Source organism: Aegilops tauschii, chromosome 3, assembly GCF_002575655.3.
Source record: "Aegilops tauschii subsp. strangulata cultivar AL8/78 chromosome 3, Aet v6.0, whole genome shotgun sequence".
Lineage (NCBI taxonomy): Eukaryota > Viridiplantae > Streptophyta > Magnoliopsida > Poales > Poaceae > Aegilops > Aegilops tauschii.
This window is the reverse complement of record NC_053037.3, coordinates 252335029-252623386: the sequence shown is the minus strand read 5'-3', so window position 1 is coordinate 252623386 and position 288358 is coordinate 252335029. Positions and strand designations below refer to the sequence as shown.

Here is a 288358-nt window from a genome sequence, read left to right as displayed (position 1 = left end):
ATACGGACTCCGAATTGGGTGATTCTTTTTTTGTTGGAAACTAGATTTCGTGCTCTTTCCAGCCCAATTGGATTCACCCTTAAATTCGTCCGGAGCATTGAGTTATGGTCGAAACGATCTGACGTTGCACCAGAATCCGAGTCAAACTACAAGTCCAAAGGTGTTGCATCACCTCCACTTGGGCCCATGAGCCTTGTACGACCTAGGGTTGGTTTTAGGCTGCCTTGGGACGTCCTCCCACCTCCTTGGCCGCCACCCCTTGCTCCTATATAAGTAGATCCATCTAGTAGCTTTTTCCTTGGGTTTTGTTTAGATTAAAAGTTCGCCATAGCTGCAACTTCGCGTACTTCGTTTGTGTTCAGCGACCAGACAAAGGCGTCACAGAACCCCACCTTGATCAATAAAGCTTTCATCTTATATTCGCAATATCCAGATTGCAATCTCAGTTTCTTGCCTGTTCTTCGTTTGCTCGCAGGAAACAGACCCTCGTGGTCAGGTTGATCGTGCTCCGGCGTGGTCGATAACCTCTCGGAGTTGGTTTAGCGATTGCTAAGGCGCGACGTCCTCGCACGTTCGTAGTCGGATCGTCAAAGTCGACTTCCATCAAAGCGATATTCATCATCTCATCGAAAGACGGGACACCTTTGCCTCTATCAAGTGGTATCAGTTTTCAGGTTGCTCGGTGAGAATTTCCAGTTTCCCCTAGATTAGATTTATTTTTCTTACCTATTGTCCAAGAAAAAGCCACAAAAAAGTTAGATCTATTCATCCTTTTGTCCAAGCCAGTCTGAGCCTTTGCAATTTTCTATTCATTGTTTGCATTATTGAATTATCGGTTGCATCGTCGTGTCGAGTTGCTGGTCTTAGGGTCTAGTTCGTTTAGAGTTTTGAGTTCTGTTCACATTAGTCACGTCGCCGCTGCATCGTTATCCCTTCTGCTGTCCACCACACCATCCATCAAATTCCACCACGTGCTACCCATAGTTCATTGTCACAATCATAGTTGAGGTCGTTCACATCTTCGCTTGATCCAATCTGCATCTTATCTAGTTTGTCTTGGAAATAGGGAGAGAAAAAAAAGACAGAGAAAAAAAAGAGAGAAAAAGAAAGAAAAAGAAGTCAAAAAAAAAAGAGAAAGAAAAAAAGTGTGACGAAAAAAAAAGAGAGAAGAAAAAAAAACAAAATTCGGATCTATCTAGACTCGATCTCGTAGTTGAATTCGGATTGGAATCTGTTTTGTGCACTGTTTAGTAAAACAGGCATAACTTCCTCATACGAAGTCCGTTTTGACTCCGCGAGTACTCAAATGAGAGCTAGCGACGAGCCGCATCTAAATAGTTGCAGAGACTAGTTCAATATTTGACACCTCAAAATCGTCTTCTAAATAGGTCTTTTTGCCCTCCGAAGTTCGCGGACACAACTTATTCCAGTTTTTCAAGCCAGTTTCAGAATTCTTTGACTCCTCATATCAACTCGGAATTGAGTGATTCTTTTTGCATTGGAAAGCTTGAGTTAGTAGCATTATTTGAAAAAAAAATTATCAGAAAATTGGCACAAACTTTTCAAGAGGAAAGTTGAGAGAGTTGTTGTATATCCTGCTTGGCAGTTGTTTTTCATCATTATCTTTACTGCCGTTGTGATCTTCACTTATATCTTGCTGTCCAGAGCTACTTAGTATCCTTCATTGATGCTAGTTGTGCTACGCCATGACCTCATTAGTGTTCTAGGCTCGCGTCTCTAGTCCGGTCTAGCCTAGGACCAGCACAGTACCGTCGTTGAGCGTTTATTCAACATTGCATCTCTGAATTGATTATTGCTAATATTTTGCTACCATATATAGCCAACCCAGCTCCACATATTTCTACACCGTGTATACGTACGTTCCCCTGGCAATCGCTTTACTCAATCTTTGGAGTTATTTGACACCGCTGGTTGCCTGTCACCACCTGCTGCTTGGTAAGAACTTGTAAGATATTGATATTTGCTTTACTGTGAGCGCTTTACCACCACATCCTAGTAGTTCATAGGAACATTATTCTTGAATTTTGTTTCTTGTTTCTACTAATCATGACAGGATCTAGAGTCAATTCATGGGGTTTGTCGATCGTGGGAGATGTGCCATCACCTATGCAAATACCACAACCGTCACGAGAGGTGCACAAACATCCAAATGCACATGATCAGGTTAATATTTCTATACCACCATTTAATGGCCGTTTTAGACCTGCTTTGATGAGGACATCAATACAATTATTACACCCACAGTCCCTGCTGCTATACATACTGGACCAATTACTAGAGCTCGCGCACGCCAATTAAATTACCAGGTACTTTCGTTTCTTGCTAATGATTCTAATGTTCATGAGAATATGATGCTGCCTAAATTGGATACATTTGTTTTGCTTACAAATGAAGGGCCTAGCTTTGAGAAGGATGAACATTGGAGCAAGAACAAGCATGGAGATGATGGCATGCGCATGGGGAACAAGAACGGAGTTACAAGTGATGATTTCAGGACGTTGAAGCCACCATAATGCGTGCATGAAGCCTTGGACGAAATATACCAGATGCTACTTCATAACTTTCGTCCAGAGGCTATTCTAGGTGCTGCGTCACCTTATTATTGGGCCAGGCCCATGTAATTTCGAAATACATAAGTATAGGCTGTTTTTAGAGTCCGTATGTGTGGGGAAACAAGAGATAGGGTTGGTTTCGGACCCCTTCCTCAAGGGCCACGAAATTCCCCCCCTCTTCCTCCATATATACAGCCCTTAGGGCGTCGTTTAGACTTTGGGTTTTGTTTAGATTAAAAGTTCGCCATAGCTGCAACTTCGCGTACTTCGTTTGTGTTCAGCGACCAGACAAAGGCGTCACAGAACCCCACCTTGATCAATAAAGCTTTCATCTTATATTCGCAATATCCAGATTGCAATCTCAGTTTCTTGCCTGTTCTTCGTTTGCTCGCAGGAAACAGACCCTCGTGGTCAGGTTGATCGTGCTCCGGCGTGGTCGATAACCTCTCGGAGTTGGTTTAGCGATTGCTAAGGCGCGACGTCCTCGCACGTTCGTAGTCGGATCGTCAAAGTCGACTTCCATCAAAGCGATATTCATCATCTCATCGAAAGACGGGACACCTTTGCCTCTATCAAGTGGTATCAGATTTCCAGGTTGCTCGGTGAGATTTTACAGTTTTTTGTAGTTTAGATCGAGTCTGTTCTTCATACCTACAGTCCACGAAAAAGCCACAAAAAAAATTAGGGTTAGTTCATCATATCCGAACCAATCTGAGCCTTTGCATAATCTTTTTAGGGTTTTTGCTTTGTTGAATTTGCGGTTGCATCGTCGTGTCAAGTTGCTGGTCTTAGAGTCTAGTCTTTTAGAGTTTCGAGTTCTGGTCATAAGTTGTCACGCCGCCGCCGCACCATCATCATCGCCTTGCCATCTACCACCATTGCTTATCCGCCACCGCTTTGAATCCGTATCCATATACCACCACCGCTGCCATATACTACCGCCATATATCCACCACCAATCCGAGTTCTTTTCATAGTCGGTTTGTTTTAGAGATCCATATATTTTCCGTTTCGTGTTTCCTTGCCTGAGTAGGTCTCGGAAAAAAAAAAAAAAAAGTCTGGAGACCCCCGGGCAGTTTTTAGGCCAAAATTTCGGCAACCCAAAATATTTTTTCCCTATCCTATTTTTAGGCCCCGGGTAGTGTTTTGAGACACTCGCCATCATAGTGATTTTTTGTCGCACTTTTTCGTCGTCGCTGCCCTGATTTCCGAAAAAAAACAATAGTCAAAAAATTTTGTGCCCATCCTGTCAGTTTGACCTGGGAAGAGTTTTGAGACACTCGCCATTATAGTGATTTTTTCGCAAAAAAAAAAAAAAAGGAGGAGCGCAAAAAAAAAAAAAAAAGAGCGCAAAAAAAAAAAAAAAGAGCGAAAAAAAAATTTCCTGAGTGTGCTTTTCCCTTGTTTACGTGCAGCGCCGTGATTTTGTTAGTGTTCTAGGCTCGCGTCTCTAGCACGGTCTAGCCTAGGACCAGCACAGTACCGTCGTTGAGCGTTTATTCAACTTTGCATCTCTGAATTGATTATTGCTTACCATTTTGCTACCATATTATAAGCCTTCCCAGCTCCACATAAGTCTACATCGTGCGTTTGACTCTCCCTGGTAATCGCTATATCCAAGCTTTGAGAGTTTTTTGACTACAACGGTTGCCGATCACCACCTGCTGCTGGGTAAGAACTGGTAAGAATTTGAGATTCGCTTGAAGGTTTTGTGACACACCACCATCCCACCACTTCTAGTAGTCTGCAGGATCATATTCTTTTGTGTTTCTATTGCTGCTAACCATGGCAGGTTCACAAGCCGATGAGACTGATTGGGCGAACATGACGAACAAGGAGTTGCATGATAAATTTCAGCAAATGATGAGTGGCCAGGTGGGAGATGTGCTAAACAGATTTGAAGAGGCTATGGAGAAGATAGATGCCGTGGAGAAGTCGTTTGAGACAAAGCTGGATAACAAGTTTACTGAATTACTAAAGCGTCTTCCCCAACCACCACCGGCTGCACATGTCGCACCTCTACAACAACAACAACCACATCTCCAACGCCGCCTTCCAAATCAAGTGGGACGGGCACAGCGCGTTCCAATTGAGATTGGTCAAAATTCGGGTGCTGCTGTCCCTACTGTTGATGCTTCTTTGGCTCCTGCTCCTGCGGCGGCTGAGGAGGATGACGATTATGCGGGCGATTATGAGGATGAGGTTGATCAAAATCAGAACTACGTGCAGCCACCAGCACCACCACCAGCAGGTCGACCTCAGGTATATATTCGCAACGGTAGGCCGGCACCACCACCTCAGGTACGAGATCATGACCATCTCCCTAAACTGAAATTGAATATTCCACCATTTGAGGGTAGATATGTTCCTGATATATATCTTACTTGGGAGTTAGAAACTGAACAACGATTTACATGTTTACAATATCCTGAGGAGAGACGTGTTCCTGCTGCTGTTTGTGCTTTCACTAGCTTTGCATGTGTTTGGTGGTCTGAACATTGTAGATTATATCCTGTTCCAGCTACTTGGGCTGCTTTGAAAACTGCTATGCGTACTCGTTGGGTTCCACCATATTATCAACGTGAATTACTTAAAAAATTGCAGCGTTTAAGACAAGGAAAAAATTCTGTAGAAGAATATTATCAGGAATTACAAACTGGCATGATTAGATGTGGTATTGTTGAGGAGAATGAAGCTATGCTTGCACGTTTTATGGGTGGATTAAATAAAGAGATTCAGACCATTCTAGAGTAAAAGGATTATAATAATATCACTCGTTTATTCCATCTTGCTTGTAAAGCTGAACGTGAAGTGCAGGATTGACAGCCATTGGCGCGAACTAACTTTTCTGCAGGTCGACCTTCATCATGGACACCGCGTGCATCTTCTACTTCCACTTCACCATCACCTCCATCAGGTGCCACCTCCAGCCGTGATACAAGAAAGCAGGCACAACCACCACTCTCTGCCAAGAGCACACCTGCCGGGCCTGTGCAGAGCTCTTCTTCTTCCATGGCATCGACAGGGCACACAAGTGATATTATTTGTCGTCGTTGTAAGGGAAGAGGACATTTTGCGAGAGAATGCAAATCTCAGCGTGTCATGATTGCTACTGAGGATGGTGGGTATGAGTCCGCTAGTGACTATGATGAGGAGACTTTGGCTCTTATTACACGTGAAGAACATGGTGGAGATGATTCTGAAAATGAGACGCAATACATGGCTCCTGAAGCCGCTGACAGGTATGAATGTTTAGTTGCTCAACGTGTTTTGAGTGTGCAGGTCACACAAGCAGAGCAAAATCAGAGGCATAATTTGTTCCATACAAAGGGAGTTGTGAAGGAACGTTCTGTTCGCGTCATCATAGATGGAGGGAGCTGTAACAACTTGGCTAGCATGGAGATGGTGGAGAAGCTATCTCTCACCACAAGACCACATCCACATCCTTACTACATCCAATGGTTCAACAACAGCGGCAAGGTTAAGGTAACACGTACTGTTCGTGTGCATTTTAGTATCTCTACATATGCTGATTATGTTGATTGTGATGTGGTACCCATGCAAGCATGTTCCTTATTACTAGGTAGACCATGGCAATTTGATAAAAATTCTGTACACCATGGTAGAAACAATCAGTATACTCTTGTTCATAAGGATAAAAATATTACTTTGCTTCCTATGACTCCTGATTCCATTTTGAAAGATGACATTAATAGAGCTAATAAAGCAAAACAGGAGAAAAATAAGAGTGAAAATCAGATTGTGGCAAAGGAATTTGAGCAACAAATGAAACCTAATAATAAACCATCTAGTGTTGTTTCTGAAATTAAATTGAAAAGTGCATGTTTACTTGCCACAAAATCTGATATTGATGAACTAGATTTCAGCAAATCTGTTTGCTATGCTTTTGTGTGCAAAGAGGCTTTATTTTCATTCGAGGACGTGCCTTCCTCTTTGCCCCCTGCTGTCACTCACATTTTGCAGGAGTTCGCTGACGTCTTCCCACAAGACGTGCCACCGGGATTACCACCTATTCGAGGGATTGAGCATCAAATTGACTTAATTCCCGGTGCATCGCTACCCAACCGTGCACCATACCGTACCAATCCAGAGGAGACGAAGGAGATTATGCGTCAAGTACAGGAGCTGCTCGACAAAGGTTATATACGCGAATCTCTTAGTCCTTGTGCTGTTCCTATTATACTCGTGCCTAAAAAGGATGGTACGTCGCGTATGTGTGTTGATTGTAGAGGCATTAATAATATTACTATTCGTTATCGTCATCCTATTCCTAGGCTCGATGATATGCTTGATGAATTGAGTGGCTCTACAATATTCTCCAAAGTTGATTTGCGTAGTGGATACCATCAAATTCGTATGAAATTGGGAGATGAATGGAAAACTGCATTTAAAACTAAGTTTGGTTTATATGAGTGGTTAGTCATGCCTTTTGGGTTAACTAATGCACCTAGTACTTTCATGAGACTAATGAACGAAGTTTTACGTGCTTTCATTGGACGATTTGTGGTGGTCTATTTTGATGATATACTGATTTATAGCAAATCTTTGGAAGAACATTTGGAACATTTACGTGCTGTTTTTATTGCTCTACGTGATGCACGTTTGTTTGGTAACCTTGGGAAGTGCACCTTTTGCACCGACCGAGTATCTTTTCTTGGCTATGTTGTTACTCCACAGGGAATTGAAGTTGATAAAGCCAAGATTGAAGCTATTGAGAGTTGGCCGCAGCCCAAAACGGTCACACAAGTGCGGAGTTTTCTTGGACTCGCTGGTTTCTATAGGCGTTTTGTGAGAGATTTTAGCACCATTGCTGCACCTCTCAACGAGCTTACAAAGAAGGATGTGCCTTTTGTTTGGGGTACCGCACAGGAAGAAGCCTTCACGGTATTGAAAGATAAGTTGACACATGCTCCTTTACTCCAACTTCCTGATTTTAATAAGACTTTTGAGCTTGAATGTGATGCTAGTGGCATTGGATTAGGAGGTGTGTTATTACAAGATGGCAAACCTGTTGCATACTTTTCTGAAAAATTGAGTGGGCCTAGTCTGAATTATTCTACTTATGATAAAGAACTATATGCTCTTGTTCGGACTTTAGAAACATGGCAACATTATTTATGGCCCAAAGAATTTGTTATACATTCTGATCATGAATCTTTGAAACATATTAAAAGTCAAGCTAAACTGAATCGTAGACATGCTAAATGGGTTGAATTCATTGAAACTTTCCCTTATGTCATTAAACACAAGAAGGGTAAAGAAAATGTTATTGCTGATGCATTGTCTCGTCGCTATACTATGCTTTCACAACTTGACTTCAAAATATTTGGTTTGGAGACCATCAAAGATCAATATGTGCATGATGCTGATTTTAAAGATGTATTGCAGAATTGTAAAGAAGGAAGAACCTGGAACAAGTTTGTCGTTAATGATGGATTTGTGTTCCGTGCTAACAAGCTATGCATTCCAGCTAGCTCTCTTCGTCTTTTGTTGTTGCAGGAGGCGCATGGAGGAGGATTAATGGGACACTTTGGCGTGAAGAAGACGGAGGACGTACTTGCTACACATTTCTTTTGGCCAAAGATGAGACGGGATGTTGAGCGTTTTGTTGCTCGCTGCACTACATGTCAAAAAGCTAAGTCACGACTCAATCCTCATGGTTTATATATGCCTTTGCCTGTACCTAGTGTTCCTTGGGAGGATATATCTATGGACTTTGTTTTAGGTTTACCTCGAACAAAGAAGGGGAGGGATAGCATATTTGTTGTCGTGGATAGATTCTCGAAAATGGCGCACTTTATACCATGTCATAAAAGCGATGATGCTGTTAATGTTGCTGATTTGTTCTTTCGTGAAATTATTCGCTTGCATGGTGTGCCAAATACTATTGTTTCAGATCGTGATACTAAATTTCTTAGCCACTTTTGGAGATGTTTATGGGCTAAGTTGGGGACTAAACTGCTTTTTAGTACTACTTGTCACCCCCAAACTGATGGACAAACTGAAGTAGTCAATAGAACATTGTCTACTATGCTTAGGGCTGTTTTGAAGAATAATAAGAAAATGTGGGAAGACTGCTTACCTCATATTGAGTTTGCTTATAATCGTTCATTGCATTCTACTACTAAGATGTGCCCTTTTGAAATTGTGTATGGTTTCCTACCTCGTGCACCTATTGATTTGTTGCCTCTTCCATCTTCGGAGAAGGTTAATTTTGATGCTAAACAACGTGCTGAATTGATCTTAAAAATGCATGAGTTAACTAAGGAAAACATTGAGCGTATGAATGCTAAATATAAACTTGCTGGAGATAAGGGTAGAAAACATGTTGTGTTTGCACCTGGAGATCTTGTTTGGTTACATTTGCGTAAGGATAGATTTCCTGATTTGCGCAAATCAAAGCTAATGCCACGTGCTGATGGTCCTTTTAAGGTGTTAGAGAAAATAAATGATAATGCATATAAACTTGAGCTGCCTGCAGATTTTGGGGTTAGTCCCACTTTTAATATTGCAGATTTGAAGCCTTATTTGGGTGAGGAAGATGAGCTTCCGTCGAGGACGACTTCATTTCAAGAAGGGGAGGATGATGAGGACATCAATACAATTATTACACCCACAGTCCCTGCTGCTATACATACTGGACCAATTACTAGAGCTCGCGCACGCCAATTAAATTACCAGGTACTTTCGTTTCTTGCTAATGATTCTAATGTTCATGAGAATATGATGCTGCCTAAATTGGATACATTTGTTTTGCTTACAAATGAAGGGCCTAGCTTTGAGAAGGATGAACATTGGAGCAAGAACAAGCATGGAGATGATGGCATGCGCATGGGGAACAAGAACGGAGTTACAAGTGATGATTTCAGGACGTTGAAGCCACCATAATGCGTGCATGAAGCCTTGGACGAAATATACCAGATGCTACTTCATAACTTTCGTCCAGAGGCTATTCTAGGTGCTGCGTCACCTTATTATTGGGCCAGGCCCATGTAATTTCGAAATACATAAGTATAGGCTGTTTTTAGAGTCCGTATGTGTGGGGAAACAAGAGATAGGGTTGGTTTCGGACCCCTTCCTCAAGGGCCACGAAATTCCCCCCCTCTTCCTCCATATATACAGCCCTTAGGGCGTCGTTTAGACTTTGGGTTTTGTTTAGATTAAAAGTTCGCCATAGCTGCAACTTCGCGTACTTCGTTTGTGTTCAGCGACCAGACAAAGGCGTCACAGAACCCCACCTTGATCAATAAAGCTTTCATCTTATATTCGCAATATCCAGATTGCAATCTCAGTTTCTTGCCTGTTCTTCGTTTGCTCGCAGGAAACAGACCCTCGTGGTCAGGTTGATCGTGCTCCGGCGTGGTCGATAACCTCTCGGAGTTGGTTTAGCGATTGCTAAGGCGCGACGTCCTCGCACGTTCGTAGTCGGATCGTCAAAGTCGACTTCCATCAAAGCGATATTCATCATCTCATCGAAAGACGGGACACCTTTGCCTCTATCATGCTTTATATATTGAATGGGAGTTTGACCTAAATAATATATTTGCTTCCAATAATTTTGATGTACGTAAAAAAGTTAAGGTTGCGGTTGGTTCTTTCACTGGTTATGCTGTAGTTTGGTGGAGTGAATATTGTCGGTTACACCCTAATGATATACCTACTACTTGGGATGATTTGAAACTTGCCATGCGACATACATTCGTTCCCGCTTATTATACTCGTGACATGATTACAAAGTTGCAACATTTAAAACAAGGTAGTGACACCGTAACGAAATATTATGATACTTTACAAACTACCTTGCTGCATTCCTCTTTAGAAGAAAGTGAAGAAGATTTTATGGATAGATTTTGGGGAGGATTAAATCGTGACATTCAGGAGATACTAATACATGAAGAGTGTTATCCTATGGACCATTTGTTTCATCTTGCTTGCAAAGCTGAACAGGAAATAAAACGACGTGTTGCGCACAAGGAGAACAAGTGCGAGATGCACATTCCAAGAGTTGATACGGTTGTCCCTTCAACTACTAAGCATACTATGACAACCACATCCGTTGTTGTGAGGACTACATCACCTCCACCATGTGACACATCATCACCGAGAGTGCCTACCTCATCTGAGTTGATCATAAGAGGTAATGACAAAGGTACTAATCTTCCACTTCCACATGAGTATGATGAATGTCTTGTCAATTTAAGTGCACCATGCGGTGAGCTACCCACTACTTTGATCACACCAGCTACCTTAGAGGACTATGTTGATGATTTGACTTTGCCATGTGATCAAACAATTTTGAGTGAGCCCATTGAATTAACTATCGATGCAAAAGAATCAAGTGAATCAGGGAATAAATCAGATTTGGATCAAATATGTTTGAAAATAATTGTGCCAATGTTTAATCATTTTGATATGACCTCTAATCTTGGTGATGGTTCATCAATGTTGGGATGGTTTAATGATGAATATTGTCAATCTTTTCATATGAATAAGAGCTTCACTTATATGTGCAAACTGAGTTGCAATACTTTCATGCCTTCTACTTCTTGTGATAATATTTTGGCTTTATATTTTATTAACTATGAAAGTTACTCATGTATACATGTGTCATATGTGCAAAATCCACGGGAAGTAAAAATGGATGACATATACATATACAACATGTACACCTTGTCTCTTTTGTTAGCCACATTTCAGATTAAGCAACGCCGAGGACGGCTTTGTTTTCAAGAAGGGGAGGATGATGAGGACATGACTACCTTGGATACGACCAAAAATATTGCATACATGCATATTTGTCAGGTGATTTCTAGTGCAAACTATTCAATAATCTATTATGTTATCGAGAACAAAAATACTTCACACACTTTTGTGTTTTGTCTAATTGCAGGTGTATGAGACATTTGTACAGTCCACATATGAAGATAAGGCAAAAGTAGAAGTTTAGGTTCTGTTCAAAAAGTCCTCTCACGTCACTTTTGGGCCAAGAGAAGATAGAGTCCAAGTCTCTCACGTTCTGGATTCAGATTCGGACTGCACAAACATACCTGACTCAAAACGCCAACAACTTTTTCATACGGACTCCGAATTGGGTGATTCTTTTTTTGTTGGAAACTAGATTTCGTGCTCTTTCCAGCCCAATTGGATTCACCCTTAAATTCGTCCGGAGCATTGAGTTATGGTCGAAACGATCTGACGTTGCACCAGAATCCGAGTCAAACTACAAGTCCAAAGGTGTTGCATCACCTCCACTTGGGCCCATGAGCCTTGTACGACCTAGGGTTGGTTTTAGGCTGCCTTGGGACGTCCTCCCACCTCCTTGGCCGCCACCCCTTGCTCCTATATAAGTAGATCCATCTAGTAGCTTTTTCCTTGGGTTTTGTTTAGATTAAAAGTTCGCCATAGCTGCAACTTCGCGTACTTCGTTTGTGTTCAGCGACCAGACAAAGGCGTCACAGAACCCCACCTTGATCAATAAAGCTTTCATCTTATATTCGCAATATCCAGATTGCAATCTCAGTTTCTTGCCTGTTCTTCGTTTGCTCGCAGGAAACAGACCCTCGTGGTCAGGTTGATCGTGCTCCGGCGTGGTCGATAACCTCTCGGAGTTGGTTTAGCGATTGCTAAGGCGCGACGTCCTCGCACGTTCGTAGTCGGATCGTCAAAGTCGACTTCCATCAAAGCGATATTCATCATCTCATCGAAAGACGGGACACCTTTGCCTCTATCAGAGCGAACCACCCTAACGAGAGTTAGCGCCACAAGCCAAAATTGAGTGCCTCCATGATGAGCGACAAGAAAAACTTAGTCCTATTTGCCACTAAACGTGAGATGAGAGAAGTGTGTGAGAACCCATCAAGTGTCATGCACTATGTCCTTTTGTGCAAGGACGAGGCACCAAAAGCTAACACCTCTCACAATCTACCTTTAGTGTTATCTTCTCTTTTGCAAGAATTTCAAGATGTTTTCCCTGACGAGCTACCTCCGGGTCTACCTCCACTACGAGGCATTGAGCACTGAATCGACCTCATCCCCGGAGCACCCCTTCCTAACAAGGCTCCCTACCGCGTCAACCTCGAGGAAACTAAGGAGATCCAACGGCAAGTACAACATCTCATCGACAACGGCCATGTATGAGAGAGTTTGAGCCCTTGTGCCGTACCAGTAATCCTAGTCCCCAAGAAAGATGATACATTTCGCATGTGTTCCGATTGTCGTCCTATCAATGCTATTACCGTGCATTATCATTACCCTATTCCACGACTAGATGATATGCTAGATGAACTTAGCGGAGCCGTCATTTTCTCTAAAATTGACCTTAAAAGTGGCTACTATCAAACACGCATCCAAGAAGGTGATGAATGGAAAATGCATTTAAGACCAAGTTTCGCTTATATGAATGGCTTGTTATGCCTATGGGTTTATCCGAAGCACCCGGCACCTTCATGCGACTGATGCATTTTGTTCTTCGACCCTATATTGGTGTATTTGTTGTGGTCTACTTTGATGATATTCTTGTGTTTAGCAATTCTCTCAAAGATCATGTCACCCATCTTAGAACCGTGTTGCAAACCCTTAGGAAAGAGCGACTTTATGCTAATATGGACAAATGCCTTTTTGGTGTTGATAAGCTTGTTTTCTTGGGTTTTGTTGTGTCTTCTAAGGGTGTTCATGTTGATGAATCTAAGATCAATGCTATTAAAACTTGGCCCCAACCAACCAACTTGCAACAAGTGCTTAGTTTTCTTGGTCTAGCCGGTTTCTATCGTAGATTTGTGAAGGATTTTTGCACCATCGCTTCCCCTTTACATGCTTTGAGTAAGAAGAATGCGCCATTTGTTTGGGGAACATCCCAAGATACCACATTCGATGAGCTTAAGAATTTGCTTACACATGCTCCCGTGCTTGCATTACCCAACTTTGACAAACCCTTTGAAATTCATTGCGATGCTAGTGGTAATGGCATAGGAGGTGTGTTAAGGCAAGAGAAGCGCCCCATAGCATACTTTAGTGAGAAACTCTCCGGAGAGCAACTCAATTATCCCATTTATGACAAAGAGCTATATGCTTTAGTGCGAGTTTTGCGTGAATGGGAACATTATCTTCGCCCTCATGAATTTATCATTCATAATGATCATGAAACGCTTAAGTATCTTAAGGGTCAAACTAAGTTGAACAAACGTCATGCTAAATGGAGTGAATTTATAGAGTCATTTCATTATGTCATCAAATACATAAAAGGCAAAGAAAATGTTGTGGCGGATGCACTTTCCCGTATATGCATGCTTGTTACTAAACTTGAATTAAATGTCATCGGCTTTGAGCACATAAAAGACTTGTATGCGAATGATCCTACTTTTCCTATTCCTTATGCCAAATGTTTGACGCATACATCTTGGGAACGCTATTACATCAAAGATGATTATCTTATGAGAGCTAACAAACCTTGCATCCCCGAGTCTTCTCTTCGTTTGTTGCTTTTGCAAGAATCTCATGGAGGAGGACTAATGGGACACTTTGGACGCGACAAGACATTGGCTACGCTCTCCAAGAACTATTATTGGCCCAAGATGTTCCGCGACGTCTCACGCTTCACAAACCGATGTTCGACATGTCGCAAAGCTAAGTCAAAAGCTCAATCTCATGGCCTTTACATGCCTCTCCCAATTCCGTACCAACCATGGGAAGATATTAGCATGGATTTTGTGCTTGGTTTGCCTAGAACTAGAAATGGAAAGGATTCCGTCTTTGTTGCTATGGACCGATTCTCTAAAATGGCACATTTCATACCATGCAACAAGATAGACGATGCTTCACATGTTGCAAATCTTTTTTGTAGAGAAATCTTGCGCCTACACAGAGTGCCAAAGACGATTGTCTCGGACCGCGACGTCAAGTTCTTGAGTTACTTTTGGAAGACCTTATGCGCCAAGCTCGGAATCAAGCTCCTGTTCTCTTCGGCATACCATCCTCAAACCGACGGCCAAACGGAGGTGACGAACCGTACGCTCTCCACTCTACTACGCGTGTTGATATAGAAGAACATCAAGGAGTGGGAGGGGTACCTACCTATCGCCGAGTACGCCTACAACCGTGCAAGACATTCGACTACCGGCAAGTCCCCCTTCGAGGTCGTCTACGGTTTCAACCCGTTGTCCCCATTGGAAATTCTTACTCTACCTCTACAAGAGCACACCAACATGGACGTGAGTGCCCGAGTGAACTTCCTTAAGAAGATGCATGAAGATACAAGGCACACCAACGAGCGCCAAGTACAACGACTCGCGACCAAGCTCAACGTCAACAAGCAACCCATGACAATCAATACCGGAGATCTTGTGTGGCTACACCTTCGCAAGGACCGCTTCCCCAATGAATGCAAGTCCAAACTTCTACCTCGAGCCGATGGACCCTTCAAGGTGCTTGCCCGCTACAACAACAACGCCTACAAGATCGACATCCCACTCGACAAGTACTCCGTGAACGACATCTTCAACGTCAACGATCTATCTCCCTACCATGGTGATGAAGATTTCGATCCGAGGTCGGATCTTTCCCAAGGGAGGGGAGATGATGTGGAGCATCCTACGGTCAACCCCATGGACCTACCATCGTCTCTTCAAGTGCCAAGAGGACCCATGACACGAGCACGAGCTAGAGCTGTCGAGACCGAGGCGACTTCTTTCCTTAGTGATATGACATATGATCCACTCAAGACATGGCTACTACCTAAGTCCGGAATGTTGTGCATGATTAGGTACCAAGAGGACGCTCCCGAAGATGCACGTGAAGACGGACAAGCCGCCATGTTCATGGATGAAGAGAACCAACGGGAAGGAGTCAAGAACAACTTCCAGGACCCGGACATCCGGCCATGACCCCGGACATTCGGCCCCTGGAGCATCTGTTGGAAATATGCCCTAGAGGCAATAATAAATGGTTATTATTATATTTCTTTGTTCATGATAATCGTCTATTGTTCATGCTAGAATTGTATTGATAGGAAACTCAGATACATGTGTGGATACATAGACAACACCATGTCCCTCGTAAGCCTCTAGTTGACTAGCTCGTTGATCAATAGATGGTCACGGTTTCCTGACCATGGACATTGGATGTCGTTGATAACGGGATCACATCATTAGGAGAATGATGTGATGGACAAGACCCAATCCTAAGCATAGCATAAAAGATCGTGTAGTTTCGTTTGCTAGAGCTTTTCCAATGTCAAGTATCTTTTCCTTAGACCATGAGATCGTGCAACTCCCGGATACCGTAGGAGTGCTTTGGGTGTGCCAAACGTCACAACGTAACTGGGTGACTATAAAGGTGCACTACGGGTATCTCCGAAAGTGTCTGTTGGGTTGGCACGGATCGAGACTGGGATTTGTCACTCCGTGTGACGGAGAGGTATCTCTGGGCCCACTCGGTAATGCATCATCATAATGAGCTCAATGTGACTAAGGCGTTAGTCACGGGATCATGCATTGCGGTACGAGTAAAGAGACTTGCCGGTAACGAGATTGAACAAGGTATTGGGATACCGACGATCGAATCTCGGGCAAGTAACATACCGTTTGACAAAGGGAATTGCATACGGGATTGACTGAATCCTCAACATTGTGGTTCATCCGATGAGATCATCGTGGAACATGTGGGAGCCAACATGGGTATCCAGATCTCGCTGTTGGTTATTGACCGGAGAGGCGTCTCGGTCATGTCTGCATGTCTCCTGAACCCGTAGGGTCTACACACTTAAGGTTCGGTGACGCTAGGGTTGTAGAGATATATGTATGCGGAAACCCGAAAGTTGTTCGGAGTCCCGGATGAGATCCCGGACGTCACGAGAGGTTCCGGAATGGTCCGGAGGTGAAGAATTATATATAGGAAGTCAAGTTTCGGCCACCGGGAAAGTTTCGGGGGTTACCGGTATTGTACCGGGACCACCGGAAGGGTCCCGGGGGTCCACCGGGTGGGGCCACCTATCCCGGAGGGCCCCATGGGCTGAAAGTGGAAGGGAACCAGCCCCTAGTGGGCTGGGCGTCCCCCCATGGGCCTCCCCCCATGCGCCTAGGGTTAGGAACCCTAGGGTGGGGGGCTTCCCCCTTGCCTTGGGGGGCAAGGCACCCCTTTCCACCCCTTGGCCGCCGCCCCCCCAACCCTAGATGGGTTTTGGCCGGCCCCCCTCCCAAGGGGGCCTATATAAAGGGGGGGAGGGAGGGCAGCAACCTACAGCCTTGGGCGCCTCCCTCCTCCCCTGCAACACCGCTCTCTCTCTCGCAGAAGCTTGGCGAAGCCCTGCCGGAGACCCGCTACATCCACCACCACGCCGTCGTGCTGCTGGATCTCCATCAACCTCTCCTTCCCCCTTGCTGGATCAAGAAGGAGGAGACGTCGCTGCACCGTACGTGTGTTGAACGCGGAGGTGCCGTCCTTTCGGCACTCGGTCATCAGTGATTTGGATCACGGCGAGTACGACTCCGTCATCCACGTTCATTGGAACGCTTCTGCTCGCGATCTACAAGGGTATGTAGATGCACTCCTTTCCCCTCGTTGCTAGTAGACTCCATAGATGCATCTTGGTGAGCGTAGGAAAATTTTAAATTATGCTACGATTCCCTTCAGCATCTGCCACAGCCGCAGCCCAACCGAAGCTCCAGGTCCCGGACATCCGGCACGCCAGCCCAGACATCCGACCCCCACCCGGAAATCCGGCGCCCATCACAGAACGCACCCGAAGCTGAACCACGTGAGACTGGACATCCGGCCAAAGGCCCGGACATCCGGCTCTTCCCGAGCTGCCGGACTTCCGACCCCAATGCCCGGACATCCGACAAGCTCCATCCAGAGAACAGAAGAGAAGCCCCCGTCAGCCCGGACGTCCGGCCCCAGCCCCGGATGTCCGGGCCGACGCCCGGACATCCGGCCCCGTCTGTCTGCGCACAGTAAAGGACCGAGGCCCATGTACCCCTTCGCCCACCTAGACTATATATACTCCTCCTCCCTCTTTCTAGGGTTAGCGTTGTGATAGCTCATTTGTGAGATAGAGCCTCGCTCATCCATACGGATCTGCTCCACGAGAGAGACCGCGGCCCCTCTTCGGAGAAGATCCACGTTGGATTCAAGACCTCCTCACGGAGAAGACCTCAAGACCTCCTCACAGAGAAGAACCGGTTACCTCTTGTATCGTCCTTTGTTGATTTTGGATCGTGTATCTCTCTTTGTGTTTCGAGGATCTAGCATATGTGTGACCGAATCTTGTTGGTTTGAGTGATTCTCTTGTGTTTTCCCTCGTGTTTCCCCTCGTGTTCTTCGTGTTCCTCGTTGGGATCCGCTCCTTTCGTGAAATATCGGCCATCTAGGGTTCCACCCTACATCACTCGTGGGCTACACTTAAACTTTGACTATCATAGGCATTCTTCGACTATTCGATCCCCGTCTGAGTTTTTCAAACTTACCCAGTGCTCGGGGGCTACTCTATATATGAGGATTGCATAACCTTGCTTAAAAAATTCACTTTATGGAAAAAAAATATTACATGGCTTACCTCGAAGCCGGTTAGGAGGCCGCCACAAGCTTCCTTCAGTCCGCTGTTAATGGGTCGAACAATTTGTAAAACCACGCCCATCAGGGTGCGGTGTTCCGAGGCGATGGAGGAGCTATTTAAAGCCTCCTCATCACGTTCGGCCACCCAGCCACGACCCGTTCTCCAGTGGCTGGCACTAGTGGCGGGGCCCCGGCTCCCCCTTCAGACGAGGGCGGGATGGATCAGCTCCCCCTCTTTGCTCACCAAGAGGGATCTTCCCCCCTGGTCTTCAGGGACAGAGGTGTCAACCTCGGTCATGACATCATCACCCCCGCCCCCCCGTGTACGGGCCGGGAGGGCTCTTTCGGGACAACACCTCCCCGGTCTCCTCGATGATCGGCGAAGGCGTAGAGTGGGACGCGCTCCCATTCTCTGCCAGTTCGGAAGCGGAGAGTTCCCCTCTGAGACCTAGTCGTTGGGGAGGTCGCGCGGCGGACTGCAATACGAAAGACATGTATAGATTAGTAATAATTAAAGAAGCAAAGCCCGGGGAGTCATCGAATTCGTACCTTTGGGAAAGGGGCTTGACCCTAGGGTTCATCTGAGGAACCTCTTCAAAAGCTTCGGACTCCTTGGCGGAGTCCGAGCTGTCATCGGGCAAGACCAACTTGGCCCTACGCTGCTTCTTCGGGGCAGGAGGGGGCAGACCCTCCTCTGCGTCATCGGATGTAGCCCTCTTACTTGTTCGGGAGGTGTCGCTCTCCTCCCTGTCCTCTTCTTGCTCCCCCTCTTGAGAAAAGGGGGCATGGGTATCCCCGGACTTAGTGTCCGGCGGTCCCCTTGGGCGGAGGCCTTCTCGGTCCTCCCTCATCTCGGCCTTCTTCTTCTCTTTATTCTCCTGCACCTTGTACGGCGCCATGGTCAGAATTTCCTCTAGCAGGGCCGACCTGGGATCTTCTAGCAGCGGGGCTGGACTGATGATCCGTGCGGCTTTCTCAAACCAGCTCTGCGAAGGTGGGGAAGTAAGAGTCAGATCTCTTGTTAAAAGGCAAATAACCAAACATAAAACAATCAAACTTCATTACCTCCCTAGGAGGGTGCGCGGCGTGGAGGCCAATGTCTTCTTCCTTGGGCGGCCACTCCTTCTGGGGCTTGAATAGCACCTTCCACAACTTGTCATGGGTGGTGCCATAGAAACAGAGCACGGTGGCTGGGTCCTCGGGCTTGTAGGACCACATTGGGGTGGCCCAGTGCTGTCAAGGTAGCAGACGGCGGTAGAGCATCACCTGAACCACATTGGTCATCTTGGCACCTGTCTTTATCATGCTGGAGATGCGCTTCTGCAGCGACTCCACCTGCTTTGGTGACCCCCCAGTCGAGGCCCTTCTTGGTCCACGAGGTTAGCCTCGTGGGAGGTCCGGATCTGAATTCGGGAGCCGCCGCCCAGCCCGCTCCACGTGTTTTGGTGATATAGAACCACTCTTTTTGCCAAACCTTGCGGTATCTATGAAGGTACCCTCCGGCCACTCGACCCGGTCGAGCTTGCTGATCATCGCCCCTCTATAGTCCACCTATCGGCCGTAGACTATCTTCGGCTTGACGTTAAAGACCTTTAGCCACGGGACGAAGTGTCGCTGGACCCACAGAAAGGCCTCACAATGACAATGGAGTCCGAGATCGTGGAAATCTAACTCGTAGAAGAACATCAACCCCTGACGAAGGGGTGGAGCGGGAAGCTCAGCCCACGGATGAAGTGGGGGACGAACACCACCCTCTCGCCTGGCCGGGGCGTGGGGACGACTTGGCCCTCCTTCGGAGTGTCGGTGCAACAAACCTTGATGTATGTTGCCTAGACTGTACAGAGGTGTGGAGGCAAGGTTGCAACGACAAGACAAGACCAAGCTAAGGAGATAGCTCTTTGAGGAATCAAAGGGCGGATTAAGAAGACCAAGACAAGCTAGAGGAGCAAGATATCACTAAGGTAAAACCTCCCTTACCGGGCAGGCGAGCCCGGTCAGGTCATGGCCACATCGAAGACAAGTCTCAAGAATCCCCCGGCAGGCTTGCCGGGGACGCCGAGGGTGCCAACCCCGCCAAGACACCACTGCTCCACTCCACAGCGACTTAAGTCACTTATCAGTGCGGTGTCGAGCCCCCCAAGTGATTAAATGGCTGTCCTCTGGCACTTGGAAGCCATTTGGGGAGAAGATTCACCCTGCATGACACCCGCCCAGAGGCATGTCAGGCAGACAGGGCGAGAGACAGCTAAAGTGGCGTGGAAAGGCTTGCCGGGCTACCCCGATGACGTGACATTAAGCGGTGCATTTAATGCGCCTTGTCCTGTCTGCAGAGTTAGGTACGATAGCACTGTTGCTATCTGATCAGTGTGTAATGACTGATTTTCCACCATGGTAACCCCTTAGCCTATAAAAGGAGGGCCATGGCGACCTAAAATAGGATTCTGACCTTTGTACACTCTTACGCGCGTGGCTGCTCTCCCCGAGGCAACCTTGCCGGGCTTGAGCATTGCGTGTTCGTCACAGTCCTCCATCCAATCTACAAAAGAAGGAGTAGGGTTTTACTCTTTGCAGCGGCCCGAACCTACGTAAGAACCACCGCGTCACCATTCTCGTGATGCCCCTACGGTAACCGCTGTTTGTGCAACGTGCCCCTCCCCCTTGCCGAACCACAAGGGGCCAACGGCCCCATAGGTGATCGTGTTCCGCCACGACATCTTTGGTGCGCCAGGTAGGGGGAGGCACTTGCGTGAAGCCGAGGTTGTAAACAACACGTCAATCTTCGACCTCGTCTTCTTCATCGACGGCTTCATCATCCATGGCGCCCAAGAAAAAGTCCGGCGCTATAGCTCACCCGTCTACCTCGAAAGCCCCCTCACACGCAACCACTGATGTCGTGGGGGCTACGAGGGCGCACGGGGACGTAGACACCGCGGGGAACGTGACTGGCGCGGGCGACGCCATCACCGTTCCCCTGCAGCCGAAGCTGGAGCACGAGGCGCCGAAGGAGGGCAGCATGAACAGCACCCTAGAGGCCATGCTCCACAAGATGCGGGTGGGGAGGATATTCCATCTCTGCCTCACTGAAGGATGCAGCCGCAGCGATGGCGCTCGCTCTGGTGCGAATCGCAACCCTCTAGTTGCCCCTGCTGCGGGTGCGGCTACGGGGCACGCACCATCCCCAGGGCAAGTTAGACAAGATGATGGGCCGAATGGGGTCGTCAATCCCCAAGCGCATCCATCTCGTTGCCACGCCACCATGGAGACTGGCTCATGGCAACAAGAACATGGCGCCACCACTACCGGCACCGTTAGAAGTCGAGCCCAGCTCCTGTTGAGATTCCCGCCAGCGGCCAATCAAATGGATGAGTGGAGATCCACCATTAGAGCCTGATCGGTTTTGCTGAGGCGAGAGGATCACAGCGGGCAGGCCCGCCACGGCCTCCACAGGCAGTGATAATGGCCCAAGACGCTGGCCATACCGAAGGGGCCACTCCTATGGTGCAGTCCCCTCCATGGCAGACAGTGCAGGGGCTGCAGCCAGAGCCACACGACCAAGAACCCAACGATGAGTCGACGGCTTCGTCTGATCCTCGAGCCCGTCGAGACGAGAGGCAGGGCCTCGAAGACAGGCGGAGGGAAGAAGCGCGCGTCACGATAGAACAACGCCACGAAACCCGTCGCCAGTCTGACAAGCGCAATGGCCCTGACATCGACGAGCCCGTGCCCGGTGGAGACGGATACTTGCCTTTCGAGGTTCGGTGCCCCACCTTCACTCGTGAGCTACGGCGAGTCTGTTGGCCATGTGCCCGTATGTTCAAGCCAGAGATGCCAGAAAAGTATGACGGAAGATTGAACCCGGCAGAGTTCTTGAGCATTTACACCATTGCCGTTCAAGCCGCCGAAGGAAGAGATGAAAAGGTATTCGCCAACTACTCCCCTTTCGCACTTAAGCCAAACGTGAGGTCGTGGCTGATGCACTTGCCGGAGAACTCCATCTCGATCTGGGCTGACCTGTGCAATGAGTTTGTTGGCGCCTTCATGGGCGGCAATCAAGAACCAGGGCGGCCCAGCGACTTACAGCTCCTCCCACAAAAGGAAGGAGAGAGTTTATGGAAGTATATGCAAAGATTGAGCCGGGTGCACAGGAACATTCCAGACATCCGCCCGGCATCTGTGATTGCTGCGTTCCAGTCCAACGTACACAACCGCAGGATACGTTCCAAGATGAACGTCCAGTTGCCCAAGACTGTGAATGAGCTGTACACCTTGGCAGATAAGTGTGCCTGAATAGAGGAGGGGAGGCGATTCCCCGGAGAAGAAGATGGCATCGATGTTGATTCAGAGGACGACGATGATTCCACCAATCAGAAGAAGAAGATGAACAAGAAATGCAACAGGAAGTGCAAAGAGAAAACAGTTCTGGCTATCGAGGGGTCTGGCGTTCCTTGTACCGGCAAGAAGGCCAAGACCGAAGCTCCAGGCAAGGAAGTTGTCGCGTGCACTGACTGCCGGTAAGCTGTGGCGGCCGAGAAGGCTGGGAAGGCTGATGGGCTGTACTGCAAGATCCATCGGACCAAGGGCCATGATCTCCAAGAGTGTCATCAAGTTGAGCAACTCATCAAGAAGCAGAAGGCTGAGTACAAGAAGCGTGACAAAGAGAGAGACCAACATGGCGTTGGCGGGAAGGGCGGAGGTGGCAGAAGAGGCTACCCGGCAAGGTCCCTTAGCATCAAGGGAAACCTGCTAGAGGCCATGAGAAGAAGGAATGCGATGACGAGAGCGATGAAGGGGATGAAGAGGAAACCAGCGAGCAGGAGTTTCAGAAGGCCATTGACGCCCTGTGTCGGTGCAACAAACCCTGGGTCTGTTGCCCAGACTGTGCACAAGCACAAGAGCAGGATTGAAGGACCAGCCCAAGTAAAAGTTCGAAGGATCAAGAGATTCGAAGAACCATCATACAGCTCAGAGAGACTAAGGCAAAGCCAGAGGAGCAAGATACTGCCAAGAGAAGGCCCTCCCTTGCCGGACAGGCGAGCCCGGCAAGGGGCCAGGCCACCCCCAGAAGCAGGCACCCGAGTTGCCCCGGCAAGGCCTGCCGGGGCTCACGGGAGCAAAACCACCTCACCAACCACTCAAGCACGACCCACGTCGTCGATCAGTGTGGTGTCAAGCCGCCAGTTGATTAAGTGGCAGCCATTTGCCACATGGCAGCCATTTCCTACAGAAGAAACCCAAAGATGACACCCGTCCCGCGACGTGTAGAGAGAACAGGCGTGGAGCTGGCAAGATAGCCCGGCAAGCCTTGCCGGGCAACCAGTGATGTGACACTAAGCGGTGCATTTAATGCACCCTGTCAGCCTGTAGAGTTAGGTATGATAGCATTGTTTGCTATCATATCAGTGCATAATGACTACTTTGCCATTGTGGTGACCCCTTGATCTATAAAAGGAGGCCCATGGCACCCGTAGAAAGGGTTGGAAAGTTGAGGAACCCACACCCCCATACGCGCGTAGTTGCTACTGCCCTAAGGCAGCCCCTGCTAGGCAAGTGTACTACGCTTCGCCACCTCCATTCCACCATCAATCCACCAAAGCAGGAGTGGGTTCTCCGCCTCGCGGCGGCCCGAACCTGGGTAAATTGCTTGTATGCTCTCTGTCGTGCTGTCGTACGCTGGTCTGCTCTTTGTGCAACGCGACGTCCCCTTGTCGAACCAGCAAGGGGCCTCCTGGTCCCATAGGTGGCCGCGGATATCCCGCAACATCGTTGGCGCGCCAGGTAGGGGGACCGCTTGCACGAACCTGAAAGCGTGCACAGCGCGTCATCTTGATCACCATCTTCATCTTCGTCGACGCCATCGACCATGGCGCCCAAGAAGAAGTCCGGTACTTCGCCCCATCCATCCACCTCGAAGGCTCCGCCGCCCGCGGCCTCTAATGTTGCGAGGGATGCGGAGGCAAGCGAGGATGTGAACGCTGCTAGGGATATGGCTGGAGCAGGTGGTGCCATCACCACTCCCCCCACGACCGACACGGGGGCAGGAGATATCGGAGGAGAATAGCATCAGCAGCGCCTCTACGGTCACGCTCCGAAAGGTGCGGGCGAGTGGGTCACTCCGTCCGCACCCCCTCCTCCCACCGACGGGCACAGCCGCAGCGACGGCACTCGGTCCGGGGTAAGCCATCGCCCTCTGGCCGCCCCCACCCAGGGAGCGACCGCGGCGTGATAGAGGCAAAGGTGTCCCGTCTTTCCATGAGATGATGGATATCGCTTTGATGGAAGTCGACTTTGACGATCCGACTACGAACGTGCGAGGACGTCGCGCCTTAGCAATCGCTAAACCAACTCCGAGAGGTTATTGACCACACCGGAGCACGATCAACCTGACCACGAGGGTCTGTTTCCTGCAAGCAAACGAAGAACAAGCAAGAAACAAAGATTGCAATCTGGATATTGCGAATATAAGATGAAAGCTTTATTGATCAAGGTGGGGTTCTGTGACGCCTTTGTCTGGTCGCTGAACACAAACGAAGTACGCGAAGTTGCAGCTATGGCGAACTTTTAATCTAAACAAAACCCAAAGTCTAAACGACGCCCTAAGGGCTGTATATATGGAGGAAGAGGGGGGGAATTTCGTGGCCCTTGAGGAAGGGGTCCGAAACCAACCCTATCTCTTGTTTCCCCACACATACGGACTCTAAAAACAGCCTATACTCAAGTATTTCGAAATTACATGGGCCTGGTCCAATAATAAGGTGACGCAGCACCTAGAATAGCCTCTGGACGAAAGTTATGAAGTAGCATCTTGTATATTTCGTCCAAGGCTTCATGCACGCATTATGGTGGCTTCAACGTCCTGAAATCATCACTTGTAACTCTGTTCTTGTTCCCCATGCGCATGCCATCATCTCCATGCTTGTTCTTGCTCCAATGTTCATCCTTCTCAAAGCTAGGCCCTTCATTTGTAAGCAAAACAAATGTATCCAATTTAGGCAGCATCATATTCTCATGAACATTAGAATCATTACCAAGAAACGAAAGTACCTGGTAATTTAATTGGCGTGCGCGAGCTCTAGTAATTGGTCCAGTATGTATAGCAGCAGGGGCTGTGGGTGTAACAATGGTATTGATGTCCTCATCTGATAGAGGCAAAGGTGTCCCGTCTTTCGATGAGATGATGGATATCGCTTTGGTGGAAGTCGACTTTGATGATCCGACTACGAACATGCGATGACGTCGCGCCTTAGCAATCGCTAAACCAACTCCGAGAGGTTATTGACCACGCCGGAGCACGATCAACCTGACCACGAGGGTCTGTTTCCTGCAAGCAAACGAAGAACAAGCAAGAAACTAAGATTGCAATCTGGATATTGCGAATATAAGATGAAAGATTTATTGATCAAGGTGGGGTTCTGTGACGCCTTTGTCTGGTCGTTGAACACAAACGAGGTACGCGAAGTTGCAGCTATGGCGAACTTTTAATCTAAACAAAACCCAAAGTCTAAACGACGCCCTAAGGGCTGTATATATGGAGGAAGAGGGGGGAATTTCGTGGCCCTTGGGGAAGGGGTCCGAAACCAACCCTATCTCTTGTTTCCCCACACATACGGACTCTAAAAACAGCCTATACTCAAGTATTTCGAAATTGCATGGGCCTGGCCCAATAATAAGGTGACGCAGCACCTAGAATAGCCTCTGGACGAAAGTTATGAAGTAGCATCTTGTATATTTCGTCCAAGGCTTCATGCACGCATTATGGTGGCTTCAAGGTCCTGAAATCATCACTTGTAACTCTGTTCTTGTTCCCCATGCGCGTGCCATCATCTCCATGCTTGTTCTTGCTCCAATGTTCATCCTTCTCAAAGCTAGGCCCTTCATTTGTAAGCAAAACAAATGTATCCAATTTAGGCAGCATCATATTCTCATGAACATTAGAATCATTACCAAGAAACGAAAGTACCTGGTAATTTAATTGGCGTGCGTGAGCTCTAGTAATTGGTCCAGTATCTATAGCAGCAGGGGCTGTGGGTGTAACAATGGTATTGATGTCCTCATCTGATAGAGGCAAAGGTGTCCCGTCTTTCGATGAGATGATGGATATCGCTTTGGTGGAAGTCGACTTTGACGATCCGACTACGAACGTGCGATGACGTCGCGCCTTAGCAATCGCTAAACCAACTCCGAGAGGTTATTGACCACGCTGGAGCACGATCAACCTGACCACGAGGGTTTGTTTCCTGCAGGCAAACGAAGAAGAAGCAAGAAACTAAGATTGCAATCTGGATATTGCGGATATAAGATGAAAGCTTTATTGATCCAGGTGGGGTTCTGTGACGCCTTTGTCTGGTCGTTGAACACAAACGAAGTACGCGAAGTTGCAGCTATGGCGAACTTTTAATCTAAACAAAACCCAAAGTCTAAACGACGCCCTAAGAGCTGTATATATGGAGGAAGAGGGGGGAATTTCGTGGCCCTTGGGGAAGGGGTCCGAAACCAACCCTATCTCTTGTTTCCCCACACATACGGACTCTAAAAACAGTCTATACTCATGTATTTCGAAATTACATGGGCCTGGCCCAATAATAAGGTGACGCAGCACCTAGAATAGCCTCTGGACGAAAGTTATGAAGTAGCATCTTGTATATTTCGTCCAAGGCTTCATGCACGCATTATGGTGGCTTCAACGTCCTGAAATCATCACTTGTAACTCTGTTCTTGTTCCCCATGCGCGTGCCATCATCTCCATGCTTGTTCTTGCTCCAATGTTCATCCTTCTCAAAGCTAGGCCCTTCATTTGTAAGCAAAACAAATGTATCCAATTTAGGCAGCATCATATTCTCATGAACATTAGAATCATTACCAAGAAACGAAAGTACCTGGTAATTTAATTGGCGTGCGCGAGCTCTAGTAATTGGTCCAGTATGTATAGCAGCAGGGGCTGTGGGTGTAACAATGCTATTGATGTCCTCATCATCATCATCCTCCCCTTCTTGAAATGAAGTCGTCCTCGACGGAAGCTCATCTCCCTCACCCAAATAAGGCTCAAATCTGCAATGTTAAAAGTGGGACTAACCCCAAAATCTGCAGGCAGCTTAAGTTTATATGCATTATCATTTATTTTCTCTAACACCTTAAAAGGACCATCAGCAGGTGGCGTTAGCTTTGATTTGCGCAAATCAGGAAATCTATCCTTACGCAAATGTAAGCAAACAAGATCTCCAGGTGCAAACACAACATGTTTTCTACCCTTATCTCCAACAAGTTTATATTTAGCATTCATACACTCAATGTTTTCCTTAGTTAACTCATGCATTTTTAAGATCAATTCAGCACGTTGTTTAGCATCAAAATTAACCTTCTCCGAAGATGGAAGAGGCAACAAATCAATAGGTGCACGAGGTAGGAAACCATACACAATTTCAAAAGGGCACATCTTAGTAGTAGAATGCAATGAATGATTATAAGCAAACTCAATATGAGGCAAGCATTCTTCCCACATTTTCTTATTATCCTTCAAAACAGCCCTAAGCATAGTAGACAATGTCCTATTGACTACTTCAGTTTGTCCATCAGTTTGGGGGTGACAAGTAGTACTAAAAAACAGTTTAGTCCCCAACTTAGCCCATAAACATCTCCAAAAGTGGCTAAGTGATGAGGACATCAATACAATTATTACACCCACAGTCCCTGCTGCTATACATACTGGACCAATTACTAGAGCTCGCGCACGCCAATTAAATTACCAGGTACTTTCGTTTCTTGCTAATGATTCTAATGTTCATGAGAATATGATGCTGCCTAAATTGGATACATTTGTTTTGCTTACAAATGAAGGGCCTAGCTTTGAGAAGGATGAACATTGGAGCAAGAACAAGCATGGAGATGATGGCATGCGCATGGGGAACAAGAACGGAGTTACAAGTGATGATTTCAGGACGTTGAAGCCACCATAATGCGTGCATGAAGCCTTGGACGAAATATACAAGATGCTACTTCATAACTTTCGTCCAGAGGCTATTCTAGGTGCTGCGTCACCTTATTATTGGGCCAGGCCCATGTAATTTCGAAATACATAAGTATAGGCTGTTTTTAGAGTCCGTATGTGTGGGGAAACAAGAGATAGGGTTGGTTTCGGACCCCTTCCTCAAGGGCCACGAAATTCCCCCCCTCTTCCTCCATATATACAGCCCTTAGGGCGTCGTTTAGACTTTGGGTTTTGTTTAGATTAAAAGTTCGCCATAGCTGCAACTTCGCGTCCTTCGTTTGTGTTCAGCGACCAGACAAAGGCGTCACAGAACCCCACCTTGATCAATAAAGCTTTCATCTTATATTCGCAATATCCAGATTGCAATCTCAGTTTCTTGCCTGTTCTTCGTTTGCTCGCAGGAAACAGACCCTCGTGGTCAGGTTGATCGTGCTCCGGCGTGGTCGATAACCTCTCGGAGTTGGTTTAGCGATTGCTAAGGCGCGACGTCCTCGCACGTTCGTAGTCGGATCGTCAAAGTCGACTTCCATCAAAGCGATATTCATCATCTCATCGAAAGACGGGACACCTTTGCCTTTATCACTAAGAAATTTAGTATCACGAACTGAAACAATAGTATTTGGCACACCATGCAAACGAATATTTCACAGAAGAACAAATCAGCAACATTAACAGCATCATCGCTTTTATGACATGGTATAAAGTGTGCCATTTTTTAGAATCTATCCACGACAACAAATATGCTATCCCTCCCCTTCTTTGTTCGAGGTAAACCTAAAACAAAGTCCATAGATATATCCTCCCAAGGAACACTAGGTACAGGCAAAGGCATATATAAACCATGAGGATTGAGTCGTGACTTAGCTTTTTGACATGTAGTGCAGCGAGCAACAAAACGCTCAACATCCCGTCTCATCTTTGGCCAAAAGAAATGTGTAGCAAGTACGTCCTCCGTCTTCTTCACGCCAAAGTGTCCCATTAATCCTCCTCCATGCGCCTCCTGCAACAACAAAAGATGAAGAGAGCTAGCTGGAATGCATAGCTTGTTAGCACGGAACACAAATCCATCATTAACGACAAACTTGTTCCAGGTTCTTCCTTCTTTACAATTCTGCAAAACATCTTTAAAATCAGCATCATGCACATATTGATCTTTGATGGTCTCCAAACCAAATATTTTGATGTCAAGTTGTGAAAGCATAGTATAGCGACGAGACAATGCATCAGCAATAACATTTTCTTTACCCTTCTTGTGTTTAATGACATAAGGGAAAGTTTCAATGAATTCAACCCATTTAGCATGTCTACGATTCAGTTTAGCTTGACTTTTAATATGTTTCAAAGATTCATGATCAGAATGTATAACAAATTCTTTGGGCCATAAATAATGTTGCCATGTTTCTAAAGTCCGAACAAGAGCATATAGTTCTTTATCATAAGTAGAATAATTCAGACTAGGCCCACTCAATTTTTCAGAAAAGTATGCAACAGGTTTACCATCTTGTAATAACACACCTCCTAATCCAATTCCACTAGCATCACATTCAAGCTCAAAAGTCTTATTAAAATCAGGAAGTTGGAGTAAAGGAGCATGTGTCAACTTATCTTTCAATACCGTGAAGGCTTCTTCCTGTGCGGTACCCCAAACAAAAGGCACATCCTTCTTTGTAAGCTCGTTGAGAGGTGCAGCAATGGTGCTAAAATCTCTCACAAAACGCCTATAGAAACCAGCGAGTCCAAGAAAACTCCGCACTTGTGTGACCGTTTTGGGCTGCGGCCAACTCTCAATAGCTTCAATCTTGGCTTTATCAACTTCAATTCCCTGTGGAGTAACAACATAGCCAAGAAAAGATACTCGGTCGGTGCAAAAGGTGCACTTCCCAAGGTTACCAAACAAACGTGCATCACGTAGAGCAATAAAAACAGCACGTAAATGTTCCAAATGTTCTTCCAAAGATTTGCTATAAATCAGTATATCATCAAAATAGACTACCACAAATCGTCCAATGAAAGCACGTAAAACTTCGTTCATTAGTCTCATGAAAGTACTAGGTGCATTAGTTAACCCAAAAGGCATGACTAACCACTCATATAAACCAAACTTAGTTTTAAATGCAGTTTTCCATTCATCTCCCAATTTCATACGAATTTGATGGTATCCACTACGCAAATCAGCTTGTGAGAATATTGTAGAGCCACTCAATTCATCAAGCATATCATCTAGCCTAGGAATAGGATGACGATAACGAATAGTAATATTATTAATGCCTCTACAATCAACACACATACGCGACATACCATCCTTTTTAGGCACTAGTATAATAGGAACAGCACAAGGACTAAGAGATTCGCGTATATAACCTTTGTCGAGCAGCTCCTGTACTTGACGCATAATCTCCTTCGTCTCCTCTGGATTGGTACGGTATGGTGCACGGTTGGGTAGCGATGCACCGGGAATTAAGTCAATTTGATGCTCAATCCCTCGAATAGGTGGTAATCCCGGTGGCACGTCTTGTGGGAAGACGTCAGCGAACTCCTGCAAAATGTTAGTGACAGCAGGGGGCAAAGAGGAAGGCACGTCCTCGAATGAAAATAATGCCTCTTTGCACACAAAAGCATAGCAAACAGATTTGCTGAAATCTAGCTCATCAATATCAGATTTTGTGGCAAGTAAACATGCACTTTTCAATTTATTTTCAGAAACAACACTAGATGGTTCATTATTAGGTTTCATTTGTTGCTCAAATTCTTTTGCCACAATCTGATTTTCACTCTTATTTTTCTCCTGTTTTGCTTTATTAGCTCTATTAATGTCATCTTTCAAAATGGAATCAGGAGTCATAGGAAGCAAAGTAATATTTTTATCCTTATGAACAAGAGTATACTGATTGTTTCTACCATGGTGTACATAATTTTTATCAAATTGCCATGGTCTACCAAGTAATAAGGAACATGCTTGCATGGGTACCACATCACAATCAACATAATCAGCATATGTAGAGATACTAAAATGCACACGAACAGTACGTGTTACCTTAACCTTGCCGCTGTTGTTGAACCATTGGATGTAGTAAGGATGTGGATGTGGTCTTGTGGTGAGAGAGAGCTTCTCCACCATCTCCATGCTAGCCAAGTTGTTACAGCTCCCTCCATCTATGATGACGCGAACAGAACGTTCCTTCACAACTCCCTTTGTATGGAACAAATTATGCCTCTGATTTTGCTCTGCTTGTGTGGCCTGCACACTCAAAACACGTTGAGCAACTAAACATTCATACCTGTCAGCGTCTTCAGGAGCCATGTATTGCGTCTCATTTTCAGAATCATCTCCACCATGTTCTTCACGTGTAATAAGAGCCAAAGTCTCCTCATCATAGTCACTAGCGGACTCATACCCACCATCCTCAGTAGCAATCATTACACGCTGAGATTTGCATTCTCTCGCATAATGTCCTCTTCCCTTACAACGACGATAAATAATATCACTTGTGTGCCCTGTCGATGCCATGGAAGAAGAAGAGCTCTGTGCAGGCCCGGCAGGTGCGCTCTTCGCAGATAGTGGTGGTTGTGCCTACTTTCTTGTATCACGGCTGGAGGTGGAACCTGATGGAGGTGCTGGTGTAGTGGAAGTAGAAGATGCACGCGGTGTCCATGATGAAGGTCGATCTGCAGAAAAGTTAGTTCGCGCCAATGGTTGTCGATCCTGCACTTCGCGTTCAGCTTTACAAGCAAGATGGAATAAACGAGTGATATTATTATAATCCTTATACTCTAGAATGGTCTGAATCTCTTTATTTAATCCACCCATAACACGTGCAAGCATAGCTTCATTCTCCTCAACAATACCACATCTTATCATGCCAGTTTGTAATTCCTGATAATATTCTTCTACAGAATTTTTCCCTTGTCTTAAGCGCTGTAATTTTTGAAGTAATTCACGTTGATAATATGGTGGAACCCAACGAGTACGCATAACAGTTTTCAAAGCAGCCCAAGTAGCTGGAACAGGATATAATCTACAATGTTCAGACCACCAAACACATGCAAAGCTAGTGAAAGCACAAACAGCAGCAGGAACACGTCTCTCCTCAGGATATTGTAAACATGTAAATCGTTGTTCAGTTTCTAACTCCCAAGTAAGATATATATCAGGAACATATCTACCCTCAAATGGTGGAATTTTCAATTTCAGTTTAGGGAGATGGTCATGATCTCGTACCTGAGGTGGTGGTGCCGGCCTACCGTTGCGAATATATACCTGAGGTCGACCTGCTGGTGGTGGTGCTGGTGGCTGCACGTAGTTCTGATTTTGATCAACCTCATCCTCATAATCGCCCGCATAATCGTCATCCTCCTCAGCCGCCGCAGAAGCAGGAGCCAAAGAAGCATCAACAGTAGGTGCAGCGGCACCCGAATTTTGACCAGTCTCAATTGGAACGCGCTGTGCTCGTCCCACTTGATTTGGAAGGCGGCGTTGGAGATGTGGTTGTTGTTGTTGTAGAGGTGCGACATGTGCAGCCGGTGGTGGTTGGGGAAGACGCTTGAGTAATTCAGTAAACTTGTTATCCAGCTTTGTCTCGAACGACTTCTCCACGGCATCTATCTTCTCCATAGCCTCTTCAAATCTGTTTAGCACATCTCCCACCTGGCCACTCATCATTTGCTGAAATTTATCATGCAACTCCTTGTTCGTCATGTTCTCCCAATCAGTCTCATCGGCTTGTGATCCTGCCATAGTTAGCAGGAATAGAAACACAAAAGAATATGATCCTGCAGACTACTAGGAAGTGGTGGTGATGGTGGTGTGTCACAAAACCTTTAAGTGAATCTCAAATTCTTACCAGTTCTTACCAACCAGCAGGTGGTGATCGGCAACCGTTGTAGTCAAAACTCTCAAAGCTTGGATAGAGCGATTACCAGGGAGAGTCAAACGCATGATGTAGATGTATGTGGAGCTGGGAAGGCTTATAATATGGTAGCAAAAATGGTCAGCAATAATCAATTCAGAGATGCAAAGTTGAAGAAACGCTCAACGATGGTACTGTGCTGGTCCTAGGCTAGACCGTGCTAGAGACGCGAGCCTAGAACACTAACAAAATCACGGCGCTGCACGTAAACAAGGGAAAAGCACACTCTGGAAAAAAATTGCTCTTTTTTTTTGCGCTCCATTTTTTTGCGAAAAATCACTATAATGGCGAGTGTCTCAAAACTCTTCCGAGGTCAAACTGATAGGATGGGCACAAAAAAATTTTGACTATTTTTTTTCGGAAATCAGGGCAGCGACGACGAAAAAGTGCGAGAAAAAATCACTATGATGGCGAGTGTCTCAAAACACTCCCCGGGACCTAAAAATAGGATAGGGAAAAAATATTTTTGGTTGCGGAATTTTGGCCTAAAAACTGCCCGGGAATCTCAAATATTTTTTTTTCGAGACCTACTCAGGCAAGGAAACACGAAACGGAAAATAGATGGATCTCTAAAACAAACCGAATATGAAAAGAACTCGGATTGGTGGTGGATATATGGTGGTAGGATATGGCAGCGGTGGTGGTATATGGTAGCGGTGGTGGTATATGGATACAGATCGGTGGTGGTATATGGATACGGATTGGTGGTGGTATATGGATACGGATTCAGAGCGGTGGCGGATAAGCAATAGTGGTAGATGGCAAGGCGATGATGATGGTGCGGCGGCGGCGTGACAACTTATGACCAGAACTCGAAACTCTAAAAGACTAGACTCAAAGACCAGCAACTTGACACGACGATGCAACCGCAAATTCAACAAAGCAAAAACCCTAAAAAGATTATGCAAAGGCTCAGATTGGTTCGGATATACTGAACTAACCCTAATTTTTTTGTGGCTTTTTCGTGGACTGTAGGTATGAAGAACAGACTCGATCTAAACTACGAAAAACTGTAAAATCTCACCGAGCAACCTGGAAATCTGATACCACTTGATAGAGGCAAAGGTGTCCCGTCTTTCGATGAGATGATGGATATCGCTTTGATGGAAGTCGACTTGACGATCCGACTACGAACGTGCGAGGACGTCGCGCCTTAGCAATCGCTAAACCAACTCCGAGAGGTTATTGACCACGCCGGAGCACGATCAACCTGACCACGAGGGTCTGTTTCCTGCGAGCAAACGAAGAACAAGCAAGAAACTGATATTGCAATCTGGATATTGCGAATATAAGATGAAAGCTTTATTGATCAAGGTGGGGTTCTGTGACGCCTTTGTCTGGTCGCTGAACACAAACGAAGTACGCGAAGTTGCAGCTATGGCGAACTTTTAATCTAAACAAAACCCAAAGTCTAAACGACGCCCTAAGGGCTGTATATATGGAGGAAGAGGGGGGGAATTTCGTGGCCCTTGAGGAAGGGGTCCGAAACCAACCCTATCTCTTGTTTCCCCACACATACGGACTCTAAAAACAGCCTATACTGATGTATTTCGAAATTACATGGGCCTGGCCCAATAATAAGGTGACGCAGCACCTAGAATAGCCTCTGGACGAAAGTTATGAAGTAGCATCTTGTATATTTCGTCCAAGGTTTCATGCACGCATTATGGTGGCTTCAACGTCTTGAAATCATCACTTGTAACTCCGTTCTTGTTCCCCATACATTTGTTCACCGGTGTCCAATCGTGTTCTTTAAAAAACACAAAGTTGAATAAACGCTCAACGACGGTACTGTGCTGGTCCTAGGCTAGACCGTGCTAGAGACGCGAGCCTAGAACACTAACAAAAACACGGCACCGATAGTGCGTAAAAACGGTCTACCAAGAATAATTGGACAAGACGGATTGATATGAAAGAAGGCAATATTAAGTTCCAATTTCCTTTGAGGAAGGGTATGGAACACTTTCCTAGAACAAGAATTAAGCCACCTTATGAATCAATCATGAGGGCATCTTATGGATCTCGAACCAAAGATGATAATACTTAGATCCTGGCTTTATGCCTAGCTAAGGGCGTAAAACTATAGCGCTTGTTGGGAGGCAACCCAATGAATAAAATTTATTTTTGCTTTTTGCTTTCTGTTCTTGAGTGTTTGCACAATTATGCTACTATTATGATTGTGTTTTTTGTGTTTTAATTACTGTTTGTGCCAAGTAAAGCCTATAGGATCTTCTTGGGTGATAGTTGTTTGATCTTGCTGAAAAACAGAAACTTATACGCTCACGAAAACAATTGTTAAAGATCACCAGAACGTCATAAAATGCCAATTCCTTGTGCAGAATATTAATGTACAAATTACCCAGTATTCCAAATAGTCAGATTGCCATAGACTGTTCTGTTTTGACAGATTCTGTTTTCTTTGTGTCGTGTGCTTATTTTGATGGCTCTATGGTTTTCTTTGATGAGTTTTTTCCATAGAAAAGTTGGAATAAAGTAGATATAATGCAAAATCAAAATATGAATTGGTTTGATACAGTACTTATAGTAGTGGTTTGCTTTCTTATACTAACGGATCTCACGAAGGTTTTGTTGAGTTTTGTGTGATTGAAGTTTACAAGTTTTGGGTTTTCTTACGATGGATGAAGGAAGGATAGAAGAGCCTAAGCTTGGGGATGCCCCGACATCCCAAGCTTTTATCCAAAAATGAGCAACCAACTAAGCTTGGGGATGCCCCCGAGTGGCATCCCCTCTTTCTTCTAAAACAAACAAGAAACGGAAAATAGATGGATCTCTAAAACAAACCGAATATGAAAAGAACTCGGATTGGTTGTGGATATATGGTGGTAGGATATGGCAGCGGTAGTGGTATATGGTAGCGGTGGTGGTATATGGATACGGATCGGTGGTGGTATATGGATACGGATTGGTGGTGGTATATGGATACGGATTCAAAGCGGTGGCGGATAAGCAATGGTGGTAGATGGCAAGGCGATGATGATGGTGCGGCGGCGGCGTGACAACTTATGACCAGAACTCGAAACTCTAAAAGACTAGACTCTAAGACCAGCAACTTGACACGACGATGCAACCGAAATTCAACAAAGCAAAAACCCTAAAAAGATTATGCAAAGGCTCAGATTGGTTCGGATATGATGAACTAACCCTAATTTTTTTGTGGCTTTTTCGTGGACTATAGGTATGAAGAACAGACTCGATCTAAACTACGAAAAACTGTAAAATCTCACCGAGCAACCTGGAAATCTGATACCAGTTGATAGAGGCAAAGGTGTCCCGTCATTCGATGAGATGATGGATATCGCTTTGGTGGAAGTCAACTTTGACGATCCGACTACGAACGTGCGATGACGTCGCGCCTTAGCAATCGCTAAACCAACTCCGAGAGGTTATTGACCACGCTGGAGCACAATCAACCTGACCACCAGGGTCTGTTTCCTGCGAGCAAACGAAGAACAAGCAAGAAACTGAGATTGCAATCTGGATATTGCGAATATAAGATGAAAACTTTAGTGATCAAGGTGGGGTTCTGTGACGCCTTTGTCTGGTCGTTGAACACAAACGAACTACGCGAAGTTGCAGCTATGGCGAACTTTTAATCTAAACAAAACCCAAAGTCTAAACGACGCCCTAAGGGCTGTATATATGGAGGAAGAGGGGGGAATTTGGTGGCCCTTGGGGAAGGGGTCCGAAACCAACCCTATCTCTTGTTTCCCCACACATACGGACTCTAAAAATAGCCTATACTCAAGTATTTCGAAATTACATGGGCCTGGCCCAATAATAAGGTGACGCAGCACCTAGAATAGCCTCTGGACGAAAGTTATGAAGTAGCATCTTGTATATTTCGTCCAAGGCTTCATGCACGCATTATGGTGGCTTCAATGTCCTGAAATCATCACTTGTAACTCCGTTCTTGTCCCCCATGCGCATGCCATCATCTCCATGCTTGTTCTTGCTCCAATGTTCATCCTTCTCAAAGCTAGGCCCTTCATTTGTAAGCAAAACAAATGTATCCAATTTAGGCAGCATCATATTCTCATGAACATTAGAATCATTACCAAGAAACGAAAGTACCTGGTAATTTAATTGGCGTGCGCGAGCTCTAGTAATTGGTCCAGTATGTATAGCAGCAGGGGCTGTGGGTGTAACAATGGTATTGATGTCCTCGTCAGTCGTCGTCGTCGTTGTTGTTGTTGTTGTTGTTTTTGTTGTTGTTGTTGTTGCAGAGGTGCGGCAGGTGCAGCCGGTGGTGGAAGACACGCAAGCAATTCATTAAATATGTTATCGAGCTTTGTTTCGAACGTCTTCTCAAGGCCAGTGATCTTCTCCATGGCCTCTTCAAAATTGTTCAGCACATCTTGCACCTGTTCAGTCATCATTTGCTGAAACTTATCATGAAGCTCCTTGTTCGTTCAATTCTCCCAGTCAATCTCGTCGGCTTGTGATCCTGGCATGGTTAGGAGTAATAGAAACACACAAGAATATGATCCTACATACTACTAACAAGTGGTGGTGGTGGTGGGTGTCACAAATCCGTCAAGCAAATCTCAAATTCTTACCAGTGGTTACCAAGCAGCAGGTGGTGACCAGCAACCGTTGTAGTCAAAACTCTCAAAGCATGGATAGAGCGATTACCAGGGAGAGTCAAACGCACGACGTAGATGTATGTGGAGCTGGGAAGGCTTATAATATGGTAGCAAAAAGGGTCAGCAATAATCAATTCAGATATGCAAAGTTGAATAAACGCTCAACGACGGTACTGTGCTGGTCCTAGGCTAGACCGTACTAGAGACGCGAGCCTAGAACACTAACAAAATCATGGCGCTGCACGTAAACAAGGGAGGAGCACACTCTGATTTTTTTTCTTTTTTCACTTTTTTTGCATTTTTTTCCTCAATTTTTTGCTCTGCAACAATTTTTTTTCAAAAAAGTCTACAAATGTCCTAAAAACTGCCTAGCCAGAATTTTCCAGACTTAGTTTTTTTTTTAACTGGAACTATTTTTCTTCTGCGGATGGCTCAGAAGTTGGGGAGTCCTACTTTGTCACGACTCGGAGTATCGCGTGATCTTGAAATCGAAAACAAAGCAACAATTACTGGACTCGGACTGGTGGCCGAGATGAATCTGGTGGAATCTCGGACTGGTGGCGGAGATGAATCTGGTGGAACTCAGACTGGTGGCGGATATATGTTGCAGGTGTACTCGGATTGGCATGATGGCGGCGGATATGTGGTGGCGTATATGGACTCGGATTGGCGGTGAATATGTGGTGGTGGTATATGGCAGCGGCGATGAAGTTGGTGCGGTGGTGGTATATGGGAGCAGCGATGATGATGATGCGGTGGTGATATATGGCAGCGGCGACGTGACGACTTGTGAACAGAACTCGAAACTCTAAAGGACTAGACGCTAAGACCAACAACTTGACACGACGATGCAACCGCAAATTCAACAAAGCAAAAACAGAAAATATTATGCAAACGCTCAGATTGGTTCGGATAGGATGAACTAACCCTAATTTTTTTTGGCTTTTTCGTGGACTATAGGTATGAAGAACAGACTCGATCTAAACTACAAAAACTATAAAATCTCACCGAGCAACCTGGAAATCTGATACCACTTGATAGAGGCAAAGGTGTCCCATCTTTCGATGAGATGATGGCTATTGTTTTGGAGGAAGTCGACTTTGACGATCCGACTACGCACGTGCGAGGACGTCGCGCCTTAGCAATCGCTAAACCAACTCCGAGAGGTTATTGACCACGCCGGAGCACGATCAACCTGACCACGAAGGTCTGTTTCCTGCAGGCAAATGAAGAACAAGCCAGAAACTAAGATTGCAATCTGGATATTGCGAATATAAGAGGAAAGCTTTATTGATCAAAGTTGGGGTTCTGTGACGCCTTTGTCTGGTCGTGGAACACAAACGAAGTAGCGAAGTTGCAGCTATGGCGAACTTTAATCTAAACAAAACCCAAAGTCTAACAGTGCCCTAAGGGCTGTATATATGGAGCAAGAGGAGGGGTATTTCGTGGCCCCTGGGGGAGGGGTCCGAAACCAACCCTATCTCTTGTTTCCCCACACATACGGACTCTAAAAGTAGCCTATACTCAAGTATTTTGAAATTACATGGGCCTGGCCGAATAATAAGGTGACGCAGCACCTATAATAGCCTCTGGACGAAATTTATGAAGTGGCATCTTGTATATTTCGTCCAAGGCTTCATGCACTCATTATGGTGGCTTCAAAGTCCTGAAATCATCACTTGTAACTCCGTTCTTGTTCCCCTTGCGCATGCCATCATCTCCATGCTTCGTCTTCCTCCAGTGTTCATCCCTCTTATCCATGCCTGGCCCTTCATTTGTAAGCAAAACAAATGTATCCAATTTAGGCAGCATCATATTCTCATGAACATTAAAATCATTACCAAGAAACGAAAGTACCTGATAATTTAATTGGCGTGCGCGAGCTCTAGTAATTGGTCCAGTATATGTAGTAGTAAGGGCTGTGGGTGTAACAATGGTATTGATGTCCTCATCATAGGATTTTTTGGCGTTGGTTTCACGCTAAGATGGGCCTCCAGGTGAACACAACCCACCGGGGCAAGCCAGGCCCACCAGGCGCGCCCTGGAGGGTTGTGCCCTCCTCGTGGCTCTTCTGGCCCTCCCACAAAGCTTCGGGGGTCTCTTTTATTCCAAACAAATCGTCAAAAAGTTTCAGCTCATTTGGAGAACTTTCATTTCTACACAAAAAGCAACACCACGGTAGTTCTGCTGAAAACAGCGTCAGTCCGGGTTAGTTCCATGCAAATCATACGAAAACCATATAAAATTGTTGTAAACATGGCATGAATACTTCATAAATTATAGATACGTTGGAGACATATCACACGCGTAGCAGCCCAGAGACAGTTCTCCTCAAGTAACACAGTGTCGTCACGCCGGTGCCGTTCTTGCGCTACCTCGTCGTAGGCAAGCACTCGAGGTGACCCATAAATGAGTTCCGTGGGGATAACTGCTTCTGCCCCATTGACTAGGGAGAAGGGAGTCTGCCTGGTAGCTCGATTTGGTGTCGTTCTGAGGGACCAAAGAACCACTCGCAGCTCGTCGATCCATCACCCGCCATGCTTCCGCAGCTTATCAAATGTTCTTGTCTTGAGTCCTCGCGGCACTTCAGTGTTCGCCCTCTCAGCTTGCCCGTTGCTCCTTGGATCAACAACAGAGGCAAATTAGATTTTGCTTCCGAGGGCATGAACGTATTGCATGAAGGCGCGGCTCGTGAATTGGGTGCCATTGTTAGTGATGATTCGGGCGGGGACCCCGAAGCGGCACACCAATCCTTTCAAGAACTTGATAGCTGACTGTGCGGTCACCTTTCTCACGGGCTCCGCCTCTGGCCACTTTGTGAACTTGTCGATGACGACAAACAAGAACTCAAAACTCCCGGTAGCACGGTGGAAGGGGCCCAAGATGTCGAGCCCCCAGACCGAGAAGGGCCATGATAAAGGGATCGTTTGGAGAGCTTGGGCAGGCTGATGGATATTCTTGGAATGGAACTGGCAGGCTTCACATTAGGTGACCAACTCAAATGCATCTTGGAGGGCTGTGGGCCAGTAAAATACTTGCCGGCAGGCTTTTCAAACCAGAGCCCTCGATTTGATGTGTGAGCCGCACATACCTTTGTGTATGTCTGCCAGCAGTTCCTTTCCTTCTTCCCGGCAAATGCACTTCAATTTCACAGCGTTGGGCCTTCTTCTGTACAGCGTGCCATCAACGAACTGATACATACTGGCCCTCCCGGCTACTTTTTTAGCTTCTTCTTGCTCTTCGGGAAGTTTTCCAGTTTATAGGAAATGGACTATGTGTCGTGCCCAAGTTGGAGCCTCCTCATTCGTTGGAGCGCATTCCTCGAGCGCAGGGACCGGTGGTCTGGCGGGAGGGTGCAGCTCAGCGATCGAAGGTGAGTTGTTCCCACCAAGCTCTCTGTCGGGGGCCTCGGGAGGTTCTGTCGGGAGAGGCTTGCCGGAGTCTAGTTTCCTCCTCTTTCTGGCCATTGTTGCCGGGGATACGGATGGCTGAGTCAGGCGGAGAACAAAAGTCCCTGGTTCCATAGGGAGTTTTTGCGCAGCGCACTTTGCAGATGATCAGCAATGCTGTTTTCCGCATGGGGTACGTGCTCTGTTTGCAATCCATCAAAGCGCTCCTCCAACTTTCTCACTTCCTCAACCTATGCCTCCATCAATGGACTTTGGTAATCCGTGTTTACTTGTCTCACCACAAGTTGCGAGTCTCCGCGGACGATCAGTTTCTTGATTCCCAGTTCTATTGCAATCCTGAGCCCGACAAGGAGCCCTTCGTACTATGTAGTATTGTCGGTAGCCTTATCCCGGGGAAAATGCATTTGGACGACGTACTTAAGGTGTTCCCCAGTGGGAGCAACGAGAAGCACGCCAGCCCCTGCACCTTGTAGGGAGAAGGCACTGATGTCTGCTAGAACTACGTCGGTATTTCCCCAAAGAGGAAGGGATGATGCAGCACAACGATGGTAGGTAATTCCCTTAGTGATGAGACCAAAGTTATCGAGCCAGTAGGAGAACCAAGCAACACTACGTAAACAGCACCTGCACACAAATAACAAATACTCGCAACCCGACGTGTTAAAGGGGTTGTCAATCCCTTTCGGGTAACGGCGCCAGAAATTGGCACGTGGGCGGGAGAAAGTTGTAATAGATTGATAGATCGAACGCCAAATAAAATAAAGTGCCGCAAAGTATTTTTGTATTTTTGGTTTAATAGATCTGAAAAAGCAAAGGAAAATAGATCGCAAAGGCAAATATAATAAAGAAGAGACCGGGGGCTGTAGATTTCACTAGTGGCTTCTCTTGAGAAAAAAATAGCAAACGGTGGGTAAACGAATTACTCTTGGGCAATTGATAGAACATCAAAAAATCATGACGATATCCAGGCAATGATCATTATATAGGCATCACGTCCAAGATTAGTAGACCGACTCCTGCCTGCATCTACTACTATTACTCCACACATCGACCGCTATCCAGCATGCATCTAGTGTATTAAGTTCATGGAGAAATGGACTAATGCAATAAGAACGATAGCATGATGTAGACAAGATCTACTTATGAAGAAATAGACCCCATCTTGTTATCCTTAATAGCAACGATACATACGTGGCGTTTCCCTTTCTGTCACTGGGATCAAGCACCGTAAGATCGAACCCATTACAAAGCAGCTCTTCCCATTGCAAGATAAATACATCAAGTTGGCCAAACAAAACCCAAATATCGGAGAAGAAATACGAGGCTATAAGCAATCATGCATATAAGAGATCCAAGAAGACTCAAATAACTTCCATGGGTAAAACGATAGATGTGATCATAAACTCAAAGTTCATCGGATCCCAACAAACACACCGCAAAAGAGTTACATCATATGGATCTCCAAGAGACCATTGTATTGAGAATCAAACGAGAGAGAGGAAGCCATCTATCTACTAACTACGGACCCGTAGGTCTACAATGGACTACTCACGCATCACTGGAGAGGCACCAATGGACATGATGCACCCCTCCGTGATGGTGTCTAGATTGGATCTAGTGGTTCTAGAACTTGCGACGGCTGAAATTGATTTTCGTCCACTCCCCTAGGGTTTCTGGAATATTGGGGTATTTATAGAGCAAAGAGACGGTTCAGGGGGCACCCGAGGTGGGCACAGCCCACCTGGGCGCGCCTGGAGCACCCCCAGGTGCTTCTCCGGCCCACTGGATGTCTTCTGGTCCAAAAAACTCCACAAAAAGTTTCGTTGCGTTTGGACTCTGCTGGGTATTGATTTCCTGCGATGTCAAAAACATGCAGAAAATGGCAACTTGAAGTTGGCACTATCTCAATAGGTTAGTACCAAAAAATGATATAAAATGACTATAAAATGATTGTAAAACATCCAAGAATGATAATATAACAGCATGGAACAATCAAAAATTATAGATACGTTGGAGACGTATCAGGCACCATCGAAATACATAATCCATTCTCATGAACATTAAAATCATTATCAAGAAACGAAAGTACCTGATAATTTAATTGGCGTGCGCGACCTCTAGTAATTGGTCCAGTATATGTAGCAGTAAGGGTTGTGGGTGTAACAATGGTATTGATGTCCTCATCATAGGATTTTTTGGCGTTGGTTTCACGCTAAGATGGGCCTCCAGGTGAACACAACCCACCGGGGCAAGCCAGGCCCACCAGCCGCGCCCTGGAGGGTTGTGCCCTCCTCGTGGCTCTTCTGGCCCTCCCACAAAGCTTCAGGGGTCTCTTTTATTCCAAAAAAACGTCAAAAAGTTTCAGCTCATTTGGAGAACTTTCATTTCTGCACAAAAAACAGCACCACGGTAGTTCTGCTGAAAACAGCGCCAGTCCGGGTTAGTTCCATGCAAATCATACGAAAACCATATAAAATTGTTGTAAACATGGCATGAATACTTCATAAATTATAGATACGTTGGAGACATATCACACGCGTAGCAGCCCAGAGACAGTTCTCCTCAAGTAACACAGTGTCGTCACGCCGGTGCCGTTCTTGCTCTACCTCGTCGTAGGCAAGCACTCGAGGTGACCCATAAATGAGTTCCGTGGGGATAACTGCTTCTGCCCCATTGACTAGGGAGAAGGGAGTCTGCCTGGTAGCTCGATTTGGTGTCATTCTGAGGGACCAAAGAACTACTGGCAGCTCGTCAATCCATCGCCCGCCATGCTTCCGCAGCTTATCAAATGTTCTTGTCTTGAGTCCTCGCGGCACTTCAGCGTTCGCCCTCTCAGCTTGCCCGTTGCTCCTTGGATCAACAACAGAGGCAAATTAGATTTTGCTTCCGAGGGCATGAACGTATTGCATGAAGGCGCGGCTCGTGAATTGGTTGCCATTGTTAGTGATGATTCGGGCGGGGACCCCGAAGCGGCACACCAATCCTTTCAAGAACTTGATAGCTGACTGTGTGGTCACCTTTCTCACGGGCTCCGCCTCTGGCCACTTTGTGAACTTGTCGATGGCGACAAACAAGAACTCAAAACCCCTGGTAGCACGGTGGAAGGGGCCCAAGATGTCGAGCCCCCAGACCGAGAAGGGCCATGATAGAGGGATCATTTGGAGAGCTTGGGCAGGCTGATGGATATTCTTGGAATGGAACTGGCAGGCTTCACATTAGGTGACCAACTCAAATGCATCTTGGAGGGCTGTGGGCCAGTAAAATACTTGCCGGCAGGCTTTTCAAACCAGAGCCCTCGATTTGATGTGTGAGCCGCACATACCTTTGTGTATGTCTGCCAGCAGTTCCTTTCCTTCTTCCCGGCAAATACACTTCAATTTCACACCGTTGGGCCTTCTTCTGTACAGCGTGCCATCAACGAACTGATACATACTGGCCCTCCAGGCTACTCTTTCAGCTTCTTCTTGCTCTTCGGGAAGTTTTCCAGTTTATAGGAAATGGACTATGTGTCGCGCCCAAGTTGGAGCCTGAGGCTCGTCGACGAGGACCAGTGGCACCTCCTCATTCGTTGGAGCGCATTCCTCGAGCGCAGGGACCGGTGGTCTGGCGGGAGGGTGCAGCTCAGCGATCGAAGGGGAGTTGTTCCCACCAAGCTCTCTGTCGGGGGCCTCGGGAGGCTCTGTTAGGAGAGGCTTGCCGGAGTCTAGTTTCCTCCTCTTTCTGGCCATTGTTGCCGGGGATACGGATGGCTGAGTCAGGCGGAGAACAAAAGTCCCTGGTTCCATAGGGAGTTTTTGCGCAGCGCACTTTGCAGATGATCAGCAATGTTGTTTTCCGCACGGGGTACGTGCTCTGTTTGCAATCCATCAAAGCGCTCCTCCAACTTTCTCACTTCCTCAACCTATGCCTCCATCAATGGACTTGGGTAATCCGTGTTTACTTGTCTCACCACAAGTTGCGAGTCTCCGCGGACGATCAGTTTCTTGATTCCCAGTTCTATTGCAATCCTGAGCCCGACAAGGAGCCCTTCGTACTCTGTAGTATTGTTGGTAGCCTTATCCCGGGGAAAATGCATTTGGACGACGTACTTAAGGTGTTCCCCAGTGGGAGCAACGAGAAGCACGCCAGCCCCTGCACCTTGTAGGGAGAAGGCACTGATGTCTGCTAGAACTACGTCGGTATTTCCCCAAAGAGGAAGGGATGATGCAGCACAACGATGGTAGGTAATTCCCTTAGTGATGAGACCAAAGTTATCGAGCCAGTAGGAGAAGCAAGCAACACTATGTAAACAACACCTGCACACAAATAACAAATACTCGCAACCCGACGTGTTAAAGGGGTTGTCAATCCCTTTCGGGTAACGGCGCCAGAAATTGGCACGTGGACGGGAGAAAGTTGTAATAGATTGATAGATCGAACGCCAAATAAAATAAAGTGCCGCAAAGTATTTTTGTATTTTTGGTTTAATAGATCTGAAAAAGCAAAGGAAAATAGATCGCAAAGGCAAATATAATAAAGAAGAGACCGGGGGCTGTATATTTCACTAGTGGCTTCTCTTGAGAAAAAAATAGCAAACGGTGGGTAAACGAATTACTCTTGGGCAATTGATAGAACATCAAAAAATCATGACGATATCCAGGCAATGATCATTATATAGGCATCACGTCCAAGATTAGTAGACCGACTCCTGCCTGCATCTACTACTATTACTCCACACATCGACCGCTATCCAGCATGCATCTAGTGTATTAAGTTCATGGAGAAATGGACTAATGCAATAAGAACGATAGCATGATGTAGACAAGATCTACTTATGAAGAAATAGACCCCATCTTGTTATCCTTAATAGCAACGATACATACGTGGCGTTTCCCTTTCTGTCACTGGGATCAAGCACCGTAAGATCGAACCCATTACAAAGCAGCTCTTCCCATTGCAAGATAAATACATCAAGTTGGCCAAACAAAACCCAAATATCGGAGAAGAAATACGAGGCTATAAGCAATCATGCATATAAGAGATCCAAGAAGACTCAAATAACTTTCATGGGTAAAACGATAGATGTGATCATAAACTCAAAGTTCATCGGATCCCAACAAACACACCGCAAAAGAGTTACATCAAATGGATCTCCAAGAGACCATTGTATTGAGAATCAAATGAGAGAGAGGAAGCCATCTATCTACTAACTACGGACCCGTAGGTCTACAAAGGACTACTCACGCATCACTGGAGAGGCACCAATGGACATGATGCACCCCTCCGTGATGGTGTCTAGATTGGATCTAGTGGTTCTAGAACTTGCGGCGGCTGAAATTGATTTTCGTCGACTCCCCTAGGGTTTCTGGAATATTGGGGTATTTATAGAGCAAAGAGGCGGTTCAGGGGCCACTCGAGGTGGGCACAGCCCACCTGGGCGCGCCTGGAGCACCCCAGGTGCTTCTCCGGCCCACTGGATGTCTTCTGGTCCAAAAATATCCACAAAAAGTTTCGTTGCGTTTGGACTCTGTTAGGTATTGATTTCCTGCGATGTCAAAAACATGCAGAAAACAGCAACTTGAAGTTGGCACTATCTCAATAGGTTAGTACCAAAAAATGATATAAAATGACTATAAAATGATTGTAAAACATCCAAGAATGATAATATAACAGCATGGAACAATCAAAAATTATAGATACGTTGGAGACGTATCAGGCACCATCGAAATACATAATCCATTCTCATGAACATTAAAATCATTATCAAGAAACGAAAGTACCTGATAATTTAATTGGCGTGCGCGACCTCTAGTAATTGGTCCAGTATATGTAGTAGTAAGGGTTGTGGGTGTAACAATGGTATTGATGTCCTCATCATAGGATTTTTTGGCGTTGGTTTCACGCTAAGATGGGCCTCCAGGTGAACACAACCCACCGGGGCAAGCCAGGCCCACCAGCCGCGCCCTGGAGGGTTGTGCCCTCCTCGTGGCTCTTCTGGCCCTCCCACAAAGCTTCAGGGGTCTCTTTTATTCCAAAAAAATCGTCAAAAAGTTTCAGCTCATTTGGAGAACTTTCATTTCTGCACAAAAAACAACACCACGGTAGTTCTGCTGAAAACAGCACCAGTCCGGGTTAGTGCCATGCAAATCATACGAAAACCATATAAAATTGTTGTAAACATGGCATGAATACTTCATAAATTATAGATACGTTGGAGACATATCACACGCGTAGCAGCCCAGAGACAGTTCTCCTCAAGTAACACAGTGTCGTCACACCGGTGCCGTTCTTGCGCTACCTCGTCGTAGGCAAGCACTCGAGGTGACCCATAAATGAGTTCCGTGGGGATAACTGCTTCTGCCCCATAGACTAGGGAGAAGGGAGTCTTCCTGGTAGCTCGATTTGGTGTCATTCTGAGGGACCAAAGAACCACTGGCAGCTCGTCAATCCATCGCCCGCCATGCTTCCGCAGCTTATCAAATGTTCTTGTCTTGAGTCCTCGCGGCACTTCAGCGTTCGCCCTCTTAGCTTGCCCGTTGCATCTTGGATCAACAACAGAGGCAAATTAGATTTTGCTTCCGAGGGCATGAACGTATTGCATGAAGGCGCGGCTCGTGAATTGGGTGCCATTGTTAGTGATGATTCGGGCGGGGACCCCGAAGCGGCACACCAATCCTTTCAAGAACTTGATAGCTGACTGTGCGGTCACCTTTCTCACGGGCTCCGCCTCTGGCCACTTTGTGAACTTGTCGATGGCGACAAACAAGAACTCAAAACCCCTGGTAGCACGGTGGAAGGGGCCCAAGATGTCGAGCCCCCAGACCGAGAAGGGCCATGATAAAGGGATCGTTTGGAGAGCTTGGGCAGGCTGATGGATATTCTTGGAATGGAACTGGCAGGCTTCACATTAGGTGACCAACTCAAATGCATCTTGGAGGGCTGTGGGCCAGTAAAATACTTGCCGGCAGGCTTTTCAAACCAGAGCCCTCGATTTGATGTGTGAGCCGCACATACCTTTGTGTATGTCTGCCAGCAGTTCCTTTCCTTCTTCCCGGCAAATGCACTTCAATTTCACACCGTTGGGCCTTCTTCTGTACAGCGTGCCATCAACGACCTGATACATACTGGCCCTCCAGGCTACTCTTTCAGCTTGTTATCCTTAATAGCAACGATACATACGTGGCATTTCCCTTTCTGTCACTGGGATCAAGCACCGTAAGATCGAACCCATTACAAAGCAGCTCTTCCCATTGCAAGATAAATACATCAAGTTGGCCAAACAAAACCCAAATATCGGAGAAGAAATACGAGGCTATAAGCAATCATGCATATAAGAGATCCAAGAAGACTCAAATAACTTTCATGGGTAAAACGATAGATGTGATCATAAACTCAAAGTTCATCGGATCCCAACAAACACACCGCAAAAGAGTTACATCAAATGGATCTCCAACAGACCATTGTATTGAGAATCAAACGAGAGAGAGGAAGCCATCTATCTACTAACTACGGACCCGTAGGTCTACAAAGGACTACTCACGCATCACTGGAGAGGCACCAATGGACATGATGCACCCCTCCGTGATGGTGTCTAGATTGGATCTAGTGGTTCTAGAACTTGCGGCGGCTGAAATTGATTTTCGTCGACTCCCCTAGGGTTTCTGGAATATTGGGGTATTTATAGAGCAAAGAGGCGGTTCAGGGGGCACCCGAGGTGGGCACAGCCCACCTGGGCGCGCCTGGAGCACCCCCAGGTGCTTCTCCGGCCCACTGGATGTCTTCTGGTCCAAAAAAATCCACAAAAAGTTTCGTTGCATTTGGACTCCGTTTGGTATTGATTTCCTGCGATGTCAAAAACATGCAGAAAATAGCAACTTGAAGTTGGCACTATCTCAATAGGTAAGTACCAAAAAATGATATAAAATGACTATAAAATGATTGTAAAACATCCAAGAATGATAATATAACAGCATGGAACAATCAAAAGTTATAGATACGTTGGAGACGTATCAGGCACCATCGAAATACATAATCCATTCTTGGGGCACTTCCTTGCCGGGGATAACTGTCTCCAACACTTCTTCGTCAGGGGTTGGTGTCCACTCTGCAATAAACTATACCAGTGCTCTGCTCTGAATAGTTGATGTGCTCTCAAACTTCAAACCAAAACTCGATAACTCCAAGGCCCACTCCACTATCCTGCTGGTGGCCTCAGGGTTTCTGAGTATGCGTTGCAAAGGAAAGAGGGTGACAACCGTGATCTCGTGGGCTTGGAAGTAGTGCGCAATTTCCTTGAGGCCATGACGAGGCCAAAAATCAACTTTTGCACGCCAGAGTGCCTGGACCTAGCCCCCTACAACAGGGAGCTGACGAAGTACACTGGGCGCTGCACCACCTTCTTCCTTGCCGCAACCTTGGGACTGTCTCTGCTGCCTTGCTCTCCCCTGTCTTGAACTGCATCTGACCTTGCCGGGATGTGTTCGCTTTCCTCTCCAGAGGGGATAATGGTTGTGGCTACCGCTTCATCTACTTCCCGCTGCTGATAGAGGCAAAGGTGTCTCGTCTTTCGATGAGATGATGGATATCGCTTTGGTGGAAGTCGACTTTGACGATCCGACTACGAACGTGCGAGGACGTCGCGCCTTAGCAATCGCTAAACCAACTCCGAGAGGTTATTGACCACACCGGAGCACGATCAACCTGACCACGAGGGTCTATTTCCTGCGAGCAAACGAAGAACAAGCAAGAAACTGAGATTGCAATCTAGATATTGCGAATATAAGATGAAAGCTTTATTGATCAAGGTGGGGTTCTGTGACGCCTTTGTCTGGTCGTTGAACACAAACGAAGTACGCGAAGTTGCAGCTATGGCGAACTTTAATCTAAACAAAACCCGAAGTCAAAACGACGCCCTAAGGGCTGTATATATGGAGGAAGAGGGGGGAATTTCATGGCCCTTGGGGAAGGGGTCTAAAACCAACCCTGTCTCTTGTTTCCCCACACATACGGACTCTAAAAACATCCTATACTAAGGTATTTCGAAATTACATGGGCCTGGCCCAATAATAAGGTGACGCAGCACCTAGAATAGCCTCTGGACGAAAGTTATGAAGTAGCATCTTGTATATTTCGTCCGAGGCTTCATGCACGCATTATGGTGGCTTCAACGTCCTGAAATCATCACTTGTAACTCCGTTCTTGTTCCCCTTGCGCATGCCATCATCTCCATGCTTGTTCTTGCTCCAATGTTCATCCTTCTCCAAGCTAGACCCTTCATTTGTAAGCGTATCCAATTTAGGCAGCATCATATTCTCATGAACATTAGAATCATTACCAAGAAACGAAAGTACCTGGTAATTTAATTGGCGTGCGCGAGCTCTAGTAATTGGTCCAGTATGTATAGCAGCAGGGGCTGTGGGTGTAATAATGGTATTGATGTCCTCATCATCCTCCCCTTCTTGAAATGAAGTCGTCCTCGACGGAAGCTCATCTGCCTCACCCCAATAAGGCTTCAAATCTGCAATGTTAAAAGTGGGACTAACCCCAAAATCTGCAGGCAGCTCAAGTTTATATGCATTATCATTTATTTTCTCTAACACCTTAAAAGGACCATCAGCACGTGGCATTAGCTTTGATTTGCGCAAATCAGGAAATCTATCCTTACGCAAATGTAACAAAACAAGATCTCCAGGTGCAAACACAACATGTTTTCTACCCTTATCTCCAACAAGTTTATATTTAGCATTCATACGCTCAATGTTTTCCTTAGTTAACTCATGCATTTTTAAAATCAATTCAGCACATTGTTTAGCATCAAAATCAACCTTCTCCGAAGATGGAAGAGGCAACAAATCAATAGGTGCACGAGGTAGGGAACCATACACAATTTCAAAAGGGCACATCTTAGTAGTAGAATGCAACGAACGATTATAAGCAAATTCAATATGAGGCAAGCATTCTTCCCACATTTTCTTATTATTCTCCAAAACAGCCCTAAGCCTAGTAGACAATGTTCTATTGACTACTTCAGTTTGTCCATCAGTTTGGGGTGACAAGTAGTACTGAAAATCAGTTTAGTCCCCAACTTAGCCCATAAACATCTCCAAAAGTGGCTAAGAAATTTAGTATCACGATCTGAAACAACAGTATTTGGCACACCATGCAAGCGAATAATTACACGAAAGAACAAATCAGCAACATTAACAGCATCATCGCTTTTATGACATGGTATAAAGTGTGCCATTTTCGAGAACCTATCCACGACAACAAATATGCTATCACTCCCCTTCTTTGTTCGAGGTAAACCTAGAACAAAGTCCATAGATATATCCTCCCAAGGAACACTAGGTACAGGCAAAGGCATATATAAACCATGAGGATTTAGTCATGACTTAGCTTTTTGACATGTAGTGTAGCGAGCAACAAAACACTCAACATCACGTCTTATCTTTGGCCAAAAGAAATGTGTATCCTCCGTCTTCTTCACGCCAAAGTGTCCCATTAATCCTCCTCCATGCGGCTCCTGCAACAACAAAAGACGAACGGAGCTAGCTGGAATGCATAGCTTGTTAACACAAAATACAAATCCATCATTAGTGACGAACTTGTTCCACGTTCTTCCTTCTTTACAATTCTGCATTACATCTTTAAAATCAGCATCATGCACATATTGATCTTTGGTGGTCTCCAAACCAAATATTTTGAAGTCAAGTTGTGAAAGCATAGTATAGCGACGAGACAATGCATCAGCAATAACATTTTCTTTACCCTTCTTGTGTTTAATGACATAAGGGAAAGTCTCAATGAATTCAACCCATTTAGCATGTCTACGATTCAGTTTAGCTTGACTTTTAATATGTTTCAAAGATTCATGATCAGAATGTATAACAAATTTTTTGGGCCATAAATAATGTTGCCATGTTTCTAAAGTCCAAACAAGAGCATATAATTCTTTATCATAAGTAGAATAATTTAGACTAGGCCCTCTCAATTTTTCAGCAAAGTATGCAACAGGTTTGCCATCTTGTAATAACACACCTCCTAATCCAATTCCACTAGCATCACATTCAAGCTCAAAAGTCTTATTAAAATCAGGAAGTTGGAGTAAAGGAGCACGTGTCAACTTATCTTTCAATACCGTGAAGGCTTGTTCCTGTGCGGTACCCCAAACAAAAGGCACATCCTTCTTTGTAAGCTCATTGAGAGGTGCAGCAATGGTGCTGAAATCTCTCGCAAAACGCCTATAGAATCCATCGAGGCCAAGAAAACTCCTCACTTGTGTGACCGTTTTGGGCTGCGGCCAACTCTCAATAGCTTTAATCTTGGCTTTATCAACTTCAATTCCCTGTGGAGTAACAACATAGCCAAGAAAAGATACTCGGTCGGTGCAGAAGGTGCACTTCCCAAGGTTACCAAACAAACGTGCATCACGTAGAGCAATAAAAACAGCATGTAAATGTTCCAAATGTTCGTCCAAAGATCTGCTATAAATCAGTATATCATCAAAATAGACTACCACAAATCGTCCAATGAAAGCACGTAAAACTTCGTTCATTAGTCTCATGAAAGTACTAGGTGCATTAGTTAACCCAAAAGGCATGACTAACCACTCATATATACAAAACTTAGTTTTAAATGCTGTTTTCCATTCATCTCCCAATTTCATACGAATTTGATGGTATCCACTACGCAAATCAACTTTGGAGAAAATTTTAGAGCCACTCAATTCATCAAGCATATCATCTAGCCTAGGAATAGGATGACGATAACGAATAGTAATATTATTAATGCCTCTACAATCAACACACATACGCGACGTATCATCCTTTTTAGGCACTAGTATAATAGGAACAACACAAGGACTAAGAGATTCGTGTATGTAACCTTTGTCGAGAAGCTCCTGTACTTGACGCATAATCTCTTTCGTCTCCTCTGGATTGGTACGGTATGGTGCACGGTTGGGTAGCGATGCACCGGGAATTAAGTCAATTTGATGCTCGATCCCTCGAATAGGTGGTAATCCCGGTGGCACGTCTTGTGGGAAGACGTCAGCGAACTCCTGCAAAATGTTAGTGACAGCAGGGGGCAAAGAGGAAGGCACGTCCTCGAATGAAAATAATGCCTCTTTGCACACAAAAGCATAGCAAACAGATTTGCTAAAATCTAGCTCATCAATATCAGATTTTGTGGCAAGTAAACATGCACTTTTCAATTTAATTTCAGAAGCAACACTAGATGGTTTATTATTAGGTTTCATTTGTTGCTCAAATTCTTTTGCCACAATCTGATTTTCACTCTTATTTTTCTCCTGTTTTGCTTTATTAGCTCTATTAATATCATCTTTCAAAATGGAATCAGGAGTCATAGGAAGCAAAGTACTATTTTTATCCTTATGAACAAGAGTATACTGATTGTTTCTACCATCGTGTACATAATTTTTATCAAATTGCCATGGTCTACCAAGTAATAAGGAACATGCTTGCATGGGTACCACATCACAATCAACATAATCTGCATATGTAGAGATACTAAAATGCACACGAACAGTACGTGTTACCTTAACCTTGCCGCTGTTGTTGAACCATTGGATGTAGTAAGGATGTGGATGTGGTCTTGTGGTGAGAGATAGCTTCTCCACGATCTCCATGCTAGCCAAGTTGTTGTAGCTCCCTCCATCTATGATGATGCGAACAGAACGTTCCTTCACAACTCCCTTTGTATGGAACAAATTATGCCTGTGATTTTGCTCAGCTTGTGTGACCTGCACACTCAAAACACGTTGAGCAACAAAACATTCATACCTGTCAGCATCTTCAGGAGCCATGTTGATGCGGAGCATCCTATGGACATCACCATGTCAAGAGTCCGTTTGGCAAGTGACACGTGCGACATCTACTTCACATACATAAAGGTGAATCATCTCCTTTACACATGCTCACTTGACCCCTTCGAGGATGGTATATTACTTGACACTTCTCCCGTGTGCATGCATAGGTATTGTCGGAGCTTCACGGATGTTGAGGAGGAGTGCAAACGCCAAGGAACAACTACACCATCCGCGAGGGAAGCCTGGAAGCGACGATGGAAGAAGACGGAGACAGCTCCTAGGACCCGGACATCCGGCCCCTGGAGATGACCATGACAGGAGAGCCCAGCAGCCGAAGTGCTACAGGCCCCGGACATCCGACGCCTCGCCAAACCCGGACATCCGACGCCTCCCCCGGAAATCCGGCATCGGCGACAGAACACAACAGAAGGCCACCCCGCTCGGGCCAGACATCCGGGCAACCGCCCCGGACATCCGGCGTCTCACGAGTGCCGGACATCCGGCCCCCAGCCCGGACATCCGGTGCCTGCCTGCGCGCAGAGTCGGGCCAGAGGCCCATGTATCCCTTTCCCACTTACCCCTTCGTGGCTTAGACTATATATACTACTCCCCCTCCTCCTAGTTAGGGTTAGCAAAGTAGTAGCTCATTAGAGATAGAGCTTTGCTCATCCATATCGGATCTACTCCACGAGAGAGACCGCGGCCCCTCTACGGAGAAGATCCACCTTGGATTCAAGACCCCTCACGGGAAGACCCCCTCGTGGATTCAAGACCTCCTCATGGATATGAACTTTACCTTGTATCTTTCCCTTTGTTGTTCATGTACCTTGTGGATCTTGTGTGTTTGATTGTCTAGTGGATGTGTGATTGGACTTGTTCTTGAGTGTTTCCCCTTGTGATTTCTCTCTGTTCTTCCCCGTGTTCTTCGAGGGAACCCACTCCAATCGTGAAATATCGGCCTACACCGGGTTAGCCCCGTATCATATGGTATCATGAGCCACGTTGATCACGTATTTGGAGTCCCTCCCACCGTTTTCTAGCCTTCTTTTCCTTGATTTCGTCCTAAATTCGAAAATCCTCACCAAAAATAGCCCCCATTTTTTTGTGATTTGTTGGTTTGATGATGTTTTGTTGATTTTGATCCATGGATTTGCTTGGTTTCGAGTGGATCTAGCATGTCCCCAAGTTTCCCCACTTTCCATCCACGAAATTCATCAAATTTTGCCCCCGAAATCATCCATTTCCGCCCCAAATCGAGTTTCGAAGTCCAAATCCCGATCTGGAATCGTCGGGCCGGACATCTGGGCCACAGGCCGGACATCCGGCTCCTGGAGCACCAAATCTGCACGGTTCTGGACACTGACCCCCGGAAATCCGGACCCAACCCCGGATGTCCGACCCCTGTAGATTTCAGCCTCCCGCGTTTCACCGTTTTGTGCATAACTTTCACATCTGGAATCCGATTTTCGCGTTCTTTAACTTGTTGAGTAGCTATTGACATCCTCTATCCCTCTAGATAGGTTCCATCACCATTTGACTCCATCAAGTCTTTGGAACTTTGGCATCTTTGCCTAGGGCTGCCACCATATCATCCGCATAACCTTGCCCACCACAACGTCCACTTCCGCATTGCCTACTCCAAAACCCATCATTGCCTAGTGCAAAAACCACCACCGCTTCCCACTACCACCATTTGACTTTTGTCCTTGAGATTTTGAGGTGTGGTTTTTCCGTTTCCTAAGGTGTTTCGGCTAATAAGGAACGGGTTGACATCGACAACACCGCCTCTCATCATCGACACGGACGGTAACCTCGACGACACCATTGTATATTCCCCTTGCAATTGCATTGATAACCCCTAGCCTATTTTGCGTCACTTGCCTATCGAGACTAGCCATTTGAGTATTGCCGGCAACGTTACTTGTGCACATTAGTGATCTACACCTCCCATTGCATACATACCATATCACATTGGTATCTTATCATATCTTGTGTCACAAGATTGTTCCCGCATATACACAATTGCTATCTTGGTTTGTGCATCGTGGCCATACATAAAAAAAAGAGAATAAGCTTTTAAGCAAAAGAAAAAGAGAGCAAAGAGCTTGTAAGCAAGTGCCATAGCATCATACCACATTGCATATAAGATTGTCATATCCGATCATCTTGCATCATCTTCAGAGAAACACCGGGAACCATACATACATAGCATAATTGGGATAGAAAGTTCATCCATTTTGCATCTTATAGGTTGTGCACAAGTGTCGTATCCGCCTATTGAGGAATCGTGCTAGCGTCTCTCTTGAGTTGTGCAACACGAGCGTTTTCCGTGGATTCCACATTTTGTGCTCATTCCTTGGTTGCACGACCCCATTTATCTATCCGTGTGTGTGTTTCCGGGTGCCACATATTGCTATTGGTCTACTTGTTTCACTTGCGAATTTGTGAATCTCTTTCAACATTATTGACTCTTGCTAACATTTTGCATTAAATTTGTGTGCCACTATCCTCACCAAGCTACTCCATAAGCTTTAGTTTGTAGGTGTGAGTGAACAAGTCCGGTACCAATTCCACTATTCTTTCATCTCACATTGAGTGAAACGTGATACATCCTCAACTTTGGGAAAAGGTAACTTGGTATTGTTTATCTCATTTCCTACTCACCTCTACTCGAGTCTTGTAATGGATAGGCAAGGTATTTCACCCTCGGTCTACAACAACAACAACGAGTTCGATGCCACGCACAACTCCAACGACGCCAAGATGAAGGCTCAAATGGAGGAGATCAAAGCCCTCATCAAGTCCTACAAGCGATCTTCCTCATCTTCGAGAAGACGCTCAAGAGCACATGTGATAGAGGCAAAGGTGTCCCGTCTTTCGATGAGATGATGGATATCGCTTTGGTGGAAATCGACTTTGACGATCCGACTACGAACGTGCGAGGACGTCGCGCCTTAGAAATCGCTAAACCAACTCCGAGAGGTTATCGACCACGCCGGAGCACGATCAACCTGACCACGAGGGTCTGTTTCCTGCGAGCAAACGAAGAACAAGCAAGAAACTGAGATTGTAATCTGGATATTGCGAATATAAGATTAAAGCTTTATTGATCAAGGTGGAGTTCTGTGACGCCTTTGTCTGGTCGCTGACCACAAACGAAGTACGCGAAGTTGCAGCTATGGCGAACTTTTAATCTAAACAAAACCCAAAGTCTAAGCGACGCCCTAAGGGCTGTATATATGGAGGAAGAGGGGGGAATTTCGTGGCCCTTGAGGAAGGGGTCCGAAACCAACCCTATCTCTTGTTTCCCCACACATACGGACTCTAAAAACAGCCTATACTTATGTATTTCGAAATTACATGGGCTTGGCCCAATAATAAGGTGACGCAGCACCTAGAATAGCCTCTGGACGAAAGTTATGAAGTAGCATCTTGTATATTTCGTCCAAGGCTTCATGCACGCATTATGGTGGCTTCAACGTCCTGAAATCATCACTTGTAACTCCGTTCTTGTTCCCCATGCGCATGCCATCATCTCCATGCTTGTTCTTGCTCCAATGTTCATCCTTCTCAAAGCTAGGCCCTTCATTTGTAAGCAAAACAAATGTATCCAATTTAGGCAGCATCATATTCTCATGAACATTAGAATCATTACCAAGAAACGAAAGTACCTGGTAATTTAATTGGCGTGCGCGAGCTCTAGTAATTGGTCCAGTATGTATAGCAGCAGGGTCTGTGGGTGTAACAATGGTATTGATGTCCTCATCATCCTCCCCATCTTGAAATGAAGTCGTCCTCGACGGAAGCTCATCTTCCTCACCCAAATAAGGCTTCAAATATGCAATGTTAAAAGTGGGACTAACCCCAAAATCTGCAGGCAGCTCAAGTTTATACGCATTATCATTTATTTTCTCTAACACCTTAAAAGGACCATCAGCACGTGGCATTAGCTTTGATTTGCGCAAATCAGGAAATCTATCCTTACGCAAATGTAACCAAACAAGATCTCCAGGTGCAAACACAACATGTTTTCTACCCTTATCTCCAACAAGTTTATATTTAGCATTCATACGCTCAATGTTTTCCTTAGTTAACTCATGCATTTTTAAGATCAATTCAGCACGTTGTTTAGCATCAAAATTAACCTTCTCCGAAGATGGAAGAGGCAACAAATCAATAGGTGCACGAGGTAGGAAACCATACACAATTTCAAAAGGGCACATCTTAGTAGTAGAATGCAATGAACGATTATAAGCAAACTCAATATGAGGCAAGCATTCTTCCCACATTTTCTTATTATTCTTCAAAACAGCCCTAAGCATAGTAGACAATGTTCTATTGACTACTTCAGTTTGTCCATCAGTTTGGGGGTGACAAGTAGTACTAAAAAGCAGTTTAGTCCCCAACTTAGCCCATAAACATCTCCAAAAGTGGCTAAGAAATTTAGTACCACAATCGGAAACAATAGTATTTGGCACACCATGCAAGCGAATAATTTCACGAAAGAACAAATCAGCAACATTAACAGCATCATCGCTTTTATGACATGGTATAAAGTGTGCCATTTTCGGGAATCTATCCACGACAACAAATATGCTATCCCTCCCCTTCTTTGTTCGAGGTAAACCTAAAACAAAGTCCATAGATATATCCTCCCAAGGAACACTAGGTACAGGCAAAGGCATATATAAACCATGAGGATTGAGTCGTGACTTAGCTTTTTGACATGTAGTGCAGCGAGCAACAAAACGCTCAACATCCCGTCTCATCTTTGGCCAAAAGAAATGTGTAGCAAGTACGTCCTCCGTCTTCTTCACGCCAAAGTGTCCCATTAATTCCTCCATGCGCCTCCTGCAACAAGAAAAGACGAAGAGAGCTAGCTGGAATGCATAGCTTGTTAGCACGGAACACAAATCCATCATTAACGACAAACTTGTTCCAGGTTCTTCCTTCTTTACAATTCTGCAAGACATCTTTAAAATCAGCATCATGCACATATTGATCTTTGATGGTCTCCAAACCAAATATTTTGAAGTCAAGTTGTGAAAGCATAGTATAGCGACGAGACAATGCATCAGCAATAACATTTTCTTTACCCTTCTTGTGTTTAATGACATAAGGGAAAGTTTCAATGAATTCAACCCATTTAGCATGTCTACGATTCAGTTTAGCTTGACTTTTAATATGTTTCAAAGATTCATGATCAGAATGTATAACAAATTCTTTGGGCCATAAATAATGTTGCCATGTTTCTAAAGTCCGAACAAGAGCATATAGTTCTTTATCATAAGTAGAATAATTCGGACTAGGCCCACTCAATTTTTCAGAAAAGTATGCAACAGGTTTGCCATCTTGTAATAACACACCTCCTAATCCAATGCCACTAGCATCACATTCAAGCTCAAAAGTCTTATAAAAATCAGGAAGTTGGAGTAAAGGAGCATGTGTCAACTTATCTTTCAATACCGTGAAGGCTTCTTCCTGTGCGATACCCCAAACAAAAGGCACATCCTTCTTTGTAAGCTCGTTGAGAGGTGCAGCAATGGTGCTAAAATCTCTCACAAAACGCCTATAGAAACCAGCGAGTCCAAGAAAACTCCGCACTTGTGTGACCGTTTTGGGCTGCGGCCAACTCTCAATAGCTTCAATCATGGCTTTATCAACTTCAATTCCCTGTGGAGTAACAACATAGCCAAGAAAAGATACTCGGTCGGTGCAAAAGGTGCACTTCCCAAGGTTACCAAACAAACGTGCATCACGTAGAGCAATAAAAACAGCACGTAAATGTTCCAAATGTTCGTCCAAAGATTTGCTATAAATCAGTATATCATCAAAATAGACTACCACAAATCGTCCAATGAAAGCACGTAAAACTTCGTTCATTAGTCTCATGAAAGTACTAGGTGCATTAGTTAACCCAAAAGGCATGACTAACCACTCATATAAACCAAACTTAGTTTTAAATGCAGTTTTCCATTCATCTCCCAATTTCATACGAATTTGATGGTATCCACTACGCAAATCAACTTTGGAGAATATTGTAGAGCCACTCAATTCATCAAGCATATCATCTAGCCTAGGAATAGGATGACGATAACGAATAGTAATATTATTAATGCCTCTACAATCAACACACATACGCGACGTACCATCCTTTTTAGGCACTAGTATAATAGGAACAACACAAGGACTAAGAGATTCGCGTATATAACTGATGAGGACATGACTACCTTGGATACGACCAAAAATATTGCATACATGCATATTTGTCAGGTGATTTCTAGTGCAAACTATTCAATAATCTATTTATGTTATCCAGAACAAAAATACTTCACACACTTTTGTGTTTTGTCTAATTGCAGGTGTATGGGACATTTGTACAATCCACATATGAAGATAAGGCAAAAGGAGAAGTTCAGGTTCTGTTCAAAAAGTCCTCTCACGTCACTTTTGGGCCAAGAGAAGATAGAGTCCAAGTCTCTCACGTTCTGGATTCAGATTCGGACTGCACAGACATACCTGACTCAAAACGCCAACAACTTTTTCATACGGACTCCAAATTGGGTGATTCTTTTTTTGTTGGAAACTAGATTTCGTGCTCTTTCCAACACAATTGGATTCACCTTTAAATTCGTCCGGAGCATTGAGTTATGGTCGAAACAATCTGACGTTGCACCAGAATCCGAGTCAAACTACAAGTCCAAAGGTGTTGCATCACCTCCACTTGGGCCCATGTGCCTTGTACGACCTAGGGTTGGTTTTAGGCTGCCTTGGGACGTCCTCCCACCTCCTTGGCCGCCACCCCTTGTTCCTATATAAGTAGATCCATCTAGTAGCTTTTTCCTTGGGATTTGTTTAGTTAAAAGTTAGCCATTGCAACTTCGTGTACTTCGTTTGTGTCCAACGACCAGACCAAGACCGCTTACGCATCCCCACCTTTATCAATACTTCATCTATATTCACAATATTCAGATTACATTATCATATTCTTGCTTGTTCTTCGATTGCGTGCAGGAATAGACCTTCGTGGTCAGGCTGATCGTGCTTCCGGCATCGTCAGTAACCTCAGGAGATTGGTTTAGCGATTGCTAAGGCGCAACGTCGTGCACGTTTGTAGTCGGATCGTCAAAGTCGACTCCACCAAATCGATAGTTATCATCTCATCGAAAGATCGGGACACCCTTGCCTCTATCAATAACCTTTGTCGCGCATCTCCTGTACTTGACGCATAATCTCCTTCGTCTCCTCTGGATTGGTACGGTATGGTGCACGGTTGGGTAGCGATGCACCGGGAATTAAGTCAATTTGATGCTCAATCCCTCGAATAGGTGGTAATCCCGGTGGCACGTCTTGTGGGAAGACGTCAGCGAACTCCTGCAAAATGTTAGTGACAGCAGGGGGCAAAGAGGAAGGAACGTCCTCGAATGAAAATAATGCCTCTTTGCACACAAAAGCATAGCAAACAGATTTGCTGAAATCTAGTTCATCAATATCAGATTTTGTGGCAAGTAAACATGCACTTTTCAATTTAATTTCAGAAACAACACTAGATGGTTTATTATTAGGTTTCATTTGTTGCTCAAATTCCTTTGCCACAATCTGATTTTCACTCTTATTTTTCTCCTGTTTTGCTTTATTAGCTCTATTAATGTCATCTTTCAAAATGGAATCAGGAGTCATTGGAAGCAAAGTAATATTTTTATCCTTATGAACAAGAGTATACTGATTGTTTCTACCATGGTGTACAGAATTTTTATCAAATTGCCATGGTCTACCTAGTAATAAGGAACATGCTTGCATGGGTACCACATCACAATCAACATAATCAGCATCTGTAGATATACTAAAATGCACACGAACAGTACGTGTTACCTTAACCTTGCCGCTGTTGTTGAACCATTGGATGTAGTAAGGATGTGGATGTGGTCTTGTGGTGAGAGATAGCTTCTCCACCATCTCCATGCTAGCCAAGTTGTTACAGCTCCCTCCATCTATGATGACGCGAACAGAACGTTCCTTCACAACTCCCTTTGTATGGAACAAATTATGCCTCTGATTTTGCTCTGCTTGTGTGACCTGCACACTCAAAACACGTTGAGCAACTAAACATTCATACCTGTCAGCGTCTTCAGGAGCCATGTATTGCGTCTCATTTTCAGAATCATCTCCACCATGTTCTTCACGTGTAATAAAAGCCAAAGTCTCCTCATCATAGTCACTAGCGGACTCATACCCACCATCCTCAGTAGCAATCATGACACGCTGAGATTTGCATTCTCTCGCAAAATGTCCTCTTCCCTTACAACGACGACAAATAATATCACTTGTGTGCCCTGTCGATGCCATGGAAGAAGAAGAGCTCTGCGCAGGCCCGGCAGGTGTGCTCTTGGCAGAGAGTGGTGGTTGTGCCTGCTTTCTTGTATCACGGCTGGAGGTGGCACCTGATGGAGGTGATGGTGAAGTGGAAGTAGAAGATGCACGCGGTGTCCATGATGAAGGTCGACCTGCAGAAAAGTTAGTTCGCGCCAATGGCTGTCGATCCTGCACTTCACGTTCAGCTTTACAAGCAAGATGGAATAAACGAGTGATATTATTATAATCCTTATACTCTAGAATGGTCTGAATCTCTTTATTTAATCCACCCATAAAACGTGCAAGCATAGCTTCTTTCTCCTCAACAATACCACATCTAATCATGCCAGTTTGTAATTCCTGATAATATTCTTCTACAGAATTTTTCCCTTGTCTTAAACGCTGCAATTTTTGAAGTAATTCACGTTGATAATATGGTGGAACCCAACGAGTACGCATAGTAGTTTTCAAAGCAGCCCAATTAGCTGGAACAGGTTATAATCTACAATGTTCAGACCACCAAATATATGCAAAGCTAGTGAAAGCACAAACAGCAGCAGGAACACGTCTCTCCTCAGGATATTATAAACATGTAAATCGTTGTTCAGTTTCTAACTCCCAAGTAAGATATATATCAGGAACATATCTACCCTCAAATGGTGGAATATTCAATTTCAGTTTAGGGAGATGGTCATGATCTCGTACCTGAGGTGGTGGTGCCGGCCTACCGTTGCGAATATATACCTGAGGTCGACCTGCTGGTGGTGGTGCTGGTGGCTGCACGTAGTTCTGATTTTGATCAACCTCATCCTCATAATCGCCCGCATAATCGTCATCCTCCTCAGCCGCCGCAGGAGCAGGAGCCAAAGAAGCATCAACAGTAGGTGCAGCAGCACCCGAATTTTGACCAATCTCCATTGGAACGCGCTGTGCCCGTCCCACTTGATTTGGAAGGCGGCGTTGGAGATGTGGCTGTTGTTGTTGTAGAGGTGCGACATGTGCAGCCAGTGGTGGTTGGGGAAGACGCTTGAGTAATTCAGTAAACTTGTTATCAAGCTTTGTCTCGAACGACTTCTCCACGGCATTTATCTTCTCCATAGCCTCTTCAAATCTGTTTAGCACATCTCCCACCTGGCCACTCATCATTTGCTGAAATTTATCATGCAACTCCTTGTTCGTCATGTTCTCCCAATCAGTCTCATCGGCTTGTGAACCTGCCATGGTTAGCAGCAATAGAAACACAAAAGAATATGATCCTGCAGACTACTAGAAGTGGTGGTGATGGTGGTGTGTCACAAAACCTTCAAGCGAATCTCAAATTCTTACCAGTTCTTACCCAGCAGCAGGTGGTGATCGGCAACCGTTGTAGTCAAAAACTCTCAAAGCTTGGATATAGCGATTACCAGGGAGAGTCAAACGCACGATGTAGACTTATGTGGAGCTGGGAAGGCTTATAATATGGTAGCAAAATGGTAAGCAATAATCAATTCAGAGATGCAAAGTTGAATAAACGCTCAACGACGGTACTGTGCTGGTCCTAGGCTAGACCGTGCTAGAGACGCGAGCCTAGAACACTAAAAAAATCACGGCGCTGCACGTAAACAAGGGAAAAGCACACTCTGGAAAAAAAATCGCTCTTTTTTTTCTGAGCTCTCTTATTTTTTGCGCTCCTCTTTTTTTTTGCGAAAAATCACTATAATGGCGAGTGTCTCAAAACTCTTCCCAGGTCAAACTGACAGGACGGGCACAAAATTTTTTGACTATTTTTTTTTCGGAAATCAGGGCAGCGACGACGAAAAAGTGCGACAAAAAATCACTATGATGGCGAGTGTCTCAAAACACTACCCGGGGCCTAAAAATAGGATAGGGAAAAATTATTTTTGGTTGCCGAAATTTTGGCCTAAAAACTGCCCGGGGGTCTCCAGACTCTTTTTTTTTCCGAGACCTACTCAGGCAAGGAAACACGAAACGGAAAATATATGGATCTCTAAAACCAACCGAATATGAAAGGAACTCGGATTGGTGGTGGATATATGGCGGTAGGATATGGCAGCGGTGGTGGTATATGGTAGCGGTAGTGGTATATGGATATGGATCGGTGGTGGTATATGGATACGGATTGGTGGTGGTATATAGATACGGATTCAGAGCGGTGGCGGATGAGCAATGGTGGTAAATGGCAAGGTGATGATGATGGTGCGGCGGCGGCGTGACAACTTATGACCAGAACTCGAAACTCTAAAAGACTAGACTCTAAGACCAGCAACTTGACACGACGATGCAACCGCAAATTCAACAAAGCAAAAACCCTAAAAAGATTATGCAAAGGCTCAGATTGGTTCAGATATGATGAACTAACCCTAATATTTTTTGTGGCTTTTTCGTGGACTGTAGGTATGAAGAACAGACTCGATCTAAACTATGAAAAACTGTAAAATCTCACCGAGCAACCTGGAAATCTGATACCACTTGATAGAGGCAAAGGTGTCCCGTCTTTCGATGAGATGATGGATATCGCTTTGGTGGAAATCGACTTTGACGATCCGACTACGAACGTGCGAGGACGTCGCGCCTTAGCAATCGCTAAACCAACTCCGAGGGGTTATCGACCACGCCGGAGCACAATCAACCTGACCACGAGGGTCTGTTTCCTGCGAGCAAACGAAGAACAAGCAAGAAACTGAGATTGCAATCTGGATATTGCGAATATAAGATGAAAGCTTTATTGATCAAGGTGGAGTTCTGTGACGCCTTTGTCTGGTCGCTGAACACAAACGAAGTACGCGAAGTTGCAGCTATGGCGAACTTTTAATCTAAACAAAACCCAAAGTCTAAACGACGCCCTAAGGGCTGTATATATGGAGGAAGAGGGGGGAATTTCGTGGCCCTTGAGGAAGGGGTCCGAAACCAACCCTATCTCTTGTTTCCCCACACATACGGACTCTAAAAACAGCCTATACTTATGTATTTCTAAATTACATGGGCCTGGCCCAATAATAAGGTGACGCAGCACCTAGAATAGCCTCTGGACGAAAGTTATGAAGTAGCATCTTGTATATTTCGTCCAAGGCTTCACGCACGCATTATGGTGGCTTCAACGTCCTGAAATCATCACTTGTAACTCCGTTCTTGTTCCCCATGCGCATGCCATCATCTCCATGCTTGTTCTTGCTCCAATGTTCATCCTTCTCAAAGCTAGGCCCTTCATTTGTAAGCAAAACAAATGTATCCAATTTAGGCAGCATCATATTCTCATGAACATTAGAATCATTACCAAGAAACGAAAGTACCTGGTAATTTAATTGGCGTGCGCGAGCTCTAGTAATTGGTCCAGTATGTATAGCAGCAGGGGCTGTGGGTGTAACAATGGTATTGATGTCCTCATCAACATGCCTCCGAGCTACCATCTCCGGCAAGGTCACATTGGCATCGACACCATCATCAACAAGAACGTGAAGGTCAATAGCTCAACACCAACAACCGCTCAACGACTTCACCATCTCCCTTGGCATCTTCGCCAAGCGACTTCAAGGTATCTTCGCCTTCGGATATACGGCATCTTCGCCAACAAGCACCTCAAGACTACGCTAAAGAGAAGCTCCCCAAGCTCAAGTCCGCGACTTCCACAAGCTACTACGACCTCGACACTGACCATGAGATTCCATTCTATGGGACTCTAGAACCCGAGGAGTATCTCGAGTGGGAGCGTTTGATGGACGACTACCTCAAGCTACATCAAGTTCCTCCCGAAGATCAAGTGAAGTGCGCCACAAGAAACTTCCATGACTACGCATCGACATGGTGGCTTCACACACCTTCGGAGACCTACGACATGAGTTGGCCCAAGACGAAGAAAGCTTTGCGGCGAGAGTTCGTGCCTCCAACCTACACGGAACAACTTTTATGCCAATTGGAGAACACCATCCAAGGATCCAAGTCCATCGACGAGTACTTCAAGGAGATGAAGAAAGCCTTGCGATGAGCCGGCGTGGACGACCCCATGTCAATGAAGTTCCACTTCATGATGGGATTGAACAACGACATCTCGAAGACTATCTTCCTCGAGAACTACAAGTCCCTCGACGACAACTACATTGGTGCTCTCAAGGCGAAACAAGAACTCATGAAGGCCAAGGCTTCTCCACCCCAAGCACACTTCTCGAAGACCAAACTCAAAGACGACGAGCATGAGGCTAGTACCACCAAGATGTCCAAGCCCAATGATGATACAGCTCAAATAGCTTCGAGTCGATTTTATGGGGTGTCCCTGGTCTTTCACCGGCGCAAAGAGCTAGCAGATTAGAATTGATCCGAAGCAGATGAATTAAAACAAACCAGATAAGATGTGTATGGGCGGAAGTACTGGTATAGATGCAGGAAGTAGTAGACGTGGTAGACGGATGGATTATGCTAATGATGATCAGTGGCGGCGGCGGCGTAATTAGCCAGATGGAGTCCACGAACTAGTAGTAGTAGATGAAAAAAAGAAAGGACTGGATCGCTCCTTGAAGAACAAGAACCGAACAAAGCTATGCCCTGGAGATCAAGTCGCCAAAACACATGCGATCACCGATCCAATTCATGGAACGCAGGAACACAGAGGGGCGCACATCACCAGATGCCTTTCTGAGTATTTTTCTTGACCAAACTAAAACCTAAACCCTAGACAAAACTGCACCCCTTGTTTATATAGGTGGTGCGTAACACCTGGGCTAAGCCCGACCTAGACTAGGACACGATGAGGACTCCTCATCAATTACAAGTTGTAAACTAGGAAATCTGAACAAACTAGTAAAAACAAATAAAAAGACACACGTACGTATACTTGCATGTATGGTTGCTAGGCCAAAACTAAAATGAACTCGATGGTGCAGCCTTTAAACTTTCATTCTGCTGGCTACGTTGAAGTCTTGACAAGGTGTTCTCAATGTGGGCTTCACTTCTTCCTGAGGCACAAGCGTAGCATATGAAACAGGCTTCACACCTAAGATCCCCTTCTGTTCTGTAGCACACATGATCTTATGACGTAGAGCGGGAACCACATACTTTTGCATCTTGCTTTCATAGCGAGCCTCTCGATTGTCTAATATTTTACTTGATAGTAACGATGGAACGACAAGAGCACATGTACTGTCCATATCATCCTCTCCCCCTTTAAGCGAAATCGTCCTCGGTTTCGGGGTACTCTTCAAAAATTCCTTGTATACAAACACATGATCAATCTTGATAGCATTGTTACCCATGGGCTGCATCACATGTTTGATGCCAACATCTCGGAACACGTAAGTGTTCGACCTCCCCTCATGTATAGCATTGCGATCATATTGCCATGGACGACCCAATAGCAACTGACACACATCCATTGGCACAACATTGCAAATCACCTCATCGTAATACGTGCCAATATTGAACATTACGCGTACCTTGTGAGTCACCTTCAAACGTCCGGAGTTGTACAACCACTCAATGCAATGCGGCTGCGGATGTGGCCATGCCTTCAGTCCTAAAGCATCCACCACACGCTTGCTTATGATGTTGGTGTAGCTCCCTCCATCAATAATCAACTTGCAACACTTGTTCTTGATCTTGCATTGTGACTGAAATTTTTTCCACCGCTATCCCGAACTTGGAATTTGATCCTCTTTAGCTCGCTGCACCATGATGCATGGCAGATCATCATAATCTAAAGGATAGCACATGATAGGATTAGATTCACTTTCCCCTTCCTTGGTCTCATCAGACTCTGAGTCAATTTTGTCTTCGGAAACATATCCATCATTAACAAGGAGCACTCTCTTCTTGTTCGGACAATCAATGCGTTTTTGTCCCCTACCTCCACATGTGTAACAAACAATCTCACTAGTACGCATAGCAGACTGCGCACTTGAATCAGCCCTTGAAGCCACTTTGCTCGCGGCCATAGATTCTTTGCTCATCTCCTTGTGATTGGTAGCAGCTGACCTATGGGATGAAGCTGGCTTAACATTATCATCGTCATGCAAATAGGAACATCGCCCCATGCTGAAATTGGTGCGGCCTTTGGAAACTTGCTTGGCTTTGACCCACTGTTCGGCACGCTCCGCTTGATGAAGAAGCTCTTGCATATCATTATACTGCATCAAATCAACACGGTCACGTATATCCTCATTTAGCCCCTCAAAGAAGCGTGTTATTGTTGCATAATCAGACTCATGCATATTAGTTCTGATCATCAGAACTTGTATCCGTTGGTAATACTCACCCACCGTCATGGCTCCTTGAACAAGACGGCGAAGCTTTGTGTGTTGCTCCTTCTGAAAATAAGCTGGCACAAAGCGAGCACGCATTGTACACTTCATCTCACGCCATGACTCTGGTTGTGCGTCATTGCGGTTGAGCTGATCCCACCAAATTAATGCATAACCTGAAAATTCAAGAGAAGAAAAAAGAATCTTCCGCTCCTCGGAGTAATGGTGATTATCAAAAATCTGCTCCACACGCATCTCCCACTCAAGATACTCCTTGGGACCGGCCTTGCCTGTGAACGAAGGTATAGTAATTTTTATTCTACCAATACCTCCGTCCTCGTCCTCATCGCGGCGCCGCCTTGGTGCATCATCACGGGGACGAGCATCCTGTCGTGGTCGGCGAGGCAAGTCGCCGCGAGCATCAGAACTGATAGAGGCAAAGGTGTCCCGTCTTTCGATGAGATGATGGATATCGCTTTGCTGGAAGTCGACTTTGACGATCCGACTACGAACGTGCGATGACGTCGCTCCTTAGCAATCGCTAAACCAACTCCGAGAGGTTATTGACCACGCCGGAGCACGATCAACCTGACCACGAGCATTGAACAAGCAAGAAACTGAGATTGCAATCTGGATATTGCGAATATAAGATGAAAGCTTTATTGATCAAGGTGGGGTTCTGTGACGCCTTTGTCTGGTCGTTGAACACAAACGAAGTACGCGAAGTTGCAGCTATGGCAAATTTTTAATCTAAACAAAACCCAATGTCTAAACGACGCCCTAAGGGCTGTATATATGGAGGAAGAGGGGGGGAATTTCGTGGCCCTTGGGGAAGGGGTCCGAAACCAACCCTATCTCTTGTTTCGCCACACATACGGACTCTAAAAATAGCCTATACTCAAGTATTTCGAAATTACATGGGCCTGGCCCAATACTAAGGTGACGCAGCACCTAGAATAGCCTCTGGACGAAAGTTATGAAGTAGCATCTTGTATATTTCGTCCAAGGCTTCATGCACGCATTATGGTGGCTTCAAAGTCCTGAAATCATCACTTGTAACTCCGTTCTTGTCCCCCATGCGCATGCCATCATCTCCATGCTTGTTCTTGCTCCAATGTTCATCCTTCTCAAAGCTAGGCCCTGGTAATTTAATTGGCGTGCGCGAGCTCTAGTAATTGGTCCAGTATGTATAGCAGCAAGGGCTGTGGGTGTAACAATGGTATTGATGCCTCATCATCCTCCCCTTCTTGAAATGAAGTCGTCCTCGACGGAAGCTCATCTCCCTCACCCAAATAAGGCTTCAAATCTGCAATGTTAAAAGTGGGACTAACCCCAAAATCTGCGGGCAGCTCAAGTTTATATGCATTATCATTTATTTTCTCTAACACCTTAAAAGGACCATCAGCACGTGGCATTAGCTTTGATTTGCGCAAATCAGGAAATCTATCCTTACGCAAATGTAACCAAACAAGATCTCCAGGTGCAAACACAACATGTTTTCTACCCTTATCTCCAGCAAGTTTATATTTAGCATTCATACGCTCAATGTTTTCCTTAGTTAACTCATGCATTTTTAAGATCAATTCAGCACGTTGTTTAGCATCAAAATTAACCTTCTCCAAAGATGGAAGAGGCAACAAATCAATAGGTGCACGAGTGATAGAGGCAAAGGTGTCCCGTCTTTCGATGAGATGATGGATATCGCTTTGGTGGAAGTCGACTTTGACGATCCGACTACGAACGTGCGAGGACGTCGCGCCTTAGCAATCGCTAAACCAACTCCGAGAGTTATCGACCACGCCGGAGCACGATCAACATGACCACGAGGGTCTGTTTCCTGCGAGCAAACGAAGAACAAGCAAGAAACTGAGATTCCAATGTGGATATTGTGAATATAAGATGAAAGCTTTATTGATCAAGGTGGGGTTCTGTGACGCCTTTGTCTGGTCGTTGAACACAAACGAAGTACGCGAAGTTGCAGCTATGGTGAACTTTTAATCTAAACAAAACCCGAAGTCTAAACGACGCCCTAAGGGCTGTATATATGGAGGAAGAGGGGGGAATTTCGTGGCCCTTGAGGAAGGGGTCCGAAACCAACCCTACCTCTTGTTTCCCCACACATACGGACTCTAAAAACAGCCTATACTTATGTATTTCGAAATTACATGGGCCTGGCCCAATAATAAGGTGACGCAGCACCTAGAATAGCCTCTGGACGAAAGTTATGAAGTAGCATCTTGTATATTTCGTCCAAGGCTTCATGCACGCATTATGGTGGCTTCAACGTCCTGAAATCATCACTTGTAACTCCGTTCTTGTTCCCCATGCGCATGCCATCATCTCCATGCTTGTTCTTGCACCAATGTTCATCCTTCTCAAAGCTAGGCCCTTCATTTGTAAGCAAAACAAATGTATCCAATTTAGGCAGCACCATATTCTCATGAACATTAGAATCATTACCAAGAAACGAAAGTACCTGGTAATTTAATTGGCGTGCGCGAGCTCTAGTAATTGGTCCAGTATGTATAGCAGCAGGGCCTGTGGGTGTAACAATGGTATTGATGTCCTCATCATCCTCCCCTTCTTGAAATGAAGTCGTCCTCGACGGAAGCTCATCTTCCTCACCCAAATAAGGCTTCAAATCTGCAATGTTAAAAGTGGGACTAACCCCAAAATCTGCAGGCAGCTCAAGTTTATATGCATTATCATTTATTTTCTCTAACACCTTAAAAGGACCATCAGCACGTGGCATTAGCTTTGATTTGCGCAAATCAGGAAATCTATCCTTACGCAAATGTAACCAAACAAGATCTCCAGGTGCAAACACAACATGTTTTCTACCCTTATCTCCAGCAAGTTTATATTTAGCATTCATACGCTCAATGTTTTCCTTAGTTAACTCATGCATTTTTAAGATCAATTCAGCACGTTGTTTAGCAACAAAATTAACCTTCTCCGAAGATGGAAGAGGCAACAAATCAATTGGTGCATGAGGTAGGAAACCATACACAATTTCAAAAGGGCACATCTTAGTAGTAGAATGCAATGAACGATTATAAGCAAACTCAATATGAGGCAAGCATTCTTCCCACATTTTCTTATTATTCTTCAAAACAGCCCTAAGCATAGTAGACAATGTTCTATTGACTACTTCAGTTTGTCCATCAGTTTGGGGGTGACAAGTAGTACTAAAAAGCAGTTTAGTCCCCAACTTAGCCCATAAACATCTCCAAAAGTGGCTAAGAAATTTAGTATCACGATCGGAAACAATAGTATTTGGCACACCATGCAAGCGAATAATTTCACGAAAGAACAAATCAGCAACATTAACAGCATCATCGCTTTTATGACATGGTATAAAGTGTGCCATTTTCGAGAATCTATCCACGACAACAAATATGCTATCCCTCCCCTTCTTTGTTCGAGGTAAACCTAAAACAAAGTCCATAGATATATCCTCCCAAGGAACACTAGGTACATGCAAGGGCATATATAAACCATGAGGATTGAGTCGTGACTTAGCTTTTTGACATGTAGTGCAGCGAGCAACAAAACGCTCAATATCCCGTCTCATCTTTGGCCAAAAGAAATGTGTAGCAAGTACGTCCTCCGTCTTCTTCACGCCAAAGTGTCCCATTAATCCCCCTCCATGCGCCTCCTGCAACAACAAAAGACGAAGAGAGCTAGCTGGAATGCATAGCTTGTTAGCACGGAACACAAATCCATCATTAACGACAAACTTATTCCAGGTTCTTCCTTCTTTACAATTCTGCAAGACATCTTTAAAATCAGCATCATGCACATATTGATCTTTGATGGTCTCCAAACCAAATATTTTGAAGTCAAGTTGTGAAAGCATAGTATAGCGACGAGACAATGCATCAGTAATAACATTTTCTGTACCCTTCTTGTGTTTAATGACATAAGGGAAAGTTTCAATGAATTCAACCCATTTAGCATGTCTACGATTCAGTTTAGCTTGACTTTTAATATGTTTCAAAGATTCATGATCAGAATGTATAACAAATTCTTTGGGCCATAAATAATGTTGCCATGTTTCTAAAGTCCGAACAAGAGCATATAGTTCTTTATCATAAGTAGAATAATTCGGACTAGGCCCACTCAATTTTTGAGAAAAGTATGCAACAGGTTTGCCATCTTGTAATAACACACCTCCTAATCCAATGCCACTAGCATCACATTCAAGCTCAAAAGTCTTATTAAAATCAGGAAGTTGGAGTAAAGGAGCATGTGTCAACCTATCTTTCAATACCGTGAAGGCTTCTTCGTGTGCAGTACCCCAAACAAAAGGCACATCCTTCTTTGTAAGCTCGTTGAGAGGTGCAGCAATGGTGCTAAAATCTCTCACAAAACGCCTATAGAAACCAGCGAGTCCAAGAAAACTCCGCACTTGTGTGACCGTTTTGGGCTGCGGCCAACTCTCAATAGCTTCAATCTTGGCTTTATCAACTTCAATTCCCTGTGGAGTAACAACATAGCCAAGAAAAGATACTCGGTCGGTGCAAAAGGTGCACTTCCCAAGGTTACCAAACAAACGTGCATCACGTAGAGCAATAAAAACAGCACGTAAATGTTCCAAATGTTCTTCCAAAGATTTGCTATAAATCAGTATATCATCAAAATAGACTACCACAAATCGTCCAATGAAAGCACGTAAAACTTCGTTCATTAGTCTCATGAAAGTACTAGGTGCATTAGTTAACCCAATAGGCATGACTAACCACTCATATAAACCAAACTTAGTTTTAAATGCAGTTTTCCATTCATCTCCCAATTTCATACGAATTTGATGGTATCCACTACGCAAATCAACTTTGGAGAATATTGTAGAGCCACTCAATTCATCAAGCATATCATCTAGCCTAGGAATAGGATGACGATAACGAATAGTAATATTATTAATGCCTCTACAATCAACACACATACGCGACGTACCATCCTTTTTTGGCACTAGTATAATAGGAACAGCACAAGGACTAAGAGATTCGCGTATATAACCTTTGTCGAGCAGCTCCTGTACTTGATGCATAATCTCCTTGGTCTCCTCTGTATTGGTACGGTATGGTGCACGGTTGGGTAGCAATGCACCGGGAATTAAGTCAATTTGATGCTCAATCCCTCGAATAGGTGGTAATCCCGGTGGCACGTCTTGTGGAAAGACGTCAGCGAACTCCTGCAAAATGTTAGTGACAGCAGGGGGCAAAGAGGAAGGCACGTCCTCGAATGAAAATAATGCCTCTTTGCACACAAAAGCATAGCAAACAAATTTGCTGAAATCTAGCTCATCAATATCAGATTTGTGGCAAGTAAACATGCACTTTTCAATTTAATTTCAGAAACAACACTAGATGGTTTATTATTAGGTTTCATTTGTTGCTCAAATTCATTTGCCACAATCTGATTTTCACTCTTATTTTTCTCCTGTTTTGCTTTATTAGCTCTATTAATGTCATCTTTCAAAATGGAATCAGGAGTCATAGGAAGTAAAGTAATATTTTTATCCTTATGAACAAGAGTATACTGATTGTTTCTACCATGGTGTACAGAATTTTTATCAAATTGCCATGGTCTACCTAGTAATAAGGAACATGCTTGCATGGGTACCACATCACAATCAACATAATCAGCATATGTAGAGATACTAAAATGCACACGAACAGTACGTGTTACCTTAACCTTGCCGCTGTTGTTGAACCATTGGATGTAGTAAGGATGTGGATGTGGTCTTGTGGTGAGAGATAGCTTCTCCACCATCTCCATGCTAGCCAAGTTGTTACAGCTCCCTCCATCTATGATGACGCGAACAGAACGTTCCTTCACAACTCCCTTTGTATGGAACAAATTATGCCTCTGATTTTGCTCTGCTTGTGTGACCTGCACACTCAAAACACGTTGAGCAACTAAACATTCATACCTGTCAGCGTCTTCAGGAGCCATGTATTGCGTCTCATTTTCAGAATCATCTCCACCATGTTCTTCACGGATAATAAGAGCCAAAGTCTCCTCATCATAGTCACTAGCGGACTCATACCCACCATCCTCAGTAGCAATCATTACACGCTGAGATTTGCATTCTCTCGCAAAATGTCCTCTTCCCTTACAACGACGACAAATAATATCACTTGTGTGCCCTGTCGATGCCATGGAAGAAGAAGAGCTCTGCGCAGGCCCGGCAGGTGTGCTCTTGGCAGAGAGTGGTGGTTGTGCCTGCTTTCTTGTATCACGGCTGGAGGTGGCACCTGATGGAGGTGATGGTGAAGTGGAAGTAGAAGATGCACGCGGTGTCCATGATGAAGGTCGACCTGCAGAAAAGTTAGTTCGCGCCAATGGCTGTCGATCCTGCACTTCACGTTCAGCTTTACAAGCAAGATGGAATAAACGAGTGATATTATTATAATCCATATACTCTAGAATGGTCTGAATCTCTTTATTTAATCCACCCATAAAACGTGCAAGCATAGCTTCATTCTCCTCAACAATACCACATCTAATCATGCCAGTTTGTAATTCCTGATAATATTCTTCTACAGAATTTTTCCCTTGTCTTAAACGCTGCAATTTTTGAAGTAATTCACGTTGATAATATGGTGGAACCCAACGAGTACGCATAGCAGTTTTCAAAGCAGCCCAAGTAGCTGGAACAGGATATAATCTACAATGTTCAGACCACCAAACACATGCAAAGCTAGTGAAAGCACAAACAGCAGCAGGAGCACGTCTCTCCTCAGGATATTGTAAACATGTAAATCGTTGTTCAGTTTCTAACTCCCAAGTAAGATATATATCAGGAACATATCTACCCTCAAATGGTGGAATATTCAATTTCAGTTTAGGGAGATGGTCATGATCTCGTACCTGAGGTGGTGGTGCCGGCCTACCGTTGCGAATATATACCTGAGGTCGACCTGCTGGTGGTGGTGCTGGTGGCTGCACGTAGTTCTGATTTTGATCAACCTCATCCTCATAATCGCCTGCATAATCGTCATCCTCCTCAGCCGCCGCAGTAGCAGGAGCCAAAGAAGCATCAACAGTAGGTGCAAGCAGCACCCGAATTTTGACCAGTCTCAATTGGAACGCGCTGTGCCCGTCCCACTTGATTTGGAAGGCGGCGTTGGAGATGTGGTTGTTGTTGTTGTAGAGGTGCGACATGTGCAGCCGGTGGTGGTTGGGGAAGACGCTTGAGTAATTCAGTAAACTTGTTATCCAGCTTTGTCTCGAACGACTTCTCCACGGCATCTATCTTCTCCATAGCCTCTTCAAATCTGTTTAGCACATCTCCCACCTGGCCACTCATCATTTGCTGAAATTTATCATGCAACTCCTTGTTCGTCATGTTCTCCCAATCAGTCTCATCGGCTTGTGAACCTGCCATGGTTAGCAGCAATAGAAACACAAAAGAATATGATCCTGCAGACTACTAGAAGTGGTGGTGATGGTGGTGTGTCACAAAACCTTCAAGCGAATCTCAAATTCTTACCAGTTCTTACCCAGCAGCAGGTGGTGATCGGCAACCGTTGTAGTCAAAAACTCTCAAAGCTTGGATATAGCGATTACCAGGGAGAGTCAAACGCACGATGTAGACTTATGTGGAGCTGGAAAGGCTTATAATACGGTAGCAAAATGGTAAGCAATAATCAATTCAGAGATGCAAAGTTGAATAAACGCTCAACGACGGTACTGTGCTGGTCCTAGGCTAGACCGTGCTAGAGACGCTAGCCTAGAACACTAAAAAAATCACGGCGCTGCACGTAAACAAGGGAAAATCACACTCTGGAAAAAAAAATTCGCTCTTTTTTTTCTTCTGCGCTCTCTTTTTTTTTGCGCTCCTCTTTTTTTTGCGAAAAATCACTATAATGACAAGTGTCTCAAAACTCTTCCAGGTCAAACTGACAGGACGGGCACAAAATTTTTTGACTATTTTTTTTCGGAAATCAGGGCAGCGACGACGAAAAAGTGCGACAAAAAATCACTATGATGGCGAGTGTCTCAAAACACTACCCGGGGCCTAAAAATAGGATAGGGAAAAAATATTTTTGGTTGCCGAAATTTTGGCCTAAAAACTGCCCGGGGGTCTCCAGACTTTTTTTTGAGACCTACTCAGGCAAGGAAACACGAAACGGAAAATAGATGGATCTCTAAAACAAACGGAATATGAAAAGAACTCGGATTGATGGTGGATATATGGTGGTAGGATATGGCAGCGGTGGAGGTATATGGTAGCGGTGGTGGTATATGGATACGGCTCGGTGGTGGTATATGGATACGGATTGGTGGTGGTATATGGATACGGATTCAGAGCGGTGGCGGATAAGCAATGGTGGTAGATGGCAAGGCGATGATGATGGTGCGGCGGCGGCGTGACAACTTATGACCAGAACTCGAAACTCTAAAAGACTAGACTCTAAGACCAGCAACTTGACACGACGATGCAACCGCAAATTCAACAAAGCAAAAACCCTAAAAAGATTATGCAAAGGCTCAGATTGGTTCGGATATGATGAACTAACCCTAATTTTTTGTGTGGCTTTTTCGTGGACTGTAGGTATGAAGAACAGACTCGATCTAAACTACGAAAAACTATAAAATCTCACCGAGCAACCTGGAAATCTGATACCACTTGATAGAGGCAAAGGTGTCCCGTCTTTCGATGAGATGATGGATATCGCTTTGGTGGAAGTCGACTTTGACGATCCGACTACGAACGTGCGAGGACGTTGCGCCTTAGCAATCGCTAAACCAACTCCGAGACGTTATCGACCACGCCGGAGCACGATCAACCTGACCACGAGGGTCTGTTTCCTGCGAGTAAACGAAGAACAAGCAAGAAACTGAGATTGCAATCTGGATATTGCGAATATAAGATGAAAGCTTTATTGATCAAGGTGGAGTTCTGTGACGCCTTTGTCTGGTCGCTGAACACAAACGAAGTACGCGAAGTTGCAGCTATGGCGAACTTTTAATCTAAACAAAACCCAAAGTCTAAACGACGCCCTAAGGGCTGTATATATGGAGGAAGAGGGGGGAATTTCGTGGCCCTTGAGGAAGGGGTCCGAAACCAACCCTATCTCTTGTTTCCCCACACATACGGACTCTAAAAACAGCCTATACTTATGTATTTCGAAATTACATGGGCCTGGCCCAATAATAAGGTGACGCAGCACCTAGAATAGCCTCTGGACGAAAGTTATGAAGTAGCATCTTGTATATTTCGTCCAAGGCTTCATGCACGCATTATGGTGGCTACAACGTCCTGAAATCATCACTTGTAACTCCGTTCTTGTTCCCCATGCGCATGCCATCATCTCCATGCTTGTTCTTGCTCCAATGTTCATCCTTCTCAAAGCTAGGCCCTGCATTTGTAAGCAAAACAAATGTATCCAATTTAGGCAGCATCATATTCTCATGAACATTAGAATCATTACCAAGAAACGAAAGTACCTGGTAATTTAATTGGTGTGCGCGAGCTCTAGTAATTGGTCCAGTATGTATAGCAGCAGGGGCTGTGGGTGTAACAATGGTATTGATGTCCTCATCAACGAGGTAGGAAACCATACACAATTTCAAAAGGGCACAATTTAGTAGTAGAATGCAATGAACGATTATAAGCAAACTCAATATGAGGCAAGCATTCTTCCCACATTTTCTTATTATTCTTCAAAACAGCCCTAAGCATAGTAGACAATGTTCTATTGACTACTTCAGTTTGTCCATCAGTTTGGGGGTGACAAGTAGTACTAAAAAGCAGTTTAGTCCCCAACTTAGCCCATAAACATCTCCAAAAGTGGCTAAGAAATTTAGTATCACGATCTGAAACAATAGTATTTGGCACACCATGCAAACGAATAATTTCACGGAAGAACAAATCAGCAACATTAACAGCATCATCGCTTTTATGACATGGTATAAAGTGTGCCATTTTTTGAGAATCTATCCACGACAACAAATATGCTATCCCACCCCTTCTTTGTTCGAGGTAAACCTAAAACAAAGTCCATAGATATATCCTCCCAAGGAACACTAGGTACAGGCAAAGGCATATATAAACCATGAGGATTGAGTCGTGACTTAGCTTTTTGACATGTAGTGCAGCGAGCAACAAAACGCTCAACATCCCGTCTCATCTTTGGCCAAAAGAAATGTGTAGCAAGTACGTCCTCCGTCTTCTTCACGCCAAAGTGTCCCATCACTCCTCCTCCAAGTGCCTCCTGCAACAACAAAAGACGAAGAGAGCTAGCTGGAATGCATAGCTTGTTAGCACGGAACACAAATCCATCATTAACGACAAACTTGCTCCAGGTTCTTCCTTCTTTACAATTCTGCAAAACATCTTTAAAATCAGCATCATGCACATATTGATCTTTGATGGTCTCCAAACCAAATATTTTGAAGTCAAGTTGTGAAAGCATAGTATAGCGACGAGACAATGCATCAGCAATAACATTTTCTTTACCCTTCTTGTGTTTAATGACATAAGGGAAAGTTTCAATGAATTCAACCCATTTAGCATGTCTACGATTCAGTTTAGCTTGACATTTAATATGTTTCAAAGATTCATGATCAGAATGTATAACAAATTCTTTGGGCCATAAATAATGTTGCCATGTTTCTAAAGTCCGAACAAGAGCATATAGTTCTTAATCGTAAGTGGAATAATTCAGACTAGGCCCACTCAATTTTTCAGAAAAGTATGCAACAGGTTTGCCATCTTGTAATAACACACCTCCTAATCCAATGCCACTAGCATCACATTCAAGCTCAAAAGTCTTATTAAAATCAGGAAGTTGGAGTAAAGGAGCATGTGTCAACTTATCTTTCAATACCGTGAAGGCTTCTTCCTGTGCGGTACCCCAAACAAAAGGCACATCCTTCTTTGTAAGCTCGTTGAGAGGTGCAGCAATGGTGCTAAAATCTCTCACAAAATGCCTATAGAAACCAGCGAGTCCAAGAAAACTCCACACTTGTGTGACCGTTTTGGGCTGCGGCCAACTCTCAATAGCTTCAATCTTGGCTTTATCAACTTCAATTCCCTGTGGAGTAACAACATAGCCAAGAAAAGATACTCGGTCGGTGCAAAAGGTGCACTTCCCAAGGTTACCAAACAAACGTGCATCACGTAGAGCAATAAAAACAGCACGTAAATGTTCAAAATGTTCTTCCAAAGATTTGCTATAAATCAGTATATCATCAAAATAGACTACCACAAATCGTCCAATGAAAGCACGTAAAACTTCGTTCATTAGTCTCATGAAAGTACTAGGTGCATTAGTTAACCCAAAAGGCATGACTAACCACTCATATAAACCAAACTTAGTTTTAAATGCAGTTTTCCATTCATCTCCCAATTTCATACGAATTTGATGGTATCCACTACGCAAATCAACTTTGGAGAATATTGTAGAGGCACTCAATTCATCAAGCATATCATCTAGCCTAGGAATAGGATGACGATAACGAATAGTAATATTATTAATGCCCCTACAATCAACACAGATACGCGACGTACCATCCTTTTTAGGCACTAGTATAATAGGAACAACACAAGGACTAAGAGATTCGCGTATATAACCTTTGTCGAGCAGCTCCTGTACTTGACGCATAATCTCCTTCGTCTCCTCTGGATTGGTACGGTATGGTGCACAGTTGGGTAGCGATGCACCAGGAATTAAATCAATTTGATGCTCAATCCCTCGAATAGGTGGTAATCCCGGTGGCACGTCTTGTGGGAAGTCGTCAGCGAACTCCTGCAAAATGTTAGTGACAGCAGGGGGCAAAGAGGAAGGCACGTCCTCGAATGAAAATAACGCCTCTTTGCACACAAAAGCATAGCAAACAGATTTGTTGAAATCTCGCTCATCAATATCAGATTTTGTGGCAAGTAAACATGCAATTTTCAATTTAATTTCAGAAACAACAATAGATGGTTTATTATTAGGTTTCATTTGTTGCTCAAATTCTTTTGCCACAATCTGATTTTCACTCTTATTTTTCTCCTGTTTTGCTTTATTAGCTCTATTAATGTCATCTTTCAAAATGGAATCAGGAGTCATAGGAAGCAAAGTAATATTTTTATCCTTATGAACAAGAGTATACTGATTGTTTCTACCATGGTGTACAGAATTTTTATCAAATTGCCATGGTCTACCAAGTAATAAGGAACATGCTTGCATGGGACCACATCACAATCAACATAATCAGCATATGTAGAGATACTAAAATGCACACGAACAGTACGTGTTACCTTAACCTTGCCGCTGTTGTTGAACCATTGGATGTAGTAAGGATGTGGATGTGGTCTTGTGGTGAGAGATAGTTTCTCCACCATCTCCATGCCAGCCAAGTTGTTACAGCTCCCTCCATCTATGATGACGCGAACAGAACGTTCCTTCACAACTCCCTTTGTATGGAACAAATTATGCCTCTGATTTTGCTCTGCTTGTGTGACCTGCACACTCAAAACACGTTGAGCAACTAAACATTCATACCTGTCAGCGTCTTCAGGAGCCATGTATTGCGTCTCATTTTCAGAATCATCTCCACCATGTTCTTCACGTGTAATAAGAGCCAAAGTCTCCTCATCATAGTCACTAGCGGGCTCATACCCACCATCCTCAGTAGCAATCATCACACGCTGAGATTTGCATTCTCTCGCATAATGTCCTCTTCCCTTACAACGACGACAAATAATATCACTTGTGTTCCCTGTTGACGCCATGGAAGAAGAAGAGCTCTGCGCAGGCCCGGCAGGTGTGCTCTTGGCAGAGAGTGGTGGTTGTGCCTGCTTTCTTGTATCACGGCTGGAGGTGGCACCTGATGGAGGTGATGGTGAAGTGGAAGTAGAGGATGCACGTGGTGTCCATGATGAAGGTCGACCTGCAGAAAAGTTAGTTCGCGTCAATGCCTGTCGATCCTGCACTTCACGTTTAGCTTTACAAGCAAGATGGAATAAACGAGTGATATTATTATAATCCTTATACTCTAGAATGGTCTGAATCTCTTTATTTAATCCACCCATAAAACGTGCAAGCATAGCTTCATTCTCCTCAACAATACCACATCTAATCATGCTAGTTTGTAATTCCTGATAATATTCTTCTACAGAATTTTTCCCTTGTCGTAAACGCTGCAGTTTTTGAAGCAATTCACGTTGATAATATGGTGGAACCCAACGAGTACGCATAGCAGTTTTCAAAGCAGCCCAAGTAGCTGGAACAGGATATAATCTACAATGTTCAGACCACCAAACACATGCAAAGCTAGTGAAAGCACAAACAGCAGCAGGAACACGTCTCTCCTCAGGATATTGTAAACATGTAAATCGTTGTTCAGTTTCTAACTCCCAAGTAAGATATATATCAGGAACATATCTACCCTCAAATGGTGGAATATTCAATTTCAGTTTAGGGAGATGGTCATGATCTCGTACCTGAGGTGGTGGTGCCGGCCTACCGTTGCGAATATATACCTGAGGTCGACCTGCTGGTGGTGGTGCTGGTGGCTGCACGTAGTTCTGATTTTGATCAACCTCATCCTCATAATCGCCCGCATAATCGTCATCCTCCTCAGCCGCCGCAGTAGCAGGAGCCAAAGAAGCATCAACAGTAGGTGCAGCGGCACCCGGATTTTGACCAGTCTCGATTGGAACGCGCTGTGCTCGTCCCACTTGACTTGGAAGGCGGTGTTGGAGATGTGGTTGTTGTTGTTGTAGAGGTGCGACATATGCAGCCGGTGATGGTTGGGGACGACGCTTGAGTAATTCAGTAAACTTGTTATCCAGCTTTGTCTCGAACGACTTCTCCACGGCATCTATCTTCTCCATAGCCTCTTCAAATCTGTTTATCACATCTCCCACCTGGCCACTCATCATTTGCTGAAATTTATCATGCAACTCCTTGTTCGTCATGTTCTCCCAATCAGTCTCATCGGCTTGTGATCTTGCCATGGTTAGCAGCAATAGAAACACAAAAGAATATGATCCTACAGACTACTAGGAAGTGGTGGTGATGGTGGTGTGTCACAAATCCTTCAGGCGAATCTCAAATTCTTACCAGTTCTTACCCAGCAGCAGGTGGTGATAGGCAACCGTTGTAGTCAAAACTCTCAAAGCTTGGATAGAGCGATTACCAGGGAGAGTCAAACGCACGATGTAGATGTATGTGGAGCTAGGAAGGTGATGAGGACATCAATACCATTGTTACACCCACAGGCCCTGCTGCTATACATACTGGACCAATTACTAGAGCTCGCGCACGCCAATTAAATTACAAGGTACTTTCGTTTCTTGGTAATGATTCTAATGTTCATGAGAATATGATGCTGCCTAAATTGGATACATTTGTTTTGCTTACAAATGAAGGGCCTAGCTTTGAGAAGGATGAACATTGGAGCAAGAACAAGCATGGAGATGATGGCATGCGCATGGGGAACAAGAACGGAGTTACAAGTGATGATTTCAGGACGTTGAAGCCACCATAATGCGTGCATGAAGCCTTGGACGAAATATACAAGATGCTACTTCATAACTTTCGTCCAGAGGCTATTCTAGGTGCTGCGTCACCTTATTATTGGGCCAGGCCCATGTAATTTCGAAATACATAAGTATAGGCTGTTTTTAGAGTCCGTATGTGTGGGGAAACAAGAGATAGGGTTGGTTTCGGACCCCTTCCTCAAGGGCCACGAAATTCCCCCCTCTTCCTCCATATATACAGCCCTTAGGGCGTCGTTTAGACTTTGGGTTTTGTTTAGATTAAAAGTTCGCCATAGCTGCAACTTCGCGTACTTCGTTTGTGTTCAGCGACCAGACAAAGGCGTCACAGAACTCCACCTTGATCAATAAAGCTTTCATCTTATATTCGCAATATCCAGATTGCAATCTCAGTTTCTTGCTTGTTCTTCGTTTGCTCGCAGGAAACAGACCCTCGTGGTCAGGTTGATCGTGCTTCGGCGTGGTCGATAACCTCTCGGAGTTGGTTTAGCGATTGCTAAGGCGCGACGTCCTCGCACGTTCGTAGTCGGATCGTCAAAGTCGACTGCCATCGAAGCGATATTCATCATCTCATCGAAAGACGGGACACCTTTGCCTCTATCAGAAGGCTTATAATATGGTAGCAAAAACGGTCAGCAATAATCAATTCAGAGATGCAAAGTTGAATAAACGCTCAACGATGGTACTGTGCTGGTCCTAGGCTAGACCGTGCTAGAGATGCGAGCCGAGAACACTAACAAAATCACGGCGCTGCACGTAAACAAGGGAAAAGCACACTCTGGAATTTTTTTTTTGCTCTCTTTTTTTTCGCGCTCTTTTTTTTTGCTCTTTTTTTTGCGAAAAATCACTATAATGGCGAGTGTCTCAAAACTCTTCCCAGGTCAAACTGACAGGATAGGCACAAAATTTTTTTGACTATTTTTTCGGAAATCAGGGCAGCGACGACGAAAAAGTGCGACAAAAAATCACTATGATGGCGAGTGTCTCAAAACACTCCCCGGGACCTAAAAATAGGATCGGGAAAAAATATTTTTGGTCGCCGAAATTTTGGCCTAAAAACTGCCCCGGGGTCTCCAGACTCGTTTTTTTTCCGAGACCTACTCAGGCAAGGAAACACGAAACGGAAAATAGATGGATCTCTAAAACAAACCGAATATGAAAAGAACTCGGATTGGTGGTGGATATATGGTGGTAGGATATGCCAGCGGTGGTGGTATATGGTAGCGGTGGTGGTATATGGATACGGATCAGTGGTGGTATATGGATACGGATTGGTGGTGGTATATGGATACGGATTCAGAGCGGTGGCGGATAAGCAATAGTGGTAGATGGCAAGGCGATGATGATGGTGCGGCGGCGGCGTGACAACTTATGACCAGAACTCGAAACTGTAAAAGACTAGACTCTAAGACCAGCAACTTGACACGACGATGCAACCGCAAATTCAACAAAGCAAAAACCCTAAAAAGATTATGGAAAGGCTCAGATTGGTTCGGATATGATGAACTAACCCTAATTTTTTTTGTGGCTTTTTCGTGGACTGTAGGTATGAAGAACAGACTCGATCTAAACTACGAAAAACTGTAAAATCTCACCGAGCAACCTGGAAATCTGATACCACTTGATAGAGGCAAAGGTGTCCCGTCTTTCGATGAGATGATGGATATCGCTTTGGTGGAAGTCGACTTTGACGATCCGACTACGAACGTGCGATGATGTCGCGCCTTAGCAATCGCTAAACCAACTCCGAGAGGTTATTGACCATGCCGGAGCACGATCAACCTGACCACGACGGTCTGTTTCCTGCGAGCAAACGAAGAACAAGCAAGAAACTAAGATTGCAATCTGGATATTGCGAATATAAGATGAAAGCTTTATTGATCAAGGTGGGGTTCTGTGACGCCTTTGTCTGGTCGTTGAACACAAACGAAGTAGGCGAAGTTGCAGCTATGGCAAACTTTTAATCTAAACAAAACCCAAAGTCTAAACGACGCCCTAAGGGCTGTATATATGGAGGAAGAGGGGGGGAATTTCGTGGCCCTTGGGGAAGGAGTCCGAAACCAACCCTATCTCTTGTTTCCCCACACATACGGACTCTAAAAATAGCCTATACTCAAGTATTTCAAAATTACATGGGCCTGGCCCAATAATAAGGTGACGCAGCACCTAGAATAGCCTCTGGACGAAAGTTATGAAGTAGCATCTTGTATATTTCGTCCAAGGCTTCATGCACGCATTATGGTGGCTTCAATGTCCTGAAATCATCACTTGTAACTCCGTTCTTGTCCCCCATGCGCATGCCATCATCTCCATTCTTGTTCTTGCTCCAATGTTCATCCTTCTCAAAGCTAGGCCCTGGTAATTTAATTGGCGTGCGCGAGCTCTAGTAATTGGTCCAGTATGTATAGCAGCAGGGGCAGTGGGTGTAACAATGGTATTTATGTCCTCATCAAGAACCATCCTCGGACTCAGCATCATTGTCGTCGTTGGCAACGTCCGCGTCACGGAGATGTCGAGGTGCTCGCTGCTGCAGGGCATGTTGTTCCCTCGCTGGAGCAGCCGTGCCGGTTGCCCTTGCCTCTAGGCGACGGAGGGCTGCTTGCATGGCCTGGAACCCGTTGGTCACCGTCTCGTCGAGGGCCTTCATGCGGTTGTCGAAGTGCTGGTATGTAGCCTTGAACATAGCACGGACACCTGGGTCCAGATCGGGACCATATTACGGCGGCCCGTCATCCTCCTGCACCTCATCCGCGTCACGCTTGCTTGCAGTTGACATCGCGCGCAGTGATAAACTTGGCGCTCTCTGATACCAGATGATACGGCTCAAATAGCTTTGAGTCGATTTTATGGGGTGTCCCTGATCTTTCACCGACGCAAAGAGCTAGCAGATTAGAATTGATCCGAAGCAGATGAATTAAAACAAACCAGATAAGATGTGTACGGGCGGAAGTACTGGTATAGATGCAGGAAGTAGTAGACGTGGTAGACGGATGGATTATGCTAATGATGATCAGCGGCGGCGGCGGCGTAATTAGCCAGATGGAGTCCATGAACTAGTAGTAGTAGATGAAAAAAAGAAAGGACTGGATCGCTCCTTGAAGAACAAGAACCGAACAAAGCTATGCCCTGGAGATCAAGTCGCGAAAACACATGCGATCACCGATCCAATTCATGGAACGCAGGAACACAGAGGGGCACACATCATCAGATGCCTTTCTGAGTATTTTTCTTGACCAAACTAAAACCTAAACCCTAGACAAAACTGCACCCCTTGTTTATATAGGTGGTGCGTAACACCTGGGCTAAGCCCGACCTAGACTAGGACACGATGAAGACTCCTCATCAATTACAATTGTAAACTAGGAAATCTGAACAAACTAGTAAAAACAAATAAAAAGACACACGTACGTATACTTGCATGTATGGTTCCTAGGCCAAAACTAAAATGAACTCGATGGTGCAGCCTTCAAACTTTCATTCTGCTGGCTAAGTTGAAGTATTGACAAGGTGTTCTGAATGTGGGCTTCACTTCTTTCTGAGGCACAAGCATAGCATATGAAACATGTTTCACACCTAAGATCCCCTTCTGTTCTGTAGCACACATGATATTCTTATGACGTAGAGCGGGAACCACATACTTTTGCATCTTGCTTTCATAGCGAGCCTCTCGATTGTCTGATATTTTACTTGATAGTAACGGTGGAACGACAAGAGCACATGTACTGTCCATATCATCCTCTCCCCCATTAAGCGAAACCGTCCTCGGTTTCGGGGTACTCTTCAAAAATTCCTTGTATACAAACACATGATCAATCTTGATAGCATTGTTACCCATGGGCTGCAGCACACGTTTGATGCCAACATCTCGGAACACGTAAGTGTTCGACCTCCCCTCATGTATAGCATTGCGATCATGTTGCCATGGACGACCCAATAGCAACTGACACACATCCATTGACACAACATTGCAAATCACCTCATCGTAATACGTGCCAATATTGAACTTTACGCGTACCTTGTGAGTCACCTTCAAACATCCGGAGTTGTACAACCACTCAATGCAATGTGGCTGCGGATGTGGCCATGCCTTCAGTCCTAAAGCATCCACCACACGCTTGCTTATGATGTTGGTGTAGCTCCCTCCATCAATAATCAACTTGCAACGCTTGTTTTTGATCTTGCATTGTGACTAAAAAATTGTCCACCGCTGTCCCGAACTTGGAATTTGATCCTCTTTAGCTCGCTGCACCATGATGCATGGCAGATCATCATAATCTCAAGGATAGCACATGATAGGATTAGATTCACTTTCCCCTTCCTTGGGCTCATCAGACTCTGAGTCAATTTTGTCTTCGGAAACATATCCATCATTAACAAGGAGCACTCTCTTCTTGTTCGGACAATCAATGCGTTTGTGTCCCCTACCTCCACATGTGTAACAAACAATCTCACTAGTACGCATAGCAGACTGCGCACTTGAATCAGCCCTTGAAGCCACTTTGCTCGCGGCCATAGATTCTTTGCTCATCTCCTTGTGATCGGAAGCAACTGACCTATAGGATGAAGCTGGCTTGACATTATCATCGTCATGCGAATAGGAACATCGCCCCATGCTGAAATTGGTGCGGCCTTTGGAAACTTGCTTGGCTTTGACCCACTCTTCGGCACGCTCCGCTTGATGAAGAAGCTCTTGCATATCATTATACTGCATCAAATCAACACGGTCACGTATATCCTCATTCAGCCCCTCAAAGAAGCGTGTCATTGTTGCATCATCAGACTCATGCACATTAGTTCTGATCATCAGAACTTGCATCCGTTGGTAATACTCATCCACCGTCATGGCTCCTTGAACAAGACGGCGAAGCTTTGTGTGTTGCTCCTTCTGAAAATAAGCTGGGACAAAGCGAGCACGCATTGTACGCTTCATCTCGCGCCATGACTCTGGTCGTGCGTCATTGCGATTGAGCTAATCCCACCAAATTAATGCATAACCTAAAAATTCAAGAGAAGCAAAACGAATCTTCCGCTCCTCGGAGTAATGGTGATTATCAAAAATCTGCTCCACACGCATCTTCGACTCAAGATACTCCTCGGGACCGGCTTTGCCTGTGAACGAAGGTATAGTAATTTTTATTCTACCAATACCTCCGTCCTCGTCCTCATCGCGGCGCCGCCTTGGTGCATCATCACGGGGACGAGCATCCCGTCGTGGTCGGCGAGGCAAGTCGCCGCGAGCATCAAAACCATCCTCGGACTCAGCATCATTGTCGTCGTTGGCAACGTCCGCGTCACGGACATGTCGAGGTGCTCGCTGCTACAGGGCATGTTGTTCCCTCGCTAGAGCAGTCGTGCCGGTTGCCCTTGCCTCTAGGCGACGGAGGGCTGCTTGCATGGCCTGGAACCCGTCGGTCACCGTCTCGTCGAGGGAATTCATGCGGTTGTCGAAGTGTTGGTATGTAGCCTTGAACATAGCACGGACACCTGGGTCCAGATCGGGACCATATTGCGGCGGCCCTTCATCCTCTTGCACCTCATCCGCGTCACGCTTGCTTGCAGTTGACATCGCGCGCAGTGATAAACCTGGCGCTCTCTGATACCAGATGACACGACTCAAATAGCTTTGAGTCGATTTTATGGGGTGTCCCTGATCTTTCACCGGCGCAAAGAGCTAGCAGATTAGAATTGATCCGAAGCAGATGAATTAAAACAAACCAGATAAGATGTGTACGGGCGGAAGTACTGGTATAGATGCAGGAAGTAGTAGACGTGGTAGACGGATGGATTATGCTAATGATGATCAGTGGCGGTGGTGGCATAATTAGCCAGATGGAGTCCACGAACTAGTAGTAGTAGATGAAAAAAAGAAAGGACCGGATCGCTCCTTGAAGAACAAGAACCGAACAAAGCTATGCCCTGGAGATCATGTCGCCAAAACACATGCGATCACCGATCCAATTCATGGAACGCGGGAACACAGAGGGGCGCACATCATCAGATGCCTTTCTGAGTATTTTTCTTGACCAAACTAAAACCTAAACCCTAGACAAAACTGCACCCCTTGTTTATATAGGTGGTGCGTAACACCTGGGCTAAGCCCGACCTAGACTAGGACACGATGAGGACTCCTCATCAATTACAAGTTGTAAACTAGGAAATCTTAACAAACTAGTAAAAACAAATAAAAAGACACACGTACGTATACTTGCATGTATGGTTGCTAGGCCAAAACTAAAATGAACTCGATGGTGCAGCCTTCAAACTTTCATTCTGCTGGCTACGTTGAAGTATTGACAAGGTGTTCTGAATGTGGGCTTCACTTCTTCCTGAGGCACAAGCGTAGCATATGAAACAGGCTTCACACCTAAGATCCCCTTCTGTTCTGTAGCACACATGATCTTCTTATGACGTAGAGCGGGAACCACATACTCTTGCATCTTGCTTTCATAGCGAGCCTCTCGATTGTATGATATTTTACTTGATAGTAACGGTGGAATGACAAGAGCACATGTACTGTCCATATCATCCTCTCCCCCTTTAAGCGAAACCGTCCTCGGTTTCGGGGTACTCTTCAAAAATTCCTTGTATACAAACACATGATCAATCTTGATAGTATTGTTACCCATGGGCTGCAGCACACGTTTGATGCCAACATCTCGGAACACGTAAGTGTTCGACCTCCCCTCATGTATAGCATTGCGATCATATTGCCATGGACGACCCAATAGCAACTGACACACATCCATTGGCACAACATTGCAAATCACCTCATCGTAATACGTGCCAATATTGAACTTTACGCGTACCTTGTGAGTCACCTTCAAACGTCCGGAGTTGTACAACCACTCAATGCAATGCGGCTGCGGATGTGGCCATGCCTTCAGTCCTAAAGCATCCACCACACGCTTGCTTATGATGTTGGTGTAGCTCCCTCCATCAATAATCAACTTGCAACACTTGTTCTTGATCTTGCATTGTGACTGAAAATTTTTCCACCGCTGTCCCGAACTTGGAATTTGATCCTCTTTAGCTTGCTGCACCATGATGCATGGCAGATCATCATAATCTAAAGGATAGCACATGATAGGATTAGATTCACTTTCCCGTTCCTTGGGCTCATCAGACTCTGAGTCAATTTTGTCTTCGGAAACATATCCATCATTAACAAGGAGCACTCTCTTCTTGTTCGGACAATCAATGCGTTTGTGTCCCCTACCTCCACATGTGTAACAAACAATCTCACTAGTACGCATAGCAGACTGCGCACTTGAATCAGCCCTTGAAGCCACTTTGCTCGCGGCCATAGATTCTTTGCTCATCTCCTTGTGATCGGTAGCAGCTGACCTATAGGATGAAGCTGGCTTGACATTATCATCGTCATGCGAATAGGAACGTCGCCCCATGCTGAAATTGGTGCGGCCTTTGGAAACTTGCTTGGCTTTGACCCATTGTTCGGCACGCTCCGCTTGATAAAGAAGCTCTTGCATATCATTATACTTCATCAAATCAACACGGTCACGTATATCCTCATTCAGCCCCTCAAAGAAGCGTGTCATTGTTGCATCATCAGACTCATCACCGCTGCCATATACCACCATCGTCATCGCCGCTACCATATACCACATATCCACTGCCATCACGCTAATCCGAGTCCACCTCCATCACAGATTCGCCACCAGTCCGTGTTCCACCGCCCTGCATATATCCGCCACCAGTCCGAGTTTCCACCAGATTCATCTCCGCCACCAGTCCTAGTCCGAGTCCAGTAATTGTTGCTTTGTTCTCGATTTCCAGATCACGCGATACTCCGAGTCGTGACAGAGTAGGACTCCCCAACTTTCGAACCATCCGCAGAAGAAAATTAGTTCCAGTTTCAAAAAAAAAACTAAGTCTGGAAAATTTTGGCTAGGCAGTTTTTAGGACATTTGTAGACTTTTTCGAAAAAAAATTGTTGCGGAGCAAAAAAAAGAGGAAAAAAGTGCAAAAAAAAGTGAAAAAAAAGAAAAAAAATCAGAGTGTGCTCCTCCCTTGTTTACGTGCAGCGCCGCCATTTTGTTAGTGTTCTAGGCTCGCATCTCTAGTACGGTTGATAGAGGCAAAGGTGTCCCGTCTTTCGATGAGATGATGGATATCGCTTTGATGGAAGTCGTCTTTGAAGATCCGACTACGAACGTGCGAGGACATCGCGCCTTAGCAATCCCTAAACCAACTCCGAGAGGTTATTGACCACGCTGGAGCACGATCAACCTGACCACGAGGGTCTGTTTCCTGCGAGCAAACGAAGAACAAGCAAGAAACTGAGATTGCAATCTGGATATTGCGAATATAAGATGATAGCTTTATTGATCAAGGTGGGGTTCTGTGACGCCTTTGTCTGGTCGTTGAACACAAACGAAGTACGCGAAGTTGCAGCTATGGCGAACTTTTAATCTAAACAAAACCGAAAGTCTAAATGACGCCCTAAGGGCTGTATATATGGAGGAAGAGGGGGGAATTTCGTGGCCCTTGGGGAAGGGGTCCGAAACCAACCCTATCTCTTGTTTCCCCACACATACGGACTCTAAAAATAGCCTATACTCAAGTATTTCGAAATTACATGGGCCTGGCCCAATAATAAGGTGACGCGGCACCTAGAATAGCCTCTGGACGAAAGTTATGAAGTAGCATCTTGTATATTTCGTCCAAGGCTTCATGCACGCATTATTGTGGCTTCCACGTCCTGAAATCATCACTTGTAACTCCGTTCTTGTCCCCCATGCGCATGCCATCATCTCCATGCTTATTCTTGCTCCAATGTTCATCCTTCTCAAAGCTAGGCTTATAGAGGCAAAGGTGTCCCGTCTTTCGATGAGATGATGGATATCGCTTTGGTGGAAGTCGACTTTGACGATCCGACTACGAACGTGCGATGACGTCGCGCCTTAGCAATCGCTAAACCAACTCCGAGAGGTTATTGACCACGCCGGAGCACGATCAACCTGACCACGATGGTCTGCTTCCTGCGAGCAAACGAAGAACAAGCAAGAAACTGATATTGCAATCTGGATATTGCGAATATAAGATGAAAGCTTTATTGATCAAGGTGGGGTTCTGTGACGCCTTTGTCTGGTCGTTGAACACAAACGAAGTACGCGAAGTTGCAGCTATGGCGAACTTTTAATCTAAACAAAACCCAAAGTCTAAACGACGCCCTAAGGGCTGTATATATGGAGGAAGAGGGGGGAATTTCGTGGCCCTTGTGGAAGGGGTCCGAAACCAACCCTATCTCTTGTTTCCCCACACATACGGACTCTAAAAATAGCCTATACTCAAGTATTTCGAAATTACATGGGCCTGGCCCAATAATAAGGTGACGCAGCACCTAGAATAGCCTCTGGACGAAAGTTATGAAGTAGCATCTTGTATATTTTGTCCAAGGCTTCATGCACGCATTATTGTGGCTTCCACGTCCTGAAATCATCACTTGTAACTCCGTTCTTGTTCTCCATGCGCATGCCATCATCTCCATGCTTGTTTTTGCTCCAATGTTCATCCTTCTCAAAGCTAGGCCCTTCATTTGTAAGCAAAACAAATGTATCCAATTTAGGCAGCATCATATTCTCATGAACATTAGAATCATTCCCAAGAAACGAAGTACCTGGTAATTTAATTGGCGTGCGCGAGCTCTTGTAATTGGTCCAGTATGTATAGCAGCAGGGGCTGTGGGTGTAACAATGGTATTGATGTCCTCATCATCCTCCCCTTCTTGAAATGAAGTCGTCCTCGACGGAAGCTCATCTCCCTCACCCAAATAAGGCTTCAAATCTGCAATGTTAAAAGTGGGACTAACCCCAAAATCTGCAGGCAGCTCAAGTTTATATGCATTATCATTTATTTTCTCTAACACCTTAAAAGGACCATCAGCACGTGGCATTAGCTTTGATTTGCGCAAATCAGGAAATCTATCCTTACGCAAATGTAAGCAAACAAGATCTCCAGCAAGTTTATATTTAGCATTCATACGCTCAATGTTTTCCTTAGTTAACTAATGCATTTTTAAGATCAATTCAGCACGTTGTTTAGCATCAAAATTAACCTTCTCCGAAGATGGAAGAGGCAACAAATCAATAGGTGCACGAGGTAGGAAACCATACACAATTTCAAAAGGGCACATCTTAGTAGTAGAATGCAATGAACGATTATAAGCAAACTCAATATGAGGCAAGCATTCTTCCCACATTTTCTTATTATTCTTCAAAACAGCCCTAAGCATAGTTGTCATGTTCTATTGACTACTTCAGTTTGTCCATCAGTTTCGGGGTGACAAGTAGTACTAAAAAGCAGTTTAGTCCCCAACTTAGCCCATAAAGATCTCCAAAAGTGGCTAAGAAATTTAGTATCACGATCTGAAACAATAGTATTTGGCACACCATGCAAACGAATAATTTCACGGAAGAACAAATCAGCAACATTAACAGCATCATCGCTTTTATGACATGGTATAAAGTGTGCCATTTTTGAGAATCTATCCACGACAACAAATATGCTATCCCTCCCCTTCTTTGTTCGAGGTAAACCTAAAACAAAGTCCATAGATATATCCTCCCAAGGAACACTAGGTACAGGCAAAGGCATATATAAACCATGAGGATTGAGTCGTGACTTAGCTTTTTGACATGTAGTGCAGCGAGCAACAAAACGCTCAACATCCCATCTCATCTTTGGCCAAAAGAAATGTGTAGCAAGTACGTCCTCCGTCTTCTTCACGCCAAAGTGTCCCATTAATCCTCCTCCATGCGCCTCCTGCAACAACAAAAGACGAAGAGAGCTAGCTGGAATGCATAGCTTGTTAGCACGGAACACAAATCCATCATTAACGACAAACATGTTCCAGGTTCTACTTCTTTACAATTCTGCAAAACATCTTTAAAATCAGCATCATGCACATATTGATCTTTGATGGTCTCCAAACCAAATATTTTGAAGTCAAGTTGTGAAAGCATAGTATAGCGATGAGACAATGCATGAGCAATAACATTTTCTTTACCCTTCTTGTGTTTAATGACATAAGGGAAAGTTTCAATGAATTCAACCCATTTAGCATGTCTACGATTCAGTTTAGCTTGACTTTTAATATGTTTCAAAGATTCATGATCAGAATGTATAACAAATTCTTTGGGCCATAAATAATGTTGCCATGTTTCTAAAGTCCGAACAAGAGCATATAGTTCTTTATCATAAGTAGAATAATTCAGACTAGGCCCACTCAATTTTTCCGAAAAGTATGCAACAGGTTTACCATCTTGTAATAACACACCTCCTAATCCAATTCCACTAGCATCACAATCAAGCTCAAAAGTCTTATTAAAATCAGGAAGTTGGAGTAAAGGAGCATGTGTCAACTTATCTTTCAATACCGTGAAGGCTTCTTCCTGTGCTGTACCCCAAACAAAAGGCACATCCTTCTTTGTAAGCTCGTTGAGAGGTGCAGCAATGGTGCTAAAATCTCTCACAAAACGCCTATAGAAACCAGCGAGTCCAAGAAAACTCCGCACTTGTGTGATCGTTTTGGGCTGCGGCCAACTCTCAATAGCTTCAATCTTTGGCTTTATCAACTTCAATTCCCTGTGGAGTAACAACATAGCCAAGAAAAGATACTCGGTCGGTGCAAAAGGTGCACTTCCCAAGGTTACCAAACAAACGTGCATCACGTAGAGCAATAAAAACAGCACGTAAATGTTCAAAATGTTCTTCCAAAGATTTGCTATAAATCAGTATATCATCAAAATAGACTACCACAAATCGTCCAATGAAAGCACGTAAAACTTCGTTCATTAGTCTCATGAAAGTACTAGGTGCATTAGTTAACCCAAAAGGCATGACTAACCACTCATATAAACCAAACTTAGTTTTAAATGCAGTTTTCCATTCATCTCCCAATTTCATACGAATTTGATGGTATCCACTACGCAAATCAACTTTGGAGAATATTGTAGAGGCACTCAATTCATCAAGCATATCATCTAGCCTAGGAATAGGATGACGATAACGAATAGTAATATTATTAATGCCTCTACAATCAACACACATACACGACGTACCATCCTTTTTACGCACTAGTATAATAGGAACAGCACAAGGACTAAGAGATTCGCGTATATAACCTTTGTCGAGCAGCTCCTGTACTTGACGCATAATCTCCTTCGTCTCCTCTGGATTGGTACGGTATGGTGCACGGTTGGGTAGCGATGTACCGGGAATTAAGTCAATTTGATGCTCAATCCCTCGAATAGGTGGTAATCCCGGTGGCACGTCTTGTGGGAAGACGTCAGCGAACTCCTGCAAAATGTTAGTGACAGCAGGGGGCAAAGAGGAAGGCACGTCCTCGAATGAAAATAATGCCTCTTTGCACACAAAAGCATAGCAAACAGATTTGCTGAAATATAGCTCATCAATATCAGATTTTGTGGCAAGTAAACATGCACTTTTCAATTTAATTTCAGAAACAACACTAGATGGTTTATTATTAGGTTTCATTTGTTGCTCAAATTCTTTTGCCACGATCTGATTTTCACTCTTATTTTTCTCCTGTTTTGCTTTATTAGCTCTATTAATGTCATCTTTCAAAATGGAATCAGGAGTCATAGGAAGCAAAGTAATATTTTATCCTTATGAACAAGAGTATACTGATTGTTTCTACCATGGTGTACAGAATTTTTATCAAATTGCCATGGTCTACCAAGTAATAAGGAACATGCTTGCATGGGTACCACATCACAATCAACATAATCAGCATATGTAGAGATACTAAAATGCACACGAACAGTACGTGTTACCTTAACCTTGCCGCTGTTGTTGAACCATTGGATGTAGTAAGGATGTGGATGTGGTCTTGTGGTGAGAGATAGCTTCTCCACCATCTCCATGCTAGCCAAGTTGTTACAACTCCCTCCATCTATGATGACGCGAACAGAACGTTCCTTCACAACTCCCTTTGTATGGAACAAATTATGCCTCTGATTTTGCTCTGCTTGTGTGACCTGCACACTCAAAACACGTTGAGCAACTAAACATTCATAATTGTCAGCGTCTTCAGGAGCCATGTATTGCGTCTCATTTTCAGAATCATCTCCACCATGTTCTTCACGTGTAATAAGAGCCAAAATCTCCTCATCATAGTCACTAGCGGACTCATACCCTCCATCCTTAGTAGCAATCATTACACGCTGAGATTTGCATTCTCTCGCATAATATCCTCTTCCCTTACAACGACGACAAATAATATCACTTGTGTGCCCTGTCGATGCCATGGAAGAAGAAGAGCTCTGTGCAGGCCCGGCAGGTGCGCTCTTGGCAGATAGTGGTGGTGGTGCCTGCTTTCTTGTATCACGGCTGGAGGTGGAACCTGATGGAGGTGCTGGTGCAGTGGAAGTAGAAGATGCACGCGGTGTCCATGATGAAGGTCGACCTGCAGAAAAGTTAGTTCGCGCCAATGGCTGTCGATCCTGCACTTCACGTTCAGCTTTACAAGCAAGATGGAATAAACGAGTGATATTATTATAATCCTTATACTCTAGAATGGTCTGAATCTCTTTATTTAATCCACCCATAAAACATGCAAGCATAGCTTCTTCTCCTCAACAATACCACATCTAATCATGCCAGTTTGTAATTCCTGATAATATTCTTCTACAGAATTTTTCACTTGTCTTAAGCGCTGCAATTTTTGAAGTAATTCACGTTGATAATATGGTGGAACCCAACGAGTACGCATAGCAGTTTTCAAAGCAGCCCAAGTAGCTGGAACAGGATATAATCTATCAATGTTCAGACCACCAAACACATGCAAAGCTAGTGAAAGCACAAACAGCAGCAGGAACACGTCTCTCCTCAGGATATTGTAAACATGTAAATCGTTGTTCAGTTTCTAACTCCCAAGTAAGATATATATCAGGAACATATCTACCCTCAAATGGTGGAATATTCAATTTCAGTTTAGGGAGATGGTCATGATCTCGTACCTGAGGTGGTGGTGCCGGCCTACCGTTGCGAATATATACCTGAGGTCGACCTGCTGGTGGTGGTGCTGGTGGCTGCACGTAGTTCTGATTTTGATCAACCTCATCCTCATAATCGCCCGCATAATCGTCATCCTCCTCAGCCACCGCAGTAGCAGGAGCCAAAGAAGCATCAACAGTAGGTGCAGCGGCACCCGAATTTTGACCAGTCTCAATTGGAACGCGCTGTGCTCGTCCCACTTGATTTGGAAGGCGGCGTTGGAGATGTGGTTGTTGTTGTTGTAGAGGTGCCACATGTGCAGCCGGTGGTGGTTGGGGAAGACGCCTGAGTAATTTAGTAAACTTGTTATCCAGCTTTGTCTCGAACGACTTCTCCACGGCATCTATCTTCTCCATAGCCTCTTCAAATCTGTTTAGCACATCTCCCACCTGGCCACTCATCATTTGCTGAAATTTATCATGCAACTCCTTGTTCATCATGTTCTCCCAATCAGTCTCATCGGCTTGTGATCCTGCCATAGTTAGCAGCAATAGAAACACAAAAGAATATGATCCTACAGACTACTAGTGATAGAGGCAAAGGTGTCCCGTCTTTCGATGAGATGATGAATATCGCTTTGATGGAAGTCGACTTTGACGATCCGACTACGAACGTGCGAGGACGTCGCGCCTTAGCAATCGCTAAACCAACTCCGAGAGGTTATCGACCACGCCGGAGCACGATCAACCTGACCACGAGGGTCTGTTTCCTGCGAGCAAACGAAGAACAGGCAAGAAACTGAGATTTCAATCTGGATATTGCGAATATAAGATGAAAGCTTTATTGATCAAGGTGGGGTTCTGTGACGCCTTTGTCTGGTCGCTGAACACAAACGAAGTACGCGAAGTTGCAGCTATGGCGAACTTTTAATCTAAACAAAACCCAAAGTCTAAACGACGCCCTAAGGGCTGTATATATGGAGGAAGAGGGGGGGAATTTCGTGGCCCTTGAGGAAGGGGTCCGAAACCAACCCTATCTCTTGTTTCCCCACACATACGGACTCTAAAAACAGCCTATACTTATGTATTTCGAAATTACATGGGCCTGGCCCAATAATAAGGTGACGCAGCACCTAGAATAGCCTCTGGACGAAAGTTATGAAGTAGCATCTTGTATATTTCGTCCAAGGCTTCATGCACGCATTATGGTGGCTTCAACGTCCTGAAATCATCACTTGTAACTCCGTTCTTGTTCCTCATGCGCATGCCATCATCTCCATGCTTGTTCTTGCTCCAATGTTCATCCTTCTCAAAGCTAGGCCCTTCATTTGTAAGCAAAACAAATGTATCCAATTTAGGCAGCATCATATTCTCATGAACATTAGAATCATTAGCAAGAAACGAAAGTACCTGGTAATTTAATTGGCGTGCGCGAGCTCTAGTAATTGGTCCAGTATGTATAGCAGCAGGGACTGTGGGTGTAATAATTGTATTGATGTCCTCATCATCCTCCCCTTCTTGAAATGAAGTCGTCCTCGACGGAAGCTCATCTTCCTCACCCAAATAAGGCTTCAAATCTGCAATATTAAAAGTGGGACTAACCCCAAAATCTGCAGGCAGCTCAAGTTTATATGCATTATCATTTATTTTCTCTAACACCTTAAAAGGACCATCAGCACGTGGCATTAGCTTTGATTTGCGCAAATCAGGAAATCTATCCTTACGCAAATGTAACCAAACAAGATCTCCAGGTGCAAACACAACATGTTTTCTACCCTTATCTCCAGCAAGTTTATATTTAGCATTCATACGCTCAATGTTTTCCTTAGTTAACTCATGCATTTTTAAGATCAATTCAGCACGTTGTTTAGCATCAAAATTAACCTTCTCCGAAGATGGAAGAGGCAACAAATCAATAGGTGCACGAGGTAGGAAACCATACACAATTTCAAAAGGGCACATCTTAGTAGTAGAATGCAATGAACGATTATAAGCAAACTCAATATGAGGCAAGCAGTCTTCCCACATTTTCTTATTATTCTTCAAAACAGCCCTAAGCATAGTAGACAATGTTCTATTGACTACTTCAGTTTGTCCATCAGTTTGGGGGTGACAAGTAGTACTAAAAAGCAGTTTAGTCCCCAACTTAGCCCATAAACATCTCCAAAAGTGGCTAAGAAATTTAGTATCACGATCTGAAACAATAGTATTTGGCACACCATGCAAGCGAATAATTTCACGAAAGAACAAATCAGCAACATTAACAGCATCATCGCTTTTATGACATGGTATAAAGTGCGCCATTTTCGAGAATCTATCCACGACAACAAATATGCTATCCCTCCCCTTCTTTGTTCGAGGTAAACCTAAAACAAAGTCCATAGATATATCCTCCCAAGGAACACTAGGTACAGGCAAAGGCATATATAAACCATGAGGATTGAGTCGTGACTTAGCTTTTTGACATGTAGTGCAGCGAGCAACAAAACGCTCAACATCCCGTCTCATCTTTGGCCAAAAGAAATGTGTAGCAAGTACGTCCTCCGTCTTCTTCACGCCAAAGTGTCCCATTAATCCTCCTCCATGCGCCTCCTGCAACAACAAAAGACGAAGAGAGCTAGCTGGAATGCATAGCTTGTTAGCACGGAACACAAATCCATCATTAACGACAAACTTGTTCCAGGTTCTTCCTTCTTTACAATTCTGCAATACATCTTTAAAATCAGCATCATGCACATATTGATCTTTGATGGTCTCCAAACCAAATATTTTGAAGTCAAGTTGTGAAAGCATAGTATAGCGACGAGACAATGCATCAGCAATAACATTTTCTTTACCCTTCTTGTGTTTAATGACATAAGGGAAAGTTTCAATGAATTCAACCCATTTAGCATGTCTACGATTCAGTTTAGCTTGACTTTTAATATGTTTCAAAGATTCATGATCAGAATGTATAACAAATTCTTTGGGCCATAAATAATGTTGCCATGTTTCTAAAGTCCGAACAAGAGCATATAGTTCTTTATCATAAGTAGAATAATTCAGACTAGGCCCACTCAATTTTTCAGAAAAGTATGCAACAGGTTTGCCATCTTGTAATAACACACCTCCTAATCCAATGCCACTAGCATCACATTCAAGCTCAAAAGTCTTATTAAAATCAGGAAGTTGGAGTAAAGGAGCATGTGTCAACTTATCTTTCAATACCGTGAAGGCTTCTTCCTGTGCGGTACCCCAAACAAAAGGCACATCCTTCTTTGTAAGCTCGTTGAGAGGTGCAGCAATGGTGCTAAAATCTCTCACAAAACGCCTATAGAAACCAGCGAGTCCAAGAAAACTCCGCACTTGTGTGACCGTTTTGGGCTGCGGCCAACTCTCAATAGCTTCAATCTTGGCTTTATCAACTTCAATTCCCTGTGGAGTAACAACATAGCCAAGAAAAGATACTCGGTCGGTGCAAAAGGTGCACTTCCCAAGGTTACCAAACAAACGTGCATCACGTAGAGCAATAAAAACAGCACGTAAATGTTCCAAATGTTCTTCCAAAGATTTGCTATAAATCAGTATATCATCAAAATAGACCACCACAAATCGTCCAATGAAAGCACGTAAAACTTCGTTCATTAGTCTCATGAAAGTACTAGGTGCATTAGTTAACCCAAAAGGCATGACTAACCACTCATATAAACCAAACTTAGTTTTAAATGCAGTTTTCCATTCATCTCCCAATTTCATACGAATTTGATGGTATCCACTACGCAAATCAACTTTGGAGAATATTGTAGAGCCACTCAATTCATCAAGCATATCATCGAGCCTAGGAATAGGATGACGATAACGAATAGTAATATTATTAATGCCTCTACAATCAACACACATACGCGACGTACCATCCTTTTTAGGCACGAGTATAATAGGAACAGCACAAGGACTAAGAGATTCGCGTATATAACCTTTGTCGAGCAGCTCCTGTACTTGACGCATAATCTCCTTCGTCTCCTCTGGATTGGTACGGTATGGTGCACGGTTGGGTAGCGATGCACCGGGAATTAAGTCAATTTGATGCTCAATCCCTCGAATAGGTGGTAATCCCGGTGGCACGTCTTGTGGGAAGACGTCAGCGAACTCCTGCAAAATGTGAGTGACAACAGGGGGCAAAGAGGAAGGCACGTCCTCGAATGAAAATAATGCCTCTTTGCACACAAAAGCATAGCAAACAGATTTGCTGAAATCTAGTTCATCAATATCAGATTTTGTGGCAAGTAAACATGCACTTTTCAATTTAATTTCAGAAACAACACTAGATGGTTTATTATTAGGTTTCATTTGTTGCTCAAATTCCTTTGCCACAATCTGATTTTCACTCTTATTTTTCTCCTGTTTTGCTTTATTAGCTCTATTAATGTCATCTTTCAAAATGGAATCAGGAGTCATAGGAAGCAAAGTAATATTTTTATCCTTATGAACAAGAGTATACTGATTGTTTCTACCATGGTGTACAGAATTTTTATCAAATTGCCATGGTCTACCTAGTAATAAGGAACATGCTTGCATGGGTACCACATCACAATCAACATAATCAGCATATGTAGAGATACTAAAATGCACACGAACAGTACGTGTTACCTTAACCTTGCCGCTGTTGTTGAACCATTGGATGTAGTAAGGATGTGGATGTGGTCTTGTGGTGAGAGATAGCTTCTCCACCATCTCCATGCTAGCCAAGTTGTTACAGCTCCCTCCATCTATGATGACGCGAACAGAACGTTCCTTCACAACTCCCTTTGTATGGAACAAATTATGCCTCTGATTTTGCTCTGCTTGTGTGACCTGCACACTCAAAACACGTTGAGCAACTAAACATTCATACCTGTCAGCGTCTTCAGGAGCCATGTATTGCGTCTCATTTTCAGAATCATCTCCACCATGTTCTTCACGTGTAATAAGAGCCAAAGTCTCCTCATCATAGTCACTAGCGGACTCATACCCACCATCCTCAGTAGCAATCATGACACGCTGAGATTTGCATTCTCTCGCAAAATGTCCTCTTCCCTTACAACGACGACAAATAATATCACTTGTGTGCCCTGTCGATGCCATGGAAGAAGAAGAGCTCTGCACAGGCCCGGCAGGTGTGCTCTTGGCAGAGAGTGGTGGTTGTGCCTGCTTTCTTGTATCACGGCTGGAGGTGGCACCTGATGGAGGTGATGGTGAAGTGGAAGTAGAAGATGCACGCGGTGTCCATGATGAAGGTCGACCTGCAGAAAAGTTAGTTCGCGCCAATGGCTGTCGATCCTGCACTTCACGTTCAGCTTTACAAGCAAGATGGAATAAACGAGTGATATTATTATAATCCTTATACTCTAGAATGGTCTGAATCTCTTTATTTAATCCACCCATAAAACGTGCAAGCATAGCTTCATTCTCCTCAACAATACCACATCTAATCATGCCAGTTTGTAATTCCTGATAATATTCTTCTACAGAATTTTTTCCTTGTCTTAAACGCTGCAATTTTTGAAGTAATTCACGTTGATAATATGGTGGAACCCAACGAGTACGCATAGCAGTTTTCAAAGCAGCCCAAGTAGCTGGAACAGGATATAATCTACAATGTTCAGACCACCAAACACATGCAAAGCTAGTGAAAGCACAAACAGCAGCAGGAACACGTCTCTCCTCAGGATATTGTAAACATGTAAATCGTTGTTCAGTTTCTAACTCCCAAGTAAGATATATATCAGGAACATATCTACCCTCAAATGGTGGAATATTCAATTTCAGTTTAGGGAGATGGTCATGATCTCGTACCTGAGGTGGTGGTGCCGGCCTACCGTTGCGAATATATACCTGAGGTCGACCTGCTGGTGGTGGTGCTGGTGGCTGCACGTAGTTCTGATTTTGATCAACCTCATCCTCATAATCGCCCGCATAATCGTCATCCTCCTCAGCCGCCGCAGGAGCAGGAGCCAAAGAAGCATCAACAGTAGGGACAGCAGCACCCGAATTTTGACCAATCTCAATTGGAACGCACTGTGCCCGTCCCACTTGATTTGGAAGGCGGCGTTGGAGATGTGGTTGTTGTTGTTGTAGAGGTGCGACATGTGCAGCCGGTGGTGGTTGGGGAAGACGCTTTAGTAATTCAGTAAACTTGTTATCCAGCTTTGTCTCAAACGACTTCTCCACGGCATCTATCTTCTCCATAGCCTCTTCAAATCTGTTTAACACATCTCCCACCTGGCCACTCATCATTTGCTGAAATTTATCATGCAACTCCTTGTTCGTCATGTTCGCCCAATCAGTCTCATCGGCTTGTGAACCTGCCATGGTTAGCAGCAATAGAAACACAAAAGAATATGATCCTGCAGACTACTAGAAGTGGTGGGATGGTGGTGTGTCACAAAACCTTCAAGCGAATCTCAAATTCTTACCAGTTCTTACCCAGCAGCAGGTGGTGATCGGCAACCGTTGTAGTCAAAAACTCTCAAAGCTTGGATATAGCGATTACCAGGGAGAGTCAAACGCACGATGTAGACTTATGTGGAGCTGGGAAGGCTTATAATATGGTAGCAAAATGGTAAGCAATAATCAATTCAGAGATGCAAAGTTGAATAAACGCTCAACGACGGTACTGTGCTGGTCCTAGGCTAGACCGTGCTAGAGACGCGAGCCTAGAACACTAACAAAATCACGGCGCTGCACGTAAACAAGGGAAAAGCACACTCAGGAATTTTTTTTTTCGCTCTTTTTTTTTTTTTTTTGCGCTCTTTTTTTTTTTTTCGGAAATCAGGGCAGCGACGACGAAAAAGTGCGACAAAAAATCACTATGATGGCGAGTGTCTCAAAACACTACCCGGGGCCTAAAAATAGGATAGGGAAAAAATATTTTGGGTTGCCGAAATTTTGGCCTAAAAACTGCCCGGGGGTCTCCAGACTCTTTTTTTTTTTTTTTTTTTTTTTTTTTTTTTTTTTTTTTTTTTTTTTTTTTTTTTTTTTTTTTCCGAGACCTACTCAGGCAAGGAAACACGAAACGGAAAATATATGGATCTCTTAAACAAACCGACTATGAAAAGAACTCGGATTGGTGGTGGATATATGGCGGTAGTATATGGCAGCGGTGGTGGTATATGGATACGGATTCAAAGCGGTGGCGGATAAGCAATGGTGGTAGATGGCAAGGCGATGATGATGGTGCGGCGGCGGCGTGACAACTTATGACCAGAACTCGAAACTCTAAAAGACTAGACTCTAAGACCAGCAACTTGACACGACGATGCAACCGCAAATTCAACAAAGCAAAAACCCTAAAAAGATTATGCAAAGGCTCAGATTGGTTCGGATATGATGAACTAACCCTAATTTTTTTTTGTGGCTTTTTCGTGGACTGTAGGTATGAAGAACAGACTCGATCTAAACTACGAAAAACTGTAAAATCTCACCGAGCAACCTGGAAATCTGATACCACTTGATAGAGGCAAAGGTGTCCCGTCTTTCGATGAGATGATGAATATCGCTTTGATGGAAGTCGACTTTGACGATCCGACTACGAACGTGCGAGGACGTCGCGCCTTAGCAATCGCTAAACCAACTCCGAGAGGTTATCGACCACGCCGGAGCACGATCAACCTGACCACGAGGGTCTGTTTCCTGCGAGCAAACGAAGAACAGGCAAGAAACTGAGATTGCAATCTGGATATTGCGAATATAAGATGAAAGCTTTATTGATCAAGGTGGGGTTCTGTGACGCCTTTGTCTGGTCGCTGAACACAAACGAAGTACGCGAAGTTGCAGCTATGGCGAACTTTTAATCTAAACAAAACCCAAAGTCTAAACGACGCCCTAAGGGCTGTATATATGGAGGAAGAGGGGGGGGGAATTTCGTGGCCCTTGAGGAAGGGGTCCGAAACCAACCCTATCTCTTGTTTCCCCACACATACGGACTCTAAAAACAGCCTATACTTATGTATTTCGAAATTACATGGGCCTGGCCCAATAATAAGGTGACGCAGCACCTAGAATAGCCTCTGGACGAAAGTTATGAAGTAGCATCTTGTATATTTCGTCCAAGGCTTCATGCACGCATTATGGTGGCTTCAACGTCCTGAAATCATCACTTGTAACTCCGTTCTTGTTCCTCATGCGCATGCCATCATCTCCATGCTTGTTCTTGCTCCAATGTTCATCCTTCTCAAAGCTAGGCCCTTCATTTGTAAGCAAAACAAATGTATCCAATTTAGGCAGCATCATATTCTCATGAACATTAGAATCATTAGCAAGAAACGAAAGTACCTGGTAATTTAATTGGCGTGCGCGAGCTCTAGTAATTGGTCCAGTATGTATAGCAGCAGGGACTGTGGGTGTAATAATTGTATTGATGTCCTCATCAACTAGGAAGTGGTGGCGACGGTGGTGTGTCACAAAACCTTCAAGCGAATCTCAAATTCTTACCAGTTCTTACCCAGCAGCAGGTGGTGATCGGCAACCGTTGTAGTCAAAACTCTCAAAGCTTGGATAGAGCGATTACCAGGGAGAGTCAAACGCACGATGTAGATGTATGTGGAGCTGGGAAGGCTTATAATATGGTAGCAAAAATGGTCTGCAATAATCAATTCAGAGATGCAAAGTTGAAGAAACGCACAACGACGGTACTGTGCTGGTCCTAGGCTAGACCGTGCTAGAGACGCGAGCCTAGAACACTAACAAAATCACGGCGCTGCACGTAAACAAGGGAAAAGCACACTCTGGAATTTTTTTTTGCTCCTTTTTTTCGCTTTTTTTTGCGAAAAATCACTATAATGGCGAGTGTCTCAAAACTCTTCCCAGGTCAAACTGACAGGATGGGCACAAAATTTTTGTGACTATTTTTTCTCGGAAATCAGGGCAGCGACGACGAAAAAGTGCGACAAAAAATCACTATGATGGCGAGTGTCTCAAAAGACTCCCCGAGACCTAAAAATAGGATAGGGAAAAAATATTTTTGGTTGCCGAAATTTTGGCCTAAAAACTGCCCGGGGGTCTACACACTTTTTTTTTCCGAGACCTACTAAGGCGAGGAAAACACGAAACGGAAAATAGATGGATCTCTAAAACAAACCGAATATGAAAAGAACTCGGATTGGTGGTGGATATATGGTGGTAGGATACGCGAGCGGTGGTGGTATATGGTAGCGGTGGTGGTATATGGATACGGATCGGTGGTGGTATATGGATATGGATTGGTGGTGGTATATGGATACGGATTCAGAGCGGTGGCGGATAAGCAATGGTGGTAGATGGCAAGGCGATGATGATGGTACGGCGGCGGCGTGACAACTTATGACTAGAACTCGAAACTCTAAAAGACTAGACTCTAAGACCAACAACTTGACACGACGATGCAACCGCAAATTCAACAAAGCAAAAACCCTAAAAAGATTATGCAAAGGCTCAGATTGGTTCGGATATACTGAACTAACCCTAATTTTTTTGTGGCTTTTTCGTGGACTGTAGGTATGAAGAACAGACTCGATCTAAACTACGAAAAACTGTAAAATCTCACCGAGCAACCTGGAAATCTGATACCACTTGATAGAGGCAAAGGTGTCCCGTCTTTCGATGAGATGATGGATATTGCTTTGATGGAAGTTGACTTTGACGATCCGACTACGAACGTGCGAGGACGTCGCGCCTTAGCAATCGCTAAACCAACTCCGAGAGGTTATTGACCACGCCGGAGCACGATCAACCTGACCACGAGGGTCTGTTTCCTGCGAGCAAACGAAGAACAAGCAAGAAACTGAGATTGCAATCTGGATATTGCGAATATAAGATGAAAGATTTATTGATCAAGGTGGGGTTCTGTGACGCCTTTGTCTGGTCGTTGAACACAAACGAAGTACGCGAAGTTGCAGCTATGGCGAACTTTTAATCTAAACAAAACCCCAAAGTCTAAACGACGCCCTAAGGGCTGTATATATGGAGGAAGAGGGGGGAATTTCGTGGCCCTTGGGGAAGGAGTCCGAAACCAACCCTATCTCTTGTTTCCCCACACATACGGACTCTAAAAATAGCCTATACTCAAGTACTTTGAAATTATATGGGCCTGGCCCAATAATAAGGTGACGCGGCACCTAGAATAGCCTCTGGACGAAAGTTATGAAGTAGCATCTTGTATATTTCGTCCAAGGCTTCATGCACGCATTATGGTGGCTTCCACGTCCTGAAATCATCACTTGTAACTCCGTTCTTGTCCCCCATGCGCATGCCATCATCTCCATGCTTGTTCTTGCTCCAATGTTCATCCTTCTCAAAGCTAGGCCCTTCATTTGTAAGCAAAACAAATGTATCCAATTTAGGCAGCATCATATTCTCATGAACATTAGAATCATTACCAAGAAACGAAAGTACCTGGTAATTTAATTGGCGTGCGCGAGCTCTAGTAATTGGTCCAGTATGTATAGCAGCAGGGGCTGTGGGTGTAACAATGGTATTGATGTCCTCATCAACGGTCTAGCCTAGGACCAGCACAGTACCGTCGTTGAGCGTTTATTCAACTTTGCATATCTGAATTGATTATTGCTGACCCTTTTTGCTACCATATTATAAGCCTTCCCAGCTCCACATACATCTACATCGTGCGTTTGACTCTCCCTGGTAATCGCACTAGCCAAGCTTTGAGAGTTTTGACTACAACGGTTGCCGTTCACCACGTGCTGCTTGGTAAGAACTGGTAAGAATTTGAGATTTGCTTGACGGATTTGTGACACCCACCACCACCACCACTTGTTAGTAGTCTGTAGGATCATATTCTTGTGTGGTTCTATTGCTGCTAACCATGCCAGGATCACAAGCCGACGAGATTGACTGGGAGAACTTAACGAACAAGGAGCTTCATGATAAGTTTCAGCAAATGATGACTGAACAGGTGCAAGATGTGCTAAACAATTTTGAAGAGGCCATGGAGAAGATCACTGGACTTGAGAAGACGTTCGAAAAAAAGCTCGATAACAGATTTAATGAACTGCTTGCGCGTCTTCCACCACCGGCTGCACCTGTCGCACCTCTGCAACAACAACAACAACAACAACAACAACAACAACAACAACAACAACAACAACAACAACAACAACAACAACTACTACTACTACTACTACTACTACTACTACTACTACTACTACTACTACTACTACTACTACTACTACCTCCACGTCGCGAAACAGCCCTCCGTCGAGCGAGCCGTGTCCTTCTTCAGCCTGGCCAAACTGTTGGTGCTGATGTTGATACTTCTGTGGCTCCTGCTGGTGATGCGGAGGATGATTATGCGGGAGATTACGAGGATGAGGTTGATCAAAATCAGAACTACGTGCAACCACCAGCACCACAACCACCAGGTCGTCCACATGCAAATAATGGCAATGTTAGGGCTCCCCTCAGGTACGAGATCATGACCATCTCCCTAAACTGAAATTGATATTCCACCATTTGAGGGTAGATATGTTCCTGATATATATATCACTTGGGAGTTAGAAACTGAACAACGATTTACATGTTTACAATATCCTGAGGAGAGACGTGTTCCTGCTGCTGTTTGTGCTTTCACTAGCTTTGCATGTGTTTGCTGGTCTGAACATTGTAGATTATATCCTGTTCCAACTACTTGGGCTGCTTTGAAAACTGCTATGCGTACTCGTTGGGTTCCACCATATTGTCAACGTGAATTAATTCAAAAATTGCAGCGTTTAAGACAAGGAAAAAATTATGTAGAAGAATATTATCAGGAATTACAAACTGGCATGATTAGATGTGGTATTGTTGAGGAGAATGAAGCTATGCTTGCACGTTTTATGGGTGGATTAAATAGAGAGATTCAGACCATTCTAGAGTATAAGGAGTATAATAATATCACTCGTTTATTCCATCTTGCTTGTAAAGCTGAACATGAAGTGCAGGATCGACAGGCATTGGCGCGAACTAACTTTTCTGCAGGTCGACCTTCATCATGGACACCACGTGCATCCTCTACTTCCACTGCACCATCACCTCCATCAGGTGCCACCTCCAGCCATGATACAAGAAAGCAGGCACAACCACCACTCTCTGCCAAGAGCACACCTACCGGGCCTGCGTAGAGCTCTTCTTCTTCCATGGCATCAACAGGGCACACAAGTGATATTATTTGTCGTCGTTGTAAGGGACGAGGACATTTTGTGAGAGAATGCAAATCTCAGCGTGTGATGATTGCTACTGAGGATGGTGGGTATGAGTCCGCTAGTGACTATGATGAGGAGACTTTGGCTCTTATTACACATGAAGAACACGGTGGAGATGATTCTGATCATGAGACGCAATACATGGCTGCTGAAGATGCTGACAGGTATGAATGTTTAGTTGCTCAACGTGTTTTGAGTGTGCAGGTTACACAAGTTGAGCAAAATCAGAGGCATAATTTGTTCCATACAAAGGGAGTTGTGAAGGAACGTTCTATTCGCGTCATCATAGATGGAGGGAGCTGCAACAACTTGGCTAGCATGGAGATGGTGGAGAAGCTATCTCTCACCACAAGACCACATCCACATCCTTACTACATCCAATGGTTCAACAACAGCGGCAAGGTTAAGGTAACACGTACTGTTCGTGTGCATTTTAGTATCTCTACATATGCAGATTATGTTGATTGTGATGTGGTACCTATGCAAGCATGTTCCTTATTACTTGGTAGACCATGGCAATTTGATAAAAAATATGTACACCATGGTAGAAACAATCAGTATACTCTTGTTCATAAGGATAAAAATAGTACTTTGCTTCCTATGACTCCTGATTCCATTTTGAAAGATGATATTAATAGAGCTAATAAAGCAAAACAGGAGAAAAATAAGAGTGAAAATCAGATTGTGGCAAAAGAATTTGAGCAAGAAATGAAACCTAATAATAAACCATCTAGTGTTGCTTCTGAAATTAAATTGAAAAGTGCATGTTTACTTGCCACAAAATCTGAAATTGATGAGCTAGATTGTAGCAAATCTGTTTGCTATGCTTTGTGTGCAAAGAGGCATTATTTTCATTCGAGGACGTGCCTTCCTCTTTGCCCCCTGCTGTCACTAACATTTTGCAGGAGTTCGCTGACGTCTTCCCACAAGACGTGCCACCGGGATTACCACCTATTCGAGGGATTGAGCATCAAATTGATTTAATTCCCGGTGCATCGCTACCCAACCGTGCACCATACCGTACCAATCCAGAGGAGACGAAGGAGATTATGCGTCAAGTACAGGAGCTGCTCGACAAAGGTTATATACGCGAATCTCTTAGTCCTTGTGCTGTTCCTATTATACTAGTGCCTAAAAAGGATGGTACGTCGCGTATGTGTGTTGATTGTAGAGGCATTAATAATATTACTATTCGTTATCGTCATCCTATTCCTAGGCTAGATGATATGCTTGATGAATTGAGTGGCTCTAGAATATTCTCCAAAGTTGATCTGCGTAGTGGATACCATCAAATTCGTATGAAATTGGGAGATGAATGGAAAACAGCATTTAAAACTAAGTTGGTTTATATGAGTGGTTAGTCATGCCTTTTGGGTTAACTAATGCACCTAGTACTTTCATGCGACTAATGAACGAAGTTTTACGTGCTTTCATTGGGCGATTTGTGGTAGTCTATTTTGATGATATACTGATTTATTGCAAATCTTTGGAAGAACATTTGGAACATTTACGTGCTATTTTTATTGCTCTACGTGATGCATGTTTGTTTGGTAACCTTGGGAAGTGCACCTTTTGCACCGACCGAGTATCTTTTCTTGGCTATGTTGTTACTCCAGAGGGAATTGAAGTTGATAAAGCCAAGATTGAAGCTATTGAGAGTTGGCCGCAGCCCTAAACAGTCACACAAGTGAGGAGTTTTCTTGGACTCGCTGGTTTCTATAGGCGTTTTGTGAGAGATTTTAGCACCATTGCTGCACCTCTCCATGAGCTTACAAAGAAGGATGTGCCTTTTGTTTGGGGTACCGCACAGGAAGAAGCCTTCACGGTATTGAAAGATAAGTTGACACATGCTCCTTTACTCCAACTTCCTGATTTTAATAAGACTTTTGAGTTTGAATGTGATGCCAGTGGAATTGGATTAGGAGGTATGTTATTACAAGATGGCAAACCTGTTGCATACTTTCTGAAAAATTGAGTGGGCCTAGTCTGAACTATTCTACTGATGATAAAGAATTATATGCTCTTATTCGGACTTTAGAGACATGGTAACATTATTTATGGCCCAAAGAATTTGTTATACATTCTGATCATGAATCTTTGAAACATATTAAAAGTCAAGCTAAACTGAATCGTAGACATGCTAAATGGGTTGAATTCATTGAGACTTTCCCTTATGTCATTAAACACAAGAAGGGTAAAGAAAATGTTATTGCTGATGCTTTGTCTCGTCGCTATACTATCCTTTCACAACTTGACTTCAAAATATTTGGTTTGGAGACCATCTGATGTTGGGTGGAACCCTAGATGGCCGATCTTTCATGAAAAGAGCGGATCCCAACTAAGAACATGAAGAACACGAGGGGAAACACGAGGGGAAGACACGAGAGAATCACTCAAACCAACAAGAACAATCACACATGTGCTAGATCCTCGAAACACAAAGAGATACACGATCCAAATCCAACAAGGGACGATACATAGGTAACCGGTTCTTCTCCGAAAGGAGGTCTTGAGGGGTCCACCCAAGAGGGGGTCTTGAATCCAACGTGGATCGTCTCCGAAGAGGGGCCGCAGTCTCTCTCGAGGAGGAGATCCGTATGGATGAGCAATGCTCTATCTCACATATGAGCTAAACCAATGCTAACCCAAGAAAGATGGAGGAGAAGGAGTATATATAGTCTAGGGGGTCGAAGGGGTAAACGGGCCTCGGCCCTTACTGTGCGCAGACAGGGGTGGCCGGATGTCCGGGCGACGGGCCGGATGTCCGGGGCTTCAGGAGGGGCCGGATGTCCGGGCTGGGGGCCGGATTTTCGGGCTGGAGGGCAAAACTTCTGGATGTTCTGTAGCGTGGCGCCGGATGTCCGGGCTTTTGGCCGGATTTCCGGGCTGGGGCCGGATGTCCAGGCTGGATGCCGGATGTCCGGGCCCTGTAGGCTTGGGCGTCTGGCTGCTGCTGCTGTGGTTGCTCCAGGGGCCGGATGTCCGCGGACTTGGCCGGATGTCCGGGGCCTGGAAGGTGAACTTGCCCGTTTTCGTTGGTTCTCTTTATCCGTGAACTTGGCGGCTTGTCCGTCTTCACGTGCATCTTCGGGAGGCTCCTCTTGACACCTAATCATGCATAGCATATCGGACTTAGGTAGTAGCCATGTCTCGAGTGGATCATATGTGATATCACAAAGGAAGGAAGTCACCTCGTTCTCGAGAGCTCTAGCTCGTGCTCGTGTCATAGGTCCTCTTGGCTCTTGATGATACGATGGTAGGTCCATGGGGATGACCGTAGGATGCTCCGCATCATCTCCCCTCCCTTGGGAAAGATCCGACCTCGGATCGAAATCCTCATCACCATGGTACGGGGATAGATCTTTGATGTTGAAGATGTCGCTCACGGAGTACTTGTCGCGTGGGATGTCGATCTTGTATGCGTTGTTGTTGTAGCGTGCAAGCACCTTGAAGGGTCCATCCGCTCGGGGTAGTAGCTTGGACTTGCGTTCCTTGGGGAAGCGATCCTTGCGAAGGTGTAGCCACACAAGATCTCCAACATTGAACATCATGGCTTGCTTGTTGACGTTGAGCTTGGTCGCGAGTCGTTGTACTTGGCGCTCGATGGTGTTTCTTGTATCTTCGTACATCTTCTTGAGGAAGTTGACTCGGGCACTCGCGTCCATGTTTGTGCGCTCTTGTAGCGGTAGAGGTAGAATGTCCAATGGAGACAATGGCTTGAAGCCATAGACGACCTCGAAGGGGGACTTGCCGGTAGTCGAATGTCTTGCACGATTGTAGGCGTACTCGGCGATGGGTAGGCACTCCTCCCACTCCTTGATGTTCTTCTTTATCAACACGCGTAGTAGAGTGGAGAGCGTGCGGTTGGTCACCTCCGTTTGGCCGTCGGTTTGTGGATGGTATGCCGAAGAGAACAAAAGCTTGATTCCGAGCTTGGCGCACAATGTCTTCCAAAAGTAACTCAAGAACTTGACGTCGCGGTCCGAGACAATCGTCTTTGGCATTCCATGAAGGCGCAAGATTTCCCTACAAAACAAATTTGCAACATGTGAAGCATCGTCTATCTTGTTGCAAGGAATGAAATGTGCCATTTTGGAGAATCGGTCCACAACAACAAAAACGGAATCCTTGCCATTTCGAGTTCTAGGCAAACCAAGCACAAAGTCCATGCTAATGTCTTCCCATGGGTGATATGGAATTGGAAGTGGCATATAGAGGCCATGAGATTGAGCTTTGGACTTAGCTTTGTGACATGTAGAGCATCGGTTGGTGAAGCGATTGCCGTCGCGGAACATCTTGGGCCAAAAGTAGTTCTTGGAGAGCGTAGCAAATGTCTTGTCGCGTCCAAAGTGTCCCATGAGTCCGCCTCCATGAGATTCCTGCAAAAGCAACAAGCGAAGAGAGGACTCGGGGATGCAAAGTTTGTTAGCTCTCATAAGATATCCATCTTTGATGTAGTATCGATCCCAAGAAGTATGCGTCAAACACTTGGCATAAGGAATAGAAAATGTAGGATCATGCTCATACAAGTCTTTTATATGCTCAAAGCCAATGACATTTAACTCAAGTTGATTAACAAGCATGCATATACGGGAAAGTGCATCCGCCACAACATTTTCCTTACCTTTAATATACTTGATGACATAAGGAAACGACTCAATGAACTCACTCCATTTAGCATGACGCTTGTTCAACTTAGTTTGACCCTTAAGGTATTTAAGCGTTTCATGGTCGGTATGGATGATGAACTCGTGAGGGCGTAGGTAAGGTTCCCATTCATGCAAAACTCGCACCAAATCATATAGCTCTTTGTCATAGATAGGGTAATTGAGTTGCGCTCCGGAGAGTTTCTCACTAAAATAAGCAATTGGGCGCTTCTCTTGCGTTAACACACCTCCTATGCCATTACCACTAGCATCGCAATGAATTTCGAAAGGTTTGTCAAAGTTGGGTAATGCAAGCATGGGAGCATCAGTAAGCAAATTCTTAAGCTCATTGAAAGCGATATCTTGAGATGTTCCCCAAACAAACGGTGCATTTTTCTTACTCAAAGCATGCAAAGGTGAAGCAATGGTGCTAAAATCCTTCACAAATCTGCGATAGAAACCGGCTAAACCAAGAAAACTATGCACTTGTTGCAAATTGGTTGGTTGGGGCCAAGTTTTAATAGCATTGATCTTAGATTCATCAACATGAACACCCTTAGAAGATACTACGAAACCCAAGAAAACAAGCTTATCAACACCAAATAGGCATTTTTCCATATTAGCATAAAGTTGCTCTTTTCGAAGAGTTTGTAGCACGGTGCAAAGGTGGGTGACATGCTCTTTGAGAGATTTGCTAAACACAAGGATATCATCAAAGTAGACAACAACAAATTCACCAATGTAAGGGCGAAACACGTAATGCATAAGACGCATGAAAGTACCGGGTGCTTTTGATAAACCCATAGGCATGACTAACCACTCATATAGACCAAACTTTGTTTTGAAAGCGGTTTTCCATTCATCACCCTCTTGTATGCGGATTTGATAGTAACCACTTTTAAGATCAATTTTGGAAAAGATAGTGGCACCGCAAACTTCATCAAGCATATCATCAAGGCATAGAATGGGGTACCTATAACGAACGGTGATAGCATTGATAGGTCTACAATCGGAACACATGCGAAAGCTACCGTCTCGTTTTGGCACAAGAATGACCGGTACGGCACAAGGACTCAAACTTTCACGCACATGTCCATGGTCTATGAGATGCTTTACTTGCCTTTGAATTTCTTTGGTTTCTTCGGGGTTGACGCGGTAGGGCGCTTTGTTTGGAAGCGGCGCTCCGGGGATGAGATCAATTCGGTGCTCAATGCCTCGTAGTGGAGGTAGACCCGGAGGTAGCTCATCGGGGAAAACATCTTGGAATTCCTGCAATAAAGAAGATAACACCAAAGGTAGATCGTGAGAGTTGTTAGTTTTTGGTGCCTCATCCTTGCACAATAGGACATAGTGTAGGACACTTGATGGGTTCTCACACACTTCTCTCATCTCAAGTTTGGTGGCAAATAGGACTAAGTTTTTCTTGTCGCTCATCTGGAGGCACTCAATTTGGGCTTGTGGCGCTCACTCTCTTTTTGGTGGTTCACTCTCTCACTATTCTCTCCACGATGGGTGTTTTGCTTGTCGGCGAGCACTTGGCTTGGAGACATAGGACGTAGCACAAACTCTTTCCCTTTCATCTTGAAGCTATAGTGATTTGTACGCCCATTGTGAATGACACCTCGGTCAAATTGCCATGGCCGTCCAAGAAGGAGGTGGCACACGGTCATCGGAAGGACATCACACTCCAAAGTGTCTTCATAGGCGCCGATCTTGAAAGAGACTTGTACTCTCTGCTCAACTTGTATGGTGTCGGTGTCGCTTAGCCATTGAACCTTGTAGGGGTGCGGGTGCTTCATCTTGACCAATTGGAGTTTGGAGCATAGTTCTTCACTTGCCAAGTTATGGCAACTCCCTCCATCGATGATGACCTTGACGGACCGTCCATTGATGCCGGCCTTTGTGTGGAAGATATGGCATCTTTGATCTTCGTCTTGTTGATGTTGAAGAGTCAAGACCTTGGAGACAACAAGAGCGGGACTTGAGTCTTCGTCACAAAAGATGTGATCACCTTCTTCTTCATTGTTCACTTGTCGGTGCATGGCCACTTGCTCAAGATCTTCCATTTCTCCTTCACTCATGGAGTCGTAGGTGCCGTCGTCGTTGAGGATCATGGTGCGGTTGTTTGTGCACTCGAAGGACTTGTGGCCTCGGCCTCCGCATGTGAAACATTTGATGGAACTTGTCTTGATGGTCTCATCGGTTGGAGTATATGATGATGAAGCTTTCGGCTTGAAGTTGCTTGTAGTAGGAGGACGACTTGAGCTTGTCTTGTAACTTGACTTGTCGCAATTGCTCGTGGTGGGAGTCGTCGAAGCTTGATTGTTGGAGAGGCCATAGGACTTGGATGAGAACTTGGCATACTTGAAGTCGTCTTGTACTTGCCATTCCGCTTTGGTAGCTTGATGCACTAGCTCGATGAGGTTCGAGTATGGTTGGAAGTCGGCAATCTTCTTGATAGGGTGATTGAGTCCATTCAAGAAACGTGCCATAGTTTGCTCATCATCTTCTTTGACATTGGCTCGTATCATGGCAATCTCCATTTCCTTGTAGTACTCTTCAACGCTCTTGGTTCCTTGCTTGAGTTGTTGGAGTTTCTTGAAGAGGTCGCGGTTGTAGTAGTTTGGCACAAATCGTGCTCTCATGACATCCTTCATTTGTGCCCAAGTGGGGATGGGTGGTTCACCTCTTGCCGCATGGCACTCAATGGCTTGTTCCCACCAAATGAGGACGTAGTCTTGGAATTCGAGGGATGCCATTGCGATCTTCTTCTCTTCTTCGTAATTGTGCAAGCGGAAGATTTTGTCAACCTTCAATGCCCATGATATGTACTCTTCGGGGTCATTGCTTCCGGTAAACTTGGGCATGGTGAACTTTAGCTTGCCATATCGTTGCTCTTCATTGTGTTGGGGTCGGGGATGATGACGCCCATGTCGGTGAGGATTGGCAATCTCATGTCGCTCTTGGCGAGGAGGGTTGTCTTCCTCACGTTCGTAGTCGGATCGTCAAAGTCGACTTCCACCAAAGCGATATCCATCATCTCATCGAAAGACGAGACACTCGCCATCATAGTGATTTTTTGTCGCACTTTTTCGTCGTCGCTGCCCTGATTTCCGAAAAAAAAATAGTCAAAAAATTTTGTGCCCGTCCTGTCAGTTTGACCTGGGAAGAGTTTTGAGACACTCGCCATTATAGTGATTTTTCGCAAAAAAAAAAAGAGCGAAAAAAAAAAAGAGCGAAAAAAAAATTCCAGAGTGTGCTTTTCCCTTGTTTACGTGCAGCGCCGTGATTTTGTTAGTGTTCTAGGCTCGCGTCTCTAGCACGGTCTAGCCTAGGACTAGCACAGTACCGTCGTTGAGCGTTTATTCAACTTTGCATCTCTGAATTGATTATTGCTTACCATTTTGCTACCATATTATAAGCCTTCCCAGCTCCACATAAGTCTACATCGTGCGTTTGACTCTCCCTGGTAATCGCTATATCCAAGCTTTGAGAGTTTTTGACTACAACGGTTGCCGATCACCACCTGCTGCTGGGTAAGAACTGGTAAGAATTTGAGATTCGCTTGAAGGTTTTGTGACACACCACCATCACCACCACTTCTAGTAGTCTGCAGGATCATATTCTTTTGTGTTTCTATTGCTGCTAACCATGGCAGGTTCACAAGCCGATGAGACTGATTGGGAGAACATGACGAACAAGGAGTTGCATGATAAATTTCAGCAAATGATGAGTGGCCAGGTGGGAGATGTGCTAAACAGATTTGAAGAGGCTATGGAGAAGATAGATGCCGTGGAGAAGTCGTTCGAGACAAAGCTGGATAACAAGTTTACTGAATTACTCAAGCGTCTTCCCCAACCACCACCGGCTGCACATGTCGCACCTCTACAACAACAACAACCACATCTCCAACGCCGCCTTCCAAATCAAGTGGGACGGGCACAGCGCGTTCCAATTGAGACTGGTCAAAATTCGGGTGCTGCTGCACCTACTGTTGATGCTTCTTTGGCTCCTGCTCCTGCGACGGCTGAGGAGGATGACGATTATGCGGGCGATTATGAGGATGAGGTTGATCAAAATCAGAGCTACGTGCAGCCACCAGCACCACCACCAGCAGGTCGACCTCAGGTATATATTCGCAACGGTAGGCCGGCACCACCACCTCAGGTACGAGATCATGACCATCTCCCTAAACTGAAATTGAATATTACACCATTTGAGGGTAGATATGTTCCTGATATATATCTTACTTGGGAGTTAGAAACTGAACAACGATTTACATGTTTACAATACCCTGAGGACAGACGTGTTCCTGCTGCTGTTTGTGCTTTCACTAGCTTTGCATGTGTTTGGTGGTCTGAACATTGTAGATTATATCCTGTTCCAGCTACTTGGGCTGCTTTGAAAACTGCTATGCGTACTCGTTGGGTTCCACCATATTATCAACGTGAATTACTTCAAAAATTGCAGCGTTTAAGACAAGGGAAAAATTCTGTAGAAGAATATTATCAGGAATTACAAACTGGCATGATTAGATGTGGTATTGTTGTGGAGAATGAAGCTATGCTTGCACGTTTTATGGGTGGATTAAATAAAGAGATTCAGACCATTCTAGAGTATAAGGATTATAATAATATCACTCGTTTATTCCATCTTGCTTGTAAAGCTGAACGTGAAGTGCAGGATCGACAGCCATTGGCGCGAACTAACTTTTCTGCAGGTCGACCTTCATCATGGACACCGCGCCCCCGTCTTACCGCGGCTGCTGGCACGGAGTTAGCCGGGGCTTCTTCCTCGAGTCCTGTCATGATCGCGCACTCGACGAAAGAGCTTTACAAGCGGCATTGCCCTTCTTCACTCAAGTGCATCTTCTACTTCCACTTCACCATCACCTCCATCAGGTGCCACCTCCAGCCGTGATACAAGAAAGCAGGCACAACCACCACTCTCTGCCAAGAGCACACCTGTCGGGCCTGCGCAGAGCTCTTCTTCTTCCATGGCATCGACAGGGCACACAAGTGATATTATTTGTCGTCGTTGTAAGGGAAGAGGACATTTTGCGAGAGAATGCAAATCTCAGCGTGTCATGATTGCTACTGAGGATGGTGGGTATGAGTCCGCTAGTGACTATGATGAGGAGACTTTGGCTCTTATTACACGTGAAGAACATGGTGGAGATGATTCTGAAAATGAGACGCAATACATGGCTCCTGAAGACGCTGACAGGTATGAATGTTTAGTTGCTCAACGTGTTTTGAGTGTGCAGGTCACACAAGCAGAGCAAAATCAGATGCATAATTTGTTCCATACAAAGGGAGTTGTGAAGGAACGTTCTGTTCGCGTCATCATAGATGGAGGGAGCTATAACAACTTTGGCTAGCATGGAGATGGTGGAGAAGCTATCTCTCACCACAAGACCACATCCACATCCTTACTACATCCAATGGTTCAACAACAGCGGCAAGGTTAAGGTAACACGTACTGCTCGTGTGCATTTTAGTATCTCTACATATGCTGATTATGTTGATTGTGATGTGGTACCCATGCAAGCATGTTCCTTATTACTAGGTAGACCATGGCAATTTGATAAAAATTCTGTACACCATGGTAGAAACAATCAGTATACTCTTGTTCATAAGGATAAAAATATTACTTTGCTTCCTATGACTCCTGATTCCATTTTGAAAGATGACATTAATAGAGCTAATAAAGCAAAACAGGAGAAAAATAAGAGTGAAAATCAGATTGTGGCAAAGGAATTTGAGCAACAAATGGAACTTAATAATAAACCATCTAGAGTTGTTTCTGAAATTAAATTGAAAAGTGCATGTTTACTTGCCACAAAATCTGATATTGATGAACTATATTTCAGCAAATCTGTTTGCTATGCTTTTGTGTGCAAAGAGGCATTATTTTCATTCGAGGACGTGCCTTCCTCTTTGCCCCCTGCTGTCACTAACATTTTGCAGGAGTTCGCTGACGTCTTCCCACAAGACGTGCCACCGGGATTAAAACCTATTCGAGGGATTGAGCATCAAATTGACTTAATTCCCGGTGCATCGCTACCCAACCGTGCACCATACCGTACCAATCCAGAGGAGACGAAGGAGATTATGCGTCAAGTACAGGAGCTGCTCGACAAAGGTTATATACGCGAATCTCTTAGTCCTTGTGCTGTTCCTATTATACTAGTGCCTAAACAGGATGGTACGTCGCGTATGTGTGTTGATTGTAGAGGCATTAATAATATTACTATTCGTTATCGTCATCCTATTCCTAGGCTAGATGATATGCTTGATGAATTGAGTGGCTCTACAATATTCTCCAAAGTTGATTTGCGTAGTGGATACCATCAAATTCGTATGCAATTGGGAGATGAATGGAAAACAGCATTTAAAACTAAGTTTGGATTATATGAGTGGTTAGTCATGCCTTTTGGGTTAACTAATGCACCTAGTACTTTCATGAGACTAATGAACGAAGTTTTACGTGCTTTCATTGGACGATTTGTGGTAGTCTATTTTGATGATATACTGATTTATAGCAAATCTTTGGAAGAACATTTGGAACATTTACGTGCTGTTTTTATTGCTCTACGTGATGCACGTTTGTTTGGTAACCTTGGGAAGTGCACCTTTTGCACCGACCGAGTATCTTTTCTTGGCTATGTTGTTACTCCACAGGGAATTGAAGTTGATAAAGCCAAGATTGAAGCTATTGAGAGTTGGCCGCAGCCCAAAACGGTCACACAAGTGCGGAGTTTTCTTGGACTCGCTGGTTTCTATAGGTGTTTTGTGAGAGATTTTAGCACCATTGCTGCACCTCTCAACGAGCTTACAAAGAAGGATGTGCCTTTTGTTTGGGGTACCGCACAGGAAGAAGCCTTCACGGTATTGAAAGATAAGTTGACACATGCTCCTTTACTCCAACTTCCTGATTTTAATAAGACTTTTGAGCTTGAATGTGATGCTAGTGGCATTGGATTAGGAGGTGTGTTATTACAAGATGGCAAACCTGTTGCATACTTTTCTGAAAAATTGAGTGGGCCTAGTCTGAATTATTCTACTTATGATAAAGAACTATATGCTCTTGTTCGGACTTTAGAAACATGGCAACATTATTTATGGCCCAAAGAATTTGTTATACATTCTGATCATGAATCTTTGAAACATATTAAAAGTCAAGCTAAACTGAATCGTAGACATGCTAAATGGGTTGAATTCATTGAAACTTTCCCTTATGTCATTAAACACAATAAGGGTAAAGAAAATGTTATTGCTGATGCATTGTCTCGTCGCTATACTATGCTTTCACAACTTGACTTCAAAATATTTGGTTTGGAGACCATCAAAGATCAATATGTGCATGATGCTGATTTTAAAGATGTCTTGCAGAATTGTAAAGAAGGAAGAACCTGGAACAAGTTTGTCGTTAATGATGGTTTTGTGTTCCGTGCTAACAAGCTATGCATTCCAGCTAGCTCTCTTCGTCTTTTGTTGTTGCAGGAGGCGCATGGAGGAGGATTAATGGGACACTTTGGCGTGAAGAAGACGAAGGACGTACTTGCTACACATTTCTTTTGGCCAAAGATGAAACGGGATGTTGAGCGTTTTGTTGCTCGCTGCACTACATGTCAAAAAGCTAAGTCACGACTCAATCCTCATGGTTTATATATGCCTTTGCCTGTACCTAGTGTTCCTTGGGAGGATATATCTATGGACTTTGTTTTAGGTTTACCTCGAACAAAGAAGGGGAGGGATAGCATATTTGTTGTCGTGGATAGATTCTAAAAAATGGCACACTTTATACCATGTCATAAAAGCGATGATGCTGTTAATGTTGCTGGTTTGTTCTTCTGTGAAATTATTCGTTTGCATGGTGTGCCAAATACTATTGTTTCATATCATGATACCAAATTTCTTAGCCACTTTTGCAGATGTTTATGGGCTAAGTTGGGGACTAAACTGCTTTTTAGTACTACTTGTCACCCCCAAACTGATGGACAAACTGAAGTAGTCAATAGAACATTGTCTACTATGCTTAGGGCTGTTTTGAAGAATAATAAGAAAATGTGGGAAGAATGCTTGCCTCATATTGAGTTTGCTTATAATCGTTCATTGCATTCTACTACTAAGATGTGCCCTTTTGAAATTGTGTATGGTTTCCTACCTCGTGCACCTATTGATTTGTTGCCTCTTCCATCTTCGGAGAAGGTTAATTTTGATGCTAAACAACGTGCTGAATTGATCTTAAAAATGCATGAGTTAACTAAGGAAAACATTGAGCGTATGAATGCTAAATATAAACTTGCTGGAGATAAGGGTAGAAAACATGTTGTGTTTGCACCTGGAGATCTTGTTTGGTTACATTTGCGTAAGGATAGATTTCCTGATTTGCGCAAATCAAAGCTAATGCCACGTGCTGATGGTCCTTTTAAGGTGTTAGAGAAAATAAATGATAATGCATATAAACTTGAGCTGCCTGCAGATTTTGGGGTTAGTCCCACTTTTAACATTGCAGATTTGAAGCCTTATTTGGGTGAGGGAGATGAGCTTCCGTCGAGGACGACTTCATTTCAAGAAGGGGAGGATGATGAGGACATCAATACCATTGTAACACCCACAGCCCCTGCTGCTATACATACTGGACCAATTACTAGAGCTTGCGCACGCCAATTAAATTACCAGGTACTTTCGTTTCTTGGTAATGATTCTAATGTTCATGAGAATATGATGCTGCCTAAATTGGATACATTTGTTTTGCTTACAAATGAAGGGCCTAGCTTTGAGAAGGATGAACATTGGAGCAAGAACAAGCATGGAGATGATGGCATGCGCATGGGGAACAAGAACGGAGTTACAAGTGATGATTTCAGGACGTTGAAGCCACCATAATGCGTGCATGAAGCCTTGGACGAAATATACAAGATGCTACTTCATAACTTTCGTCCAGAGGCTATTCTAGGTGCTGCGTCACCTTATTATTGGGCCAGGCCCATGTAATTTCGAAATACATAAGTATAGGCTGTTTTTAGAGTCCGTATGTGTGGGGAAACAAGAGATAGGGTTGGTTTCGGACCCCTTCCTCAAGGGCCACGAAATTCACCCCCTCTTCCTCCATATATACAGCCCTTAGGGCGTCGTTTAGACTTTGGGTTTTGTTTAGATTAAAAGTTCGCCATAGCTGTAACTTCGCGTACTTCGTTTGTGTTCAGCGACCAGACAAAGGCGTCACAGAACTCCACCTTGATCAATAAAGCTTTCATCTTATATTCGCAATATCCAGATTGCAATCTCAGTTTCTTGCTTGTTCTTCGTTTGCTCGCAGGAAACAGACCCTCGTGGTCAGGTTGATCGTGCTCCGGCGTGGTCGATAACCTCTCAGAGTTAGTTTAGCGATTGCTAAGGCGCGACGTCCTCGCACGTTCGTAGTCGGATCGTCAAAGTCGACTTCCATCAAAGCGATATTCATCATCTCATCGAAAGACGGGACACCTTTGCCTCTATCAAGAACCCCACCTTGATCAATAAAGCTTTCATCGTATATTCGCAATATCCAGATTGCAATCTCAGTTTCTTGCTTGTTCCTCGTTTGCTCGCAGGAAACAGACCCTCGTGGTCAGGTTGATCATGCTCCGGCGTGGTCAATAACCTCTCGAAGTTAGTTTAGCGATTGCTAAGGCGCGACGTCATCGCACGTTCGTAGTCGGATCGTCAAAGTCGACTTCCACCAAAGCGATATCCATCATCTCATCGAAAGACGGGACACCTTTGCCCCTATCAACTTCATTGACATGGGGTCGTCTACGCGGGCTCGTCGCAAGGCTTTCTTCATCTCCTTGAAGTACTCGTCGATGGACTTGGATCCTTGGATGGTGTTCTCCAATTGGCGTAGAAGTTGTTCCGTGTAGGTTGGAGGCACGAACTCTCGCCGCAAAGCTCTCTTCGTCTTGGGCCAACTCATGTCACAGCTCGCCGAATGTGTGTGAAGCCACCATGTGGACGTGTAGTCGTGGAAGTTCCTTGTGGCGCACTTCACTTGATCTTCGGGAGGAACTTGATGTAGCTTGAGGTAGTCGTCCATCAAACGCTCCCACTCGAGATACTCCTCGGGTTCTAGAGTCCCATAGAAAGGAATCTCGTGGTCGGTGTCGAGGTCGTAGTAGCTCGTGGAAGTCGCGGACTTGAGTTTGGGGTGCTTCTCTTGAGCGTAGTCTTGAGGTGCTTGTTGGCGAAGATGCCGTATATCCGAAGGCGGAGATGCCTTGAAGTCGCTTGGCGAAGATGCCAAGGGAGATGGTGAAGTCGTTGAGCGGTTGTTGGTGTTGAGCTCTTGACCTTCAGGTTCTTGTTGGTGATGGTGTCGATGCCGATGTGATCATGCCTGAGATGGTAGCTCGGAAGCATGTGCTCTTGAGCGTCTTCTCGAAGATGAGGAAGATCGCTTGTAGGACTTGATGAGGGCTTTGATCTCCTCCATTTGAGCGTTCATCTTGGCGTCGTTGGAGTTGTTCGTGGCATCGAACTCGTTGTTGTTGTTGAAGACCGAGGGTGAAATGCCTTGCCTATCCATCACAAGACTCGAGTAGAGGTGAGTAAGAAATGAGATCAACAATACCAAGTTACCTTTTCCCAAAGTTGAGGATGTATCCCGTTTCACTCAATGTGAGATGAAAGAATGGTGGAATTGGTACCGGACTTGTTCACTCACACCTACAAACTAAAGTTTATGGAGTAGCTCGGTGAGGATAGTGGCACAAAAATTTAATGCAAAATGTTAGCAAGAGTCAATAATGTTGAAAGAGATTCACAAATTTGCAAGTGAAACAAGTAGACCAATAGCAAAGAATGGCACTCGGAAACACACACACGGATAGATAAATGGGGTCGTGCAACCAAGGAATGAGCACAAAATGTGGAATCCACGGAAAACGCTCGTGTTGCACAACTCAAGAGAGACGCTAGCACGATTGCTCAATTGGAGGATACGACACTTGTGCACAACCTATAAGATGCAAAATGGATAAAATTTCTATCCCAAGTATGCTATATATGTATGGTTCCCGGTGTTACTCACACAATGATCCAAGATGATCAAGTATGATACCATATGATATATTGTGATGCTATGGCTATTGCTTACAAGCTCTTTGTTCACTCCTTTTCTTTGCTTAAAAGCTTATTCTTTTTTTTTGACATGGCCACTTTTGCACAATGCACAAACCAAGATAGCAATTGTGTATATGCGGAAACAATCTTGTGACACAATGGATGATGTGATACCAAGATGATACCAATATGATATGGTATGTATGCAATGGAAGGTGTATCGATGGTCACTAATGTGCACAAGTAACGTTGCCGGCAATACTCAAATGGCTAGTCTCGATAGGCAAGTGACGCAAAATGGGCTAGGGGTTAACAATGTAATGGTAAGGGAGAATGTACAATGATGCCGTCGAGGTTACCGTCCGTGTCGATGATGAGAGGCGGTGTTGTCGATGTGAACCCATTCCTAATTAGCCGAAACACCTTAGGAAACGGAAAAACCACAACTCAAAATCTCAAGGACAAAAGTCAAATGGTGGTAGCGGGAATGCGGTGGTGGTTTTGCGGAAGCTCAATGGGACTGCGAAAATGCAATGATGGGTTTTGAGACGCAATGCGGAAGTCGAGAGTGACTATACATGGTGTCGGAGTTGGAAGCACGGTCCCTAAGTAGCCGAAACACCTTAGGAGACACAACTCACAACACAAACAAAATTGGGTTAAGTTGGGATGGCGGAAGTGTATGGTGGGCAAGCCTATGCGGAAGTTATTGTGGTGGTTGAAGAAGAAGCAACCGTCCCTAAGTAGCCGAAACACCTTAGGAGACTCGAATCGCAACTCAAACAACCACTAAAGCTATAAGGAACAAAATTGGTTAGGTTGCGGAAGGCTATGGTGGTTTTGCGAAAGTTATGGTGGAAGCCCTAGGCAAAGATGCCAAAATGCCAAAATTTATATGGAGTCAAATGGTGATGAAACCTATCTAGATGTATGGGGGATGTCAATAGCTACTCAACGAGCTAAAGAACGCGAAAATCAGACTCCGGATGTGAAAGTTATGGACAAAACGGTGAAACACGGGAGGCTGAAATCTACAGGGGTCGGACATCCGGGGTTGGGTCCGGATTTCCGGGGTCAGTGTCCAGAGCCGTGCAGATTTGGTGCTCCAGGAGCCGGATGTCCGGCTTGGGGCCCGGATGTCCGGCCAGATGGCCCGGATGTCCGGCCTGAGGCCCGGATGTCCGACCCGACGATTCTAGATCTCGTTTGGGGCGTAAATTTTTGAATTGGGGGCGGAAATGGATGATTCCAAGGGAAAAATTGGAGAGATTTTGTGGATGGAAAGGGGGAAAAGATGGGGGAAAGCTAGATCCACTTGAAACCAAGCAAATCCACGGATCAAAATCAACAAAACATCATCGAACTAACAAATCACAAAAAAAATTGGGGGCTATTTTTGGTGGGGATTTTCGAATTTAGGACGAAATCAAGCAAAAGAAGGCTAGAAAACGGTGGGAGGGACTCCAAATACGTGATCAACGTGGCTCTGATACCATATGATACGGGGCTAACCCGGTGTAGGCCGATCTTTCACGATTGGAGTGGGTTCCCTCGAAGAACACGATGAACACGGGGAAGAACGGAGAGAAATCACAAGGGGAAACACTCAAGAACAAGTCCAATCACACATCCACTAGACAAATCAAACACACAAGATCCACAAGGTACATGAACAACAAAGGGAAAGATACAAGGTAAAGTTCATCTCCATGAGGAGGTCTTGAAGGAGGCCGCCCAAGAGGGCGTCTTGATGATATATCCTGCAGGATCTTCTCCTAGATGGAGGTCTTGGCTTCCATAAGGAGTAGTAGTCTCTCTCTCTCAAGAGTAGAGTGGTACAAGGAGCAAAGCTCTCTATCAAATGAGCTATCACTTTGCTAACCCTAGAATGGAGGAGGGGGAGGTCTATTTATATTCTAAGCCTCGAAGGGGTAAGTGGAAAGGGATACATGGGCCTCTGGCCCGTGGCTGCGCGCAGGCAGGCGCCGGATGTCCGGCCGTTCGTGGGGCGCCGGATGTCCGGGGCTCACGCTGGATGTCTGGGCTGAAGTGGCCAAACTTCGGCTGCGTTCTGTCGTTCGATGCCGGATTTCCGGGAGAGGCGTCGGATGTCCGGGCTTTGGCGAGGCGCCGGATATCTGGGGCTGGCGCCGGATGTCCGGCCGCTGAAGCTTGTTCAGCCTTCTGTTGGTGCAGCTGTTGGGTGGCTGCACAGGCGCCGGATGTCCGGCCCTTGGCCCGGATGTCCGGCCGCTGTAGCTTCAGCAGCCCCGTCTTCTTCCGTCGTCGCTTCCAGGCGTCCCTCGCGGATGGTGTAGTTGTTCCTTGGCGCTTGCACTCCTCCTCGTCGTTCGTAGTGTTCCGACAATACCTATGCATGCACACGAGTGGAGTGTCAAGTCTCAAAGGGGTCAAGTGAGCACGTGTAAAGGAGATGATTCACCTTTGTGTATGTGAAGTTGATGTCGCACGTGTCACTTGCCAAACGGACTCTTGACATGGTGATGTCCATAGGATGCTCCGCATCACTGGAGGTAACAGCTGATGGAGGTGTCGGTGCAGTAGAATGTGTGGAAGTAGAGGATGCACGCGGTGTCCATGATGAAGGTCGACCTGCAGAAAAGTTAGTCCGCGCCAATGCCTGTCGATCCTGCACTTCACGTTCAGATTTACAAGCAAGATGGAATAAACGAGTGATATTATTATAATCCTTATACTCTGGAATGGTCTGAATCTCTCTATTTAATCCACCCATAAAACGTGCAAGCATAGCTTCATTCTCCTCAACAATACCACATCTAATCATGCCAGTTTGTAATTCTTGATAATATTCTTCTACAGAATTTTTTCCTTGTCTTAAGCGCTGCAATTTTTGAAGTAATTCACGTTGATAATATGGTGGAACCCAACGACTACGCATAGCAGTTTCCAAAGCAGCCCAAGTAGCTGGAATAGGATATAATCTACAATGTTCAAACGACCAAACACATGCAAAACTAATGAAAGCACAAACAGCAGCAGGAACACGTCTCTCCTCGGGATATTGTAAACATGTAAAACGTTGTTCAGTTTCTAACTCCCAAGTAAGATATATATCAGGAACATATCTACCCTCAAATGGTGGAATATTCAATTTCAGTTTAGGAAGATGGTCATGATCTCGTACCTCATGTGGTGGGGCATCCCTACCGTTGCGATGATATGCATTAGGACGACCTGGTGGTGGTGGTGCTGGTGGTTGCACGTAGTTCTGATTTTGATCAACCTCATCCTCGTAATGGTCCTCCACCTCTGCAGTAGCAGCAGGAGCTACAGAAGCATCAACAGCGGCACCAAAATTTTGCCCAGGGTCAATGGGAACGCGTTGTGCTCATCCCACTTGATTTGGAAGGCGGCGTTGCTGTTGTTGTTGTAGAGGTGCGACAGGTGCAGCCGGCGGTGGTGGTGGAAAACGCGAAAGCAATTCAGCAAACTTGTTATCGAGCTTTGTTTCCAGCGTCTTCTCCATGCCATCTATCTTCTCCATGGCCTCTTCAAATCTGTTTAGCACATCTTGCACCTGTCCACTCATCATTTGCTGAAACTTATCATGAAGCTCCTTGTTCGTCAAGTCCTCCCAGTCAATCTCGTCGGGTTGTGATCCTGCCATGGTTAGCAGCAATAGAAACACACAAGAATATGATCCTACAGACTACTAGAAAATGGCGGTGGTGGGGTGTCAATTCTTACCAGTTCTTACCCAGCAGCAGGTGGTGAACGGCAACCGTTGTAATCAAAACTCTCAAAGCTTGGATAGAGCGATTACCAGGAGAGTCAAACGTACGTCGTAGATGTATGTGGAGATGGGAAGGCTTATAATATGGTAGCAAAAAGGGTCAGCAATAATCAATTCAGAGATGCAAAGTAGAATAAACGCTCAACGACGGTACTGTGCTGGTCCTAGGCTAGACCATGCTAGAGACGCGAGCCTAGAACACTAACAAAATCATGGCGCTGCACGTAAACAAGGGAAAAGCACATTCTGGAAAAAAGAATTCGCTCTGTTTTTTTTGCGCTTCTCTTTTTTTCGCTCCTCTTTTTTTGCGAAAAATCACTATAATGACGAGTGTCTCAAAACTCTTCCCAGGTCAAACTGACAGGATGGGAACGAATTTTTTTTGACTTTTTTCGGAAATTAGGGCATCGACGACGAAAAAGTGCGACAAAAAATCACTATGATGGCACGTGGCTCAAAAGACTCAGAAAAGCCTAAAAACAGGATAGGGAAAAAATCTTTTTGGCTGCCAAAATTTTGGCCTAAAAACTGCCCGGGGGTCTCCAGACATTTTTTTTACTCAGGCAAGGAAACACGAATCGGGAATTAGACGGATCTCGAAAACAAACCTAATATGAAAGTAACTCGGATTGGTGGTGGATATATGGTGGTAGGATATGGCAGCGGTGGTGGTATATGGATACGGATTGGTGGTGGTATATGGATACGGATTGGTGGTGGTATATGGATACGGAGATGGATCGGCGGCGGATAAGCGGTGGTGGTAGATGGCAGGGGCGATGATGATGGTGCGGCGGCGGCGTGACAACTTATGACTAGAACTCGAAACTCTAAAAGACTAGACTCTAAGACCAGCAACTAGACACGACGATGCAACCGCAAATTCAACAAAGCAAAATACTGAAAAGACTCTGCAAAGGCTCAGACTGGTTCGCATATGATGAACTAACCCTATTTTTTTGGCTTTTCCGTGGACTGTAGGTGATAGAGGCAAAGGTGTCCCGTCTTTTAATGAGATGATGGATATCGCTTTGGTGGAAGTCGACTTTGACGATCCGACTACGAACGTGCGATGACGTCGCGCCTTAGCAATCGCTAAACCAACTCCGAGAGGTTATTGACCACGCCGGAGCACGATCAACCTGACCACGAGGGTCTGTTTCCTGCGAGCAAACGAAGAACAAGCAAGAAACTGAGATTGCAATCTGGATATTGCGAATATAAGATGAAAGCTTTATTGATCAAGGTGGGGTTCTGTGACGCCTTTGTCTGGTCGTTGAACACAAACGAAGTACGCGAAGTTGCAGCTATGGCGAACTTTTAATCTAAACAAAACCCAAAGTCTAAACGACGCCCTAAGGGCTGTATATATGGAGGAAGAGGGGGGAATTTCGTGGCCCTTGGGGAAGGGGTCCGAAACCAACCCTATCTCTTGTTTCCCCACACATACGGACTCTAAAAACAGCATATACTTATGTATTTCGAAATTACATGGGCCTGGCCCAATAATAAGGTGACGCAGCACCTAGAATAGCCTCTGGACGAAAGTTATGAAGTAGCATCTTGTATATTTCGTCCAAGGCTTCATGCATGCATTATGGTGGCTTCAACGTCCTGAAATCATCACTTGTAACTCCGTTCTTGTTCCCCATGCGCATGCCATCATCTTCATGCTTGTTCTTGCTCCAATGTTCATCCTTCTCAAAGCTAGGCCCTTCATTTGTAAGCAAAACAAATGTATCCAATTTAGGCAGCATCATATTCTCATGAACATTAGAATCATTACAAAGAAACGAAAGTACCTGGTAATTTAATTGGCGTGCGCGAGCTCTAGTAATTGGTCCATTATATGTAACAGTAGGGGCTGTGGGTGTAACAATGGTATTGATGTCATCATCAGTCGAGCAAGGGCCATCCCCTTCGACCACGCCGACAAGCACGAACCTCTTCAACAACATGAAGACGGCGCCCATAAAGGACTCATACTCCGAGTCACGCTACGAGACCACAAATGAGACCTTATCTTTGGTCTTGGAGGAGAGTGATGACGTGACATCTTCGGCCTTCATCCATGGCTGTGATTGCGACATGATTGAGCATGGAGACATTTGCACCAACATCTCTCCGACACCCACATATGTGCCCCAATTCCCATGTGAGGAGAGCCACCCCACCATGAGTGATATGAGTGACTCCACCATACGTGACACTGAGAGCATTTCCTATGAGAGGATGAGTGTGACCACCACTAGCCCCACACATGAGAGCATGCCACACATCTTATGTGAGGTTGAGCGCCATTTGAGTGACTCCACCAACCATATGAGTGAGAGCATCATACCGGGAGTGAGTGAGCCACAACACTTAGTGAGTGAGGTAGTTGACACGGCACGTGAGGCCACTATGATTTCTAATGACTTAACCTCTACTCCGAGTGTATTTTCTTCTTTGGTGCTAGGTCTCCTACATGACGACATGCCTATCCTCGACGAGGCCATAGCTCCAATGGGAAAACCGATGGCCATGGTGGACGATGATGAACCCCCCACATGGTACCATCAAGTTGCAACCTCACCTACAACACATGAGCTACGCTCCAAAGGTAACATAGGTGATAGTGCTTCTCTTGTCCCACTAGTGGACTATCTTACCAATGATTGCTTGCATGATGTTGATCCACCTATTCCCATGCTTCATGCTAGTGCGACTTCTTCATGTCATGACTTACCAATTTATGATGAATATGATGATGAGAATGTTGAATTCCCTAGTTGTGATGCTATGCTCCATAGGATATCTTGTGAAAATTCTATTGGTCACATTATGTTTGACAATCCTTTGAACTTGTCATATGCTATGAGTGAGATCTCCCATATTGCATCATTTCAATCTCAGCATAGTAACTATGCATGCCCCATTAAAATAAATCCCATTTGCACTTATGGCATAGATGACGAGATGATGGTCATTGGCTTTTGTTTTTCATGTGATGATATTGCTAAGCTTCCTTTACATGATTTGCGCAATTCATCTACTATGCCATGCCATGATCACATTGCTCCGAATATGCATTGTTTTGGATATTGTCAATATTCTCCATGGGATGTTTCTACAAATGCTCATGAGGAGACCCCCATAGTTTCCTCATACATATTAGGAGATCTTGATGCATTCCATACTTTGCATGCTTCCCATAATTGCTTGCACCATATGCATTCCATGAATAACAATGCTCTACATATTTCCCATGATGCATTACATCATTTGAGTCTCCATTATGCTATACATAACAACAAACCTATCATGATGGATGACATGTTTCTATATCACGCATCTCATTTATTTGAGCATTGGATATTTGGTGCTAACCGACACAAGCACGTATGCATCATGATGGATGATGTGTACATATACCATGCACACACAATTTTCCCTTTGTCTTTGTTTTGTGTAGGTACTTATGAACACTCGTCAACCTCACAATCCCATGAGTTGACGAAACGAGCTCTTGAGAGCAAAGATGACTTGGGATCCCGTGGATTGTCCTTCCCACCATTCCCTTCGCGCAACGACTTCACGCATTCCTTTTACTTGGCTCTCACACGGCTTTGGGCTATATATCACTTGTTACGTTATGCCCATTTTCCCGTGTTCACTTTGCATGCTATGCCTCTTTCTATGATTTTGCCATGCAATTGTGACCCTTGCTTGCTCTTACCCATGATTCACCATTATGATACTCCTATGTGTATTTGCATGCTTGGTGGGGATCCTTGTTGCTATTGCCATGTTTATCATGTGCCCCATGCTATTGATGCTATTTTGCTCATATCTTGCCTTTATGCTTGTGAAATGTCATGTGCATTATATATGCCCACTATTTGCACACATGACATGCTTGCCATGATTCCTTCTAGTACGTTGCATCTTCGCACTACTAGCTTGCTTGACTTGATCACTATGATTACTTGCTTGGTTGCATCACCCATGTTCCATTACTCGCTTTCTTGGGTTGATGACATATATGCTCATGCCTCTCACATGATATATCTTGTTTATTGTCGCTTGCCTCCAATAGTTGCCTCTATGCTTAATGATCTTGGAGACTTGGATACTTCACTTGTGATGCATGCTTGGTTGATTGAGCCTATTGTCTTTGGTTGTAGTTGCATCATATGCTTACATTCCATGTCACACCTTGTCCTTTCTTATGATAAGAATGATGAGAACACTTGTTGGGTATCTTACCACTCAAATGATAGGTTTTGCATTTACGCTAACCTCATTTGTTTTTCCGAGTGTTTGTCATGTTCTTTCATTTTGAAGGATTCAAAAGGAGGTACCATCACAAGACATATTGGTTATGTGAAGACATACATGATGTGCAACTCCAACATATTCGGGAACATTCATGAGGTGAACTCCTTCCCTTTGAGCCATCCTCAAATACGCATATTGGATGGGTCATTCTTTCATTGTTGTTTCCTTCTTGTTGTCTACATGATACACCTTGCGGACGGAGGACCAACATTGGAGATGGACCCTACGGACCTTCAAGTTGAGGAGTGCTCGGACTTAGTGGATGCACCACCGGACCAACACTACTACCACGACATCGAGCTATGGTACAACACCACCAACGACAAATTTGCATCTTATGCATGGATTGACTCACATTATGATTGCCTTGTTGCATCTTGTATTTCGATGTCATCCATGATATATGAGCTTGTGCATTTTCTTAGCAAATTTGTTGTGATCTTTCTTGATGGCATATCCATACATCATGATCATATTGCCTACCATCAATTGCATGATAACATAATCATATTGAGCATCCATTGCCATATTCATGCTATTGATAAACCGTCTCACTATGACATCATTTTGCACCGTGGTTGCATTGATCACATTCACAACACATTTGTGTGCACAATGAATGCTTTTGCTCCCATGAATGCTTTACATCTCATTCCAATTCATCTTGCTAAGCTTCATGTGCTTTGTCATGAACAATCTTGCCTCACGGACTCATTCTTACATGATGGACACTTTGTGTGCGCTAACCATTGTATTTCCAAGTGTCGTTTGTGTTTGCTCTTTTTGCATGTTTATCACTCCGGAGACACCTTGGAGTACTTGGATTGCGCCATGTCTTCCACTTCGTCCAACTACAAGTCCGTCCACGACAACCGTTTCCATGGTGATGAGGTTTTCGATCCGAGGTCGGATCTTTCCCAAGGGAGGGGAGATGATGCGGAGCATCCCACGATCATCCCCATGTACACTCGAGCCTACGCCATTGGACCTAAGTGAACTCGCTCCTTTCCGAATCTTCCCTTTCCGCATGCAAGACATGGATGCTACTTCAAGCGCGGACCTTGTTCATACTCAGGTACACCCGAGGAGACCATGGAGAACCCAAGGACCAAGGCCAAGCGTGCGCGGAAGCAAAGGAAGGAGAAGGAAGAAGAGACAGCTGCTACAGGCCCCGGACATCCGGCCCGACCCCCGGAAATCCGGCGCCCATCACAGAAGACACCCGAAGCTGAACCAAGTCAGCCCGGACATCCGGCCCCCAGGCCCGGACATCCGGCCCGTCGCGAGCCGCCGGACATCCGGCCCAGCTCCCGGAAATCCGGCGCCCCATCACAGAAGCTGGACCCTGCCAGCCCGGACATCCGGCCCCAGCGCCCGGACATCCGGCGTCTCGGGAAGGCTCGGACATCCGGCCCCCTCTGCCTGCGTGCAGCGCATCTGGGCCGAGGCCCATGTACCCCTTCGTCCCTTAGACTATATATACTCCCCCACCTCCTCCTAGTTAGGGTTAGCTTGGTTTAGCTCATATGTGAGATAGAGCATTGCTCATCCATTACGGATCTACTCCACGAGAGAGACCGCAGCCCCTCTACGGAGAAGATCACCTTGGATTCGAGACCCCCTCTTGGGTGGCCCCCATCAAGACCTCCTTACGGAGAAGAACCGGTTACCCTTTGTATCGTCCTTTGTTGGACTTGGATCTTGTATCTTACCTTTGTGTTCAATCTAGCGCATGTGTGATCTATTCTTGTTGGTTGAGTGATTTCTCTCGTGTGCCCCTTGTGTTTCCCTCGTGTTTCCCCTCGTGTTCATCGTGTTCTTCGTAGGGATCCGCTCCTTTCGTGAAAGATCGGCCATCTAGGGTTCCACCCTACATCATCTCCCTAAGGAGAAGTGGTTTAAATATAATCCTCCCATTGAAGTAAAAGTAGTTGCACCTATTAAAGTTGAGGAAAAGACTATCACTTATAATGTGGATCCTATTGTTCTTACTGCTTATATTGAGAAACCACCTTTCCCTATTAGAATAAAGGATCATGCTAAAGCTTCAACTGTGGTTCGTAAGAGTAATACTAGAACACCTACACCCCCTGAGCAAATAAAGTTGAACCTAGTATTGCTATGGTTAAAGATCTCTTGGCTGATAATATTGATGGGCATGTTATTTTACTTCTGTGATGAAGCTGCTAGAATTGCTAGACCTGATACTAAAAATAAACATAGACCTGTTGCAGCCTTGTAGGCATGCCTGTTATTTCTGTTAAAATAGGAGATCATTGTTATCATGGCTTATGTGATATGGGTGCTAGTGCAAGTGCAATACCTCATTCCTTATACAAAGAAATTATACAAGTGCCACCGCCGCCCGAGTCCCGGTCGGGGACGACGCCGCCGCCGCCTTGCCCCCTCCCCCACGGCACCCCCCCCTCCTTAAGTGCCGCCCGCCGCCGCCCCTCTCCCTCACCCCGTTCCCCCCCGACCCACACCCGCCGACGCCGGAGGAGCCCGACGCCGGAGCCGACCCCGCCGCCCGAAGGAGCCGCCGCCCCGGAGCCCGTACGCCGCCGCCGACGCCGCCCCTCGCCGCCCCCGACGACGCCCGAGCCCCGCCGCCCCTCGCCCTCGCCGCCGGAGCCCGTCCCGAGCCCCGCGGAGTTGCCCCGACGAGGTAGCCGAGCCGCCGACCAAACCGCCCGGTTTTTTTTAAACCGCTCGGTTTATTTATTTTTTTAAGATCAGTTTATTTTTTTTGGTTTAATTAATTAGTGAACGTTCACCGATCTGTTCGTTTTAATGAACGTGTTCGTCGGTTAGTCGCTGTTAACGAACGTCCGTTCGTTTAACTGTTCGTCAGTTTTCTTTTTCGTCGGTTTTTCCGCGATTATTCCAGATCGCGATTTCTGATCAGATTTTCGTTCTGGTTTATCTTTTCGCTCGTTTCTCGAAATCAGGCGATTCAAGCGCCTAGAGTTTCGTCTCGAAATTCTCTTTCCGTTTAACCAACTCAAACAAGTTTTTGCTACTGTAAAATTTGACTTAGATCCAGATTAGTACACGAAGCTTGTTTCTTTCGCCGTTTGACTTTCGTTGCTTCGTTTGATTTGATTCTTTTTGCAAACCGGAGTTCTTAAGTTGAACTTTCTGGTTAGATCTTTTATTTGAGTTTTACCTGTGCATTTGATGAGTGCTTATTGTATGCTTGTTTGTTTGCGATAGAGTACCCGGAGTGCGCCGCTTGCTACTTTGAATCTCTAGGTTTCACGGATCATCAGCAAGGCAAGTAACACTTTGATCATATCCCTTCCATACCCAGTTTTTATGCATTAGTTTCATCCTCAAACATTGCATGATTAGGATCTAATTAAATTGTGGGTTTTGGGAAGTAGTTGAGGTAGTACCTATTACCTGTTTTGTTATCAAACGCTTGGGAGTTACTTCTACGTTTGCTTATATTGCTATGCTATGCTAGTAGACGTGGATTGGGTTTGAGTGTATCCATGACAGATGTGAGATTGTTAATATATGGTTAAACTTAAGGTGGCCACTAAAACTCACATATGAGTGGATTGAGGTACCTGGGTATTCCAGGATTGCCTGTTTTCTTTTGGACCGCCACCCAGGTTCAAAGGGATCATGAGATTATTCATGCTAGAAACTTCCGTGTGCAGCCAGAAGCTATTATGGGCTCTAGCATAGTTGATTAAGTTGTGTGAATTCTTACAGTGGTAGACTAGCAGATGTAGGGGATGTAGGTGTACCGGTCTACCCATCGTAAGGTGCTAACGCTTCTGAAAGACTGTGTCTCGGTCATCCGTTTCTCAAACGTCATGTAGTGCGAGAATCAAGCAGAGGCGATCGAGTCTTGTGGGGAAAAGTGCACAAACCTCTGCAGAGTGTATAATCTAATCATGGTTAGCCGTGTCCCCGGTTATGGACATCTTGAGTATCTAGTACTTGGATTATCATGTGAATCTCATCATGTTACTTTAATTAATTTTGTTGGGTTAATGATGATACTTAATTGGGATTGAGAATGCTGTCAACCATTCTCAATGTTTAACAACCACCATGATAGTTAAATAAAATTTATTCCTTTGCAGTAGGGAAAAATTGGCTTTTTGCAAAACAGTAACCATAGAGCCTTCTACCAGCCAAATATGCATGTAGTGATAGCATCATTCTGTTCATTACTCTCTATGTGTTATTTTGCCAGCATATTCCATGTGCTGACCCGTTTTCGGGCTGCAACGTTTCATGTTGCAGACTTTTCAGACGACGAGTAAGGTGCCTTAGGTCGTGGTCTTATACTCAGTGATGCCGTTGGAGTTGATGGACTCACTTATCTTCCAAGTCTTCCGTTGTTATCGTATTTAGATGGCCTTAAGCCATATTTATCATACTTATTTCTCTTTTGAGATACTCGTTGTAATAAGTGTGTGATTGCTACTCTGTTATAAATCCTCCATTTGTACTGTGCGTGTCAGCATTACTGATCCAAGGATGACACTGGTGCACAGCAGCACAGACTGTTTGAGGTCTGGTCGCTACAAAAGGTGGTATCAGAGCACACGCTGACTGTAGGACACGACCACTAAGCTTAAACCCTAGAACACTACTCTCTTCTCATTTCTAACTCCTCTCCACTTTCTACTCTTTTAGGAATGGCGGATGCAAGGAACAAGTTCATGCAACCGGATGAAGAGACACCTTTTGGACGACACTTGAAGGAAGTCAGTAAGTACCTGAACATCGGAATACCAAGCTTCACCGGAACCTACAACGCCACACTACCAGAAGAGGAGCGCTGGAAGATTCAAGTTCAAGTTCCAGGAAGGACGTTTACGCCAGTCACTGAGCCTATAGAGTTTTCCTTTGATGCACCAACCTGGAGTTTAGGGAAGAGCATGGCAGCCCACATCTCTATGGGACGCATTGGAGAAGTCTACCGCAGGGAGCTTAAGGATACCATTTATCAGATTTGTGGACGCCGAGATGAGCAATGGGAGATGATCAGCACCAAGAAGGATGGATCAATTGCAGCTTTCATCCAGGAGCAAAACCAACACATTCGTCGCCAGGAGAACTAGATGTGCGCAGACATGATAGAACTGAAGAAGGCATTGACCAAGATCACGGAGTTGGAGGAAGAACTCAAGTCTACGCGCGATGGATATGAGGAGGAGATCGCCGCGTTGTTGGAAAAGAATGACGACCTGATAAAGAAGATCGGAGTATTCATGGGAGACCCAGCACCAGGAGGAGAAGATGACGATTCTACTTGCCCGGATAACTACATCATCATCGACGACACCGACTCAGACCCCAGTGAAGATGACTTTGTTGATGAAGCTGGAGCAGATATCATGGAGTCTTCGACCGATCAAAATTTCTAGTAGACCACCATATCAGTAGTAGTATTTCCCCATGTAAATAGTATAGTCCGAGCACTTTTGTAACGATAGTTAGATCGATTGTATACCTTGTTTGAATTGATTGAGTGATATTGATTGTGTTTGTCTCATGAGCATATGGGTAGTGTTTCCTCTCTAGACCTCATTCTATTCTAAATTCTCATCTTTTCTAAACCTATCAGATGCCTTCGAGACGCGACACCAGATTTGTTTTCCCACCAGAGATCACTTAGTTGATTCAGCAGCAGAATGCCCTGATGCAAGTGTTAGTACAGAACCAAGGCAACAACAACAACAACCCACCACCACCACCTGTTGATCACTTAGCCCGTTTCTTGAGGCTAAATCCGCCGGTGTTTTCCAGCAGCACCAAGCCGATTGTTGCAGATGATTGGCTCCGCAAAGTTGGAAGGGAGTTGACCACTGCAGGATGCACAGATGCGGAGAGAGTGTGTTTTGCCGCACATCAGCTTGATGGACCCGCAGCATCATGGTGGGAGAATTACACAGCCACACACCCTATTGACACTGTCACATGGGACCAGTTTCAGCAAGCTTTCCGTACTGCCCATGTTTCAGCAGGAGCCATGGCTATGAAGAAGCGTGAGTTTCGCAACCTACGCCAAGGAGGACGCACCGTAGGCCAGTATGTGGAGGACTTTAGTAAGTTAGCACGTTATGCTCCAGATGACGTTGCTATAGATGCAGCCAAGCAGGAGAAGTTTCTCGAAGGACTGAATGATGAGCTGAGCATGCAGTTGATGGTAGCAACCTTCAACAACTACCAGGAGTTGGTAGATAAAGCTCTCATGATTGAAGGGAAGCAGCAGCAGATTGAAAACCGTAAGAGGAAGTATGGACAAGGGAAGTACAATTCTGGAGCTCAGCAGAAGCCACGTTTTACTCCGAAATCGGGAGGACAGTTTCAGCATACCCATGGAGGAGGTAGTTCGCACAACCATAATGGCCCCATGAATGGTAATGGGAATGGAGGAAGCAACGGCCAGAACCGTACCAACCCTTCAACCCCAGCTAAGAGAGACCTGAGCCAAGTCACTTGCTTTAAGTGCCAGAAGACTGGACATTATGCCAATGAATGTCCTGAAGCCCAGAATGGAAATGGCAATGGAAGCTCTGGGAAGAAGCCGAACCCTTTCAACAAAGGACATGTGAACCACGTTAGCGTGGAGGAGGTTGAAGCTCAGCCGGATACAGTAATAGGTAAGTTTTTGGTTAAGACATTTACTGCAATCGTTCTTTTTGATACTGGTGCATCGCATTCATACATATCAAGGGGGTTTGTGGATAAGTTTAAGCTGCCCACCAAGGTTCTTAAAACACCTATGTTAGTAAGTTCACCAGGAGCAGAGTATATGGCAAGCCAAGGATGTTTTCAGATGCCATTGGCCATAGGTAGGCATGTGTTCCCCTCAGACTTGATAATCTTGGAGTCGCAAGGTTTGGATGTAATTTTGGGTATGGATTGGCTATCGATGTATGGGGGAAACATCGATTGCGCCAGTAAGACGATTTCGCTTACCACCCCAGAAGGAAGAAGGATTAAGTATGTATCAATATGCTTATCTTGATGAAAAGAAGATATATCCTGTTATTATTAGTGCTAACCTTTCAGAGCATGAAGAAAAGAGATTATGGAAAACTCTGAAGAAGCACCGTGCTGCTATTGGATACACTCTTGATGATCTTAAGGGCATTACTCCCACTTTATGCCAGCACAAAATAAAATTGAAGAAAGACGCTAAACCAGTTGTTGATCACCAACAACGGTTAAATCCTAAGATGAAAGAAGTGGTACGAAAAGAAATACTAAAGCTTCTAGAGGCAGGTATAATTTATCCCGTTGCTGATAGTTAGTGGGTAAGTCCTGTCCATTGTGTCCCTAAGAAGGGAGGTATTACTGTTGTTCCTAATGATAAAGATGAATTGATCCCACAAAGAATTATTACAGGTTATAGAATGGTAATTGATTTTCACAAATTAAATAAAGCTACTAAAAAGGGTCATTACCCTTTACCTTTATTGATCAAATGCTAGAAAGATTATCTAAACATACACATTTTTGCTTTCTAGATGGTTATTCCGGTTTCTCTCAAATACCTGTGTCAAAAGAGGATCAAGAAAAGACCACTTTTACTTGCCCTTTCGGTACCTTTGCTTATAGACGTATGCCTTTTGGTTTATGTAATGCACCTGCTACCTTTCAAAGATGTATGACTGCTATATTCTCTGACTTTTGTGAAAAGATTGTTGAGGTTTTCATGGATGATTTCTCCATATACGGAACTTCTTTTGATGATTGCTTAAGCAACCTTGATCGAGTTTTGCAGAGATGTGAAGAAACTAATCTTGTCTAGAATTGGGAGAAGTGCCGCTTTATGGTTAATGAAGGTATTGTCTAGGGGCATAAAATTTCTGAAAGGGGTATTGAAGTTGATAAAGCTAAAGTTGATGCTATTGAAAAGATGTCGTGTCCTAAGGACATTAAAGGTATAAGAAGTTTCCTTGGTCATGTCGGTTTTTATAGGAGGTTCATTAAAGACTTCTCAAAAATCTCTAGGCCTCTGACTAATCTCTTACAAAAAGATATTCCTTTTGTCTTTGATGACGATTGTGTAGAAGCATTTGAAATACTTAAGAAAGCCTTGATTTCTGCACCTATTGTTCAGCCACCTGATTGGAATTTACCCTTTGAAATTATGTGTGATGCTAGTGATTATGCTGTAGGTGTTGTTCTAGGGCAAAGAGTTGATAAGAAATTAAATGTTATCCAATATGCTAGTAAAACTCTAGACAGTGCCCAGAGAAATTATGCTACTACTGAAAAAGAATTTTTAGCAGTTGTATTTGCCTGTGATAAGTTCAGACCTTATATTGTTGATTCTAAAGTAACTGTTCACACCGATCATGCTGCTATTAAATATCTTATGGAAAAGAAGGATGCTAAACCTAGACTCATTAGATGGGTTCTCTTGCTACAAGAATTTGATTTGCATATTATTGATAGAAAGGGAGCTGAGAACCCCGTTGCAGACAACTTGTCTAGGTTAGAGAATGTTCTTGATGACCCACTACCTATTGATGATAGCTTTCCTGACGAACAATTAGCTGTCATAAATGCTTCTCGTACTGCTCCATGGTATGCTGATTATGCTAATTACATTGTTGCTAAATTTATACCACCTAGTTTCACATACCAGCAAAAGAAAAAGTTTTTCTATGATTTAAGACATTACTTCTGGGATGACCCACACCTTTATAAACAAGGAGTAGATGGTGTTATTAGACGTTGTGTACCTGAGCATGAACAGGAACAGATCCTACGCAAGTGTCACTCCGAGGCTTACGGAGGACATCACGCTGGAGATAAAACTGCCCATAAGGTATTACTGTAACATCCCAAATTTTCAATTTGGAATGTTATACATTAGATCATCATTGCATAGCATATTTTATTGCATTTTGGCAAATCCTCAAAAATCCTATGTTTGGAGATAGTACCGAGAGGTTACGTAGCAACGTTGGAGATTCAGTCTACCTTGATGGAAAAGATCAGGGAAGCTCAAAAGACAGACAAGGAGATTGCGGAAATAAAGAAAAGGATGAGCAAAGGAAAAGCCAAGGGATTTCGTGAGGATGAGCACGATACCTTATGGTTTGAGGACCGCGTTTATGTGCCTAATGATCCGGAGATCAGGAAGTTGATCTTGCAAGAGGCCCATGATTCGCCGTATTCGATTCACCCAGGAAATACCAAGATGTATTTGGATTTAAAGGATACTTTCTGGTGGACCGGAATGAAGAAGGATATTGCGGAGTGTGTAGCAGTTTGTGATGTATGTCAGAGAGTAAAGGCAGAGCATCAAAAGCCAGCAGGATTGCTACAACCATTGCCGATACCCGAATGGAAGTGGGAGAAACTAGGCATGGATTTTATCACGGGATTGCCCAGGACTCGTTCAGGCTATGACTCAATATGGGTTGTAGTCGATCGTTTGACGAAAGTAGCTCATTTCATCCCAGTGAAGACCACTTACACCAGTGCTAAGTTGGCAAAGATATACATGACCAGAACCGTATGTTTGCATGGAGTTCCGAGGACCATTGTATCAGATAGAGGAACCCAGTTTACCTCAAAGTTTTGGAATCAGTTACATGAAGCTTTGGGAACCAGGCTAGAATTCAGTACACCTTTTCACCCACAGACAGATGGTCAGACCGAGAGAGTCAATCAGATTTTGGAGGACATGTTGAGAGCTTGTGCGCTAGATTATGGATCTAGTTGGGACGACAACCTGCCATATGCAGAGTTTTCTTACAACAACAGTTATCAAACCAGTTTGAAGATGGCCCCTTTCGAAGCTTTATACGGAAGGAGGTGTAGAACACCATTGTTATGGGACGAAGTTGGAGACCGCCAGTTGTTTGGACCAGACTTGATTAAGGAATCGGAACAGAAGGTGAAATTGATTCGCGATAGGCTCAAGGTAGCCCAGTCCAGGCAGAAGAGTTATGCGGATTCTAAACGCAAGGAGACAGTTCACGAAGTCGGAGACAGAGTTTATCTTCGTGTATCACCACTTCGAGGAGTGAAGCGCTTTGGAGTTAAAGGAAAATTAGCGCCACGTTTTGTCGGACCATACAAAATTTTGGAACGTATGGGAGAAGTTGCTTACAAGCTGGAATTGCCCGAAGGATTGTCAGGAGTTCATGATGTATTTCACGTTTCCCAGTTGAAGAAGTGCCACGCAGAGATGGCTGAGATACCACTGAGAGATACAGTGCCACTGGAAGCGATTCAGTTGGAAAGTGATTTGACCTATGAGGAGAAACCAGTCAAGATTCTCGAGTATACCAGCCGAGTCACCCGTAGCAAGGTTATCAAGTTTTGCAAAGTTCAGTGGAGTCACCACACTGAAGATGAAGCCACCTGGGAGCGAGAGGAAGATCTACGGAAGAACCACTCTCACCTATTTTCTAGCCAACCCGAATCTCGAGGGCGAGATTCATCTTAAGGGGGGTAGGTTTGTAACATCCCAAATTTTCAATTTGGAATGTTATACATTAGATCATCATTGCATAGCATATTTTATTGCATTTTGGCAAATCCTCGAAAATCCTAAGCAACTCAAGGACCCTCAGAGAGAGTTGGGGATTTTTCCCGGTTTTCATATTTGATTTTTATCAAATAATAAAACGAGGATTTTTGGTTTTAATTATTTTTCTCTCCAAAAAATATTTCATATTAAAATAAACGAGAGGAGAAAATATGACTTCTCCAAAATAATTGAAATATTGGAGGAAAAATATTAAAATCAAATATTTGATTTTATTCGGATTTTATTTGCAATTTTGATTGCATTAAAAAAATTGCACGTTTTCAAAACTGCATTTTTTGGGCCAAGAAAATGTTCATCTCGTTCTAATTATTTTAATTAGACGGTGAAATTTTGTTTTGGCATTTTTGGATTTTTATTTATTTTCTTACGATTTTTTTGTTCGGCGGAATTATTTAAAAAAACGTCCGAGCGCGCCGACTGGGCCAAAGCCCAGCCGACGGCCCAGCTGCCCCGCGCCCCGTCTCCCACCTGGAGACCTAGCCGCCGCCGCCGCCCGAGTCCCGGTCGGGGACGACGCCGCCGCCGCCTTGCCCCCTCCCCCACGGCACCCCCCTCCTTAAGTGCCGCCCGCCGCCGCCCCTCTCCCTTACCCCGTTCCCGCCCCGACCCGCACCCGCCGACGCCGGAGCCGACCCCGCCGCCCGAAGGAGCCGCCGCCCCGGAGCCCGTACGCCGCCGCCGACGCCACCCCTCGCCGCCCCCGACGACGCCCGAGCCCCGCCGCACCTCGCCCGACCCGCCGGAGCCCGTCCCGAGCCCCGCCGGACTTGCCCCGATGAGGTAGCCGAGCCGCCAACCGAACCGCCCGGTTTTTTTAAAACCGCTCGGTTTTTTTTTTGAAACCCTAGGTTTATTTTTTTAAGATCGGTTTATTTTTTTGTTTAATTAATTAGTGAACGTTCACCGATCTGTTCGTTTTAACGAACGTGTTCGTCGGTTAGTCGCTGTTAACGAACGTCCGTTCGTTTAACTGTTTGTCAGTTTTCTTTTTCGTCGGTTTTTCCGCGATTATTCCAGATCGCGATTTCTGATCAGATTTTCGTTCTGGTTTATCTTTTCACTCGTTTGTCGGAATCAGGCGATTCAAGCGCCTAGAGTTTCGTCTCGAAATTCTCTTTCCGTTTAACCAACTCAAACAAGTTTTTGCTACTGTAAAATTTGACTTAGATCCAGATTAGTACAGGAAGCTTGTTTCTTTCGCCGTTTGACTTTCGTTGCTTCGTTTGATTTGATTCTTTTTGCAAACCGGAGTTCTTAAGTTGAACTTTCTGGTTAGATCTTTTATTTGAGTTTTACCTGTGCATTTGATGAGTGCTTATTGTATGCTTGTTTGTTTGCGATAGAGTACCCGGAGTGCGCCGCTTGCTACTTCGAATCTCTAGGTTTCACGGATCATCAGCAAGGCAAGTAACACTTTGATCATATCCCTTCCATACCCAGTTTTTATGCATTAGTTTCATCCTCAAACATTGCATGATTAGGATCTAATTAAATTGTGGGTTTTGGGAAGTAGTTGAGGTAGTACCTATTACCTGTTTTGTTATCAAACGCTTGGGAGTTACTTCTACGTTTGCTTATATTGCTATGCTATGCTAGTAGACGTGGATTGGGTTTGAGTGTATCCATGACAGATGTGGGATTGTTAATATATGGTTAAACTTAAGGTGGCCACTAAAACTCACATCTGGGTGGATTGAGGTACCTGGGTATTCCAGGATTGCCTGTTTTCTTTTGGACCGCCACCCAGGTTCAAAGGGATCATGAGATTATTCATGCTAGAAACTTTCATGTGCAGCCACAAGCTATTATGGGCTCTAGCATAGTTGATTAAGTTGTGTGAACTCTTACAGTGGTAGACTAGCAGATGTAGGGGATGTAGGTGTACCGGTCTACCCATCGTAAGGTGCTAACGCTTCTGAAAGACCGTGTCTCGGTCATCCGTTTCTCAAACATCATGTAGTGCGAGAATCAAGCGGAGGCGATCGAGTCTTGTGGGGAAAAGTGCACAAACCTCTGCAGAGTGTACAATCTAATCATGGTTAGCCGTGTCCCCGGTTATGGACATCTTGAGTATCTAGTACTTGGATTATCATGTGAATCTCATCATGTTACTTTAATTAATTTTGTTGGGTTAATGATGATACTTAATTGGGATTGAGAATGCTGTCAACCATTCTCAATGTTTAACAACCACCATGATAGTTAAATAAAATTTATTCCTTTGCAGTAGGGAAAAATTGGCTTTTTGCAAAACAGTAACCATAGAGCCTTCTACCAGCCAAATATGCATGTAGTGATAGCATCATTCTGTTCATTACTCTCTATGTGTTATTTTGCCAGCATATTCCATGTGCTGACCCATTTTCGGGCTGCAACGTTTCATGTTGCAGACTTTTCAGACGACGAGTAAGGTGCCTTAGGTCGTGGTCTTATACTCAGTGATGCTGTTGGAGTTGATGGACTCACTTATCTTCCAAGTCTTCCGCTGTTATCGTATTTGATGGCCTTAAGCCATATTTATCATACTTATTTGTCTTTTGAGATACTCGTTGTAATAAGTGTGTGATTGCTACTCTGTTATAAATCCTCCATTTGTACTGTGCGTGTCAGCATTACTGATCCAGGGATGACACTGGTGCACAGCAGCACAAACTGTTTGAGGTCTGGTCGCTACAATTGCAATCCGGTTTTTATTGGCCTACTCTCTTCAAAGACGCCCGTAAGTTTGTCTTGTCTTGTGATGAATGTCAAAGAATTGGTAATATTAGTAGACGTCAAGAAATGCCTATGAATGGTTCACTTGTTATTGAACCATTTGATGTTTGGGGCTTTGATTATACGGGACCATTTCCTTCCTCTAATGGGTATACTCATATTTTAGTTGCTGTTGATTACGTTACTAAGTGGGTAGAAGCTATTCCAACTAGTAGTGCTGATCATAACACCTCTATTAAGATGCTTAAAGAAGTTATTTTTCCGAGGTTTGGAGTTCCTAGATATTTAATGACTGATGGTGGTTCACATTTTATTCATGGTGCTTTTCGTAAAATGCTTGCTAAGTATGATGTTAATCATAGAATTGCATCTCCATATCACCCGCAGTCTAGTGGTCAAGTAGAACTTAGTAATAGAGAGCTCAAATTAATTTTGCAAAAGACTGTTAATAGATCTAGAAAGAATTGGTCCAAGAAACTTGATGATGCATTATGGGCATATAGAACTGCATATAAAAATCCTATGGGCATGTCTCCGTATAAAATGGTTTATGGAAAAGCATGTCACTTACCTCTTGAACTAGAACATAAGGCATATTGGGCCATTAAAGAGCTCAATTATGATTTCAAACTTGCCGATGAGAAGAGGTTATTTGACATTAGCTCACTGGATGAATGGAGAACCCAAGCCTATGAGAATGCCAAACTGTTTAAAGAAAAAGTTAAAAGATGGCATGACAAAAGGATACAAAAGCGTGAGTTTAATGTAGGAGATTATGTGTTGCTATTCAACTCTCGTTTAAGATTTTTTGCAGGAAAACTTCTCTCTAAATGGGAAGGTCCTTACGTTATCGAGGAGGTCTATCGTTCCGGTGCCATAAAAATCAACAACTTCGAAGGTACAAATCCGAAGGTGGTGAACGGTCAAAGAATCAAACATTATATCTCAGGTAATCCTATAAATGTTGAAACTAATGTTATTGAAACCGTAACCCCGGAGGAGTACATAAGGGACACTTTCCAGAACGTTTCAGACTCCGAAAAGGAATAGGTATGTGGTACGGTAAGTAAACCGACTCCAAAACAGTTCTAATAGTAATTTTTCTCCGTTTTGGAATATTTAAGAAAATAGGAAAATAAGAAGCAGTCCGGGAAGGACACGAGGCACCCACAAGGGTGGAGGGTGCGCCCCCTGCCTCGTGCGCACCTCGTGTGCCCTCCGGACTCCGTTTTCTTGCACGATACTTATTTTGGTCGGTAGAAATTCATTATATAATCTCCCGAAGGTTTTGACCGCCGTATCACGCAAACATCCTCTGTCTTTGTTTCGAGCTGTTTTCTGCCAGAGTTGTCAAAAGCCAGGCATCATGTCGTCCCCCTCCTTCAACAATGAGGGCAACGATGCTTGGCTAACGAAGATAGAGCTGAAGAGAGAAGATCCCGGGGGGATTGATGTCTACTACACAACCTTCTTCTTGTAGACGTTGTTGGGCCTCCAAGTGCAGAGGTTTGTAGGACAGTAGCAAATTTCCCTCAAGTGGATGACCTAAGGTTTATCAATCCGTGGGAGGCGTAGGATGAAGATGGTCTCTCTCAAGCAACCCTGCAACCAAATAACAAAGAGTCTCTTGTGTCCCCAACACACCCAATACAATGGTAAATTGTATAGGTGCACTAGTTCGGCGAAGAGATGGTGATACAAGTGCAATATGGATGGTAGATATAGGTTTTTGTAATCTGAAAATATAAAAATAGCAAGGTAGCAAGTGGTAAAAGTGAGCGTAAACGGTATTTCAATGCTAGGAAACAAGGCCTAGGGTTCATACTTTCACTAGTGCAAGTTCTCTCAACAATAATAACATAATTGGATCATATAACTATCCCTCAACATGCAACAAAGAGTGACTCCAAAGTCACTAATAGCGGAGAACAAACGAAGAGATTATGGTAGGGTACGAAACCACCTCAAAGTTATTCTTTCCAATCAATCCGTTGGGCTATTCCTATAAGTGTCACAAACAGCCCTAGAGTTCGTACTAGAATAACACCTTAAGACACAAATCAACCAAAACCCTAATGTCACCTAGATACTCCAATGTCACCTCAAGTATCCGTGGGTATGATTATACGATATGCATCACACAATCTCTGATTCATCTATTCAACCAACACATAGAACCTCAAAGAGTGCCCCAAAGTTTCTACCGGAGAATCAAGACGAAAACGTGTGCCAACCCCTATGCATAGGTTCACGGGCGGAACCCGCAAGTTGATCACCAAAACATACATCAAGTGGATCACGTGATATCCCATTGTCACCATAGATACGCACGGCAAGACATACATCAAGTGTTCTCAAATCATTAAAGACTCAATCCGATAAGATTACTTCAAGGGGAAAACTCAATCCGTTACAAGAGAGAAGAGGGGGAGAAACATCATAAGATCCAACTATAATAGCAAAGCTCGCGGTACATCAAGATCGTGCCAAATCAAGAACACGAGAAAGAGATCAAACACATAGCTACTGGTACATACCCTCAGCCCCGAGGGTGAACTACTCCCTCCTTGTCATGGAGAGCGCCGGGATGATGAAGATGGCCACCGGTGAGGGATCCCCCCTCCGGCAGGGTGCCGGAACAGGGTCCCGATTGGTTTTTGGTGGCTACAGAGGCTTGCGGCGGCGGAACACCCGATCTATTCTATTCCCCGAAGTTTTTAGGGTATATGGATATATATAGGCAGAAGAAATACGTCAGGGGAGCCACGAGGGGCCCACGAGGGTGGAGGGCGCGCCCTAGGGGGGTGGGCGCGCCACCCTACCTCGTGGCTCCCTCGTTTCTTTCCTGACGTGCACTCCAAGTCTATCAGGTTGCTTTCCTTCCAAAAATAACTTCTCCAGAAGGTTTCATTCCGTTTCGACTCCGTTTGATATTCCTTTTCTTCGAAACACTGAAACAAGGAAAAAAAACAGGAACTGGCACTGGGCTCTGGGTCAATAGGTTAGTCCCAAAAATAATATAAAAGTGCATAGTAAAGCCCATAAAACATCCAAGATGGATAATATAATAGCATGAATACTTCATAAATTATAGATACGTTGGAGACGTATCAGCATCCCCAAGCTTAATTCCTGCTCGTCCTCGAGTAGGTAAATGATAAAAGAAATAATTTATGAAGTGTGAATGCTAGCAGGTGCACAAGTTTGATCAATGATAATTTCAATCACCTTTTCTAGCATCAATATATGTCATAACAGTAGCTCATATCATAAAACTTTGCATGATCAAGTAACAAACTATTCACATGTTAAAGTATAGATCATAAACTTTCTTGAAAACTAACAAACTATGTTCTCAGTCATCTAACAATTGCAATTCATCTTATTTTCAGAAAGAGTCTATGTCAGAGCTTTGATTCAGCAAACTTCACATACTCAACTATCATTTAGTCTTCCATGATTGCTACCACTCAAATCATATTTTTAGAACAAATAGTATTCATCAAACACAGAGAAAGATAGGGGCTTAATATTTCGCCTCCCAACCTTTTACCTCAAGGGTAATGTCAACAATAATAATTCATGCTCAAATACATTTGAATGGCCATATATGCTTAGATCTTTCCATCATATGATGCTTGCCAACTAAAGAGTGGGTTGGAATGAGAAGGAATACTACTGACTCTTGCATAAAAGTAAAAGATAGGCCCTTCGCAGTGGGAAGCAGGGATTTGCAGAGGTGCCAGAGCTCGAAGCTAAAAAGAGATGAAAATAATTTTGAGAGGCATGCTTTCATTATCAACATAACGACCAAGAGTTCCCAATATCTTCCATACTAGATACATTATAGGCGGTTCCCAAACAGAAAGGTAAAGATTTTTACTCCCCCTCCACCAACAATCATCAATCCATGGCTTGCCCGAAACAACGGGTGCCTCCAACTAACATCAAACCTGGGGGAGTTTTGTTTGCAATTATTTTTTATTTGATTTCGATCTTTTGATCATGGGACTGGGCATCCCAGTTACCGGCCATTTTCTCGTGAATGATGAGCAGAGTCCACTCATCGTGAGAATAATCCACCTAGCATGGAAGATACTGCTAACCCGTAGTCGCTACATGAGCGATTCGGGCATACAAAACAGATTATTATTTGAAGGTTTAGAGTTTGGCACATGCAAATTTACTTGGAACGGCAGGTAAATACCGCATATAGGTAGATATGGTGGACACTCATGGAAGAAACTTGGTTCAAGGAGTTTGGATGCACAAGCTATATTCCCGCTTAGTACAGATATTTTGGCTAGCAAAGGATTCTAAATAGCAAGCACCACATGTTAGAGGATCCAAAACAATATAACTTATACAAATATACCCAAGCATAACTCATTATGTTGTCTTCCTTGTCCAACTTCAACTAATTTGCTCAGGTTTGAAAATAATTAATGGGGATCACAATCATAGAAGATGTCCAAGATAGTATATTTATATGTGAAATCTCTCTTCCTTCAATATTCTTTCATGAATTGTTCAAGTGACCAATACAGTGTTTGCTAACCTTCAATAAATTTACCACCTCTACTTCTTATACGTGAAGGCATTACTCCCCATGGGAAAGGCATATGAAACATATATAATTTCAGATTTATGACATTCAAATCATTCAACCATTTACTCATAGGATAAAAGTGAAGCACACGAGTAAATGACAAACTACTTCAAAAAGATATAAGTGAAGATCAATGAGTAGTTAAATAATTATGTAGCTATGTGAAGACTCTCTCTCATTTAAGAATTTCAGATCTTGGTATTTTATTCAAACAGCAAGCAAAACAAAATAAAATGACATGACGCTCCAAGCAAAACACATATCATGTGGTGAATAAAAATATAGCTCCATGTAAAGTTACCGATGAACGAAGACGAAAGAGGGGATGCCTTCCGGGGCATCCCCAAGCTTGGGCTCTTGGTTATCCTTTAATATTACCTTGGGATGCCTTGGGCATCCCCAAGCTTAGGCTCTTGCCACTCCTTATTCCATAGTCCATCGAATCTTTACCCAAAACTTGAAAACTTCACAACACAAAACTTAACAGAGAACTCGTAAGCTCCGTTAGCGAAAGAAAACAAAACACCACTTCAAGGTACTGTAATGAACTCATTCTTTATTTATATTGGCGTTAAACTTACTGTATTCCAACTTCTCTATGGTTTATAAACTATTTTACTAGCCATAGATTCATCAAAATAAGCAAGCAACACATAGAAAACAGAATCTGTCAAAAATAGAACAGTCTGTAGTAATCTGTAACTAACGCAAACTTCTGGAACTCCAAAAATTCTAAAATAAATTGGTGGACCTGAGGAATTTTTCTAGTAATCATCTGCAAAAAGAATCAACTAAACAACACTCTCCAGTAAAAAGTTTTAGCTAATCTCGTAAGCGCTAAAGTTTCTGTTTTTTACAGCATGATCATAAAGACTTCACCCAAGTCTTCCCAAAGGTTCTACTTGGCACAAACACTAATTAAAACATAAAACCACATCTAAACAGAAGCTAGATGGATTATTTATTACTAAACAGAACCAAAAAGCAAGAAACTAAAATAAAATTGGGTTGCCTCCCAACAAGCGCTAACGTTTAACGCCCCTAGCTAGGCATGATGATTTCAATGATGCTCACCTAAAAGATAAGAATTGAAACATAAAGAGAGCATCATGAAGAATATGACTAGCACATTTAAGTCTAACCCACTTCCTATGAGTAGGGATTTTGTGAGCAAACAACTTATGGGAACAATAATCAACTAGCATAGGAAGGCAAAACAAGCATAGCTTCAAGATTTTCAACACATAGAGAGGAAACTTGATATTATTGCAATTCCTACAAGCATATATTCCTCCCTCATAATAATTTTCAGTAGCATCATGAATGAATTCAACAATATAACTACACATAAAGCACTCTTTTCATGATGCATAAGCATAGAATTTTTGTTACTCTCCACATAAGCAAAATTCTTCTCATGAATAGTAGTGGGAGCAAACTCAACAAAATAACTATCATGTGAAGCATAATCCAATTGAAAATTAAAATCATGATGACAAGTTTCATGGTTATCTTTATTCTTTATAGCATACGTGTCATCACAATAATCATCATAAATAGGAGTCATGCTTTCATCATAATAAATTTGCTCATCCAAACTTGGGGGACTAAAAATATCATCTTCATCAAACATAGCATCCCCAAGCTTGTGGCCTTGCATATAATTAGCATCACGGGTATTCAAAGAATTCATACTAACAATATTGCAATCATGCTCATCATTCGCATATTTTATGCCAAGCATTCTATGTAATTCTTCTTCTAGTACTTGAGCACAATTTCCCTTCCCATCATTTTCATGAAAGACATTAAAAAGATGCAGCATATGAGACAAACTTAATTCCATTTTTTTGTAGTTTTCTTTTATAGACTAAACTAGTGATAAAACAAGAAACTAAAAGATTCGATTGCAAGATCTAAAGATATACCTTCAAGCACTCACCTCCCCGGCAACGGCGCCAGAAAAGAGCTTGATGTCTACTACACAACCTTCTTCTTGTAGACGTTGTTGGGCCTCCAAGTGCAGAGGTTTGTAGGACAGTAGCAAATTTCCCTCAAGCGGATGACCTAAGGTTTATCAATCCGTGGGAGGCGTAGGATGAAGATGGTCTCTCTCAAGCAACCCTGCAACCAAATAACAAAGAGTCTCTTGTGTCCCCAACACACCCAATACAATGGTAAATTGTATAGGTGCACTAGTTCGGCAAAGAGATGGTGATACAAGTGCAATATGGATGGTAGATATAGGTTTTTGTAATCTGAAAATATAAAAACAGCAAGGTAGCAAGTGGTAAAAGTGAGCGTAAACGGTATTTCAATGCTAGGAAACAAGGCCTAGGGTTCATACTTTCACTAGTGCAAGTTCTCTCAACAATAATAACATAATTGGATCATATAACTATCCCTCAACATGCAACAAAGAGTCACTCCAAAGTCACTAATAGCGGAGAACAAACGAAGAGATTATGGTAGGGTACGAAACCACCTCAAAGTTATTCTTTCCAATCAATCCGTTGGGCTATTCCTATAAGTGTCACAAACAGCCCTAGAGTTCGTACTAGAATAACACCTTAAGACACAAATCAACCAAAACCCTAATGTCACCTAGATACTCCAATGTCACCTCAAGTATCCGTGGGGATGATTATACGATATGCATCACACAATCTCAGATTCATCTATTCAACCAACACATAGAACCTCAAAGAGTGCCCCAAAGTTTCTACCGGAGAATCAAGACGAAAACGTGTGCCAACCCCTATGCATAGGTTCATGGGCGGAACCCGCAAGTTGATCACCAAAACATACATCAAGTGAATCACGTGATATCCCATTGTCACCACAGATACGCACGGCAAGACATACATCAAGTGTTCTCAAATCATTAAAGACTCAATCCTATAAGATTACTTCAAGGGGAAAACTCAATCCATTATAAGAGAGAAGAGGGGGAGAAACATCATAAGATCCAACTATAATAGCAAAGCTCGCGGTACATCAAGATCGTGCCAAATCAAGAACACGAGAAAGAGATCAAACACATAGCTACTGGTACATACCCTCAGCCCCGAGGGTGAACTACTCCCTCCTCGTCATGGAGAGCGCCGGGATGATGAAGATGGCCACCGGTGAGGGATCCCCCCTCCGGCAGGGTGCCGGAACAGGGTCCCGATTGGTTTTTGGTGGCTACAGAGGCTTGCGGCGGCGGAACTCCCGATCTATTCTGTTCCCCGAAGTTTTTAGGGTATATGGATATATATAGGCAGAAGAAATACGTCAGGGGAGCCACGAGGGTGGAGGGCGCACCCTAGGGGGGTGGGCTCGCCCCCCTACCTCGTGGCTCCCTCGTTTCTTTCCTGACGTGCACTCCAAGTCTATCAGGTTGCTTTCCTTCCAAAAATAACTTCTCCAGAAGGTTCCATTCCGTTTCAACTCCGTTTGATATTCCTTTTCTTCGAAACACTGAAACAAGGGAAAAAACAGGAACTGGCACTGTGCTCTGGGTCAATAGGTTAGTCCCAAAAATAATATAAAAGTGCATTGTAAAGCCCATAAAACATCCAAGATGGATAATATAATAGCATGAATACTTCATAAATTATAGATACGTTGGAGACGTATCAGGTATCAACAAGGATGATGGGATCAAGAAGGCCATGGAGGACCAAGCTCCGGCAACCGAAGACGAAGACATCCTCCAAGCTCATCACAATCTTCTTACCCCAACGGAGATTGAAGCCTTCAAGATGATTGAGTTAGCTCGCATACAGAATAAGTATCTCACTCGTGAAAATATTTTGTTGAAGGAGCATATCACCGCACTCAAGGGCATTATCCACAAATTGGAGGATCTCCTACGCTCGATGTGCGATTATCCATCATCACCACCATCTTCTTCACCAGCAAAGGAGAACTGAGTATCTGGTATGGGCACTCCCCTTGGCAACTGCCAAGCTTGGGGGAGGTGCCCTGGTATCATATCACCATCACACTCCTATCTTTACCGTTTTTCTTAGTTCGATCCTTTTGGTAATATCTTGATCTAGTAGAATAAAGTTTTAGTATGATCTAGTTTTGAGTTTTGATTTATGATCCTTCTATGTAATTGAGTCCGTGAGCTATATATAATAAAGATTAGTGTTGAGTCAAGGGCTTGATTAACTTGCTATGATCTTGAGGGAAAAAAGAATAAAAAGAAATGAAGACGCCATATTGATCTTATGGAGAGTAATGACTTCACATATAAAGAGTATGATGAATAAAAGTTGTTGAGAGTGACAAACATAGTTCTGGTCATCATTGCAATTAATAGAAAGTAATAAAGAAAGAGAGGTTTTCACATATAAATATGCTATCTTGGACATCTTTTATGATTGTGAGCACTCATTAAGATATGACATGCTAAAAAGTTGATGTTGGACAAGGAAGACAACGTAATGGGTTATGTTTTCTTATATCCGAAATAAAGTATATTGTCATGGATCATCCAACATGTTGAGCTTGCCTTTCCCCCTCATGCTAGCCAAATTCTTTGCACCAAGTAGAGATACTACTTGTGCTTCCGAATATCCTTAAACCCAGTATTGTCATGAGAGTCCACCATACCTACCTATGGATTGAGTAAGATCCTTCAAGTAAGTTGTCATTGTTGCATGCAATAAAAATTGCTCTCTAAATATGTATGATTTATTAGTGTGGAGAAAATAAGCTTTATACGATCTTGTGATGTGGAAGCAATAAAAGCGACGGACTGCATAATAAAGGTCCATATCACAAGTGGCAATATAAAGTCACGTTCTTTTGCATTAAGATCTTGTGCATCCAACCACAATAGCACATGACAACCTCTGCTTCCCTCTGCGAAGGGCCTATCTTTTACTTTTATCTTATACCTTATGCAAGAGTCATGGTGATCTTCACCTTTCCTTTTTATATATATCTAATTGGATGTACATTAGCATGAATTATTATTGTTGACATTATCCTTGAGGTAAAAGGTTGGGAGGCAACACTATAAGCCCCTATCTTTCTCTGTGTCCGATTAAAACTCCATACCCATAAGTATTGCGTGAGTGTTAGCAATTATGAAAGACTAAATGATAGTTGAGTATGTGGGCTTGTTGAAAAGCTCTTATATTAACTCTTTCCGATGTTATGATAAATTCAATTGCTTCAGTGACTGAGATTATAGTTTGTTGGTTCTCAATGAAGTTTCTGATTCATACTTGAAATTGTGAATAGATTATTACTTGAGCATAAGAAATCATATGACAATATATGTATGTTACTGCTATAAGAATGATCATGATGCCCTCATGTCCGTATTTTATTTTATCGACACATCTATCTCTAAATATGTGGACATATTTTTCGTTATCGGCTTCCGCTTGAGGACAAGCGAGGTCAAAGCTTGGGGGTTGATACGTCCATTTTGCATCATGCTTTTATATCAATATTTATTGCATTATGGGCTGTTATTACACGATATGTCACAATACTTATGCCTATTCTCTCTTATTTTACAATGAAGAGGGAGAATGCCGGCAGCTGGAGTTCTGGGCTAGAAAAGGAGCAAATATTAGAGACCTATTCTGCACAGCTCCAAAAGTCCTGAAACTTCACGGAGGCACGTATTGGAATTAATAAAAAATACTGACGAAAGAATCCACCAAAGGGGGCCCACACCCTGGCCACGAGGGTGGGGGGCGCGCCCTACCCCCTGGGCGCGCCCCCTGCCTCGTGGGCCCCCTGGCAGGCCTCCGGTGCCCATCTTCCGCTATATGAAGTCTTTTACCCTGGAAAAAATCATAAGCAAGCTTTCGGGAAGAAACACCGCCGCCACGAGGTGGAACCTTGGCGGAACCAATCTAGGGCTCCGGCGGAGCTGTTCTGCCGGGGAAACTTCCCCCCGGGAGGGGGAAATCAGCGCCATCGTCATCACCAACGATCCTCTCATCGGGAGGGGGTCAATCTCCATCAACATCTTCACCAGCACCATCTCCTCTAAAACCCTAGTTCATCTCTTGTATCCAATCTTTGTCCCAAAGCCTCAGATTGGTACCTGTGGGTTGCTAATAGTGTTGATTACTCCTTGTAGTTGATGCTAGTTGGTTTATTTGGTGGAAGATCATATGTTCAGATCCTTTATGCATATTAATATCCCTCTGATCATGAACATGAATATGATTTGTGAGTAGTTACGTTTGTTCCTGAGGACATGGGAGAAGTCTTGCTATAAGTAGTCATGTGAATTTGGTATTCGTTCGATATTTTGATGAGATGTATGTTGTCTTTCCTCTAGTGGTGTTATGTGAACGTCGACTACATGACACTTCACCATTGTTTGGGCCTAGAGGAAGGAATTGGGAAGTAATAAGTAGATGATGGGTTGCTAGAGTGACAGAAGCTTAAACCCTAGTTTATGAGTTGCTTCGTAAGGGGCTGATTTGGATCCATATGTTTCATGCTATGGTTAGGTTTACCTTAATACTTCTTTTGTAGTTGCGGATGCTTGCAATAGGGGTTAATCATAAGTGGGATGCTTGTCCAAGAAAGGGCAGCACCCAAGCACCGGTCCACCCACATACCAAATTATCAAAGTAACGAACGTGAATCATATGAGCGTGATGAAAACTAGCTTCACGATGATTCCCATGTGTCCTCGGGAGCGTTTTCCTTCATATAAGAGTTTGTCCAGGCTTGTCCTTTGCTACAAAAAGGATTGGGCCATCTTGCTGCACCTTATTTACTTTCATTACTTGTTAATCGTTACAAATTACCTTATCACAAAACTATCTGTTACCGATAATTTCAGTGCTTGCAGAGAATACCTTACTGAAAACTGCTTGTCATTTCCTTCTGCTCCTCGTTGGGTTCGACACTCTTACTTATCGAAAGGACTACGATAGATCCCCTATATACTTGTGGGTCATCAGCTAGTTGGTAGCAAACGATTTTTTTATGTGGCAACCCAGCCGTTGCCGTGCAAACATTTTAACCGTAACGACAATGTTCAATCTGAAACATAAAAAATATGATGTCAGATTTTTTAATGATTGGGCGAGCAATTGGCCCACTTGGTAACGCAATACAATTTTGTTGCGAGCAGGACCCGGGAGCAACTAACTGAGGATCGCTCGTTCCCAGCCTCCACAAGGGTCACTTGGGGATGGGCCGCCGCCAAGTGTCACGCTCTGGGCGCTTCCTCCATATATTATTTTTTATTTTTCCGCACGCGTTTTCGGCATTTTAGATATTTTTTCTTTTTTTTCCTTTTCAATTTTTCACCAGCCTTCCTTAGCTTTTTGACTAAAGTTTTTTTTCTTCAAAAAACGCATTTTTTCTTCGACGAGAGGCACGATTTTGCTTTTACGGGAGGGATAATTTTGCTTCCTGAGAGGCATGGTCATGCCTCTCGAAAACGAAAAGAAACATGGTTTCTTTTTTCTTTCATCTGCGCGAGGCACAGTTTTGTTTCCACGAGAGGCACGGCCGTGCCTCTTGTAAACGAAAAAAACACCTTTTTTTTTCTTTCGTGAGAGGCACGATTTTGCTTTCGCGAGAGACACATTTTGCTTCCGCGTCGTGCCTCTCGGAAACGATTTTTTTTCCTTTTTTTCTCCCGTGAGAGGCACGGTTTTGCTTCCACGAGAGACACGATTTTGCTTCGGGAGAGGCACGGCCGTGCCTTCCGGAAACGAAAAAAACATGTTTCTATTTTTTTTTCTTTTGTGAGATGCGCTTTTTTGCTCCCGCGAGAGGCATGGCCGTGCCTATCATAAACGACTTTTGAAAAGGAAAAAAAAGTGCTCCCGGTCCCTTTTTTTCCTGTTTTTACGTGAATTTTTTTCGTCAAAACCTATCCGTGTGAGATCTAGTGTTGAAGATCTTGACGCGATAATTCAACGGTGAAAACAGTTCGAGATTTGGACGCACAATTGAATAGATAAATCGTTTTGAATAAACGACTCTACAACAAAAGGAACGACAAGTGACGCACGTGCAACGCGCCACTTGTCGCGATCTGAAAAGGTGGAAGCGATCTTTCGAAGGAGTATATATTCCTTAATTTCAGCAGGACCCCCGCAACGCAACGCCCACCCGTGAAAATTGTACTTACAGAAGAGCCTGTCACTGACCGTCCGGGCCCGCTCCTCAGCAACCGTGCGTCCGCGCCTACGTTACCTTCCCCTCTCCGCTGCGCACGCGGCCTCCAGAAGCTTCCGCCCTCCTCCTTCTCCTCCTCCTCGGCCGCCACCGACCCGACGCGTCCATATATCCTTCCTTCCCTTCCCTACCGTCGTGGAGAAGAGGAGAACAAGGCGTACTCGGGCGGATCAGGGATCGGCGATGGATTTCGAGCTGCGGAGCGCGCGGGAGAAGCTGGAGAGGGAGCAGCGGGAGCGGATGCAGCGCGCTAAGGCCAAAGCCGACCGCGAGCGCCGCGCCAAGGCCGAGGCCGCGCGCCGCCGCGACGCGCTCGAGGCCTCAAACAGGGAGCGCCGCCTCGACGCCGCCCGGGCGCAGGAAGAGGTAACACCCCTCCCCTCCCCTACCCTGCACACCTAACCCTCGTCTCATCCATCTCGTATGCTCGGAATCATGGCAGCTGTCTTCGTCTTCGGTGGTCGATCGCGATTACAAGTTTAATTTTGTCCTCCGCCAAATGAACATGGATGCTCCTCCCGAATCTGACTCCTAAACCCAGAAAGGAAACCCTCGATTTGGTCCTCGGTTTTGTTCCAACTAGAATGTCAACCCAGATATCTGCCCACGTTCAGACAAGACATGGATTGTTCAATCGTGCCTGTTTCCCTTCCCTCTTTAGAAACCATGATCTCGACTCCCAACCGCTTCGTTAATCCTTTGGGGCCTTGTCGACGATATATTTTGATTTTGCATTGTTCAATTATACTTCTTGGTGTTCATGATAAGATTACAATTTCTCTCAAGTGTCTACTACTCTTACCTTATGATGATGTTTCACTGGGTGCTGATGATGAACTTCTTTCTATCTAGGCTGACCAGAAAATGGAAGAGGTGATGCAACTCGGAAAGGGTATCTCTTTTTCACACATGTTTGAAGCACTGCGATATGACGGTCCAGGGGATAAGATTAAGCTGCCACCATCTTCTTTCAAGGATTTATCCGATCAAGGAGCGCTTGACAAAGGTCCCATGTACTTCAGGCTGTCCAAGGTTAGGGACAGAGTTCCAGGTGCCTCTCCAGATCAAGACGCCGAGGAGGCAACCTGCTGTGGCGTTCTTGAATTCACTGCAAGGGAAGGCTCTGCACAACTCCCATCACATGTCTGGAACAATTTGTTTCAGAGTGACATCCCAGATGTTCCTTTGATTGAGGTGAGGTATGCAAGTTTGCCCAAAGGGACATATGCGAAACTTAAGCCGGAAGGAATGGGATTTTCAGATCTCCCTAACCATAGAGCTGTCCTTGAAACGGCACTGCGCAATCACGCAACACTATCTGAAAATGATGTTGTCATGGTCAACTACGGACAACTGCAGTATAAGTTGAAGGTTCTTGAGTTGAAGCCCGCATCAAGTGTTTCTGTGCTGGAGACGGATGTTGAAGTTGACATTGAGGAACCAGATTCAGTTTTTGACAATGAAGAAAATCAACATGTGCTTGTGCCGCTCGAGACTGGGAAGGTCGAATCTGGAGCTGTGGAAGAAGGGAAGTTCAGGTACTACAAATTTTCTGTCGAGGAAGGTGTGGCTGAGAAAGTTGCGTCTGGTTGTGCAAATATTGAGGTAAAGATAGAGTCTGATACAAGTGGCGGTGACACTGATATTTATGTTTCAAGGCATCCTTTAGTATTCCCAACTCAGCACCGTCATGAGTGGTCATCTCATGAGATGGGATCTAAGGTTCTTATACTCAAACCAAAGGATGCTACTTTGGTCAGTGGCCTTTACAGTGTTGGGGTTTACGGTTTCAAGGCCACAGCGAAGTTTCAACTTTCTGTAGCTATCAAGGATGTTATTGATAGCCATAGGATTGGTGAGCAGGGTAGTGTGTCATCAGCCGGCAATGGTGACTCAGTGGTTTGTAAGAACTGCAAACGACATATATCTAGCCGGACCTCAGTACTTCATGAGGCATACTGTGTGAGGCACAATGTTATTTGCATGCATGATGGATGTGGAGTAGTTCTTCGTAAGGAAGTAGCAGCAGATCATGTGCATTGCAGTAAGTGTGGACAAGCTTTCCAGCAGAGAGAAATGGAGAAGCACATGAAAGTCTTCCATGAGCCGCTGAACTGCCCCTGCGGGGTAGTTCTAGAAAAGGAAGAAATGGTATGCCTTAACTCATCCTATTTATTATCTTCTGCTCTTACAACAGATGAACTTTTCAGCTCTTGCAGTTCTATCAAGATTTATCTATTTTCAGCAGTATATGATAATGGGCTGTTTGGTTCTAGGCCTAGCAGCCACATTTTGCCACACATTTTTGCCAAGCTTGCCTAAGGTTAGTTCATCAAAATGAGAGCCACAAGTTGGCAAGGCTAAGGGAATCTTGCCACACTTTTTGTGAGTATGCCATGTGGGGCCCAAGTGTGGCTTGCCTAAGGTGTGGCTAGAACCAAATACTCACTTAAGTTGGTCAAACTTGCCTAACCTTAGGTGTGGCAATCTTTGGCAAAGTTAGTCACAAACCAAACAGCCCTGTTATTTCCATCTTACATTTTCAACACCAATCTATTTTCAGCAGTCAACTTGTATCGCTGATATTCTTCACACATTTCGTACGGCAAAGCCTACATATGCCAAACGACTAACTTGCTTTGTTCTTTAATGTCAGGTCAAACACCAATCCTCAACCTGCCCATTTCGCTTGATTGTGTGCCGTTTCTGTGGCGACACAGTTCAAGCTGGTGGACAGCCGCTGGATGTTCGAGATCGGCTTCGAAACATGTGCGAACATGAGAGTATCTGTGGATCCAGGACTGCACCATGCGGCTCTTGTGGGCGATCGGTCATGCTTAAGGAGATGGACATTCATGCAATAGCTGTCCATCAAAAGAGCTGATTTTTATAACCCTACGGACCGAGCCTCTGTACTGCATATATGTTGGTATTTGTAAAATCTCCGATTGTTTGCTAGTCCATGGAAAACAGTGGCGCGGTGGTGTCCGTTATCTGTTTGTATCTTCCTTCTGTATACATATTATTTATAATCTACTCCTTTTTTGACACTAGACTAGTCAAAAAACGTCTTACTAGGACGGAGGGACTACCTAGACTTAAACAACATTTTTGTAACTTCCTTCCCAGGAATAAATATCCACAAATTTGTGTAGCAACTTCAAATATAGTGGTAACTTTTGTGGCAAGTAGGCGGCTACCAATGTAGTCCCTCCGATGCCACGACTAGTCCAGAAATGAAAATGTGTCAGCATCCCAGTTAGAGCAACTCTAGTGGAGTCGTCGCAATAACCATATGTATGATGACTTTAGGCCAGTCTAGCGGAGTTATTATGTTGTTTCATTGCCATCTTGTTTCATTGTCATACTTCTTACTTTAGCCGAAAAAGGCCATTCTAGCAGACTTGCGAGCCAACATGTTTTAAGGTTGCGAGGGGATCTTTGGAGTGCATTTATATCAACAACGGTTTGATGTGAACGACATTTTCTCTCTCGTCGTTCTTCCCGAGTGACCAGATGGGATAGCCCTTCTAAGACTTGTCACAATAGATGTTACAACCTGATAGAGGCGACAGTGTCCCGTCTTTCAATAAGATGGTGATTATCGTTTCGGAGGAGTAGACTTTCACGATCCGACTACGAACGTGCGAGGACGTCGCGCCTTAGCAATCGCTAAACCAACTCCGAGAGGTTATTGACCATGCCGGAGCATAATCAACCTGACCACGAGGGTCTGTTTCCTACGAGCAAACGAAGAACAAGCAAGAAACAGAGATTGCAATCTGGATATTGCGAATATAAGAGGAAAGCTTTATTAATGAAGGTGGGGTTCTGTGACGCCTTTGTCTGGTCGTTGAACACAAACGAAGTACGCGAAGTTGCAGCTATGACGAACTTTTAATCTAAACAAAACCCACAGTCTAAACGGTGCCCTAAGGGCTGTATATATGGAGGAAGAGGGGGGGAATTTCGTGGCCCTTGGGGAAGGGCTCCGAAACCAACCCTATCTCTTGTTTCCCCACACATACGGACTCTAAAAACAGCCTATACTTATGTATTTCAAAATTACCTGGGCCTGGCCCAATAATAAGGTGACGCATCATCTAGAATAGCCTTTGAACGAAATTTATGAAGTGGCATCTTGTATATTTCGTCCAAGGCTTCATGCACTCCTGATGGTGGCTTCAAAGTCCTGAAATCATCACTTGTAACTCCGTTCTTGGTCCCCTTGCGCATGCCATCATCTCCCTGCTTGGTCTTGCTCCAGTGTTCATCCCTCTTATCCATGTCAGGCCCTTCATTTGTAAGCAAAACAAATGTATCCAATTTAGGCAGCATCATATTCTCATGAACATTAGAATCATTACCAAGAAACGAAAGTATCTGGTAATTCAATTGGCGTGCGCGAGCTCTAGTAATTGGTCCAGTATGTATAGCAGCAGGGGCTGTGGGTGTAACAATGGTATTGATGTCCTCATCATCCTCTCCTTTTTGAAATGAAGTCGTCCTCGACGGAAGCTCATCTTCCTCACCCAAATAAGGTTTCAAATATGCAATGTTAAAAGTGGGACTAACCCCAAAATCTGCAGGCAGCTCAAGTTTATATGCATTATCATTTGTTTTCTCTAACACCTTAAAAGGACCATCAGCACGTGGCATTAGTTTTGATTTGCGCAAATTAGGAAATCTATCCTTACGCAAATGTAACCAAACAAGATCTCCAGGTGCAAACACAAAATGTTTTCTACCCTTATCTCCAGCAAGTTTATATTTAGCATTCATACGCTCAATGTTTTCCTTAGTTAACTCATGCATTTTCAAAATCAATTCAGCACGTTCTTTAGCATCAAAATTAACCTTCTTCGAAGATGGAAGAGGCAACAAATCAATAGGTTCATGAGGTAGGAAACCATACACAATTTCAAAAGGGCACATCTTAGTAGTAGAATGCAATGAACGATTATAAGCAAATTCAATATGAGGCAATCATTCTTCCCACATTTTCTTATTATTTTTCAAAACAACCCTAAGCATAGTAGACAATGTTTTATTGACTACTTCAGTTTGTCCATCAGTTTGGGGGTGACAAGTAGTACTAAAAAGCAGTTTAGTCCCCAACTTAGCCCATAAACATCTCCAAAAGTGGTTAAGGAATTTAGTATCACGATCTGAAACAATAGTATTTGGCACACCATGCAAGCGAATAATTTCCGAAAGAACAAATCAACAACATTAACAACATCATCGCTTTTATGACATGGTATAAAGTGTGCCATTTTTGAAAATCTATCCACGACAACAAATATGCTATCCCTCCCCTTCTTTGTTCGAGGTAAACCTAAAACAAAGTCCATAGATATATCCTCCCAAGGAACACTAGGTACAGGCAAAGGCATATATAAACCATGAGGATTGAGATGTGACTTAGCTTTTTGACATGTAGTGCAGCGAGCAACAAAACGCTCAACATCTCGCCTCATCTTCGGCCAAAAGAAATGTGTAGCAAGTATATCCTCCGTCTTCTTGATGCCAAAGTGCCCCATTAATCGTCCTCCATGCGCCTCCTGCAACAACAAATGACGAACGGAGCTAGCTGGAATGCATAGCTTGTTAGCATGAAACACAAATCCATCGTTAAGAACGAACTTGTTCCAAGTTCTCCCTTCCTTACAATTCTGCAATACATCTTTAAATTCAGCATCATGCACATATTGATCTTTGATGGTCTCCAAACCAAATATTTTAAAGTCAAGTTGTGAAAGCATAGTATAACGATGAGATAATGCATCAGCAATAACATTTTCTTTACCCTTCTTGTGTTTAATGACATAAGGGAAAGTCTCAATGAATTCAACTCATTTAGCATGTCTAAGGTTCAGTTTTGCTTGACTTTTAATGTGTTTCAAAGATTCATGATCAGAATGTATAACAAATTCCTTGGGCCATAAATAATGTTGCCATGTTTCTAAGGTCCGAACAAGAGCATATAATTCTTTATCATAAGTAGAATAGTCCAGACTAGGCCCACTCAATTTTTCAGAAAAGTATGCAACAGGTTTGCCATCTCGTAATAACACACCTCCTAATCCAATTCCACTAGCATCACATTCAAGCTCAAAAGTCTTATTAAAATCAGGAAGCTGGAGTAAAGGAGCATGTGTCAACTTATCTTTCAATACCGTGAAGGCTTCTTCCTGTGCGGTACCCCAAACAAAAGGCACATCCTTCTTTGTAAGCTCGTTGAGAGGTGCAGCAATGGTGCTGAAATCTCTCACAAAAGGCCTATAGAAACCAGCGAGGCCAAGGAAACTCCTCACTTGTGTGACCGTTTTCGGCTGCGGCCAACTTTCAATAGCTTCAATCTTGGCTTTATCAACTTCAATCCCCTGTGGAGTAACAACATAGCCAAGAAAAGATACTCGGTCGGTGCAAAAGGTGCACTTCCCAAGGTTACCAAACAAACGTGCATCACGTAGAGCAATAAAAACGGCACGTAAATGTTCCAAATGTTCCTCCAAAGATTTGCTATAAATCAATATGTCATCAAAGTAAACTACCACAAATCGTCCAATGAAAGCACGTAAAACTTCGTTCATTAATCTCATGAAAGTACTAGGTGCATTAGTTAACCCAAAAGGCATGACTAACCACTCATATAATCCAAACTTAGTTTTAAATGTTGTTTTCCATTCATCTCCCAATTTCATACGAATTATATGGTATCCACTACGCAAATCTACTTTGGAGAATATTGTAGAGCCACTCAATTCATCAAGCATATCATCTAGCCTAGGAATAGGATGATGATAACGAATAGTAATATTATTAATGCCTCTACAATCAACGCACATACGCGACGTACCATCCTTTTTCGGCACTAAAATGATAGGAACAGCACAAGGACTAAGGGATTCACGTATATAACCTTTGTCGAGCAGCTCTTGTACTTGACGCATAATCTTCTTCGTCTCCTCTGGATTGGTACGGTATGGTGCACGGTTGGGTAACGATGCACCGGGAATTAAGTCAATTTGATGCTCAATCCCTCGAATAGGTGGTAATCCCGGTGGCACGTCTTGTGGAAAGACGTCAGCGAACTCCTGCAAAATGTTAGTGATAGCAGGGGGCAAAGAGGAAGGCACGTCCTCGAATGAAAATAGCCTCTTTGCACACAAAAGCATAGCAAACAGATTTGCTAAAATCTAGCTCATCAGTATCAGATTTGGTGGCAAGTAAACATGCACTTTTCAATTTAATTTCAGAAGCAACACTAGATGGTTTAGTATTAGGCTTCATTTGTTGCTCAAATTCTTTTGCCACAATCTGATTTTCACTGTTATTTTTCTCCTGTTTTGCTTTATTAGTTCTATTAATATCATCTTTCAAAATGGAATCAGGAGTCATAGGAAGCAAAGTAATATTTTTATCCTTATGAACAAGAGTATACTGATTGTTTCTACCATGGTGTACATAATTTTTATCAAATTGCCATGGTCTACCAAGTAATAAGGAACATGCTTGCATAGGTACCACATCACAATCAACATAATCAGCATATGTAGAGATACTAAAATGCACACGAACAGTACGTGTTATCTTAACCTTGCCGCTATTGTTGAACCATTGGATGTAGTAAGGATGTGGATGTGGTCTTGTGGTGAGAGATAGCTTCTCCACCATATCCATGCTAGCCAAGTGCAGCTCCCTCCATCTATGATGACGCGAACAGAACGTTCCTTCACAACTCCCTTTGTATGGAACAAATTATGCCTCTGATTTTGCTCAGCTTGTGTAACCTGCACACTCAAAACACGTTGAGCAACTAAACATTCGTACCTGTCAGCATCTTCAGTAGCCATGTATTGCGTCTCATGATCAGAATCATCTCCACCATGTTCTTCATGTGTAATAAGAGCCAAAGTCTCGTCATCATAGTCACTGGCGGACTCATACCCACCATCCTCAGTAGCAATCATCACACGCTGAGATTTGCATTCTGTCGCAAAATGTCCTCTTCCCTTACAACGACGATAAATAATATCACTTGTGTGCCCTGTTGATGCCATGGAAGAAGAACTCTGTGCAGGCCCGATAGGTGTGCTCTTGGCAGATAATGGTGGTTGTGCCTGCTTCCTTGTATCACGGCTGGAGGTAACAGCTGATGGAGGTGTCGGTGCAGTAGAATGTGTGGAAGTAGAGGATGCACGCGGTGTCCATGATGAAGGTCGACCTGCAGAAAAGTTATTCCGCGCCAATGCCTGTCGATCCTGCACTTCACGTTCAGCTTTACAAGCAAGATGGAATAAACGAGTGATATTATTATAATCCTTATACTCTAGAATGGTCTGAATCTCTCTATTTAATCCACCCATAAAACGTGCAAGCATAGCTTCATTCTCCTCAACAATACCACATCTAATCATGCGAGTTTGTCATTCCTGATAATATTCTTCTACAGAATTTTTTCCTTGTCTTAAGCGCTGCAATTTTTGAAGCAATTCACGTTGATAATATGGTGGAACCCAACGAGTACGCATAGCAGTTTTCAAAGCAGCCCAAGTAGCTGGAATAGGATATAATCTACAATGTTCAGACCACCAAACACATGCAAAACTAGTAAAAGCACAAACAGCAGCAGGAACACGTCTCTCCTCAGGATATTGTAAACATGTAAAATGTTTTTCAGTTTCTAACTCCCAAGTAAGATATATATCAGGAACATATCTACCCTCAAATGGGGGAATATTCAATTTTTGTTTAGGAAGATGGTCATGAGCTTGTACCTCAGGTGGTGGTGCAGCCCTACCGTTGCGATGGTATGCATGAGGACGACCTGGTGGTGGTGGTGCTGGTGGTTGCACGTAGTTCTGATTTTGATCAACCTCATCCTCGTAATGGTCCTCCCCCTCTGCAGTAGCAGCAAGAGCTACAGAAGCATCAACAGTAGGTACACCGGCACCAGAAGTTTGACCAGGCTCAAGGGGAACGCGCTGTGCTCGTCCCACTTGATTTGGAAGGTGATGCTGTTATTGTTGTTGTTTTTGTAGAGGTGCGCCAGGTGCAGCAGGCGGTGGAAGACGCGCGAGCAATTCATTAAACTTGTTATCGAGCTTTGTTTCGAATGCCTTCTCCATGCCATCTATCTTCTCCATGGTCTCTTCAAATCTGTTTAGCACATCTTCCACCTGTCCACTCATCATTTGCTGAAACTTATCATGAAGCTCCTTGTTCGTCATGTTCTCCCAGTCAGTCTCGTCGGCTTGTGATCCTGCCATGGTTAGCAGCAATAGAAACACAAGAATATGATCCTACAGACTACTAGAAAGTGGCAGTGTGTCACAAATTCGTCAAGCAAATCTCAAATTCTTACCAGTTCTTACCCAGCAGCAGGAGGTGATAGGCAACCGTTGTAGTCAAAACTCTCAAAGCTTGGATAAAGAGATTACCAGGGAGAGTCAAACGCACGACGTAGATGTATGTGGAGCTGGGAAGACTTATAATATGGTAGCAAAAAGGGTCAGCAATAATCAATTCAGAGATGCAAAGTTGAATAAACGCTCAACGATGGTACTATGCTGGTCCTAGGCTAGACCGTGCTAGAGACGCGAGCCTAGAACACTAAAAGAGTCACGGCGCTGCACGTAAGCAAGGGAAAAGCACACTCTGATATTTTTTTGCTCTTTTTTTGCGCTCCTCCTTTTTTTGCGAAAAATCACTATAATGGCGAGTGTCTCAAAACTCTTCCCAAGTCAAACTAACAGTATAGGCACGAAATTTTTTTGGATTTTTTTTTCGGAAATCATGGCTGCGACGACGAAAAAGTGCGACAAAAAATCACTATGATGGTGAATGTCTCAAAACACTCCCTGGGACCTAAAAATAGGATAGGGAAATAATATTTTCGGTCGCCGAAATTTTGGCCTAAAAACTGCCCGGGAGTCTCCAGACTCTTTTTCCGAAACCTTCTCAGGCAAGGAAACACGAATCGGAAAATAGACGGATCTCGAAAACAAACCTAATATGAGAAGTGATAGAGGCAAAGGTGTCCCGTCTTTCGATGAGATGATGGATATCGGTTTGGTGGAAGTCGACTTTGACGATCCGACTACGAACATGCGATGACGTCGCGCCTTAGCAATCGCTAAACCAACTCCGAGAGGTTATTGACCACGCCGGAGCACGATCAACCTGACCACGAGGGTCTGTTTCCTGCGAGCAATCGAAGAACAAGCAAGAAACTGAGATTGCAATCTGGATATTGCGAATATAAGATGAAAGCTTTATTGATCAAGGTGGGGTTCTGTGACGCCTTTGTCTGGTCGTTGAACACAAACGAAGTACGCGAAGTTGCAGCTATGGCGAACTTTTAATCTAAACAAAACCCAAAGTCTAAACGACGCCCTAAGGGCTGTATATATGGAGGAAGAGGGGGGAATTTCGTGGCCCTTGGGGAAGGGGGTCCGAAACCAACCCTATCTCTTGTTTCCCCACACATACGGACTCTAAAAACAGCCTATACTCAAGTATTTCGAAATTACATGGGCCTGGCCCAATAATAAGGTGACGCAGCACCTAGAATAGCCTCTGGACGAAAGTTATGAAGTAGCATCTTGTATATTTCGTCCAAGGCTTCATGCACGCATTATGGTGGCTTCAACGTCCTGAAATCATCACTTGTAACTCCGTTCTTGTTCCCCATGCGCATGCCATCATCTCCATGCTTGTTCTTGCTCCAATGTTCATCCTTCTCAAAGCTAGGCCATTCATTTGTAAGCAAAACAAATGTATCCAATTTAGGCAGCATCATATTCTCATGAACATTAGAATCATTACCAAGAAACGAAAGTACCTGGTAATTTAATTGGCGTGCGCGAGCTCTAGTAATTGGTCCAGTATGTATAGCAGCAGGGGCTGTGGGTGTAACAATGGTATTGATGTCCTCATCATCCTCCCCTTCTTGAAATGAAGTCGTCCTCGACGGAAGCTCATCTCCCTCACCCAAATAAGGCTTCAAATCTGCAATGTTAAAAGTGGGACTAACCCCAAAATCTGCAGGCAGCTCAAGTTTATATGCATTATCATTTATTTTCTCTAACACCTTAAAAGGACCATCAGCACGTGGCATTAGCTTTGATTTGCGCAAATCAGGAAATCTATCCTTACGCAAATGTAACCAAACAAGATCTCCAGGTGCAAACACAACATGTTTTCTACCCTTATCTCCAGCAAGTTTATATTTAGCATTCATACGCTCAATGTTTTCCTTAGTTAACTCATGCATTTTTAAGATCAATTCAGCACGTTGTTTAGCATCAAAATTAACCTTCTCCGAAGATGGAAGAGGCAACAAATCAATAGGTGCACGAGGTAGGAAACCATACACAATTTCAAAAGGGCACATCTTAGTAGTAGAATGCAATGAACGATTATAAGCAAACTCAATATGAGGCAAGCATTCTTCCCACATTTTCTTATTATTCTTCAAAACAGCCCTAAGCATAGTAGACAATGTTCTATTGACTACTTCAGTTTGTCCATTAGTTTGGGGTGACAAGTAGTACTAAAAAGCAGTTTAGTCCCCAACTTAGCCCATAAACATCTCCAAAAGTGGCTAATAAATTTAGTATCACGATCTTAAACAATAGTATTTGGCACACCATGCAAACGAATAATTTGACGGAAGAACAAATCAGCAACATTAACAGCATCATCGCTTTTATGACATGGTATAAAGTGTGCCATTTTTGAGAATCTATCCACGACAACAAATATGCTATCCCTCCCCTTCTTTGTTCGAGGTAAACCTAAAACAAAGTCCATAGATATATCCTCCCAAGGAACACTAGGTACAGGCAAAGACATATATAAACCATGAGGATTGAGTCGTGACTTAGCTTTTTGACATGTAGTGCAGCGAGCAACAAAACGCTCAACATCCCGTCTCATCTTTGGCCAAAAGAAATGTGTAGCAAGTACGTCCTCCGTCTTCTTCACGCCAAAGTGTCCCATTAATCCTCCTCCATGCGCCTCCTGCAACAACAAAAGACGAAGAGAGCTAGCTGGAATGCATAGCTTGTTAGCACGGAACACAAATCCATCATTAACGACAAACTTGTTCCAGGTTCTTCCTTCTTTACAATTCTGCAAAACATCTTTAAAATCAGCATCATGCACATATTATCTTTGATGGTCTCCAAACCAAATATTTTGAAGTCAAGTTGTGACAGCATAGTATAGCGACGAGACAATGCATCAGCAATAACATTTTCTTTACCCTTCTTGTGTTTAATGACATAAGGGAAAGTTTCAATGAATTCAACCCATTTAGCATGTCTACGATTCAGTTTAGCTTGACTTTTAATATGTTTCAAAGATTCATGATCAGAATGTATAACAAATTCTTTGGGCCATAAATAATGTTGCCATGTTTCTAAAGTCCGAACAAGAGCATATAGTTCTTTATCATAAGTAGAATAATTCGGACTAGGCCCACTCAATTTTTCAGAAAAGTATGCAACAGGTTTACCATCTTGCAATAACACACCTCCTAATCCAATTCCACTAGCATCACATTCAAGCTCAAAAGTCTTATTAAAATCAGGAAGTTGGAGTAAAGGAGCATGTGTCAACTTATCTTTCAATACCGTGAAGGCTTCTTCCTGTGCGGTACCCCAAACAAAAGGCACATCCTTCTTTGTAAGCTCGTTGAGAGGTGCAGCAATGGTGCTGAAATCTCTCACAAAACGCCTATAGAAACCAGCGAGGCCAAGGAAACTCCTCACTTGTGTGACCGTTTTGGGCTGCGGCAAACTCTCAATAGCTTCAATCTTGGCTTTATAAACTTCAATTCCTTGTGGAGTAACAACATAGCCAAGAAAAGATACTCGGTCAGTGCAAAAGGTGCACTTCCCAAGGTTAGCAAACAAACGTGCATCACGTAGAGCAATAAAAACAGCACGTAAATGTTCCAAATGTTCTTCCAAAGATTTGCTATAAATCAGTATATCATCAAAATAGACTACCACAAATCGTCCAATAAAAGCACGTAAAACTTCGTTCATTAGTCTCATGAAAGAACTAGGTGCATTAGTTAACCCAAAAGGCATGACTAACCACTCATATAAACCAAACTTAGTTTTAAATGCTGTTTTCCATTCATCTCCCAGTTTCATACGAATTTGATGGTATCCACTACGCAAATCAACTTTGGAAAATATTGTAGAGCCACTCAATTCATCAAGCATATCATCTAGCCTAGGAATAGGATGACGATAACGAATAGTAATGTTATTAATGCCTCTACAATCAACACACATACGTGATGTACCATCCTTTTTAGGCACAAGTATAATAGGAACAGCACAAGGACTAAGAGATTCGCGTATATAACCTTTGTCGAGCAGCTCCTGTACTTGACGCATAATCTCCTTCGTCTCCTCTGGATTGGCACGGTATGGTGCACGGTTGGGTAGCGATGCACCGGGAATTAAGTCAATTTGATGCTCAATCCCTCAAATAGGTGGTAATCCTGGTGGCACGTCTTGTGGAAAGACGTCAGCGAACTCCTGCAAAATGTTAGTGACAGCAGGGGGCAAAGAGGAAGGCACGTCCTCGAATGAAAATAATGCCTCTTTGCACACAAAAGCATAGCAAGCAGATTTGTTGAAATCTAGCTCATCAATATCAGATTTTGTGGCAAGTAAACATGCACTTTTCAATTTAATTTCAGAAACAACACTAGATGGTTTATTATTAGGTTTCATTTGTTGCTCAAATTCTTTTGCCACAATCTGATTTTCACTCTTATTTTTCTCCTGTTTTGCTTTATTAGCTCTATTAATGTCATCTTTCAAAATGGAATCAGGAGTCATAGGAAGCAAAGTAATATTTTTATCCTTATGAACAAGAGTATACTGATTGTTTCTACCATGGTGTACAGAGTTTTTATCAAATTGCCATGGTCTACCAAGTAATAAGGAACATGCTTGCATGGGTACCACATCACAATCAACATAATCAGCATATGTAGAGATACTAAAATGCACACGAACAGTACGTGTTACCTTAACCTTGCCGCTGTTGTTGAACCATTGGATGTAGTAAGGATGTGGATGTGGTCTTGTGGTGAGAGATAGTTTCTCCACCATCTCCATGCTAGCCAAGTTGTTACAGCTCCCTCCATCTATGGTGACGCGAACAGAACGTTCCTTCACAACTCCCTTTGTATGGAACAAATTATGCCTCTAATTTTGCTCTGCTTGTGTGACCTGCACACTCAAAACACGTTGAGCAACTAAACATTCATACCTGTCAGCGTCTTCAGGAGCCATGTATTGCGTCTCATTTTCAGAATCATCTCCACCATGTTCTTCACGTGTAATAAGAGCCAAAGTCTCCTCATCATAGTCACTAGCGGACTCATACCCACCATCCTCAGTAGCAATCATTACACGCTGAGATTTGCATTCTCTCGCATAATGTCCTCTTCCCTTACAACGACGACAAATAATATCACTTGTGTGCCCTGTTGATGCCATGGAAGAAGAAGAGCTCTGTGCAGGCCCGACAGGTGCGCTCTTGGCAGATAGTGGTGGTTGTGCCTGCTTTCTTGTATCACGGCTGGAGGTGGAACCTGATGGAGGTGCTGGTGCAGTGGAAGTAGAAGATGCACGCGGTGTCCACGATGAAGGTCGACCTGCAGAAAAGTTAGTTCGCGCCAATGCTTGTCGATCCTGCACTTCACGTTCAGCTTTACAAGCAAGATGGAATAAACGAGTGATATTAGTATACTCCTTATACTCTAGAATGGTCTGAATCTCTCTATTTAAACCACCCATAAAACGTGCAAGCATAGCTTCATTCTCCTCAACAATACCATATCTAATCATGCCAGTTTGTAATTCCTGATAATATTCTTCTACAGATTTTTTCCCTTGTCGTAAACGCTGCAGTTTTTGAAGCAATTCACGTTGATAATATGGTGGAACCCAACGAGTACACATAGCAGTTTTCAAAGCAGCCCAAGTAGCTGGAATAGGATATAATCTACAATGTTCAGACCACCATACACATGCAAAACTAGTGAGAGCACAAACAGCAGCAGCAACCCGTCTCTCCTCGGGATATTGTAAACATGTAAAACATTGTTCAGTTTCGAACTCCCAAGTAAGATATACATCAGGAATGTATCTACCCTCAAACGGTGGAATATTCAATTTCAGTTTAGGAACATGGTCATGATCTCGTACCTGAGGTGGTGGTGCAGGCCTACCGTTGCGAATATATACCTGAGGTCGACCTGTTGGAGGTGGTGCTGGTGGCTGCACGTAGTTCTGATTTTGATCAACCTCATCCTCATAATCGCCCGCATAATCGTCATCTTCCTCAGCCGCCGTAGTAGCAGGAGCCAAAGAAGCATCAACAGTAGGTGCAGCGGCACCCGAATTTTGACCAGTCTCAATTGGAACGCGCTGTGCTCGTCCCACTTGATTTGGAAAGCGGCGTTGGAGATGTGGTTGTTGTTGTTGTAGAGGTGCGACAGGTGCATCCGGTGGTGGTTGGGGAAGACGCTTGAGCAATTCATTAAACCTGTTATCCAGCTTTGTCTCAAACGACTTCTCCACGGCATCTATCTTCTCCATAGCCTCTTCAAATCTGTTTAGCACATCTCCCACCTGGCCACTCATCATTTGCTGAAATTTATCATGCAACCCCTTGTTCGTCATGTTCTCCCAATCAGTCTCATCGGCTTGTGATCCTGCCATGGTTAGCAGCAATAGAAACACAAAAGAATATGATCCTACAGACTACTAGGAAGTGGTGGTGATGGTGGTGTGTCACAAATCCTTCAAGCGAATCTCAAATTCTTACCAGTTCTTACGCAGCAGCAGGTGGTGATCGGCAACCGTTGTAGTCAAAACTCTCAAAGCTTGGATAGAGCGATTACCAGGGAGAGTCAAACGCACAACGTAGATGTATGTGGAGCTGGGAAGGCTTATAATATGGTAGCAAAAAGGGTCAGCAATAATCAATTCAGATATGCAAAGTTGAATAAACGCTCAACGATGGTACTGTGCTGGTCCTAGGCTAGACCGTGCTAGAGACGCGAGCCTAGAACACTAACAAAATCACGGCGCTGCACGTAAACAAGGGAGGAGCACACTCTGAATTTTTTTCACTTTTTTTTGCACTTTTTTTCCTCTTTTTTTTTGCTCCGCAACAATTTTTTTTCGAAAAAGTCTACAAATGGTCTAAAAACTGCCTAGCCAGAATTTTCCAGACTTAGTTTTTTTTGAAACTGGAACTATTTTTCTTCTGCGGGTAACACAAAAGTTTGGGAGTCCTTCTCTGTCACGACTCGGAGTATGGCGTGATCTGGAAATCCAAAATAGAGTAACAAAATACTGGACTTGGACTAGGACTGGTGGCGGAGATGAATCTGGTGGAACTCGGACTGGTGGCGGAGATGAATCTGGTGGAACTCGGACTGGTGGCGGATATATGTTGCAGGTGTACTCGGATTGGCATGATGGCGGCGGATATGTGGTGGCGTATATGGACTCGCATTGGCGGTGAATATGTGGTGGTGGTATATGGCAGCGGCGATGAAGTTGGTGCGGTGGTGGTATATGGCAGCAGCGATGATGATGATGATGCGGTGGTGATATATGGCAGCGGCGACGTGACAACCTGTGAACAGAACTCGAAACTCTAAAGGACTAGACGCTAAGACCAGCGACTTGACACGACGATGCAACCACAAATTCAACAAAGCAAACACAGAAAAGATTATGAAAAGGCTCAGATTGGTTCGGATAGGATGAACTAACCCTAAATTATTATTTTTTTGGCTTTTTCGTGGACTATAGGTATGAAGAACAAACTCGATCTAAACTACGAAAAACTGTAAAATCTCACCGAGCAACCTGGAAATCTGATACCACTTGATAGAGGCAAAGGTGTCCCGTCTTTCGATGAGATGATGGATATCGCTTTGGTGGATGTCGACTTTGACGATCCAACTACGAACATGCGATGACGTCGCGCCTTAGCAATCGCTAAACCAACTCCGAGAGGTTATTGACCATGCCGGAGCACGATCAACCTGACCACGAGGGTCTGTTTCCTGCGAGCAATCGAAGAACAAGCAAGAAACTGAGATTGCAATCTGGATATTGCGAATATAAGATGAAAGCTTTATTGATCAAGGTGGGGTTCTATGACGCCTTTGTCTGGTCGTTGAACACAAACGAAGTACGCGAAGTTGCAGCTATGGCGGACTTTTAATCTAAACAAAACCCGAAGTCTAAACGACGCCCTAAGGGCTGTATATATGGAGGAAGAGGGGGGAATTTCGTGGCCCTTGGGGAAGGGGGTCCGAAACCAACCCTATCTCTTGTTTCCCCACACATACAGACTCTAAAAACAGCCTATACTCAAGTATTTCGAAATTACATGGGCCTGGCCCAATAATAAGGTGACGCAGCACCTAGTGATAGAGGCAAAGGTGTCCCGTCTTTCGATGAGATGATGAATATCGCTTTGATGGAAGTCGACTTTGACGATCCGACTACGAACGTGCGAGGACGTCGCGCCTTAGCAATCGCTAAACCAACTCCGAGAGGTTATCGACCACGCCGGAGCACGATCAACCTGACCACGAGGGTCTGTTTCCTGCGAGCAAACGAAGAACAGGCAAGAAACTGAGATTGCAATCTGGATATTGCGAATATAAGATGAAAGCTTTATTGATCAAGGTGGGGTTCTGTGACGCCTTTGTCTGGTCGCTGAACACAAACGAAGTACGCGAAGTTGCAGCTATGGCGAACTTTTAATCTAAACAAAACCCGAAGTCTAAACGACGCCCTAAGGGCTGTATATATGGAGGAAGAGGGGGGGAATTTCGTGGCCCTTGAGGAAGGGGTCCGAAACCAACCCTATCTCTTGTTTCCCCACACATACGGACTCTAAAAACAGCCTATACTTATGTATTTCGAAATTACATGGGCCTGGCCCAATAATAAGGTGACGCAGCACCTAGAATAGCCTCTGGACGAAAGTTATGAAGTAGCATCTTGTATATTTCGTCCAAGGCTTCATGCACGCATTATGGTGGCTTCAACGTCCTGAAATCATCACTTGTAACTCCGTTCTTGTTCCCCATGCGCATGCCATCATCTCCATGCTTGTTCTTGCTCCAATGTTCATCCTTCTCAAAGCTAGGCCCTTCATTTGTAAGCAAAACAAATGTATCCAATTTAGGCAGCATCATATTCTCATGAACATTAGAATCATTAGCAAGAAACGAAAGTACCTGGTAATTTAATTGGCGTGCGCGAGCTCTAGTAATTGGTCCAGTATGTATAGCAGCAGGGACTGTGGGTGTAATAATTGTATTGATGTCCTCATCATCCTCCCCTTCTTGAAATGAAGTCGTCCTCGACGGAAGCTCATCTTCCTCACCCAAATAAGGCTTCAAATCTGCAATATTAAAAGTGGGACTAACCCCAAAATCTGCAGGCAGCTCAAGTTTATATGCATTATCATTTATTTTCTCTAACACCTTAAAAGGACCATCAGCACGTGGCATTAGCTTTGATTTGCGCAAATCAGGAAATCTATCCTTACGCAAATGTAACCAAACAAGATCTCCAGGTGCAAACACAACATGTTTTCTACCCTTATCTCCAGCAAGTTTATATTTAGCATTCATACGCTCAATGTTTTCCTTAGTTAACTCATGCATTTTTAAGATCAATTCAGCACGTTGTTTAGCATCAAAATTAACCTTCTCCGAAGATGGAAGAGGCAACAAATCAATAGGTGCACGAGGTAGGAAACCATACACAATTTCAAAAGGGCACATCTTAGTAGTAGAATGCAATGAACGATTATAAGCAAACTCAATATGAGGCAAGCAGTCTTCCCACATTTTCTTATTATTCTTCAAAACAGCCCTAAGCATAGTAGACAATGTTCTATTGACTACTTCAGTTTGTCCATCAGTTTGGGGGTGACAAGTAGTACTAAAAAGCAGTTTAGTCCCCAACTTAGCCCATAAACATCTCCAAAAGTGGCTAAGAAATTTAGTATCACGATCTGAAACAATAGTATTTGGCACACCATGCAAGCGAATAATTTCACGAAAGAACAAATCAGCAACATTAACAGCATCATCGCTTTTATGACATGGTATAAAGTGCGCCATTTTCGAGAATCTATCCACGACAACAAATATGCTATCCCTCCCCTTCTTTGTTCGAGGTAAACCTAAAACAAAGTCCATAGATATATCCTCCCAAGGAACACTAGGTACAGGCAAAGGCATATATAAACCATGAGGATTGAGTCGTGACTTAGCTTTTTGACATGTAGTGCAGCGAGCAACCAAACGCTCAACATCCCGTCTCATCTTTGGCCAAAAGAAATGTGTAGCAAGTACGTCCTCCGTCTTCTTCACGCCAAAGTGTCCCATTAATCCTCCTCCATGCGCCTCCTGCAACAACAAAAGACGAAGAGAACTAGCTGGAATGCATAGCTTGTTAGCACGGAACACAAATCCATCATTAACGACAAACTTGTTCCAGGTTCTTCCTTCTTTACAATTCTGCAATACATCTTTAAAATCAGCATCATGCACATATTGATCTTTGATGGTCTCCAAACCAAATATTTTGAAGTCAAGTTGTGAAAGCATAGTATAGCGACGAGACAATGCATCAGCAATAACATTTTCTTTACCCTTCTTGTGTTTAATGACATAAGGGAAAGTTTCAATGAATTCAACCCATTTAGCATGTCTACGATTCAGTTTAGCTTGACTTTTAATATGTTTCAAAGATTCATGATCAGAATGTATAACAAATTCTTTGGGCCATAAATAATGTTGCCATGTTTCTAAAGTCCGAACAAGAGCATATAGTTCTTTATCATAAGTAGAATAATTCAGACTAGGCCCACTCAATTTTTCAGAAAAGTATGCAACAGGTTTGCCATCTTGTAATAACACACCTCCTAATCCAATGCCACTAGCATCACATTCAAGCTCAAAAGTCTTATTAAAATCAGGAAGTTGGAGTAAAGGAGCATGTGTCAACTTATCTTTCAATACCGTGAAGGCTTCTTCCTGTGCGTTACCCCAAACAAAAGGCACATCCTTCTTTGTAAGCTCGTTGAGAGGTGCAGCAATGGTGCTAAAATCTCTCACAAAACGCCTATAGAAACCAGCGAGTCCAAGAAAACTCCGCACTTGTGTGACCGTTTTGGGCTGCGGCCAACTCTCAATAGCTTCAATCTTGGCTTTATCAACTTCAATTCCCTGTGGAGTAACAACATAGCCAAGAAAAGATACTCGGTCGGTGCAAAAGGTGCACTTCCCAAGGTTACCAAACAAACGTGCATCACGTAGAGCAATAAAAACAGCACGTAAATGTTCCAAATGTTCTTCCAAAGATTTGCTATAAATCAGTATATCATCAAAATAGACCACCACAAATCGTCCAATGAAAGCACGTAAAACTTCGTTCATTAGTCTCATGAAAGTACTAGGTGCATTAGTTAACCCAAAAGGCATGACTAACCACTCATATAAACCAAACTTAGTTTTAAATGCAGTTTTCCATTCATCTCCCAATTTCATTCGAATTTGATGGTATCCACTACGCAAATCAACTTTGGAGAATATTGTAGAGCCACTCAATTCATCAAGCATATCATCGAGCCTAGGAATAGGATGACGATAACGAATAGTAATATTATTAATGCCTCTACAATCAACACACATACGCGACGTACCATCCTTTTTAGGCACGAGTATAATAGGAACAGCACAAGGACTAAGAGATTCGCGTATATAACCTTTGTCGAGCAGCTCCTGTACTTGACGCATAATCTCCTTCGTCTCCTCTGGATTGGTACGGTATGGTGCACGGTTGGGTAGCGATGCACCGGGAATTAAGTCAATTTGATGCTCAATCCCTCGAATAGGTGGTAATCCCGGTGGCACGTCTTGTGGGAAGACGTCAGCGAACTCCTGCAAAATGTGAGTGACAGCAGGGGGCAAAGAGGAAGGCACGTCCTCGAATGAAAATAATGCCTCTTTGCACACAAAAGCATAGCAAACAGATTTGCTGAAATCTAGTTCATCAATATCAGATTTTGTGGCAAGTAAACATGCACTTTTCAATTTAATTTCAGAAACAACACTAGATGGTTTATTATTAGGTTTCATTTGTTGCTCAAATTCCTTTGCCACAATCTGATTTTCACTCTTATTTTTCTCCTGTTTTGCTTTATTAGCTCTATTAATGTCATCTTTCAAAATGGAATCAGGAGTCATAGGAAGCAAAGTAATATTTTTATCCTTATGAACAAGAGTATACTGATTGTTTCTACCATGGTGTACAGAATTTTTATCAAATTGCCATGGTCTACCTAGTAATAAGGAACATGCTTGCATGGGTACCACATCACAATCAACATAATCAGCATATGTAGAGATACTAAAATGCACACGAACAGTACGTGTTACCTTAACCTTGCCGCTGTTGTTGAACCATTGGATGTAGTCAGGATGTGGATGTGGTCTTGTGGTGAGAGATAGCTTCTCCACCATCTCCATGCTAGCCAAGTTGTTACAGCTCCCTCCATCTATGATGACGCGAACAGAACGTTCCTTCACAACTCCCTTTGTATGGAACAAATTATGCCTCTGATTTTGCTCTGCTTGTGTGACCTGCACACTCAAAACACGTTGAGCAACTAAACATTCATACCTGTCTGCGTCTTCAGGAGCCATGTATTGCGTCTCATTTTCAGAATCATCTCCACCATGTTCTTCACGTGTAATAAGAGCCAAAGTCTCCTCATCATAGTCACTAGCGGACTCATACCCACCATCCTCAGTAGCAATCATGACACGCTGAGATTTGCATTCTCTCGCAAAATGTCCTCTTCCCTTACAACGACGACAAATAATATCACTTGTGTGCCCTGTCGATGCCATGGAAGAAGAAGAGCTTTGCACAGGCCCGGCAGGTGTGCTCTTGGCAGAGAGTGGTGGTTGTGCCTGCTTTCTTGTATCACGGCTGGAGGTGGCACCTGATGGAGGTGATGGTGAAGTGGAAGTAGAAGATGCACGCGGTGTCCATGATGAAGGTCGACCTGCAGAAAAGTTAGTTCGCGCCAATGGCTGTCGATCCTGCACTTCACGTTCAGCTTTACAAGCAAGATGGAATAAACGAGTGATATTATTATAATCCTTATACTCTAGAATGGTCTGAATCTCTTTATTTAATCCACCCATAAAACGTGCAAGCATAGCTTCATTCTCCTCAACAATACCACATCTAATCATGCCAGTTTGTAATTCCTGATAATATTCTTCTACAGAATTTTTTCCTTGTCTTAAACGCTGCAATTTTTGAAGTAATTCACGTTGATAATATGGTGGAACCCAACGAGTACGCATAGCAGTTTTCAAAGCAGCCCAAGTAGCTGGAACAGGATATAATCTACAATGTTCAGACCACCATACACATGCAAAGCTAGTGAAAGCACAAACAGCAGCAGGAACACGTCTCTCCTCAGGATATTGTAAACATGTAAATCGTTGTTCAGTTTCTAACTCCCAAGTAAGATATATATCAGGAACATATCTACCCTCAAATGGTGGAATATTCAATTTCAGTTTAGGGAGATGGTCATGATCTCGTACCTGAGGTGGTGGTGCCGGCCTACCGTTGCGAATATATACCTGAGGTCGACCTGCTGGTGGTGGTGCTGGTGGCTGCACGTAGTTCTGATTTTGATCAACCTCATCCTCATAATCGCCTGCATAATCGCCATCCTCCTCAGCCGCCGCAGGAGCAGGAGCCAAAGAAGCATCAACAGTAGGGACAGCAGCACCCGAATTTTGACCAATCTCAATTGGAACGCGCTGTGCCCGTCCCACTTGATTTGGAAGGCGGCGTTGGAGATGTGGTTGTTGTTGTTGTAGAGGTGCGACATGTGCAGCCGGTGGTGGTTGGGGAAGACGCTTTAGTAATTCAGTAAACTTGTTATCCAGCTTTGTCTCAAACGACTTCTCCACGGCATCTATCTTCTCCATAGCCTCTTCAAATCTGTTTAGCACATCTCCCACCTGGCCACTCATCATTTGCTGAAATTTATCATGCAACTCCTTGTTCGTCATGTTCGCCCAATCAGTCTCATCGGCTTGTGAACCTGCCATGGTTAGCAGCAATAGAAACACAAAAGAATATGATTCTGCAGACTACTAGAAGTGGTGGGATGGTGGTGTGTCACAAAACCTTCAAGCGAATCTCAAATTCTTACCAGTTCTTACCCAGCAGCAGGTGGTGATCGGCAACCGTTGTAGTCAAAAACTCTCAAAGCTTGGATATAGCGATTACCAGGGAGAGTCCAACGCACGATGTAGACTTATGTGGAGCTGGGAAGGCTTATAATATGGTAGCAAAATGGTAAGCAATAATCAATTCAGAGATGCAAAGTTGAATAAACGCTCAACGACGGTACTGTGCTGGTCCTAGGCTAGACCGTGCTAGAGACGCGAGCCTAGAACACTAACAAAATCACGGCGCTGCACGTAAACAAGGGAAAAGCACACTCAGGAATTTTTTTTTCGCTCTTTTTTTTTTTTTGCGCTCTTTTTTTTTGCGCTCCTCCTTTTTTTTTTTTTTTTTTGCGAAAAAATCACTATAATGGCGAGTGTCTCAAAACTCTTCCCAGGTCAAACTGACAGGATGGGCACAAAATTTTTTGACTATTTTTTTTTTCGGAAATCAGAGCAGCGACGACGAAAAAGTGCGACAAAAAATCACTATGATGGCGAGTGTCTCAAAACACTACCCGGGGCCTAAAAATAGGATAGGGAAAAAATATTTTGGGTTGCCGAAATTTTGGCCTAAAAACTGCCCGGGGGTCTCCAGGTTTCATTTTAGTACTATTTGTGTGCATTTTAGTATCTCTACCTATCCTGTTTATGTTGATTGTGATGTGGTACCCATGCAAGCATGTTCCTTATTACTTGGTAGACCATGGCAATTTGATAAAAATTCTGTACACCATGGTAGAAATAATCAGTATACTCTTATTCATAAGGATAGCCATATTACTTTGCTTCCTATGACTCCTGAATCCATTTTGAAAGATGATATTAATAGAGCTAATAAAGTAAAAGAGGAGAAAAATAAGAGTGAAAATCAGATTGTGGCAAAAGAATTTGAGCAACAAATGAAACCTAATAATAAACCATCTAGTGTTGCTTCTGAAATTAAATTGAAAAGTGCATGTTTACTTGCCACAAAATCTGATATTGATGAGCTAGATTTTAGCAAATCTGTTTGCTATGCTTTTGTGTGCAAAGAGGCATTATTTTCATTCGAGGACGTGCCTTCCTCTTTGCCCCCTGCTGTCACTAACATTTTGCAGGAGTTCGCTGACGTCTTCCCACAAGACGTGCCACCGGGATTACCACCTATTCGAGGGATTGAGCATCAAATTGACTTAGTTCCCGATGCATCGCTACCCAACCGTGCACCATACCGTACCAATCCAGAGGAGACGAAGGAGATTATGCGTCAAGTACAGGAGCTGCTCGACAAAGGTTATATACGCGAATCTCTTAGTCCTTGTGCTGTTCCTATTATACTAGTGCCTAAAAAGGATGGTACGCCGCATATGTGTGTTGATTGTAGAGGCATTAATAATATTACTATTCGTTATCGTCATCCTATTCCTAGGCTAGATGATATGCTTGATGAATTGAGTGGCTCTACAATATTCTCCAAAGTTGATTTGCGTAGTGGATACCATCAAATTCGTATGAAATTGAGAGATGAATGGAAAACATCATTTGGTTTATATGAGTGGTTAGTCATGCCTTTTGGGTTAACTAATGCACCTAGTACTTTCATGAGACTAATGAACGAAGTTTTACGTGCTTTCATTGGACGATTTGTGGTAGTCTATTTTGATGATATACTAATTTATAGCAAATCTTTGGAGGAACATTTGGAACATTTACGTGCTGTTTTTATTGCTCTACGTGATGCACGTTTGTTTGGTAACCTTGGGAAGTGCACCTTCTGCACCGACCGAGTATCTTTTCTTGGCTATGTTGTTACTCCACAAGGAATTGAAGTTGATAAAGCCAAGATTGAAGCTATTGAGAGTTGGCCGCAGCCCAAAACGGTCACACAAGTGAGGAGTTTTCTTGGCCTCGCTGGATTCTATAGGCGTTTTGTGAGAGATTTCAGCACCATTGTTGTACCTCTCAATGAGCTTACATAGAAGGATGTGCCTTTTGTTTGGGGTACTACACAGGAAGAAGCCTTCACGGTATTGAAAGATAAGTTGACACATGCTGCTTTACTCGAACTTCCTGATTTTAATAAGACTTTTGAGCTTGAATGTGATGCTAGTGGAATTGGATTAGGAGGTGTGTTATTACAAGATGGCAAACCTGTTGCATACTTTTCTGAAAAATTGAGTGGGCCTAGTCTGAATTATTCTACTTATGATAAAGAATTATATGCTCTTGTTCAGACTTTAGAAACATGGCAACATTATTTGTGGCCCAAAGAATTTGTTAAACATTCTGATCATGAATCTCTGAAACATATTAAAAGTCAAGCTAAACTGAATAATAGACATGCTAAATGGGTTGAATTCATTGAGACTTTCCCTTATGTCATTAAACACAAGAAGGGTAAAGAAAATTTTATTGCTGATGCATTGTCTCGTCGCTATACTATGCTTTCACAACTTGACTTCAAAATATTTGGTTTGGAGACCATCAAAGATCAATATGTGCATGATGCTGATTTTAAAGATGTTTTGCAGAATTGTAAAGAAGGAAGAACCTGGAACAAGTTTGTCGTTAATGATGGATTTGTGTTCCGTGCTAACAAGCTATGCATTCCAGCTAGCTCTCTTCGTCTTTTGTTGTTGCAGGAGGCGCATGGAGGAGGATTAATGGGACACTTTGGCGTGAAGAAGACGGAGGACGTACTTGCTACACATTTCTTTTGGCCAAAGATGAGACGGGATGTTGAGCGTTTTGTTGCTCGCTGCATTACATGTCAAAAAGCTAAGTCGCGCCATTGAACCTTGTAGGGGTGCGGGTGCTTCGTCTTGACCAATTGGAGTTTGGAGCATAGTTCTTCACTTGCTAAGTTGATGCGGAGCATCCGACGATCATCCCCATGTACACTCGAGCCTACGCCATTGGACCTAAGGTGAATTCGCTCCTTTCCGAATCTTCCTTTTCCGCATGTAAGACATGGATGCTACTTCAAGCGCGGACTTTGTGCATACTCAGGTACACCCGAGGAGACCATGGAGAGCCAAGGCCAAGTGTGCGCGGGACCGAAGGAAGGAGAAGGAAGAAGAGACGGCTGCTACAGGCCCCGGACATCTGGCCCTTGCCCGGACATCCGGACCAGCCCGGACATCTGGCCCGACCCCCGGAAATCCGGCGCCCATCACAGAACGCACCCGAAGCTGAACCCCGTCAGCCCGGACATCCGGCTCTTCGTGAGCCGCCGGACATCCAGCCCCCAGCCCGGACATCCGGCACCTGCTTGTGCGCAGAGAACGGGCCAAGGGCCCATGTATCCCCCTCTCACTTACCCCTTCGTGGGCTAACACTATATATAGACCCCCACCTCCTCCTAGTTAGTGTTAGCATTGGTTTAGCTCATATGTGAGATAGAGCATTGCTCATCCATTACGGATCTACTCCACGAGAGAGACCGCGGCCCCTCTACGGAGAAGATCACCTTGGATTCAAGACCTCCTCACGGAGAAGACCCCCATCAAGACCTCCTCACGGAGAAGAACCGGTTACCCTTTGTATCGTCCTTTGTTGACTTTGGATCATGTATCCCCTTTTGTGTTCATCGATCTAGTGCATGTGTGATCTATTCTTGTTGGTTGAGTGATTCTCTCGTGTTTTGCCTCGTGTTTCCCCTCGTGTTCTTCGTGTTCCTCTTCGGGATCCGCTCCTTTCGTGAAAGATCGGCCATCTAGGGTTCCACCCTACATCATCTTGGATCAAAGCTTAGGTTTATCACGAATTTGGAGCCTCCCTGTTGTGTTTTCTAGCCTAGTTTTGTTGATTTTGTTCCTAATTCGAAAATTGCCCCACAAAAATAGCCCCAATTTTTTTGTGATTTGTTGGTTTGATGATGTTTCGTTGATTTTGATCCGTGGATTCGTTGTGTCTTGAGTAGATCTAGCATTTCCCCAAGTTTTCCCACTTCCCATCCACGAAATCTCCGCAATTTTGCCCCCGAAATCATCAATTTCCGCCCCTAAAATCGAGTTCCTCGAGTTCATCCTCGGATTTGGAGCCCGGACATCCGGCCCGTAGCCCCGGACATCTGCCCCCCCGGACATCCGACCCGTGGCCCGGACATCCGGCTCCTCAAGCGCATTTTCGCGCGCGGTTCTGGACATCAGGTCCCGGAAATCCGGCCCGAGCCCCGGATGTCCGGCCCCTGGCATTTCAGCCTTCCCCGTTCACCGTTTTGTGCATAACTAATTCATCTGGAGTCCATTTTTGTCGTTCTTTAGCTCGTTTTGAAGCTATTGACATCCCCCATAACACAAAAATACTACCATCCCCATAACTCCCGCAAAACCACCATAGCCTTCCGCAACCTAACCCTTTTTGTTCCTTATAGCATTTGTGGTTGTTTGAGTTGTGATTCGAGTCTCCTAAGGTGTTTCGGCTACTTAGGGACGATTGCTTCTTCATCAACCACCACCATAACTTCCGCATAGGCTTGCCCACCATACACTTCCGCCAACCCAACTTAAGCCAATTTTGTTTGTGTTGTGAGTTGTGTCTCCTAAGGTGTTTCGGCTACTTAGGGACCGTGCTTCGAACTCTGACACCGTGTATAGTCCATCCACCTTACCCTCGACTTCCGCATTGCGTCTCAAAACCCATCATTGCATTTCCGCAATCCCTTTGAGTTTCCGCAAAACCACCACCACATTCCCGCTACCACCATTTGACATTTGACATTTGAGATTTTGAGTTCGCGGTTTTTCCGTTTCCTAAGGTGTTTCGGCTACTTAGGGACGAGTCTCCATCATCTTGGTATCTACATCAAGAACACCGCAACTCATCATCGCCTCGAGGTCGTCATCGACATTGACCACTTCATCATCATCCGTCCTTGGCGTACAAACGAGAAACCCTCGACGGTAACCTCCATATCATCTTGGTATCGTGGTATCCCTCCATTGTATATTCCCTTGCACATTGCATTGTTAACCCCTAGCCCATTTTGCGTCACTTGCCTATCGAGACTAGCCATTTGAGTATTGCCGGCAACGTTACTTGTGCACATTAGTGATCTATACCTTCCATTGCATACATACCATATCATATTGGTATCATATCATCCCTTGTGTCACAAGATTGTTCCCGCATATACACAATTGCTATCTCAGTTTGTGCATTTCGCAAAGTGGCCATACACACAAAAAAGAGAGAATAAAGCTTTTAAGCAAAAGAGAAAGAGCAAAGAGCTTGTAAGCAATAGCCATAGCATCATACCACATTGCATATAAGATTGCCATATCCGATCATCTTGGATCAAACACCGGGAACCATACATAATAGCATACTTGGGATAGAAGTTTATCCATTTTGCACATCATAGGTTGTGCACAAGTGTCGTATCCACCTATAAAGCAATCGTGCTAGCGTCTCTCTTGAGTTGTGCAACACGAGCGTTTTCCGTGGACTCCACATTTTTGTGCTCATTCCTTGGTTGCACGACCCCATTTATCTATCCGTGTGTGTGTTTCTGTGTGCCATTCTTTGCTATTGGTCTTCTTGTTTCACTTGCGAATTTGTGAATCTCTTTCAACATTATTGACTCTTGCTAACATTTTGCATCAAATTTTTTGTGCCACTATCCTCACCGAGCTCCACCATTAGTCTTACTTATGTAGGTGTGAGAAACCGACAAGAATTGGTACCAATTGTGCTATTTCCTTGTTACACATTGAGTGATTGATCCATCTTCAACATCGGTCAAGGTACATTTGGTATCGTTCTTCTCTTTCTCCCACTCATATTTGCTTGAGTCTTGTGATGGATAGGCAAGGCATTTCATCTCCGGTCTTCGACAACATCGACGGCGTGAACAACTACATCACCAAAGCGTCCATCTTCGGACTACAACGACAAATGCAAAGTGCACAATCTACCTTGCGACAGCGCCCCGACAACCTCGCCATCGACATACGACACTCTGAAGCAAGGAAAAGGGACTACATTGACACCAAGTTGGGCGAGCTAAAGGATCAACTACGCGACATGGTGGCCGACTACAAGTCTTCTTCCCCTTCATCATCCTCAAGGCGGCGAGCAAGTCGACCATCTTCGGAGCGCCCATGCGACGCAAGCGCAAGTCGTCCACGTCCACATCTCCATGGCGACCACCATCACGTTCGTGATCCACATCGTCATGAAGAGCAAGTCACCTCCAAGCATCTTGTGCACGACGACGACAAACGACATCTACTACGAGCTCAAGTGCGACAACGACACCATCATCATGAAGATACTCCACAAGCGCAAATGCACAAGTCCCAACAAGCTCTACTTCACGCCAAGTCCAAGCTTCATGAGCACAAGAGAAGACCGCGAGACGAGCACCACCAAGACGGAGCTACGGCTACAACAACCACTTCGGCATCTTCGCCATGTGCTATAAAGGCATCTTCGCCTTTGGACGTACGACATCTTCGCCTACTTCCCATGAGTTCGCCTACATCGACATCTTCAACAACAAGGCGACCACCTACGAGCGAGGGCGACACTTCCATCTTCGGAAGCCCCTCAAGGAAGATGGCCGAGCATGGGAATTTCCCTTCGGTCATGGAGACGAGCTACGAGGTGCCACATCATATGGGCCTCCAACAACAAGACGGCGACAAGACGGTCGAGCAAGGGCCATCCCCTTCGACTACGACGACGAGCGCGAACCTCTTCAACAACACGAAGACGGCGCCCATATTGGACTCAACTCCGAGTCAAGCTACGAGACCGCACATGGGACCTTATCTTTGGTCTTGGAGGAGAGTGATGATGTGCCATCTTCGGCCTTCATCCACGGCTACGACATAGTTGAGCATGGAGACATTTGCACCAACATCTCTCCGACACCCACATATGTGCCCCAATTCCCATGTGAGGAGAGCCACCCCACCATGAGTGATATGAGTGACTCCACCATATGTGACATTGAGTGCATTTCCTATGAGAGGATGAGTGTGACCACCACTAGCCCCACACTTGAGAGCATGCCACACATTCTATGTGAGGTTGAGAGCCATTTGAGTGACTCCACCAACCATATGAGTGAGAGCATCATACCGGGAGTGAGTGAGCCACAACACTTAGTGAGTGAGGTAGTTGACACGGCATGTGAGGCCATTATGATTTCTAACGACTTAACCTCTACCCCGAGTGTGTTTTCTTCTTTGGTGCTAGGTCTCCTACATGACGACATGCCTATCCTCGACGAGTCCATACCTCCAATGGAGACGACGATGGCCATGGTGGACAATGATGCACCCCCCTCATGGTTCCATCAAGATGAAGATGACAACGAGTGGATCTTCGACACCTCACCTACAACACATGAGCGATGCTCCAAAGGTAGCATAGGTGATGGTGCTTCTCTTGTCCCACTAGTGGACTATCTTACCAATGATTGCTTGCATGATGTTGATCCACCTATTCCCATGCTTCATGCTACTGCGACTTCTTCATGTCATGACTTACCAATTTATGATGAATATGATGATGAGCATGTTGAGTTGCCTAGTTGTGATGCTATGCTCCATAAGATATCATGTGAAAATTCTATTGGTCACTTCATGTTTGACAATCCATTGAACCTGTCATATGCTATGAGTGAGATCTCCCATATTGCATCATTTCAATCTCAACATAGTAACTATGCATGCCCCATTAAGATAAATCCCATTTGCACTTATGGCATAGATGACGAGATGATGGTCATTGGCTTTTGTTTTTCATGTGATGATATTGCCATGCTTCCTTTACATGATTTGCGCAAGTCTTCTACTATGCCATGCCATGATCACATTGTTCCAAATATGCATTTGTTTTGGATGTTGTCAATATTCTCCATGTGATGTTTCTATAATGCTCATGAGGAGACCCCCATAGTTTCCTCATACATATTAGGAGATTTTGATGCATTCCATACTTTGCATGATTCTCATAATTGCTTGCACCATATGCATTCCACGCATAACAATGCTCTAGATATTTCCCATGATGCATTACATGATTTGAGTCCCCATTATGCTATACATAATAACAAACCTATCATGATGGATGACATGGTTTTTATATCACGCATCTCATTTATTTGAGCATTGGCTATTTTGTGCTAACCAACACATGCACGTGCGCATCATGATGGATGATGTGTACATCTACCACGCACACACAATTTTCCCTTTGTCATTGTTTTGTGTAGGTACTCACGTATACTCGTCAACCTCTCAATCCCACGAGTTGACGAAACGAGCTCTTGAGAGCAACGACGATTTGGGATCCCGTGGACTATCCTTACCACCGTTCCATTCGCGCAAGGACTACGCGCATCTCTTCTACTTGGCTCTCACACGGCTTTGGGCTATTTACCACTTGTCACCTTATGCCCCTTCTATCGTGTTCACTTTGCATGTTATACCTCTTTACATGATTTTGCCATGCAATTGTGACCCTTGCTTGCATCTACCCATGATTCACCATTATGCTACTCCTATGTGTATTTGCATGCTTGGTGGAGATCCTTGTTGCTATTGCCATGTTTATCATGTGCCCCATGCTATTGATGCTATTTTGCTCATATCTTGCCTTTATGCTTGTGAAATGTCATGTGCATTATATATGCCCACTATTTGCACACATGACATGTTTGCCATGATTCCTTCTAGTACGTTGCTTGCTTGACTTGATCTCTATGATTGCTTGCTTTGTTGCATCACCCATGTTCCATTACTCGCTTTCTTGGGTTGATGACATACATGCTCATGCCTCTCACATGATATATCTTGTTTATTGTCGCTTGCCTCCAATAATTCCCTCTATGCTTAATGATCTTGGAGAGTTGGACACTTCACTTGTGATGCATGCTTGGTTGATTGAGCCTATTGTATTTGGTTGTTCTCGCATCATATGCCTCCATACTATGAAATGCTCACTTGTCCTTTCTTATGATGAGCATGATGCATACACTTGTTGGGTATCTTACCACTCGAATGATAGGTTTTGCATTTACGCTAACCTCATTTGTTTTTCCGAGTGTTTGTCATGTTCTTTCATTTTGAAGGATTCAAAAGGAGGTACCATCACGAGACATATTGGTTATGTGAAGGCATACAAGATGTGCAACTCCATCATCCTTGAGAATCTCCTAAAGGTGAACTCTTTCCCTTTGAGCCATCCTCAATTACGCATATTGGATGGGTCATTCTTTCATTGTTGTCTCCTTCTTCTTGTCTACATGATACATCTATTGGAGGGAGGACCGACATTGAAGATTGGCTCTATGGACCTTCACATTGAGGAGCGCTCGCACTTATTGGATGCACCTTCGAACCTCCACTCATGCAACGACATCGAGCATTGGTACATCAACACTCCTTTGACACATTGCACCCCCACCTTCATATTTGTTGATTGTGCTCATACATGTCATGCTCGATGGACATATCATACTCACCACAAGTTTGCACCCTATGCATGGATTGACACACATTATGATTGTCTTGTTGCACCTATTCCCATGTCATCCATGATATATGAGCTTGTGCATTTTCTTAGCAAATTTGTTGTGATCTTTCTTGATGGCATATTCATACATCATGATCATAGTACCCACCATCAATTGCATGATCACATAGTCACATTGAGCATCCATTGCCATATTCATGCTATTGATAAACCGTCTCACTATGACATCATTTTGCACCGTGGTTGCATGGATCATATTCACAACACATTTGTGTGCACAATGAATGCTTTTGCTCCCATGAACACTTTGCGTATCATTCTATATCATCTTGGTAAGCTTCATGCACTTTGCTATGAACATTCTTGCCGCACGAACTCATTCTTACATGATGGACACCTTGTGTGCGCTAACCATTGTATTTCCAAGTGTCGTTTGTGTTTGCTCTTTTTGCATGTGTACCACTCCGGAGACACCTTGGAGTACCTGGATTGCGCCATGTCTTCCACTTCGTCCAACTACAAGTCCGTCCACGACAACCATTTCCATGGTGATGAGGTTTTCGATCCGAGGTCGGATCTTTCCCAAGGGAGGGGAGATGATGCGGAGCATCCGTCGATCATCCCCATGTACACTCGAGCCTACGCCATTGGACCTAAGGTGAATTCGCTCCTTTCCGAATCTTCCCTTTCCGCATGTAAGACATGGATGCTACTTCAAGCGCGGACCTTGTGCATACTCAAGTACACCCGGAGAGACCATGGAGAGCCAAGGCCAAGTGTGCGCGGGACCGAAGGAAGGAGAAGGAAGAAGAGACAACTGCTACAGGCCCCGGACATCCGGCCCTAGCCCGGACATCCGGCCCGACCCCCGGAAATCCGGCGCCCATCACAGAACGCACCCGAAGCTGAACCCCGTCAGCCCGGACATCTGGCTCTTCGTGAGCCGCCGGACATCCGGCCCCCAGCCCGGACATCCGGCACCTGCCTGTGCGCAGAGAACGGGCCAAGGGCCCATGTATCCCCCTCTCACTTACCCCTTCGTGGGCTAACACTATATATAGACCCCCACCTCCTCCTAGTTAGGGTTAGCACTGGATTAGCTCATATGTGAGATAGAGCATTGCTCATCCATTACGTATCTACTCCATGAGAGAGACCGCGACCCCTCTACGGAGAAGATCACCTTGGATTCAAGACCTCACGGAGAAGACCCCCATCAAGACCTCCTCATGGAGAAGAACCGGTTACCCTTTATATTGTCCTTTGTTGACTTTGTATCATGTATCTCCTTTTGTGCTCATCGATCTAGCGCATGTGTGATCTATTCTTGTTGGTTGAGTAATTCTCTCGTGTTTTCCCTCGTGTTTCCCCTCGTGTTCTTCGTGTTCCTCTGCGGGATCCGCTCCTTTCGTGAAAGATCGGCCATCTAGGGTTTCACCCTACATCATAAGTTATGGCAACTCCCTTCATCGATGATGACCTTGACGGACCTTCCATTGATGCCGGCCTTTGTGTGGAAGATATGGCATCTTTGATCTTCGTCTTGTTGATGTTGAAGAGTCAAGACCTTGGAGACAACAAGAGCGGGACTTGAATCTTCGTCGCAAAAGACTTGATCATCTTCATCGTCGTTGTTCACTTGTCGGTGCATGGCACTTGCTCAAGGGCTTCCATTTCTCTTCACTCATTGAGTCGTAGGTTCCGTCGTCGTTGAGGATCATGGTGCGCTTGTTTGTGTATTCGAAAGACTTGTGGCCTCGGCCTCCGCATGTGAAGCATTTGATGGAACTTGTCTTGATGGTCTCATCGGTTGGAGTAGATGATGATGAAGCTTTCGGCTTGAAGTTGCTTGTAGAAGGAGCACGACTTGAGCTTGTCGAAGCTTTCTTGTAATTTGACTTGTCGCCGTTGCTTGTAGATGGCTTGGTAGAGGTAGGAGGTGTTGGAGTCGTTGAAGCTTGGGTGTTGGAGAAGCCGTAGGACTTGGATGAGAACTTGACATACTTGAAGTCGTCTTGTACTTGCCGTTCCGCTTTGGTAGCTTGATGCACTAGCTCGATGAAGTTCGAGTATGGTTGGAAGTCGGCAATCTTCTTGATAGGGTGATTGAGTCCATTCAAGAAACGTGCCATAGTTTGCTCATCATCTTCTTTGACATTGGCTCGTATCATGGCAATCTCCATTTCCTTGTAGTACTCTTCAACGCTCTTGGTTCCTTGCTTGAGTTGTTGGAGTTTCTTGAAGAGGTCGCGGTTGTAGTAGTTTGGCACGAATCATGCTCTCATGACATCCTTCATTTGTGCCCAAGTGGTGGTGGGTGGTTCACCTCTTGCCGCTCGGCGCTCAATGACTTGTTCCCACCAAATGAGGACGTAGTCTTGGAATTCAAGGGATGCCATTGCGATCTTCTTCTCTTCTTCGTAGTTGTGCAAGCGGAAGATTTTGTCAACCTTCAATGCCCATGATATGTACTCTTCGGGGTCATTGCTTCCGGTAAACTTGGGCATGGTGAACTTTAGCTTGCCATATCGTTGCTCTTCATTGTGTTGGGGTCGGGGATGATGACGCCCATGACATTGAGGATTGACAATCTCATGTTGCTCTTGGCGAGGAGGGTTGTCTTCCTCATGTTGCTCTTGGCGAGGAGGGGGTCCATTGTCTTCTTGCTCTCGATGGACTTGACGTTCTTGTCTCGCTTGAGGAGGAGCTTGTCGATCTTGACGAGAAGCTTGTCGATGCACACGTGCTTGGTAAATCCTTTCTTGAGCTTCGTCGCGAAGTGCTTCTTGATGTAGACGAGCTTGTCGGCCTCGATTGGCTACGGCACGACTTGAATCTTGAAGGGCACGTTACGCCTCAAGTGCTTGAGCTTCACGTAGTTGTTGTCCTTGATGTTGTGCCTCGGCGTCTTGTGCATCTTGATGTTGTCGCGCTCGCTCCTCTTGTTCTTGTTGTCGTTGGCGTTGCCGTTCTTGTGCTTGTGCGAAAGCAGCTTGGTTTTGACGATGTCGATGTTCTTGAGAGTCGGTGTCGTGTAGAGGATTGCAGTTTGCTTGATGGTCTTGACGCGCGGCACGACGAAGAGTATTCGATGTCGGTGTACTTGAACCGGAGAGGGTGTCGTCGGAGTGACGACTTGAGCGGCTCCATCTTGAAGAGGACGAAGTTGTAGAAGAGCGGACCATCATGGTTCGGATATCTTCTTTGAGGGAACTCATGGATGTGTCGAAGTAGTCTCTTGTACGTTGCTCGGATTGTCATAGGTCGGTGGCGAGATTGTCGATGCGGTCGCCCAAAGCAAGTTGTTCTTGATGCAAAGCCTGATGTGCACCAAATAGTTGAGTCTTGGTGACGTAGGATGACATGTCGTCGTCTTGCTCCAAGAAGAGTGGGTTGGTAGAAGTACTTGGCCTATCCATCATTCCAAACAAAGATATGTGAGTGGGAGAAAAAGAAGAACCAATACCAAATGTACCTTGACCGATGTTCAAAATTGATCAAAGATCACTCCAATGTGTAGCAAGGAAATAGCACAATTGGTACCAATTCTTGTCGGTTTCTCACACCTACACAAGTAAAAGCTTATGGTGGAGCTTGGTTAGGATGGTGGCACAAAATTTGATGTAATTGTAAGTGAGACTCAATAATGTTGGAAAAGATTCACAAATTTGCAAATGCAACAAGTAGACCAACAGCAAGATATGGTACACGGAAACACACACGCAAATAGATAAGTGAGGTTGGGCAACCAAGGATGAGCCAAAATGTGGAATCCACCAAGATGCTCTTGTTGCACAACACTAGAGAGACGCTAGCACGATTACACAATAGGCGGATACGAACTTGTGCACAACCTACTAAGCAAAAATGCAACGACTTCTATCCCAAGTATGCTATATGTATGATGTTCCTATGCTTTGATCCAAGATGATCGAGTATGACAATCTTAATGTTGTATGATGCTATGGTTCTAGCTTATAAGCTCTTTGCTTATCTTTCCTCTTTTGCTTAAAAGCTTGTTTGGCTCTTTGTTGTTTGAGCTCTTTTCTCATGCAATGCTTCACGAACCAAGATAGCAATTGTGTATGCGATGACAACTTTGTGACACAAGAGATGATACCGAAATATGCAACACGATGATTGTAACATCCCAAATTTTTAGATTTGTTATGTTAATAGGGTCATTGTTTTTTCACCGTGATTTCTATGCATATTTGAAATTTTCTGAATATTTAAATCATTATGCAACTAAAGGCAATTTATTGGAGTGGAGATAACATGACTTCTCCCCTATTTAAAAAAATGTTCATAATGTCCAGAATATTATTTCCTGTTAAGTTGATATGTTCTGGTATTTTTCATAATCTGCAAAATATTTTATTTGAGTGTTTTATTGCTGTTTGTGTGGCCTATTGCATACAAATCAATTTCCAAAATTGCATTATAGGTGGAACTAGTGTTCCTGTAACTTATTATAGTAATAATAATATTTTACTGTGTGCTTTGGTGATTTTATTAGCGTTTGTTTTGTATTTTATTTAGCTAGAAATTTAATTTCTGTACCAGAGGTTTAGAAAAACAAAGAGAAACCGCACGCGCTGTAAATCAGGCCTCGGCACACAGCGGGCCAGCTACCCCTCGCGCGCGCGCAGCAGCTGGCAGCCCATTTCGGCGTAGCAGAGCCCACCCCACAGCTCCCCTTCTATCTTTTATTTTTCTTCTTCTTCCACCTGTTCTCTGCCGCTGACATTGGGTCCCGTTTGTCATCTCCCATCTCAGCCGTGTTCTTCCTACACAACGAGTCCGATCTGAATCCTTCGATCGATTTGATCGATCCGCTGCTCCTCCTGCACGCCCTTCTCCATATATATATATACTCCCCACGTCCGGCTTGTCTGATTTTTTTCCAAAATCGCAGTCTCCCGTGTCCTAGGTTGATTTCGCGATCTCGCCGGAGTTCCACCGCAGAAGCTCCTTCTCCGGTCGTTTCCGTCGCGCCTGAAGGTTCCCAGCATCTCCTCTTGGCCCTATTCTATTCGCCCCTATCTCCTCTACCTCCCTCACTCATATTATCGCGCAGGGAGTCACTGAAACGAGCTCTAGAACCTCCTCCCGAAGCAGAGCACCGCCGGCGCCACTCCAGCCCTTCGGCATCGCCAACAGAGGAAGCCCCGTCGCTGTGCAACGTCACCTAACCAACCTCCGTACGCCGCCGCATCCATCCACCCACTCACCGCCTCCGGAGACCCGCCGGAGACGCGCCACCATCGCCGCCCGAGCCGCCGGCGTCGTTCTTCTCCAACTCCAGTGATGCCTCAACCTGATTCCTCCGGTGAGCCGCCCTTAGCCGTCCGATCTCCATCCAACTGCTGATAGTGGATGGCATATGTTTTTTTTTCTGCCGAACCGTTTTTTCTCTATGTTGTGGCTGTTCGCCGTTTAAGCCTCCCAGCGGACAGCTAACAGCCAGTAGAAACCCGCCATGTGGCACATCCACAGCAGTTCTTCCAGGAAAGCTGTTTTGGCACAATTTTTGTTTTTACATTTCATATCAAATGTTCATTTAGGTATATCTTGAGATCCGTATATCCAAATTCATCGATTCTTTCTCCTGTATATTCGTACAGATCAGGACAATATTGTAGAGCCAAAATTTCACATTTTTGAATAGTTCAAATTTGAATTTGTTTAAATTTGAATTCAAATTTCCGGAGGCAATATCTTTTAAACCGTTGATCCAAATCAGTTGATTCTTTTTGCATTGTGATCCTATTAGCATGTAGATAATATATACATATTGATATGTTCTGTTATTTAAGTTTTATTGGAATTATTTGTTGTTTACTTTATTTTAGTGTTATGTGAGCATAGTTTATTTATCGGCGACTCCGTTAATCATATAGATTGTCCGGAGTGTGAAGCGGATCAGAATTAAGCGTTAGAGTACTTCAACATCGTTCAAGGTGGACTTTTGATTTTGCTTATCATATATTCTACTATGCATGTGTGATTTTATATGCGATGAGATGTGCTTGGTTTGATCTGTATGTTCTCTGTTGTCATATTCTGATATTGATTGTATTGTGTGATGATGTGATCAACTTGTTATGGTTGACGTGGGCACGTGTCGAGTGATGCATGGAAGTGGTGAGTCCTTATAGCTGTAGGCTCGGGACTTTTTCTCAGGTGAATGCATCAATGGCTGAGCGCTCTATTGTCCCTAGAGAATGCGCCATGGCTGAGCGCACTTGCGTTGTCGGGACTTTTTTTCTCACGTGAATGCGTCACTGCTGAGCGCTCTATTGTCCCTAGAGAATGCGCCAGGATTGAGCGCACTTGAGACATCTTGAAGGTCTTTATCATCTGTGTTGTTTGCACCTTGCCTATGTCGTGGAGGTAGGTGAAGGTAGTTTTACGCGAAACCAAACTTGAGTGTTTTGTTTGTCATACTTTGCAGGTAGATGTAGGTTTGCTTTATCATTATGTGTAAATTGCCAATACATTCAATATATTGACCCTTTGTGGCTGGAAGTTATCATGTTGCAGGATATTCAGGTGATCAGTGAGATACAGTAGGGTCGCGAGTCTTCAGTCAACATTTTCGCCAATGGGCATTGACGGGACTCATCATTTGTTAGGCTACTTTTCCGCTGTTATTATTGAATAAAGCTAGCCATGTGCTACTCAGTTTGTAATACTTTGTGAATTCTGGATCATACGTTATAGTAAATGATGCACTTGTTATTTGATATTCATATGTACTATGTGTGCTAGCGAGTCGATCCAGGGACTAGCACAGTGAGCACAGAGACATCGAATCTTATCAGGTTCGGGTCGTTACATATGGTATCAGAGCCAAGTTGTTGACTGTAGGTCGTGACACTAGAAAATGGATTAGAAAAGCCATAGGAGTGAAAAACTTACATTACAACTTGTTGTCTACTTGTTAGTTCATACTCTTGTACTCATGTCTTTACTTTTCAAATATAGATGACCCCTGGATTATAGTAGTTTTATTTAAGGAGTTAGTTGGCAGACCACCATTCCTAAGTTGTGTTCGATAAACGATTTGCGGTAGTATGATGAGATCATATCTCTTGTGGATATGACCTTACCTATAGGTTTTGCTTGTGTTGTGTGATATGTTATATGTTTGGTTGGTCATTGCTTTCCGTGTTGTCATATTTCGTGGATTGTTTGTATTATGCAATTGGGTGCTTTGATTGATCATATGTGCTCTTTTGATGTGATTACTTTAGGATAGTTTTGGTGACTTGTGTGAATTTAGTGTTTGTTTTTGTTGTCGTTGGAGTTTTAGTTGCTAGCATGAGCATACGGGTAGTGTTTTTCCCCTTAGACCTATTTCTGTCTATATCTCACCCTGCTTACCCATCGGATGCCGCCGAGGCGTAATGATAGAGGCAAAGGTGTCTCGTCTTTCGATGAGATGGTGGCTATCATTTTGGAGGAAGTCGACTTTGACGATCCGACTACGAACGTGCGAGGACGTCGCGCCTTAGCAATCGCTAAACCAACTCCGAGAGGTTATTGACCACGCCGGAGCACGATCAACCTGACCACGAAGGTCTGTTTCCTGCAGGCAAACAAAGAACAAGCAAGAAACTAAGATTGCAATCTGGATATTGCGAATATAAGAGGAAAGCTTTATTGATCAAGGTGGGGTTCTGTGACGCCTTTGTCTGGTCGTTGAACACAAACGAAGTACGCGAAGTTGCGGCTATGGCGAACTTTTAATCTAAACAAAACCCAAAGTCTAAACGATGCCCTAGGGGCTGTATATATGGAGGAAGAGGGGGGAATTTCGTGGCCCTTGGAGGAGGGTCCGAAACCCACCCTAACTCTTGTTTCCCCACACATACGGACTCTAAAAACAGCCTATATTGAAGTATTTCGAAATTACATGGGCCTGGCCCAAAATAAGGTGACGCAGCACCTAGAATAGCCTCTGGACGAAAATTATGAAGTGGCATCTTGTATATTTCGTCCAAGGCTTCATGCACTCATTATGGTGGCTTCAAAGTCCTGAAATCATCACTTGAAACTTTGTTCTTGTCTCCCTTGCGCATGCCATCAACTCCATGCTTGTTCTTGCTCCAACGTTCATCCTTCTCCAAGCTAGGCCCTTCATTTGTAAGCAAAACAAATATATCCAATTTAGGCAGCATCATATTCTCATGAACATTAGAATCATTACCAAGAAACGAAAGTACTTGATAATTTAATTGGCGTGCGCGAGCTCTAGTAATTGGTCCAATATATGTAGTAGTAGGGGTTGTGGGTGTAACAATGGTATTGATGTCCTTATCATCCTCCCCTTCTTGAAATGAAGTCGTCCTCGACGGAAGCTCATCTTCCTCACCCAAATAAGGCTTCAAATCTGCAATGTTAAAAGTGGGACTAACCCCAAAATCTGCAGGCAGCTCAAGTTTATATGCATTATCATTTATTTTCTCTAACACCATAAAAGGACCATCAGCATGTGGCATTAGCTTTGATTTGCGCAAATTAGGAAACCTATCCTTACGCAAATGTAAGCAAACAAGATCTCTAGGTGCAAAGACAACATGTTTTCTACCCTTATCTCCAGCAAGTTTATATTTAGCATTCATACGCTCAATGTTTTCCTTAGTTAACTCATGCATTTTTAAGATCAATTCAGCATGTTGTTTAGCATCAAAATTAACCTTCTCCGAAGATGGAAGAGGCAACAAATCAATGGGTGCACGAGGTAGGAAACCATAAACAATTTCAAAAGGGCACATCTTAGTAGTAGAATGCAACGAACGATTATAAGCAAATTCAATATGAGGCAAGCATTCTTCCCACATTTTCTTACTATTCTTCAAAACAGCCCTAAGCATAGTAGACAATGGTCTATTGACTACTTCAGTTTGACCATCAGTTTGGGGGTGACAAGTAGTACTAAAAAGCAGTTTAGTCCCCAACTTAGCCCATAAACATCTCCAAAAGTGACTAAGAAATTTAGTATCACGATCTGAAACAATAGTATTTGGCACACCATGCAAGCGAATAATTTCACGAAAGAACAAATCAGCAACATTTACAGCATCATCGCTTTTATGACATGGTATAAAGTGTGCCATTTTCGAGAACCTATCCACGACAACAAATATGCTATCCCTCCCCTTCTTTGTTCGAGGTAAACCTAAAACAAAGTCCATAGATATACCCTCCCAAGGAACACTAGGTACAGGCAAAGGCATATATAAACCATGAGGATTGAGTCGTGACTTAGCTTTTTGACATGTAGTGCAGCGAGCAACAAAACGCTCAACATCCCGTCTCATCTTTGGCGAAAAGAAATGTGTAGCAAGTATATCCTCCGTCTTCTTCACGCCAAAGATTCCCATTAGTCCTCCTCCATGCGCCTCCTGCAACAACAAAAGACGAACCGAGCTAGCTGGAATGCATAGCTTGTTTGCACGAAACACAAATCCATCGTTAACGACGAACTTGTTCCATGTTCTACCTTCTTTACAATTCTGCAATACATCTTTAAATTCAGCATCATGCACATATTGATCTTTGATGGTCTCCAAACCAAATATTTTAAAGTCAAGTTGTGAAAGCATAGTATAGCGACGAGACAATGCATCAACAATAACATTTTCTTTACCCTTCTTGTGTTTAATGACATAAGGGAAAGTCTCAATGAATTCAACCCATTTAGCATGTCTATGGTTCAGTTTTGCTTGACTTTTAATGTGTTTCAAAGATTCATGATCAGAATGTATAACAAATTCTTTGGGCCATAAATAATGTTGCCATGTTTCTAAAGTCCGAACAAGAGCAGATAATTTTTATCATAAGTAGAATAGTTCAGACTAGGCCCACTCAATTTTTCAGAAAAGTATGCTACAGGTTTGCCATCTTGTAATAACACACCTCCTAATCCAATTCCACTAGCATCACATTCAAGCTTAAAATTCTTATTAAAATCAGGAAGTTGGAGTATAGGAGCATGTGTCAACTTATCTTTCAATACTGTGAAGGCTTCTTCCTGTGCGGTACCCCAAACAAAAGGCACATCCTTCTTTGTAAGCTCGTTGAGAGGTGCAGCGATGGTGCTAAAATCTCTCACAAAACGCCTATAGAAACCAGCGAGGCCAAGGAAACTCCTCACTTGTGTGACCGTTTTGGGCTGCGGCCAACTCCCAATAGCTTCAATCTTGGCTTTATCAACTTCAATTCCCTGTGGAGTAACAACATAGCCAAGAAAAGATACTCGGTTGGTGCAAAAGGTGCACTTCCCAAGGTTACCAAACAAACGTGCATCACGTAGAGCAATAAAAACAGCACGTAAATGTTCCAAATGTTCTTCCAAAGATTTGCTATAAATCAGTATATCATCAAAATAGACTACCACAAATCGTCCAATGAAAGCACGTAAAACTTCGTTCGTTAGTCTCATCAAAGTACTAGGTGCATTAGTTAACCCAAAAGGCATGACTAACCACTCATATAAACCAAACTTAGTTTTAAATGCTGTTTTCCATTCATCTCCCAATTTCATACGAATTTGATGGTATCCACTATGCAAATCAACTTTGGAGAATATTGTAGAGCCACTCAATTCATCAAGCATATCATCTAGCCTAGGAATAGGATGACGATAACGAATAGTAATATTATTAATCCTCTACAATCAACACACATACGCGACGTACCATCCTTTTTAGGCACTAGTATAATAGGAACAGCACAAGGACTAAGAGATTCGCGTATATAACCTTTGTCGAGATGCTCCTGTACTTGACGCATAATCTCCTTCGTCTCCTCTGGATTGGTACGGTATGGTGCATGGTTGGCTAGCGATGCACCGGGAATTAAGTCAATTTGATGCTCAATCCCTCGAATAGGTGGTAATCCCGGTGGCACGTCTTGTGGGAAGACGTCAACGAACTCCTGCAAAATGTTAGTGACTGCAGGGGGCAAAGAGGAAGGCACGTCCTCGAATGAAAATAATGCCTCTTTGCGCACAAAAGCATAGCAAACAAATTTGCTAAAAACTAGCTCATCAATATCAGATTTGGTGGCAAGTAAACATGCACTTTTCAATTTAATTTCAGAAGCAACACTAGATGGTTTATTATTAGGATTCATTTGTTGCTCAAATTCTTTTGCCACAATCTGATTTTCACTCTTATTTTTCTCCTGTTTTGCTTTATTAGCTCTATGAATATCATCTTTCAAAATGGAATCAGGAGTCATAGGAAGCAAAGTAATATTTGTATCCTTATGAACAAGAGTATACTGATTGTTTCTACCATGGTGTACAGAATATTTATCAAATTGCCATGGTCTACCAAGTAATAAGGAACATGCTTGCATAGGTACCACATCACAATCAACATAATCAGCATATGTAGAGATACTAAAATGCACCCGAACAGTACGTGTTACCTTAACCTTGCCGCTGTTGTTGAACCATTGGATGTAGTAAGGATGTGGATGTGGTCTTGTGGTGAGAGATAGCTTCTCCACCATCTCCATGCTAGCCAAGTTGTTGCAGCTCCCTCCATCTACGATGACGCGAATAGAACGTTCCTTCACAACTCCCTTTGTATGGAACAAATTATGCCTCTGATTTTGCTCAGCTTGTGTAACCTGCACACTCAAAACACGTTGAGCAACTAAACATTCATACCTGTCAGCATCTTCAGCAGCCATGTATTGCGTCTCATGATCAGAATCATCTCCACTGTGTTCTTCATGTGTAATAAGAGCCAAAGTCTCCTCATCATAGTCACTAGCGGACTCATACCCACCATCCTCAGTAGCAATCATCACACGCTGAGATTTGCATTCTCTCGCAAAATGTCCTCTTCCCTTACAACGACGACAAATATTATCACTTGTGTGCCCTGTTGACGCCATGGAAGAAGAAGAGCTCTGTGCAGGCCCGGCAGGTGTGCTCTTGGCAGATAGTGGTGGTTGTGCCTGCTTTCTTGTATCACGGTTGGAGGTGGCACCTGAAGGAGGTGATGGTGCAGTGGAAGTAGATGATGCACGTGGTGTCCATGATGAAGGTCGACCTGCAGAAAAGTTAGTTCGCGCCAATGCCTGTCGATCCTGCACTTCACGTTCAGCTTTACAAGCAAGATGGAATAAACGAGTGATATTATTATAATCCTTATACTCTAGAATGGTCTGTATCTCTCTATTTAATCCACCCATAAAACGTGCAAGCATAGCTTCATTCTCCTCAACAATACCACATCTAATCAAGCCAGTTTGTAATTCCTGATAATATTCTTCTACAGAATTTTTTCCTTGTCTTAAGCACTGCAATTTTTGAAGTAATTCACGTTGATAATATGGTGGAACCCAACGAGTACGCATAGCAGTTTTCAAAGCACCCCAAGTAGCTGGAACAGGATATAATCTACAATGTTCAGACCACCAAACACATGCAAAGCTAGTGAAAGCACAAACAGCAGCAGGAACATGTCTCTCCTCAGGATATTGTAAACATGTAAATCGTTGTTCTGTTTCTAACTCCCAAGTAAGATATATATCAGGAACATATCTACCCTCAAATGGTGGAATATTCAATTTCAGTTTAGGGAGATGGTCATGATCTCGTACCTGAGGGGGGGGCCCTAGCATTGCCATTATTTGCATGTGGCGCCGGATGTCCGGGCTTTTTGCCGGATTTCCGGGCTGGACGCCGGATGTCCGGGCCCTGTAGGCTTTGACGTCTGGGCTGCTGCTGCTGTGGATGCTCCAGGGGCTGGATGTCCGGGGTCATGGCCGGATGTCTGGGGCCTGGAAGGTGAACTTGCCCGTTTCCGTTGGTTCTCTTCATCCATGGACTTGGCGGCTTGTCCATCTTCACGTGCATCCTCGGGGGGCTCCTCTTGACACCTAATCATGCATAGCATATAGGTAGTAGCCATGTCTCGAGTGGATCATATGTGATATCACTAAGGAAGGAAGTCACCTCGTTCTCGAGAGCTCTAGCTCGTGCTCGTGTCATAGGTCCCCTTGGCTCTTGATGAGACGATGGTAGGTCCATGGGGATGACCGTAGGATGCTCCGCATCAAGCAGTTTGGCCAGACTGAAGAGGGACACGACTCGCTCGGCGGAGGGCTGTTTCCCGATGTGGAGGTAGTCGTCGTCGTTGTTGTTGTTGTTGTTGTTGTTGTTGTTGTTGTTGCAGAGGTGCGGCAGGTGCAGCCGGTGGTGGAAGACGCGCAAGCATTTCATTAAATCTGTTATCGAGCTTTGCTTCGAACGTCTTCTCAAGGCCAGTGATCTTCTCCATGGCCTCTTCAAAATGGTTCAGCACATCTTGCACCTGTTGAGTCATCATTTGCTGAAACTTATCATGAAGCTCCTTGTTCGTTAAGTTCTCCCAGTCAATCTCGTCGGCTTGTGATCCTGGCATGGTTAGCAGCAATAGAAACACACAAAAATATGATCCTATAGACTACTAACAAGTGGTGGTGGTGGTGGGTGTCACAAATCCGTCAAGCAAATCTCAAATTCTTACCAGTTCTTACCCAGCAGCAGGCGGTGATCGGCAACCAATGTAGTCAAAACACTCAAAGCTTGGATAGAGCGATTACCAGGGAGAGTTAAACGCAAGATGTAGATGTATGTGGAGCTGGGAAGGCTTATAATATGGTAGCAAAAAGGGTCAGCAATAATCAATTCAGAGATGCAAAGTTGAATAAACGCTCAACGACGGTACTGTGCTGGTCCTAGGCTAGACCGCACTAGAGACGCGAGCCTAGAACACTAACAAAATCAAGGCGCTGCACGTAAACAAGGGAGGAGCACACTCTGATTTTTTTTCTTTTTCACTTTTTTTCCTCTTTTTTTTTGTTCTCCGCAACAATTTTTTTTCAAAAAAGTCTACAAATGTCCTAAAAACTGCGTAGCCAGAATTTTCCAGACTTAGTTTTTTTTTTGAAACTGGAACTATTTTTCTTCTGCGGATGGCTCGGAAGTTGGGGAGTCCTACTCTGTCATGACTCGGAGTATCGCGTGATCTGGAAATCGAGAACAAAGCAATAATTACTGGACTCGGACTAGGACTGGTGGCGGAGATGAATCTGGTGGAAACTCGGACTGGTGGCGGATATTTGCAGTGCAATGGAACACGGACTGGTGGCGAATCTGTGATGGAGCTGGACTCGGATTAGCATGATGGCGGTGGATATGTGGTATATGGTAGCGGCGATGACGATTGTGGTATATGGCAGCGGTGATGACGATGGTGGTATATGGCAGCGGTGATGATGATGGTGCGGCGGCGGCGTGACAACTTGTGAACAGAACTCGAAACTCTAAAGTACTAGACGCTAGGACCAGCAACTTGACACGACGATGCAACCGCAAATTCAACAAAGCAAATACAGAAAAGATTATGCAAAGGCTCAGATTGGTTCGGATAAGATGAACTAACCCTAATATATTTTTTTTGGCTTTTTCGTGGACTATAGGTATGAAGAACAGACTCGATCTAAACTACGAAAAACTGTAAAATCTCACCGAGCAACCTGGAAATCTGATACCACTTGATAGAGGCAAAGGTGTCCCGTCTTTCGATGAGATGGTGGCTACTGTTTTGGAGGAAGTCGACTTTGACGATCCGACTACGAACGTGCGAGGACGTCGCGCCTTAGCAATCGCTAAACCAACTCCGAGAGGTTATTGACCACGCCGGAGCACGATCAACCTGACCACGAAGGTCTGTTTCCTGCAGGCAAACAAAGAACAAGCAAGAAACTAAGATTGCAATCTGGATATTGCGAATATAAGAGGAAAGCTTTATTGATCAAGGTGGGGTTCTGTGACGCCTTTGTCTAGTCGTTGAACACAAACGAAGTACGCGAAGTTGCGGCTATGGCGAACTTTTAATCTAAACAAAACCCAAAGTCTAAACGATGCCCTAGGGGCTGTATATATGGAGGAAGAGGGGCGGGGGATTTCGTGGCCCTTGGAGGAGGGGTCCGAAACCCACCCTAACTCTTGTTTCCCCACACATACGGACTCTAAAAACAGCCTATATTGAAGTATTTCGAAATTACATGGGCCTGGCCCAAAATAAGGTGACGCAGCACCTAGAATAGCCTCTGGACGAAAATTATGAAGTGGCATCTTGTATATTTCGTCCAAGGCTTCATGCACTCATTATGGTGGCTTCAAAGTCCTGAAATCATCACTTGAAACTCTGTTCTTGTCTCCCTTGCGCATGCCATCAACTCCATGCTTGTTCTTGCTCCAATGTTCATCCTTCTCCAAGCTAGGCCCTTCATTTGTAAGCAAAACAAATGTATCCAATTTAGGCAGCATCATATTCTCATGAACATTAGAATCATTACCAAGAAACGAAAGTACCTGGTAATTTAATTGGCATGCGCGAGCTCTAGTAATCGGTCGAGTATGTATAGTAGCAGGGGTTGTGGGTGTAACAATGGTATTGATGTCCTCATCACGTAACTCTAGAGGGAGTGGTTCAGGAGACAACAACAACAATGACATACCTCCATATATGCAACAGTTGCTTCAGGGATAGACTCAGTTGATCCAGTTACTTGTTCAGAACCAGAACAACAACAACAACAACAACAACAATCCACCACCACCCCCAGTTGATGCACTTACTCGTTTCTTGAGGTTGAATCCTCAGAGGTTTTCTAGCACCCCTGAACCTATTGTGGCTGATGATTGGCTGCGCTCAGTTAACAGAAATTTGGAGACAGTTGGTTGCACTGATGTAGAGAGAATGAGGTTTGCTTCGCATTTGTTAGAAGGACCAGCCGCAGCATGGTGGGACAATTACTTGGTCACTTATCCTATTGCTACTATCACTTGGGCATAGTTTCAGGCAGGTTTTCGCGCCGCACATGTGTCTGCTGGAGCCATGAGTCTAAAGAAGAAGGAGATTCACAGCTTGCGTCAGGGAGGTCGTACTGTGAATGCATATGTGGAGGAATTCAATAATCTTGCATGCTATGCCCCTAACGATGTTAACACTGATGCAGCTAGACAAGAGAAGTTTCTTGAAGGACTGGATGATGAGCTGAGTATTCAGTTGACAGTGGCGACATTCAATAACTGCCAGGAGCTTATTGATAAGGCTATTGTACTTGAAGGCAAGTTTCAAGAGGTGGAGAACCGCAAGAGGAAGGCAAGCGACACAGAGTTCAACTCTGGAGGACAACGGAAGCACCGTAATTCATCGGCATCTTCTGAGTACTATGATTCTGAAGTGGACGCGTATAATGGTCATAACCATCATAACCACAATGCACATAATCATCACAACGACAATGGGTGCAACCACAATGGTCATAGGGATGGCAACAACAACCACGACCTATCGACGCCCACCAAGAAGGATATCAGTCAGTTACTTTGTTACAGGTGCAGGGACCTAGGACATTATTCAAACAACTGTCCTCTGTTAAAGAACATCAATTATGACAGTGGGAATTCCGGAGAGGACACGTCTGATCACGTTGAAAGGGTTCATGTGAACCACACAAGGGTGGGAAGAGCCAATAAGGCACCAGCCTTCGGTAAGGTTTTAATCAAGTTCAAGTATTATGACCGTTCTTTCAGTATTGGTGCATCATATTTAGTCATGTCAAGGGAGATTTGGAAATATATAATGAGTAAGCCTCAAACCTTTGGAGTATGGATTATATCAAGTATCCATCCTTAGCCTTTGCTAGCCAACTCGAATCTCGAGGACGAGATTCATTTTAAGGGGGTAGATTTGTAACATCCCAAATTTTTAGATTTGTTATGTTAATAGGATCATTGTTTTTTCACCGTGATTTCTATGCATATTTGAAATTTTCTGAATATGTAAATCATTATGCAACTAAAGGTAATTTATTGGAGTGGAGAAAACATGACTTCTCCCCTATTTAAAAAAAATGTTCATAATGTCCAGAATATTATTTCCTGTTAAGTTGATATGTTCTGGTATTTTTCATAATCTACAAAATATTTTATTTGAGTGTTTTATTGCTGTTTGTGTGGCCAATTGCATACAATCTAGAATTTCCAAAATTGCATTATAGGTGGAACTAGTGTTCCTGTAACTTATTATAGTAATAATAATATTTTATTGTGTGCTTTGGTGATTTTATTAGCTTTTGTTTTGTATTTTATTTAGCTAGAAATTTAATTTTTGTACGAGAAGTTTAGAAAAACAAAGAGAAACCGCACGCGCTGTGCATCAGGCCTCGGCACACAGCGGGCCAGCTACCCCTCGCGCGCGCGCAGCAGCTGGCAGCCCATTTCGGCGTAGCATAGCCCACCCCGCAGCTCCCCTTCTATCTTTTATTTTTCTTCTTCTTCCACCTCCTCTCTGCCGCTGACATTGGGTCCCGTTTGTCATCTCCCATCTCAGCCGTGTTCTTCCTGGATAACGAGTCCGATCTGAATCCTTCGATCGATTTGATCGATTCGCTCCTCCTCCTGCACGCCCTTCTCCATATATATATATACTCCCCACGTCCGGCTTGTCCAATTTTTTGCCAAAATCGCAGTCTCCCGTGCCCAAGGTTGATTTCGAGATCTCGCCGGAGTTCCACCGCAGAAGCTCCTTCGCCGGTCATTTCCGTCGCGCCTGAAGGTTCCCAGCATCTTCTCTTGGCCCTATTCTATTCGCCCCTATCTCCTCTACCTCCCTCGCTCATATTATCGCGCAGGGAGTCACTGAAACGAGCTCTAGAACCTCCTCCCGAAGCAGAGCACCGCCGATGACACTCCAGCCCTTCGGCATCGCCAACAGAGGCCGTTGCTGTCCAACATCACCTAACCAACCTCCGTACGCCGCCGCATTCATCCACCCACTCACCGCCTCCGGAGACCCGCCGGAGACGCGCCACCATCGCCGCCCGAGCCGCCGGCGTCGTTCTTCTCCAACTCCGCTGATGTGATGAGGACATCAATACCATTGTTACACCCACAGCCCCTGCTGCTATACATACTGGACCAATTACTAGAGCTCGCGCACGCCAATTAAATTACTAGGTACTTTCGTTTCTTGGTAATGATTCTAATGTTCATGAGAATATGATGCTGCCTAAATTGGATACATTTGTTTTGCTTACAAATGAAGGGCCTAGCTTTGAGAAGGATGAACATTGGAGCAAGAACAAGAATGGAGATGATGGCATGCGCATGGGGAACAAGAACGGAGTTACAAGTGATGATTTCAGGACGTTGAAGCCACCATAATGCGTGCATGAAGCCTTGGACGAAATATACAAGATGCTACTTCATAACTTTCGTCCAGAGGCTATTCTAGGTGCTGCGTCACCTTATTATTGGGCTAGGCCCATGTAATTTCGAAATACTTGAGTATAGGCTGTTTTTAGAGTCCGTATGTGTGGGGAAACAAAAGATAGGGTTGGTTTCGGACCCCTTCCCCAAGGGCCACGAAATTCCCCCCTCTTCCTCCATATATACAGCCCTTAGGGCGTCGTTTAGACTCTGGGTTTTGTTTAGATTAAAAGTTCGCCATAGCTGCAACTTCGCGTACTTCATTTGTGTTCAACGACCAGAAAAAGGCGTCACAGAACCCCACCTTGATCAATAAAGCTTTCATCTTATATTCGCAATATCCAGATTGCAATCTCAGTTTCTTGCTTGTTCTTCGTTTGCTCGCAGGAAACAGACCCTCGTGGTCAGGTTGATCGTGCTCCGGCGTGGTCAATAACCTCTCGGAGTTGGTTTAGCGATTGCTAAGGCGCGACATCATCGCACGTTTGTAGTCGGATCGTCAAAGTCGACTTCCACCAAAGCGATATCCATCATCTCATCGAAAGACGGGACACCGTTGCCTCTATCAAGTGGTATCAGATTCCAGGTTGCTCGGTGAGATTTTACAGTTTTTCGTAGTTTAGATCGAGTTTGTTCTTCATACCTATAGTCCACGAAAAAGCCAAAAAAAATTTTTAGGGTTAGTTCATCCTATCCGAACCAATCTGAGCCTTTGCATAATCTTTTCTGTGTTTGCTTTGTTGAATTTGCGGTTGCATCGTCGTGTCAAGTTGCTGGTCTTAGCGTCTAGTCCTTTAGAGTTTCGAGTTCTGTTCACAGGTTGTCACGTCGCTGCTGCCATATATCACCACCGCATCATCATCATCGCTGCTGCCATATACCACCACCGCACCAACTTCATCGCCGCTGCCATATACCACCACCACATATTCACCGCCAATCCGAGTCCATATACGCCACCACATATCTGCCGCCATCACGCCAATCCGAGTACAACTTCAACATATATCCGCCACCAGTGCGAGTTCCACCAGATTCATCTCCGCCACCAGTCCTAGTCCAAGTCCAGTATTTTGTTACTCTGTTTTGGATTTTCAGATCACGCCATACTCCGAGTCGTGACAGAGAAGGACTCCCAAACTTTTGTGTTACCCGCAGTAGAAAAATAGTTCCAGTTTCAAAAAAAAAAACTAAGTCTGGAAAGTTCTGGCTAGGAAGTTTTTAAACCATTTGTAGGCTTTTTCGAAAAAAAATTGTTGCGGAGCAAAAAAAAAGAGGAAAAAAAGTGCAAAAAAAAGTGAAAAAGAAAATTCAGAGTCTGCTCCTCCCTTGTTTACGTGCAGCGCCGTGATTTTGTTAGTGTTCTAGGCTCGCGTCTCTAGCACGGTCTAGCCTAGGACCAGCACAGTAAGAACTGGTAAGAATTTGAGATTCGCTTGAAGGATTTGTGACATACCACCATCACCACCACTTCCTAGTAGTCTGTAGGATCATATTCTTTTGTGTTTCTATTGCTGCTAACCATGGCAGGATCACAAGCCGATGAGACTGATTGGGAGAACATGACGAACAAGGGGTTGCACGATAAATTTCAGCAAATGATGAGTGGCCAGGTGGGAGATGTGCTAAATAGATTTGAAGAGGCTATGGAGAAGATAGATGCCGTGGAGAAGTCGTTTGAGACAAAGCTGGATAACAGGTTTAACAAATTGCTCAAGCGTCTTCCCCAACCACCACCGGCTGCACCTGTCGCACCTCTACAACAACAACAACCACATCTCCAACGCCGCCTTCCAAATCAAGTGGGACGAGCACAGTGCATTCCAATTGAGACTGGTCAAAATTCGGGTGCCGCTGCTCCTACTGTTGATGCTTCTTTGGCTCCTGCTACTGCGGCGGCTCAGGAGGATGATGATTATGCAGGCGATTATGAGGATGAGGTTGATCAAAATCAGAACTACGTGCAGCCACCGGCACCACCTCCAGCAGGTCGACCTCAGGTATATATTCGCAACGGTAGGCCTGCACCACCACCTTAGGTACGAGATCATGACCATGTTCCTAAACTGAAACTGACTATTCCACCGTTTGAGGGTAGATACATTCCTGATGTATATCTTACTTGGGAGTTAGAAACTGAACAACGTTTTACATGTTTACAATATCCCGAGGAGAGACGGGTTGCTGCTGCTGTTTGTGCTTTCACTAGTTTTGCATGTGTATGGTGGTCTGAACATTGTAGATTATATCCTATTCCAGCTACTTGGGCTGCTTTAAAAACTGCTATGCGTACTCGTTGGGTTCCACCATATTATCGACGTGAATTGCTTCAAAAACTGCAGCGTTTACGACAAGGGAAAAATTCTGTAGAAGAATATTATCAGGAATTACAAACCGGCATGATTAGATGTGGTATTGTTGAGGAGAATGAAGCTATGCTTGCACGTTTTATGGGTGGTTTAAATAGAGAGATTCAGACCATTCTAGAGTATAAGGAGTATACTAATATCACTCGTTTATTCTATCTTGCTTGTAAAGCTGAACGTGAAGTGCAGGATCGACAAGCACTGGCGCGAACTAACTTTTCTGCAGGTCGACCTTCATCATGGACACCGCGTGCATCTTCTACTTCCACTGCACCAGCACCTCCATCAGGTTCCACCTCCAGTCGTGATACAAGAAAGCAGGCACAACCACCACTATTTGCCAAGAGCGCACCTGCCGGGCCTGCACAGAGCTCTTCTTCTTCCATGGCATCAACAGGGCACACAAGTGATATTATTTGTCGTCGTTGTAAGGGAAGAGGACATTATGCGCGAGAATGCATATCTCAGCGTGTAATGATTGCTACTGAGGATGGTGGGTATGAGTCCGCTAGTGACTATGATGAGGAGACTTTGGCTCTTATTACACGTGAAGAACATGGTGGAGATGATTCTGAAAATGAGACGCAATACATGGCTGCTGAAGACGCTGACAGGTATGAATGTTTAGTTGCTCAACGTGTTTTGAGTGTGCAGATCACACAAGCAGAGCAAAATCAGAGGCATAATTTGTTCCATACAAAGGGAGTTGTGAAGGAACGTTCTGTTCGCGTCATCATAGATGGAGGGAGCTGTAACAACTTGGCTAGCATGGAGATAGTGGAGAAACTATCTCTCACCACAAGACCACATCCACATCCTTACTACATCCAATGGTTCAACAACAGCGGCAAGGTTAAGGTAACACGTACTGTTCGTGTGCATTTTAGTATCTCTACATATGCTGATTATGTTGATTGTGATGTGGTACCTATGCAAGCATGTTCCTTATTACTTGGTAGACCATGGCAATTTGATAAAAACTCTGTACACCATGGTAGAAACAATCAGTATACTCTTGTTCATAAGGATAAAAATATTACTTTGCTTCCTATGACTCCTGATTCCATTTTGAAAGATGGCATTAATAGAGCTAATAAAGCAAAACAGGAGAAAAATAAGAGTGAAAATCAGATTGTGGCAAAAGAATTTGAGCAATAAATGAAACCTAATAATAAACCATCTAGTGTTGTTTCTGAAATTAAATTGAAAAGTGCCTGTTTACTTGCCACAAAATCTGATATTGATGAGCTAGATTTCAACAAATCTGTTTGCTATGCTTTTGTGTGCAAAGAGGCATTATTTTCATTCGAGGACGTGCCTTCCTCTTTGCCCCCTGCTGTCACTTACATTTTGCAGGAGTTCGCTGACGTCTTTCCACAAGACGTGCCACCGGGATTACCACCTATTCGAGGGATTGAGCATCAAATTGACTTAATTCCCGGTGCATCGCTACCCAACCGTGCACCATACCGTACCTGATAGAGGCAAAGGTGTCCCGTCTTTCGATGAGATGATGGATATCGCTTTGATGGAAGTCGACTTTGACGATCCGACTACGAACGTGCGAGGACGTCGCGCCTTAGCAATCGCTAAACCAACTCCGAGAGGTTATTGACCACGCCGGAGCACGATCAACCTGACCACGAGGGTCTTTTTCCTGCGAGCAAACGAAGAACAAGCAAGAAACTGAGATTGCAATCTGGATATTGCGAATATAAGATGAAAGCTTTATTGATCAAGGTGGGTTCTGTGACGCCTTTGTCTGGTCGTTGAACACAAACGAAGTACGCGAGTTGCAGCTATGGCGAACTTTTAATCTAAACAAAACACAAAGTCTAAACGACGCCCTAAGGGCTGTATATATGGAGGAAGAGGGGGGGATTTCGTGGCCCTTGGGGAAGGGGTCCGAAACCAACCCTATCTCCTGTTTCCCCACACATACGGACTCTAAAAATAGCCTATACTCAAGTATTTCGAAATTACATGGGCCTGTCCCAATAATAAGGTGACGCAGCACCTAGAATAGCCTCTGGACGAAAGTTATGAAGTAGCATCTTGTATATGTCGTCCAAGGCTTCATGCACGCATTATGGTGGCTTCAACGTCCTGAAATCATCACTTGTAACTCCGTTCTTGTCCCCCATGCGCATGCCATCATCTCCATGCTTCTTCTTGCTCCAATGTTCATCCTTCTCAAAGCTAGGCCCTTCATTTGTAAGCAAAACAAATGTATCGAATATAGGCAGCATCATATTCTCATGAACATTAGAATCATTACCAAGAAACGGAAGTACCTGGTAATTTAATTGGCGTGCGCGAGCTCTAGTAATTGGTCCAGTATGTATAGCAGCAGGGGCTGTGGGTGTAACAATGGTATTGATGTCTTTTGTTGTTGCAGGAGGCGCATGGAGGAGGATTAATGGGACACTTTGGCGTGAAGAAGACGGAGGACGTACTTGCTACACATTTCTTTTGGCCAAAGATGAGACGGGATGTTGAGCGTTTTGTTGCTCGCTGCACTACATGTCAAAAAGCTAAGTCACGACTCAATCCTCATGGTTTATATATGCCTTTGCCTGTACCTAGTGTTCCTTGGGAGAATATATCTATGGACTTTGTTTTAGGTTTACCTCGAACAAAGAAGGGGAGGGATAGCATATTTGTTGTCGTGGATAGATTCTCAAAAATGGCACACTTTATACCATGTCATAAAAGCGATGATGCTGTTAATGTTGCTGATTTGTTCTTCCGTGAAATTATTCGTTTGCATGGTGTGCCAAATACTATTGTTTCAGATCGTGATACTAAATTTCTTAGCCACTTTTGGAGATGTTTATGGGCTAAGTTGGGGACTAAACTGCTTTTTAGTACTACTTGTCACCCCCAAACTGATGGACAAACTGAAGTAGTCAATAGAACATTGTCTACTATGCTTAGGGCTGTTTTGAAGAATAATAAGAAAATGTGGGAAGAATGCTTGCCTCATATTGAGTTTGCTTATAATCGTTCATTGCATTCTACTACTAAGATGTGCCCTTTTGAAATTGTGTATGGTTTCCTACCTCGTGCACCTATTGATTTGTTGCCTCTTCCATCTTCGAAGAAGGTTAATTTTGATGCTAAACAACGTGCTGAATTGATCTTAAAAATGCATGAGTTAACTAAGGAAAACATTGAGCGTATGAATGCTAAATATAAACTTGCTGGAGATAAGGGTAGAAAACATGTTGTGTTTGCACCTGGAGATCTTGTTTGGTTACATTTGCGTAAGGATAGATTTCCTGATTTGCGCAAATCAAAGCTAATGCCACGTGCTGATGGTCCTTTTAAGGTGTTAGAGAAAATAAATGATAATGCATATAAACTTGAGCTGCCTGCAGATTTTGGGGTTAGTCCCACTTTTAACATTGCAGATTTGAAGCCTTATTTGGGTGAGGGAGATGAGCTTCCGTCGAGGACGACTTCATTTCAAGAAGGGGAGGATGATGAGGACATCAATACCATTGTTACACCCACAGCCCCTGCTGCTATACATACTGGACCAATTACTAGAGCTCGCGCACGCCAATTAAATTACCAGGTACTTTCGTTTCTTGGTAATGATTCTAATGTTCATGAGAATATGATGCTGCCTAAATTGGATACATTTGTTTTGCTTATAAATGAAGGGCCAAGCTTTGAGAAGGATGAACATTGGAGCAAGAACAAGCATGGAGATGATGGCATGCACATGGGGTTCAGGACGTTGAAGTCACCATAATGCGTGCATGAAGCCTTGGAAGAAATATACAAGATGCTACTTCATAACTTTCGTCCAGAGGCTATTCTAGGTGCTGCGTCACCTTATTATTGGGCCAGGCCCATGTAATTTCGAAATACTTGAGTATAGGCTGTTTTTAGAGTCCGTATGCGTGGGGAAAGAAGAGATAGGGTTGGTTTCGGACCCCTTCCCCAAGGGCCACGAAATTCCCCCTCTTCCTCCATATATACAGCCCTTAGGGCGTCGTTTAGACTTTGGGTTTTGTTTAGATTAAAAGTTCGCCATAGCTGCAACTTCGCGTACTTCGTTTGTGTTCAACGACCAGACAAAGGCGTCACAGAACCCCACCTTGATCAATAAAGCTTTCATCTTATATTCGCAATATCCAGATTGCAATCTCAGTTTCTTGCTTGTTCTGCGTTTGCTCGCAGGAAACAGACCCTCGTAGTCAGGTTGATCGTGCTCCGGCGTGGTCAATAACCTCTCGGAGTTGGTTTAGCGATTGCTAAGGCGCGACGTCATCGCACGTTCGTAGTCGGATCGTCAAAGTCGACTTCCACCAAAGCGATATCCATCATCTCATCGAAAGACGGGACACCTTTGCCTCTATCATGATGCCTCAACCTGATTCCTCCGGTGAGCCGCCCTTAGCCGTCTGATCTCCATCCAACTGCTGATAGTGGATGGCATATGGTTTTTTTTTCTGCCGAACCATTTTTTCTCTATGTTGTGGCTGTTCGCCGTTTAAGCCTCCCAGCGGACAGCTAACAGCCAGTAGAAACTAGCCATGTGGCACATCCACAGCAGCTGCAGCAGTTCTTCCAGGAAAGCTGTTTTGGCACAATTTTTGTTTTTAGATTTCATATCAAATGTTCATTTAGGTATATCTTGAGATCCGTATATCCAAATTCATCGATTCTTTTTCCTGTATATTCGTACAGATCAGGACAATATTGTAGAGCCAAAATTTCACATTTTTGAACAATTCAAATTTGAATTTGTTTAAATTTGAATTCAAATTTATGGAGGCAATATCTTTTAAACCGTTGATCCAAATCAGTTGATTCTTTTTGCATTGTGATCCTATTAGCATGTAGATAATATATACATATTGATATGTTCTGTTATTTAAGTTTTATTGGAATTATTTGTTGTTTACTTTATTTTAGTGCTATGTGAGCATAGTTTATTTATCGGCGACTCCGTTAATCGTATAGATTGTCCGGAGTGTGAAGCGGATCGGAATTAAGCGTTAGAGTACTTCAACATCGTTCAAGGCAAGTTTGCACTTTTGATTTTGCTCATCATATATTCTACTATGCATGTGTGATTTTATATGCGATGACATGTGCTTGGTTTGATCTGTATGTTCTCTGTTGTCATATTCTGATATTGATTGTATTGTGTGATGGTGTGATCAACTTGTTATGGTTGACGTGGGCATGTGTTGAGTGATGCATGGAAGTGGTGAGTCTTTATAGCTGTAGGCTCGGGACTTTTTCTCAGGTGAATGCGTCAATGGCTGAGCGCTCTATTGTCCCTAGAGAATGCGCCATGGCTGAGCGCCCTTGGGTTGTCGGGGCTTTTTCTCACGTGAATGCGTCACTGGCTGAGCGCTCTATTGTCCCTAGAGAATGCGCCGGGACTGAGCGCACTTGAGACATCTTGAAGGTCTTTATCATCTGTGTTGTTTGCACCTTGCCTATGTCGTGGAGGTAGGTGAAGGTAGTTTTACGCGAAACCAAACTTGAGTGTTTTGTTTGTCATACTTTGCAGGTAGATGTAGGTTTGCTTTATCATTATGTGTAAATTGCCAATACATTCAATGTATTGACCCTTTGTGGCTGCAAGTTATCATGTTGCAGGATATTCAGGTGATCAGTGAGATACAGTAGGGTCGCGAGTCTTCACTCAACATTTTGGCCAGTGGGCATTGACGGGACTCATCATTTGTTAGGCTACATTTCCGCTGTTATTATTGAATAAAGCTAGCTATGTGCTACTCAGTTTGTAATACTTTGTGAATTCTGGATCATATGTTATAGTAAATGATGCACTTGTTATTTGATATTCATATGTACTGTGTGTGCTAGCGAGTCGATCCAGGGACTAGCACAGTGAGCATAGAGACATCGAATCTTATCAGGTTCGGGTCGTTACAATGATGGTATGTATGCTATGGGAAGTATGATCACTAATGTGCACAAGTCACGTTGCCGGCAATACTCAAAGGCTAGTCTCGATGGGTAAGTGACGCAAAAGTTTGGCTATGGGGTTATCAATGCAAATGCAAGAGAGTATGATGATATCACGAAACCAAGATCATATAAAGGTGAAGGTGATACCAAAGTGATGTAGCCGTTCGTAGTAGTCCTTGGCGAAGATGAGCGGTGTGGATGTTGATGCCGAACCGTACCTAGATAGCCGAAACACAATAGGACACGGAAACCCCAACTCAAATTCTCAAAGCAAAACGGGTCAAATTTGTTGGAGTTGGTAGCAGGAAAGGCTATGGTGGTGCTATGCGGAAGTGGTGGTGGTATGCGGAAGTGTATGTGGGCACCGGGACAAAATTTGGTGAGAGTTAGGCGGAAACGGAGTGAAGGATGGAAGTGATGTCGTCAGGGGCCGGATGTCCGGGCTCGGGATCCGTGGACGAACTTGGAGAACACCGCGTGGAGAGGTCAAATCTGGGGCAAAATTCGGAAGATTTTGTGGATGGTAATTGGGGGAAAGCTAGATCTACCTGCAACACACGAAATCCGCGGATCAAATCCAACAAAACTTCATCACACCAACAAATTACAAAAAAATTCGGGCTATTTTTGTGGGGCAATTTTCGGATTAGGACGAAAAACAACAAAACCAAGCTAGAAAACAAAGAGAGGGGGCTCCGAAATCGTGATCAACGTGGTTCATGATACCAAGATGATGTAGGGTGGAACCCTAGATGGCCGATCTTTCACGGAAGGAGCGGATCCCAACTAAGAACACGAAGAACACGAGGGAAAACACAAGAGAATCACTCAAACCAACAAGAATAGATCACACATGCGCTAGATCGATGAACACAAAGGTGAGATACAAGATCCAAAGTCAACAACGGACGATACAAACGGTAACCGGTTCTTCTCCGTGAGGAGGTCTTGATGGGGGCCACCCAAGAGGGGGTCTTGAATCCAAGGTGATCTTCTCCGTGGAGAGGCCGCGGTCTCTCTCGTGGAGTAGATCCGTAATGGATGAGCAATGCTCTATCTCACATATGAGCTAAACCAATGCTAACCCTAGAAAGAGGAAGGGGATGGAGTATATATAGTCTAGGGGGCGAAGAGGTACATGGGCCTCGGCCCTTTACTGTGCGCAGACAGGCGGGGCCGGATGTCCGAGCGTCGGGCCGGATGTCCGGGCCTTTGGGAGGGGCCGAATGTCCGGGCTAGGGGGGCGGATGTCCGGGCTGACAGTGATAGCTTCTGTAGGTTCTGGTGCGTGGCGCCGGATTTCCGGGCTCGGGCCGGATGTCCGGGCTGGACGCCGGATGTCAGGGCCGTGTAGACGTGGGCGGCAGGGCTCCTGCTGATGTGGTCGCTCCAGGGCCGGATGTCCGGGGCCTGGAAGGTGAACTTGCTTTCTTCCGTTGGTTCTCTTCATCCATGGACTTGGCGGCTTGTCCTTCTTCACGTGCATCTTCGGGAGAGTTCTCTTGACACCTGATCATGCATAGCATATTGGACTTAGGTAGTAGCCATGTCTCGAGTGGATCATATGTGATATCACTAAGGAAGGAAGTCACCTCGTTCTTGAGAGCTCTAGCTCGTGCTCGTGTCATGGGTCCTCTTGGCTCTTGATGAGACGATGGTAGGTCCATGGGGATGATCGTAGGATGCTCCGCATCATGATGCAACTACAACCAAAGACAATAGGCTCAATAAAACAAGCATGCATCACAAGTAAGGTGTCAAAGTCTCCAAGATCAATAAGCAATGGTTGCACTCACTACAAGTAGATATGAGAGAGACAACTAATCGACACAAGAGATAATGAGCAAGATATATCATGTGAGAGGCATGAAAATATATGTCATCAGCCCAAGAAAGCGAGTAATAATGGAACATGGGTGATGCGACAAAGCAATCAATCATAGTGATCAAGTCAAGCAAGCTAGTAGTGCAAAGATGCAACCTACTAGGAGGAATCATGGCAAGCATGTCATGTGTGCAAATAATGGTCATGAATAATGCGCATGACATATCACAAGCATGAAAGCAAGATATGAGTAAAATATCATCAATGTATTGGCGAGAGGCCATATGTAAATAGCAATGGGGCATCATGACTCTCCCAACACAACAATCAATAATAGCATGAGGTACAAGGAAAACATGGCAATAGCAACAAGGATCTCCACCAAGCATGCAAATACACATAGAAGTAGTATAATGGTGAATCACATGTAAGTGCAAGCAAGGGTCACAATTGCATGACAAAGTCATGTAAGAGGCATAACATGCAAAGTGAACACGATAGAATGGGCATAAGGTAACAAGTGATATATAGCCCATAGCCGTGTGAGAGCCAAGTAAAAGAGGTCCGGGTAGTCCTTGCGCAAAAGGAATGGTGGTAAGGATAGTCCACGGGATCCCAAATCATCGTTGCTCTCAAGAGCTCGTTTCGTCAACTCTTGGGATTGAGAGGTTGACGAGTATACGTGAGTACCTACACAAAACAAAGACAAAGGGAAAATTGTGTGTGCGTGGTATATGTACACATCATCCATCATGATGCACACGTGCATGTGTTGGTTAGCACAAAATATCCAATGCTCAAATAAATGAGATGCGTGATATAGAAACATGCCATCCATCATGATGGGTTTTTTTTATGTATAGCATAATGGAGACTCAAATTGTGTAGTGCATCATGAGAAATATGTAGAGCATTGTTATTCATGGAATGCATATGGTGCACGCAATTATGGGGATAATGCAAAGTATGGAATGCATCAAGTTCTCCTAATATGTATGAGGAAACTATGGGGGTCTCCTCATGAGCATTAATGGAAACATCACATGGAGAATATTGACAACATCCAAAACAATGCATATTTGGAACAATGTGATCATGGCATGGTGATGAGGACATGACTACCTTGGATACGACCAAAAATATTGCATACATGCATATTTGTCAGGTGATTTCTAGTGCAAACTATTCAATAATCTATTTATGTTATCCAGAACAAAAATACTTCACACACTTTTGTGTTTTGTCTAATTGCAGGTGTATGGGACATTTGTACAATCCACATATGAAGATAAGGCAAAAGGAGAAGTTTAGGTTCTGTTCAAAAAGTCCTCTCACGTCACTTTTGGGCCAAGAGAAGAGAAGATAGAGTCCAAGTCTCTCACGTTCTGGATTCAGATTTGGACTGCACAGACATACCTGACTCAAAACGCCAACAACTTTTTCATACGGACTCCAAATTGGGTGATTCTTTTTTTGTTGGAAACTAGATTTCGTGCTCTTTCCAACCCAATTGGATTCACCTTTAAATTCGTCCGGAGCATTGAGTTATGGTCGAAACAATCTGACGTTGCACCAGAATCCGAGTCAAACTACAAGTCCAAAGGTGTTGCATCACCTCCACTTGGGCCCATGAGCCTTGTACGACCTAGGGTTGGTTTTAGGCTGCCTTGGGACGTCCTCCCACCTCCTTGGCCGCCACCCCTTGCTCCTATATAAGTAGATCCATCTAGTAGCTTTTTTCTTGGAATTTGTTTAGTTAAAAGTTAGCCATTGCAACTTCGTGTACTTCGTTTGTGTCCAACGATCAGACCAAGACCGCTTACGGATTCCCACCACTATCAATACTTCATATATATTCGCAATATTCAGATTGCATTATCATATTCTTGCTCGTTCTTCGATTGCTTGCAGGAATAGACCTTCGTGGTCAGGCTGATCGTGCTTCCGGCATCGTCAGTAACCTCAGGAGATTGGTTTAGCGATTGATAAGGCGCAACGTCGTGCACGTTTGTAGTCGGATCGTCAAAGTCGTCTCCACCAAATCGATAGTTATCATCTCATCGAAAGATCGGGACACCTTTGCCTCTATCAAGTGGTATCAGTTTTCAGGTTGCTCGGTGAGAATTTCCAGTTTCCCCTAGATTAGATTTATTTTCTTACCTATTGTTCAAGAAAAAGCCACAAAAAAGTTAGATCTATTCATCCTTTTGTCCAAGCCAGTCTGAGCCTTTGCAATTTTCTATTCATTGTTTGCATTATTGAATTATCGGTTGCATCGTCGTGTCGAGTTGCTGGTCTTAGGGTCTAGTTCGTTTAGAGTTTCGAGTTCTGTTTACATTAGTCACGTCGCCGCTGCATCGTTATCCCTTCTGCTGTCCACCACACCATCCATCAAATTCCACCATGTGCTACCCATAGTTCATTGTCACAATCATAGTTGAGGCCGTTCACATCTTCGCTTGATCCAATCTGCATCTTATCTAGTTTGTCTTGGAAAGAGGGAGAGAAAAAAAAGACAGAGAAAAAAAAAGAGAGACAAAAAAAGAAAAAGAAGTCAGAAAAAAAAAGAGAAAGAAAAAAAGTGTGAGGAAAAAAAAGAGAGAAGAAAAAAAAAACAAAATTCGGATCTATCTAGACTCAATCTCGTAGTTGAATTCGGATTGGAATCTGTTTTGTGCACTGTTTAGTAAAACAGGCATACCTTCCTCATACGAAGTCCGTTTTGACTCCGCGAGTACTCAAATGAAAGCTAGCGACGAGCCGCATCTAAATAGTTGCAGAGACTAGTTCAATATTTGACACCTCAAAATCGTCTTCTAAATAGGTCTTTTTGCCCTCCGAAGTTCGCGGACACAGCTTATTCCAGTTTTTCAAGCCAGTTTCAGAATTCTTTCACTCCTCATATCAACTCGGAATTGAGTGATTCTTTTTGCATTGGAAAGCTTGAGTTAGTAGCATTCTTTGAAAAAAAATTATCAGAAAATTGGCACAAACTTTTCAAGAGGAAAGTTGGAGAGAGTTGTTGTATATCCTGCTTGGCAGTTGTTTTTCATCATTATCTTTACTGCCGTTGTGATCTTCACTTATATCTTGCTGTCCAGAGCTACTTAGTATCCTTCATTGATGCTAGTTGTGCTACGCCGTGACCTCATTAGTGTTCTAGGCTCGCGTCTCTAGTCCCGTCTAGCCTAGGACCAGCACAGTACCGTCGTTGAGCGTTTTTTCAACATTGCATCTCTGAATTGATTATTGCTAATATTTTGCTACCATATATAGCCAACCCAGCTCCACATATTTCTACACCGTGTATACGTACGTTCCCCTGGCAATCGCTTTACTCAATCTTTGGAGTTATTTGACACCGCTGGTTGCCTGTCACCACCTGCTGCTTGGTAAGAACTTGTAAGCTCTTGATATTTGCTTTACTATGAGCGCTTTACCACCACATCCTAGTAGTTCATAGGAACATTATTCTTGAATTTTGTTTCTTGTTTCTACTAATCATGACAGGATCTAGAGTCAATTCATGGGGTTTGTCGATCGTGGGAGATGTGCCATCACCTATGCAAATACCACAACCGTCACGAGAGGTGCACAAACATCCAAATGCACATGATCAGGTTAATGTTTCTATACCACCATTTAATGGCCGTTTTAGACCTGCTTTATATATTGAATGGGAGTTTGACCTAAATAATATATTTTCTTCCAATAATTTTGATGTACGTAAAAAAGTTAAGGTTGCGGTTTGTTCTTTCACTGGTTATGCTGTAGTTTGGTGGAGTGAATACTGTCGGTTACACCCTAATGATATACCTACTACTTGGGATGATTTGAAACTTGCCATGCAACATACATTCGTTCCCGCTTATTATACTCGTGACATGATTACAAAGTTGCAACATTTAAAACAAGGTAGTGACACCGTAACAAAATATTATGATACTTTACAAACTACCTTGCTGCATACCTCTTTAGAAGAAAGTGAAGAAGATTTTATGGATAGATTTTGGGGAGGATTAAATCGTGACATTCAGGAGATACTAATTCATGAAGAGTGTTATCCTATGGACCATTTGTTTCATCTTGCTTGCAAAGCTGAACAGGAAATAAAACGACGTGTTGCGCACAAGGAGAACAAGCGCGAGATGCACATTCCAAGAGTTGATACGGTTGTCCCTTCAACTACTAAGCATACTATGACAACCACATCCGTTGTTGTGAGGACTACATCACCTCCACCATGTGACACATCATCACCGAGAGTGCCTACCTCATCTGAGTTGATCATAAGAGGTAATGACAAAGGTACTAATCTTCCACTTCCACATGAGTATGATGAATGTCTTGTCAATTTAAGTGCACCATGCGGTGAGCTACCCACTACTTTGATCACACCATCTACCTTAGAGGACTATGTTGATGATTTGACTTTGCCATGTGATCAAACAATTTTGAGTGAGCCCATTGAATTAACTATCGATGCAAAAGAATCAAGTGAATCAGGGAATAAATCAGATTTGGATCAAATATGTTTGAAAATAATTGTGCCAATGTTTACTCATTTTGATATGACCTCTAATCTTGGTGATGGTTCATCAATGTTGGGATGGTTTAATGATAAGCATTGTCAATCTTTTGATATGAATAAGAGCTTCACTTATATGTGCAAACTGAGTTGCAATATTTTCATGCCTTCTTGTGATAATATATTGACTTTACATTTCACGACTTTTGAAGGGTGCTCTTGTATAACTGAGTCACATGTGCACCAAATGAGATCAGTAAAAACGGATGACATGTACATATACAACGTGTACACCTTGTCTCTTTTGTTAGCCAGATTTCAGATTAAGCAACGCCGAGGACGGCTTTGTTTTCAAGAAGGGGAGGATGATGAGGACATGATTACCTTGGATACGACCAAAAATATTGCATACATGCATATTTGTCAGGTGATTTCTAGTGCAAACTATTCAATAATCTATTTATGTTATCCAGAACAAAAATACTTCACACACTTTTGTGTTTTGTCTAATTGCAGGTGTATGGGACATTTGTACAATCCACATATGAAGATAGGGGAAAAGGAGAAGTTTAGGTTCTGTTCAAAAAGTCCTCTCACGTCACTTTTGGGCCAAGAGAAGAAAGAGTCCAAGTCTCTCACGTTCTGGATTCAGATTCGGACTGCACAGACATACCTGACTCAAAACGCCAACAACTTTTTCATACGGACTCCGAATTGGGTGATTCTTTTTTTGTTGGAAACTAGATTTCGTGCTCTTTCCAACCCAATTGGATTCACCTTTAAATTCGTCCGGAGCATTGAGTTATGGTCGAAACAATCTGACGTTGCACCAGAATCGGAGTCAAACTACAAGTCCAAAGGTGTTGCATCACCTCCACTTGGGCCCATGAGCCTTGTACGACCTAGGGTTGGTTTTAGGCTGCCTTGGGACGTCCTCCCACCTTCTTGGCCGCCACTCCTTGCTCCTATATAAGTAGATCCATCTAGTAGCTTTTTCCTTGGAATTTGTTTAGTTAAAAGTTAGCCATTGCAACTTCGTGTACTTCGTTTGTGTCCAACGACCAGACCAAGACCGCTTACGGATTCCCACCACTATCAATACTTCATATATATTCGCAATATTCAGATTGCATTATCATATTCTTGCTCGTTCTTCGATTGCTTGCAGGAATAGACCTTCGTGGTCAGGTTGATCGTGCTTCCGGCATCGTTAGTAACCTCAGGAGATTGGTTTAGCGATTGATAAGGCGCAACGTCGTGCACGTTTGTAGTCGGATCGTCAAAGTCGTCTCCACCAAATCGATAGTTATCATCTCATCGAAAGATCGGGACACCGTCGCCTCTATCAAGTGGAGACGACTTTGACGATCCGACTACAAACGTGCACGACGTTGCGCCTTATCAATCGCTAAACCAATCTCCTGAGGTTACTGACGATGCCGGAAGCACGATCAGCCTGACCACGAAGGTCTATTCCTGCAAGCAATCGAAGAACGAGCAAGAATATGATAAAGCAATCTGAATATTGCGAATATATATGAAGTATTGATAATGGTGGGGATCCGTAAGCGGTCTTGGTCTGGTCGTTGGACACAAACGAAGTACACGAAGTTGCAATGGCTAACTTTTAACTAAACAAATCCCAAGGAAAAAGCTACTAGATGGATCTACTTATATAGGAGCAAGGGGTGGCTGCCAAGGAGGTGGGAGGACGTCCCAAGGCAGCCTAAAACCAACCCTAGGTCGTACAAGGCTCATGGGCCCAAGTGGAGGTGATGCAACACCTTTGGACTTGTAGTTTGACTCCGATTCTGGTGCAACGTCAGATTGTTTCGACCATAACTCAATGCTCCGGACGAATTTAAAGGTGAATCCAATTGGGTTGGAAAGATCACGAAATCTAGTTTCCAACAAAAAAAGAATCACCCAATTCGGAGTCAGTATGAAAAAGTTGTTGGCGTTTTGAGTCAGGTATGTCTGTGCAGTCCGAATCTGAATCCAGAACGTGAGAGACTTGGACTCTTTCTTCTCTTGGCCCAAAAGTGACGTGAGAGGACTTTTTGAACAGAACCTAAACTTCTCCTTTTGCCTTATCTTCATATGTGGATTGTACAAATGTCCCATACACCTGCAATTAGACAAAACACAAAAGTGTGTGAAGTATTTTTGTTCTGGATAACATAAATAGATTATTGAATAGTTTGCACTAGAAAGCACCTGACAAATATGCATGTATGCAATATTTTTGGTCGTATCCAAGGTAGTCATGTCCTCATCATCCTCCCCTTCTTGAAAACAAAGCCGTCCTTGGCGTTGCTTAATCTGAAATGTGGCTAACAAAAGAGACAAGGTGTACATGTTGTATATGTATATGTCATCCATTTTTACTTCCCGTGGATTTTGCACATATGACACATGTATACATGAGTTACTTTCATAGTTAATAAAATATAAAGCCAAAATATTATCACAAGAAGTAGAAGGCATGAAAGTATTGCAACTCAGTTTGCACATATAAGTGAAGCTCTTATTCATATGAAAAGATGGACAATATTCATCATTAAACCATCCCAACATTGATGAACCATCACCAAGATGAGAGGTCATATCAAAATGATTAAACATTGGCACAATTATTTTCAAACATATTTGATCCAAATCTGATTTATTCCCTGATTCACTTGATTCTTTTGCATCGATAGTTAATTCAATGGGCTCACTCAAAATTGTTTGATCACATGGCAAAGTCAAATCATCAACATAGTCCTCTAAGGTAGCTGGTGTGATCAAAGTAGTGGGTAGCTCACCGCATGGTGCACTTAAATTGACAAGACATTCATCATACTCATGTGGAAGTGGAAGATTAGTACCTTTGTCATTACCTCTTCTGATCAACTCAGATGAGGTAGGCACTCTCGGTGATGATGTGTCACATGGTGGAGGTGATGTAGTCCTCACAACAACGGATGTGGTTGTCATAGTATGCTTAGTAGTTGAAGGGACAACCGTATCAACTCTTGGAATGTGCATCTCGCGCTTGTTCTCCTTGTGCGCAACACGTCGTTTTATTTCCTGTTCAGCTTTGCAAGCAAGATGAAACAAATGGTCCATAGGATAACACTCTTCATGTATTAGTATCCCCTGAATGTCACGATTTAATCCTCCCCAAAATCTATCCATAAAATCTTCTTCACTTTCTTCTAAAGAGGTATGCAGCAAGGTAGTTTGTAAAGTATCATAATATTTTGTTACGGTGTCACTACCTTGTTTTAAATGTTGCAACTTTGTAATCATGTCACGAGTATAATAAGCGGGAACGAATGTATGTCGCATGGCAAGTTTCAAATCATCCCAAGTAGTAGGTATATCATTAGGGTGTAACCGACAATATTCACTCCACCAAACTACAGCATAACCAGTGAAAGAACCAACCGCAACCTTAACTTTTTTACGTACATCAAAATTATTGGAAGCAAATATATTATTTAGGTCAAACTCCCATTCAATATATAAAGCAGATCTAAAACGGCCATTAAATGGTGGTATAGAAACATTAACCTGATCATGTGCATTTGGATGTTTGTGCACCTCTCGTGACGGTTGTGGTATTTGCATAGGTGATGGCACATCTCCCACGATCGACAAACCCCATGAATTGACTCTAGATCCTGTCATGATTAGTAGAAACAAGAAACAAAATTCAAGAATAATGTTCCTATGAACTACTAGGATGTGGTGGTAAAGCACTCACAGTAAAGCAAATATCAATATCTTACAAGTTCTTACCAAGCAGCAGGTGGTGACAGGCAACCAGCGGTGTCAAATAACTCCAAAGATTGAGTAAAGCGATTGCCAGGGGAACGTACGTATACACGGTGTAGAAATATGTGGAGCTGGGTTGGCTATATATGGTAGCAAAATATTAGCAATAATCAATTCAGAGATGCAATGTTGAATAAACGCTCAACGACGGTACTGTGCTGGTCCTAGGCTAGACCGGACTAGAGACGCGAGCCTAGAACACTAATGAGGTCACGGCGTAGCACAACTAGCATCAATGAAGGATACTAAGTAGCTCTGGACAGCAAGATATAAGTGAAGATCACAACGGCAGTAAAGATAATGATGAAAAACAACTGCCAAGCAGGATATACAACAACTCTCTCCAACTTTCCTCTTGAAAAGTTTGTGCCAATTTTCTGATAATTTTTTTCAAAGAATGCTACTAACTCAAGCTTTCCAATGCAAAAAGAATCACTCAATTCCGAGTTGATATGAGGAGTGAAAGAATTCTGAAACTGGCTTGAAAAACTGGAATAAGCTGTGTCCGCGAACTTCGGAGGGCAAAAAGACCTATTTAGAAGACGATTTTGAGGTGTCAAATATTGAACTAGTCTCTGCAACTATTTAGATGCGGCTCGTCGCTAGCTTTCATTTGAGTACTCGCGGAGTCAAAACGGACTTCGTATGAGGAAGGTATGCCTGGTTTACTAAACAGTGCACAAAACAGATTCCAATCCGAATTCAACTACGAGATTGAGTCTAGATAGATCCGAATTTTGTTTTTTTTCTTCTCTCTTTTTTTTCCTCACACTTTTTTTTCTTGACAAAAATAGATTATTGAATAGTTTGCACTAGAAATCACCTGACAAATATGCATGTATGCAATATTTTTGGTCGTATCCAAGGTAGTCATGTCCTCATCACATGGCATAGTAGATGAATTGCGCAAATCATGTAAAGGAAGCATAGCAATATCATCGCATGAAAATCAAAAGCCAATGACCATCATCTCGTCATCTATGCCATAAGTGCAGATGGGATTTATTTTAATGGGGCATGCATAGTTACTATGTTGAGATTGAAATGAAGCAATATGGGAGATCTCACTCATAGCATATGACAAGTTCAATGGATTGTCAAACATGAAGTGACCAATAGAATTTTCACAAGATATCCTATGGAGCATAGCATCACAACTAGGCAACTCAACATGCTCATCATCATATTCATCATAAATTGGTAACTCATGACATGAAGAAGTGGCACTAGCATGAAGCATGGGAATAGGTGGATCAACATCATGCAAGCAATCATTGGTGAGATAGTCCACTAGTGGGACAAGAGAAGCACCATCACCTATGTTACCTTTGGAGTATCGCTCATGTGTTGTAGGTGAGGTGTCGAAGACCAAGTCGTTGTCATCTTCATCTTGATGGAACCATGTGGGGGGTGCATCATCTTCCACCATGGCCATCGTCGTCTCCATTGGAGGTATGGACTCGTCGAGGATAGGCATGTCGTCATGTAGGAGACCTAGCACCAAAGAAGAAAACACACTAGGAGTAGAGGCTAAGTCATTAGAAATCATAGTGGCCTCATGTGCACTCTCAACTACCTCACTCACTAAGTGTCGTGGCTCACTCACTTCCTCAAAGATGCTCTCACTCATATGGTTGGTGGAGTCACTCAAATGGCTCTCAACCTCACATAGGATGTGTGGCATGCTCTCATGTGTGGGGCTAGTGGTGGTCACACTCATCCTCTCATAGGAAATGCACTCAATGTCACATATGGTGGAGTCACTCATATCACTCATGGTGGGGTGGCTCTCCTCACATGGGAATTGGGGCACATATGTGGGTGTCGGAGAGATGTTGGTGCAAATGTCTCCACGCTCAATCATGTCGCAATCGTAGCCGTGGAAGAAGGCCGAAGATGGCACATCAACATTCTCCTCCAAGACCAAAGATAAGGTGTCATGTGCGGTCTCGTAGCTTGACTCGGAGTATGAGTCCTTTTGGGGCGCCGTCTTCATGTAGTTGAAGAGGTTCGTGCTCGTTACCGTGGTCGAAGGGGATGGCCCTTGCTCGACCGTCTTGTCCCCGTCTTGTTGTTGGAGGCCCATATGATGTGGCACCTTGATGCGGAGCATCCCAAGGTCATCCCCATGGACCTACTGATGTAGGGTGGAACCCTAGATGGCCGATCTTTCACAAAAGGAGCGGATCCCTACGAAGAACGTGATGAACACGAGGGGAAACACGAGGGAAACACGAGAGGAACACGAGAGAAATGACTCAACCAACAATAATAGATCACACATGCGTTAGATCGATGAACACAAAGGTAAGATACAAGATCCAAAGTCAACAACGGGCGATACAAACGGTAACCGGTTCTTCTCCGCGAGGAGGTCTTGAATCCACGAGGGGATCTTCCCGTGAGGGGTCTTGAATCCAAGGTGGATCTTCTCCGTAGAGGCCGCGGTCTCTCTCGTGGAGTCGATCCGATATGGATGAGGAAAGCTCTATCTCTAAATGAGCTAATCCTTTGCTAACCCTAACTAGGAGGAGGTGGAGTAGTATATATAGTCTAAGCCACGAAGGGGTAAGTGGGAAAGAGATATACATGGGCCTTTGGCCCGTGGCTGCGTGCAGGCAGGCGCCGGATGTCCGGGCTGGGGCCCGGATGTCTGGGGCTTCGCGAGGCGCCGGATGTCCGGGGCTCGGGCCGGATGTCCGGGCTGAAGTGGCCAAACTTCGGGTGCCTTCTGTTGTCGATGCCGGATTTCTGGGGGAAGGGCCGGATGTCCGGGCTTTGGCGAGACGCCGGATGTCCGGGGCTGGCGCCGGATGTCCGGCCGCTGATGGTACTTGGCGGTTGGGCGGCTGCTGTGGGTGAGGTTCCAGGGGCCGGATGTCCGGGGTCCTGGCCGGATGTCCGGGTCCTGGGAGCTATCTCCGTCTTCTTCTTCCGTCGTCGCTTCCATGCTTCTCTTGCGGATGGTGTAGTTGTTCCTTGGCCCTTGCACTCCTCCTCGTCGTCCGTAGTGTTCCGACAATACCTATGCATGCACACGAGTGGAGTGTCAAGTAGCATACCATCCTCGAAGGGGTCAAGTGAGCACGTGTAAAGGAAATGATTCACCTTTGTGTATGTGAAGTAGATGTTGCACGTGTCACTTGCCAAACGAACTCTTGACATGGTGATGTCCATAGGATGCTCCGCATCACCTACCATCGTCTCACCAAGTGCCTAGTGGACCCATGACTCGATCACGTGCAAGAGCTCTTGAAACCGAGGTGACATCTCTCCTCTCACAATTCCACTTCGATGAACATGAGACATGGCTACTACCTCAAACGGAGACATTGTGCATACTCAGGTACCAAGGAGTTAGCCATGGATACGCCAAGGAACAAGGAGAATCCGAAGACGAAGATGGACGTGAAGACGGAGAAGAAAAAGGGCTAAGTCAGCAGAAGCCCGGACGATCCGGACCGCCGTCCGGACGATCTGGCCCCAGCCCGGACGATCCAGCTACAATGCTCGAGGACACCCGAAGCTTCAACCTGAAGCCGGATCATCCGGACCCAGGCCCGGATCATCCGGACCCAGGCCCGGATCATCCGGCCACACCCGGACGTCCGGACCAGGACCCGGACATCCGGACCAGGACCCGGACATCCGGACCAGGACCCGGACATCCGGACCTCCAGCAGCTGCTCCGACACAGCCGGACCATCCGGACGCCGACCCAGATCATCCGGACCCCCGAAGCCCGGATCATCCGGACCAACTCCCGGATCATCCGGCCACCGCCTGCGTGCGTGACTTGGGCCGAGGCCCGTGTACCCGTTTCGTCCCCTCACTTACCCCTTCGCCCCTTGGGCTATAAATAGACCTCCTCCTCCCCATTTTTAGGGTTAGCAAAGGATTAGCTCATGTGTGTGAGAGAGCTTTGCTCATCCACTTGGCTACCTTCTCTTCGGAGATCGCGCCTCCACCGGAGAAGATCCTTCCAAGCGGATTTAAGACCCCCTCTTGGGTGGCCCCATCAAGACCTCCACACGGAGAAGAACCGGTTACCCTTTGTATCGTCCGTTGTTGACTTTGGATCTTGTATCTCCTCTCGTGTTTCGAGGATCTAGCACATGTGTAATCGAATCTTGTTGGTTTGAGTGATTCTCTCGTGTTTTTCCTCGTGTTTCCCCTCGTGTTCTTCGTGTTCTTAGTTGGGATCCGCTCCTTTCGTGAAAGATCGGCCATCTAGGGTTCCACCCTACATCATCTTGGTATCATGAGCCACGTTGATCACGATTTCGGAGCCTCCCCTCTTCGTTTTCTAGCTTGATTTTGTTGTTTTTCGTCCTAATCCGAAAATCCCCACAAAAATAGCCCCAAAAAATTTTCTTGTGATTTGTGAGTTTTGATGATGTTTTGTTGGTTTTGATCCGTGAATTTGTTGTGTTGCAAGTGGATCTTACCTTTCCCCACCATCTCCACCTCGCAATCCCTCCAAAATCCGCGAAATCCTCGAATTTGTGGCCGTTTTCGTGTTCATCCCGAGCTGATGAGGACATCAATACCATTTTTACACCCACAGCCCCTGCTGCTATACATACTGGACCAATTACTAGAGCTCGCGCACGCCAATTAAATTACCAGGTACTTTCGTTTCTTGGTAATGATTCTAATGTTCATGAGAATATGATGCTGCCTAAATTGGATACATTCGTTTTGCTTACAAATGAAGGGCCTAGCTTTGAGAAGGATGAACATTGGAGCAAGAACAAGCAGGGAGATGATGGCATGCGCATGGGGAACAAGAACGGAGTTACAAGTGATGATTTCAGGACGTTGAAGCCACCATAATGCGTGCATGAAGCCTTGGACGAAATATACAAGATGCTAGTTCATAACTTTCGTCCAGAGGCTATTCTAGGTGCTGCGTCACCTTATTATTGGGCCAGGCCCATGTAATTTCGAAATACTTGAGTATAGGCTGTTTTTAGAGTCCGTATGTGTGGGGAAACAAGAGATAGGGTTGGTTTCGGACCCCTTCCCCAAGGGCCACGAAATTCCCCCCTCTTCCTCCATATATACAGCCCTTAGGGCGTCGTTTAGACTTTGGGTTTTGTTTAGATTAAAAGTTCGCCATAGCTGCATTCGCGTACTTCGTTTGTGTTCAACGACCAGACAAAGGCGTCACAGAACCCCACATTGATCAATAAAGCTTTCATCTTATATTCGCAATATCCAGATTGCAATCTCAGTTTCTTGCTTGTTCTTCGTTTGCTCGCAGGAAACAGACCCTCGTGGTCAGGTTGATCGTGCTCCGGCGTGGTCAATAACCTCTCGGAGTTGGTTTAGCGATTGCTAAGGCGCGACGTCATCGCACGTTCGTAGTCGGATCGTCAAAGTCGACTTCCACCAAAGCGATATCCATAATCTCATCGAAAGACGGGACACCTTTGCCTCTATCAAGTGGTATCAGATTTCCAGGTTGCTCGGTGAGATTTTACAGTTTTTCGTAGTTTAGATCGAGTCTGTTCTTCATACCTACAGTCCACGAAAAAGCCACAAAAAAAATTAGGATTAGTTTATCATATCCGAACCAATCTGAGCCTTTGCATAATCTTTTTCGGGGTTTTTGCTTTGTTGAATTTGCGGTTGCATCGTCGTGTCAAGTTGCTGGTCTTAGAGTCTAGTCTTTTAGAGTTTCGAGTTCTTGTCATAAGTTGTCATGCCGCCGCCGCACCATCATCATCGCCTTGCCATCTACCACCATTGCTTATCCGCCACCGCTTTGAATCCTTATCCATATACCACCACCGATCCGTATCCATATACCACCACCGCTACCATATACCACCACCGCTGCCATATCCTACCACCATATATCCACAACCAATCCGAGTTCTTTTCATATTCTGTTTGTTTTAGAGATCCATCTATTTTCCGTTTAGTGTTTCCTTGCCTGAGTAGGTCTCGGAAAAAAAAAGTCTGGAGACCCCCGGGCAGTTTTTAGGCCAAAATTTTGGGGACCAAAAATATTTTTTCCCTATCCTATTTTTAGGTCCCGGGGAGTGTTTTGAGCCACTCGCCATCATAGTGATTTTTGTCGCACTTTTTCGTCGTCGCTGCCCTGATTTCCGAAAAAAAATAGTCAAAAAAATTTTGTGCCTATCCTGTCAGTTTGACCTGGGAAGAGTTTTGAGACACTCGCCAATATAGTGATTTTTCGCAAAAAAAAAAGAAGCGCAAAAAAAGAGCGCGAAAAAAAAGAGCAAAAAAAAAATTCCAGAGTGTGTTTTTCCCTTGTTTACGTGCAGCGCCGTGATTTTGTTAGTGTTCTAGGCTCGCGTCTCTAGCACGGTCTAGCCTAGGACCAGCACAGTACCGTCGTTGAGCGTTTATTCAACTTTGCATCTCTGAATTGATTATTGCTGGCCATTTTTGCTACCATATTATAAGCCTTCCCAGCTCCACATACATCTACATCGTGCGTTTGACTCTCCCTTGTAATCGCTCTATCCAAGCTTTGCGAGTTTTGACTACAACAGTTGCCGATCACCACCTGCTGCTGGGTAAGAACTGGTAAGAATTTGAGATTCGCTTGATCACAACCACTTCCTAGTAGTCTGTAGGATCATATTCTTTTGTGTTTCTATTGCTGCTAACCATGGCAGGATCACAAGCCGATGAGACTGATTGGGAGAACATGACGAACAAGGAGTTGCATGATAAATTTCAGCAAATGATGAGTGGCCAGGTGGGAGATGTGCTAAACAGGTTTGAAGAGGCTATGGAGAAGATAGATGCCGTGGAGAAGTCGTTCGAGACAAAGCTGGATAACAAGTTTACTGAATTACTCAAGCGTCTTACCCAACCACCACCGGCTGCATATGTCGAACCTCTACAACAACAACAACCACATCTCCAACGCCGCCTTCCAAATCAAGTTGGACGAGCACAGCGCGTTCCAATTGAGACTGGTCAAAATTCAGGTGCCGCTGCACCTACTGTTGATGCTTCTTTGGCTCCTGCTACTGCGGCGGCTGAGGAGGATGACGATTATGCGGGCGATTATGAGGATGAGGTTGATCAAAATCAGAACTACGTGCAGCCACCAGCACCACCACCAGCAGGTCGAGCTCAGGTATATATTCGCAACGGTAGGCCGGCACCACCACCTCAGGTACGAGATCATGACCATCTCCCTAAACTGAAATTGAATATTCCACCATTTGAGGGTAGATATGTTCCTGATATATATCTTACTTGGGAGTTAGAAACTGAACAACAATTGACATGTTTACAATATCCTGAGGAGAGACGTGTTCCTGCTGCTGTTTGTGCTTTCACTAGCTTTGCATGTGTTTGGTGGTCTGAACATTATAGATTATATCCTGTTCCAGCTACTTGGGCTGCTTTGAAAACTGCTATGCGTACTCGTTGGGTTCCTCCATATTATCAACGTGAATTACTTCAAAAATTGCAGCGCTTAAGACAAGGGAAAAATTCTGTAGAAGAATATTATCAGGAATTACAAACTGGCATGATTAGATGTGGTATTGTTGAGGAGAATGAAGCTATGCTTGCACATTTTATGGGTGGATTAAATAAAGAGATTCGGACCATTCTAGAGTATAAGGATTATAATAATATCACTCGTTTATTCCATCTTGCTTGTAAAGCTGAACATGAAGTGCAGGATCGACAGGCATTGGCGCGAACAAACTTTTCTGCAGGTCGAACTTCATCATGGACACCACGTGCATCCTCTACTTCCACTTCACCATCACCTCCATCAGGTGCCACCTCCAGCCGTGATACAAGAAAGCAGGCACAACCACCACTCTCTGCCAAGAGCACACCCGCCGGGCCTGCGCAGAGCTCTTCTTCTTCCATGGCGTCAACAGGGCACACAAGTGATATTATTTGTCGTCGTTGTAAGGGAAGAGGACATTATGCGAGAGAATGCAAATCTCAGCGTGTGATGATCGCTACTGAGGATGGTGGGTATGAGTCCGCTAGTGACTATGATGAGGAGACTTTGGCTCTTATTACACGTGAAGAACATGGTGGAGATGATTCTGAAAATGAGGCGCAATACATGGCTCCTGAAGACGCTGACAGGTATGAATGTTTAGTTGCTCAACGTGTTTTGAGTGTGCAGGTCACACAAGCAGAGCAAAATCAGAGGCATAATTTGTTCCATACAAAGGGAGTTGTGAAGGAATGTTTTGTTCGCGTCATCATAGATGGAGGGAGCTGTAACAACTTGGCTAGCATGGAGATGGTGGAGAAACTATCTCTCACCACAAGACCACATCCACATCCTTCCTACATCCAATGGTTCAACAATAGCGGCAAGGTTAAGGTAACACGTACTGTTCGTGTGCATTTTAGTATCTCTACCTATGCTGATTATGTTGATTGTGATGTGGTACCCATGCAAGCATGTTCCTTATTACTTGGTAGACCATGGCAATTTGATAAAAATTCTGTACACCATGGTAGAAACAATCAGTATACTCTTGTTCATAAGGATAAAAATATTACTTTGCTTCCTATGACTCCTGATTCCATTTTGAAAGATGACATTAATAGAGCTAATAAAGCAAAACAGGAGAAAAATAAGAGTGAAAATCAGATTGTGGCAAAAGAATTTGAGCAACAAATGAACCCTAATAATAAACCATCTAGTGTTGTTTCTGAAATTAAATAGGAAAGTACATGTTTACTTGCCACAAAATCTGATATTGATGAGCTAGATTTTAAAAAATCTGTTTGCTATGCTTTTGTGTGCAAAGAGGCATTATTTCCATTCGAGGACGTGCCTTCCTCTTTGCCCCCTGCTGTCACTAACATTTTGCAGGAGTTCGCTGACGTCTTCCCACAAGACGTGCCACCGGGATTACCACCTATTCGAGGGATTGAGCATCAAATTGATTTAATTCCCGGTGCATCGCTACCCAACCGTGCACCATACCGTACCAATCCAGAGGAGACGAAGGAGATTATGCGTCAAGTACAGGAGCTGCTCGACAAAGGTTATATACGCGAATCTCTTAGTCCTTGTGCTGTTCCTATTATACTAGTGCCTAAAAAGGATGGTACGTCGCGTATGTGTGTTGATTGTAGAGGCATTAATAATATTACTATTCGTTATCGTCATCCTATTCCTAGGCTAGATGATATGCTTGATGAATTGAGTGGCTCTACAATATTCTCCAATGTTGATTTGCGTAGTGGATACCATCAAATTCGTATGAAATTGGGAGATGAATGGAAAACTGCATTTAAAACTAAGTTTGGTTTATATGAGTGGTTAGTCATGCCTTTTGGGTTAACTAATGCACCTAGTACTTTCATGAGACTAATGAACGAAGTTTTACGTGCTTCCATTGGACGATTTGTGGTAGTCTATTTTGATGATATACTGATTTATAGCAAATCTTTGGAAGAACATTTGGAACATTTACGTGATGTTTTTATTGCTCTACGTGATGCACGTTTGTTTGGTAACCTTGGGAAGTGCCCCTTTTGCACCGACCGTGTATCTTTTGTTGGCTATGTTGTTACTCCACAGGGAATTGAAATTGATAAAGCCAAGATTGAAGCTATTGAGAGTTGGCCGCAGCCCAAAACGGTCACACAAGTGCGGAGTTTTCTTGGACTCGCTGGTTTCTATAGGCGTTTTGTGAGAGATTTTAGCACCATTGCTGCACCTCTCAACGAGCTTACAAAGAAGGATGTGCCTTTTGTTTGGGGTACCGCACAGGAAGAAGCCTTCACGGTATTGAAAGATAAGTTGACACATGCTCCTTTACTCCAACTTCCTGATTTTAATAAGACTTTTGAGCTTGAATGTGATGCTAGTGGAATTGGATTAGGAGGTGTGTTATTACAAGATGGTAAACCTGTTGCATACTTTTCTGAAAAATTAAGTGGGCCTAGTCTAAATTATTCTACTTATGATAAAGAACTATATGCTCTTGTTCGGACTTTAGAAACATGGCAACATTATTTATGGCCCAAAGAATTTGTTATACATTCTGATCATGAATCTTTGAAACATATTAAAAGTCAAGCTAAACTGAATCGTAGACATGCTAAATGGGTTGAATTCATTGAAACTTTCCCTTATGTCATTAAACACAAGAAGGGTAAAGAAAATGTTATTGCTGATGCATTGTCTCGTCGCTATACTATGCTGTCACAACTTGACTTCAAAATATTTGGTTTGGAGACCATCAAAGATCAATATGTGCATGATGCTGATTTTAAAGATGTTTTGCAGAATTGTAAAGAAGGAAGAACCTGGAACAAGTTTGTCGTTAATGATGGATTTGTGTTCCGTGCTAACAAGCTATGCATTCCAGCTAGCTCTCTTCGTCTTTTGTTGTTGCAGGAGGCGCATGGAGGAGGATTAATGGGACACTTTGGCGTGAAGAAGACGAAGGACGTACTTGCTACACATTTCTTTTGGCCAAAGATGAAACGGGATGTTGAGCGTTTTGTTGCTCGCTGCACTACATGTCAAAAAGCTAAGTCACGACTCAATCCTCATGGTTTATATATGCCTTTGCCTGTACCTAGTGTTCCTTGGGAGGATATATCTATGGACTTTGTTTTAGGTTTACCTCGAACAAAGAAGGGGAGGGATAGCATATTTGTTGTCGTGGATAGATTCTCAAAAATGGCACACTTTATACCATGTCATAAAAGCGATGATGCTGTTAATGTTGCTGGTTTGTTCTTCTGTGAAATTATTCGTTTGCATGGTGTGCCAAATACTATTGTTTCAGATCATGATACCAAATTTCTTAGCCACTTTTGCAGATGTTTATGGGCTAAGTTGGGGACTAAACTGCTTTTTAGTACTACTTGTCACCCCCAAACTGATGGACAAACTGAAGTAGTCAATAGAACATTGTCTACTATGCTTAGGGCTGTTTTGAAGAATAATAAGAAAATGTGGGAAGAATGCTTGCCTCATATTGAGTTTGCTTATAATCATTCATTGCATTCTACTACTAAGATGTGCCCTTTTGAAATTGTGTATGGTTTCCTACCTCGTGCACCTATTGATTTGTTGCCTCTTCCATCTTCGCAGAAGGTTAATTTTGATGCTAAACAACGTGCTGAATTGATCTTTAAAATGCATGAGTTAACTAAGGAAAACATTGAGCGTATGAATGCTAAATATAAACTTGCTGGAGATAAGGGTAGAAAACATGTTGTGTTTGCACCTGGAGATCTTGTTTGGTTACATTTGCGTAAGGATAGATTTCCTGATTTGCGCAAATCAAAGCTAATGCCACGTGCTGATGGTCCTTTTAAGGTGTTAGAGAAAATAAATGATAATGCATATAAACTTGAGCTGCCTGCAGATTTTGGGGTTAGTCCCACTTTTAACATTGCAGATTTGAAGCCTTATTTGGGTGAGGGAGATGAGCTTCCGTCGAGGACGACTTCATTTCAAGAAGGGGAGGATGATGAGGACATCAATACCATTGTTACACCCACAGCCCCTGCTGCTATACATACTGGACCAATTACTAGAGCTCGCGCACGCCAATTAAATTACCAGGTACTTTCGTTTCTTGGTAATGATTCTAATGTTCATGAGAATATGATGCTGCCTAAATTGGATACATTTGTTTTGCTTACAAATGAAGGGCCTAGCTTTGAGAAGGATGAACATTGGAGCAAGAACAAGCATGGAGATGATGGCATGCGCATGGGGGACAAGAACGGAGTTACAAGTGATGATTTCAGGACATTGGAGCCACCATAATGCGTGCATGAAGCCTTGGACGACATATACAAGATGCTACTTCATAACTTTCGTCCAGAGGCTATTCTAGGTGCTGCGTCACCTTATTATTGGGCCAGGCCCATGTAATTTCGAAATACTTGAGTATAGGCTATTTTTAGAGTCCGTATGTGTGGGGAAACAAGAGATAGGGTTGGTTTCGGACCCCTTCCCCAAGGGCCACGAAATTCCCCCCTCTTCCTCCATATATACAGCCCTTAGGGCGTCGTTTAGACTTTGGGTTTTGTTTAGATTAAAAGTTCACCATAGCTGTACCTTCGCGTACTTCGTTTGTGTTCAACGACCAGACAAAGGCGTCACAGAACCGCACCTTGATCAATAAAGCTTTCATCTTATATTCGCAATATCCAGATTGCAATCTCAGTTTCTTGCTTGTTCTTCGTTTGCTCGCAGGAAACAGACCCTCGTGGTCAGGTTGATCGTGCTCCGGCGTGGTCAATAACCTCTCGGAGTTGGTTTAGCGATTGCTAAGGCGCGACGTCATCGCACGTTCGTAGTCGGATCGTCAAAGTCGACTTCCACCAAAGCGATATCCATCATCTCATCGAAAGACGGGACACCTTTGCCTCTATGATGAGGACATGACTACCTTGGATACGATCAAAAATATTGCATACATGCATATTTGTCAGGTGATTTCTAGTGCAAACTATTCAATAATCTATTTATGTTATCCAGAACAAAAATACTTCACACACTTTTGTGTTTTGTCTAATTGCAGGTGTATGGGATATTTGTACAATCCACATATGAAGATAAGGCAAAAGGAGAAGTTTAGGTTCTGTTCAAAAAGTCCTGTCACGTCACTTTTGGGCCAAGAGAAGATAGAGTCCAAGTCTCTCACGTTCTGGATTCAGATTCGGACTGCACAGACATACCTGACTCAAAACGCCAACAACTTTTTCATACGGACTCCGAATTGGGTGATTCTTTTTTTGTTGGAAACTAGATTTCGTGCTATTTCCAACCCAATTGGATTCACCTTTAAATTCGTCCGGAGCATTGAGTTATGGTCGAAACAATCTGACGTTGCACCAGAATCCGAGTCAAACTACAAGTCCAAAGGTGCTGCATCACCTCCACTTGGGCCCATGAGCCTTGTACGACCTAGGGTTGGTTTTAGGCTGCGTTGGGACGTCCTCCCACCTCCTTGGCCGCCACCCCTTGCTCCTATATAAGTAGATCCATCTAGTAGTTTTTTGCTTGGAATTTGTTTAGTTAAAAGTTAGCCATTGCAACTTCGTGTACTTTGTTTGTGTCCAACGACCAGACCAAGACCGCTTACGGATTCCCACCACTATCAATACTTCATATATATTCGCAATATTCAGATTGCATTATCATATTCTTGCTCGTTCTTCGATTGCTTGCAGGAATAGACCTTCGTGGTCAGGCTGATCGTGCTTCCGGCATCGTCAGTAACCTCAGGAGATTGGTTTAGCGATTGATAAGGCGCAACGTCGTGCACGTTTGTAGTCGGATCGTCAAAGTCGTCTCCACCAAATCGATAGTTATCATCTCATCGAAAGATCGGGACACCCTCGCCTCTATCAAGTGGTATCAGTTTTCAGGTTGCTCGGTGAGAATTTCCAGTTATCCCTAGGTTAGATTTATTTTCTTACCTATTGTCCAAAAAAGCCGCAAAAAAGTTAGATCTATTCATCCTTTGTCCAAGCTAGTCTGAGCCTTTGCAGTTTTCTTTTCATTGTTTGCATTATTGAATTATCGGTTGCATCATCGTGTCGAGTTGCTGGTCTTAGTGTCTAGTTCCTTTAGAGTTTCGAGTTCTGTTGACATTAGTCACGCCGCCGCTGCATCATTATTCCTTCCGCTGTCCACCATCCCATTCATCAATTTCCACCACGTGCTACCCACCGTTCATTGTCTTCATCATAGTTGAGGTTGTTCACATCTTCGCTTGATCCAATCTGCATCTTATCTATTTTGTTTTGGAAAGAGGGAGAGAAAAAAAAAGAAAAAAAAGAGAGAAAAAAAAGTTCAGAAAAAAAAGAGAGAAAGAAAAAGAAAAAAAAGTGTGACGAAAAAAAAGAGAAGGAAAAAAAAACAAAAATTCGGATCTATCTAGACTCAATCTCGTAGTTGAATTCGGATTGGAATCTGTTTTGTGCACTGTTCAGTAAAACAGGCATAACTTCCTCATACGAAGTCAGTTTTGGCTCCACGAGTACTCAAATGAAAGCTAGCGACGAGCCGCATCTAAATAGTTGCAGAGACTAGTTCACTATTTGACACCTCAAAATCGTCTTCTAAATAGGTCTTTTTGCCGTCCGAAGTTCGCGGACACAGCTTATTCCAGTTTTTCAAGCCAGTTTCAGAATTCTTTGACTCCTCATATCAACTCGGAATTGAGTGATTCTTTTTGCATTGGAAAGCTTGAGTTAGTAGCATTCTTTGAAAAAAATTATCAGAAAATTGGCACAAACTTTTCAAGAGGAAAGTTGGAGAGAGTTGTTGTATATCCTGCTTGGCAGTTGTTTTTCATCATTATCTTTACTGCCGTTGTGATCTTCACTTATATCTTGCTGTCCAGAGCTACTTAGTATCCTTCATTGATGCTAGTTGTGCTACGCCGTGACCTCATTAGTGTTCTAGGCTCGCGTCTCTAGTCCGGTCTAGCCTAGGACCAGCACAGTACCGTCGTTGAGCGTTTATTCAACATTGCATCTTTGAATTGATTATTGCTAATCTTTTGCTACCATATATAGCCAACCCAGCTCCACATATTTCTGCACCGTGTATACGTACGTTCCCCTGGCAATCGCTTTACACAATCTTCAGAGTTATTTGACACCGCTGGTTGCCTGTCACCACCTGCTGCTTGGTAAGAACTTGTAAGATATTGATATTTGCTTTACTGTGAGCGCTTTACCACCACATCCTAGTAGTTCATAGGAACATTATTCTTGAATTTTGTTTCTTGTTTCTACTAATCATGACAGGATCTAGAGTCAATTCATGGGGTTTGTCGATCGTGGGAGATGTGCCATCACCTATGCAAATACCACAACCGTCACGAGAGGTGCACAAACATCCAAATGCACATGATCAGGTTAATGTTTCTATACCACCATTTAATGGCCGTTTTAGACCTGCTTTATATATTGAATGGGAGTTTGACCTAAATAATATATTTGCTTCCAATAATTTTGATGTACGTAAAAAAGTTAAGGTTGCGGTTGGTTCTTTCACTGGTTATGCTGTAGTTTGGTGGAGTGAATATTGTCGGTTACACCCTAATGATATACCTACTACTTGGGATGATTTGAAACTTGCCATGCGACATACATTCGTTCCCGCTTATTATACTCGTGACATGATTACAAAGTTGCAACATTTAAAACAAGGTAGTGACACCGTAACGAAATATTATGATACTTTACAAACTACCTTGCTGCATTCCTCTTTAGAAGAAAGTGAAGAAGATTTTATGGATAGATTTTGGGGAGGATTAAATCGTGACATTCAGGAGATACTAATACATGAAGAGTGTTATCCTATGGACCATTTGTTTCATCTTGCTTGCAAAGCTGAACAGGAAATAAAACGACGTGTTGCGCACAAGGAGAACAAGCGCGAGATGCACATTCCAAGAGTTGATACGGTTGTCCCTTCAACTACTAAGCATACTATGACAACCACATCCGTTGTTGTGAGGACTACATCACCTCCACCATGTGACACATCATCACCGAGAGTGCCTACCTCATCTGAGTTGATCATAAGAGGTAATGACAAAGGTACTAATCTTCCACTTCCACATGAGTATGATGAATGTCTTGTCAATTTAAGTGCACCATGCGGTGAGCTACCCACTACTTTGATCACACCAGCTACCTTAGAGGACTATGTTGATGATTTGACTTTGCCATGTGATCAAACAATTTTGAGTGAGCCCATTGAATTAACTATCGATGCAAAAGAATCAAGTGAATCAGGGAATAAATCAGATTTGGATCAAATATGTTTGAAAATAATTGTGCCAATGTTTAATCATTTTGATATGACCTCTAATCTTGGTGATGGTTCATCAATGTTGGGATGGTTTAATGATGAATATTGTCAATCTTTTCATATGAATAAGAGCTTCACTTATATGTGCAAACTGAGTTGCAATACTTTCATGCCTTCTACTTCTTGTGATAATATTTTGGCTTTATATTTTATTAACTATGAAAGTTACTCATGTATACATGTGTCATATGTGCAAAATCCACGGGAAGTAAAAATGGATGACATATACATATACAACATGTACACCTTGTCTCTTTTGTTAGCCACATTTCAGATTAAGCAACGCCGAGGACGGCTTTGTTTTCAAGAAGGGGAGGATGATGAGGACATGACTACCTTGGATACGACCAAAAATATTGCATACATGCATATTTGCCAGGTGATTTCTAGTGCAAACTATTCAATAATCTATTTATGTTATCCAGAACAAAAATACTTCACACACTTTTGTGTTTTGTCTAATTGCAGGTGTATGGGACATTTGTACAATCCACATATGAAGATAAGGCAAAAGGAGAAGTTTAGGTTCTGTTCAAAAAGTCCTCTCACGTCACTTTTGGGCCAAGAGAAGATAGAGTCCAAGTCTCTCACGTTCTGGATTCAGATTCGGACTGCACAGACATACCTGACTCAAAACGCCAACAACTTTTTCATACGGACTCCGAATTGGGTGATTCTTTTTTTGTTGGAAACTAGATTTCGTGCTCTTTCCAACCCAATTGGATTCACCTTTAAATTCGTCCGGAGCATTGAGTTATGGTCGAAACAATCTGACGTTGCACCAGAATCCGAGTCAAACTACAAGTCCAAAGGTGTTGCATCACCTCCACTTGGACCCATGAGCCTTGTACGACCTAGGGTTTGTTTTAGGCTGCCTTGGGACGTCCTACCACCTCCTTGGCCGCCACCCCTTGCTCCTATATAAGTAGATCCATCTAGTAGTTTTTTGCTTGGGATTTGTTTAGTTAAAAGTTAGCCATTGCAACTTCGTGTACTTCGTTTGTGTCCAACGACCAGACCAAGACCGCTTACGGATTCCCACCATTATCAATACTTCATATATATTCGCAATATTCAGATTGCATTATCATATTCTTGCTCGTTCTTTGATTGCTTGCAGGAATAGACCTTCGTGGTCAGGCTGATCGTGCTTCCGGCATCGTCAGTAACCTCAGGAGATTGGTTTAGCGATTGATAAGGCGCAACGTCGTGCACGTTTGTAGTCGGATCGTCAAAGTCGTCTCCACCAAATCGATAGTTATCATCTCATTGAAAGATCGGGACACCCTCGCCTCTATCACTCTATCACGTCACCATTGTACGGGGATAAATCTTTGATGTTGAAGATGTCGCTCACGGAGTACTTGTCGCGTGGGATGTCGATCTTGTATGCGCTGTTGTTGTAGAGCACCTTGAAAGGTCCATCCACTCGGGGTAGTAGCTTGGACTTGCGTTCCTTGGGGAAGCAATCCTTGCGAAGGTGTAGCCACACAAGATCTCCAACATTGAGCATCATGGGTTTCTTGTTGACGTTGAGCTTGGTCGCGAGTCGTTGTACTTGGCGCTCGATGGTGTTTCTTGTATCTTCGCGCATCTTCTTGAGGAAGTTGACTCGGGCACTCGCGTCCATGTTTGTGCGCTCTTGTAGCGGTAGAGGTAGAATGTCCAATGGAGACAATGGGTTGAATCCATAGACGACCTCGAAGGGGGACTTGCCGGTAGTCGTCTTGCACGATTGTAGGCGTACTCGGCGATGGGTAGGCACTCCTCCCACTCCTTGATGTTCTTCTTTATCAACACGCATAGTAGAGTGGAGAGTATGCAGTTGGTCACCTCCGTTTGGCCGTCGGTTTGTGGATGGTATGCCAAAGAGAACAAAAGCTTGATTCCGAGCTTGGCGCACAATGTCTTCCAAAAGTAACTCAAGAACTTGACGTCGCGGTCCGAGACAACCGTCTTTGGCACTCCATGAAGGCGCAAGATTTCCCTACAAAACAAATTTGTAACATGTGAAGCATCTTCTATCTTGTTGCAAGGAATGAAATGTGCCATTTTGGAGAATCGGTCCACAACAACAAAAACGAAATCCTTGCCATTTCGAGTTCTAGGCAAACCAAGCACAAAGTCCATGCTAATGTCTTCCCATGGGTGATATGGAATTGGAAGTGGCATATAGAGGCCATGAGATTGAGCTTTGGACTTAGCTTTGCGACATGTAGAGCATCGGTTGGTGAAGCGATTGACGTCGCGGAACATCTTGGGCCAAAAGTAGTTCTTGGAGAGCGTAGCAAATGTCTTGTCGCGTCCAAAGTGTCCCATGAGTCCGCCTCCATGAGATTCCTGCAAAAGCAACAAGCGAAGAGAGGACTCAGGGATGCAAAGTTTGTTAGCTCTCATAAGATATCCATCTTTGATGTAGTATCGATCCCAAGAAGTATACGTCAAACACTTGGCATAAGGAATAGAAAATGTAGGATCATGCTCATACAAGTCTTTTATATGCTCAAAGCCAATGACATTTAACTCAAGTTGATTAACAAGCATGCATATACGGGAAAGTGCATCCGCCACAACATTTTCCTTACCTTTAATATACTTGATGACATAAGGAAACGACTCAATGAACTCACTCCATTTAGCATGACGCTTGTTCAACTTAGTTTGACCCTTAAAGTATTTAAGCGTTTCATGGTCGGTATGGATGATGAACTCATGAGGGCGTAGGTAATGTTCCCATTCATGCAAAACTCGCACCAAAGCATATAGCTCTTTGTCGTAGATAGGGTAATTGAGTTGCGCTCCGGACAGTTTCTCACTAAAATAAGCAATTGGGCGCTTCTCTTGCGTTAACACACCTCCTATGCCATTACCACTAGCATCGCAATGAATTTCGAAAGGTTTGTCAAAGTTGGGTAATGCAAGCACGTGAGCATGAGTAAGCAAATTCTTAAGCTCATTGAAAGCTATGTCTTGGGATGTTCCCCAAACAAACGGTGCATTTTTCTTACTGAAAGCATGCAAAGGTGAAGCAATGGTGCTAAAATCCTTCACAAATCGACGGTAGAAACCGGCTAAACCAAGAAAACTACGCACTTGTTGCAAATTGGTTGGTTGGGGCCAAGTTTTAATAGCATTGATCTTAGATTCATCAACATGAACACCCTTAGAAGATACTACGAAACCCAAGAAAACAAGCTTATCAACACCAAAAAGGCATTTTTCCATATTAACATAAAGTTGCTCTTTTCGAAGAGTTTGTAGCACGGTGCGAAGGTGGGTGACATGCTCTTTGAGAGATTTGCTAAAAACGAGGATGTCATCAAAGTAGACAACAACAAATTCACCAATGTAAGGGCGAAACACATAATGCATAAGACGCATGAAGGTACCGGGTGCTTCCGATAAACCCATAGGCATGACTAACCACTCATATAGACCAAACTTTGTTTTGAAAGCGGTTTTCCATTCATCACCCTCTTGTATGCGGATTTCATAGTAACCACTTTTAAAATCAATTTTGGAAAAGATAGTGGCACCGCAAAGTTCATCAAGCATATCATCAAGGCCTGCAATGGGGTACCTATAACGAACGGTGATAGCATTGATAGGTCTCAAACTTTCACGCACATGACCATGGTCTATGAGATGCTTTACTTGCCTTTGTATTTCTTTGGTTTCTTCGGGGTTGACGCGGTAGGGAGCTTTGTTTGGAAGCGGCGCTCCGGGGATGAGATCGATTCGGTGCTCAATGCCTGATAGAGGCAAAGGTGTCCCGTCTTTCGATGAGATGATGGATATCGCTTTGGTGGAAGTCGACTTTGACGATCCGACTACGAACGTGCGATGACGTCGCGCCTTAGCAATCGCTAAACCAACTCCGAGAGGTTATTGACCACGCCGGAGCACGATCAACCTGACCACGAGGGTCTGTTTCCTGCGAGCAAACGAAGAACAAGCAAGAAACTGAGATTGCAATCTGGATATTGCGAATATAAGATGAAAGCTTTATTGATCAAGGTGGGGTTCTGTGACGCCTTTGTCTGGTCGTTGAACACAAACGAAGTACGCGAAGTTGCAGCTATGGCGAACTTTTAATCTAAACAAAACCCAAAGTCTAAACGACGCCCTAAGGGCTGTATATATGGAGGAAGAGGGGGGAATTTCGTGGACTCTAAAAACAGCCTATACTCAAGTATTTCGAAATTACATGGGCCTGGCCCAATAATAAGGTGACGCAGCACCTAGAATAGCCTCTGGACGAAAGTTATGAAGTAGCATCTTGTATATTTCGTCCAAGGCTTCATGCACGCATTATGGTGGCTTCAACGTCCTGAAATCATCACTTGTAACTCCGTTCTTGTTCCCCATGCGCATGCCATCATCTCCATGCTTGTTCTTGCTCCAATGTTCATCCTTCTCAAAGCTAGGCCCTTCATTTGTAAGCAAAACAAATGTATCCAATTTAGGCAGCATCATATTCTCATGAACATTAGAATCATTACCAAGAAACGAAAGTACCTGGTAATTTAATTGGCGTGCGCGAGCTCTAGTAATTGGTCCAGTATGTATAGCAGCAGGGGCTGTGGGTGTAACAATGGTATTGATGTCCTCATCAATGCCTCGTAGTGGAGGTAGACCCGGAGGTAGCTCATCGGGGAAAACATCTTGGAATTCCTGCAATAAAGAGGATAACACTTGAGGAAGATTGTGAGAGTTGTTAGTTGTTGGTTCCTCGTCCTTGCACAATAGGACATAGTGTAGGACACTTGATGGGTTCTCACACACTTCTCTCATCTCACGTTTGGTGGCAAAGAGAACTAAGGTTTCCTTGTCGCTCATCGTGGAGGCACTCACTCTCTTTTTGGTGGTTCGCTCTCTCACTATTCTCTCCACGATGGGTGTTTTGCTTGTCGGCGAACACTTGGCTTGGAGATATAGGACGTAGCACAAACTCTTTCCCTTTCATCTTGAAGCTATAGTGATTTGTACGCCCATCGTGAATGACACCTCGGTCAAATTGCCATGGCCGTCCAAGATGGAGGTGGCACACGGTCATCAGAAGGACATCACACTCCAAAGTGTCTTCATAGGCGCTGATCTTGAAAGAGACTTGTACTCTATACTCGACTTCGATGGTGCCGGTGTCGCTTAGCCATTGAACCTTGTATGGGTGCGGGTGCTTTATCTTGACCAATTGGAGTTTGGAGCATAGTTCTTCACTCGCTAAGTTATGGCAACTTCCTCCATCGATGATTACCTTGACGGACCTTCCATTGATTTCGGCCTTGGTGTGGAAAATATGGCACCTTTGATCTTCATCTTGTTGATGTTGAAGAGTCAAGATCTTGGAGACAACAAGAGCGGGACTTGAGTCTTCGTCACAAAAGATGTGATCATCTTCTTCATCATTGTTCACTTGTCGGTGCATGGCCACTTGCTCAAGGGCTTCCTGATGAGGACATGACTACCTTGGATACGACCAAAAATATTGCATACATGCATATTTGCCAGGTGATTTGTAGTGCAAACTATTCAATAATCTATTTATGTTATCCAGAACAAAAATACTTCACACACTTTTGTGTTTTGTCTAATTGCAGGTGTATGGGACATTTGTACAATTCACATATGAAGATAAGGCAAAAGGAGAAGTTTAGGTTCTGTTCAAAAAGTCCTCTCACGTCACTTTTGGGCCAAGAGAAGATAGAGTCCAAGTCTCTCACGTTCTGGATTCAGATTCGGACTGCACAGACATACCTGACTCAAAACGCCAACAACTTTTTCATACGGACTCCGAATTGGGTGATTCTTTTTTTGTTGGAAACTAGATTTCGTGCTCTTTCCAACCCAATTGGATTCACCTTTAAATTCGTCCGGAGCATTGAGTTATGGTCGAAACAATCTGACGTTGCACCAGAATCCGAGTCAAACTACAAGTCCAAAGGTGTTGCATCACCTCCACTTGGGCCCATGAGCCTTGTACGACCTAGGGTTGGTTTTAGGCTGCCTTGGGACGTCCTCCCACCTCCTTGGCCGCCACCCCTTGCTCCTATATAAGTAGATCCATCTAGTAGCTTTTTCCTTGGGATTTGTTTAGTTAAAAGTTAGCCATTGCAACTTCGTGTACTTCGTTTGTGTCCAACGACCAGACCAAGACCGCTTACGGATCCCCACCATTATCAATACTTCATATATATTCGCAATATTCAGATTGCTTTATCATATTCTTGCTCGTTCTTCGATTGCTTGCAGGAATAGACCTTCGTGGTCAAGCTGATCGTGCTTCCGGCATCGTCAGTAACCTCAGGAGATTGGTTTAGCGATTGCTAAGGCGCAACGTCGTGCACGTTTGTAGTCGGATCGTCAAAGTCGTCTCCACCAAATCGATAGTTATCATCTCATCGAAAGATCGGGACACCTTTGCCTCTATCAAGTGGTATCAGTTTTCAGGTTGCTCGGTGAGAATTTCCAGTTTCCCCTAGATTAGATTTATTTTCTTACCTATTGTCCAAGAAAAAGCCACAAAAAAGTTAGATCTATTCATCCTTTTGTCCAAGCCAGTCTGAGCCTTTGCAATTTTCTATTCATTGTTTGCATTATTGAATTATCGGTTGCATCGTCGTGTCGAGTTGCTGGTCTTAGGGTCTAGTTCGTTTAGAGTTTAGAGTTCTGTTCACATTAGTCACGTCGCCGCTGCATCGTTATCCCTTCTGCTGTCCACCACACCATCCATCAAATTCCACCATGTGCTACCCATAGTTCATTGTCACAATCATAGTTGAGGTCGTTCACATCTTCGCTTGATCCAATCTGCATCTTATCTAGTTTGTCTTGGAAAGAGGGAGAGAAAAAAAAGATAGAGAAAAAAAAGAGAAAAAAAAGAAAAAGAAGTCAGAAAAAAAAGAGAAAGAAAAAAAGTGTGAGGAAAAAAAGAGAGAAGAAAAAAAACAAAATTCGGATCTATCTAGACTCAATCTCGTAGTTGAATTCGGATTGGAATCTGTTTTGTGCACTGTTTAGTAAAACAGGCATACCTTCCTCATACGAAGTCCGTTTTGAGTCCGCGAGTACTCAAATGAAAGCTAGCGACGAGCCGCATCTAAATAGTTGCAGAGACTAGTTCAATATTTGACACCTCAAAATCGTCTTCTAAATAGGTCTTTTTGCCCTCCGAAGTTCGCGGACACAGCTTATTCCAGTTTTTCAAGCCAGTTTCAGAATTCTTTCACTCCTCATATCAACTCGGAATTGAGTGATTCTTTTTGCATTGGAAAGCTTGAGTTAGTAGCATTCTTTGAAAAAAAAATTATCAGAAAATTGGCACAAACTTTTCAAGAGGAAAGTTGGAGAGAGTTGTTGTATATCCTGCTTGGCAGTTGTTTTTCATCATTATCTTTACTGCCGTTGTGATCTTCACTTATATCTTGCTGTCCAGAGCTACTTAGTATCCTTCATTGATGCTAGTTGTGCTACGCCGTGACCTCATTAGTGTTCTAGGCTCGCGTCTCTAGTCCTGTCTAGCCTAGGACCAGCACAGTACCGTCGTTGAGTGTTTATTCAACATTGCATCTCTGAATTGATTATTGCTAATATTTTGCTACCATATATAGCCAACCTAGCTCCACATATTTCTACACCGTGTATACGTACGTTCCCCTGGCAATCGCTTTACTCAATCTTTGGAGTTATTTGACACCACTGGTTGCCTGTCACCACCTGCTGCTTGGTAAGAACTTGTAAGATATTGATATTTGCTTTACTGTGAGCGCTTTACCACCACATCCTAGTAGTTCATAGGAACATTATTCTTGAATTTTGTTTCTTGTTTCTACTAATCATGACAGGATCTAGAGTCAATTCATGGGGTTTGTCGATCGTGGGAGATGTGCCATCACCTATGCAAATACCACAACCGTCACGAGAGGTGCACAAACATCCAAATGGACATGATCAGGTTAATGTTTCTATACCACCATTTAATGGCCGTTTTAGACCTGCTTTATATATTGAATGGGAGTTTGACCTAAATAATATATTTGCTTCCAATAATTTTGATGTACGTAAAAAAGTTAAGGTTGCGGTTGGTTCTTTCACTGGTTATGCTGTAGTTTGGTGGAGTGAATATTGTCGGTTACACCCTAATGATATACCTACTACTTGGGATGATTTGAAACTTGCCATGCGACATACATTCGTTCCCGCTTATTATACTCGTGACATGATTACAAAGTTGCAACATTTAAAACAAGGTAGTGACACCGTAACGAAATATTATGATACTTTACAAACTACCTTGCTGCATTCCTCTTTAGAAGAAAGTGAAGAAGATTTTATGGATAGATTTTGGGGAGGATTAAATCGTGACATTCAGGAGATACTAATACATGAAGAGTGTTATCCTATGGACCATTTGTTTCATCTTGCTTGCAAAGCTGAACAGGAAATAAAACGACGTGTTGCGCACAAGGAGAACAAGCGCGAGATGCACATTCCAAGAGTTGATACGGTTGTCCCTTCAACTACTAAGCATACTATGACAACCACATCCGTTGTTGTGAGGACTACATCACCTCCACCATGTGACACATCATCACCGAGAGTGCCTACCTCATCTGAGTTGATCATAAGAGGTAATGACAAAGGTACTAATCTTCCACTTCCACATGAGTATGATGAATGTCTTGTCAATTTAAGTGCACCATGCGGTGAGCTACCCACTACTTTGATCACACCAGCTACCTTAGAGGACTATGTTGATGATTTGACTTTGCCATGTGATCAAACAATTTTGAGTGAGCCCATTGAATTAACTATCGATGCAAAAGAATCAAGTGAATCAGGGAATAAATCAGATTTGGATCAAATATGTTTGAAAATAATTGTGCCAATGTTTAATCATTTTGATATGACCTCTAATCTTGGTGATGGTTCATCAATGTTGGGATGGTTTAATGATGAATATTGTCAATCTTTTCATATGAATAAGAGCTTCACTTATATGTGCAAACTGAGTTGCAATACTTTCATGCCTTCTACTTCTTGTGATAATATTTTGGCTTTATATTTTATTAACTATGAAAGTTACTCATGTATACATGTGTCATATGTGCAAAATCCACGGGAAGTAAAAATGGATGACATATACATATACAACATGTACACCTTGTCTCTTTTGTTAGCCACATTTCAGATTAAGCAACGCCGAGGACGGCTTTGTTTTCAAGAAGGGGAGGATGATGAGGACATGACTACCTTGGATACGACCAAAAATATTGCATACATGCATATTTGCCAGGTGATTTCTAGTGCAAACTATTCAATAATCTATTTATGTTATCCAGAACAAAAATACTTCACACACTTTTGTGTTTTGTCTAATTGCAGGTGTATGGGACATTTGTACAATCCACATATGAAGATAAGGCAAAAGGAGAAGTTTAGGTTCTGTTCAAAAAGTCCTCTCACGTCACTTTTGGGCCAAGAGAAGATAGAGTCCAAGTCTCTCACGTTCTGGATTCAGATTCGGACTGCACAGACATACCTGACTCAAAACGCCAAAAACTTTTTCATACGGACTCCGAATTGGGTGATTCTTTTTTTGTTGGAAACTAGATTTCGTGCTCTTTCCAACCCAATTGGATTCACCTTTAAATTCGTCCGGAGCATTGAGTTATGGTCGAAACAATCTGACGTTGCACCAGAATCCGAGTCAAACTACAAGTCCAAAGGTGTTGCATCACCTCCACTTGGACCCATGAGCCTTGTACGACCTAGGGTTGGTTTTAGGCTGCCTTGGGACGTCCTCCCACCTCCTTGGCCGCCACCCCTTGCTCCTATATAAGTAGATCCATCTAGTAGCTTTTTCCTTGGGATTTGTTTAGTTAAAAGTTAGCCATTGCAACTTCGTGTACTTCGTTTGTGTCCAACGACCAGACCAAGACCGCTTACGGATCCCCACCATTATCAATACTTCATATATATTCGCAATATTCAGATTGCTTTATCATATTCTTGCTCGTTCTTCGATTGCTTGCAGGAATAGACCTTCGTGGTCAAGCTGATCGTGCTTCCGGCATCGTCAGTAACCTCAGGAGATTGGTTTAGCGATTGCTAAGGCGCAACGTCGTGCACGTTTGTAGTCGGATCGTCAAAGTCGACTCCACCAAATCGATAGTTATCATCTCATCGAAAGATCGGGACACCCTCGCCTCTATCACTTCCATTTCTCCGTCACTCATGGAGTCATAGGTTCCGTCGTTGTTGAGGATCATGGTGCGCTTGTTTGTGCACTCGAAGGACTTGTGGCCTCGGCCTCCGCATGTGAAGCATTTGATGGAACTTGTCTTGATGGTCTCATCGGTTGGGGTAGATGATGATGAAGCTTTCTTGTTGTTGCTTGTAGTAGGAGGACGACTTGAGCTTGTCGAAGCTTTCTTGTAACTTGACTTCTCGCCATTGCTTGTCGAAGCTTGATTGTTGGAGAAGCCGTAGGACTTGGATGAGAACTTGGCATACTTGAAGTCGTCTTGGACTTGCCGTTCCGCTTTCGTAGCTTGATGCACTAGCTCGATGAGGTTTGAGTATGGTTGGAAGTCGGCAATCTTCTTGATAGGGTGATTGAGTCCATTCAGGAAACGCGCCATAGTTTGCTTATCATCTTCTTTGACATTGGCTCGTATCATGGCAATCTCCATTTCCTTGTAGTATTCTTCAACGCTCTTGGTTCCTTGCTTGAGTTGTTGGAGTTTCTTGAAGAGGTCGCGGTTGTAGTAGTTTGGTACGAATCGTGCTCTCATGACATCCTTCATTTGTGCCCAAGTGGTGATGGGTGATTCACCTCTTGCCGCTTGGCGCTCAATGACTTGTTCCCACCAAATGAGGACGTAGTCTTGGAATTCGAGGGATGCCATTGCGATCTTCTTCTCTTCTTCGTAGTTGTGCAAGCGGAAGATTTTGTCAACCTTCAATGCCCATGATATGTATTCTTCGGGGTCATTGCTTCCGGTAAACTTGGGCATGGTGAACTTTAGCTTGCCATATCATTGCTCTTCATTGTGTTGGGGTCGGGGATGTTGACGCCCATGTCGGTGAGGATTGACAATTTCATGTTGCTCTTGGCGAGGAGGGTTGTCTTCCTCATGTTGCTCTTGGCCAGGAGGGGGTCCATTGTCTTCTTGCTCTCGCTGTACTTGACGTTCTTGTCTCGCTTGAGTAGGAGCTTGTCTATCTTGACGAGGAGCTTGTCGATCTTAACGAGGAGCTTGTCGATGCACACGTGCTTGGAAAATTCTTTCTTGAGCTTCGTCGCGAAGTGCTTCTTGATGTAGTCGAGCTTGTCGGCCTCGATTGGCTACGGCACGACTTGAATCGTGAAGGGCACGTTGCGCCTCAAGTGCTTGAGCTTCACGTAGTTGTTGTTCTTGACGTTGCGCCTCGACGTCTTGTGCATCTTGATGTTGTCGCGCTCGCTCCTCTTGTTCTTGTTGTCGTTGGCGTTGCCGTTCTTGTGCTTGTGCGAAAGCAGCTTGGTTTTGACGATGTCGATGCTCTTGAGAGTCGGTGTCATGTAGAGGATAGCGGTTAGCTTGACGGTCTTGACGCGCGGCACGACGAAGAGTGTTCGATGTCGGTGTACTTGAACCGGAGAGGGTGTCATCGGAGTGTCGAATTGAGCGGCTCCGTCTTGAAGAGGACGAAGTTGTAGAAGAGCGGACCATCATGGTTCGGATATCTTCTTTGAGGGAACTCATGGATGTGTCGAAGTAGTCTCTTGTACGTTGCTCAGATTGTCGTAGGTCGGTGGAGAGATTATCAATGCGGTCGCCCAAAGTAAGTTGTTCTTGATGCAAAGCCAGATGTGCACCAAATAGTTGAGTCTTGGTGACGTAGGATGACATGTCGTTGTCTTGCTCCAATAAGAGTGGGTTGGTAGAAGTACTTGGCCTATCCATCATTCCAAACAAAGATATGTGAGTGGGAGAAAAGGAAGAACCAATACCAAATGTACCTTGACCGATGTTGAAGATGGATCAAAGATCACTCCAATGTGTAACAAGGAAATAGCACAATTGGTACCAATTCTTGTCGGTTCCTCACACCTACACAAGTAAAAGCTTATGGTGGAGCTTGGTTAGGATGGTGGCACAATTTTTGATGCGAATGTAAGCAAGATTCAATAATGTTGGAGAAGATTCGCGACTTGTAAATGCAACAAGTAGACCAATAGCAAGATATGGTACACGGAAACACAACACACGGAAAGATAAATGGGGTCGTGCAACCAAGGGTGAGCCAAAATGTGGAATCCACGAAAATGCTCTTGTTGCACAACACTACAGAGACGCTAGCACGATTGCACAAAAGGCGGATAAGAACTTGTGCACAACCTACTAAGCAAAAATGCAACAACTTCTATCCCAAGTATGCTCTATGTATGATGTTCCGGAGATATGATCCAAGATGATCGAGTATGACAATCTTAATGTTGTATGATGCTATGGTTCTTGCTTATAAGCTCGTTGCTTATCTTTCCCTTTTGCTTAAAAGCTTTTTTGGCTCTTTGTTGTTTGAGCTCTTGTTTCATGCAATGCTTCACGAACCAAGATAGCAATTGTGAATGCAATGACAACTTTGTGACACAAGACATGATTCCAAGATATGCAACACGATGATAGTATCTATGCTATGGGAAGTATGATCACTAATGTGCACAAGTCACGTTGCCGGCAATACTCAAAGGCTAGTCTCGATGGGAAAGCTACGCAAAAGTAAGGCTATGGGGTTATCAATGCAAATGCAAGAGAGTATGGTGAGATCACGATACCAAGATGATACCAATGTGAAGTTGATACCACAAGGGTGTAGTCGTTCGTAGTAGTCCTTGGCGAAGATGAGCGGTGGTGATGTTGATGTCGAACCGTCCCTATGTAGCCGAAGCACGAGAGGAAACGGTGAGCCACAACTCAGATTCTCAAAACCGGACGTGACAAAAAGTGTCGGAATAGGTAGCGGTCAATTGGTGGTATGGTTTGGGGTATTGGAAGGGTTTGCGGAGGGGTTTCCGGAAGTTAGGTGGTGGTGGTCGAAGTGGGTATGCGGAGGCGTAGGCGGCGGTGGTAAAAAACTGCAGGAAATGCAGTTTCGACAGAAGAAGCCGGATGATCCGGGCGGATCCGGATGATCCGGATGATCCGGGCGGGTCAATCTCGCTCGGGGATGGCTCAGGATGAACTCGAAAACGGCCACAAATTCGGGGATTTCGCGGATTTTGGAGGGATTGCGAGGTGGAGATGGTGAGGGAAGGCTAGATCCACTTGCAACACAACAAATTCACGGATCAAAACCAACAAAACATCATCAAAACTCACAAATCACAAAAAAAATCGGGGCTATTTTTGTGGGGATTTTCGGATTAGGATGAAAAACAACAAAATCAAGCTAGAAAACGAAGAGGGGAGGCTCCGAAATCGTGATCAACGTGGCTCATGATACCAAGATGATGTACGGTGGAACCCTAGATGGACGATCTTTCACGAAAGGAGCGGATCCCGACGATGAACACGAAGAACACGAGGGATAAACGAGGGAAAACACAAGAGGAAACACGAGAGAATCACTCAACCAACAAGAATAGATCACACATGCGCTAGATCGATGAACACAAAGGTAAGATACAAGATCCAAAGTCAACTACGGATGATACAAACGGTAACCGGTTCTTCTCCGTAAGGAGGTCTTGATGGGGCCACCCAAGAGGGGGTCTTGAATCCAAGGGGATCTTCTCCGTAGAGGGGCCGCGGTCACTCTCGAGGAGACGATCCGTATGGATGAGCAAAAGCTATCCTCACATATGAGCTACTACTTTGCTAACCCTAAAAATGGGGAGGAGAAGGTCTATTTATAGCCCAAGGGGCGAAGGGTAAGTGAGGGGACGAAACGGGTACACGGGCCTCGGCCCAGGTCACGCACGCAGGCGGTGGCCGGATGATCCGGGAGTTGGTCTGGATGATCCGGGCTTCGGGGGTCCGGATGATCCGGGTCGGCGTCTGGATGATCCGGTTGTGTTGGCGCAGCTGCGGAAGGGCCGGATGTCCAGGCCCGGGTCCGGACGTCCGGGTGTGGCCGGATGATCTGGGCCTGGGTCCGGATAATCCGGCTTCATGTTGAAGCTTCGGGTGTCGTTGGGCATGTTAGTCGGATCGTCCGGGCCGGGGTCCGGATCATCCGGGCTGAGGCCGGATCGTCCGGACGGCGGTCTGGATCGTCCGGGCTTCTGCTGACTTAGCCCTTTTTCTTCTCCGTCTTCACGTCCATCTTCCTCTTGGGATTCTCCTTGCTCCTTGGCGTCTCCATGGCTAACTCCTTGATACCTGAGTATGCACAATGTCTCCGTTTGAGGTAGTAGCCATGTCTCATGGTCATCGAAGTGGAATTGTGAGAGGAGAGATGTCACCTTGGTCTCGAGAGCTCTTGCACGTGATCGAGTCATGGGTCCACTAGGCACTTGATGAGACGATGGTAGGCCATGGGGATGACCTTGGGATGCTCCACATCAAGAGGAGATACAAGATCCAAAGTCAACAAAGGACGATACAAAGGGTAACCGGTTCTTCTCCGTGGGGAGGTCTTGAATCCACGAGGGGATCTTCCCGTGAGGGGTCTTGAATCCAAGGTGGATCTTCTCCGTAGAGGGGCCGCAGTCTCTCCCGTGGAGTAGATCCGATATGGATGAGCAAAGCTCTATCTCTAAATGAGCTAATCCTTTGCTAACCCTAAGTAGGAGGAGGTGGGGGTCTATATATAGTGTTAGCCCACGAAGGGGTAAGTGAGAGGGGGGATACATGGGCCCTTGGCCCGTTCTCTGCGCACAGGCAGGTGGCGCCGGATGTCCGGGCGATGGGCCGGAAGTCCGGGGTTTCGCGACGGGCCGGATGTCCGGGCTGGCGTGGCCGGTCTCGGAGCTCTCTGTAGGCGGGGTCCGGAGGTCCGGGCTGGGGGGCCGGATGTCCGGCGGCTCGGGAAGAGCCGGATATCCGGGCCTTTGGCCGGACGTCCGAGCTGACGAGGTTCAGCTTCAGGACGTTCTGTGATGGGCGCCGGATTTCCGGGCGGGGGCCGGATGTCCGGGGCCTGTAGCAGCTGGCTCTTCTTCCTTCTCCTTCCTTTGCTTCCGCGCATGCTTGGCCTTGGTCCTTGGGTTCTCCATGGTCTCCTCGGGTGTACCTGATTATGAACAAGGTCCGCGCTTGAAGTAGCATCCATGTCTTACATGCGGAAAGGGAAGATTCGGAAAGGAGCGAGTTCACCTTGTGCCAAATGGTGTAGGCTCGAGTGTACATGGGGATGATCGTAGGATGCTCTGCATCAAACCCACCATGGAGCGATGTCTGCATGACATTGTATTGCCGCGCAAAACTCTTCTCTTTTCCCTACATGTTCAGCATGACTGTGTACAATATCTGACATGCATACGAAAAAAATATAGTGAGATTATGTAAGGAGAGCATGCAGAAATTTAGAGTGATGGTAACAACCAGTGGATGGATCCAAAAATAATGATAGCAGGCTGATCATTGCTTTAATTTAATAAAAAGAAAGATGACGATTGCTTTACTATTTATTTCCCACCCAAGATGAACAACATAGGCATACCCTAGGTGAACCAGATATTAGACAGAGATACTATTCATTGCTTCCTCGATATGTGCCCCACAAATAATTTAGAACTCAAGTTTGAACATTAATTTGGACCTGACTTGGAGTCCAAGAGGTGAACAGGATGATAAAGTTGCAGGTAACTTTAAGCAATGCATAACATCAGCAGAAACAAAAGAGTGCGACCTCTCTTGTGGACCCGTGTACTGATGAGGACATCAATACCATTGTTAACCCACAGCCCCTGCTGCTATACATACTGGACCAATTACTAGAGCTCGCGCACGCCAATTAAATTACCAGGTACTTTCGTTTCTTGGTAATGATTCTAATGTTCATGATAATATGATGCTGCCTAAATTGATACATTTGTTTTGCTTACAAATGAAGGGCCTAGCTTTGAGAAGGATGAAGATTGGAGCAAGAACAAACATGGAGATGGTGGCATGCGCATGGGGAACAAGAACGGAGTTACAAGTGATGATTTCAGGACATTGAAGCCACCATAATGCGTGCATGAAGCCTTGGACGAAATATACAAGATGCTACTTCATAACTTTCGTCCAGAGGCTATTCTAGGTGCTGCGTCACCTTATTATTGGGCCAGGCCCATGTAATTTCGAAATACTTGAGTATAGGCTGTTTTTAGAGTCCGTATGTGTGGGGAAACAAGAGATAGGGTTGGTTTCAGACCCCTTCCCCAAGGGCCACGAAATTCCCCCCTCTTCCTCCATATATACAGCCCTTAGGGCGTCGTTTAGACTTTGGGTTTTGTTTAGATTAAAAGTTCGCCATAGCTGCAACTTCGCGTGCTTCGTTTGTGTTCAACGACCAGACAAAGGCGTCACAGAACCCCACCTTGATCAATAAAGCTTTCATCTTATATTCGCAATATCCAGATTGCAATCTCAGTTTCTTGCTTGTTCTTCGTTTGCTCGCAGGAAACAAACCCTCGTGGTCAGGTTGATCGTGCTCCGGCGTGGTCAATAACCTCTCGGAGTTGGTTTAGCGATTGTTAAGGCGCGATGTCATCGCACGTTCGTAGTCGGATCGTCAAAGTCGACTTCCACCAAAGCGATATCCATCATCTCATCGAAAGACGGGACACCTTTGCCTCTATCAAGTGGTATCAGATTTCCAGGTTGCTCGGTGAGATTTTACAGTTTTTCGTAGTTTAGATCGAGTTTGTTCTTCATACCTATAGTCCATGAAAAAGGCAAAAAAAATTAGGGTTAGTTCATCCTATCCGAACCAATCTGAGCCTTTGCATAATCTTTTCTGTGTTTGCTTTGTTGAATTTGCGGTTGCATCGTCGTGTCAAGTTGCTGGTCTTAGCGTCTAGTCCTTTAGAGTTTCGAGTTCTGTTCACAGGTTGTCACGTCGCCGCTGCCATATATCACCACCGCATCATCATCATCGCTGCTGCCATATACCACCACCGCACCAACTTCATCGCCGCTGCCGTATACCACCACCACATATTCACCGCCAATCCGAGTCCATATACGCCACCACATATCCGCCGCCATCACGCCAATCCGAGTACGCCTGCAACATATATCCGCCACCAGTCCAAGTTCCACCAGATTCATCTCCGCCACCAGTCCGAGTTCCACCAGATTCATCTCCGCCACTAGTCCTAGTCCAAGTCCAGTATTTTGTTACTCCGTTTTGGATTTCCAGATCACGCCATACTCCGAGTCGTGGCAGAGAAGGACTCCCAAACTTCTGAGTTACCCGCAGTAGAAAAATAGTTCCAGTTTCAAAAAAAAAACTAAGTCTGGAAAATTCTGGCAGGCAGTTTTTAGACCATTTGTAGACTTTTTCAAAAAAAATTTGTTGCGGAGCAAAAAAAAGTTTCAGAGTGTGCTCCTCCCTTGTTTACGTGCAGCGCCGTGATTTTGTTAGTGTTCTATGCTCGCGTCTCTAGCACGGTCTAGCCTAGGACCAGCACAGTACCGTCGTTGAGCGTTTATTCAACTTTGCATATCTGAATTGATTATTGCTGACCCTTTTTGCTACCATATTATAAGCCTTCCCACCTCCACATACATCTACGTCGTGCGTTTGACTCTCCCTGGTAATCGCTCTATCCAAGCTTTGAGAGTTTTGACTACAACGGTTGCCGATCACAGCCTGCTGCTGGGTAAGAACTGGTAAGAATTTGAGATTCGCTTGAAGGATTTGTGACACACCACCATCACCACCACTTCCTAGTAGTCTGTAGGATCATATTCTTTTGTGTTTCTATTGCTGCTAACCATGGCAGGATCACAAGCCGATGAGACTGATTGGGAGAACATGACGAACAAGGGGTTGCATGATAAATTTCAGCAAATGATGAGTGGCCAGGTGGGAGATGTGCTAAACAGATTTGAAGAGGCTATGGAGAAGATAGATGCCGTGGAGAAGTCGTTTGAGACAAAGCTGGATAACAGTTTTAATGAATTGCTCAAGCGTCTTCCCCAACCACCACCGGCTGCACCTGTCGCACCTCTACAACAACAACAACCACATCTCCAACGCCGCCTTCCAAATCAAGTGGGACGAGCACAGCGCGTTCCAATTGAGACTGCTCAAAATTCGGGTGCCGCTGCACCTACTATTGATGCTTCTTTGGCTCCTGCTACTGCGGCGGCTGAGGAGGATGACGATTATGCGGGCGATTATGAGGATGAGGTTGATCAAAATCAGAACTACGTGCAGCCACCAGCACCACCTCCAGCAGGTCGACCTCAGGTATATATTCGCAACGGTAGGCCTGCACCACCACCTCAGGTACGAGATCATGACCATGTTCCTAAACTGAAATTGAATATTCCACCGTTTGAGGGTAGATACATTCCTGATGTATATCATACTTGGGAGTTAGAAACTGAACAACGTTTTACATGTTTACAATATCCCGAGGAGAGACGGGTTGCTGCTGCTGTTTGTGCTTTCACTAGTTTTGCATGTGTATGGTGGTCTGAGCATTGTAGCTTATATCCTATTACAGCTACTTGGGCTGCTTTGAAAACTGCTATGCGTACTCGTTGGGTTCCACCATATTATCAACATGAATTGCTACAAAAACTGCAGCGTTTATGACAAGGGAAAAAGTCTGTAGAAGAATATTATCAGGAATTACAAACTGGCATGATTAGATGTGGTATTGTTGAGGAGAATGAAGCTATGCTTGCACGTTTTATGCGTGGTTTAAATACAGAGAATCAGACCATTCTAGAGTATAAGGAGTATACTAATATCACTCGTTTATTCCATCTTGCTTGTAAAGCTGAACGTGAAGTGCAGGATCGACAAGCATTGGCGCGAACTAACTTTTCTGCAGGTCGACCTTCATCATGGACACCGCGTGCATCTTCTAGTTCCACTGCACCAGCACCTCCATCAGGTTCCACCTCCAGCCGTGATACAAGAAAGCAGGCACAACCACCACTATCTGCCAAGAGCGCACCTGCCGGGCCTGCACAGAGCTCTTCTTCTTCCATGGCATCAACAGGGCACACAAGTGATATTATTTGTCGTCGTTGTAAGGGAAGAGGACATTATGCGCGAGAATGCAAATCTCAGCGTGTAATGATTGCTACTGAGGATGGTGGGTATAAGTCCGCTAGTGACTATGATGAGGAGACTTTGGCTCTTATTACACGTGAAGAACATGGTGGAGATGATTCTGAAAATGCGACGCAACACATGGCTCCTGAAGACGCTGATGGGTATGAATGTTTAGTTGCTCAACGTGTTTTGAGTGTGCAGGTCACACAAGCAGAGCAAAATCAGAGGCATAATTTGTTCCAAACAAAGGGAGTTGTGAAGGAACGTTCTGTTCGCGTCATCATAGATGGAGGGAGCTGTAACAACTTGGCTAGCATGGAGATGGTGGACAAACTATCTCTCACCACAAGACCACATCCACATCCTTACTACATCTAATGGTTCAACAATAGCGGCAAGGGTAAGGTAACACGTACTGTTCGTGTGCATTTTAGTATCTCTACATATGCTGATTATGTTGATTGTGATGTGGTACCCATGCAAGCATGTTCCTTATTACTTGGTAGACCATGGCAATTTGATATAAATTCTGTACACCATGGTAGAAACAATCAGTATACTCTTGTTCATAAGGATAAAAATATTACTTTGCTTCCTATGACTCCTGATTCCAGTTTGAAAGATGACATTAATAGAGCTAATAAAGCAAAACAGGAGAAAAATAAGAGTGAAAATCAGATTGTGGCAAAAGAATTTGAGCAACAAATGAAACCTAATAATAAACCATCTAGTGTTGTTTCTGAAATTAAATTGAAAAGTGCATGTTTACTTGCCACAAAATCTGATATTGATGAGCTAGATTTCAACAAATCTGTTTGCTATGCTTTTGTGTGCAAAGAGGCATTATTTTCATTCGAGGACGTGCCTTCCTCTTTGCCCCCTGCTGTCACTAACATTTTGCAGGAGTTCGCTGACGTCTTCCCACAAGACGTGCCACCGGGATTACCACCTATTCGAGGGATTGAGCATCAAATTGACTTAATTCCCGGTGCATCGCTACCCAACCATGCACCATACCGTACAAATCCAGAGGAGACAAAGGAGATTATGCGTCAAGTACAGGAGCTGCTCGACAAAGGTTATATACGCGAATCTCTTAGTCCTTGTGCTGTTCCTATTATACTAGTGCCTAAAAAGGATGGTACGTCGCGTATGTGTGTTGATTGTAGAGGCATTAATAGTATTACTATTTGTTATCGTCATCCTATTCCTAGGCTAGATGATATGCTTGATGAATTGAGTGGCTCTACAATATTCTCCAAAGTTGATTTGCGCAGTGGATACCATCAAATTCGTATGAAATTGGGAGATGAATGGAAAACTGCATTTAAAACTAAGTTTTGTTTATTTGAGTGGTTAGTCATGCCTTTTGGGTTAACTAATGCACCTAGTACTTTCATGAGACTAATGAACGAAATTTTAGGTGCTTTCATTGGATGATTTGTGGTAGTCTATTTTGATGATATACTGATTTATAGCAAATCTTTGGAAGAACATTTGGAACATTTACGTGCTGTTTTTATTGCTCTACGTGATGCACGTTTGTTTGGTAACCTTGGGAAGTGCACCTTTTGCACCGACCGAGTATCTTTTCTTGGCTATGTTGTTACTCCACAGGGAATTGAAATTGATAAAGCCAAGATTCAAGGTATGGAGAGTTGGCCGCAGCCCAAAACGGTCACACAAGTGCGGAGTTTGCTTGGACTCGCTGGTTTCTATAGGCGTTTTGTGAGAGATTTCAGCACCATTGCTTTACCTCTCAACGAGCTTACAAAGAAGGATGTGCCTTTTGTTTGGGGTACCGCACAGGAAGAAGCCTTCACGGTATTGAAAGATAAGTTGACACTTGCTCCTTTACTCCAACTTCCTAATTTTAATAAGACTTTTGAGCTTGAATGTGATGTTAGTGGAATTGGATTAGGAGGTGTGTTATTACAAGATGGTAAACCTGTTGGATACTTTTCTGAAAAATTGAGTGGGCCTAGTCTGAATTATTCTACTTATGATAAAGAACTATATGCTCTTGTTCGGACTTTAGAAACATGGCAACATTATTGATGGCCCAAAGAATTTGTTATACATTCTGATCATGAATCTTTGAAACATATTAAAAGTCAAGCTAAACTGAATCGTAGACATGCTAAATGGGTTGAATACATTGAAACTTTCCCTTATGTCATTAAACACAAGAAGGGTGAAGAAAATATTATTGCTGATGCATTGTCTCGTCGCTATACTATGCTGTCACAACTTGACTTCAAAATATTTGGTTTGGAGACCATCAAAGATCAATATGTGCATGATGCTGATTTTAAAGATGTATTGCAGAATTGTAAAGAAGGAAGAACCTGGAACAAGTTTGTCGTTAATGATGGATTTGTGTTCCGTGCTAACAAGCTATGCATTCCAGCTAGCTCTCTTCGTCTTTTGTTGTTGCAGGAGGCGCATGGAGGAGGATTAATGGGACACTTTGGCGTGAAGAAGACGGAGGACGTACTTGCTACACATTTCTTTTGGCCAAAGATGAGACGGGATGTTGAGCATTTTGTTGCTCGTTGCACTACATGTCAAAAAGCTAAGTCACGACTCAATCCTCATGGTTTATATATGCCTTTGCCTGTACCTAGTGTTCCTTGGGAGGATATATCTATGGACTTTGTTTTAGGTTTACCTCGAACAAAGAAGGGGAGGGATAGCATATTTGTTGTCGTGGATAGATTCTCAAAAATGGCACACTTTATACCATGTCATAAAAGCGATGATGCTGTTAATGTTGCTGATTTGTTCTGCCGTGAAATTATTCGTTTGCATGGTGTGCCAAATACTATTGTTTCAGATCGTGATACTAAATTTCTTAGCCACTTTTGGAGATGTTTATGGGCTAAGTTGGGGACTAAACTGCTTTTTAGTACTACTTGTCACCCCCAAACTGATGGACAAACTGAAGCGGTCAATAGAACATTGTCTACTATGCTTAGGGCTGTTTTGAAGAATAATAAGAAAATGTGGGAAGAATGCTTGCCTCATATTGAGTTTGCTTATAATCGTTCATTGCATTCTACTACTAAGATGTGCCCTTTTGAAATTGTGTATGGTTTCCTACCTCGTGCACCTATTGATTTGTTGCCTCTTCCATCTTCGGAGAAGGTTAATTTTGATGCTAAACAACGTGCTGAATTGATCTTAAAAATGCATGAGTTAACTAAGGAAAACATTGAGCGTATGAATGCTAAATATAAACTTGCTGGAGATAAGGGTAGAAAACATGTTGTGTTTGCACCTGGAGATCTTGTTTGGTTACATTTGCGTAAGGATAGATTTCCTGATTTGCGCAAATCAAAGCTAATGCCACGTGCTGATGGTCCTTTTAAGGTGTTAGAGAAAATAAATGATAATGCATATAAACTTGAGGTGCCTGCAGATTTTGGGGTTAGTCCCACTTTTAACATTGCATATTTGAAGCCTTATTTGGTTGAGGGAGATGAGCTTCCGTCGAGGACGACTTCATTTCAAGAAGGGGAGGATGATGAGGACATCAATACCATTGTTACACCCACAGCCCCTGCTGCTATACATACTGGACCAATTACTAGAGCTCGCGCATGCCAATTAAATTACCACGTACTTACGTTTCTTGGTAATGATTCTAATGTTCATGAGAATATGATGCTGCCTAAATTGGATACATTTGTTTTGCTTACAAATGAAGGGCCTAGCTTTGAGAAGGATGAACATTGGAGCAAGAACAAGCATGGAGATGATGGCATGCGCATGGGGGACAAGAACGGAGTTACAAGTGATGATTTCAGGACGTTGAAGCCACCATAATGCGTGCATGAAGCCTTGGACGAAATATACAACATGCTACTTCATAACTTTCGTCCAGAGGCTATTTTAGGTGCTGCGTCACCTTATTATTGGGCCAGGCCCATGTAATTTCGAAATACTTGAGTATAGGCTATTTTTAGAGTCCGTATGTGTGGGGAAACAAGAGATAGGGTTGGTTTCGGACCCCTTCCCCAAGGGCCACGAAATTCCCCCCTCTTCCTCCATATATACAGCCTTTAGGGCGTCGTTTAGACTTTGGGTTTTGTTTAGATTAAAAGTTCGCCATAGCTGCAACTTCGCGTACTTCGTTTGTGTTCAACGACCAGACAAAGGCGTCACAGAACCCCACCTTGATCAATAAAGCTTTCATCTTATATTCGCAATATCCAGATTGCAATCTCAGTTTCTTGCTTGTTCTTCGTTTGCTCGCAGGAAACAGACCCTCGTGGTCAGGTTGATCGTGCTCCGGCGTGGTCAATAACCTCTCGGAGTTGGTTTAGCGATTGCTAAGGCGCGACGTCCTCGCACGTTCGTAGTGGGATCGTCAAAGTCGACTTCCATCAAAGCGATATCCATCATCTCATCGAAAGACGGGACACCTTTGCCTCTATCATGAGTTAACTAAGGAAAACATTGAACGTATGAATGCTAAATATAAACTTGCTGGAGATAAGGGTAGAAAACATGTTGTGTTTGCACCTGGAGATCTTGTTTGGTTACATTTGCGTAAGGATAGATTTCCTGATTTGCGCAAATCAAAGCTAATGCCACGTGCTGATGGTCCCTTTAAGGTGTTAGAGAAAATAAATGATAATGCATATAAACTTGAGCTGCCTGCAGATTTTGGGGTTAGTCCCACTTTTAACATTGCAGATTTGAAGCCTTATTTGGGTGAGGGAGATGAGCTTCCGTCGAGGACGACTTCATTTCAAGAAGGGGAGGATGATGAGGACATCAATACCATTGTTACACCCACAGCCCCTGCTGCTATACATACTGGACCAATTACTAGAGCTCGCGCACGCCAATTAAATTATGAGGTACTTTCGTTTCTTGGTAATGATTGTAATGTTCATGAGAATATGATGCTGCCTAAATTGGATACATTTGTTTTGCTTACAAATGAAGGGCCTAGCTTTGAGAAGGATGAACATTGGAGCAAGAACAAGCATGGAGATGATGGCATGCGCATGGGGAACATGAACGGAGTTACAAGTGATGATTTCAGGACGTTGAAGCCACCATAATGCGTGCATGAAGCCTTGGACGAAATATACAACATGCTACTTCATAAGTTTCGTCCAGAGGCTATTCTAGGTGCTGCGTCACCTTATTATTGGGCCAGGCCCATGTAATTTCGAAATACTTGAGTATAGGCTGTTTTTAGAGTCTGTATGTGTGGGGAAACAAGAGATAGGGTTGGTTTCGGACCCCTTCCCCAAGGGCCACGAAATTCCCCCCTCTTCCGCCATATATACAGCCCTTAGGGCGTCGTTTAGACTTTGGGTTTATTTTAGATTAAAAGTTCGCCATAGCTGCAACTTCACGTACTTCGTTTGTGTTCAACGACCAGACGAAGGCGTCACAGAACCCCACCTTGATCAATAAAGCTTTCATCTTATATTCGCAATATCCAGATTGCAATCTCAGTTTCTTGCTTGTTCTTCATTTGCTCGCAGGAAACAGACCCTCGTGGTCAGGTTGATCATGCTCCGGCGTGGTCAATAACCTCTCGGAGTTGGTTTAGCGATTGCTAAGGCGCGACGTCATCGCACGTTCGTAGTCGGATCGTCAAAGTCGACTTCCACCGAAGCGATATCCATCATCTCATCGAAAGACGGGACACCTTTGCCTCTATCATGTACTCCCCAGGTTCATCTGCTGAGTCGATGATGTTGATGCCGTTGCCGTGGGTGCCGGCGGCAGGGAAGGAGATCTGAGGCGGCGAAAGACGGTCAGGAGTCATGATGTCTGGTTTGGTGGATGTTTCTGTCGATGGAGCAGCTCAGGTGAGGTGGACGACGTCGCGGCAGGAGCAGGACAGACCACACAAAGCTCCCTTTGACACCTACCTGTAACTGAAGTAATTCTGTAAGGGCTCATTTGGCTTCCATGATTCTAAATACGCAGGGATAGGAAAACACCGGAATAGGATAGGAATGCACATGGTAAACAGAGCATTTGTAAACACAGGATTTCTGTCAACTTGGGTGTTTGGTTTACAGGAATTGGAAGAGCAGAGGAATGCAAAGCAACATGGCCAAAATAAAGTGAAACCATATGAAAGCGTGTACAGTTGGAATGTTATTCTGCCACTAATGCACTTGGTCTTGTTTTCATGCATAGGATTTTGAAAAGTAGGTCCAGGTGGATGTTTTGCTTCATTCCTTTCAACAAAATGCATGAATAATTGAATAGTAGAGTGCCATTGGAAAATTCCCTATTGCTATGTTTTTCCGTTGAACCAAAATAGCCCTAATGGATCGACATGAATGTATAGTAATAAGTGATGCAACAAGTGTACAACCTCTTTGCCGTAGCCGTGTCGACCTCAGCATCATTGGGTTGGTTGCTGAAGCAGTTGAGGCAGAGGTGGCTGTCGGAGGTGTGGAGGAAGATCTGAGGAATCTGTAGACGGCGTCCAGGGCACTGCTCTGTTGTGATGGATCCTTCTGTCGTTGGAGCAGCTCCGGTGAGCCGTAAGACGTCAAGGCTGAAGCAGCAGAAGACAGACATCATCAATCTCAAGTGGGATTCTAATAACATCTCCAATAGATGATGTAAAATAGATGTAAATTTTACATCACAAAAAACCACCTGACTACAACAGATGAGGTAAAAACTGTTGACTTTGAACTTAACTGTCGAAACTGAAATTTACTGTGGAATCTGAATGTTACTGTCGAAACTAAACGCAATGGTAGCAGAGAGGCACTTGACATGTAGTTTAGGGAGGGCCTGCAGTTCATCTTCAACCTGCACCCCCCTGAGCCGCCAGCCACCACCGGTCGAACCGCCGGCCCCAGCGCCGCCTCGCCTCCCCGAAACAACTCCCCACCGCCGGTCCGCCGCCGCCCCGGCCAGCCCTCTAGGCCCCCTGCCCCCACCCTGAACCCTAAGATAGATAGTGGGGTATCTCTCCGGCGAGCCCCCGTCCCCGCCGCGGATGGTTCTTCCTTAACTCCGGCGAGCCCCCGACCCCCTGAAAATTGACTGACCCAAAAGTCGATTCAGTCGACTGAAGTGTAGCTAAATCGGAGCAGAGCAGCAGCAGCAGCAGCAGCGCGAGCGAGCGAGCGAGCGAGAGCCGGAGCAGCAGCAGCAGATCCGGCTGGTATGGACGCCGCTGCCGAAGGGGCCTCGCACTGGGGGAGAGCCGCCGTGGAGATGTCGCCCGTGGCGCTGGCTTCAAGGTAGCCGCTCCATGGGGGTGCGAGATGGAGCACCGTCAGCGCCGGGAGGTCGAGTTAAGGAGAAGGTGCGATGCGATGAGTGTACAACCTCTTTGGTGGCGCCGAGTAGGCCTCGGCTTCGTCCGAGGAGTCGGTGAGGATGCTGCGGTTCCGGTGGAGCAGGTTAAGGCGGCGCTGTGGGGATGGAGCAGCCGCGATAGATGAGGCGATCGTCGGAGCAGCTCCTTGGAGGTGGAGGACGGGACGGCTGAACTGGCGGGACGACGAGATGGACGACGGATCCTCATCCGGGGAGGTGGACGAGGGACGTCGAGCTATTGCGGTGGATGACATCGTCGGGGAAGAGGCTCCGGCTGGGCAGCGGTGAGGTGGCGGACGGAGAAGGGTGGGGTTTCGCGGCTGGAGCGGAGAGGTTATGGTGGCCTGGGATTTCGAATGGCAAAAAGGAGGCGATGGGAGGGGGTGAACCATGACTTAGGGACGCGCTTGTCCAAAATGTAGGGTATGTTACAAAAGTACCCCCCCACCGATTTGAACTAGCGGCCCTTTCGGCTCAGGGTTAGATGGGGGATTTCGCGTGTCGGGATTTGGCAGCCGGAGGGAGTTTTCGCGCGCGTTGTAATTTCGGGATAGCAAGGCGCTGGTTGTGAAGGCACCAGTTTTGGGAGCACGATATCTGAATTTTCAGGATATAACAAGGTGCCGGTTGAATTTTAGGGACAAGCCTAACGTGTAATATTGTACCTGTACGTACCAAATCAATTCGCACTTCCCTCAACCAAAAAGAAAATGAAAAAAATAAAACTATTCACACTACACAAAGAGAGAGTCTTGCCCCGTTTTACTATAAAAGTGCTATTCGAAGCTACTCCCTCCTTCCATCTATATAGGGCCTAATCCATTTTTCGATGCTAACTTTGACCAAATATTAGAGCAATAATATATGACATGCAACTTACACAAAGCACACCATTAAATTCGTGTGTGAAAGGTTCTTTCAATGATATAATTTTCACATTGTGCATGTCATGTACTATTAATCTTGTCAATAGTCAAAGGCGGTCTTAAAAAATGCATTACGCCCTATATAGATGGAAGGAGGGAGTATGAATCCATGTTATGTCCAATTAAATTTTTTCGCTTGCTGTATAATGCATGTAACCTACTCATACCAACATTTTAGTGCATTCCAAATGTCTATACTACCGCTGCAATTCGAACTGAATTTGAATTCATTTCTCTATTTCAATAAGAATCTACAATCATGATTGTTGCCAACTTCAACCATCATTCGTGTATTACCTTAATAACACACCACATGATTACTATAGAGATAGATATGAACTATGTGCACTACAAGAACTCGAATTCTATTTTTTGAATACACTTGATGTTGATTCCAAATAATAGTACATTTGATGTACTAACTATATATTCATAATCTAAACCATGTTCCATACGTACACCGTGTTTATCACACATAGTATAGTGCGCCGCCCCCTACATTATGACTTGTATTTAGACCTGAGCTGCAAAAGCCACACATTAGCCCAAATTATGATCAATGTTCTATATATTATACGTAGTACTAGCAAGATGCCCATGCATTCCACTATGAACATGATCAAGGGGAGGCCTAATTTGCAAATATAGAGAGGGATGGCAGGCACACCATCATCAACAACTCTGTTTTTTTATAAGAGTAGAGATAAAATATATTATATGTAGTATAACATGTTCATAACCACACCATGTGTATCACCGTTATATATATTCACACATACGTCGGTTTAAAACACTATGATAAATTCTTCAAATATCCGAATTCGCTTTTTATAATGAAGTATGATCTCTATTCGTCTTCTATACCCACACAATCCTCTTATGTTTGTAGCTAGCGCTAACTTTCTCTCGTGCATGCACACGCCTGCATCCCTCTCACCCTCCCTCAGCATTCTCTAGCTCCATCGTGCAAATTCGTCTTTTCACTTTAGGTCGTTCACCCACGGTGTGTATAGGCCCCCCAGCTCCTTCTTTACGGCACACATCGATCGATATGCCTCTCTAGCCAGGTGTGCCTAGCACAAACACAAGCCTCCCCTCTTCTCTTATCACCGTCCATGCCTCACTCCCACCACTCTTTTCATCGATCTCGTACTCGCACACTCCTTCCCCCTCGATATAGTATGACTCTCGCACCACCTCCTGATAGAGGCAAAGGTGTCCCGTCTTTCGATGAGATGATGGATATCGCTTTGGTGGAAGTCGACTTAGACGATCCGACTACGAACGTGCGATGACGTCGCGCCTTAGCAATCGCTAAACCAACTCCGAGAGGTTATTGACCACGCCGGAGCACGATCAACCTGACCACGAGGGTCTGTTTCCTGCGAGCAAACAAAGAACAAGCAAGAAACTGAGATTGCAATCTAGATATTGCGAATATAAGATGAAAGCTTTATTGATCAAGGTGGGGTTCTGTGACGCCTTTGTCTAGTCGTTGAACACAAACGAAGCACGCGAAGTTGCAGCTATGGCGAACTTTTAATCTAAACAAAACCCAAAGTCTAAACGACGCCCTAAGGGCTGTATATATGGAGGAAGAGGAGGGAATTTCGTGGCCCTTGGGGAAGGGGTCCGAAACCAACCCTATCTCTTGTTTCCCCACACATACGGACTCTAAAAACAGCCTATACTCAAGTATTTCGAAATTAAATGGGCCTGGCCCAATAATAAGGTGACGCAGCACCTAGAATAGCCTCTGGACGAAAGTTATGAAATAGCATCTTGTATATTTCGTCCAAGGCTTCATGCACGCATTATGGTGGCTTCAACGTCCTGAAATCATCACTTGTAACTCCGTTCTTGTTCCCCATGCGCATGCCATCATCTCCATGCTTGTTCTTGCTCCAATGTTCATCCTTCTCAAAGCTAGGCCCTTCATTTGTAAGCAAAACAAATGTATCCAATTTTGGCAGCATCATATTATTAGAATCATTACCAAGAAACGAAAGTACCTGGTAATTTAATTGGCGTGCGCGAGCTCTAGTAATTGGTCCAGTATGTATAGCAGCAGGGACTGTGGGTGTAACAATGGTATTGATGTCCTCATCATCCTCCCCTTCTTGAAATGAAGTCGTCCTCGACGGAAGCTCATCTTCCTCACCCAAATAAGGCTTCAAATCTGCAATGTTAAAAGTGGGACTAACCCCAAAATCTGCAGGCAGCTCAAGTTTATATGCATTATCATTTATTTTCTCTAACACCTTAAAAGGACCATCAGCACATGGCATTAGCTTTCATTTGCGCAAATCAGGAAGTCTATCCTTACGCAAATGTAACCAAACAAGATCTCCAGGTGCAAACACAACATGTTTTCTACCCTTATCTCCAGCAAGTTTATATTTAGCATTCATACGCTCAATGTTTTCCTTAGTTAACTCATGCATTTTTAAGATCAATTCAGCACGTTGTTTAGCATCAAAATTAACCTTCTCCGAAGATGGAAGAGGCAACAAATCAATAGGTGCACGAGGTAGGAAACCACACACAATTTCAAAAGGGCACATCTTAGTAGTAGAATGCAATGAACGATTATAAGCAAACTCAATATGAGGCAAGCAGTCTTCCCACATTTTCTTATTATTCTTCAAAACAGCCCTAAGCATAGTAGACAATGTTCTATTGACTACTTCAGTTTGTCCATCAGTTTGGGGGTGACAAGTAGTACTAAAAAGCAGTTTAGTCCCCAACTTAGCCCATAAACATCTGCAAAAGTGGCTAAGAAATTTAGTATCACGATCTGAAACAATAGTATTTGGCACACCATGCAAACGAATAATTTCACGAAAGAACAAACCAGCAACATTAAGAGCATCATCGCTTTTATGACATGGTATAAAGTGTGCCATTTTTGAGAATCTATCCACGACAACAAATATGCCATCCCTCCCCTTCTTTGTTCGAGGTAAACCTAAAACAAAGTCCATAGATATATCCTCCCAAGGAACACTAGGTACAGGCAAAGGCATATATAAACCATGAGGATTGAGTCGTGACTTAGCTTTTTGACATGTAGTGCAGCGAGCAACAAAACGCTCAACATCCCGTCTCATCTTTGGCCAAAAGAAATGTGTAGCAAGTACGTCCTCCGTCTTCTTCACGCCAAAGTGTCCCATTAATCCTCCTCCATGCGCCTCCTGCAACAACAAAAGACGAAGAGAGCTAGCTGGAATGCATAGCTTGTTAGCACGGAACACAAATCCATCATTAACGACAAACTTGTTCCAGGTTCTTCCTTCTTTACAATTCTGCAAAACATCTTTAAAATCAGCATCGTGCACATATTGATCTTTGATGGTCTCCAAACCAAATATTTTGATGTCAAGTTGTGAAAGCATAGTATAGCGACGAGACAATGCATCAGCAATAACATTTTCTTTACCCTTCTTGTGTTTAATGACATAAGGGAAAGTTTCAATGAATTCAACCCATTTAGCATGTCTACGATTCAGTTTAGCTTGACTTTTAATATGTTTCAAAGATTCATGATCAGAATGTATAACAAATTCTTTGGGCCATAAATAATGTTGCCATGTTTCTAAAGTCCGAACAAGAGCATATAGTTCTTTATCATAAGTAGAATAATTCAGACTAGGCCCACTCAATTTTTCAGAAAAGTATGCAACAGGTTTGCCATCTTGTAATAACACACCTCCTAATCCAATGCCACTAGCATCACATTCAAGCTCAAAAGTCTTATTAAAATCAGGAAGTTGGAGTAAAGGAGCATGTGTCAACTTATCTTTCAATACCGTGAAGGCTTCTTCCTGTGCGGTACCCCAAACAAAAGGCACATCCTTCTTTGTAAGCTCGTTGAGAGGTGCAGCAATGGTGCTAAAATCTCTCACAAAACGCCTATAGAAACCAGCGAGTCCAAGAAAACTCCGCACTTGTGTGACCGTTTTGGGCTGCGGCCAACTCTCAATAGCTTCAATCTTGGCTTTATCAACTTCAATTCCCTGTGGAGTAACAACATAGCCAAGAAAAGATACTCGGTCGGTGCAAAAGGTGCACTTCCCAAGGTTACCAAACAAACGTGCATCACGTAGAGCAATAAAAACAGCACGTAAATGTTCCAAATGTTCTTCCAAAGATTTGCTATAAATCAGTATATCATCAAAATAGACCACCACAAATCGTCCAATGAAAGCACGTAAAACTTCGTTCATTAGTCTCATGAAAGTACTAGGTGCATTAGTTAACCCAAAAGGCATGACTAACCACTCATATAAACCAAACTTAGTTTTAAATGCAGTTTTCCATTCATCTCCCAATTTCATACGAATTTGATGGTATCCACTACGCAAATCAACTTTGGAGAATATTGTAGAGCCACTCAATTCATCAAGCATATCATCGAGCCTAGGAATAGGATGACGATAACGAATAGTAATATTATTAATGCCTCTACAATCAACACACATACGCGACGTACCATCCTTTTTAGGCACTAGTATAATAGGAACAACACAAGGACTAAGAGATTCGCGTATATAACCTTTGTCGAGCAGCTCCTGTACTTGACGCATAATCTCCTTCGTCTCCTCTGGATTGGTACGGTATGGTGCACGGTTGGGTAGCGATGCACCGGGAATTAAGTCAATTTGATGCTCAATCCCTCGAATAGGTGGTAATCCCGGTGGCACGTCTTGTGGGAAGACGTCAGCGAACTCCTGCAAAATGTGAGTGACAGCAGGGGGCAAAGAGGAAGGCACGTCCTCGAATGAAAATAATGCCTCTTTGCACACAAAAGCATAGCAAACAGATTTGCTGAAATCTAGCTCATCAATATCAGATTTTGTGGCAAGTAAACATGCACTTTTCAATTTAATTTCAGAAACAACACTAGATGGTTTATTATTAGGTTTCATTTGTTGCTCAAATTCCTTTGCCACAATCTGATTTTCACTCTTATTTTTCTCCTGTTTTGCTTTATTAGCTCTATTAATGTCATCTTTCAAAATGGAATCAGGAGTCATAGGAAGCAAAGTAATATTTTTATCCTTATGAACAAGAGTATACTGATTGTTTCTACCATGGTGTACAGAATTTTTATCAAATTGCCATGGTCTACCTAGTAATAAGGAACATGCTTGCATGGGTACCACATCACAATCAACATAATCAGCGTATGTAGAGATACTAAAATGCACACGAACAGTACGTGTTACCTTAACCTTGCCGCTGTTGTTGAACCATTGGATGTAGTAAGGATGTGGATGTGGTCTTGTGGTGAGAGATAGCTTCTCCACCATCTCCATGCTAGCCAAGTTGTTACAGCTCCCTCCATCTATGATGACGCGAACAGAACGTTCCTTCACAACTCCCTTTGTATGGAACAAATTATGCCTCTGATTTTGCTCTGCTTGTGTGACCTGCACACTCAAAACACGTTGAGCAACTAAACATTCATACCTGTCAGCGTCTTCAGGAGCCATGTATTGCGTCTCATTTTCAGAATCATCTCCACCATGTTCTTCACGTGTAATAAGAGCCAAAGTCTCCTCATCATAGTCACTAGCGGACTCATACCCACCATCCTCAGTAGCAATCATGACACGCTGAGATTTGCATTCTCTCGCAAAATGTCCTCTTCCCTTACAACGACGACAAATAATATCACTTGTGTGCCCTGTCGATGCCATGGAAGAAGAAGAGCTCTGCACAGGCCCGGCAGGTGTGCTCTTGGCAGAGAGTGGTGGTTGTGCCTGCTTTCTTGTATCACGGCTGGAGGTGGCACCTGATGGAGGTGATGGTGAAGTGGAAGTAGAAGATGCACGCGGTGTCCATGATGAAGGTCGACCTGCAGAAAAGTTAGTTCGCGCCAATGGCTGTCGATCCTGCACTTCACGTTCAGCTTTACAAGCAAGATGGAATAAACGAGTGATATTATTATAATCCTTATACTCTAGAATGGTCTGAATCTCTTTATTTAATCCACCCATAAAACGTGCAAGCATAGCTTCATTCTCCTCAACAATACCACATCTAATCATGCCAGTTTGTAATTCCTGATAATATTCTTCTACAGAATTTTTTCCTTGTCTTAAACGCTGCAATTTTTGAAGTAATTCACGTTGATAATATGGTGGAACCCAACGAGTACGCATAGCAGTTTTCAAAGCAGCCCAAGTAGCTGGAACAGGATATAATCTACAATGTTCAGACCACCAAACACATGCAAAGCTAGTGAAAGCACAAACAGCAGCAGGAACACGTCTCTCCTCAGGATATTGTAAACATGTAAATCGTTGTTCAGTTTCTAACTCCCAAGTAAGATATATATCAGGAACATATCTACCCTCAAATGGTGGAATATTCAATTTCAGTTTAGGGAGATGGTCATGATCTCGTACCTGAGGTGGTGGTGCCGGCCTACCGTTGCGAATATATACCTGAGGTCGACCTGCTGGTGGTGGTGCTGGTGGCTGCACGTAGTTCTGATTTTGATCAACCTCATCCTCATAATCGCCCGCATAATCGTCATCCTCCTCAGCCGCCGCAGGAGCAGGAGCCAAAGAAGCATCAACAGTAGGGACAGCAGCACCCGAATTTTGACCAATCTCAATTGGAACGCGCTGTGCCCGTCCCACTTGATTTGGAAGGCGGCGTTGGAGATGTGGTTGTTGTTGTTGTAGAGGTGCGACATGTGCAGCCGGTGGTTGATAGAGGCAAAGGTGTCCCGATCTTTCGATGAGATGATAACTATCGATTTGGTGGAGACGACTTTGACGATCCGACTACAAACATGCACGACGTTGCGCCTTATCAATCGCTAAACCAATCTCCTGAGGTTACTGACGATGCCGGAAGCACGATCAGCCTGACCACGAAGGTCTATTCCTGCAAGCAATCGAAGAACGAGCAAGAATATGATAATGCAATCTGAATATTGCGAATATATATGAAGTATTGATAGTGGTGGGAATCCGTAAGCGGTCTTGGTCTGGTCGTTGGACACAAACGAAGTACACGAAGTTGCAATGGCTAACTTTTAACTAAACAAATTCCAAGGAAAAAGCTACTAGATGGATCTACTTATATAGGAGCAAGGGGTGGCGGCCAAGGAGGTGGGAGGACGTCCCAAGGCAGCCTAAAACCAACCCTAGGTCGTACAAGGCTCATGGGCCCAAGTGGAGGTGATGCAACACCTTTGGACTTGTAGTTTGACTCGGATTCTGGTGCAATGTCAGATTGTTTCGACCATAACTCAATGCTCCGGACGAATTTAAAGGTGAATCCAATTGGGTTGGAAAGAGCACGAAATCTAGTTTCCAACAAAAAAAGAATCACCCAATTCGGAGTCCGTATGAAAAAGTTGTTGGCGTTTTGAGTCAGGTATGTCTGTGCAGTCCGAATCTGAATCCAGAACGTGAGAGACTTGGACTCTATCTTCTCTTGGCCCAAAAGTGACGTGAGAGGACTTTTTGAACAGAACCTAAACTTCTCCTTTTGCCTTATCTTCATATGTGGATTGTACAAATGTCCCATACACCTGCAATTAGACAAAACACAAAAGTGTGTGAAGTATTTTTGTTCTGGATAACATAAATAGATTATTGAATAGTTTGCACTAGAAATCACTTGACAAATATGCATGTATGCAATATTTTTGGTCGTATCCAAGGTAGTCATGTCCTCGTCATCCTCCCCTTCTTGAAAACAAAGCCGTCCTCGGCGTTGCTTAATCTGAAATGTGGCTAACAAAAGAGACAAGGTGTACATGTTGTATATGTATATGTCATCCATTTTTACTTCCCGTGGATTTTGCACATATGACACATGTATACATGAGTAACTTTCATAGTTAATAAAATATAAAGCCAAAATATTATCACAAGAAGTAGAAGGCATGAAAGTATTGCAACTCAGTTTGCACATATAAGTGAAGCTCTTATTCATATGAAAAGATTGACAATATTCATCATTAAACCATCCCAACATTGATGAACCATCACCAAGATTAGAGGTCATATCAAAATGATTAAATATTGGCACAATTATTTTCAAACATATTTGATCCAAATCTGATTTATTCCCTGATTCACTTGATTCTTTTGCATCGATAGTTAATTCAATGGGCTCACTCAAAATTGTTTGATCACATGGCAAAGTCAAATCATCAACATAGTCCTCTAAGGTAGCTGGTGTGATCAAAGTAGTGGGTAGCTCACCGCATGGTGCACTTAAATTGACAAGACATTCATCATACTCATGTGGAAGTGGAAGATTAGTACCTTTGTCATTACCTCTTATGATCAACTCAGATGAGGTAGGCACTCTCGGTGATGATGTGTCACATGGTGGAGGTGATGTAGTCCTCACAACAACGGATGTGGTTGTCATAGTATGCTTAGTAGTTGAAGGGACAACCGTATCAACTCTTGGAATGTGCATCTCGCGCTTGTTCTCCTTGTGCGCAACACGTCGTTTTATTTCCTGTTCAGCTTTGCAAGCAAGATGAAACAAATGGTCCATAGGATAACACTCTTCATGTATTAGTATCTCCTGAATGTCACGATTTAATCCTCCCCAAAACCTATCCATAAAATCTTCTTCACTTTCTTCTAAAGAGGAATGCAGCAAGGTAGTTTGTAAAGTATCATAATATTTCGTTACGGTGTCACTACCTTGTTTTAAATGTTGCAACTTTGTAATCATGTCACGAGTATAATAAGCGGGAACGAATGTATGTCGCATGGCAAGTTTCAAATCATCCCAAGTAGTAGGTATATCATTAGGGTGTAACCGACAATATTCACTCCACCAAACTACAGCATAACCAGTGAAAGAACAAACCGCAACCTTAACTTTTTTACGTACATCAAAATTATTGGAAGCAAATATATTATTTAGGTCAAACTCCCATTCAATATATAAAGCAGGTCTAAAACGGCCATTAAATGGTGGTATAGAAACATTAACCTGATCATGTGCATTTGGATGTTTGTGCACCTCTCGTGACGGTTGTGGTATTTGCATAGGTGATGGCACATCTCCCACGATCGACAAACCCCATGAATTGACTCTAGATCCTGTCATGATTAGTAGAAACAAGAAACAAAATTCAAGAATAATGTTCCTATGAACTACTAGGATGTGGTGGTAAAGCGCTCACAGTAAAGCAAATATCAATATCTTACCAGTTCTTACCAAGCAGCAGGTGGTGACAGGCAACCAGCGGTGTCAAATAACTCCAAAGATTGAGTAAAGCGATTGCCAGGGGAACGTACGTATACACGGTGTAGAAATATGTGGAGCTGGGTTGGCTATATATGGTAGCAAAATATTAGCAATAATCAATTCAGAGATGCAATGTTGAATAAACGCTCAACGACGGTACTGTGCTGGTCCTAGGCTAGACCGGACTAGAGACGCGAGCCTAGAACACTAATGAGGTCACGGCGTAGCACAACTAGCATCAATCAAGGATACTAAGTAGCTCTGGACAGCAAGATATAAGTGAAGATCACAACGGCAGTAAAGATAATGATGAAAAACAACTACCAAGCAGGATATACAACAACTCTCTCCAACATTCCTCTTGAAAAGTTTGTGCCAATTTTCTGATAATTTTTTTCAAAGAATGCTACTAACTCAAGCTTTCCAATGCAAAAAGAATCACTCAATTCCGAGTTGATATGAGGAGTGAAAGAATTCTGAAACTGGCTTGAAAAACTGGAATAAGCTGTGTCCGCGAACTTCGGAGGGCAAAAAGACCTATTTAGAAGACGATTTTGAGGTGTCAAATATTGAACTAGTCTCTGCAACTATTTAGATGCGGCTCGTCGCTAGCTTTCATTTGAGTACTCGCGGAGTCAAAACGGACTTCGTATGAGGAAGGTATGCCTGTTTTACTAAACAGTGCACAAAACAGATTCCAATCCGAATTCAACTACGAGATTGAGTCTAGATAGATCCGAATTTTGTTTTTTTTCTTCTCTCTTTTTTTTCCTCACACTTTTTTTCTTTCTCTTTTTTTTCTGACTTCTTTTTCTTTTTTTTTCTCTGTCTTTTTTTTCTCTCCCTCTTTCCAAGACAAACTAGATAAGATGCAGATTGGATCAAGCGAAGATGTGAATGACCTCAACTATGATTGTGACAATGAACTATGGGTAGCACATGGTGGAATTTGATGGATGGTGTGGTGGACAGCAGAAGGGATAACGATGCAGCGGCGACGTGACTAATGTGAACAGAACTCGAAACTTTAAACGAACTAGACCCTAAGACCAGCAACTCGACACGACGATGCAACCGATAATTCAATAATGCAAACAATGAATAGAAAATTGCAAAGGCTCAGACTGGCTTGGACAAAAGGATGAATAGATCTAACTTTTTTGTGGCTTTTTCTTGGACAATAGGTAAGAAAATAAATCTAATCTAGGGGAAACTGGAAATTCTCACCGAGCAACCTAAAAACTGATACCACTTGATAGAGGCAAAGGTGTCCCGATCTTTCGATGAGATGATAACTATCGATTTGGTGGAGACGACTTTGACGATCCGACTACAAACATGCACGACGTTGCGCCTTATCAATCGCTAAACCAATCTCCTGAGGTTACTGACGATGCCGGAAGCACGATCAGCCTGACCACGAAGGTCTATTCCTGCAAGCAATCGAAGAACGAGCAAGAATATGATAATGCAATCTGAATATTGCGAATATATATGAAGTATTGATAGTGGTGGGAATCCGTAAGCGGTCTTGGTCTGGTCGTTGGACACAAACGAAGTACACGAAGTTGCAATGGCTAACTTTTAACTAAACAAATTCCAAGGAAAAAGCTACTAGATGGATCTACTTATATAGGAGCAAGGGGTGGCGGCCAAGGAGGTGGGAGGACGTCCCAAGGCAGCCTAAAACCAACCCTAGGTCGTACAAGGCTCATGGGCCCAAGTGGAGGTGATGCAACACCTTTGGACTTGTAGTTTGACTCGGATTCTGGTGCAATGTCAGATTGTTTCGACCATAACTCAATGCTCCGGACGAATTTAAAGGTGAATCCAATTGGGTTGGAAAGAGCACGAAATCTAGTTTCCAACAAAAAAAGAATCACCCAATTCGGAGTCCGTATGAAAAAGTTGTTGGCGTTTTGAGTCAGGTATGTCTGTGCAGTCCGAATCTGAATCCAGAACGTGAGAGACTTGGACTCTATCTTCTCTTGGCCCAAAAGTGACGTGAGAGGACTTTTTGAACAGAACCTAAACTTCTCCTTTTGCCTTATCTTCATATGTGGATTGTACAAATGTCCCATACACCTGCAATTAGACAAAACACAAAAGTGTGTGAAGTATTTTTGTTCTGGATAACATAAATAGATTATTGAATAGTTTGCACTAGAAATCACTTGACAAATATGCATGTATGCAATATTTTTGGTCGTATCCAAGGTAGTCATGTCCTCGTCAGTGGTGGTCGGGGAAGACGCTTTAGTAATTCAGTAAACTTGTTATCCAGCTTTGTCTCAAACGACTTCTCCACGGCATCTATCTTCTCCATAGCCTCTTCAAATCTGTTTAGCACATCTCCCACCTGGCCACTCATCATTTGCTGAAATTTATCATGCAACTCCTTGTTCGTCATGTTCGCCCAATCAGTCTCATCGGCTTGTGAACCTGCCATGGTTAGCAGCAATAGAAACACAAAAGAATATGATCCTGCAGACTACTAGAAGTGGTGGGATGGTGGTGTGTCACAAAACCTTCAAGCGAATCTCAAATTCTTACCAGTTCTTACCCAGCAGCAGGTGGTGATCGGCAACCGTTGTAGTCAAAAACTCTCAAAGCTTGGATATAGCGATTACCAGGGAGAGTCAAACGCACGATGTAGACTTATGTGGAGCTGGGAAGGCTTATAATATGGTAGCAAAATGGTAAGCAATAATCAATTCAGAGATGCAAAGTTGAATAAACGCTCAACGACGGTACTGTGCTGGTCCTAGGCTAGACCGTGCTAGAGACGCGAGCCTAGAACACTAACAAAATCACGGCGCTGCACGTAAACAAGGGAAAAGCACACTCAGGAATTTTTTTTTTCGCTCTTTTTTTTTTTTTTTTGCGCTCCTCCTTTTTTTTTTTTTTTTTTTTGCGAAAAAATCACTATAATGGCGAGTGTCTCAAAACTCTTCCCAGGTCAAACTGACAGGATGGGCACAAAATTTTTTGACTATTTTTTTTTCGGAAATCAGGGCAGCGACAACGAAAAAGTGCGACAAAAAATCACTATGATGGCGAGTGTCTCAAAACACTACCCGGGGCCTAAAAATAGGATAGGGAAAAAATATTTTTGGTTGCCGAAATTTTGGCCTAAAAACTGCCCGGGGGTCTCCAGACTTTTTTTTTTCCGATACCTACTCAGGCAAGGAAACATGAAACGGAAAATATATGGATCTCTAAAACCAACCGAATATGAAAAGAACTCGGATTGGTGGTGGATATATGGCGGTAGGATATATGGATACGGATCGGTGGTGGTATATAGATACGGATTCAGAGCGGTGGCGGATAAGCAATGGTGGTAGATGGCAAGGCGATGATGATGGTGCGGCGGCGGCGTGACAACTTATGACCAGAACTCGAAACTCTAAAAGACTAGTGATAGAGGCAAAGGTGTCCCGTCTTTCGATGAGATGATGAATATCGCTTTGATGGAAGTCGACTTTGACGATCCGACTACGAACGTGCGAGGACGTCGCGCCTTAGCAATCGCTAAACCAACTCCGAGAGGTTATCGACCACGCCGGAGCACGATCAACCTGACCACGAGGGTCTGTTTCCTGCGAGCAAACGAAGAACAGGCAAGAAACTGAGATTGCAATCTGGATATTGCGAATATAAGATGAAAGCTTTATTGATCAAGGTGGGGTTCTGTGACGCCTTTGTCTGGTCGCTGAACACAAACGAAGTACGCGAAGTTGCAGCTATGGCGAACTTTTAATCTAAACAAAACCCAAAGTCTAAACGACGCCCTAAGGGCTGTATATATGGAGGAAGAGGGGGGAATTTCGTGGCCCTTGAGGAAGGGGTCCGAAACCAACCCTATCTCTTGTTTCCCCACACATACGGACTCTAAAAACAGCCTATACTTATGTATTTCGAAATTACATGGGCCTGGCCCAATAATAAGGTGACGCAGCACCTAGAATAGCCTCTGGACGAAAGTTATGAAGTAGCATCTTGTATATTTCGTCCAAGGCTTCATGCACGCATTATGGTGGCTTCAACGTCCTGAAATCATCACTTGTAACTCCGTTCTTGTTCCCCATGCGCATGCCATCATCTCCATGCTTGTTCTTGCTCCAATGTTCATCCTTCTCAAAGCTAGGCCCTTCATTTGTAAGCAAAACAAATGTATCCAATTTAGGCAGCATCATATTCTCATGAACATTAGAATCATTAGCAAGAAACGAAAGTACCTGGTAATTTAATTGGCGTGCGCGAGCTCTAGTAATTGGTCCAGTATGTATAGCAGCAGGGACTGTGGGTGTAATAATTGTATTGATGTCCTCATCAACTAGACTCTAAGACCAGCAACTTGACACGACGATGCAACCGCAAATTCAACAAAGCAAAAACCCTAAAAAGATTATGCAAAGGCTCAGATTGGTTCGGACATGATGAACTAACCCTAATTTTTTTTGTGGCTTTTTCATGGACTGTAGGTATGAAGAACAGACTCGATCTAAACTACGAAAAACTGTAAAATCTCGAGCAACCTGGAAATTTGATACCACTTGATAGAGGCAAAGGTGTCCCGTCTTTCGATGAGAAGATGAATATCGCTTTGATGGAAGTCGACTCTGACGATCCGACTACGAACGTGCGAGGACGTCGCGCCTTAGCAATCGCTAAACCGACTCCGAGAGGTTATCGACCACGCCGGAGCACGATCAACCTAACCACGAGGGTCTGTTTCCTGCGAGCAAACGAAGAACAAGCAAGAAACTGAGATTGCAATCTGGATATTGCGAATATAAGATGAAAGCTTTATTGATCAAAGTGGAGTTCTGTGACGCATTTGTCTGGTCGCTGAACACATACGAAGTATGCGAAGTTGCAGCTATGGCGAACTTTTAATCTAAACAAAACCCAAAGTCTAAACGACGCCCTAAGGGCTGTATATATGGAGGAAGAGGGGGGAATTTCGTGGCCCTTGAGGAAGGGGTCCGAAACCAACCCTATCTCTTGTTTCCCCACACATACGGACTCTAAAAACAGCCTATACTTATGTATTTCGAAATTACATGGGCCCGGCCCAATAATAAGGTGACGCAGCACCTAGAATAGCCTCTGGACAAAAGTTATGAAGTAGCATCTTGTATATTTCGTCCAAGGCTTCATGCACGCATTATGGTGGCTTCAACGTCCTGAAATCATCACTGGTAACTCCGTTCTTGTTCCCCATGCGCATGCCATCATCTCCATGCTTGTTCTTGCTCCAATGTTCATCCTTCTCAAAGCTAGGCCCTTCATTTGTAAGCAAAACAAATGTATCCAATTTAGGCAGCATCATATTCTCATGAACATTAGAATCATTACCAAGAAACGAAAGTACCTGGTAATTTAATTGGCGTGCGCGAGCTCTAGTAATTGGTCCAGTATGTATAGTAGCAGGGCCTGTGGGTGTAACAATGGTATTGATGTCCTCATCACTTCGTTCATTAGTCTCATGAAAGTACTAGGTGCATTAGTTAACCCAAAAGGCATGACTAACCACTCATATAAACCAAACTTAGTTTTAAATGCAGTTTTCCATTCATCTCCCAGTTTCATACGAATTTGATGGTATCCACTACGCAAATCAACTTTGGAAAATATTGTAGAGCCACTCAATTCATCAAGCATATCATCTAGCCTAGGAATAGGATGACGATAACGAATAGTAATGTTATTAATGCCTCTACAATCAACACACATACGCGATGTACCATCCTTTTTAGGCACAAGTATAATAGGAACAACACAAGGACTAAGAGATTCGCGTATATAACCTTTGTCGAGCAGCTCCTGTACTTGACGCATAATCTCCTTCGTCTCCTCTGGATTGGTACGGTATGGTGCACGGTTGGGTAGCGATGCACCGGGAATTAAGTCGATTTGATGCTCAATCCCTCGAATAGGTGGTAATCCCGGTGGCACGTCTTGTGGAAAGACGTCAGCGAACTCCTGCAAAATGTTAGTGACAGCAGGGGGCAAAGAGGAAGGCACGTCCTCGAATGAAAATAATGCCTCTTTGCACACAAAAGCATAGCAAACAGATTTGTTGAAATCTAGCTCATCAATATCAGATTTTGTGGCAAGTAAACATGCACTTTTCAATTTAATTTCAGAAACAACACTAGATGGTTTATTATTAGGTTTCATTTGTTGCTCAAATTCTTTTGCCACAATCTGATTTTCACTCTTATTTTTCTCCTGTTTTGCTTTATTAGCTCTATTAATGTCATCTTTCAAAATGGAATCAGGAGTCATAGGAAGCAAAGTAATATTTTTATCCTTATGAACAAGAGTATACTGATTGTTTCTACCATGGTGTACAGAATTTTTATCAAATTGCCATGGTCTACCAAGTAATAAGGAACATGCTTGCATGGGTACCACATCACAATCAACATAATCAGCATATGTAGAGATACTAAAATGCACACGAACAGTACGTGTTACCTTAACCTTGCCGCTGTTGTTGAACCATTGGATGTAGTAAGGATGTGGATGTGGTCTTGTGGTGAGAGATAGTTTCTCCACCATCTCCATGCTAGCCAAGTTGTTACAGCTCCCTCCATCTATGATGACGCGAACAGAACGTTCCTTCATGACTCCCTTTGTATGGAACTAATTATGCCTCTGATTTTGCTCTGCTTGTGTGACCTGCACACTCAAAACACGTTGAGCAACTAAACATTCATACCTGTCAGCGTCTTCAGGAGCCATGTATTGCGTCTCATTTTCAGAATCATCTCCACCATGTTCTTCACGTGTAATAAGAGCCAATGTCTCCTCATCATAGTCACTAGCGGACTCATACCCACCATCCTCAGTAGCAATCATCACACGCTGAGATTTGCATTCTCTCGCATAATGTACTCTTCCCTTACAACGACGAAAAATAATATCACTTGTGTGCCCTGTTGACGCCATGGAAGAAGAAGAGCTCTGCGCAGGCCCGGCAGGTGCGCTCTTGGCAGATAGTGGTGGTTGTGCCTGCTTTCTTGTATCACGGCTGGAGGTGGAACCTGATGGAGGTGCTGGTGCAGTGGAAGTAGAAGATGCACGCGGTGTCCATGATGAAGGTCGACCTGCAGAAAAGTTAGTTCGCGCCAATGCTTGTCGATCCTGCACTTCACGTTCAGCTTTACAAGCAAGATGGAATAAACGAGTGATATTAGTATACTCCTTA

At 44.0% G+C, this 288358-nt stretch overlaps 1 protein-coding gene across 1 annotated transcript; it reads left to right on the top strand.

Annotated features, from left to right (window-relative positions):
* The first annotated feature begins 158964 nt into the window (after window positions 1-158964).
* LOC109787117 (uncharacterized) lies at window positions 158965-162032 on the top strand. Its single transcript, XM_020345675.4, has 3 exons — window positions 158965-159348; window positions 159835-161133; window positions 161639-162032. The coding sequence occupies exons 1-3, from the start codon at window positions 159166-159168 to the stop codon at window positions 161864-161866; spliced, it is 1710 nt and encodes a 569-aa protein (XP_020201264.3). The 5' UTR covers window positions 158965-159165; the 3' UTR covers window positions 161867-162032.
* The last annotated feature ends 126326 nt before the right edge of the window (window positions 162033-288358 follow it).

Bases quoted from the DNA above. Each gene is read 5' to 3' on its own strand.
- LOC109787117 (XM_020345675.4), top strand. From the start codon at position 159,166: ATGGATTTCGAGCTGCGGAGCGCGCGGGAGAAGCTGGAGAGGGAGCAG. The intron at 159,349-159,834 runs GTAACACCCCTC...CTTTCTATCTAG, and splicing joins CCGCCCGGGCGCAGGAAGAG to GCTGACCAGAAAATGGAAGA. The intron at 161,134-161,638 runs GTATGCCTTAAC...CTTTAATGTCAG, and splicing joins TTCTAGAAAAGGAAGAAATG to GTCAAACACCAATCCTCAAC.